Source organism: Gavia stellata, chromosome 30 (genome assembly GCF_030936135.1).
Source record: "Gavia stellata isolate bGavSte3 chromosome 30, bGavSte3.hap2, whole genome shotgun sequence".
NCBI classification, from domain to species: domain Eukaryota; kingdom Metazoa; phylum Chordata; class Aves; order Gaviiformes; family Gaviidae; genus Gavia; species Gavia stellata.
Window position 1 is genome coordinate 4198966 of NC_082623.1, and position 258176 is coordinate 4457141.

At 58.8% G+C, this 258176-nt stretch overlaps 10 protein-coding genes across 27 annotated transcripts; 6 read left to right on the plus strand and 4 right to left on the minus strand.

Annotated features, from left to right (window-relative positions):
• The first annotated feature begins 4617 nt into the window (after positions 1-4617).
• On the plus strand, positions 4618-8230 carry PRELP (proline and arginine rich end leucine rich repeat protein). Its single transcript, XM_059831172.1, has 2 exons — positions 4618-5566; positions 7426-8230. Exons 1-2 carry the CDS (start codon positions 4630-4632, stop codon positions 7602-7604), a joined length of 1116 nt encoding a protein of 371 aa, XP_059687155.1. The 5' UTR covers positions 4618-4629; the 3' UTR covers positions 7605-8230.
• A 5747-nt stretch (positions 8231-13977) lies between these two features.
• OPTC (opticin) lies at positions 13978-16756 on the plus strand. Its single transcript, XM_059831302.1, has 6 exons — positions 13978-14217; positions 14672-14807; positions 15755-15913; positions 16017-16219; positions 16363-16458; positions 16586-16756. Exons 1-6 carry the CDS (start codon positions 13993-13995, stop codon positions 16754-16756), a joined length of 990 nt encoding a protein of 329 aa, XP_059687285.1. The 5' UTR covers positions 13978-13992.
• A 59202-nt stretch (positions 16757-75958) lies between these two features.
• Positions 75959-106281, plus strand: ATP2B4 (ATPase plasma membrane Ca2+ transporting 4). 17 transcript variants are annotated; one of them, XM_059831076.1, is made up of 21 exons: positions 75959-76342; positions 81096-81293; positions 82166-82423; positions 83257-83382; positions 83545-83679; positions 85538-85573; positions 87218-87379; positions 87501-87715; positions 87813-88055; positions 88175-88416; positions 88740-88974; positions 90148-90327; positions 90606-90693; positions 90836-90942; positions 92631-92822; positions 92932-93145; positions 93595-93806; positions 94097-94204; positions 94575-94807; positions 97029-97152; positions 102659-106281. In XM_059831076.1, the coding sequence occupies exons 1-21, from the start codon at positions 76147-76149 to the stop codon at positions 102962-102964; spliced, it is 3810 nt and encodes a 1269-aa protein (XP_059687059.1). In that variant the 5' UTR covers positions 75959-76146; the 3' UTR covers positions 102965-106281. The 17 variants fall into 17 exon arrangements, with proteins under 17 accessions (XP_059687059.1, XP_059687061.1, XP_059687062.1 ...); XM_059831078.1 differs by having other exon boundaries at positions 94575-94757; positions 97063-97179; XM_059831079.1 differs by having other exon boundaries at positions 94575-94757; positions 97063-97152.
• A 3281-nt stretch (positions 106282-109562) lies between these two features.
• Positions 109563-128655, plus strand: ZC3H11A (zinc finger CCCH-type containing 11A). 2 transcript variants are annotated; one of them, XM_059831043.1, is made up of 18 exons: positions 109563-109582; positions 116585-116637; positions 117034-117233; positions 117436-117555; positions 118315-118438; positions 118879-119082; positions 119418-119534; positions 120072-120149; positions 120611-120721; positions 121457-121519; positions 121780-121875; positions 122089-122154; positions 122698-123198; positions 123844-123917; positions 124618-124942; positions 125254-125423; positions 125834-125901; positions 126452-128655. In XM_059831043.1, the coding sequence occupies exons 3-18, from the start codon at positions 117180-117182 to the stop codon at positions 126714-126716; spliced, it is 2436 nt and encodes an 811-aa protein (XP_059687026.1). In that variant the 5' UTR covers positions 109563-109582; positions 116585-116637; positions 117034-117179; the 3' UTR covers positions 126717-128655. The 2 variants fall into 2 exon arrangements, with proteins under 2 accessions (XP_059687026.1, XP_009819330.1); XM_009821028.2 differs by lacking the exon at positions 109563-109582 and having other exon boundaries at positions 113865-116637.
• A 207-nt stretch (positions 128656-128862) lies between these two features.
• On the plus strand, positions 128863-131085 carry SNRPE (small nuclear ribonucleoprotein polypeptide E). Its single transcript, XM_059831276.1, has 5 exons — positions 128863-128945; positions 129123-129149; positions 129689-129751; positions 129992-130070; positions 130810-131085. The coding sequence occupies exons 1-5, from the start codon at positions 128892-128894 to the stop codon at positions 130863-130865; spliced, it is 279 nt and encodes a 92-aa protein (XP_059687259.1). The 5' UTR covers positions 128863-128891; the 3' UTR covers positions 130866-131085.
• Positions 131086-133498: 2413 nt separating this feature from the next.
• SOX13 (SRY-box transcription factor 13) lies at positions 133499-175029 on the plus strand. The gene is made up of 14 exons (XM_059831278.1): positions 133499-133505; positions 168894-169095; positions 169686-169791; positions 169979-170065; positions 170436-170608; positions 171218-171286; positions 171462-171576; positions 171656-171738; positions 171820-171979; positions 172216-172325; positions 172453-172549; positions 172635-172778; positions 174408-174624; positions 174756-175029. The coding sequence occupies exons 2-14, from the start codon at positions 168895-168897 to the stop codon at positions 175027-175029; spliced, it is 1836 nt and encodes a 611-aa protein (XP_059687261.1). The 5' UTR covers positions 133499-133505; position 168894.
• Positions 175030-178767: 3738 nt separating this feature from the next.
• ETNK2 (ethanolamine kinase 2) lies at positions 178768-187068 on the minus strand. The gene is made up of 8 exons (XM_059831284.1): positions 186859-187068; positions 182788-183047; positions 182142-182279; positions 180789-180931; positions 180590-180673; positions 179977-180146; positions 179195-179268; positions 178768-178870 (listed from the first exon to the last, which is right to left on the minus strand). The coding sequence occupies exons 1-8, from the start codon at positions 187066-187068 to the stop codon at positions 178798-178800; spliced, it is 1152 nt and encodes a 383-aa protein (XP_059687267.1). The 3' UTR covers positions 178768-178797.
• A 3322-nt stretch (positions 187069-190390) lies between these two features.
• Positions 190391-195472, minus strand: REN (renin). The gene is made up of 10 exons (XM_059831259.1): positions 195372-195472; positions 194602-194758; positions 194305-194428; positions 193981-194099; positions 193615-193811; positions 192816-192824; positions 192269-192391; positions 191552-191696; positions 191342-191440; positions 190391-190552 (listed from the first exon to the last, which is right to left on the minus strand). Exons 1-10 carry the CDS (start codon positions 195470-195472, stop codon positions 190391-190393), a joined length of 1236 nt encoding a protein of 411 aa, XP_059687242.1.
• Positions 195473-201684: 6212 nt separating this feature from the next.
• On the minus strand, positions 201685-203176 carry GOLT1A (golgi transport 1A). Its single transcript, XM_059831306.1, has 5 exons — positions 203152-203176; positions 202409-202500; positions 202136-202314; positions 201908-201971; positions 201685-201723 (listed from the first exon to the last, which is right to left on the minus strand). The coding sequence occupies exons 1-5, from the start codon at positions 203174-203176 to the stop codon at positions 201685-201687; spliced, it is 399 nt and encodes a 132-aa protein (XP_059687289.1).
• A 3904-nt stretch (positions 203177-207080) lies between these two features.
• Positions 207081-225251, minus strand: PLEKHA6 (pleckstrin homology domain containing A6). The gene is made up of 21 exons (XM_059831275.1): positions 225219-225251; positions 224932-225046; positions 224731-224835; positions 224540-224612; positions 223913-224013; positions 221381-221496; positions 220660-221148; positions 219755-220265; positions 214392-214460; positions 213869-213949; positions 213451-213600; positions 212858-212953; positions 212256-212367; positions 211959-212098; positions 209546-209672; positions 209304-209413; positions 208834-209016; positions 208496-208660; positions 208110-208243; positions 207836-207978; positions 207081-207196 (listed from the first exon to the last, which is right to left on the minus strand). Exons 2-21 carry the CDS (start codon positions 225031-225033, stop codon positions 207081-207083), a joined length of 3123 nt encoding a protein of 1040 aa, XP_059687258.1. The 5' UTR covers positions 225034-225046; positions 225219-225251.
• Positions 225252-258176: the final 32925 nt, after the last annotated feature.

Consider the following 258176-nt stretch of genomic DNA (forward strand, 5'->3'; position numbering starts at 1 on the left):
GCAGTTCTTGGGCTGAGCCCCAAAGTGTTGCTTGAGAACCCAGGAGCGTGCCCGAGCTGCTCTCCGGCAGGGTCTCCTGGGACACCCATCCCCTGCGTGGATGCAGCACTATCCCCGCAAGAAGAAACGCAGCGGGGGCTGAGCCCCTGCGGCTGCCTCGGCCGTGTGCCGGCTCCGGCCCCAGCCAAGCCTGCCTGCGGCTCCGCTCCTCGCTGGGAAAGGGCTGGGAAAGGGCGAGAAGAGCGGGTTGTTGCATCAGGGCTCGGCTCCCCAGGGGACCCTGGGGATGCCTGGGTGACAGCGTGTCTGCCCTCCACTCCGAGGACAGGCTTGTGCTGTATTTAGCCCTTTTCCACCATTCCCAGCTCTCCAGCGCCGCTGGATAAAGAGCTCCCTGTTTCGGTTATAGCTGATCAGACTCAGACTCTTGCAGAGACGGGAACGGGCTGTTGCGGTGGTTGGACACAAGAGAAGCTGACGAGGGAGCTTTGCTGGCTCCTTTCAGTTATTTTTAGCTTGCCCTCCTTGTTCTGCTCCAACATGCAGGTTCCCAGGCTGGGTGGGGGCATTTTTCCAGCCCAGGGGCTGCAGGGATGGTGGGAATTGGGGGTCCCAGTGGAAAAGCTGTGGAGGGAGCTAGCAGGGTTATGGGCAATGGGCTGGAAAGGATCCCTGGTCCAGTCATCTAGTCTTTCCCCTCTTGTCCCAAAATTAGAAGCTCCCTTTATCCCTCCCAGCCCCTCCACAGGAGCAGGGGTCCCCGATGCATCGGTGATAACTATCCAGGGCCGGCTGCTGCTCTCTGCGTGTCTAACTGCCACAGGAGGAGGTGGGGAGGGCAGGAGGCACCCAAGGGAGAGCGTTGGGACTTCTGGCCGTGACAAAGCTCCCCGTGACCTTTACATAGCTCACTCTTGCTCCGGAGGTTGTGATTTTTGCCGGCCCTTGGCACCAGTCGCCGGGCTGGCAGGGAGCTGTGGGTTAGTGAGGTGCAGCAAAGATAAACTATTTGGAAAGCAAACGCCAGTGGCATTTGGGGCTGGAATTTCCAGCTGTTGTGCCGAATTTTTGTCAATTGTAATGGGGTGACTGAGGGAGCAGCTGCCACTTTCTGGGAAAAACCCTGGTCTGGCATCTGTTGGGTGCCTTGCACCCAGGCCAAGCTGCTTAGCCCAGCCCGCAGCTCAGGAGGTGTCGGAACTGTTTTTGTCCATGAATTGAGCCTTTTCTCCATGCCAGGCAGCTGTTTTCCTGAATGCATTCATTGCTTCACGATTTCACTTTATTTCAGTTGTGTGGATTCCTTGTGGGTACCCGGGGTGCGAGCTGTCCTGTCGGGGAGCGGTGAGAAAGGTCGAGTGGAGGCATTTGCAGAGCAGGCGCTGTGCCGTGGTCTGGCCGCAGATTCGGCAGCCGGTGCTCGTGCAGAATCAGGGTGTGGGATTTTGAAATCTGGCTTCTTGCATTCACGCCAGTAAATTCAACTGCGTGAAACTGGATGGAGAACAGACTGCTGACTGTGTCGGGTCCAGAGAGAGCTGGCTTTGAACCTTCCAGCGTGTCGGAGGCAATTGTAAAGCTTGTGGTGGCCTCAGGCTTGTTGCAAAAAGCCGGACTGTGGCCCCGTTGAGGATGTTATTCTGGATGCAGGGCTGTTGTGGGGACTGCTGACTGTGAGCTGGTTTCCTGCAGATTGCTTGGAAGTGGGTCCTGCTTTCCCCGAGCAGGCTGGGGAGCGGTGGGTGGGCAGAGCCTCCGTGGGGACCTGCAGCTTTGCAGGGAGAGGGACCGGCAGTGGAGAGGGGTCGTGGCAGTGCTGGCTCTGCCCGGCTGCGATGGGCAGAGGGGCTGTGGCGGTCCCATAGGGACGTGGCAGCGGGTTGCAGATGGTACAGCGGATAAAAGGGGCTGCATCTGCCTCCTGACACTTTCTTTCTGCACTGACAAATGCCACATGATGCTGCCGCTCTCCAGCCTGAACTTCTGGCTCGCAGACTATTTCTGCGGTATGTCGAGTCCCTAAACATCTGCAGCGTTAAAGCCTCGTGCGGAGGGGATGGCGCAGGCTGTGTGGGGCCAGGTCGGTCCTGGAAGGGCCGAGAGCTCAGCCGGCTCCCGAGACCCAAGGGGGTGACATCTCTGCCCTGTCCCCCACCCTCCCTGTGATATTGCCCGAGGCAGCTGCCGGGTGGCCCGAGCTGAGCCATCGCCCTGCGAGTAGAGGGAGCCGAACGCCCGGATCGCAGCGTGTACTGGCTGGAATATCATGTCCCAGCTGCCTCCTCCCCTCTGCAACGGGCCAAACGCAGACCTCAGCCCTTGCCACTCCCTCGAGCTTTGTGGATGTTAAAATTCAGGTCTGAGTTCTGGACCTGAGGCAAAATCCCATGGAAAGGTCTGGGACAAGGTGGGGGAAGAGCCACGTGCAAGAGGGACGTGGCTGGGAAAGGAGCGGCGTGCTGCAGGGCCAGGGAGGGGACTGCACGTAGAGCAGCTCCCTGTCACGAATTTGCCTGTTCTCTGCAGCCCACCATTGAGTCTGAACTCTTACAACACAGAAGCACGCACGTACATCCCCAAAGGGGACTTACTGCAGCACTGCTGAGCTGAATATCTGGCAGCGTTCGGGCCCGTTGCTCTTCCCCTGTTCCTCCCTTCCCCCAGCAAGATGCCAAAGCTCTGATTGAAAACAGCAGGCGTGTGAGGCTTGTAGGGTTAAACAGAGCCAGATGGGAGCGGAGGGAGACAAAAAGGAAAGTAACAGGCTGGGCCTGGAGGGGGGGTTGAGAACAGGATCTTTTCTTGGAGAAAGTCAATTACTTGGAGCCCCAGGAATGCGTGGGATCGCTTCAAAGAGAGCCGGGCTGGCGCAGCCCTGCCAGCAGTGGCCCATCGAGGGGCCCTAAGGGCGTCCCTGGGTGGGATGCGGACCTGGGTGGGATGCGGACCTGGGTGGGATGCGGACCCGGGTGGGAAGCTGTAAGCAAGAGGGGGTTGGTGTGGCGGGAGGCTACCCCAGCAGCGTTGGTCTGTGCTGCTTGCTCAGATGAGGGCTGGGGGCATTCCCCTGCTGCTGCCCAAAGGCAGATGTGATGTGCCCGGCGCAGCCCTGCCCGTTTGCAGCTCCCACCGGGCGTGCTGAGCTGAGTGGGGCTGGCTGTGCCCGCGTTGTCAGTGCCCCCCCAGGCATGGCAGCAGCGCTGTGCACCAGCGAGCTGCAAGCTCAACTCTGTCATGTTGCATGGGAGAGAGCAATGAGGCAGGAGAACCTGATTTCTCTCCAGCATCAGCATCACTGGCTCCAGCATCACCAAAGGCTTCTGCCCCACGCTCCCATCCCAGCAGCACTGGCTCCCGTGGCAGACACTCCATTTCCCCAGGAGATCCATCTTCCTCTGCATCTCCTCATCTTTCTCCCTGTCTCATCTCATTTGATTCTCTTTCCCACCCTGCCTCTGCCGAGCTCCTCCATCTGCCTTGCCGTGCATCCAGCTCGGCTCTGTTCCTGCTGGGGTGACAAATGCCGCCGGGAAAAGCCTGGCAAACACCCCGAGGTATCTGCCCGGGAAGCCCACAGCCTGGCCTGCTCCAGCTGGCCCCGGGGAGAGTCGGAGCATCCAAAGCACCTTCTGCATGGGGCTTTCTGGGGAGCTCGTCTGCAACAAGCTGGATCCCTCCATCCTCCAAGGCATCAGCTGGAGAGCTACCAGCAACAGTCTTGCAGAGACGATTGCTGCTGTTCCAGGCAGCAGCAGGGAGGGTAGAGACGGGACAGGCAGGCTTCATGGGCTTGATAATGACCCAGAGAAGAGGGAGAGGTGGTTTGTATAAGGTGTTGGGCTGCTGTCCAGGAGAGGCACTCTGGCTAGGGGCAGACAGAGACCTCACCTCATCCCTCCAGATCTCCCACTTCTACTGGGACTCTCCCCAAATAACGATCCCAGCCCAGCAGCCTGCTGTGGGACTGGAGGTGATGGATCGGTTATTTGGGCAGCACAGGGAGCTCTGTAGCCAAACACTTTTGGCATCACCCATGCGTAATCTTGCAAATGTCCTTTTTGTCACACGGCCTTGAAAATGGGCTGTCTTGCATTAAATCCTTGTCCCTGAAGCACAGGACCATCCATCTTTGCTGCCCGGCTAACTGCCGCTGGCCTCCCAATACTGTTGCTCAGCCAGTTTGCTACTGAATCATTGATTTTTTTTGGCTCAAGTGCAAAATTAAGCCTAATCCATCAAGGTCTCTGAAGGGGCAATCCATCCTTTGGGGAGAGGGCACAGCGGTGTTGGGGGTCCCAGGGGGGTCCAGGCTCTGCGAGGCCGTGCTGGGGGTGATGTGCAAAAAAAACCCAAACCAAATTTAAAAAAAACCCCAACCCTCCCTCAGTGGTATAAAGCTGAGCCAGAGAGGGGGGATCTCAGTGACTCATGTTCTAGAGAGGGGTTGGATTTAAAGATAACTTCCAAGGGGAAGGAGAGAAAATAGCAGGTTACTGGCAGGGCTGTGGGGTAAATTCCTGCCTGTCAGAGACTGCAGTGGTGGGGGAGATGGTAGATGATGCGGTACCTAAATCGGGTGCTTCCTAACCCACCTCCTCTTGTTGCCTCCCTCAGGGAAACATCTGGACCATGAAGGTGGCCTTCAGATTGCTTCTCCCACTTGTTCTTGTGCTGGTCTCGGAGGTGAGCGGGCAGCGGAGGAAGCCTCCCCGGAAACCCACCCGCCCGCCTCCCGAGCTCGTTGAGCCCGTCGAGCCCACAGAGCTGCCCCCACCCCTGCCGCCGGGTCCCCCCTCCATCTTCCCTGACTGCCCCCGAGAATGCTACTGCCCCCCAGACTTCCCCTCCGCCCTCTACTGTGACAGCCGCAACCTGCGGAAGGTCCCCATCATCCCGTCCCGCATCCACTACCTCTACCTCCAGAACAACTTCATCGACGACCTCCCGGAGGAGTCCTTCAGGAACGCCACGGGGCTCAAATGGGTCAACCTAGACAACAATCGCATCCGGAAGGTGGACAGGCGGGTTCTGGAGAAGCTGGAAAACCTCATCTTCCTCTACATGGAGAAGAACCAGCTCAAGGAGGTGCCTTCCTTCCTGCCACCCAACCTGGAGCAGCTGCGTCTGAGCAGGAACCAGATCTCCAAGATCCCTGCTGGGGTCTTCAACAAGCTGGAGAACCTGGTGCTCTTGGATCTGCACCACAACAAGCTAAGCGATGGGGTCTTCAACAAAAACACCTTCAAGGGACTCAAGAACCTCATGCAACTCAACCTCGCCCACAACATCCTGAGGAAAATGCCCCCCGGGGTGCCCAGTGCCATCCACCAGCTCTTCCTGGACAGGAACAATATTGAGGACATCCCCAGTGATTACTTCAAGGAGTTCCCCAACCTGGCATTCATCCGGCTCAACTACAACCAGATCTCTGACAAGGGGCTGCCCAAGAACTCCTTCAACCTCACCAACTTGCTGGTGTTGCACCTGGCCCACAACAAGCTCACCAACGTCCCTTTCATCAGTCCCAAGCTGGAGCACCTCTACCTGAATAACAACTCCATTGAAAGTGAGTTGCGCTGGCCGGGCGGGAGGCTGTGGTGGGGTCTGGGGGGGGAGCAGATGAGCTTGAGGATGGCAAGTGTTTCGTTGAAAAAGGTCATTTTTCACCCAGTGAGATGTGAACCCTTCAAAGGGGGACGCAGTGGTTGAGATGAGCTGGGGGCTCTTTGTAGGTGAACGAGGCCCTAAGTGGAATGGATTTGCATGTGGGGAAGGATGACCTGAGGATTAGGGTGATTGAGGAGCAGAGCTAAATTCCCCCTGGTGCTGCAGGGCTTTTCTTGTTCGTTGTCATGGGCAGCTCTTCTTCGGGGTCACCTGCCATCTAAATAGTTACTTCCCCAGCAAGGCTCAGAAATAGGGATATTTAAAAAGGAGAGTCTGTGCACATATTTTAAGAACAGATGCCAAATACGCAGTCAAGATGGTTAGAAATAACCCAGCTTAGCTCTTGAGCTGAGCCTCGCAGAGGAAGGAACAGGGAGAACAAGGCTGTGATGGAGGTTGCCTTGGCAAACCAACCGGGGCAGTTTCACACCGCTCGAGGCAAAGCACTGCAATTTCGTGGGAGAGGTGCTGACCTGTGAAATGTGTGAACATAGACAGCACATTCGAGAAGAAGGCAGAGACCCATTCCTGGTCACCCCAGATGTTTCTGCTATTAGAGGTCCAGCAACCTGCTGTCCTTGCTATCCGCGGGGAAGCAAGAATGCAGTGCTCCTGCCAGAAACCCTCCATGTGCACCGGGTAAAGCATGCCGGGCTCTTCTGTTTCTGGCTGCGGTGGGGTGTGCGGGGGCTGCAGGACCCTCCCAGGGCATTACTTGCCTGTGAAGCAGGTTCTGGGCAGGACGCTGGTCCCCACAAGTGGTGTGACACAACCACTTCGACGCTGCGGTGTTTATTGTGCAGTGATGGTGCGTGGCTTTATATGCAAGAGTGGTCCACTGCCAAAGAGAGGTTGTAAAATCACAGAGCAGCTTTAGCGGGCCGGCTCCTGTCCAAACAGGGTGCTGAACGTGAGCCAGGAAGGGGCAAGCAAGAAAGCTGCTCTTTGCAGGCAAGCACTAATAGCGTTATGGGATGTGATGTCAGGGAGAGGGACAAAACCCTCACAAAGCCATATCCCTTCTCTCAGGGTGTCACCGGAGTTGGTTCCCAGGGAATAATGGCGCAGTGATGAACGTCTGATTCAAATGCCGGTTAATCTGCATTTTATTTAAACAACACCAAACTGAAGCCAAGGGGAACCTTAGGGAAAGGTGGTGACTGCTGCTGGCTTCACACACACCGGTACCCAGGTCCTGCTAGGGCTTTCCATGGAGAGATGCCCGCGTCGCCATGCACATCATGTCCCAGCTCTTTTTTTGCCTATTTTCCCCAGCTTTTATAAAGTTTCAGTCCCTGGAGTTGGGTAACAACATAAGAATCCCTAGGTTTATTTTCCGTAATGCAGGCCCTGGGGTGGGGGAAAAACACGTGGAAACCAGAAGCGAGCAACGAGCTGGTTATTGACGTTATCCTCAGCGTAACGGTGCTGGTGCATGTTTCCTTGATGTTTTTTTGAAGGCTTAGGGCTGGCTCGGCAGGTTTCATGTTTGAAATAATCCCTTTTCTCTCTCAAATGACACTGCATCCCTCACTGCGCTTTGGCTGAACGTGACCTACTTCATCTCTGAACGAAAGCAAGATTTTCCTCCCGCTGGGGCTGCACTGTCTTCTGGGAGAGTCTGGAGATTCTCCCCCTTGGTAGCAAAGCAACCCCATTTTGGGGTTCAACAGGCAGGCGGGGAGGGGGGTCTCTAGCATCCCCTTCTGTCTTCCCTTTCTTCTAACCTGCATCCCACTTTTCCTCTCCTCCCTGCAGAAATCAACGGCACACAGATCTGCCCCACCTCGCTGATGTCCATCCAGGACTTCTCCCCCTCTGACCTGGACAGCGTGCCCCGGCTCCGGTACCTGCGGCTGGATGGGAACCTCCTGAAACCCCCCATCCCCTTGGACCTGATGATGTGTTTCCGCCTCCTGCAGTCCGTGGTTTTCTAGCCCTGCCCGGCAGCGTGCCTCTCCCAGGACTTGGCTTTGCACAGAGACTCAACCCCTGTCAGTGTTTGACACGTGGGACCCTCTTTGCCTCCCTCTCCCCCTGCTCACACCCCGCCTCCATCCCTCTTGCCTTTCCCCCTTTCCTCCCCTGCAGTGGCCGTGGACACGCGTGGCACGCGCATCCTCGGGGACCACTGTCTGCAGGACAGCACCGCATCGCAGCAGCCGTCCCAGGTCGCAGCATCAGCCCCATCAGCATCAGTTCCCTGCCTGTGGGCCCTGCCTTCTCTGCCCGCACCCAGGCCAGCCCTGGAGCTGGATCTCTCTCTCCCCTTCCACCCGGCAGAGTTTCGGGAGGTTGGATTCAGTCCAAGCCAAAAGCATCTCCGGATGGAGCTGATGAGAGCCCAGGGGCCACCTTGCTGCCGGACTCCTGTCACGTCATTGCTCTGGGTGGCTGTACCCGGAAAGCCCGCGATGTCCCTGGGGAAAAATGCCCTGTGACGGAGGTGGAGCAAGGATGCCCTGGGCTGGTGTGCCGAGGGTGCGGATGGCCACCCTGCAGCCTTGGGGTGCAGGGCGATGCCAGCCGGGCGTACCGGCGGAGGGTGGCTGGGGGAGCAGGATCCGTGCAGGCGGAGGGTGGCCGGGTCTGGCGCCGGCCGGCAGAACCGGCAATGACACCTCGTGGCCAGAGCCACGTCCCAGGGCCACGGGCGAGGGACACGCGCCTCCCGCCTGGGCTCTCTTGGGGGGCTTTGGCCTTGGCTCCGCATCGCTCTGGAGGGGCCTATTCCCTCGTGATGGTGTGAATTTGGCAGGAGGGAGTGGGGAGGGTGTCCGGCCCCTGCAGCTGGAGCTGGGCTCTCCTGTGCCCTGTGTGGGTTGCACCTTCCCCGCAGCAACACACCACGCACCCTCCTTTGCAAGACCAGCCCCCTCCCACACCCCCTCCCCGGTTTTCATCCGTGCCAGGCTCCCCCCCGGCAGCATCAGTCCACGGTGCCGCAGCCCCCTCCCAGCATCCTGCATCCTCCCCGCGCTGCGGAGATGCAGGGCTCAGCGCATCGGCCGTGCTCTGCTGCTTCCAGCCAAACCCTGCCCTCCCCGATGCAGACAGGACCCAAAGCCTGCGGGACCCCCATGCCAGCGACCTGCCCCGGGCACGGGAGCCCCCCGGGGCAGAGCCGAGCCAGCTGCTTTGCAGCAGTGCCAGCGGGACACTTGCCCTCATATTTAGGTACCTGGGGCCAATGCTGGCGTGGGTGTAAACCCGGGCTCTGCCGGGGCTGGGTTGACCCGTGAGATCTCCGCTCCGCTCTCACAGTCCCTCTGCCCTCCTGCCTTGACTCCCATCTCCTGGAAGTTTTACTCTCAGTTGCTTTCTTGAACCAAACACACATGACTGGTTTTGCCTTTTTTTTTTTTTTTTTTTTTTAGAAAAAAGGAAAGAAAAAGAAAAGGGAAGAATTACTCTTTTGGAAAAGCTATTTTTTATTCCCCCTTCTCCCTGTTTTCACATGTATCGCTTCCCTCTTTGATAGCTGTACCTGCATATATAGGGTGTCCGGGTTTAGAGGGGGGTTATTATCTTTTTTTCTTCCTGATTCTCAGGATTTAGATTTAAGGCCAAGCATTAGAGGAAAAAAAAAAAAATCCAACTGAAATAAGCATTGAAGCAATAAACCAAAGAAACCAGCCGTTACCTTGTGTTCAGCCCCCAAAACTGACCCTTCTCCGAGGCGGGCACGGACGGGCACCGTGTCCTGTTCCCTGGGAATGGGACAGGGATGCTCCCTGCGACCTGGGGACACAGCAGCGACCTTGTGAGCTGGGTGCTCCCCCCTTCCCAGCGCTGGAAGCATCGTTAAACCCCCGTGCTAATTCAGGCTTGTTTTCTCATGATAAAAGTCTCTTCTCCAAATCTTCCTCTGGTGGGCTTTATTGGGTTTGACAGGATTCAACCTTAAACCCGGAGACCCTATGTATATATTTATATATAATGTGTATATATACTGGTAGACTGTACAGATATATCTAGAGACATATGTAGTTCTTGACTGATTTCAACTTAATGGTATTTTCACTCCTACTCTCTGCAGCAGTGAAAATAAAATGATTCACAAGGGACCCAGCGCTGTGGTCGGACCTGCCTCTCTCTGATCCATCCTCATCTTCCTCGCTGCGTGGGAGCTGCCGCTTCATTCAGGACCAGATTTCCTCCATTGGGGCCAACCTTCCCAATAGTCGGAGCTCGGGAGACCCCGGGGGTCCCCGCAGCTGGAGGCTGGCGGGTTTGGGGGTTGTTTGCGGCGTGCCCTCGCTTGAACCGATGCTGGGTTGGACTCGCGAGCAGCACCAGTGTCAAAGCAGCAGGCGCGCCTGCGGACCCCCCCCGCAGAGCGGCGGTGGGCAGCCTGTGCCTGTCTTAACGAGCAGCTCTGCTAATTAAGAGAGCCCAACCTCGGCTGCAGCTCCCAGGGCCGTGGCTGCAGCTGATGGGCGTTATTGTCCCTGCAAGCCGGCTGGGAGAAGCCGATAGCCGCATGCATTGCGTGTCGGGGCAGGTTGTGTGAGTTCGGGCTGAGCTGCCCTCCCGTCACCTTCACGTTCCCAGGGGAGTCGGACAAATGTCCCCAGGGTGAGTTTGCCCCGGGGGGCAGCACAGAGGGGCTCCAGGGCGTGCGTGGGGGCAGCCGGGGAGGAGTCGTCTCTCCCACCCACAGCAACGAGCCCAGATCCATTCTCAGGGCTGCGGTCGTGTGGGGTGCGCGCGTGTTTTCACACGAGCAGAACGGGTGTAGGCAGCGACTTATCCTTCTGCCCATCGCTGCAGCTTCAAAAATCTCCTCTTGCTGTTGCTCTCCCCACGTGAATCATGAGCGGAGAGGGAGGACGGCTGTGGGCGTGGGTGCGAACGCATGGGCTGCGGCGTGGGGCTGCTCACGGGAGCGTGCACGCTGGCAGGAGGGGGGTGCGTGTGCGTGTGTGTGCAGAGCAGGCACAGGCAGCGAGCTCCCCTTATGTTTTTGTGGCAGAGAATAAAATCTCCATATTTTGTGATCGGGGCGTGAATCATGCACTCCCGAGCGGGCATTCACTCGCTGCCTCCCCAGGCAAGTCAGCCCTGTCTCCCGGGGGAGCCCAGCACCGCCAAAGCAGGGGAGCTCGTTTCTTCTCTCTGCAAACAGCCGCTGCGCTGCTCTGGGAGTGGGACCTGGGCCGGCGGCGCGGGAAGCTCTCCCCTCGCCGTGCATGTTATGGGGTCACGGGCAGGGCTGGAAACCCCTCATTAGTGGGGACTGAGTGGGGCTGCTGGGCTGGGCGTGAATGGGCTCCCCAGCACGGTGCGTGCTGATCTTCCCAGTGCTGGGGAGGCAGCCGTGGGCCCAGTGGGGAGCGGCTGGGTACGGCGAGAGGTAGTTTGGAGCAGGATGAGTCACTGCTCAAATCAAGCCCCCTTGCAGCTGGTGAACCCCCCCACCCCACTTGTGGGTGCCTGAGCAGGGACCTCCCCTGCTGCGAGTGTTTGCACCCACCCTTCGGGCGATGCCGTCCACGCAGGCGTTTGCTGTGGCTGCTGAGGTGCCACTGCCTCTGGGGACAAGAGAAGAAGTGGGTGCGAGGACGGACACTGGCTCCTTCTCTAGGGCAGCAAAACAGCTGCCCCGGGGACACCGCTGCCCGGGGGACCCTCACCACCCCCAGCCCAGGCTTTTGCTTTGCAGCAGTTCCCAGCACGCTGGACCACTGGGCAGGAGCTGCCCCCACATCACCCCTAAAGCTGGGGCAGAAGGTGCCATCCGAAAGCTGGGTCCCCTCCAGCCACGCTGGACCAAAGGCCCCGCTCCGGGCAAGGGACACGCAGCGGCTGACCCTGGGCAAGCGCCTGCAGCCCCTCTGAGAAGCAGAGGCACCGGCTCAGCCCGAATGCCCCCCCCAGCTGCCACATCGCCTCCATCACGGTGGCTGCCGAGCCGCCTAATGAGGGGCTTAATGAAGATTAGTGGTGGCCCTTTGCTCTGCTCCATCCCCCCTGCCAGGGGGGATGCTGGGGGTGAGGGGGCTGCGGGTGCGTGGCCAAGGTCCGTGCCCACTGGTGGGGGGGCAGCCAGGGTGTCCCCGCCTGCCCAGCAAGCACCGGCAGATGGGTGTGACGTCTCGGGTGGGTGAGCGCGTGGGCTGCGATCTGCCTGCGAGAGAGAAGAACATTTTTACGGCGGTGGGCAGCTGTGTGTGTACAAGGCTGCCCAGCGCTGCGAGGAGACCACGGGGCTGTCGTGAACACCCTGCCTGTCCTGGGGTGTCCCAACCCCACAGGACACATCCCTGGCAGTGACATATCCCCCCTCCCAGAGGATGAAGCAGGGCCATGGTCCCCTGGGCTGAGCCCTACATGGGGAGTATCAAGCAGCCCCCCTGCCCCAGGGCACATAGGTGCACACAGCGGGAGGTGGGGGACCTCTCCCATCCTACCCCGGGGAGGGGAGCAGCACTGCCCCCCCCAGCATCTGTACCAGCTCCCCCTCCCCAAACCGCCCCCATGTTTCCAAAGCAACAGTGGGCAGAGGGGTGAGCGGTGCTGAGCCCCCCCGGAGACAAGGGGGGCCGACGAGCCAAATATCACCAGCCATCTGGCTGCTGGGGTGGGCCTGTGCAGACCCCCAAACCCTGGGGAGCAGCGGGTCCCCCCACACTTTCCCCAGGGCTGGGATGCTCACCAGGTCCTGGGGTCCCACCCTATTGAAAGCCAGATCAGCAAAGGGGGCTGCGCCTGGTGCTTTGCCATTCCTGCATCCCTGGGGATGGCCACAGCTGGAAATCGCTCTGTGGCTTGGCAGGACCTGGGCTTGTTGGGGCAGGGTTGGAGCTGGCTCTGTCCCCTCTGCCCAGGGCTGTGTGTCCCCATCATCCATGGGGACACCAGGGTAGAGAGCACAGCACGCTCCCCATCCCGTCCCGTCCCATCCCGTCCCGCACAGCCCCAGACACAAGCCTGGGCTCTTGGAGGACAGCCACCATTGAGGCTGGCTCACCCCCGGGGACAATATAATGTCCCAGTGGGGAGCTGCCAGCTTGATTGGCCGCATCCTGCCTCCCCCCTCGGCAGCAGCCGTGCCAGGCCCCTCTGTGCAGCCCCCCCCTCCTCTTCACGCATTAAAAGCCCGGCAATGCTTCCCCGGCCAGTGCACCAGCCCACGGGAGCAGAACGGGGCTCTCCCACACCGAGGAGGAGGGGAAAGGGGGTACGTCCATGCCATCTTCTTTCTGCGCCTCCAACACCGAGCTGAGCCCCGCTGGGCTGGGGTGAGCTGTGGGGCTGGGAGGGTTGGGGGCCGGTGATGCGTGCGGGGGGCTCACTGCACTCGTAAAGGTTTGTTCTGTGGGAAACCGGCAGAAATTAGGGAGGAGCATCTGCAGTCTGGGGTGCAAAAACTTTGGGCTGGGTCATTGCTTTTGCATTTGGTTTGGGAGAGAGGCGTGGGAGGCTGCGGGGTGCCGGGCCCCCTCCGCCTGCTCTGCTGTGGGTGCACACGTGGGCATGCAGCCCGCTGGGTGGGTGATGCTGCGGCACAGGGTGCACGGTGGGTGCTGGGGACCCGTGCACAGGGGCCAGCTTCAGGTGGGAGTGAGCTCCCTTTGGGAATGGACCCTGGTGGGTTTGGGTGGGGGGCTGCCAGGCGCACCCTGCCCAGGCTGCAGAGCTGGGGGTGTCCCCGCGCAGGCAGCCCCTGTGCTCAGGGTCCAGTCACAGGGACCCTGTGGCCTCCGGTCCCCCCGGCGCTGGCTTGCCCAGGATGCTGGAGGCTGAGAAACAGCATCTCAGGGCTTTGGACCTGGGTGTAAGAGCAAGAGGGACCGAAGGGGAGAGCAGCAGAGTTCCAGGACTCCTGGGGCCGTTTCTGCTTGGGTGCTGGGTTTTATTGGGCCAGCGACCAGCTTCACCCACCGCCTTGAGGGGCCAGAGCGGGACCCCAGCCCCCTCATCACCTCCAGACCCCCTCACCGCCTGCTGCGGGCTGGGAAAGCCGGGAAGCGAGGGCAGCCTGGCACAGCCATGGGGCCTCTCCTGCACAGCCGTCCAGCCGAGCGTGAAATGGGCTGAAAAGAAAAGGGACAGCATAATGTTCCCGGGGCCGGGGGCGGAGGCCATTCGCCCCACGCCGTGGCCACAGTCCCCACCACGGCTGCAGAGCGGGGCTGGCTGTGGCCGATGTGCGGATCCTGCCTTCCCATCCCTCTTTGCTTTCACCGCTTCGCAACTGTTCCAGGGCACCCAGCCCCACCCTGACCTGCATTGCTGGCCCTGCATTGTTGGATCCCTGTGCCCCCCGGGACCGCAGACCCTGGTGCTGCCCTCGGAGCGGTGATCCTGGGCAGGTGCAGGATGCGGACCCTGGCCTGGCTGGGCATCGCCAGCCTGTGTCTGGGGGCAGCTCGGGCTCTCCCAGCCAAGGAGGAGAGAAGGAAGGTGGAGAAGCCAAAAGCTGACTTTGCACTCTACGAAAACCTGGACCTGGACAACTACGACCTGACGCTGGACAACTACGGTGAGATCCTTGACCTGAGCAACTATGAGGAGCTCTACGACTACGGTGACCTTGCTCCGAAGGTGAGGGGGATGTAGGAGAGCACCTGGCGCGCGGGGCAGGTCTTCCCTGGGTGCATCCCAAGAAAGGGGCTTGGTCCGAGGGACGGATGGGGCACAGCTGGAGAACCAGCCTCTTGCACAAGCCTACGAGCCCTGATGGCTCTCCCACCGCTCTTGCTGGTGGCAGGAAAGGCTTTACCCGATCCCGACCTCCGCCGGCTTCCCTGTCCCCTGCCAGCGCCTGGCCAGAGCATCGCTGCAGGAAGCCAGGACATGAGGCTTTCTGCATCCCTCTGGGCAAATAGGGAGGGGGGTTCCTGAAACTCTGAGCTAGGAGAGCTCTCCAAGGAGGAGCTGGCTTTCCAATAAGACCTACCCAGTGCCCTTGACCCCTTGAGCAGTGCTTCCTGCGCTGGAGGGGAGCGGGAGGACACACTCAGCCACCCCAGCCCTCACACCCAGGCTGTGTTTGCAGATCGAGGTTGGCACCCTGGCTCCTCGCCCCAAGGATCCCACAGCTCTCCCAAACCTGGGCACCACGGCTGAAACCCCAAAGCAGCATGCTCCGACCACCGCCGGCCCCATCCACCCGGCACCCATCCCCATGCAGGGTGAGTGCGGACCCCTGGGTGCAGCACAAAGGTGCAGCCAGCAGGATTTGGTTCCCATGGGATGCAGCCATGTGTCCCAGAGGTGGCAGGGCCAGTGCTCTGGAGAAAAGGGAGCAAATCCTTTTGCCACCAGCAGACAGGAGCAGTTATTTGCTCTGCCCGGGTTCTTGGGGGTGCGTCTTATCACACAGCAGGCAGGAAGGCTGCAGTGAGACATTTCTGGGAAACAAGAGCTCCAGCAAAGCAGCAACATTTTAATGAGCAGAGGCATTGCGACAGTCGGACAGAGTAGCAATTAGATTAGTGACAATTAAAATCCTGTAGCGAGGGATAAATATCTTTATTCATTTTCTGTCACTCTGGACTGGGACAAATTAAGTAGGAGGCAAAGAGAAATTGTTGCCTTGCTGCTTTGAACTCCCCCACTAATGGATGCTGAATCTCATGGGCACTGGGGGAGAGGAGAGAGAGCATGGGTATGGCTCTACCATAGAGCGGTATGGCTTTACCCCTTCCTGCCACCCCTGCCCGGCTTGCCGGGACCCTCACGCAGCTGAGACAGATGTTTTGGTGTATGCAAAACTGTTTTCTTTTGTTCCGTTTCCTTCTGTGGAAAAAAATAAGGGGCCAAGTGAGCCCTGGGTGTAACGCTGCTCTGCTTGGCAACCTTACATCTCCCGCTCTCCCGCGGGAGGTATTTGGCCATGAGCAGCTTCATTTATTAGCAGCTCTTTTGGCTGGGAGTTTCTGGCCCTTCCCTTGATGAGGTGCCCTGGGCTGTTTCGCTGATGAAGGTGCTGGAGCTGTGACAGCTCCCGGTGCTAAAGACTTCGCGTACCCACAGCACGGGCAGGGGTGGGCACGTTCTCCCGTCTCCCTGCACGCTGGGGTACTTTGGGGGGGTCGGGGGAGCCATGCCATGCCAAGGGTTGCCTCTGCACCCCCAGGCCTGTCCAGCTGCCTGCTCTGCCTGTGCATCGGCACCTCCGTCTACTGCGACGACGCCGACCTGGAGCACATCCCGTCGCTGCCGCCGGAGACCACCTACCTCTACGCCCGCTTCAACCGCATCGGCGCGATCCGGGCCAGCGATTTCACGGGGCTGAGTACGTCGAGGCAAGGGAAGGGCCAGGCTCTGCAATGGGGCACGGGGGGGAACAAGCAGTTCTGCCTGGGTCCCTGTTCATCTCCTCCCTCCTCTCCCACCAGAGAAGCTGAAGCGAATAGACCTGACCAGCAATTTCATCTCCTGGGCGGACGCGGATGCCTTCCGCCTGCTCCCCAGCCTGCAGGAGCTCATCCTGCCCGAGAACAGGCTGACAGCACTGCCTGAGCTGCCCCGCAGCATAATCCGGCTGGATGCCCGTCTCAACAGGATCCCCAGCACCGGCCTCCGGCCCGAAGCTTTCCGGGTGGGTGCTGGGGCTGCCAGGCCGGTGGATGAACCCAGGCTGGTTTTAGTCCAAACCCGCCATGCCAAGGGGTAACGAGAATGGTGCAGAGGGCCAGAGCGGGGCTGGGAGCAGGGAGGTTCATCTTTCCCCTCTTCCCGCAGGACCTGAAGCAGCTGCAGTTTCTCCATCTGTCCGATAACCAGCTGGACTACATCCCGGCGCCCCTGCCCGAGAGCCTGCGCTCCCTGCACCTCCAGGTGAGACGAGCCTGGACCCAGGCTTCTCTGTACCTGAGTCTAGCAGAGCCCACCACCGCCTCCTCCTCCTCTTCCTCCTCCTCCCCATCCCTTTGAATCTGATTTTGCCCTTTTCCTCCCTGGCCAGAACAACAACATCCAGAGCATGCATGACGACACGTTCTGTGACAGCCAAGACCACAGCCAGATCCGCAGGGCACTGGAGGACATCCGCCTCGACGGCAACCCCATCAACCTCAGCCTCTTCCCCAACGCCTATTTCTGCCTGCCCCGCCTGCCCACGGGCCGCTTCTTCTGAGCCCCACGGCCCCAACACTGGGAAACAAGGGCGAGCATTCCCGGACCCACCATGACCCACCCCAGACCCTCTCGGACCCTGCTGCCCCATGGAAAATGTGGGGTTAAGGCAGATGCATTTAACCCCGTTGTGAGCTGAGCCTCCGTGTAGGGGTGAACTCAGTCCTGGGGCAAATGGAGCAGGGGACGGACACCTCTAATAAAATGAAGACTTTAAAAATGCATTCAGTGTCTTGTTCTCAACAGCGAGAGCAGCGGAAAGCCCTTGCCCAGCCCCAGCCCAGCAGCTGCTTTGTGAACAGTTTGCAAAGACGGGGACTTCCCTGTGTCCCACTTCTTCCTCGATTCCCTCCCGGCACCTTGGGAAGACCCCTCCATGTCTGTTTTCAGGGTTTCCTGGGCAGGGATCGGGAGCTGCATCGCCCCGGAGAGGTGATGCTTTGGCCAAGCCAGGTTTGACCTGCGTGATCAGGCTGTCCCCTCAGCCGTCCCCAGGTCCATCAGGTAGGGTCTGTGTGGCTCCGGAGGAGTGTTGCACACCCAGATGTGAGCTGTGGCCACAGCTGGGCTGTCCCCAGGTGCTCCAAAAGAGGATGCAATTGGAAAGAGCACAGGGCAGCTGGAGTCCTCCATCACCTCACCCCAGACCCTCTGCAGCCTATGGCCCGTGCTCTGGGGGGACTCTGACCCCCACTGGGACTGGGACCTGCCCAGAGGGAGGGTGTCCCTGGGTTTGGGTCTGCTTCAGCTGCAGAGAAAGGCTGGAGCAGCACCAGAGCCTTCGAGCCAAACGGCCCCGGGTCCAGCAGGAAAGAGTCACTTGGAGGGAGTTAAAATAATCTCGTATCATCCCAGGTTTCAAGACCCGAAAAGAGCTGCCCAGTGGTGAAATATTTTAAATATAATGTATTCATCCTCTATATTTTTATACACATGTAACAAACACGCATACCGTGAGAGGGATGACACATCCCTGGAGAATCCAAAATCCTGAACTGAAACCACTGAGCTCAGCCCACATCCTCCAGGCCTGGGGAGGCAAACTAAGGCAGCTGGAAAAAACCTTGTAAGAAGATCCAGCTTCTCATCTACGGGCACGCTGCAAACGCCACTGGGCACTCCTGCCTGCGAGCCTGCCTCGTTGGCACAGCATGGGCACGAGCGTGTCCGTGGCATGGAGCGTGTGTGTGTGTGTGTGCACCACCTCTCTCCCCTTGCCTTTCTTTTCCGTGCAAAACCCAACTCAGACATGAATGATGTTCATCTGAAAGCCAGGGCCCTTTGTAAATGGGAATTCAAAGCCATTCCAGCCTTTCCTTTCAGGCGAGATCTAAAATGCCAGGATTTATCAACTCTGTTGTCATCTCATCCTTGAAACAGCTGTATCTATCATCCCCTGTCTGTCCATCCCCCTGTCCCTCCTCCTTCCCCATCCATCCTTCTGACACCTTCGCACTGTCCTTTACCCCCAGTGAGCTCATCTGCTCCCGTGGGATGAACTATTGCTGCGAGCCAGGCTTGGCTCCAGCGGGATGGAGTTGGCCAACTTTTCCCAACAGCAAGCCCCGGTCCTTCGCGTTCGTCCCACTAGATGGCAAGGCAGAGTGTCTGGAAACGCCTGACCTTAACTTTGGACTGCAAACTCACTCTGCTGTTTACCTCCCTTCTGGGGTGGTTTTATCCTCTCATGCATGCCCACGCAGCTGGGGAATAGCCCAGGTGCTCGGTGTTGGCAGAGGAAGGATTAAAAGGAGCTGCAGAGGGGACAGAAGGGTTTGCTTCGTGGGGGAGGAGAGCAAGGTAGGTGGAGGGATGTCTCTGGGGGAGATGGGGCTGCTGGCTTTGCAGACACCAAACTTTTCTCAGGGCAATGGGGTGGCTCTGGGGGGAGCTTTGTTGGGGGAGAGCTGAGATTCAGCAGTGCTGTCTTGTCTTGTGTGGCTCTCGGATCCCCTCACACCCCCGGGGAGGACGGAGCAGGCTGGGGCAGTAGGTCTTTGTCTTCCCCAAAACCCTGGAGGGTGCCGGGCTGGGGGTATCTTTGGGAGGGGGCTGCTGGGGGCTCAGCTCTGCTGTTCTGCTGGTGCAGTTATTCACTGTCCTCTCATGCCTTTGCTGCTGCCAAGGGTGGGGAAAGGAACCAGTGCCTGTCTTTGCAGCATTGTGTAGGGAACAGCATCCCCCCTTCTGCTGCTGGCCCCACAGCCCTTACCCACCCTGCTGAAGTGCCTCATCCCCTCCATGGGGATCGGCTGCCCCCAGGCTCTCCCTGAGCACCAGTGGCTGGATGGAACCTGCCCTGGAGCCAGCATGGAGACACAGAGCCTTCCCCGGGGCTGGAGGTGGCAGCGGGTGTTAGAGGGGCTCCGCTGAGCCCTCCTGGCAGTGGGACGGTCCTGCTCCAGCTCAGCCTGGCTTGGTAGCGTGTCCGAGACCCAGCCACCCCCTCTGTCACCCTTGCTGCCCTGGGTCCCTTCGGTTGTGGTTGGGCAGCTGGAGTCCTGGCTCCTCTCCATCCCCTGATGTCTGCAGCTCTACTCAGCTGATGCCTCTGCTTTCGCGACTCCCGAGGGGCAGGGTCACCACCCAGCCTTGGGACCCGCCTGCATTTTAAGCCATTTCTGTGGCAGAGGCTTTATAGGGCTGCGCAGCCTGTGCCATGCATATATGCATGTACAGGACTGTGCATCTCTGCTGAGAGACACATGCTGCTTCTGCCAGCCTGCCACGGGCACCACCTGAGCCCGGCTAACGGGGCCGGCAGACAGCAGAGGAGCAGATCCGCCGCAGGCACACGGGGCCAGGCAGCAGCCGGGGAGGGAGCGGAGCAGCAGGAGAGCGGAATTAGCACAGGGCCCGTGTTAGAAGCCGCGAGCTGGAGCTATGCAAAGGCAAAGCGTCGCTCTGATCTCAGGAGTGTTTGCTGAGTAACAGCAGGAGCTGCGGGGCTTCAAAGTAGTCTGTGATGGGAAATGGTGGCAGCCCCGTTGCTGGAGACAGTTAAATGATGCAGGGTGGGGGAGCGTTCCTGGTTGGAGAGGATGGATGAGACAAGCGGATGCTCCCAGACTGTTTTGTACGTGCAAAGAGCTGCGTCCCCCTCGGTATAGGTGTGCAGGGATGGACAGGGAGGAGCAGACTAACTCCGGGCACCAACCTCCCTCCCCTCGACCCCTCTGGCTGGATCTGCAGCTGCCCTCTCCCCAGGCACACACAGGCTCTGCAGCAGAAAGCAGTGGGCTGGTGTCCTCCCCGTCCCTCTGGTTCCCCTCCATCCCTCCTCCCTCACACAGAGAGCATCTCCGTGTGTAATTCATGCAGCTCTCCTCCCTCTGTCTCTCCGCTGCTCAAGGTCACCTTCCTCTCCTGGGCTGGATTTTCACATATTGATTGCTTGGCTCTAACAGCCAACATCTCAGTGAGCTCCCGATCTCACGCCAGCTCAGCATCTTGCCACCCTCTGGGAGAAGCATCTCCATATGGGCCCCCCTCCTCCTCCATCCTGCCCTCCCCCTCCACGCTCTCCTCCCAGCCCCAACCGTGCATCATTAACCAGCACCGAAACAGAGACGGGAAAGTCTTCGAGCCCTGGAGAGCAGCAGCCTTCTCCCTCCTCTGTCTCCTGGGGAGCATGACACGAGCACGCTCCTTCCCTTGGGTTGATTTATGAGGAGCCGGGACAGCGTGCAGCATCCTCGCAGGGACTTGGCATGCTGCTATGTCTGTCCGTGAGCTGCCTCCGTCCTCTTCTGCTCAGTCTTCCTCGCACGGGTCCTCAACCCCAGTGGGAAGGGAGCTCCTCTCCCATCAATGTGCCTATCCCTCTTCCCGCTCCCCCCTCCTCACCCAGATTTCTTCTCTGCTCTCCTCCCACCAGCATGACCAGGAGCTCCCTGTGCCATGTCCCTTGGCCACCCCCTGGGGACAGAGCCGTCCTTTTCCAGCTTCTCAACCAGGGTGGCACAGGCAGCTTATACTGCAGGGCTGGGGGGGCCAGGTCAGGAGCAGAGCAGTGGTGGCTGGGGTTAGGGACCTGAAACAAGAATCAGAGCAGCAGGAGGAAGAGGATGGAAGCTCTTAGCCCTCCTGGGACCCAGGCAAACTGGGAAGAGGCCACAGAGATAACACAGGTCTCCCTGTCCGGGACAGTGGCCATGTCTGTGCCAGCCAGCCCTGTCCCCGACCCACGCCCAGGGCAGGCAACCAGTGGATTTATTGGCCAAGTGCAAAATCAATGGCAGGATGGAAAAAGGTCACTGAACTGTGGATGCTGACAAGCTCCTGGCCTCCTCCAGGCTAGAAATCACCCTTAAACGCTGCTGGGGAGGAAGCGCTGTGGCCCAGCTTGCTCAGCGAGTGAGGCACGGATGATAACAGCTTTATTTATAGCACTTAACTGGCTGTTGGCTCAAGGCACCGATTTGTGCTTACCGTGAGATCGTTTAGGGCGGCTGTTTGTGCAGCTCATGGCTGGAGCGCTCGTGCAGCCCCGCCGAAGCTCCCACCGCCCGCGTTCGATCTGTCCCATTCCCTGTCCCCAACCCAGGCAGCTGGCCGGGACCAGGCTCCCCCGGACTGACCAGAAACTCATTTTCCTGCCTATATGTATACAGCATCTCATCTGGAGTAATCCCGATCCATGCCTTAGGGTCCGAGAGGTTGTACATCCTTAACATTAATGGAGTAATTAATAGCGGCCACCCGGGGAGAGCTGTGTAGCTGCTCAGTTTCCAGATCTGTCCTTGGGTTTTTTAAGGATCGCAGTGCTGGGATTCATTAGATGGGAGCTGCAAAGGCTCTGGAGATGAAAGTGCTGTTCATTAATTATCACCGGGGTGCAGACAGCTGCCCAGGCCCCTTCAGGAAAATTCAACAATGGAAATGGGGGGGGAACTGCTTGGGCTTTTCCTCTCCCCATTTTCCACTTCACCACTGCGAAAAGGAGGAGGAAAAATGCAGCAAAAGGAAGAGAAAGAAGACAACAAATTCTTTCCCTCTTGACATCTCTCTCCCCCCAAACTGTGACTGTTTAGCATAAAAATAACCTGTGGAAAATCAGCCCCCTCCCTGCAGCCAGCTGCAGGTCTCCTAAGGGCTGGGGGTGCCTGCAGCACCCCGGGGCTTTCCCGGCTCTCCTCCTTCACCCTGCTCCGGAGCAAGCGGGACTCCTTGCCGCGAGCTGCTCCAGGATGGGAGATGCGACCAAGATACAGCTATTATTAGCAGCGTTGCGTTAGGTCTTCTCAACAGGAGCCCTGACGCCTGGGAAAGGCTCTGCGACGGGAGGCACGTGTCCTCTGGGAGGGGGGCCCCCCAGCTTGACCCAATTCCTGCGGAGGGAAGAGCTCGGAGGGGCCTGGTTTGGGGGGGGGGGGGCTGCAGGGAGGCTGGGGGTGATGGAGCAGAGGAGGCAGGAGTCTCTGCTAGAAGCACCGCACCCAGGGAGATGTGGCTGGTCTGGAGGATGCTTGAGCCCGTGGCGTATGAGCTGATGTCCCTGTTGCAGCCAGGAGTGATAGTGTCACCTCCTTGGGGGTGCGGTGAAAGCTGCTTGGTGTCTCCCCAAAATGGGGGCATTTCCACCCTGATGCTGCTCCCAGCCTCGGGGCACCTGGATCCCCCCCCGCCCCCCGTGAGCAGTCCTGGCCTGTTGCTGCGGAGGGAAGAGTTTCTCCAGCATCATTTCCAAGGTGACTCTCTGTTCCTGCACCATCTCCTGTCCGCCGGCTGAGCACGCCAAACTGTCTGACCGGGGAGAAATGATGAAATGGAGAAAAACGCCAATAATTATGGCTCTTCCATGCCACCAGCCAGGTTTTTCCAGGGCTGCTGGACCAAAGACCCCTGTCCCGCTGGGCATGCGGGTCTCCCCCACCGGGGATTCATTCCCCAGCTCAGGGCTTCCCCACTCCTGGCTTTAGGTTTTATTTTTTTTTTAATTGACCTGAAGCCAAACTCTTTCAAGCATGAATTGGGTGGCCACGCGTTGGTTTAGGGGTGATGCACCCCTAAGGAAGAGCTTGGCATGGCAGCAGCCAGCGTGTTGGTGTGCCATGGACCCCGAGCGGGAGGAGGAGAGCTGAGCTTGGCATGCCTGATTGATTGCCGTCTTTTAAAATAACCAGCCGGAGCCTGGATCTTCCATTTCTGTAGGATGTGGAAAACCTGGAGAGGGGGAAGAGAGAAACAGCTTTGAGAGAGTGAGTGCAAGTATTGCTAATTTATGATCAGAGAAATACATGTTTGAGTTTGAAGATTACAGGGAAAGGACCTGGTGTTCAGCCGATGATAAATCTGTTTTATCGGGGGGTTGTGAAAAGGCTTCCCCACAGGGCAAATTGCAGGAACGCAGAACATAATTACCCCAAATTCCAATTTGAGTAATTATTTCTACCTACCTGTCACTCCCCTGGTGCTTTCAGCTGGATGGAGAGGTTTTGCTTTCCCTCGCCCCTCTGCTGAAAAGCCAAAGCCGCTGTGCAGCACCGCTGGGCTCTCTGAAGGGCTGGGCCAGCCCTGCCTGTGGGGAGGCTTTGGGGCTCGCTGCTGTCCCACCCCACCCCGAGAACTGCCCTTTCACTGCCTTTCTCCACGGCTGCTGGGTCGGAGTCCTCAGACGTTGCTTTCTGCAACCACATTGGCACCCAGGCAGGGAGGAAGCAGGGGGACCAGGGTGGGGGGGATGTGGGTGGCCGCTTCCCGGGATGTCCTTGCCCTTGCAGAGAGGGCAGCACCCTCTCGGGTAGCGGGGACCCACGGGGTGAGCCCCTGCACAGGGCCAGGATATCAACTTTTTTTTCCCAGTGTCCATCTCTGGGATGGGTGACGCGTGGCAGAGGTGGCCGGGGGTTGGAGGGGTGCTGGCTGCTGGGGACGTCCAGCCCCGTGCCCGCTCTCCCTGTTCCCCCCGGGCTCCGCGCCGTGTTGGTGAGGTAATCGAGGGGTTTACTGCAGTGGGCCGTGGATAGCTTTTCTAAGCGTCGTCTCCTAATGCTTCCCCAAAGAGCCAGGCAGGCTACCGGACGCATTAGGAATCGATGCACATCGCAAATGGATTGCCTGCGCGCTCTCCTCCACCTCTCCGTGCTCTCCGGCTGTCTCCGTGCTTGCCCCCTCCCCAGTGTGGCCAGGGCTGTCCCGTGCCAGCTCTGCCCTCCCAGTGTCACCCAGGTGATGGGGGGCACCAGGGACGGTTCCCCGCAGTGCAGGGCTGCAGCAGGCAGCTCCATCCCCATCCCGGTCCCCCCGGGATGGACCATCAGCTCCAGGTGAAGCGGCTGAGCTGCACCCCCTCACCTTCCCCCCCCAAGGACTCGCAGCAGACAGGCGCTGCGGTTGGAGCGGGTGACAAGCGTCTGCACGGGCCAGCCAAGCGGAAAGGAAAAAAATGACCCCGGCGAGAGCAGGGATGGGCTCTGCATCTCAAGTGGCTCCCCAGGAGATGCCAGACGGTCCCTCCCGTGAGGACCAGGGACCCGTCGCCTCCCAGAGCCTCTGTCTGTGGAGGGGGAAGTAACGGCGGCAATGGCACAGCGAGTTCAACTGCAGAAGGTAGAAGCATTCGGAAAAGCGATTGCTCTGCCCGCGGTGGTGTGGAGCAGCCCTGGGGCTCACGGCGGGGGGAACAGCCCAGGGGTGGGTTTGTCTCTTGTGGGAGCTCCACCAACAGATTATCCTGATCGACCCTCTCTTTAGTGAAAGGAGATTGGATCCTAAAAAGGCTCTGAAATGCGCTGGTCATGCACCCAAACCTGCGGCTGCCGGCCCTGATCCGTCTCACCCCCAGCTTTGAGCACTCGAGGCAAAGAGGGGATGACATCTCCATAGGTGAGGGAAACTGAGGCACGGAGTGAAAGGGGCATTTCCCAAGGACTCAGTGAGCCGTGGGAGAGGACATCGTTCCCTCACACACCTCTGTGGCCTCAGTTTCCCCTCTGACTGGGAAATCACCTACACTGAATCGTGGCTTGGCAGGGTGGTTTGGGGATGCTGAGGTCCTCCATGGGAGGGGAGCAGTGGAGGCTGTGGAGCAGGGATGGGGGTGACTTGAGTCAGTGTCCCACTCAGCATCTTAAATGCTCTTTTGCCAGCTCAAATGCAAATTATTTCATTTCCCTGCAAACCTTCTGCCTGGATCCAGACTGCCTTGGGTCTGCTGAAGAGACAGGACACGTTTGCAGGTGGCTGGGGACAGAGGGACACCTCGGATGGACGGACAGGGCTGCAGCAGGGCACCTCTTAGGTAAGCGGGTGGAGAGGGAGAAGCAGAGGGACCTGCTGGTCTCCAGCAGGTCATTAGGTGGCTTTGCCAAGAGACTAATTAGGCTGGGAGGATCCCCAGGGCGCCAAAGCTGGGTTTGCCATTCCCTGGCTAGCTGTTTGGCACGGCGATGCCGGCACCGCGCATGGCGATGCCCGGACCTGGCGGGTGCTCACGTGGCTCCGCTGATAAAACTTGCATGAGGACATGCGCAAAAATCAATGGCTGTGCTTATGAATTAATGATCGCTCAGCAGATCGATGCAGCCTGCCCTGTGCATGCTGTATTGCTAATGAACACCAGCAGTGGGAGCGCGGGAAGGGCCAGCGACGTACTGCTGCAGCGCCTTCTGCACCTCTATTTATTCATGGTTTAAGTATATTTATTTTGCATTTGCTCCCAGAGCTACTTTAAGAAGAGAGCAGGTGATTTCCATGAAAGGGACCCACTGTGTGCATGCTGTGGGGAGGGGGCTGCTGCTTTTTGGAGGGTGAGGGGGGACACTGGAAAGGGCTGATGGCTCTCAGCTCCGTGCTGGAAGGGGTTGAATCAGAGGCAGGCTCTATAAATATGTATGTGGGTAATTTCTAATCAAACACCACAGCTCTTGGTGCTGGCATGTGTCACTCCCATGGCATTATCTCTGCAATTAGAGTTTTTTTCCCACAATTGCATAAGAACCTCTCGGTGACTCACTGGATTTGGGGGGAGAGAGGCGAACGGTGGCTCGGAGGCGGTCGGCTGCGCCTGCGCGCGAGGTGTGAAAATCAGCCGCTCAGGTGCTCCGTGGTTTGCAACTTGCTCCCGAGCAAACCTTGCTCCCAGCCGCCTGCGACTCCGCTGGCTTCTCCGTTGTCACCGCCAGCCTCTGCAGCGCCTGGACAAGGTTTGGGGGACACTTGGCTGTCCCCCTGCCATTCCACTCCCCATCCACCTGGCATCGTCTTCTGCCGGGGTTTTATTTTTGTCCTTGTCTTGGCTCTGTTTGTGCGTTGATGACCCTTTGGCACCAATAATAGCATGTTTCAGAGCCCTGATTAAAACCGCCGCAGTGTCAGAATCAATAAGCATCGGGAGCCGAGACCGTAATAAGTATAATAATCCCCATTAGGGTAACAAATGGGGAGAGAGTGCAGGGCTGCTAATATGGTAATGCCATGAATCTGCTTCGATCAGCTGGAGCCGCAGCATCCTCCCCGCAGGGGCAGGGACCACGGCTTTGTCGCTGTTTGCTGTCCCTGGCATCGGCAGAGCCCCCGCTTCTGGCTGCCGTAACGCCTTGTGTGCCCCGGCTTGGAAACATGGCTTTGCACCATTAATTATTGGGTCTTTGGAAATGAGTGTGACTGGTGTCCCCAGCGTGGGAGAGGGGCCAGGGCTCGGTGCAGCCAGGGGAATTGCTTATCCTGCCCCAAAGCGCAAAGAAAACTTAAAGACTGAGATTAGCGAGCAGGGGAAATTCCTGCTCCGACCCATCCTGCTGACTTGTCTTGCAGAGATTGAGTGTGGCGAGGGCTGGGAGGGAGGGGAATGCCAGCGGTATTAAAGTAGCTGCCCAGGAAAAATATAAAAATCAATGGAAAAATATAAAAATCGATATGTAATTGTGGTCCCATCGATCCGCGGCTTCGCCGCTGTGGCTCTCCGCTGTGCTTTGATCGGCTTTCACTGTCGCAGATGAGAGAGTCCCAGCAGCTGGGGATATTAAATGATGCCAAACACTTTTCAGGTGAAAACTGTAGATTTTTTCCTTAAATAAACCCCAAAATAGAGTAGCAGCTGTGGGGCTGGGGGGCTGGAGCAGCCACAGGGCTGGGCATGCTCTGTGCAGGAGGGATGCTGTTGCCTCTCTGCTGGAACTTCCCTGGGAAGCCGGAGCGATGTGCCCTGCCCACGGCAGCTGCTTGGTCCCCTCCGACTGCAAAAAACACCTCCAACACCCAAAAAGCTGCTGGCCAAGCCCTGCTGCAAGGCCATGGCCATGGAAATGCCTCCAGCCATGGGACATGGCGTGACGGGGCGCGGGGGGCTGCGCACGCTTTGGGGGCAATATCTAACCGCGTGCCATGGGAATGAGACCAGTCCCAGGCAGAACTGGTTGGTAATTTTTAGACAAATTGGTTTTGCTTGAAAAATGGAGGTTTGCTGAAACCCGGCATGTTTATAGAAAAACATCAGTTTCAACAGATTTCTGTTTCAACATCTTTTTTAGAAGAAAAAGGAAAGCTTTCCAAATTGTCAAAAGACCCCAGTTGAACACTTTCTCGGTAGAGCATAATCCATTTCTCAGCTCCAAATTACTTTTCATTTTGCAATGTAAGTCAACGTATTGCAAAATCCCCTTTTGAAAGGGGGTTGAAATCCTGCTGAAATGGTTGGGGAGGATCTCGGCGACAGACTGGGATTAACTCATTCCAGCCTGGGGTCTGGATTTTCAAACAATGCCTTTTCCTTTCGTTTCGATTATGGTTTTTCATCCCATTGTAGGATGGTTAATATCAGCAATTCCTTCCTGGTGTGGAAATTGCTTCATCTATGGGAACCAAATATTAAGGGCTGGCGGGTGACCCTACGTGGGGGCAGAATAGCTCATTTTTGTGCTGTTTTTCTCTGATTTACCCTACTTCTGCAGCATTTTTAGTGGCCTCAGTCAGGGAGGGGATGCTGCTGGATGGTCTGGTCCACTGCAGGCATTTCTCCTGTACAGATGGGCGATGCTTTGTGGCCAGACTGTTGGAAGATCTTGTCGCACTGATCCAGTAATAATTCCCTTCAGTGAGCCATGCGATGTAGTCTCCGATAGGGACCACCTCCATTCATATGAGTCTGCGTCTTACCTGAGCCATTGCAATTGCAGGTTGGAAATCCAGCCTCTGGTGCGGGGAGCCCAGGGCATGCCGAGAGCACCGGCACAGCGGTGATTTTCCTTGGGACACTTGCTGGAGCCGAGAGCAACGCTCTCCGCTTGCTGGGGAAGTTGGGATGCCTCATCGGTATGCACAACAGAATAAAATATGCAAACGCGAGATTTACTCTGTTTAATAAACTGGCATCTCCATAGACATTTGCACTCTCCTAATCAAATTAATAACTTAATTCCAGATTTTAGGTTTGCCATAGAGGAGGTGGGGGCCCAGCCCGCGGGCTGTGCCTGGCTGAGAGGGATGCTGGGGCAGAGCGAGGGCTCCCCGAATTCACAGCGGGATGCAGCCAGAGCCACAGGGATGCAGGAGGATCTGGAGAAATTTCTAGTTTGGTTCTGGATGCAAAGAACTCCTCCAGAGCAGCCCCCTCCTCCCCTGCAGAAGCTTTTCCAGGCCCAAGAGGGGACTGGGAACCCCCAAACAGCATTGGGTTCCCGCTGGCAGTTGCATTAACGGCTCAACTCGACTTAGTGAAATGGTGGCCGTGTTGGTGAGCAGCCAAAATCTGACCTGCTTTTCTCTTTATTATATCTCCTTGCAGATCTCATGCAACTCTTTAATCAAATGTTTCAATGCCTCTGTAGAGCTGGAAAGGATTCGGAGAATGCGGCTGGGTTGTTTGCAAACTTCTTCAGGCTCTAAGTGTGCTCCAAGCTTTCCTTTTTTTTCAAGAAAGAAGGGAATTAAAGCCAGTGGCCAGGCTCAGAGGTGTGTGGGCCGGGTCCTGGAGTGGCACAGGGGTTTACACGAAGCCCAGGGGCACAGGGAAGGGGACATCACCTTGGTGAGCCCCGTGGCACTCGGAGCCTGCAAGGGCGTGTGGACAGGGCTTTGGTGTCCACACGGGCTTTAGTGGCTTTGGGTCTGATGCCTTCCTTGCAATCAGATAGAAACCTGAAATTATAACGAGCCCATAAATGCATCTGTTAGAGTCTGTGATGGGTGGGCAGTGGGATATCCAGTTCCCAGCCGGGGAAGGTTTGAGGAAGGTGGGGGGATGCAGGGAAGAGCCAGGAGCTATTTCAGCTCCCTGTGCCACCCCCTTCCTCCTGCTGCTCCAACTCAAGTGCTAACAAACGCTTTACGGGGAGCTGTGCCAGCGATGCTCGGAGCACGCAGCACGAGAGCAGATCGTCACCCTGCCCCGCGCAGGGAAATCCCTTTGATGCTAAAGTGGCTGCAGGGGGAAGGAAGAGGAGTGGGCACGAACGCAGCCGGCTCGGAGCGACGGGCTGGTTCATTGAGCAGAGCCCTGGCAGGCTCTGCCGCGTCCTTCTGCTGCTTTTCAGCGATAGCTGTTGGATTTGGTGATTGCAGCAGGCTGGCTTTCTGCCTCCTTGCTGGAAAAGCGCTGTTTTGCTCCGTGCCTCCATGTACCCACAGCAAGTCAGGTCTCCTACAGCTGGGAGAGGAGGATTGATGCATCCCTACCCTCAGGGGCATGGAGGGGAGTCTGATGTTGGAGGATAAACCCTGGAGCGGGGCAAAGATGCTCAGTGCTTGGGATGCAGCTGGGAGAAGGGGCAGAGTCTATTGGAGACAGAACCCAGGGTTGCGCTCCCTGTTTTTCCTCTTCCTCCTGCCTTTGCAGAGCGAGGGGAAGCGCTGGCAGCCTGACACGGCTCAAGTGGCCTCTGGTAGTCGCTGGGGTATTTTCTGGTGGCGGGGAGGGTCTGAGCAGTGATGCTGAGGCCGTTCAGCGCTGTCATCCGTGACGCAGACGTGTCACCATCCCCCGGGGTCCCCGTATAACAGCTTGTGCCAGCTCCTGCCGTCACGACAGTCTCTGTCTCCACGAGTGCAGGCACCTGGGGCAGGAGCGTCTGTGCCGGCAGCGGGAAGCTGGCCACGAACCCTGGCTGCCCTGGGAAGGGCTGCGGTCACGTCCTGGGGATGGAAATCCCTGCCTGGTCCCGAAGGGCTCAGGGGAGGTGGGGGAGGATGCGCTGGCTCTGCCTTCCCCCTTAGACACCCCCCTGTCCGCATGAAGTTAGATGCTGAAAGCAGCGAAATTCGGTGCTGATGCAAAGCTTGCCTCTCCCTGGGTTTCGCCGGGGCTGCAGCCCCAGGATGGAGGCAAGGGAGGAATCTGGGGGAGCAGAAAGACCACAGCATGCTGCCTTTCCCAAACCGTCCTGAGAAATCCAGAGGAAGAAACATGGAGCTGGGATTAAAGCCCTGGACCAGGTCTCAGCAGACAGAGCATCTGCTCCAGCTCCGATACAGCCCAGGCTGCAACCCGGGGCAAATCCCGTCCCCTGCCCTGAGCCATGCTGTCACCCTCGCACACGCCGGTGTCCGTGCACGAGCATACACCCAAGGACACCCGCAATCGCCTCCTGGTATTTTTGCGTGGGACCCGCTCTCCGGGGACTGATCCAGGCCCCTGCCTGGCAGAGCATCCCTGGTGCCAGCCCCAAATGCTGGTGCAGGTTTTTGCTGGGGAGGGCAACGGTTCTGCCACGGCGGGTCTGTCCCCCTCTCCCGGGGTCTTCTCTCTCCCACATACCCCCCAAACCTGCCGAGCTGAAACCCCACCTCCTCTTGGTCCTCATCATTTCTTCAGCCCGGTTTATTGCCGGGGGTTCCCCAGAGACCTCGCTCCTGCCTTTCCCCGGCAGCCTCCCTGCAAAAACACTTTTCTAAGAACTCCGGAATAAAAAAAGAAAGAAGAAACAGCCCCCTTGTTCTGCTGCGGTGAACTGGCTCTTTTTCCAGTCACAAGGGCAAGCTGAAGCAAAACTTTCCATACTGAGCAGGAACAGAAAGAGAGAGGGAGAAGTAACAAACCCTCCTTTAAAACAAAAACAAAAACCAAAACCCCCAACAAAACACAAAAGCCAGCAAATCCAAGCGCTGTCTTTCCCCCATCTCCCTCCTTTTTGGAATAAGCTAGTGAGTTTGCAGAAGTGTGTTTTAAGCAGGAGCAGATGCTGGCGTTCCTCCGGCCGGGAGGGGCGAGTCAAGCCAGGAGGGACGCGGAGATAGAAAACAGATTGCAGCAAATATTTGTGTATTTAATTGCTGCACGGGACGGTGGTGCGAGGGGCGCTGGGAGCCAGCTCTTGCATGTTCGGTGCCTCGAAATACGGGTGTTTAAGGGGTTTTATTGCCTTGGTGTGTGAGAGTTTCCTGGCTAGCTTGCTTCGGGGGCCAGAGAGCCAGAAATGTGGTTTAAAAGCTGAAGGTCCCCATGAAGCCTCAGGATGCCGGGAGCTGGGGCTGTGGTGAAACACTGACTGGGAGAGATGACTATCAGGTGCTGCCTTTTGGGCTGGTAAATCGGCTGAGAGCTGCCAGCAGAGCTGTGGTCTGAAGCTTTGCAGATGGAGGGAGAGATGTTCGGATTCAGGATTCTTTGGGTCCCGCTTGCCCTGCAGCATTCTTTGCTTGACGGGAGCATGCATGCACTGAGGGGTGCCCAGGAGGGGTCGGGTCCCCATAGGATGCCGGGCAGAAATCTCTGCTGCCTGGCAAGTAGTGGTCCTGGTTATTGGCAGCACTATTTCTTGCATCACTGTAGGAACCAGAAGTCCTGATGAATCAAGTTCCGCACAGGGTAAGGCTCTGGATGCACATGGGGATGATGATCCCCATCCCGCAGCGCTGACTCTCCACGCACCAGCAAAATGATGAGGTGGTCGCCCAGGGAAGGGCTTCTCCGAGGCACCCTGCAGAGCTACGAAGAGCTCTCGGTGTCTCAACCCTCAGGTTTTTAAGGATTTATCCTTGATCCATAAATTCGCTGGGTGCTGATGTGCCCATTAACAGCATCCAAAAAAAAAAAAGCAAAGGCGTCAAATTGAGGCCACCTCACTGGTTAACATAAAACCAGTTCCAACAGCCCAACACCAGCATCTGCCCATCGCTGCTACTGCTCTCTAGATACCTCTGGGGTCCTCAGCCCAGAGAAACGCCAGCCTGGCCCCTGGAAATTCAGTAAGTCTGAGCAAGGGAAAAGCGGTCAGAAGGAAAATTTGGCTGTACAAGTAGTGCCGGTGTCCTGGCATGCCGGGATAGCAGTGTAGAGGCTGGCAGAGCACCGGGCTGTCTGGATCTGCCTGGCTTTCTCCAGTGTCAATTGGCTTTTGCGATGAACCTGTTCTTCCCAAACTCTCTGCTATAGGTTCCTCCCATTAGCAATGCCCTCTGTCCTGCTTCTCTAAATGATTCATCCCGAACGCTCTTGTTATTGCTCCCATTAGTCACGCTGACATAAATTCTTCTTTGACAAAACGCTATATGTTTCTCATCAACTCCGCATGGCCCCGATGACTCGTGTCCTGAAAATCGGATCCAAATGATGTGACTTTTCCGCAACCCCACCTCCCAGTAATTTAAAAATTAAAGCACCTGCTTTTGCTTTTTAGCCCGTGAAGGGGGAAGAGAAATAAACCAGGGTAAGAGCAGCCGTATCTCTCCTGGCTTGTCCCTAAGAGCTCCAGGAGCTGGGCGACCCTGCCCGCGTGCTCAGCAGAGGCAGCAGGGCTGGATCCCGGCCTCCCGGTGCCGAATCCTTCGGGATGGATTCAGGAAGCAGCACGTGGTGTGATGAGATAGTCTGGCTCAAGATGCTCGTTTCCAAAGGTTACTCAAAAGCCCTGTCCTGGAAGAAACCATCTCCTTTGAAGATTTGTATCTGGCTGCATCGCTCCTCGCCCTCTGCAAGAGACTGGCTTGGGATGCAGGCGGCAGCACGCCGGGCTCCTCCGCCCCAGCCTGGTCTCCTGCAATGTCCGCGGGGGGTTTGGTCTTGCTGGGTCAAGGGGAGGCTTTGCCCAAAGGTATGGAAGGAGTCTGGCTGGGGACAGCCTTGCACTCAACACCGGCTGGCTCCCCGGCTCAGCCGGAGCGGTGGGCACGCAGCCGCCCTCCTCCAGCCTCCTGGAGCGGGTCCCAGCCCTGCAGCGCGGGCGGCTCCGGGGATAACAGCAACAGCCTTAAAAGGGGTGACAAGAGCAGCAGCTCGGCTCTCGTGTGACCAGCTCGGGCTCAGGAGGAGCACCACGCCGGGAGGAGAGGCAGGGACACTCCAACAGTGACAATTCCCCAAGAATTTCCTCCTTTCACCATCTCTTCCCCAGCATCAGCATCACATGCTTGCTTGGGGATATCTCCCCTGCTCGCAGAGAGGCGATGTGACCTGTGCAGAGCGGGGACGGTGCGGCTGTCCCCGGCCACTGCAGCTCCACCGTCACTCTCAGAGCAGGGAAATGTCCTGGCTGCGATACCAGCACTGAGGAGCAGCCGCCCAAAATACTCCCGCCAGCTTTCTCAGGAAGGTTAGATGTTGTTTGCAGAGGTGATGTGGGAAAGATGAAAATCCCCCCTCCCCTTGAGGTGACCCTCCCCTGGGGAAGCGGCGCTCGCTGGGAGCTGACTTCTGTCATTTCTGGAAAGCGGTGCTTTGAGCAAACTATTTATAAACTGAGTTTTCTTTAACTCCTGAAATTGAGCCATAACTTCAGACAAACAGAAAAAAAAAAAAAAAGATATGCAGGCAAATAAATGCAGGCAAAAATAAATATACAGGCAGCCCAAATTTGCAAAGCGACCAGGGATTCTAGGAAGGGTCTGGGTTTGGAGGCATCTGCAATGGAGCTGGTAAAGGGTCTTCTCAAAAGGCTTCCAGTGGCCTGGGGGGCTGAGGACCGGCAGTGGCACGACCCGCAGGATGGGGCTGGTGGGATTTTGCCCAGCTGCCCACCGCGGCGACCGCTCCCCGACCGAAATCCTGCTGATATTTAAGCCCGGCATCGTCTCTGCGCACCGATAATCACCGCGTTAGGAAATGCCAGGCAGCATGACCTTCCTCGGCACGCTCTCCGGATTTGTGCAGGGGATTTATGGCCCTGCATCACTCAGGTTTTTACATGCTCGTTTGTCACCACGGCCTGAAATGCCAGCGGGGTCAGGCGATGCTGCCCAGCCTTCGCCGTGTGCCGCGGGGCATGGTCAGGACAGCGCAGGCTGCTCCGTGATGGTCTTGCATCCCGTGATGCTCCTGCATCCGCGTGGCACCAGGGGCTTGATTCAGGCTGTTGGATGGGCGACACCTCCCTTTCCTATCAGACCACCTCTTTTATTTTAAGCCTTTCTTCCAGCTCGTGCTGCTGTGGAACTCGCTGGCACGTGCCTGCCCGTGGTGTCCCTGCGTCCCCCTCCCGCCCGTCCCCATTCCCCCACTGGCACCCCCGGCCCACCCCTAAACACATTCATCTATTTCTGCTGCGGGAGAGAGCGGCTTCGGGAAACAGGTCCATAAATCACCAGCTACGCTTGGAAACAAAGATCATTATTGTGATGAATGGGGTTTTATTTCTCTTTTAAGAAGGAGGATCAGGGCAGGGGAGAGTGGGGAAGAGGAGGTGTTGCATTTTCCATTTCTTGACAAGTTAAGGGGGATAAAGCTAATTGCACGAGAGCTGTTTGAAGAGAGAGGGGAAGAAACAAGTGTTTGCTGCGTATCCCTTGCTGGGGATGGAGGGAACACGAGCGTGTGTGAAGGTTTCCCGTACAACTCTGCATTATTAGGATAATATATTGCCCTGCTCAGGGTCACACTCGTGCCTCAGAGAGGTTTTCCTGGCCATGGCACGATGCTCGGGTGTGTACAAACCCACAACGAAATGCTGTCCCTGGCTTCAGTCTGTGGGTAATTTTCTGCTGGCCCCACCAGCACCTGCAGCACCCACATCCTGCAGCACCCGCATCCTGCAGCACCCGCATCCCCCAGCATCCACATCCCCCAGCATCCGCATCCTGCAGCACCCACATCCCACAGCATCCGCATCCTGCAGCACCCACATCCCACAGCGTCTGCATCCTGCAGCACCCACATCCCGCAGCACCCACCTCCCTCAGCATCGGCTCGGCACTACGGACACCATGGGCTTGGGGAGCAGCTCCTGCAGCCAAGGGGAAGCTTTGCACAGAATGACTTCAGGATTTGGCCCCGGGCTCCCGGGGATGGGAGCTTGTATTAATTAAGTAGCAATGATCCAAGTCACAGGGCATTTCCCGGGGATTAATGACTGGCTGGGAGGAGTTAATGACTTGAGATGAATCCAAAAATCCCATTTACCCCAACCGGTGCTGAGTCCCAGCACACACTTTGTGCCAAGGTCAGCACCACCATTTTAAGGCAATTTTAAAAATTATTATTAATAAGAATAATAAAATGTTGGAAATGGATTCTTCTTCCCGCCACGGCGATGCAGCTCGATTGCCGCAGGCAGGCTCTTGAGGAGAATGGATGCCCCTCATAATTAAGCCAGTGTATCAAATGGAAAGAGCATCCCTCATCCCCAGGAGCCCTGCCCCGGCTCTCCCAGCACCTCCCGGGGACAGGAGGGTGTCGGGGATGGTGTCCTCGGCCTCTGCTTGCAGTTTCCAGCCCAGCTGCACTGGGATGGCAATGCTCAGAAGATGTAGGTTTCAAAGACAAGAGGAGCAGTCAGGCAGAAGGCAACCTGCCGCAGCATTGTGCCCAGAGTAGATCAGGATCAGGCCTCTCAGCAATTATCATCTCTGATAAATGTTTTAGGGTTGTCATGGCAATGAAAGAGCTGGGCTAATCCCTGGGTTTCCTTTCTTCAAAGGGAAGAAAGTTTGCATGCCTGACCGCAGCCATGAGCAGCCCGGCGGGATGCTCGGTCTCTGCGCTGCCAGCCCTCCCACGCCTGCACACACACACACACACACACACTCTGGAGTAAATGCAGACCGAATCCGTCCCAAGGAGGGGGCGAGCACCTCGCTTCTGGGCTCCATTGCCACTAGACACTGGGCGATCCTGCTGCATGGGATTCCAAGGCCAGTGCTCCCCTTCGTGATCACTGGTTATTTATTTGCACTACACCCCTGCCTGCGTCCCTGCCTTCCCCATCACGGCTGGGGACGATCGAGTGCAGCACCGGGGCTGAGCTCTGGATGCTCCCCTGGGCTCTGAGCGGGCTGCAAACCGGGATGCAGCTTGGGGGTGGATGCAGCTTGGGGGTGGCTGCAGCCAACGTGATGCTTGGGGAAAGGCGGTTCGAAATACGCCCTGCCCAAGCGTCTGCTATCAGTGGAAACCAGACCCTGGGCAAACCCCACCCTTGGCCTTTCCCCTTGCCCCAGCCAAACGAGAGCAGCCGCAGCACGAGCAGACGGCAATGCCGTGGGCGCCGTGGCGAAGAGCATCCAGCCCAGCGAGCATCTCCGTCTCCTGGCCAAGGGGATGTCTCCAGCCAAGTAGCTCGTCTCTCTCTGAAGCCAAAAGGGAACTGAGCACTTTGTGAGCAACTGGGGACCATCCCTCCCCTCGGTGGGAGCAACACTCGTCTCCTAAACCTTGCTGGAAACTCAGCACTGCTCCCCTGCTACAGCCAGGAGCCTCTTCAGCTCCTGAGCTGCTTATCCCACTCTCACTCCTATTACTGGAAAGTTTTATAGCCACTCACTGTTTGTGATTAATCATTTTGGTTTAATTGCTGCTCCTCTGGCTGGCAGAGGCTCAGCAGGGATTTTATGCCTCTTGGCTGCTTCCCCCAGGTATGTTCCAGGACCGGGTGACTGCGAAGCACCAAGCAGGAGCAGCCCTGTGACAGCAGGCACCCAAGTTCAGCAGGGTGCAGGTTTGGGTGGCATCCATGCACCCAATGTCAGCTCACGAGCAGCACCCCAACGCAATAATGAGCTCCCTCAATAATGCAGCCAAATTTGCAGTAGCACCCGCTCTCCCTGGGCTGGCTGGCTGCAGCGAGAGATGGGGGGGATTGGGGATGCTCTGCACCTCCCCAGCGCTCCCCATGGATGCTGACATCCTTCTGCCAAAAGCTGGAAGCAGGCAGAGGAGAGATGAGACCCGGGAGCTGTTAAATATCCTTCTGTGGTGTTGCTGCACACAAGGGGAACAAAATGCAAGCAGCAGCTTCAATAGGGAAATAAGAAACATCCAAGCTGGAGCGTGCCCAAGGCAGGGCGGGATGCCCCTGCCTCTGCAAACAATGCGGCGCTGGGGTGTTCCCAGGCTCGAGCTGGTCACAGCTCCGCATCGCTCTTTTGTGGGAAACGATGGCATTTGAAAATGTGATTTTGATTCAAATAATGCTCAGGGTTTGATCGTCAGCTGAGAACCCAGCAGAGCTGCTGGCATCCCGAGGATGGCCCAACGTACTCCCCTGAGGGACCTGCCCGGTGCTCTCCCAGCGGGTGACACTGGCCGGCCACGTGCGTGTCGTGCCGAGCCCCATCCCACCAGGTCAGGAAGGAGCCAGAGGAGCAGAGACGACTTTGGCCAGTGCCCTGATGAGCTGCAGCCCATGTAACCATGGCCTTGGGCATTCAGAGCACACGACGAGCATCTGATAACTGTCCGGCATGTTGCCGCTTTTCCTGCCTTTCCCAAACCTCCCCCGGGCGGGAGATGAGCAGGGATGTCTGTCCTCTCCTCGTAGACAGCTCAGACCCCAGCCCAGCCCACCAGCTCTGCGGGACCAGCCCAGAGATGGGAGCGATGGAAATCTTCACCTTGTCCAGCCTCAGGAGCGGGGAGATCGGCATCCCAGCTCCCAGTGTTCCCACAGATCCCACTCAAAGCAAGCCTTAGGGATGAGGATGCAACACGAGCCAGGAACAGTGCTGCCAGGACCGACTCCACGGCCGAAGCAGCAAATCCACGGAGCAGTGGAAAACACGCGGGTGTGGAAACCAGGCAGCGAATTTAAGTTTGCAGGAAGATGTCGCAGGATTGCCTCCATCCCAGCGAGGCTTTGCCTGGCTCGAGCAGCCTCTCGCTCCCTGGGAAAGTTTCCATGGGAATTAAAATTATTTAGCTGGTGAAGCGGCTTCATGTCCGGAGGTTTTTCCCTGCAGAGTGGGGTGGAGGGTTTCTAGCTGGCTCTGCCCAGGCTCCCCAGCCTTCCCCAGCGTATCCATGTCCCACGCGGCCATTGCATCCTTCGCTGCCGCAGGGAGAGCACGGCAGCCCAGGACACTGCTGCCGGCGCTGCCTACACCTTGCCTGCACTTTCATGCTGAATAATTGAAAGCTCATGCAATGGCCACAAATATTTAATAGCTTGTTCATCAAAAATTTACCCTTCTTAAAGCCGTCATTTTATATGTCTGACAGGGCTGGAGAAAAGGCAGCGGGGAGGCACGGGGGAGGCAGCGGGGAAGGGATGCTCTGGCCAGAGGGAGCCATAAAGGACTGTGAATTAGGGGATGCCATGGTCCCATGGGTGGCTGGCCTGGGCAGGGGGCTGCCCCGGTGATGGGGCCCTCCTTGCTGAGCATGGGGGGATCAAAAGGCATCTGAGTGTGGTGATGCCACCACCTCATGCTCACCCCCTCCATCTGCTCTGCCACAACATCCCCTGCCCTGGGGAGGGCATTGCATGAACTCAGCCATTTCAATTAATTCCCCGTCCCTTGCTCTTGGCTCCACACCATCCCAGAGCTCTCCGGGACCCAACACGGTGTTGGATGCATCCAGATGGCACTGGTGGCCGGTGCCTGGGCTGGGTGCAGCCCCTTCCAGCGCTGGCACAGCCATGGCACGGGGCTGGGTGCAAGGGCAGCCCCGCTACACACACCCTGATCGTTTTTCTCCTCGGCTGCCAAGCAGGCAGTGGGGATGGCTCAGGGGCCTGGAGCCTCCACAGCCACTGGCAGTGATGGCAGAAAGAGATATAAAAGGCCGTCCTACTTAACAGGATTTATATAAGGAGGCGTCTCCATGGCAGGATGGGAAAACAGACGGATAGTGGAAGTGATGCTTTGAACACTGTCTTCGCAGGGGCATCCCTGTTGATGGGTGAGGTGGCACCTGGAATGCACTGTGGCACGTGGGGGTCCCCACCGCCCCCCCCAGTGTGTCCCCGCTGTGTCCCCTCCATGGCCCCACTGTGTCTCCACTGCAGCAAGAGCAGCTCATGAGGGGGTCCCCCAGACAGGGCTGCCCTTCTGTGGGGTACACAGGTCAGCCAGCTCCTTTCCCTCCCACCTGCTCTCCCAGAGCCTTCTCATCTCTAATTAACACTCTCGTTAATTAATTTATTTAATGGCCTCTTTGTATCCAGCTCCCACAGTGCTGTGACCAGCAGGTCAGTCTTTGCTGCTGGATTCAGGGGTGCTGAGCAGAGGTGCTGCACTGACCACAGGTGATGTGCTGCTGGGGGGTGGTTTGGGAGGACAGGGGCTGTGAGTGGGCTCTCACCCCAAGCACCCTGCAAGGGGTGCCCAGCAGACACTGGGGTTCAGGCTCTGCAGGAGCCCCCACTGTCCCTTCCCCGCCTGGTCCCCCATGACCCGCCGGGCTGGAAGTGAGCTGGGAGAGAGCAGAGCCTCTGCCAGTGCTGCTGCCTGCAGCGTGCAGTGCCGGAAGGTTCGCTCCCCTTATGGAAAGGCATGTTGTGAGCAGGCTCGTGGATGTGTTTATTCCTGTCAGCCCTTGGTTGGTGTCAGGGAGCAGGATTAGTCGGTGAGGAGTGGGCACCTGCTGCCAAGTTCCCTCAAGAGGCACGTGGAGCTGGGCACCAGCAGCCCTTTGCCACAGAAAATAGCTGGTTGGGTTTTGGGGGGGGGGTCCCATTTGCAGAGGGGGTTGAGGAATGGATGCTCTGTGTCAGCTGAGCCCTATTTGGGATCTGTGCCTTGGCAGGGTGGGTGCCTCCCCCCCCACACACACACACCAGGGACCCGCTGCTCCTGGGAGGAGCGGAGCTGTGCAACCAGAGAGGCTGCAAATTAAAGTGAAGAAAAGGAAAGAGAAATCCCCATAATCACAGGGCTCTGGGAACAGAGGCTTTAGGAGACGCACCAGATTTCCTCGCAGCTTGGCTCCTCCGGCAGCCAGCCGTGGGTCGTGGCACTGTCCCAGCTCAGGGCAGGAGGAGCTGCAAACACTCAGAAGCGCTGAGAACGCAGCAGTTGTTGAGAGGATGCCCTCTGAAGGGGGACGGGGCAGGTTTGGGGGTGCACGAGTGGCAGACAGAGCACAAAGCTCCGCAGGAGACCTGTCACTGAGCGGTGACGAGTCCCAAGCACTGCCTTTGCTCAGGTGCAGGCTCTGGACGTAAGACTAGGCTCTGCCAGCCCCCGGATCTTCCCAAATGGGCTGCGGGGGATGCTCGGAAGTGCTCAGTCTAATTAAAAGCTGGCTGACGTGGCCGGCAGCCGCTGGTGGAAAAGCGGGTTAATGTCCTGGTGGCCTTGGGGCTGGCTGAGGCACGGGGCCAGGGAAGGCGGCGGGCGGGCAGGGCTGCAGCAGACCTCGTTCCCTCAGCCCCTAGGAGCCTGGCATGAAAGCACAGCTGAGCCTGAATGCTTATTCATTACCATAATTCATTATTAGTCTTCATCAGGTGGCTCTCTCCTCCAGAAGTAGCACAAGCGTGCATGCACCTTGCACCCTGCCTCTGCCCATCCTTCTCCCCTCCATCTGCAGGGCATCCCCAGACCCTGCACCGGCCACCTTTCTGGCCATGCAGCCGTCTGTCTGGCCGTGCACTTGTCTCTCTGTCCCTCCACATCTATCGCTCTGCCCACTTCTGTCTGTCTTATGCCCAACTGTCTTCATTATTCATTGCTTTCCTTGCACCATCTATTTATCCATCTCACCTGCCACCTATCCGCCTGCCCAGGTGATGGCTTGGGGCTGAAGGGAGTGTTTAGGGGACACTGCTTCCCTGTCCGAGTGCTCTCCCGAGCTTTCTCCAGGGTATCCTTGATGTCCCCAGCTGCCTCATCAGCTGCTAGACAGAAGCAGCAAATAACCCTCCTTTGGAGCTCCGCTAAGGACTCAGTGATGGACTGCAGAGCCCATCTGCCCCCCAGCCATCGGCTCAGCCCTGTCGTGGCTCATGGTGCCCGGAAAGCATTTGGATGTTGACGAGCTGCTGGGGGAAATGCAGTTTTGTGAGGCTGGCCAGGCTTGGAGCTGCTGCCTTATGTGGAAATCTGTCCCCTCTAAGAGCAGGGCCAAGAGCCACCAGGTCCTTGTCACAGAGGCCATCAGCGGGGCACTGGTCACCGGTCACTTGAGTGGAACCAGTCCCCAGGAGAGCTGGAACCAGTTGGTTGTCCCCAGCGTGAGTCACCCGAGCTTCCCCTGTCAACCAGCAGTAAACAGCTACTCCTGCTTAGAAGTTGCGTCCCAGTTTCTCTTGCTGTTTACAGTCATCTACCTTCAAGGGTTTGCTTTGCTCCATTTTTTTAATGTAATTTCACCAGCCATTAGCCCAGAATGCAGCTCAACTCCTCTGTCACTTAACACATTTTTTCTTTTTTGCTAAGCATCTTCATCTGGGAAACTGTGGAGCTGCTTCAGTAGCAAAGGCACGGAGGGCTCCAGCCCCTCGCGGTGACCTGGCAGTGATGGAGGGAGCACGGAGCTCATGCATCACCAAAAGAGCCTGATTATGGTAAAAGTGCTGAAAAACAGCTGTAACTGCATCCTTGACCTGCTGGAGCCTTGAGCTGCTGCTCCCTGGCCCCGGGGAATGGCCCTGCAGCTTTTTCACCTGCAGGCTGGTGATTTCCTGGGTGGGTCTGGGTGTAGGGGGGTTCATTTGTTTCCATGCAGATTGCATTAGGAGGGAAGAGTAAATGCTAGGGCGCAGAAACACTTTCACTTCCCTTAAAGCTAATAATAGCACCCGATGCTTTCAGCGGTGACTGCAGCCAACAGGCTTCCCGTGCCTTATGCACCCTGCGGTGCGGGAGAGGAGGGTGGTGGGGAGCTGGGGAAACTGAGGCACGGAAGATCCTTAACCTGGTTTGAGGGAGGGTTAGGAAAGGGCTTGTCCTCTCCTTACACCCCATCTGTGTCACTCTGCTGTCTTCTCTGAGGCGGGCGATGCCACTTGACGGGGGACATTCCCTGCCATTGCCTGATGCTGGGTTACACGAGCTGATCCCGCCGATTTCCCGGGTCTGCGGAGCGCCCACGGCATGGGAGAAAACCCTGTGTCTGGTGGGAAGCCTGGGAGAAAATGGAATTCCCACACTCCAGCACTGGCCCTGGGCAGAGCGCTCTCCCAAAGGCTTCCTGATACCTGGAGATGAGTTTGAGTAATTGCTTTGGAAGGGTTGCTTCAGTCCCAGCTCCCCTCAGAGCTTGGACATGGTGACAAGGAGCAGGTGGCCAGGGATGTGGGACTGGGATAAGCTGGGACACTGGCTCTGCATCACACTGGGTGCAGCCCCTGGGGCTGGCAGCATCCTGAGCATCATCTCTGCAGCACTCCCAGCACCACGCAAAAAAAAAAAAAAAAAACACCAAAACAAACCCAAACCCACTTGTCCCAAAGCCAGGAGTTTTCTGCCGGAAACCTCCGGTCTCTGCTGTCCCCTGGCCAGGTACGGAGGCTTTACCAGTGTTTTGACACTCCCTCCATTCGTTATGAACTGATTAGCCACTCTGCTGCCTCCTTTTCCAAACAGATAATCTGTGATATCTAATGAATGACTCCAGCAATTAATTGCAGGGGTAAGTCCACTCCTAATTAGGAACAGATTTAGGGAACGAGCACTATGAGAGCTCTTTGGCTGCTGGTTGCCTCTAGTTGAGCATGGACTGGGGATTACAGTCTGTGGGGCTTTTTAATTAATAATTGAGGAGTTGATTAAGGCTGAGTTAGCACACTGGAGGAAGCAGGCTGGGCGAGTCATGGAGCTGGAGATGCTGCTGTGGTTCATGTCGGTGCTGTTGGCTGAGGAGCCGGGCTGGATCCAGCCTGGCTGGGAGTCGTTTTGCTGACAGAGGAGAAGGTGTGAAGGTGGCCGGGGGCTGCGGAGTGCCTGGCTGGGCAGGTCCTGCTCTGTCAGGGAGCGAGCAAGGCTCTCCGGCACCCAGGTGTGAGGCTTTTGCCAGCTGCTTTTCAGACTCCCAAAATGTGCTCGAGCCTCCGCATTTTCCACCAGTACCTGGGGGGGCAACAGGTCTGTCCCTTTCGGATGTTTGGGTGCTTCAGGCTGCAGTGCTGGAAGCCTGCCTTGGGTGACACCTTCTCCTCTGCAGCTTGTGCTGCTCCTGGCTCACCCTAACAAATCCCAGGGAAGGGGGGCTTGCTGCATCCACCTCCCTCCCTGCTCTCTGGCTGCTCTTAGGCTGCATCTCTGGAGCCTGTCCTCAGTAGAGCCGTGCTCGTAGCGCTGGAGCCAGCCCCCGCTGTCACGATGGGCTGTGGTTTGTATCATGCTGTGCCCAGGGCCGGCTCCCCTCCGCCGGGGACCCCCGATGACCCATGTCTGAGCTGGGCGCAGGGGAATGAGGCACTTGTCCTTGTGGGTCCCCCATGCTGGTGCATGCTTGGAGCAAAACTAAGCGAGTCTCCTGCTCAGAGGCAATGTTACAGTGCCAGAGATGATGCTCATCCTCCGAGGGCGGTCAGTTCAGGGTAAATGATGCTAAGAGACAGCTGGAAAAAAAAAAAACCAAAACAAAACACCAAACCACCAAATAAACACCCAGGAGAAGAAACGGCCGGGGACTGGGCAAGTTTCCGTTAGCGCTGCAGAACGATCGGTCACTGGAAAATCTTAGTGGGGAGCAAGAGGGAAGGAACCAGCTTCTGCTTTCTGATAGCGGTTCCTGCCATGGCCCCCGGAGCAGAGGGTGTGTGAGGGAGCGAGTTAGTCACCGCGGGCAGACAGTGCTGCCTGTGCCACGGACCTCTCCAGCTGCCGCGGAGCCCTTTCCCTTTAAAGGCATTGCCTGGATTACGCTACCGGCGAGGCTGTGCTTCATCTGGCTCCGTTGCCCAACGCTGCGGTGCTGTTTGTCAGCTGATAATGAATGAGAAATCTGTCCAAAAGCTGGACACCGATATCCTGGGCTGCCGGAGGGAGTCACCTCGGTCCTGTGGCCGCTTTGTCTCCTTTTGGTTTGCTCTAGGTTTTGGGTTGAAAGCCATGTTCCCAATCCCCACGTGGGTCAGCTGGGGGAGAAACGGGCTGATTGCTGGAACTGCGGGCAGGGATGGACACAGGATGAATGGGAGGAAGGAAATTAGTTAGAGGGGGACCAGGACAAAGGATAAGTGATGGGGCGGTGAGTGTGGCAGGGCTGGAGGGCTCAAGCCTTCCCAGGCCCTCCTCAGTGGCACACAGGCATCTTTGCCTCCTCTCCAGCCCGGCTGCAGACATCTCTTTGCCTCGTTTCCTCCCGCGGCTGGGTTTGCACGGGGAGAGTTGAGCTCTCACCCGCTGCCATGGTGGACCCGAGGGACCGCGTAGTCCTTTTCCTCCTCCCCGTCTGCTCACGGTGTTGCCCGCAGCTAATGACTGAAAGGAGAGCTATTCTTCAGACCCAATGCCTGGGTGATGATATCTGCAGCCAATTTCCAGCTCGGCAGAGCAGAACAATTTCTGTTGAGCTCAGTAAAGAGCGCAAAGGCTCCGCTCCCCAAAGGTTACACTCCCGTGCAGACAATTGCAGGCGCTTGGCTCATGTCTTCCTCTGCAAACCATGGGCTTAATGTATTTACAAATATGCGTACAAAGCTCCACGGCTGCCAGACCACACAGCGCACAGCCCTGGCAACTGCTGCACCAGTCAGCTGAGCACACAAGTGTTCTGGCCGTGGGCTTGCGTCCTGTCCTGCCTCTGAACACCTCGCCTGGATACATGCACCCTTAAACATAAGTACCCGGCATCCCAGTCCTGCAGAGATGCATGCAGCTTCATCCCTTGTCCTGTCTGCTGCAGGACCCCCTTGGCTGGGGTGCTGTCGTGTGCTCGGGCTTAGGGAGGGATGCTCACTCACCCTCCTGCATACACACCCTGTTGGCTTCCCTCCCTGAAGCCAATGCTGGGGGTTTTTTTTGGTGTTTTTTTTTTCTGGGAGCTCTGCTCTAGACTCATACATACACATCCTTTATGTATGTGATGTGTCATGCATGACCCGGGTTCACCATGAGCTGCCAGGGACACTTCTGGCTGGCACGGCCAGCCCAGCCCTTGGCCTCCGTTAGCTAATTGCTCCTGGGGAGCATGGGATGTGCCAGCATTTGGGCCTCCCAGCATCACTCAGGGTGCTTTATCACTGCCTGTCATGTCCCACATGGAGCAAACTGGGGCTGGCAGAGAAAAAAGGGAAGGAAGAAAACATATTGGTGCCACTGGAAATTAAGGGCAGGTTCACACGTCACAGCTGAGGAGCGGATCAGCCGTCTCAGCAGTCAGCGGGGAAATAAGTTGCTGGCGTCACCGCTGATGTGAGACACATGCACGTCTTGCAGAAGAAATACATCTGTGCCATATTTGCAGCACAAGCTATTCCAGCTCGTGTATGAGTATTAGGCAGTGCAGTGTTAGGTTTGTCAGCATTTGGGATTTGAGGTAATTACACTGTACCCTGCCCTCTGTCCCGCAGCCAGCTGTGTTGCGGGGCAGAAAGTGTTGGTGGCCAGGAGGTCGGGTCTGGTTTGGGGGGAGCAGAACCTTCAGCATCCTCATGGCTTTGGGGACCCCACTGTTACAGCTGCGGTGCCACCCCGCCAATGCTGCTTGCTCACATGGGTGCCTGGAGATGGAGCTCAGCGTCAGGCGAGGATGGCTGGTCGATATCCAGGCGAGGCATTGAGAGCCTGACCATCGCCGGTGCCCTGTTTCAGGGCTGCGCCTTGCACGACAGGCAGGTGGGAGGCCCCCGTCGCCTTTCCAAGCGAGGAAGGGATCTGTTTTTCCAAGTCTGATGTGCCTGGACACCAAGCCAGGGCTTGCTGTCTGCAGGGCTGTAGAGACAAGGTCTGCTCGCAGCTTGGTGGGGACTCACAAGAAAGGACCAGGGAAGGTGCCCTCACCTGTACAGTGGCTGTTACCCAAATATCCAGCTCCCACAGCATGCCCCGTTGGGTGTCCCATGCTTTGGCTGCTTTCCATTTATCTCCACCCTTTTGCCCAGTGCATCAGAGAAGGGCACGGCTCCAGCCAGCCCCAGCCCTGCTGCTGGCTCTCCTTTCTTCAGTGATTTGCAGATGCCATGAGCTTCATCTCTCCCTGTTATGACTCACTTCTTTCTCACTGAAGCTTTAATTTTTAAAGAGGCACTCTTAAGCGCAGAGGTTTTAATACCTGCAGAGGCTCCCAGCAGGTGCCACTGAGCTTTTCCAATCAGTGTGGATACAGGATGGGGATACGGGAGAAGAGATGGCCGGGGCCAGTGGCCCCGAGCAGCACTCCAGCGGCACCCAGGACCATGCTGGGACAGATACATGGCAGGTGGAGATCAGGCCTGGAGCTGGGAACGGGGGTCCCACGCTGCCTGCAGGACTGTCCCTCCGCTCAGCCCGCAGAGGAAGGAGGCAGAGAGGATGGCAATGTCCCCGCTGCTGCGAAGTGCCTGGGATGGCTGGGAAGGACTAGCTGAGAGCTGCTGAGAGAAAACATTTTGGCCTCGGGACGATTCCCCTGGTCCTGCCACACACTGCGGTTTCTGATAAGCCACAGCCTCCCACGCTGGCTTCGGTCGGCTCCAGGGATGGAGCAGTTTGTGGAGGGTGGGGAATGGCTCCAGCTGCATAAACGGCCTTGACCTCCCTCTGCTCCAGCTCTGCTGATGCTCTCCCGGAGAGGGGGCGAAGCCGTCTCTGGGCAAGCCTTTGCTCTCCGCCTGGGAGACAGCGGGTTTGCTGTCCCTGTCTTGGCACAGCCACCGAAGGTGACTTTTGCTGGGGGGCTGGATCCCCACTCCCTTCCCACCAGGGCAGGAGGGGAAGGGAGGGGGCGCGGTGCAGCAAGCCCAGCACCTGGGTCTGTTTGCTCCTCTTTGGATAGCGGAGCTGGTGTTTGGATAGCGATAGGAGAGGTTGCCAGCTGGTGTTTGCTCTGTGTGTTGGCTTTGTGAATGTCACGGTGCGAGGTGCGGCGGTGTTATCCTGCTCGCCGGGCTGCAGCGGCAACCACGGTCTCTCCTGCACCAGGATCCTGCCCGTCGGCAACTGGGAGAAGAGTTTGCAGGGTGTAGCATGCCTGTGTGACTCGGCCGGTCGCAGGTCACCCCCCTCCCGCAGCCCCGGCGTGGAGGCAGGTTGGGCCTGAGCCCCTGGACCAGCACCGCAGCAGAGAGCCCGTGCACGGGGCTGTTCACGCTGTCCCGGGGCCACGGGAGGCAGGACCCTGCACGGCACACGGGCTGGAAAGCATGGCCCCAGCAAGGAGCCGGCACGCTCCCAGCTGAGAGCATTTCCAGCCCCTCCTGTGGGGTTTCTTGGGGTTTTCCCAGAAGGTATTTGCACTCTGTGTTTCCCGAGGAATTGACGGTGCCTGTCCCAGACCCGGCACACTGCCCATGGCACCCGGCAGAGCCAGGTCATCATCACCGAGTCACATTTGTACCCTTTAGGAGCAAACCTGAAGCTGCCCGTCCCCGGCACCCAGGGACCCTCCTGAGCCATTTCGGCCGTGGGTGTGGGCACGCGCTCCTCGAGAAAAGTTTCTCGTCTGTTTATGTGATTAATTCCTCCCTCCCACCATGGACGCCCGCAATTGCATCTATATCCGTGGCTCCCCACTCCTCCTCGGCTGTAAAATATTTATAACCCCCTACACTGGGGCTCTTCTTCTTTCTCCTCGCCTTTTTTCTTCTTTTATGCCTTCCACCCGGGCTCCCCAGCTCTGCTGAGCCATGCCACACCAGGAACCGCTTCATTTTAATATAACTCAGTGAGCGGAGAAGCTGTGAGGAATAATTTAGATTTTGCTCAGGGAATGCAATGCTTTTTTTAATTGCAGTCATCTGCAGCTTCTTAGCAATGTATTATTGATGGTTATTATTCAAATAAAACAGTCGTTTCTTTTTGTTTTCCTATGGATGCAGTTGGCAGTGTTTATGGTTTTCTCTTCTGCGTCTTTCTCCATTTCGGGAAGAGGTCACCTTTTTATCTTCTACTTTTTCAACCCACCTTCACCACTTCTCTCCCCCTCACGGTGGGTGTTTGCAGGGGCTTTGCCCTGTGGCATCAACACCAGCAAAATACCGGCGATGCCTCTTAATTATATTGCCTGGGGACCCAACAAGCAGCCTAAATGTAGGGTTAGGGGAGGCTTAGCCTTTTTGGTAATTGTACGCTGGAGCCTGACGTGGTGCAGTGAAGCACATGGGAGCGGAGGAGGTGAACGTCTGCAGGCTGAGGGTGGCTTGGCAGGGGCAATGCCAGCCCTGCCCGGGGTCCACGTGCCAGCTCGATCTGCACGGTGGCACGGTGACCTGCGGCTGCTCTCCCTGGGCTTTCACTGAAGCTCTGGGCTCCAAAAGCAGGTTTTGGGGAGCAGCAGGGCTGGAGGGAAGCACCTCCCTCTCAGAGGGCTGCTCCAGACCCCGCAGCATTATGGAGGGGCAGCGAGAGGGCACAAATGTCCCCCAGAAAGGGATCTGCTGGGTTTAACCCTGCCTTTGCAGCGGTGTCCCCATCCCTGCTGCGTCCTGGTGCCGTGGCCCCACGTGGGCTCGGCAGCATCGCCATGCCGGCCACCGCAGCGCCTAGGCTGGGACCAACAGCATCTCCAGCCCCAGGGAAGAGGCCTCCAGCACCAGCCTGGCTTTTTCTCCCATTTCTGGAGGGAAGGCACCAAAGTAGGACTCGGGAGCCCGGGCGCTCCTCCGCCTCCCCAGCTCCGGGACTGACAGCTTGCGAGTGACGGGAGAGTGGCTCTCCCGCGCTGTCACTTCTCTCTCCTCTCTTTCAGCACTACCCACCGCGTTGTCACTCCCGGCAGCAGGGACTTTCCTCAGTCCCACTGAGGTCCTGGAGGTGTTACCGTGATGCAAACACCGAGTACAAGGTTCCTCCTTGATGTGAGGAACGAAACGAGGTCGGAACTGGAGGGAAAAATGTTCATTTTCAGATGGAGCTGAGGATCTAGCTATTTCCCTCCGACTCCCTCCGGAGGGGACCGGGGGGTCCCCCAGATCTCAAGGGGGTGGCGTTTGCATTGCCCTAACCACAGGGTGCCGTAGTGGGGTGCTCCACGGAGAAGGAAGGAGCTCCACCGTGCCAGCAGCCCTGGTGAGGCTTCATCCCGTCCCTGCGCCGCAGCGTCCCCCCTCACCCTGCCCACGGGTGCTTGGGAAGAAGCAGCTCAGAGGCTCTTCCTCAGCTGTTACAAATATTAGGGGTTTAATAACAGGCACTAATAGATTTAGAGCCTGCCGTGGCTCCAGCTCCAAATGGGAACGTGTAGGGGTGGGGAAAGGAAAAGTGCCGTCAGTCACAGGGCTCCCAGGGAAAACAGTGTGTCTGTCAGCTCATAGGCAGTTCGATGACGAATTCCTTAGGTGAGTGAACAATTTTGTCACCTAATTACATCCATAAAGCAAAAATGGGCCCAAATCCCTCCTCTTCTGTTTTACTTTTTATTTCCAGCCCCCCTCCCTCAACGAAGTAGCAGCTTAATTAGAAATTAACAGGGCTGTTAGAGTAATTGAGAGCAGAAATGGTCTAGGAGAGGTTTATTAGCAATAGCATGGCAAGACAGCTCTGGGATATTTCTGGGGCTGCAAAGCCATGGGGAGCTGCCCCAGAGCAAGAGGAAAGCCCAGAACCAAGTGAGGCAAAGCAGGCAAAGGGCGGAGAGGGGAACTGGCGTGGCCACGATGGGACCCTTCCCACCAGCAGCACCCAGGCTGCTCTCCGTGCTCTGGGCACGAGTCTGAGCCTTGTGAACAGGCATCTGTGGGCGCGGAAGCTCAGCAGCTCTTAGGGCTGAGCAGAGAGAGAAAAGGGGAAGAAGAGGCAGAAAAAACCCCCAAACCCTTTTCGCACCAGCCCCGCACGGCTGCGGGCATCACCTGGGAGCATCCCTGCCAGCCCTGCCTCCCCGCCGGGACCCTGCGGGCCCCCCTGCCCTGTCCCTCGGGAGGGGACCTCGGGGCAGCGGGACCCCCGTCAGCTCCTGGCATTTCCAACAAAGCCGCTCCGGCAGCAGCGATCGGGGGTTTATTTATCCCTGAGCACTGAAAGTCGAATCGCTGGCGCTCTCTCTCCCTATATTTAGCCCTTGAATGGAGAGAGATTTTACAGACGCCCGACTCTGCCTTGTGCTGGAGAGTCAGTCAGTGTTTCCATCAGAAACCCTGGGGGTCCAATCCTGCTCTCTGCTATCCGGCACTATGACAAAAACCTTCCCCGTCGATTCCAGCGGAGCGATGCTGGATTTATACCCACGGGGATGAGATCAGGATCTGGCCTCAGGTTTTGATGGGTTTGTAACTTGGCTGATACAACTTGGCTGATTCAATTCATTTTGGGCTAAAACTCCACCTACAAGTTCCCAGCCTGGGAGACATTAAACGCAAATTATTACGAAGTTTCATACTGGTTTTAAAGGGAAATCATCAGTTAAGCCTGATTTTTACAGAAGAACCTGGTGGACTGATCTTTTCTATTTTGGGGTTATTTATTTTATGTCGCTGCTGGTCTCTTTTAGGCCAGACACTGCTCAGGCCAGGGACTGCTGTCTGCTTCGCTTGCAGAGCACCCAGCAGAAAAGCATTTGGAAAAGAAAAGAGGTACCAAAATATGGATAACAGCTGAGGTTCCTGCCACAGCAGGGCTTCCCGCAGGGTTTAGGTCCTTGACAGTGGGGTCCGATGCTGCTGGTCACTGTGGGAGTCTCTGCTCCTTTCCAAAGCAGCTGAAATCCCCTGCAAAGAGGTGCAGGAGGAAAATGCCTCCTGGGCTAGGATGGGGCTCCCACTCCTCTCCTGGCACAGCCCTGCCTGCGTGCAGCAAGGCGTCGAGTGCAAAGCGTCGGCAAAGAGGGGAGAGCAGCGAGGAGCACCGGTCCGTGCATCCCTCCCGCGGCCGGAGCTCGGAGCGTGACGTCTCCTGGACGCATCCCAGCTGTGAAAGCTGATGGACTCCCTGCAGCCGCGTGCCCGGCGCGGAGCTGGCCCTGCACACGTGGCCGGAGCTGGTTCTGGGCGAACAAAAGGGAACAAATGAATATCCAGTCATCATCCAAGGCGAACGAGGAGGCCAAAGGCACAAGCACAAAGCAGCGGAGCGGCCCTGCAGAGACTTGCCAGCAGGATCCAGCATCTCCCTCGGAGCTCGCCTGTGAGCGCCTGCCAAGAGCCAAACGAGAAGCAGCCTGTCCCCGCTGCCACCCCCGTGGCTGCAGCAGCCGGAGCCCCGGCTAATCCTGGGAGGTCCCTTCCTGCAGCTCCGGGCTGGCCGCCTGGGAGAGGAGTGGGGAGCTTTGCTGGCTCGAGGCTTGCTTCCTTCTCCCTCCTCTTCTGGGTGCAGAAGGGCAGAGCATCATCTGTCCCCCTGGCAGAGCAGTGTGGGGACGCCCCTGTCACCTCTCCAGGGGTGGCAAAGCCCCGTGTCTCCCAACAGCAGGAGAGCGGGTGGCCCTGCGGCTGAAGGGGATGGAGCAGGAGGGGTGGCACCAGCAAGCAGAGCAGAGGCATGATCCTGGGAAGCAGGGGCACACGAAGGGTCTTCAGAGCAGGTTTAGATCAGCATCAGCCATGGGCTTGGACGACCCCAAAATACTCCGCGAAGGAACTTTTCACTCCCTCTGCCCTGCTTTGCTGCGGCGCGCGGGGACGCGTTGCTGTGAGCAGGGTCCGGCTGCTCGCTCAGAGGCGATGGTCCTGCTCCCGCTCCAGCCAGGCTTTTGACTTTTCCTCCATGTGCTTTTCCTTAAATGTAAAATGGAAGGGGATTTCAGCCTCAGTGTTTATGGTTGCTCTCGCTGTAATGGAAACACACCAGGCAGGAGCTGCTAAGTACCAGCTCTGTAATTGCAGGCTGCCACTGGATGGGAAGCACGTTTTTCAAACAGATTTTGGCTAGTTCCTTCAACAGCAAGTGCCCGGGCTGTGAAATCTGCCTTTCCCCATTTCAGCTGAAGTCCAAGGAGGCTGCAGATTCTCAGCGTTTCTGAGCACGCGAATTGCCCTGTTAACAACAGGTTCCCCGAGGCAGGAAGGCTGATTTCCTTTCAGGAGTCCAAATCCAGATGGTCAGAGATTCCTTCCAAGCTCAGAAAAACCTGTTTTAAAAGGCCATTATGTCTCAATAGCAGTTTTGCATCCCAGCCCACTGGAAGCACTGTCTGCCGTCTGCACCACCATCTATTTTTCAAGCTGTTCGCAGTCACCTAGACCCGATGTGGTCAGTGCCATCTGCTTTTTATTTTGCTGGAGGGGGAGTCGGGCACCAGCTAAAAGCTGCGCATTTATTCCCACTTTCTGTAGTGGACAAGCTGTGGAGCCAAGAAATGGAAGATGCCCGAGCTCGCTTTGAGATAGAAGGTTTGCTCTTGTCATGAGAGTCTCCAGCCCTGGAGTCGTTTATGTAAGGAGGAATAACCCTGTCTAGCTCCCCAGGAAAACGCCAAGGACCCCACCACTGAAGATGAGCACGAGTTACCAGCCCAGGCCCCTTTCCTCCCCTCCGCTGCAGAGCGCAGGAGCAGGTTGATGCCTTCTGTGCTGCAAACTACTGAAAGGAGGCAGAGACTTTATTACGTCCCACCCTGGCAGCTCTGAAGTCATTCAGTTGGCTTCAAATAGCTGCCCGGGCACCAAAACTGCCCGTGCACCAAAACTGCCCCGCAACCAGCTCACCTGAGCGGGCAGGTCCACTCCCTGGGAGCCGAATGGAAGCGATTCTACCAGCACGTGTTATGGATAGCGGCTCCGCAAGCACGGGGAGGAATTCCCACCTCCCAGCAAAGGGCCCAAAGCGTTTGCTGGGGGGTCTGAGGCAGGGCTTGGCTCTCCCAGCGTAACCCACCTCCTGCAGCACCACGTTGCCCTGGGACTGCTCAGGAATGCAAAATTATTGAGGTGCAGGCCCTCAAGGGGGGGAAAAAAACGTTACAAGGACTAATTAGGGCTTGTGCGTGCACAGATGTTCCACTGGTTTAACTTGAACCCGGTTGCGTGCCCAAACGTGGGGATACAGACGGGATTAACACTCATTTAAGGTTGCCTACACCCAGCATTGCTGCACCGATGCCGCGCTGCGCTTTCAGTACAACCGCAGCGTTTCACACGCTTCAGGCACGTTTCAATGAAGATTTTTCTCCTGCTTGCTTCTAAAAAAGGGTGAGGGTCGGGTCCGGCTGGGTGACGGGGCGGTTAGTTATGCCTAAGCCTCTGCAGCTCAACCAGTGCATGTACCCCTCCCGAGCGATGCTGTCACCGGAGGGGACAGTCGCTCTCAGGGGATGTCAGAGGGCTGTGCCCCATGGTTTGCAGGGCTGGGCACACGCCAGCCCCAGGTGACCAACCTCAGCGCCCATGAGGAACCCCAAAACCACAGTGCCCATGAGGAACCCCAATTTTGCCACCGTTCACCGTGCTCTGGAGATCTGCCTTCCGCACGCCCAGAGTGGGGAGGGCTTTCTGCATGAGGATACCCCCACTTCATGGGGTACCCATACTGCCCTGGGTGGGGGTCCCCCGCTGCTTGGGGGGTGCCTGCACCTCACTGCCGTGGGGAGGTACCCACGCTGCCCAGGGGGGCATGCACTGCAGTGCCAGGGGAGGGTCCCACGTCGCCCACGGGGGTACACCCTGCAGACCCGTGGGGAGGGTCCCACGCTGGCTGAGGGGTGCATGCACCCCACTGCCCTGAGGGTCCTCGCGCTGCCCGGGGTGGGGGGGTCCCCAAATTGGCTGGGGGTGCACGCACCACCCTGCCCGGGGAGGGGGGGGGGGCGGTCCTCATGCTGTCCGGGGGGGTGCATGCACGGTACTGCTCGGGGGGGGTCCCCGCGCTGCCCGGGGGGGGGTCCCCGCGCTGCCCGGGGGCGCACACACGGTTCTGCCCAAGGGGGGGTACAGACCCCGCCCGCTCTCTCCCGTCCCCCTTAAGCGGCCGACGGGGCGGGCCGCCACCTTAAGAGAGCCCCTCCCACGGCGAGCTGGGGCGAGCCCTCCTCGGCTCGGCTCCGCACGGCTCGGCACGGGTTGCCATGACAAGCATTTTCTCCCGCTAGCTCCGGGACCGTTCCGCCACCGGCGTTCCCCCCCCCCCCCCATCCCATGGCCAGCCGCGGGGGCTCCGCTGCCAGCCGGGCACCGTGGGGGCTGAGCCGGTGAGTTGCGTGGAGGGGGGACGGGAGTGGGGTGGGGGGTCCTGTGGGTGCTTCTCGGTGCTGGGAGCACGGGTGGGTGAAAGCACCGCGCCCACCGCCCCACCCGCGGCCGCGGGTGGGGCGGTGGGCGCGGTGCTTTCACCCACCCCAGTCCCTCCCAGTATGCAGCCTCTCTGTCTACTGGGGTGCTGCACCCATGTGCAGCAGGTGGGATGGCGGGGGGGGGTTGGCGTGGCACCCCCCCCACCCCGGGGCCTCCCGGTCCCTCTGCAGCGCGGAGCCGGGTGGGTCCCTGGGGGTGGGCGGGATGGTGGGATGCCCACGGTCCCTCCGCTTCTGTGCGGGGGGGGTCTGCGAGGCGTGCAGCTCCCCCCCCCGGCATTGTTGGGGGGGGGGGGACACCCCCACTCCGGTCGTATCCTGCAACTTGTTGCCTGCCCTTGGCGGGGGGGGGGGGCGTGGGGCTCCTGGTCGCGCGTGTTGTTGGAGGGCAGCGTGTTGTGGTACTGCGGGGAGGATGGGGGGGCAGGATGCGACCGCCGTGGGTCGGGCTCCGTCTGGCCGATGCCTCCATCCATCCCAGGCCACGCTGCAGCTTGGCACTGGTGCCGGAGGGAAGGGCAGAGGCAGCGCAGGCAGGCGGGGGGGGGGGGAGTGCCTTGCGGCAGCCCAAGGACAGAGCGGGGAAGGTGCTGCCTGGGTGCCTTTCCCCATCCGTGGGGCAGGAGGGGTGCTGCTCCCCGCCTGGAGCCGGCCGAGGTGCGTCTGGAGTGGGGTAACCCGGACGGGGTGTGCGCGGGGCCGGATCCGGACGCAGGGGCGGGATGGAGGGTGGGATCGCGGAGCGCTGGCGGGGAGGGGGGAGGCTGCCTGGTGTTGGCCCACGCCAGGGCCAGGCACGTCCCCCTCCTGCCTGCACCAATCCAGCTGATCCAATCCACAGCAGAAAACAGGAGGAATGGGGAAAAAAAGAAAAAATATAAGAGAAGCGGGGAGGCTTTGGCCCACATGGCCAGCGGGCAGGAGCCTCTTCCACCGCCTGCCTCTGCCTCCAGCGCCCTGCCTGCATCCCAGCCCTGCCTGCGCCCCGGCTCCGCAGCCTCCGAGCATCCTCTCCGCCGCCGGGATCGTGCCCCTCGGGGGGGCCGGGGCCGAGCCCCCGCGGTGGGGTGGGTGCGGAGCTGGGTGGTCCCTTCCCTGCTTGGCCGGAGGCAAGTGGAGATCTTGAGAGGGGAGGGAGCGGGAGGAGGGACAATAGGTTATTGTGCTCTTATCTCTGGAGACCTGAGGTTGGGTGGGGGTTTGGATTGCAAATCTCAAACCAGTGCAGCCTGTTTCTGCCCGTGGACAGGCAGCCCTGGGCTGGCAGCCCGGCTGGGACCCAGGGGCAGCGAGCTGGGGCGGAGGTGAGTGCCCAGAGCTACCCATGGGGCGTCCAGAGCTGTCCTGGGGCTGGGGGGCACCGGTCTGTGCCCCCACCCCACATGGGCACCATGCTTCTGCTGGCGGCTGCTCCGGCAGGCAGGGTTTGTGCCGCCTGCCTGCACTCTGCCTGGCTCCAGACAGTGCCCTCAATCTTTCGCTTCCTTGAGCACTGAAACACACCTAAATTATTTAATCATGAGCGAGAGAAGCTGACACCCCCGCGCTCCGCCAGCCCCATCCCGCAGCGGCGTGGGGTTCCCTGCCCGGCTCCGTGTCCCGTGGGCTGCCCCCTCGGGTCGCCCTCCCTGGGAAATCCCACCTGTCCCATTGGGATGGCGTGGGCTGGGTGCTGGGGTCAGGGGTGGCTGCAGGTTCCCCCCGGGCCCGGATAGCAGAAGGCTCTCCCAGGCTGAATGGAAGGAGCTGGGTGGTCTTGGAGGCCTCCCAAAAGCTACGTGCCCTTTGATTCCCCAAAGCCTGTTCGGAGCGGTTGGCTCGGATATGTGGGTTTTCTGCCCTGTGCCAAGGCGGGTGCTGCACCGGCGTCGTGGAGCGGGTGCCCATGCCCGGACGGTGCTACGGTGCGAGTGGAGCAAGGCAGCGCCCAGGGCAGCGAGGCAGAGCTTCCCCATACCTCCCGCTTCCCCACACCTCCAGAGCCCGGCCCCTCGGGGTGCAGGCTCCGTCGCCGTCCCACCCTCGCCGTCAGCAGGGCTGTGGGTGCTGCCCTGGGAGCGGCCTCGTGCCAAGGGGACGCGCAGGGACCTCCGCAAAGCCTTGGCTCCCTCCCCGCAGGAGAGGAGCTGGCTGGTGCTGGGGCGGTGGAGCAAGCGCTGCAGGTAGAGGCTTGAGAGGGTGAAGGGTGTTGTTGGGTGGTGTGTTATGGTTTTTTTTCCGGTTGAGATGGTGACGGAGGGAATTCCCTGCACTGCCCTCACCGCTCGCGTGCCGTGGGTCTGGCTCTCATGGCGCGCTGCGTGCGGAGGATCTCTTGCCGTTGACGTGTGCTGCTGCCGGCTGGAGCATCACCAAGCCCTGTGCCCCAGGAGCCGGGACCCGCCGTGCTGCAGCCCCCCGGGGCAGCCCTGCGCAGAGGACAGGGCAGGGGATGGTGAGCTGTAGGGTGGCACAGGTCCTTGGGCAGGGTGAGTAAGAGCAGGGAGGGACTGCTGCTCCTCTCCGCTATTGTTTTGCAGTAGAAAGCGCCGGGGTGGAGCTGTGCCTGGAGTTCCCCCTCTTCCCCAAGGCCTTCCCCGGCTGCCTGCGCTGGGAGGTGAGCCTGCTCCCTCCCTGCCTGCACCTCGCAGGGGCTGCGGGTTCCCTGCACGCTCCCTGCTCCTCTCTTGGGTTTGTTTTTCTTTCTTTTTCTTTTCCCCCCGCCCCGCTAGGCCACGAGCGGAGTTTGCCCGCAGTGGTCGCAGGCGCCTGTTGCAGCAGCGCTGGAAGGAGCCCGCGGGGGTTTGGGGGACACGAGGAGCCCGGCGCTGAGCAGCGGCTCTGCAGCAGGAACGCCTGTTTGCTGCTGCTCCCCGTATCCGCTGCTCCCCGTCGCAAGGCCTGGGGAAGGGCTGGCCGCTGCTCTGGCTTCCTCCTCGCCCGGGGCCCCTCCCTGCCGGGGAAGGCTGCGCTGCGCTTGGCAAATCACTGCTGCTTTCTGGGAGCTGGAGGAAAAACTGGGTTAAACCCCTGGCGAGCCGTGGGGTGGGAACCCCACTCTGCTCCGGGTGCAGCTGTGCCAGCGACGCGCTCGCTGCAGCAGGGACCGGGCTTGGGGAACGGGAGCCTGGGGAGGGACGCGGGGATGCTCGGTGTGGCCATGGCAGTGGGATGCAGATCCTTAGATGGGGAGGTGGCTGCTGCAGTGCAAAGAGGTGCCACCTCCTTGGTGTTCCCCAGCTCCTCTGTCTTGCTGGGAACTTCTGGGAGCGGATCCGGGCAGGGTGAGGGATGCTGGCCGATGCATGTTGGCTGCCTGGAGCCCTCCTGGTCGTGACGGATGGAGGCAGCGATGTCGTTTCCGTTTTTCAGGTGGAGGTCTGGTGCGCAGAGGACGAAATAAATGGGTCTGGGTGTGCTGGGAATTTGAACCCGTCCCTCTCGCCCTCGTGCTGTGCCCGGGAGGGAATAAGGACCCGTCTCGTGGTGCTGGTGATGGAGATGCTCCTGGGGGAAGCAGTTCTGAGCTTGGATGGGGAGAGGTGCACCACCCTCTCAAAATGGGCCTCCTGCAATGGGCAGTGACCGGCTGGAGGAGAGGGACAGGCAGGGGACAGCACCCTGCCCCTCTCTGCCCAGCCATGCCCAGCCCAGAGCTCCCCGTTGGGTTTCCCAGTGACACTGGGACGGGGACCTTGTTTCGGGGTGCAGGTCCAGCCTTGGTGTCCCTCAGTGCAGCCGGCCATGGGAGCCACATTCCCTGCCACCTCCTGCCAGCGCTTTCTGAGGCCGAACTAATGAAATGTCTGACTTTGATGTTTTAATTAGTTGGTTTTGGCTTTAATGCAGAGGGATAATAGAGTTTCCATGGACTTATAAAACCTGCCCCTCTATTTGTTCATTAGAAAAAGAAAAAAGAAAAAAAAAAAAAGGCAAGCTAACCCTGGATAGAGAAAGGAAGAAAGCAAATGCTTGAGACGTGCGGAGCACATGACAACCCGCTGGTGTGTCACCCACCTGGATGGTGACTCTTAAAGCACTAATTAAGCAACTTAGATCCTCGGAGAGCTCTCTGTGAGTAACAGATGAGTTTGGTGTCCTCCTGCATTTGTGAGCTTCTGGGAGGGGTCTCAGATTTACCCCTGGGAAGCTGATGTGCTGCAACGTGCCTGCAGGGATCGGGGCCGTGGGATCCTGGCCAGGAGCATCCCTCTGCCCGCACCACCTCGGTGGCAAAGCAAGGGGCTGGCCCCGCTCTCACAAGCGTGGACGGGTCACCGCTGCCCTGGCAGATGGGGAGGGACATGGGGACCCTGGCGCGGGCGTGAGGTGGCGTGCCGAGTGCTCCTGGGCTGGCTCCCTGGGACGTCTATGCTTCTGCATCATGGCATCCAGTCCTAAACGCCGTACGGACCGGGAGAGGCCAGGCTGGGGAGGGGGCACCGCGCAGCTGTGACATCGGCCCTGCGTACCGTCCTCTGCCAAAATCCTGCGGCTAACTCGCTTTGGAGCAAGGGAAGGAGCATGGGAAGGATGATCCCGTTGGGCAGTGCCAAGGGAGAGCTCCTCGCCTCAACAAGCCCTTCCCTCCCCGCAGCACGAGGGTCCGTGGTGAGCCCACGGGGACACGCCGGTCCCCTAATGCAGAGAGTGGGGCAGCCCCTGCCCCATTGCTGGCACCTGAGCTGGGACACGGCGGGTCCCCAATGTGGGCACTCCTCGCCAGGGCGGCAGAAGCCAAGTCGAAGGTTTGGCCAGTTGTCCGTGTTTTATGCTGACAGGGAAACTTTTGCTTCTACGCTTCCATGGCAGGGATGAGTCGGCAGCTGGGCTGAGCCGAGGCGCCAACAGCCAAAGGAGCCGAGCGCTGCTGCGGCTGCTGGGGTGGCGGGGGCAAGTCTCCATCCCCCCCCCTTTTTTTATTTTATGCAGCATCCCTGTATTTTGCCCCTGCTAAAGCAGCGGGGTCTGCGGGGAGCAGCGAGCCGCTGCTGTGCCTGGGCAGAGTGCAGCGCGTAGGAGCCCCTACCCGGAAGAGTTTGTCCGGCAGGGACGGGGAGGGAGGAATCCGATCCCTCCTTTTCCCAGGCTGGGATCCCAGCACGCTTCGCTTCTCGCGGCCCCGACCGGCTTCCCACTCCTGAGCCCCCTGCCTGGGTCTGGCCTCCTGCTCCGTCCCGGCTGGCAGGGGAGGGCTCCGCGCCGCCGATCCCGCGACTCCTCCACCGCCGCGGCTGCTGACATCTCCTCTTTGTCTCAGGCACAGAAAGGTCAGCCCTGCCTAACTCGCCGCGGTCCGTTAAGGAGCCGTAAATAAGCCGGATCCATCTGCCGCGGGGCCCCGGCAGCTGCTGGCTCCTGGGCTGATCCCAGCATCCTCCTCCTCCTCCCTGGGCAGAGGAAGGATTTGTGCCGGGGGAGGGATTGGGCTGGTCAGTGATGCCAGCCAGGGGCCGAATCCAGTGCCGCAGAGCCTGGGGGGCGGCAGGCTGGGCTGAGGCCTGAGGCACTCGCTTCAGCAGTGGCAGCAGTAACAGCAGCGCACGCCGTGCCAAGGGCGAGAGCCGGGAGGGCTGCTAGCGGGCTCCTGCCTTCCCCAGGCTAAAAATAAGCTGCTGGGCCTCGCAGTGCTGCCTCTGCTCGCGCTGGGGGGGCTGAGGGTGGGCAGGGGATGAAGCCGGAGGGGACCGCGGGGGAGCTCAGCCCCGCACCGTGGTTGCAGGGCCTGCCTGGGACTTGGCGTGACCTTTGCTCTTTGAGCATCGGATTCAGTGATCAGATTTTCAGGTCCAGGCTCAGATTTCGGACAGAAGGTGTCTGATTTTCAACCCCGTTTCCCAAGATGCTAATTAAGGACCCTGCTGCGGCAGCTAGAGCTTTACTGTCCCTTCTCCACCCCTCGCTCGCCCGGGAGGTGCCGATCGCCCCAGCCAGCCCTCTGGCATGCCCTCCGCTTTTCTCTTCTCGCCCTTTGTTCCTGCTTGGAAATGCTGATGCTTCGTCTGTCTCTGCTTCAGCCCTCCCAAAGGCTTAGTGGCACGGCATCGCGGCGCTCCAGCTCTCTTCCCACCTTCTCACCAGCTACTTAAAAGTAACCCGGGCTTGCTCGAGCCCTTGGCTGCTGCAGGGAGATCTTGGGCTGCGCGGATGTGTTTTAACTGGAGATGGGAAAGCTGCTTTCTTGCTCGTGCTATCTCGCAGGCTGTCGCTGCTGCAGGTAGCCAAGGGACACGAGGACGAGTGAGAAGATGGCTCGGTCCTTGAGCATCTTCCCATCTCATGAGCCCCCACCTTATGGTTGGCTCTGCAGGCTGAGCCGGGCTGTACCCCAGGGGAGGAGGACGGCTCCAGGCGTGATCTGCTGGCTGTAAAATTCAGGGCAGGGTGTCTCGTTTGCTGCGGGAGGCTCCCAGAGCAGCGTGGCACCTGTACAGCCTGCCTGCCGGTCCCGTGTGCCGGGAGAGCCGCCTCAGCTGCACACAAAACCGTGCCGTGACATACCGTCGCAGCTGGCAGCGCGCGGTGCCGAGCTTCCCCGGGGTTCCCAGCCTGGCGCTGCCCGCTCCGGAGGAGCTTTCTGCCGGTGCTGGGCTCTCCCGTGGGCACGTGGCCGTGCTGGGAGCACAGGTCTGGCATGGCCTCTGTGACGGAGACAGCCTGGGGGTGACCCAGGCTGGGAGGGAGCTTGTGCTCCAGCGTGAACCCAAGTTAAATATTATTCCTGCCTGTGGAGCAGGGAGGCTTGTGCAAGGAGGGAGAGGTTGGTGCAAGAGGGGGATTGCAGGGAAACGAGGGCAGGCTGGATTTGTGGCAGTGCTGGAGGCTGTTTGGCGATGCCGGTGATCGGTAACACCAGGCTGGCAGTGGAGGAGCCCGAGCTGCCGGTGGGATGGGCTGCCAGGCTGTAGCAAGGCTTGAATTGTGCCTCGCGAGGGTCGCATCGCTTGTGACAGCCCCACTGCTACAGAACAGGAGGAAAGCTGTAATAACAACCCGCCTCTACGCATTACTCGGTGCAGGGGATTTATCCCGTGTGCGGGCAGAGCTGGCGGAGAGGCCCGACTGCGTTGGCCTGGGGACGCTGGGGGAAGCGGGGGTGAATCAGCCGCAGGGAGCCGGGACCAGAAACTTGGCTTGGCTGCGGAGAAGCTGAAAGCGTGGCTGATCTTTCCTGGGTGTCCTGGTGCAGACGTGGCTGTGAGTCACCGCATCCTGCTTGGGAAAGTGTGGGGACCCAAAACTTTCATCAGAGCAGCTGTGCAGGGCGCTGGTGGCCCCAGGGGTGGGTCCCCAGTGGGTCCCGCTGTGCCCACCCTGTTTCCCTGTGGGAGCAGGGCTGTGCTCATCACCCAGGGACACGTCTGCGGAGCCGGGAGGACCCTTCCCGTAGCCAGAAACCCCCGTGTCCCAGCTCGAGCTGCGAAAGTGTGAAGCTCCGCAGCCTGCATTTTCCAGTGTGACTAGTGCCGGCTATTTTTAGTTGTCCAAATTAAGCTTGCCTAAATGATGTCTTTTGAGGTTTATTTGAGGGAGGAGGCCTGAAGTGGTGTTATTTCCCAAGTGACGAATTGCTCTTAAATCTGACCCCAAATCGACTGTCCAAAAACGAAGGGAAGGAGCAAACCAGCTGACTCTCTTTGGGCAGCGTTTCCTCCCCGGAGAGCTGCAGGGCACCTGGGGGTGTTTCCCGAGTGAGCAGGAGATCTCCTGAGGGAAGGAGAGATCAAGCAGCCAAGACCCGCTCACCTCCCCATGGAGAAAAAGAAACAGCTGCATAACCTCATCCCGCTACCTGCTTCAGCATCCCCAGGGATACGCTGCGCCCCTGGGAGCTGGCCTTGCAAACGCCCGTCTGCTCTGCAGAGTATTAAATCCGCGGGCTGCTCTTCCCAGGGGCAGCTTGAATTACTCGGTGTGTGCTGGGTGCCAAATGCAGCTGATCGCAGCTCCCGGAGGAGATGGTTGCTTTGTCTGCTGGGGGAGGAGGCTGGAGCCGTGGGTCGGGGTGCTGAGGTGTTGCTCTGTAGGTGCGTGTTTTGGGGGAGACTTGCCTGGGGGTGATGGAGAGGTGGCTGCCCTGGTACCCAGCGGATGCTCGAGGGCTAGGTGCGGCTGGTCCCCTGGGTGCAGCCCTGGGCCAGGCTCTGGTCAGCCAAAATCCTTCCGCAACATGCTCCGGCTCCGTATCCGCTAAATTCTGTTGTGCTAACTCCTGACCTGCTGCCTTTCATCTCTTTCCATTCGTTGCTTCCCTTCTTGGCGTTGTTTTCCCACTCTTTCCATCTCTCCCCATCCGTGCCTGCCATCTGCGGACACGCTCATCTTCTGTGCGCCTGGTCTCACCTCGCTGGGCACCAGCTCGGGCATCCCACACTGCCTTTACCCAGGGCTCGGTGCAGGAATGGCCCTTCCTCCTCCTTTCCCTTCCCCGCAGCATCCGGGTGTTTCTTTGCAGGGCAGCAGCTGGGGGATCCTCTCGCTCCTGCAGTTGAACGTGAAATGCATCAAATCCTTGCAAGATGTTGCAGATCGTGCTTCTGCAGCGCGGGGGGGACTTGTGCAGCGCGCAGGTGTCCGCTGTTCTCTGCGGGCAGATGCAGCCTGGAGCGAGGAGGCTGGAGATGCTTCCTGCCCTGCCTGGCATTTCCATTCAGGGGACTGTCCCTTTTCCCTTTGGAAAGGACAATGAGGGATCCTCCCTTCCTCCTGCTGCTCCCCCGGACGCAGCTGCCTGCGCAGACCGGCCTCACTGTTTCTCAGCCCCTGAGACCTCGCTGTGCTCCATCCCCGCTCGAGGTGATGGGTTTGGGCAGAGCATTGCCAAGAAGGGACCCAGAAAAGCAGGCAGAGAGGGGAGGGGCTTCCCTGAATCTCAGCCTCCTCGCCCTGGGACCCTGTCTGGCTGCCTCCCCTTGACGGGCTGCATGGGAGCAGGGTGCTTCCTGGGCAGAACGAGCCCCGGTGGTGCTGAGGGACCCCAAATGGTGCTGGGGGACCCTGAACCGAGCAGGTTCCCCTGGCAGTGAGACTTGCTGTTTGCATTCCCATCATCCTCATTATGCAGAGAGTAAAAACCACCTGCCCTGACCCTGCCTGAGGTCAGAGGATGGAGCAAAAGGCTGATGGCGAGGATGATGAAGGACCCTGCTACTGCAGGCAGCTGCCCCCACGTGCATGGGGCAGCCGGGAAAATATGGGGGCAGAGAAGAAGAGCCAGAGCCTTGGGAGCCGAGGGGATTACAGCATGCCGAGCGATCTTGGGTAGGATGCTTGGGGAAGGAGGAGGAGGGGGAATCCTGTCCACGCAAAACCCCAGGCACCGGGTGGGTTTTGCATTTTCCAGGCTGGGTGGCGAGCAGGCTCACCGCAGGCAGCGTGTCCCCCAGGTGCGGGCCAGCACGTCTGCCTCCCGTACCCCGGTACCAGCCCGGCGCTGGGCTCGGGTGTCACTGGGGAGCTGCCGGGAGCCGGGTCGCGACGCCAGCCGCTCGCTTTATTCCCCGCGGATCGCCTTGCTCCGTCTGCCTGCCTGCTGTGCTGCTTACTGCCAACGAAACGCCCCTAACACCCGGATTGCGGCAGTAATCTCTGCCCTATCGCTGCTAAAGCTGCTATTATCCCCAGATTAGCGCTGGTGCTTAGATACCCACCTGTATAAATGCTGGTGATAGGCAGGGACTGTTATAAAGCCTCCCACAGCTCCTGCACCTCCAGGTCCAGCCAGGTCGAAGTGGCTGGTGTCCGGCAGTCACCTCGGGTGACCCCGGGGCTGTGCCAGGCTCGGCTGTGCCATGCGGGGCTGGTTTGTTCCTCTTGCTTGGAGGCTGGGCAGAGGCTGCAGGGCTTCAGGGCTGGCTCTGCGCTAGCAGGGGGCATTGCTTGCTGGGGTGGGGGTGCCAGGCGGCGTGAGCCCTACCGTGCAGCGGGGTGTCCTTGTCCCCGTTGCACCTTGTCCCGGCTCTGCAGCGAGCGTGTCTGCTTGAAGTAGAGCTCAGCCTAAGCTTGGGGTCTCTTGGCATCGTTGCAGGTTCAACAGCAGGGTTTTTTTTGAGGGGGGAACCTGCAGGGTGCCCTCCCCCAGCACTGTGAGGTGCGATTTGTGGGGACAAAGGGCGCATGCAGTGGCAAAGCCTGGGGTGTGGGTCAGTGCTGGCAGGGCTGGAAGGCACCGTCCCACCTGGAGGGATGCAGGAGGCAGGAGCCTTGCCAGCGACTTCATGCCGGCACTTGAGGAAAGGGATATCCCAGTTTCTCTGGGTTACTGGTGCAGCTGGGAGCCTCTGGGGCGTTGCCCGAAGCGCAGAGGGAGGGAGCGCGTGGGGTTCGAGACGCTGCATAAACAGGACAGCAGGTCAGGACGGTGCCGGGTGCCCGGGGCGCAAGGGTGTGTGCGTGCGCGGAGGTGGGGACGGGGCAGTGCCAGGAATGGCGGTGCCCAGCGCGCCGGGGCTCTGCCGCCGGATCGGAGTGGCAGTGGCATAGCAGCAGGTCCGGTCCAGTTTTGGGGTGCAGAGGGGACGGTCCCCAGCCGCCATTGGGATCGGAGCATGCGGCGCCCGTGAGGATGTTGGCGATGGTGCTGCCACCGTCACCGAGCGATGCGGCAAGCCCCATGGTTGAGGGGTAAGCCGACCTCTCCGCGAGGGCTCAGCCTAGGTAGGGCGACTTTTAAATATATCTGCACTTAACTAAAGTACGTTAACGGTTTTAAAATGCATTGACACCTAGTGTAGGCAGAGGACCTAATAATGCCGGGAATGTGTTAGCTGGCTGTGGATTACCTTGGGGCTGTGGCTGGCGCTGGTGGGAAGTGCAGCTCTAACAAAGAGGCTTTGAAGAGCAGATCGGGTGCGTGTTTTCCTGTCCAGCCCAGCGTGCCTCCCCCTGCACCCCTCCTGCCCCGGCCGGGCTGGGGATGCCGGGGAAGAGGGTGCCCCGAGGCATCGGGGTGGTGGGGTGCAGCCGTGGGTGGGTGGGTGTGAGAGCCAGGGCTGGTGTGTCAAAGTGGGGTGAGGACTGGGTGCTGTGTGGGTCACTCCTTGCGTGGGGTGGGTGTCCGGGATGGGTGCCCCCTCGCCTGCAGCTTCTCCTCACCTGCCGCAGCAGCTGGCTCCTGCACCGTGCCAGCGTGCCGCTCTCCCCCCTGGCATTGCACATCCCCCAGCCCTGTTCCCGTGTGTGCAGCTTTACTTTAATATTTATTTTTCCAGCAGATTCCTGTTATTTACTTAAATAATTGGTTCTTCAGCCATGGGACGCACGGGATGGTGAGGAGCGGGGGCCCTGGGAGCCTCGCAGGGGGCCGGGGGTGTATGTGCACCCTCCCGTGGCATTCTGCCTTATCCCAGCAACTGGCTCAGATTAGCTTTTCCTTCCCCTGCCCCTCCCCGTGCTCTCCTGGCCCATCTGGCTCTCTCCTCGTACTTATTGGTACATATTTTCCAGGCTCTGATTTGCCTCTTCTGCAAAGCTGCCGCTCTGCCCAGATTTGATCTCCCGATGATATCACGGGCTTTGCTCTGCAAGGGTCTAATTTGGTGCCCGGGATGCAGGCTTTCTTCCCTCGTATAAATATTGCCTTTCGGTCTTCTGTGTCTCTCCCGTTCTCCCTCCCTCCCTTTAATTAGACTTCTTACTGCATGGAACAGTTTGCAGTTATATATGGAAAACAGCCTACACTTTCCCAGGAGCGGGGCATGTCGGGAAGGGAAACGGCGGCGAGCAGCCGGCGCGCTCTCCCTGGGAGCGCGTGTGTTTTTCCTATCGCAGACACACTTTTGCCGGCTTTATTTTTTAACCCTTTGGGGCAGGGAGGGGGCTCACAGTCCCCCCTGGTTGCTTACTCTTCCCCTTTGCCTGGAAAATCCCCTCTCTTCTTGGACTTTTAAATGGAAAAATATGGATTTGCCACTGGCGTGGCCCGGCACGACTGATACCTGCTAGCTGGGATCAGAGAAGTTACCCAGTGCTCAGCACGCCATCCACCTGGGATGTGATCTGGAGCGGGACTGCGTGGGAGCCCTCGGAGCTGAGACGGTTGGGAGCTGTGGGTGCCGGAACCCCTGGATCCAGGGGCACCCGTCCCGTACCCCTTGCCCACGTGGCAAGGGCGGCAGGAGGGGTGTTTCTGTCCCCAGCCCTTCGCCGTGTCCCCAGGGCTGCTGCCAGCCTCGGGGTCAGGATCTGAGCAGTGGGTCCTCCCTCCTGCTGTCCCAGCCCATTTCCAGGAGCTGCTGTGGGGTGGCTGGACTTGCTGGGGTTCCCCTATAGTGCACCCCTGCTTTGGGGGACCCCCTGCTCACTGGGTGGGTCGTGAAACCCAGCAAGCCACCAACTTTCCCCGTGGTGTCAAACAAGCTCCGCTTCCCCTGCCTCAGTTTCCCTTACTGTGAACGACAGGGGTATTTTTTTTTTATTATCGTTGCTATTTTGGTTTTTGCACGGGCTTTTTCTCACCACAGAACAGAGCAGGAAGAAGCAGCTCATAGCGGTGCTCCGACGGAGAAGGTTAGTGCTGCGCTCAGCTAGACACCTCCATGGGTTACAGGGTGCCCCACGGCACCCCGAGACCCAAGGGCTCAACCTCTCCTCCCGGCTTCCAGAAGAAGCAGATGCTTCTCCCAGCCGCTGCTGGGAGGAAGTGACGGGACCTATTTTAAGCCCCCGGGGATCTTCAGGGTAGGAATCCCCTGTCCCTGTGTAATACTGCTAAAAATATCACGGCTGTACCCGTGTGTCCTGGCCGATCGCTCTCCCCGTTCTCTGGGTGTTGTTTGGCTTGTGAGACTCCCTCGTGCTCTGTAGGTCGGTTCTTGCCTGCTGGTTTTTACTTTATTTTAAGCTAAGCTGTTCCTTTGCTTCCTGAATAGGATGTAGAAAGGTGGGAGTCAGTATTGCTGGGATCTCCTCCCTGCTCAGGGGTTGGGAGAGGGCTGATGCTGTGCTCAGGTGTGTTGCTGCCTCAGCCTTCCCCATCTGTGTAAGGTGGAGGGACGTGCAGGGAGCCAAGTTCCGCTCCCACCGGAGAGCACCTGCACCCGGCGCCCGTGGGCTGCCCCATCCGATGGGCATCCGCAGGAGTGGTGGGGATGGCTGAATGCACCGGCGCAGGGCTGAGCTGCCTGGAGCATCCCTGCCTCTGCCCTCGCTGCCCCGAGCGGCACGGTGCTGGGCTGGCAGCGAGGGCTGCGGGTGAGCTGGGTCAGGCTCGGCTCTGCTTGAGCTCCTGCCAAAGTGTCAGCGTCCTCGGTTGGGCCTCTGCCCCGGGAACCGCTTGCGAGGTCTCTGGAGCAGAGAGCACCCGTCTCTCAAAGCAGGGCTCTCGGCTCCCCCACATCTTGCTTTCTGCACGAGTCCTGGGTTGTAATCCTGTCCTCCTGGCCCGTGCCCTCTCCTCCAGCCGCCTCGCCGGCACGGGCGGCTGCTCCCAGCTGTACGCTGTGCATCAGCACATCTGCTCCGCAGGGGCTGGCTGCGAGAGCCCCGGCCTCCCAGCATCCGTGTGCCACCCAGGAGTTGGGCAAAGCTGTGTGGGGACAGGGCGTCTGCCTGGGGATGGGACCCCCAGCTGCCCACCCACCCTGATGGGATTGTCGGGGGTCATCTCTGTTCTGCAGCGGGGTGCTGAGTCCGGCGGGCATCCAGGCGTGCTGTGAACCGGGAGGATCCAGGCCGGTCCGAACGCAGGGCTGGGATGCAACGATGGCTCAACGTCCATCCTGAGAGCGGCCCAGCCGGTGCGGTGGTGCTGCAAGAGGATTTTGAGAGACAAAGCCCCCGCGGAGCCCCAGGCGTGGTCTGATGCCTTATTTCTATCATCGAGTCCTGCTCCCAGTTTCAAAGTCAGCGGAATCCCAAACCTTTCCCTGCATTTCTTTGGACTTGCTCGTTTGCTCTAGGCTGTAAAACAGCACTAAGAACAAGCCCAGGACCAGGTCTGTGGTGGGGCTGAAGTGCAGCAGGAGAGGTCGACCCCGGGGAGCGCAGAGGCCGTGGCGGGCAGACTGTGGGAGCCGTCTGCCCCAAACCCTTCCCCACCGGCGCATTGCAAAACAGATTCAACTGGAGCAAAAAAGAAAGAGCTGGAGTAAAGAGTTGCCCAATTTGTGCCAGCTGATGCCTTATTGCCCGGCGGCGGGTGCCTGCTGTGCTCTGGGAAGAACCTGTTTCCTGGTGCCGAGTGGGAGGCAGAAGGGGTGGATGAAGCCTCGTGCCGGGGTCCAGCGTAGCCCCCCGGTCCAGCAGCACCGGGTGCCCTGGGGCTCTGCAACGCGCCAGCTCACCCTGCACCCGCCGCCTCTCCCTCGGTGAGGTGCCCAGCGCTGGCGGAGGGGTGGCAGGAGGGGATGCTGTGCCCCTCCGAAGGGTGAAGGCTCGAGGGCTGCAGGTATTTGTGGGTGCAGAAGAGGCTGTGGGGTTTGCTTTCTGCATACTTCTGCATTCCTCCACCGGCTGCGCTACCTTGTAAAGCACAAAAGAATAATGAGAAGAGCTGGGGTGATTTAGTGCAGGCGCCGGGAGAGAAATACCAAGGCCTTAGATGGAAACATTCCCCTTGACAGCTTGCCTGGAGACTCCCTCCTTTCTCTTTTTTTCCACCCCCCCTGAAATTCCTGGGCCGCTGCACCCTGCGGCACGGGGAAGCCCGGGGGCGCGGGCAGATTCCTGAGCCCCCAGCATGGAGGCTCTGGCGTGGCTTTTGCACGTGGATGCGTCATGCCAGGGCTCGGCAGTGGGAGCCAGGGGCTGCCCGGGTCCCTGGGCTGGCAGCCGGCTCAGGGCAGCAGGTTTTGGGGAGCCACATCATGGATCGCTGTATCCATGCTTGTTCCGCACCTCCACAGCGCACCCCGTGCTCTCCTGCCTCCAGCCTCTTCCTTGCCTTTCACAAGAGCTAATTGCTGCCTCGGGCATGCAAAAAAACCCAACAGTTTTCCTACCTTCGTTAATAGGAAGCAAAATACTAGCAAAAATGGAGTCACGGCAGCTGTAATTAGTGGGCTGACGGCAGCTGCTCGTGTTCCCTGCGGAGTGGCCTGCGAAGGGAGATGCACTTCTGGAGAAGGTCGCTTCTGTTTGCCTTCCACTTGTGCTTTCCCGTAACCGTGGCCCCTGGTGCGTGGCTCAGAGCTGCCATCCTTCCTTTGGTCCCCACAGCCCGGTGGGAGGCAGGAGAGGAGGAGGATGGTGCGATGGTGTGATGCTGCTCGGGGCGGGATGATGCTCTGGTTTCTTCCCCATCCACGGTCGCTTCGGCGTCGGTGTTCACGCATTGTGCGCCCTGCGTGGGGACGAGTGTGCAAACCCGGCCGGGGGGTGACGGCTTGTTTGGGGACAAACATGCACCCCGAGTGCATGTGCTGGTGGTTCTTTGCGCACGCAGAGCACGCCATGTGCGCTAGCTGCGCTCTCGGCACCCGAGCGAGCGCTCGCCCCGCTCCCGTCAGCGGGGAAGCGTGTGCCTCGGCAGAGGTGTGTGGGAGAAATACTACGGGCTCTGCCCGTGGGCTGGTGCAATTCATTCTCCGGCGAGAGGGAAGGGCGGGGAGCTGGGGCTGGTGGCGGTGACATCTCAGGGCCAGCAGCTCCTTCCTGCGCCTCTGACAACGCGTGTCGCTCTGAGCTAGCGACCGCGCGTGACAGTGTTACACATTGCCTACGGTAACCGGGTGCTTTTTTTTGGGGGGGTGGGTGGGGGTGTGTGTGTCCCCACCCTCGCGTCACCTCCGGCGTCCCAGCTCACAGACGGTGAGCTGCGTAGGAGTCGGCATCGCGTGGGAGTTCGGGAATTTTAACTTGCTGCGTTGCGGAGCTGCCGCTGTGCCTGCAGGGCCGGCGGTTCCCCCCCCCCCCCCGTGGGGATGCGGGAGGAGAAGATGCTGCCTTTCCCAGGGTGCTGCCGCGGGGGCTGCCAGTGGGTTAGCGTAGGAGAAGCCCTCAGCTCCTGACCCCGCAGCGAATTTCCACTGGAGTTGGTGTTCGTGTAGTGAAAAACGCCGGTTCCTGGGCTGCAGCATCAGCCCTGCGCTCTGGACTAAGTCACTTCTGCACCGTGACTCGGTTTCCCCTGGCACGGTGTCACTGCTGTCGAGCTCTGCCAGGCCCCAGCAGTTCCTGGGTGTTTTGCTGGCTCCTTTTCCAGCTGCAGTCCCCTGGGGGGGCACGTTTAGTCCCCCCAATCTTGCAAGATGAAGGCTGGGAGCTTCTTCCCCTGCTGCATTGCAAGGGAAGTGAGAGGGTCTTGCAGTCATTGGGGTCTCCCCCATCCCAGGATTTTGGCTCTTGCATTTACCCATCCCCATGTGCAGCACCCTGGGGTGCAGCAGCTGTGGAGTGGGTGTCGCTGGGGGTTTCCCGCTGGCAGGCAGTGGGGTGGCCCCACTGGGGAGGGAAATGCCACCGTCCCCTCCCCTGGGGTGGGGTGCCGCGCAGCCTGCCACGAGGCAGCGCGCTTCACGAAGGAAGCGGATGGTGCGGTGGGAGGAGGCGCCAGCGAGGAGGTAACGTCCGGTGGGCGACGCAGGTGCCTGCCCAGGGGAGCCCCGGCGGGGGACGATGTCTGGTCTCGGCACCCAGGGCCCGGGGAAAGGAGCAAGGAGAGGCGGACACCAGCATTACTGGGGGAAGAGGGACAGATCCTGCTCCCTCGCTGCACAGGTGCCGACGCAGGGTGCCGTGAGCGGAGCACATGCCTGGAGAAGTCTGTCCGGGGTGTTTCAGGCTGGCCTTGTTCCCCCTTGCCTCTTCCACCCTCCGCTGCTCGGGGCATGGCCCCTTTCCGTGGCGTCGGAGTGTCGGGTGCGGGTTCCCGCACTGTGACCTTTGCTGCTCGCTCTAACGGCTGCGATCCTGCACCTCCTCGAGCGCTGCGGGGAAGCTCTTGCTCCCAAGGGTGAAAATCCTCCCCAGGATGCACCAACGGGCTGCGGACTGCACCCGTGCCGCTCGGGACCCATCCCTGGCCCTCCGGAGCGTGTGGTTTGCTGCCGTGAGTTATCGTCTCGGCTCTTTCCACCCACGGCTCTCCCGAGGAGGTGACAACCCCCAGTAGCTCACTGGGGGTCCTCCCTGGGGTGCCCCAGCCACCCGGCACGGGAGGGGTTAAGCGTGTGGCGGACGAGCGGGGAAAGCTTGCCATGGGTGTTGCTGGGAACAAGCAAGCATGCATGCTGCCATCTGCACATTTCGATTTGGTGAGTGTGCAGGGGAGGGGCCCCTGATCCCCGAGCCGGCCTGGGGGTGCCGCAGCCCCCCTGCTTCGTGGGGAGAGGTGGGGGCTCCACCGCAGCGCAGGGTGGGAGGTGGGGGGGGCTGAGGGGGGCTCTGTTGCTGCTCAAAATCTGCTAAGCGTCAGTGTCCTCATGGCCTGAGGACCACTTCTTGTTCCGTGTCACCCTGGGCATGTCACTTCATCTCGGTCGTGCCTCTGCCATGGGAGACGGACCCAGCGCAGCCCCGGCAGGCACCCGGGTGGGAAGTTGCACCCTCCCCACGCCTGCCAAGAGCAGCGTCTGCCCAAGGCTCTCGTCTCTGTCGAAACGGGGCAGGGTGTGTTGTGCAAAGGTCCCGGTACAGACAACCTGGTCGAGGGAGCCCTGCGTGCTCCCCGGTGTCTCCCTGCACGCTTGCTCCTTCCCCGCTGCGAGGGGCTGCAGCAGCTGCCTGGTGGGGTCCCATCCCCTCCCAAAACACCCTCCACCGGCAGCAGCGCTTAACGCTTCTCTCCCAGTGATTTTCTTGGCAGATGCAGCCGTTCCAGCAGGTTTTCGTCTCCCTCTGCCCTTAAAGCATCGCTCCCACATGTGACTATGGCTCCCAGCAGCCGGCGGTGGGTGCTGAGCCATAGTGGGGTCCGTGCGGTGGGAAGGGGAGCCGGGAGAGCTGTACAGTCTCTCCTGGGATTTTTCCCAGCGAGCAGGCAGTGCTTCAGGCCCCTTTTTCTGCTTTAATTGGCTACTTTGGCTTTTGGAGCCCATGTGTCCGTCTGGAGAGTCGGTCTGTCTGTGCAGCTGTGCGCCGGGGCTCGGCACAGCCTCTCCACTGGGGATGGAGCTCAGCTTTTAATTTCCAAAGAGAAAAATCCTAAACCCAGGCCAGGAAGGGTAATTTTGGGGGTTTGGGTTTTTTTTTTTCTCCCCACTTGGCAACATAAACAGTATCCCTGACAGCTTTACATTGAGTTTGCCATGGCAACCTACAGCAGCCGAGTGTTTCCAACACCCCATCCCCAAAGCAGGAGAGGAGACGAACCCCAGCGGGTGCTGCCCAAGGGGCAGGACGGCCCCCAAGCGAGGCGTAGCGTGTGGGGCTGGGATGCGGGCAGCCTCTGCACCCATGCAGCCGGGCAGGTGCTTGGGGAAGGTGATAAACCCTGATCCAAATGGCCTGAGGTTTGCTCAATGGGCCTGATCCTGCCTGGACGAGCTGCCCTGCCAGCCTGGCGGGGTTTGTGGCTCTGGGCAGGGGAGGTGGTGGCTGGTGTTGCTTTTCCTCGGCACTGTGCTTTCTGCCCTGGATGGTGGGAGATGTCCAGGCTGGAGTAAGATGCGGGTGGAGCTGAGCTGGGGCGTGGATTTCCCCCTCCTTCATGGGTAAAAAAACCACCCGAGCTTGGTCAGGGCTTGCTCCATCTCTGGTCAACTGCCGGGGTGGACGGGGTGGTGCTCACGTCTGCCTGCCAGGGTCTGGTCCGAGTGCGCTGAGCTGAGCGGGGAGGGTTCGTGCTCTTGCCGGCAGCCCAGCAATAGCTGCTCAGGCAGCAGCCGCAGGCTGGCGTGTGCTGGGCTGCCGGTGCCGTGGGCTGTGCCTTGGCAGCTCGTGGCTTGGCTGAAGGTGTCACGTGTGACACGTCCAGCTGATCATTTTTTTTTCTCTTGTCCCTCTCTGAGCAGCCCACTTTCCTCTCTCCCGTGCTTAAAAGCCAGCAAGTCCCTTTCCTTGTGCCAGTGGCCGCTCCGCTGCCCGGGGCGCACACACGCCGCGGGCTGCTCCAGCCCCGGCGCTGGCCTGCGACTGCTCTCCCCAGCCAGGACGGAGGTGTAATGCAGCCGTTTATTATTCCGGGCAGGTTTGTCTGCAGCACCGCATCGGCTTCGCCGCTCCTCGCCAGCCGCTCCCTCCTTCCCGGAGCGTGCACGCTCCTTCCCCCAGCTCACCCTCCGGCCCATGGGTTGAGAGGGTCCATGTCCTTTGCTGCTGTCACCCCCAAACTCCTCCTTGTCCGCAGCTCCCCTTGTCCTGCTCAGGGATGCTATCTGGGAGGTGATGCCGCTCCGGGGGTCCCGTGCAGCCGGTTCCCACACAGGGCAGGACAGTCGGGCTCTCCCACCTGGGCTGTGTTTTCTTGCCCTGCGTGCCAAGGGGACCCTTGGGGAGCACTTCTTCCTCTCCAGTGCCTGGAGGCTCTGGAAATGAATTATTAGAGTTAGGGACAGCGTGCTGAATGCCGCTGGAGTCATTAGGAGCTTGTTAGTGCATTAGCTGTTAGGGAAGCCTGAGCGCAGCTCTCCGCTTGCCCGGGACAGATCCTTCCCAGCCTGGCCAAGGAGCGCGGGAGCCTGTCCTGTGCCGGTGAGATGGCGCAGAGGCAGGCCAGGAATGGGTCTCTGACCCCAAACCGGGGCTGGAGGAGGATGCCCAAAGCAGACAGCAGGAGCTTTCCCATCCATGGTCCCTCCTTTATTCTTGACCGGCAGAGCGATTCTCCAGGGCCGGCGCTGCTGGAGGGAAGGAGCCTGGCGGCTGGGCACGGGCTGGTGATGATCGGTGCCCCGTGGGCTCCTTCAGGGGTAATTATGGGCTAGGCCGTTACAGTATTAATTAACTGTCTTTCTCTTAACCTCTGAGCTCTCCTCAGAAGATGTTAGTTGCTATGAAAGAGGAAAAAAATTAGTGTGTTGAGGTGGGGAGAATTATCTTTTTTTCTCTAGATCAGCAGGAGTCTGCTTAATTGGACCTGCCGTCTCCTACCTCCCGCTGCCACCAGCTTTCATGCCTTTAAATGATAGATGAGCTCGGCTCCCCAAGGAGCCGTGGGGTGACCAGGCTGGGCATGGCCAAGGATGCTGGTGCCCCAGCTGGTACTGGTGATCTCTGCTTTATGGGGCAGCGGCAATGCTCGGCCCCAGGGTGCAAGTTTGGGTGCCCCAGGAGTCGCAATGCCGTGGGGGGAGCATGTCCCTGTGCTCCCCATCCCTTTGCTGCCTGCAGTTGGTGGACGGGACCTTCCCGTGGCCGTGGCATCGCTGGTGTCCCTGAGGTTCGGTTGGTGCCTGTTGCCTCCTGATAACACAGAGAGCCGCCCTGGGCGTTGCTGGTGGAGAGGGGAGCTGCTCACAGGGGGCCAAGCCCTGGGTTGGGTGCGTAGGGAGGGGTTTGTTTTTTCAGGGTCTTGCTGCCCCAGGGGTTGCAAAGCCGGTGTGACTGGGGCAGGAATCGGGGTCGTTTGCTGCGGGGTGGTGCTGGGACAGCCCCATGATGGTCTGGTGCCCGTGTGTTGGGTTTGCGAGGGCTGGTGAATCCCGTGTGCTCCTGGGAAGCAGCAATGGGTATTTTTCCTCCTTCCTCCTTTTCTCGTCTGGCTGCTTGGCTTTTCTGGACACTTGCTCTGCTACCTCTGGACCTCTGTCTCAGTGCTGACACTGCCTTAGTGGCCATTCCCCTTTTGTTATTCATTTGTATTGCTCTAGGAAAGACTTTATTTTCTCTCCATAAAGAGCCTCCCTTGCAGGCTCTTTGGCTCTGTAGTGCTGGAGGGGTGTCTGGGAGCATCGCTGCCGGCAGCTGAGCTTGGGAACAGAGCCGGAGGGCACCTTGGACAAGAGAAATCCCTTTCCCAATCTGGCCCGTGCTGCTCTGCCTGCTCCCTCCATGTCCCTCATTGTCCCCAGCGTCCATCCCCTCTGCCTGGGATGCCAGCGGGGCACCCCAGGCCCCAAACCCCCTGGGAAGGGAGGGAGCTGTGGGATGCTTGTGGTCCCTGTCTGGCCGCAGTGCTCGGGTCTTGCTGGTTGGAGCGATTTTGGGACTCGCCTGCCCTCGGTGGCAGGGCTGGGGTGTAACCCGGCTGGCAGCAGTTTGGGGCTTTGAGAGCCGAGGCTGAGAGCCCACTCGCTGCCTTTGAGGGGACAGCACAAGAGCATGCAAGCAGAATACAGAGCGCTTCTTGAAACACGGTCTGAAAGGGTCATTAATGCAAAAGCCTCTTTATTTTAGAGAAGCATGCAGGTTTTAGTAGCTTCTCTGGTTCCTGCCGAGTCTCTCCGCTGATTAAAAGTCCGCTGGGTGCCGTGAGCCCCTTTCCGTCGCTGCCAGCTAGCTCGGTGGGATGCTTCTGCTTACCTGTTGGCAGTGTGGTAAGCCAGCGCTCCCGCCCCGGGACGGCAGCCTGCGGAGGAAGCAGCTGTTTTCCACTGCCGAGATGTATTTTTAAACCAAACTGAATGGGACCGTTTTTCTGGGCCGGGCAGCTGCGGGTTGAGCGAAGAACCACCTGGGCGCCTTTCCTGCCCAGCCCCACGCGCTGCCGGAGCTGCTGCCGCCGGTTTTCCCCATGGCGTGGCCAAGCGCTCATGCAATGACCCAGTCTGTGCCGAGCCCATCTGAGCTCCCTGGAAGGTCAACTTCTGCTCATCTAGGTTTTTTGGTCAAATCATGCTGACCCCTGGGGCTGGGTGAAGAAGGCAGTGCCTCCAAACAACATTATTTCTGCCAGGCGCCCACCCTCAGGTGCCGTTGCTCCCGCTCGCCTGTCCCGTGGGGCGCGTGCATTTATTAGCAGACCTCCTAATGCCGGTATTTTTGTTTCCCATCCTTGTTTTTGCAGCTCCAGTTGCTGTGGTATCCAGGGAGCCCTCCTCCTTCTGCGGGAGATGCACGCTGGTCGTTGCTAAGGTCGCCTCCGCGGTAACATGCACATCCTGTTTACACCTTTATCTGGAGAAGTTGGGCTCGGTTAGAGGCACCCGCTTCACCCGGGCAGCCCCCAGGGAAGGGGACGTGCCGAGCATCCCCCCGCCGGACCCTCAAGGGAGGGTGCTGCAGGAGCCGCGAGCCGGCGTCACCGTCACTGCGCCGGCAAGATGACGAACAACGTGGCCGACCATCACCCCGGGAACTCGGTTGCTGAAGGCAACCATGAGGGGGACTTTGGGTGCTCCGTGGTGGAGCTCAGGAACCTCATGGAGCTGAGGAGCGCCGAGGCGGTCGCCCGGCTCAATGACTCCTACGGCGGCGTGCAGACTGTCTGCAAGAGGTTGAAGACGTCGCCAGTTGAAGGTAAGCGGCTGTCCTGTGGTCTGCAAGGTGGGACCACCCGCTCAGGTCCCACCGGTGCCTCTGGGCTGGAGCCATGCAAGGTTCAAGCTGGTGGCTGGAGGGTGGTGGCTGAAATAACCGTCTTGTGGCTGAGCTCAAAGCGTGGTCCCATCGCACCGGGCATCCATCGCAAGCCTCGTGGGCGATGGCTCTCTGCATCTTAATAAAAAGATCATTTAAGATAGAGAAGGAGGAAAAAGAAAAAGAGAAGCAGAGTTTCCCCTGAGGTGTAGCCCGGAGCCCCACGTCCCCTGGGAGGATGGAGCGGAGGCGGGATGCGGGCAGGGGTGAGGAGCTAACGGGGCATAAGAGGGGTGCGGGGGGACTCCTCTCAGCAGCCCAGCTGCTGCCCCACAGGTCGGCACCAGCCTTTCCCCTGATTAATAATTTACAGTGCTAACGGCAGGCTGCGTGGGGTGCGGGTGAAGGAGAGTTTAGAGGTTAGAGCGTGCCCGGGGAAGTGGCCGGGCTGCGTGGAGCTCGTTTGCAGGGTGTAAGCAGCATCTCAGCCAAGGGACGGGCAATGCATCCCCAAAGGGCATCGCTGCTGGGGATGGGGAGATGCATGTGGGCTTCCCCCCAGATCTGCAGGGCTTCTCGAGTGGCTGCGGGAGCGTAAAACCTGGGTGGGTGCTTCTGAGCATCACAGGTTTGAGCGGTGGCAGTGATGCTTGCCTGCGGGTGCCAGGTCACTTTTGGGAGGCTTTGGTGGAAGGCTGTCTGTGGTATGGGCTGGTCTTTTGGGGCCCCCCGTATCGAGCACTGGGGCTCCCGGCGTGGGGTGGCTGTGGGTGCCTTTGCACGGTAATGCACCCCTTTCTCAGCATGAAAAGGGGTGCAGGGGGGAGAGACTCCCTGCTTACAGCACCGAGGGTTTACCTGGGGCTGGGAACAGCACTGGCAGGATGCGGCCCCGCGGTGGCTGTGTGGGATGGGGACGTGGCTGCGCCTCAGCTCTGAAAACTTGTGGGTTATTATTAGTGCTATAAACTGGGGATTAGCGTGTTTCCCAGCTGTGAGTGGGACCGGGAAGGGGAGACAATATCGGGATGTCATTAGAGAAGGGGGGGAGTCCCGGTGGAAATACCAAGTCCAGGTTGCAAAACAATGCGCTTGGCCCTGCCAAACTGGGAGCGTGCTCCTTTGAGGGTGGGAGGGGGGGAAGCGAACCCAAAAGGTTCTGCCTTGGCCTGATGGCTCTTGCTGAGGGTGAGGCAAAGGGGTGCCCTTCGATCCCGAGTGCCGCTTCCAGGCCTGCATTCCCCCTCTGCTGTGGCTGGCGTTGCTGTATCCCGTGCCTCCAGCATATCCCTGCCTCACCCTCTTGCTCTGGAGGTGGGCTTTGTTGCCTGTCCCAAACCCCGTTATGTTGAGCACTGAGAGCAAAGGAAGGTTATTTCCTACAAGTTGGGATTTTTAGGAGCGAAAGCCCAAGGCAGCCTGCTGCACCTCTGTCCGACCCCATCAGAGCAGGGCTCCTGTTGTGTCGGGACTGCCTCTCCACGGGCACCTACCCGAGAGCCTGACACACGGCGTGACACTGCCGCAGTGCCGCAACGAGGGAAACCCTGGCAGGTCAGGAAGCTGCAAGCCGGGAGCACGTCCCCTGCCTTGATGCATCCACGGGTGAAGCCTGGGAAACGGGGAGTGGGGTCCCCAGGCAGCTGCTCGCCCCAAAGTGCGCAGGGCAATGCAGGCAAGCTCAGGTTGTGTTTGCAGATGCGATATCCCAGCTGGGGTTTAGTGAAAGGTACGCAATCTGGGGAGTGCTGGCTATGTCTTGGCTATTTCCCCTGGCTATGTGGGGCTATTTCCCTCTGGGAAGCCCTTTGCGGAGTGCGGGGGCTGACTCAGACTTGACCCCGAGCCCCTCTCTGCTTGCAAACCCCTCCCGAGCTGGCACTGCTGGCCAAAGCCCGGGAGCTTCGCTGGACGCGTGGGCACGAGATGGGGCACCGCTGCATGCACGGGCACTGGGTGCGTGTCCCAGCTCCGTGTTGCAATAGGCAGCCCTGTGCAGATGTCTGTGCCCAGCCCCATGCTTATTATCTCTCTGCTTGTTATCCCGCTGGGATGGTGCACAACTCCTTCCACATGCGGGCAGGGAGCACGTGGCCATGTGCTCTTCCTGGGTTCCAGCAAAGGAGGCTGCCGGCACAACAGAGCCTGCCTGGGCAGTCCCCCAGACCTCCTGCCCCACCATAAAATATGGTGGCCCGTTGTGGGCAGCGTCTGGAGTGGTTTGATCCCATCTGGGTGCGTGCGGCTTCTGCCCCTCGGTGCTGCTGCTCCCCTCTCCGTGCTGTAATGTTGGCTGTCCACGGTGGAGCCTGTCACTGTCCCAGCGGGGCAGACACTGGCCCCAGTGCTCCTGGGGGCTGCCTTCACCCCGAGGGGTCCCTTGGGTGGTTTGCCCTCATATGGTGGGGTCTCTCTGCGCTAGTGTTTGTTCAGGGAGGGTCTGGCCAGCATCGGTGTGGGGGTCTGCTGGGACCTGCCGCTCTGGTTCTTGCCCCAAAAGGTGTCAGTGGACCCCAACCCCTTAGGGCTCCTCTTAAAGGGACTGGGTGATGGGGGGGCTCGCTGCTGGGTGCTGGCTTTCCACCTCCTCCATCAGACCCATCCCTGAGGCGGATCGGGCAGGGTGGGAAGGGGAGCGGGGTGGTGGCGGCGGTGGCAGCGATGCACAGGCAGCTTCAGTGAGTCACCGATTAAAGCGTCTCCCTTCCCGGTCTCCCCTGGGTGACGAGTGTCAGCAAACACCTCCCTGACTCACCCGCTGGTGCTAGCGGCTCCTGGGGCTGCCACCTCCTTCCTGAGCCGGGGCGAGGAGCCTGCTCCCGGGGGTTCTTTACGTGAAGGCTTTGCTACCCAAAAGCAGCTTTCCTGGGCTGCAGTGCCTCCCCTCTAATCAGGGACCAGCAACTGCACAGGGGTTTTGTTCTCCTGCTGTCACTTGTGGCCTCCATCCAAAATTTCTAATCCACTCCCCCACTAATCGTTACCCCCCCCGCCCTCGGCAAGGTCCTGCAGCGGCCCCGGCCGGGAGGGATTTGCTGGCAGCCCAGACTCGCAGTGCGTGCCTGGAGTACGTGCCCACGGCTTCTGCTCTTTGCAACCCTCCCTGTGTCAGCACAGATAAATTGAAAGCCCCCCTCCTCCCCACTTGCCCCAGGAGGGTGGGGGGCAGCTCTAGGGACATGCCCGTGGGTGGGACATGGGCTCTGGAGGAGCCACGTGTGCCACCCTCCCCTGTCCCGTGGCAGCATCCCACATCCTCGTGCGGGAGCGCGTGTGTGCCCGGCACGCCTGCCCGCGGCGCACGCCGTGCCTCCCCGGCCTTGGTGCCGGCATGAGTCAAGCCGCGGCGGTTAGCCATATTTTCCATCCGTCCTGTCGGGAGGCGTTGGGTGGGAAGCATTCCCACATGGGTTGGGCTCGGGGAGGCCGTCGGGGCCGGGAGATCCCAGGATCCTGCTGCCCCGTCACAGCTGGGTGGGGACGCCCGGGCTGCTGTGCCAGCATGTCCCCTCCCTGCAGCCGCGGGGTGTAGTCGCAAGAGAAAGGGGGATGCGTGGCGGGGGGGAATGGGATTCATCCTGCTGCTTCCTCCTGGCTGGGATGCAACGGAGCTGGTGGGGAGGTGTCCCCTGAGTGGGAGGGCTCGGTCCCTCCAGGAGGACATTGCTGCCAGGCTGCTCCGGGAAGTATCCAGGGCCAGGGAAGTGTCCCGGGCCCAGCGTTACAGCCATTACAGCCGCCTGCCCGGTGCATCTCGGGAGCTGGCAGCAGCCCCACGGGCCATCTTAAGGTGGAGAGTGGGGCGGCCTGGCACGGGGCTCGATTAAGGCGGTGCTGGGCAGGGGAAGCGGCTCTTGCCTTGGACCCCATCAGCTTTTTAATGGCTTTAATGCAGGGGATGACCGGGGAGGCGGTGGGACAAACTGCCGTCTCCCATTTTGGCCCCTGTCCCAGGCTGGGAGGGCTGTGAACGCTGCTCTGCTCACAGTCCCCCGCTACCGGGGGGCAGGAGCTCAGGCTCCCCTTTTGCTCCCCTCTCTCCGGGGCTGCTGCGTGCAGCTGGCGGGGAGCAGCAGCCCAGCTCAGGGCTGTCCCGCTCCTTCCCTCGCTCCCACCACCCTTTTTCAGCAGGAGCAGCCCTGTCTCTCCTCCACCAGCTCCCCGCGGAAGCCGGCTTGCCCACGCTGCCCCAGCCCCTGCGGCCGTGGCGAGGCCGTGGGGCTCAGCCGAGCTCAGAGACGCTCCTGCTGCGCCGCCGAGTCGTTCTCCGCGGCGGCTGTTCCTCCGAGCTGGCAGGAGAGAGGGATCAGGTGGCTCCGACAGCTCCGAGCGCCGCTCGCGGTGCCAGATTTACAGCTAATTTGATGCAGCATGTAAACAAGCCGGCCAGTGCCAACTGGCATTAACTGGCACTCGGGCGCTTCGCGAGGCTGCAGCACCGGGGAGAGGCGGCTCCGCGTGCTCGCCCCGGCCCCTGCGCGCTCTCCTGCCCGCGGCTCCAGCAGCATCCTGCCCCACCGGTTGGATGTCCCCTGCCCCATGGGTGATAGGAGCAAAGCCCTGCCTTGGCTCACCCCTGCCTGCACCTCATGCCCCCCATGCAGGCATAGAGCTGCTCCTCACAGGGGTCCCACCGGTGCTGGTGGGCAGCAGCAGTGGGGTTTGTCGTCATCTCCGTTTCTCCCCTCTCCAGGCCTGTCTGGGAACCCGACCGACCTGGAGAAGAGGCGGCAGGTCTTCGGCCAGAACTTCATTCCTCCAAAAAAGGCCAAGACGTTCCTGCAGTTAGTGTGGGAGGCACTCCAGGACGTCACGCTGATCATCTTGGAAATCGCAGCCATAATCTCCCTGGGCCTGTCCTTCTACCACCCTCCAGGCGGTGACAATGAATGTGAGTCCCTGGGGTGGCTGCGGCACAGTGGGGTGCTCGGTGGGGGACCCACGTGAGCCGCCGTGCCCAGCCGTGCGGGAGCAGGGCTTTGGGACAAGTGCTGTCTGTGGAAGGTCACCCCGTGGGTCCTGCCACCCTGGTGCAGATGGAGCAGGGAGCTACTCCTGCTCACCCTTTAGGTGGTGGCTTCTCCCCATCCTTGGCACGGTCCCATCCATGTCCAGGGACCTGCACTGATGGATGTGTCTGGGCACAGTTGTCACCATGCCATGGCTCAGAGCTGCTCCTTGCTGCTCCCCCAAAAGATGCTCAGAAACCAAGAGGTCCTAGTCCGGTGGCTTCCCAAGTACCATGGGGCTTCTCTTTTGGTTTGGGCATGGAGGGACAAGGCTGGCTGTGCCCTGGTACCTCTCCCCGACCAGGGAGTGTTCCTCCCAGCCGTGATACCCCACGTGTGGCTGAGCGACAGCACTGGGTGAGTTTCTCCTCCCCGGCCCTGGATCTCTGTATCGCTGGAGGAGTCGAGCAGGGGCAGGGATTCAGAGATGCAGGGAGACGGTGACTCACTCGAGGGTCACGCAGCGGAGGGAGGGCTGGGTGCTGCAACTGGAAATAGAAGCCAGTTGTCCCGGCTCTCTCAGCCCAACCTCTGCCAAAAATGAAAAGTGAAAAAAAGAGTGGAAAAAAAAAAAAACAAACCCCAAATACCTCCAGGGATGTAAAAACCCTTCCCTGAGAGTGGGGAAAACCCTTGGACCAGCTGAGGGAGGAGGAGGGAGGCGCAACTGTCTTCCAGGCTCTGCTCTGCACGTGTTATTCAGAGGAAAGAGGGTGTCTTGTTGTGCAAATGAGTTTTCTCCTTCCAACTGCAGTGTGCGGCCAGTCGGCGGGTGGCGTGGAGGACGAGGGCGAGTCGCAGGCCGGCTGGATCGAGGGGGCGGCTATCTTGTTTTCGGTGATCATCGTGGTGCTGGTGACCGCCTTCAATGACTGGAGCAAGGAGAAGCAATTCCGGGGCCTCCAGAGCCGCATCGAGCAGGAGCAGAAGTTCACGGTCATCCGTAAGGGGCAGGTGATTCAGATCCCGGTGGCCGAGATCGTGGTGGGAGACATCGCGCAGATCAAGTACGGTAAGTGGAGGCGGCGGCAGCTGGGGTCTGTCCCTCCACCTCGGGAGCCTTCGTGGTTTTTCCTCTCTGCTTTGCCAGCCCTTTTGCCTCGAGGGGAAGTGTGGCTCCTCCAGTTACTCCATTTTGCAGTGTGCCGTGGACGGGAGCAATGGGAGATGCTCTACTGACCTTGCTGCTTGCTAGCCTGGAGCTGGGCTGGCAGAGCTAAGCCAGGCTCTGCACACAGCTTTGGGTTGCTTTAGCGACCTGCTGGTCTCAAAAATGATGCATTTTCACAACCATGTCCTTGTTAGAGAACATCTCCTTAGCAAGGAGGAACATCATCTTACCAAGGAGATGTAGCTCTTGGGTTAAACTGGGTCCTGCTCCTTGTTTACCAGGGGTGCGCTCATCCCATGCAGCTCCTGTCAGGAAGGAGAATGGTCCAGCATGGTGTTTGTTTTCACATAGGGCTCTTTCCTTCCTTGGCGGGGGGGATGATGGGATCGTGTAACAGTTTGGGATGGGATGATGGGATCGTGTATCAGGAGGCTTTGGGAAGGATATGGAGCTGATTCAGTAAAACCAGATGGGGGAAGCACTGTCTGATTGAGCAAACATCCTCAGAATGAATGCTTTCATCAGTGAAGATTTTGGACCTATTGAACATCGTGTTGTAATACCCATCTGTCTTACAATACCCATCTGTTGCTTCTCCTCCCTCTAGATTTGGTCTGAGACTGAATTTTGAGTCCTTTTGCTGAGACATGAAGCCTCTTCCCGGGACGGGGCAGGCAGAGGTGAGCTGCGGCTGTCTGGGCCGGGGTTGACCCCCCTCTTTGCTCATCTCCTAGGTGATCTCTTGCCAGCAGACGGGATCCTGATCCAGGGCAATGACCTGAAAATAGATGAGAGCTCACTGACTGGGGAGTCAGACCAAGTCAAGAAATCGCTGGATAAAGACCCCATGCTGCTGTCAGGTGAGGATCCTGGGCGGCTCTCACGTGGTCGGTGCAGGGCTGGGCTGGGTTTGTGCCATGATGGAGAGGTGACTGCTCCCGAGTCCTGTGTCCCGGTGTTGGGGAGGAGATGGGAATGGCGTGCCAGTGTCCTGTCTCACTGTGGCCTTCCTGCTATGCCAGGTACCCACGTGATGGAGGGCTCCGGCAGGATGGTGGTGACTGCTGTGGGTATCAACTCCCAGACAGGAATCATCTTCACTCTCTTGGGTGCGGGAGAAGGAGACGAGGAAAAGAAGGTGAAGAAAGGTAAGAAGAGCCACTGAATCTGCTTTTTCCCTCCTTTTGCCTTTCTCCCTTTCCTGGGAAGCGTCCACCAGTGTGCAACCAGCTGCGCCCACATCCGTGGGGTACGGTTGAGTGTTAGTGCCCGTGACCCAGGCAGGTACGGTGAGCTCTCGAGGTGGCACGGGGGATCCCTCCCTTCTCCCACAGCATGGGGATCGTGCTGCTTGAGGAAAGCCCCCCGTACACCCAGACCTCTGCTCGCCAGCTCTTTCGGACTCAGCACCATCTCTCTCTTCTCCAGCCGGCTGCAGCCTGGAGTTGCAGGGTGGGGGGGTTGAGGCTCAGAGGGAAAAGTGGCCGATAGCGATGCCCCGCCGTGCCGTGGCACGGTGCTCATTGCCTGCCGTGTGGTGGGAAGGTGAGTCCTGGTTGTCTGCAGGATGTTAGTAGCCCGTCCAGCACCCTGAGGACTTTGCTGAAGGTCTCTGCTGGCATCCCCTGAGCTCCCCGGGGAAGGAGGCGAGGCGCAGAGGATGGCAAGAGGGAGAGGAGGGTTTGTGTGCTGTGGAGTGGAGGGTGGGAGAGCAGCCAGGCAGGCTGAGGTGTTCCTGATCATGCTGGGACTCGAATGCTTTCCTGCCTCGGCTCTCACATCTCACTGCTTATTCCCCTGCTCTGTGCCAGCTCTGATATCAGCTTTAAAGCCAGCATCAGTACAAGCCAGGCTTGGGAAGCTCCTGCTCTCCCCCGTGTCCCCGCAGCCCTGTTCAGCAGGTCTGGGGCTCACTGGGAGCAGCCACGATGTGCGAAGAGCTGGCAGGAGGGAGCTGCCGGCTGGCATCGCTGGCTGCGCAGGCGTCCCTGCGCCGGGGAGCCCTTCCCGGGAGGCGATGCCAGGCGGGGAGAGGCTTGCCGGGCCTCTCCTGGCAGCCGTTTCGGCTCTGGGCCGTATGTGCACTGGGTTTCTCCAGCTCTGCTCGCCTGGGGCAGGCGGCTGGCTCGCACCGCTGCGGTTTGGTGGCTGTGGAGCTCTTGGGGTTTAGCTGCCAGCTTGGAGGTGGGAGTACAGGGTGAGACATGGGAACGGCACTGCTGTTGGAGCTGAGCAGCAGCTCGCCAGGCGCCCAGGCACGGTGCTCGGTGTTTTCCCAGCCTTCAAGGTCTGTCACTCAGCCCCACAGCAAACCCAGCTCTGTGCCTTGCAGCCCTCGATTTGGGAGCTTTGAGGGGTGAGGGGCTTCACCGGCTCATCCTCCACTGTGGTGCTGGGGGGTGATGGGAGGAAGGTGTATAAACCCCTTATCACACAAGGCTTGTTTACATTGCAGCAGCCCTGTGCTTCTCGTGTTGTGGAGGCACGTTGAGGACCCCTGCGTGTGGACCTTACCCACCACAGACATGGGGGGCAGAGCCCCCCACTACGGGGATAATGCTGCCCACGGCAGGGGACAAGTCTGTCCCGCCTGGGTGGATCCGCTTGTGCCCGATGGCACCGGGAAGCAGGGAGCACCTATGCTCCACACGTGCTGCACAGAGGTCAAACTCCGCGTATGGTTTCTTCTCCCCAAGGGTCTGAGACACCACTGGCACCCTTTGAAGCACTGGCGGGGGTTCTAGCGGGTGCTTGGCAAGTGGGGAAGTCTGAAGCCTTGGGGACAGAGTGCCTGGGGGAGTCAGGGAGCTCCAGAGCCTCCCCGGTGCCGTGAGCTGTGGACCAAGGCATGCGTAGTGTCCAGAGGGTGACCGCAGGGTGCTGAGCCCTGCGCATGGATGCCGCTGGAGCAGTGCGCGGCCCCTCGGAGCGGGGCCGACCCCAAGCTGTCCCATCAGCTGGACACTGAACGTGGGTCCATGTGCTCAGCCCTCCACCCTTTCTCTCTTTGAACAGGTAAAAAAACCGGAGCCCCTGAAAATCGCAACAAAGGTAACCAGCCTCTCCATCCTTTGAACCAGCACCACACTAACTACCGAGCATTCCTCCTTCCTTCCTTCCTTCCTTCTTCTCATCAGTCTGTGCTCTTTGCTGCTCCGGCGGGACTCTCGCCTCGTTGTCCTGGGAGAGGGTGCAACAGTCCCGCAGCCAGTGGCCCCGGCATGGCATCGCGGTGCCTTCCGGCACCCCACCGCGGGGCTGTGCATAGCTGGGATGGGGCTGGCCGGCTTCCCTCGTGGCCACCTTGCCCCTGCGAGGAGCAAAGACTTTGTGCAGGGAGGACAGGGCCCTTCCAGCAGCCCAGATCATTGTCAGAGCACCCCTTTCTTGGGGCAAACCTCATCCATGCTGACATGAGCCGCAGCCGTGACCTGGTGGCTCTGAAGCCCTTGTGCCCATCAGAAGCCGTCCCTCTGCAGGGGGGCAAGGCTGAGGGGGGAGACATGGGTCCTCTCATGCTATTCCTGGGACGAAGTGTCCCACGGGGCCTGGCCAACGTGACAGTTGCACCCTCTCCTCCCATGGCCTCGACTCCGTGAGCGTCTCCTCGCCAGTGTTTCTCACACTGTTCTTTGCAGGCTGTGGAGGAAGCCCATTTCTGCACCTCTCTCTCCACCTCTCTCTCTCTTTCTCTCTCCTCTCAGCAGTTTGAGTTTCCCTCCTTCCCGTCAGACTGTCCGGGTGCTTGTTTTGTCCGTGTCGGGTCTGTTGTAACCGTGGAGGTGTCCGATGTGGAGCAGCCGCGAGCTCCAGGGTGTCTCGAACCATCGAGCGGCGGCAGCCGGGAGGGGATGGGTCCCAGGGCGGCCACGGGCAGCTATGGGGCCACCGCTGCTCCTCTGGCCCGACAGCCCAGGAGAAGCCTCTTGGGGGCGGGGGGGGGGGGAGTTTCCCACCCTCTTCCCTTCCCATCACTCTCCAAAACTTCCAGCTGACCTGGGTCTCCCCGGTGCAGACCTTCAGCTGGACTAGACCAATTATAGCAGCTGAAAGCCTGACTGCCTCAGGTCCTAAAAACATGATGGATGGCTCAGGGCTGGAATTCAAGGAGCTGGCTCACTCCTCTTCTAACTCCATCCGAATTTCTAACCATCCCCCTCCATCTCATTCCCTCAGTGGCTCCCCTGGCAAGTGATTCCTGCTGAGCTGCCCACAGGGCACTGCAGAGGCAGCACCAAGTGTGCGTGGGGCACAGAACAGGGATGCTCATCAGGGAGATGGGGGACGAGAGCCTCTCTGGGGTCAGCCCAAAGTGCTCCCCGTCTGCTGCGGGGTGTAAAGCAGCCCGCAGGCAAGGCTAGAAGAGACCTGCCTCCACCCCAAAGCCTGGCCAGAGGGTTTCTTGCAACGCTGCTTTAGAGGTGTGACCGGTGCAGGGGTCATGTCGCCAGTGTCAGCTCTGAGGATCCTTTATCCGTGGGGCTGGGGTGGATGGCAGAAAACTGCCCCGTAGAGAGGTGGCAGGGCCCCAGGACACGAGGTTTCCATGTGCTCGGACGCGTGTGTCATCGGGAATGGTTCTTGTTCTGGGTTTTCTCTCTCTCTCCCACCACCATCTTTCTCAGTGGTGTCCTACAGGTTTTCCCGGTCTCTCTCCTATTCACACATGGTGTCTTATTTTGCCCTGGGCTGTAGCTAAAACTCAGGATGGTGTGGCCTTAGAGATCCAGCCCCTGAAGAGCCAGGAAGGGGTGGAAAATGAGGAGAAGGAGAAGAAGAAGGTGAAGGTGCCCAAGAAGGAGAAGTCTGTGCTGCAAGGGAAGCTCACGCGCCTGGCGGTCCAGATCGGGAAGGCGGGTGAGTGGCGGTGGCCTGGCATGAGCTGTCACCCCAGAGCTCTCGCTGGAAGTGGCATGGGGAGAAGGGGTTGTCCCCTTCCCCTTCATCCCCTCACCTGCCGCTCTCCCTCTTTCCCCAGGGCTGATCATGTCGGCCATCACGGTCATCATCTTGGTGCTGTACTTTGTGATCGACACATTTGGGGTGCAGGGGCGGCCCTGGCTGGCAGAGTGCACCCCCATTTACATCCAGTACTTTGTCAAGTTCTTCATCATCGGTGTCACCGTGTTGGTGGTGGCTGTGCCTGAAGGGCTCCCGCTGGCAGTCACCATCTCCCTGGCTTACTCCGTGAAGGTGAGACCACGATGCAGCAGGGTTGCTGGGGGCATGATGGAGAAATTCACGCTTTTGGCTCTGACCTTCCTGGTCATGGTTGCATGGCCTGTTGCAGAAAATGATGAAGGACAACAACCTTGTGAGACACCTGGACGCATGTGAGACCATGGGCAACGCCACCGCCATCTGCTCGGACAAGACGGGCACACTTACCATGAACCGCATGACCGTGGTGCAAGCCTACGTGGGGGACACCCACTACCGCCAGATCCCTGACCCTGAAGCCATCCTGCCCAAGATCCTGGACCTCATAGTCAATGGTGTTGCCATCAACTCTGCCTACACATCCAAGATCCTGGTGAGTTGGAGAACCACCACCTTGTGTCCTCTGGTCTTCTCGCTGTTGGCCATCCCTGCAGCTCCCATCCTGCCGTACCCAGGTTTGGCATTGCTTTTCCTTTCCTTTTTCCTCTCCAGCCACCCGAGAAGGAAGGGGGGCTACCCCGGCAAGTGGGGAACAAGACCGAGTGCGCCCTGCTGGGTTTCGTGCTGGACCTGAAGCAGGATTACCAGGCTGTGCGGAACGAAGTGCCAGAGGAGAAGCTCTACAAGGTCTACACCTTCAACTCAGTGCGCAAGTCCATGAGCACGGTGCTGAAGAATGGCAACGGCGGCTTCCGCATGTACAGCAAGGGAGCCTCCGAGATCATCCTCCGCAAGTAACCATCCTCCCTTGCTATGCTGGTCCTCTCCCCATCCCATGGGCTTTAGGCTCTCGATGCACTGTGGAGCTGTTTTGGAGGGCTGCAGGGTGAAGGGTGCCCAGGTGCTGTGGAGCGGGGAGGTGACTGTCGGGAGGTGCTGCCATGCAAAGTGTTTAACTCTCTTTGGGTGGCTTTGGTAAAGCTGTAGGGAGCTGTGGGTAAGGGGGATGCCCCCGTTTTGCAGATGGGGAAGCTGGGTGACAGGGGGAGCAGATCGCTGAGCTGGCAGCACGTGCCACTGCTGGTCTCCCTCACCCTCCATTCCGGTCCTGCATTAGATGCACCAGGATCCTCGACAAGAATGGAGACCCTCGGGTGTTCAAGGTGAAGGACCGTGATGAGATGGTGAAGAAGGTGATAGAGCCCATGGCCTGCCACGGGCTGCGGACCATCTGCCTGGCTTTCCGTGACTTCCCCGCTGACGCCGAGCCGGACTGGGACAGTGAGAACGAGATCCTGTCTGACCTGACCTGCATCGCTGTGGTCGGGATAGAGGACCCTGTGCGACCGGAGGTACCGAATCCCAGCTCTGCCCTGGCTGTCCTCCACCCCAGCCCCGTTCCTGGGCCAGGAGCACCTTTCCCTGCTGCTCAGGACCACGAGTCCCTTAAGAAAGCACAAGCAGCTCCTCTGCATCCATCCCTGAAGTGCCCCATGCTACCAGCTCCCTGCTGCCAGCATTTTGCTCCAATACCTGGACATAATGACCCGGTGGCAGGTTTTTTCCACCCAAACTTCCCCCCAACTGCTACCAGGGGTCTGTGCACAAGCCAGGCTGGTTCCACATGCAGTTGAAAGGTGCATGGAGACACCATGCAGGGGTGACAGAGGGGAGTTGGGAAGGGACAGCGCTGATCTAGCTGGTTCCTCCCTCACAGCTTGCTGCCTCCCTCTGCCTCTGCCGCAGGGTTGACAGGCAGGCAGCTGGGCTAATGCAATAAGCCCTCCGATACCTGCCTCTTGATTACATTTTGGAGCTTGCCCCTGCGCTCCTGCCTTGCTTGCATCTTTCCTGATTAGATGTTCAAGTATCTGGGTCTGGGAATTGCATTACAGATGCCCCGTCTGCACCGGCTCTGGAGGCCGTTGATTCAATTTGCTAATTTCTCACTAATATCCTCTTCCCCCACCGCTCCGTAATAGAAAAACCCATTAGTGCAGCAACGTGCTGCTGGAGTGCTGCGAGGGGGCGGACAAAGTGCCCCTGTTGTGATGGATCACCGGGCTGTGCCTCGGTGCCCCGCACTGTGGCGTGCCAGGGAGGAGGCAGTGAGGTTGCCTTCCCCTTGGGGCAGGGGCTGGAAGATCTCGCGCTGTCTGTGCCGGAGGAGCTGCTCCAGACACGCGCACGAGTCTGGCTGGAGCCGCGGCGAGGGCAAGAGGCTGCGGTGCAGGAGCAGCTGGCCACAGCAGCGAGCAGGGGCAGGCATCCTCCCCGGTCCCTGGTGGCTTCCCCCCATATCCCAGGGATAAACGGCTGAGCTGTTTCGGGGCAGGGGGGAGCGGTTTTGGTTCAGCATCTCATTCCCAGTGTGAGCACTGAGCTGAGCTGCAGGTGGAGCTGAGCTGACCCACCGGAGCCATTTTAGGGAAGGATGGGAGAGGAGCTGCCTGGCTCCCGGGACACCCCGTGCCAAACCAGAGCATCCTGCCCTACCTGTCCCCAACTCTGTCCCCATTCCCCAGGTGCCGGATGCCATCCTGAAGTGTCAGCGTGCAGGGATCACTGTCCGCATGGTGACGGGGGACAATATCAACACCGCCCGTGCCATCGCCACCAAGTGTGGCATCCTGCTGCCAGGGGAGGACTTCTTGTGCCTGGAGGGGAAGGAGTTCAACCGGCTCATCCGCAATGAGAAGGGAGAGGTGGGAGAGCAGCCCCCAGGTCCTGCTCTGCAGTGGGTGTGGGTGGCCTTTCCAACAGCCCCAGCAGCGTAAGGCGCTGAATCCCGCTGGGTTTTCCTCCTCCCCTTGGATACATGCAGCTGGTCCCTCCTCTTGCTGGGATCCTCAGCCAGCACAGCCGCAGGGGTGTCTGAGTGCTTGGAGGCAAAGGCACTGTCCTGGTTGGGGTTTGCTCTCCAGTGGGGCAGAAGGTTTCTGGGGGGGTCCCTTCCCTTTCTCACATGTGCCTTGTCCTGCAGGTGGAACAGGAGCAGCTGGATAAGATCTGGCCCAAGCTGCGTGTGCTGGCCCGCTCCTCCCCGACAGATAAGCACACGCTCGTGAAAGGTGAGCGCCTGTCAGCCCCCCCAGCTGCTGCCTCGCACCAGAGCGTCTCATCCTGCTCTGCCCAGGTGCTTTTGCAGCATAATCCATGCTGGCAGCCTGCCCTTAGGGCTTATTTTCTCTGAACTGCTTGTCTCTGTTTCAGGAATTATCGACAGCACCGTTGGTGACCAGAGGCAGGTGGTGGCCGTAACCGGGGACGGGACCAACGATGGCCCAGCTTTGAAGAAAGCTGACGTTGGGTTTGCCATGGTATGGACAGGCGGCGGGTTTTCCCTGGGGGCGGCTTTCGCTCTCTGGGGTGAGAAACTAACGGCACGCTTGGTTACTCTCAGCACTGAAATTATTTCTGGACCGGGAAAACTCTTTTCCAAATCTACAGGTTGGCTTAAAAAGAAAAAAGAAACTTTCTTTGAAGGTTTGATTTAATTCTCATGAACTTTATAGGACTCTTAGTAAAAGATCGATGGAAAGCAATCCTCTGAGAGCCTGGCTTAGGGCTGGGCTCCTCTGTCCCGCCTGGAGGGACTGTGTCAAGCTGAAGGTGACACCGCGCTTGCAGACCACCCAGAGCAGGGTCCTGCCTGGGCCCAGTTTCCGAGATGTGGGGTCCAGGAGAGTCGTGGGAACCCAGTAACTCAGCATGACTTGGTTTATCCCTGCAGTTCTTCACCCAGGCTCGTAACGGGCAGCCCAGGCTCTGAGCGTGGTGCTGACACTGGCTTGGGGAGTTTATTTACAGTGAAGAACTCCGATCTCCTGGTTTGCTGCTTTCCTTTGCCCTGTCTGAAAGAAGCAAGAAAATAAACCTGTCAGTTTTAATGGGTTTCCTGTGAATTGTTTAAGTTTAGGTATGAGAGCAGGAGCCAGCTGCTGGGTGGAGCCTTAGGAGCCCATGTAGGGAGCTTTGAGCAAATGAGACATTTTTGGGGAGCAGGGATTTTTAGGAAGGTGTTAAATATCCAAGTGCAATTCTGGAGCCTTTAGGACAAACAGCAGAAGGTAGTCTGTCTTCTCTTGGGGACCGTACAGCAGGACTCCCTGTCCCCATATGCAGGATCAGACCCTGGCCAGGCGCTGGGCTTTGCTGGGTGCTAGGCACCGGGGCCGTGCTGCCCTTGGGTCTCCAGAGAGCGGGGATCAAACAGCATGTGGGGTACCTTCAGCTCATCCGTCCACCTTGCTCCCAAGCTCATGCCCCGCAACAGCCGGGGGTGTTCCCGTCTGAGATGGGTCTTGCAAATCTCAAGAGAGCTTCTCCGGGAAAGCACCAGGGAACCGGCTCATTACGGGCATCGCTCCGGTGCATTTAATTACCGCAAAGCGAGCGCCTCTGTGCGCCGGCGGTGAGAAACGCAGCGAGCCCAGCTCCTGGGGAGCAATCGGTGTCCGGCTGAGATGCTGCAGGTGACTTTTGGGGGAGGCTGTGGGCAGCCCTGCTTGCTGTGGGGCTGCCATCCACCTCGGACGGGGCAGAGGGCACCAGGAAGGTGCCGGGGCTTTGGGCTGCTGAGCTCACGCTCTCATTTGGGGGTCCCAACCCTCGCTCGCAGCAGAGATGCCCAGCCAGGGATCCCCGTGTTCCCTGGCATAAGGAGGAAGTGGCGCTTACAAGCCGTTTTCCAGCTTTGCTGCGCTGCGGCCCCTGTCCGGGGCACGCACGGCGACAGGCTGTAAAGCTGTGCTGACTCAGAGCCCCGCTCTGGAGCTGAGCCGGTGTCCGTCCTTGAAGGCTTTGCTGCTTTGGAGCCTCCGCTCTCCGGGGTGCGTTGGCGCAGCCACGGCAGGACTTGCTGTCAAACGCAGGACTGGCACCGGCTCCTCTGGCTCCGGTGGATTTTTCTCTCGGGGCCGTTTCTGGGAAGAAGCGGAGCCGGGTGGATGGTGAGCGTGAAGCTTGCTCCGTGACTCACCCCATCGCTTTCTCCCTGGTCCTCAAGGGCATCGCAGGCACGGATGTGGCAAAGGAGGCTTCGGACATCATCCTGACGGATGATAATTTCACCAGCATCGTCAAGGCGGTGATGTGGGGACGTAACGTCTACGACAGCATCTCCAAGTTCCTGCAGTTCCAGCTGACGGTTAACGTCGTGGCTGTCATCGTGGCCTTCACGGGCGCCTGCATCACGCAGGTACGGGGCTGCTGGCCTCGGCAGGAGGAGAGCGGAGGCTCCTGTGAAATGGGGAATGAAGAGAGGGCAGTTTCGGTAGTGTGACGAGTTCTCCCCCCTCTCTCTACAGGACTCTCCCCTGAAGGCTGTCCAGATGCTGTGGGTGAACCTGATCATGGACACCTTCGCCTCCTTAGCCCTGGCCACGGAGCCCCCGTCCGAGTCCCTGCTGCTGCGCAAGCCATACGGCCGCAACAAGCCGCTCATCTCCCGCACCATGATGAAGAACATCCTGGGGCACGCGGTGTACCAGCTAACTATCATTTTCACGCTGCTTTTTGCGGGTGAGCTTTGAGGCCCTAAGAAACAACAGGGGAAAAGGAAAGGGGCAGAGTCCCAGCACTGCCTCCTGAGCCGCCTTTCTTCACCAGCGTTGGGGAACCTTGTTCTCAGCTGTCACTCGGTGCCCTCGCGTTGGGCAGGACAGAGCTTATCTAATAATGGATGGGAAGTCGAGGGGTGTTAAGGGAGAGGATTTATGTTGAGGGTCAAGACCTCGCTGGGCGCAGAGACAGTTTTAGCCAGAGCAGCAGGTTTTCAAGGTTTTTAAGGAAATAAGGGTTCAGTGGGACTAGCATGTGGGACTCCAGCTGCGTCAAGGGATCTTCAGCAAGAGCCTGGGATCCTAATTCCACATCTACCAGTGCAGAGCAGAAGTAAGGAACAGGATCTCATCTTCTCCTCTCTTCCCTGCCCTTCCCCATCCCCTTCCTAAAACCCCTTGTCTGCTTAGGGGAGAAGTTCTTTGACATCGACAGTGGCCGGAACGCCCCACTCCACTCCCCACCCACTGAGCACTACACCATCGTCTTCAACACTTTTGTCATGATGCAGTTGTTCAACGAGATCAATGCACGCAAGATCCATGGGGAGAGGAACGTCTTCGAGTCCATCTACCGCAACCCCATCTTCTGCACAGTGGTGCTGGGGACATTTGCAGCTCAGGTGAGGCTGTGGGAACAGCGTGGGAATAAGACGGTGGGGCTGGGAGGGGACCGTGACACAGACAGGACCAGTGTCTGCTGCAGTCACTGTCCACAGCTCTGTCCTGTCCCCTTATTCTTCTCCAGCAGCTACTTGGTGACACACAAGCCTAGATGTGAGGTCCTTGTTCCTTTCATGATCCCAGGGAGAGGGGAGAAGATGTGTGGCCCTTGGGACCTTTTCATCATGTGGCTGTGCCACGCAGCCCTTGAAGCTCCCCGGTGTGTGACTTGTTCTTTCCTGTGCTGTAGATCATCATTGTGGAGTTTGGTGGGAAGCCGTTCAGCTGCTCCGGGCTCACCCTGAGCCAGTGGTTCTGGTGTATTTTTATTGGAGTGGGAGAGCTCCTCTGGGGCCAGGTAAGAGCCAGTCTGAGAAACATACCACGTGCCTCCATGCCACAGAATGCTCACAGCCCAGCCTGCCTCTCCCTTCCCGCTCCCTTGTTCTCCCCAGTATTTATTCAAGGCAGCTTTGGAAGGGGGTGATGCTCCGTCCTAGTACCACACCACCAGCGAGGAGAGGAGGTTGCTAATCTACTCCTCGTTCCCACCCTGCTTGCAGTGGGGCACATCCAGCAGTGGCATGTCTTGGCTGCATCCTGGCATCTCTCAGCTGAGTCCTGGCAGCTCGCTGCAGGAATGCTCCCCCATGGTCAAGGCTGGCGGTGGGCTCCATGCTGCCCTAGCCCGCAGGCTAAGGAGCCGCTCTCTCCCTGCCTCTCCCCAGCTGATCTGCACTGTCCCAACCAGCCACCTGAAGTTCCTGAAGGAAGCTGGGCATGGCATCACCAAGGAGGAGATCCCAGAGGAGGAGCTGCCTGAAGATGTGGATGAGATCGACCACGCTGAAATGGAGCTGCGGCGCGGGCAGATCCTGTGGTTCAGGGGTCTCAACAGAATACAGACGCAGGTACTGTGGGGCAGGGGGTACTGTGGGGCTCTTCTTTCTCTCTCTCTTTCTTTCTCTTTCTTTCTCTCCAGGGGCTCTGTCTGGAAAGAGGCGACGGCTGCTGCTCGGAGGATGCCATTGCCTCCTGGGCTAGACTTCTTTCACCACCTGTGCCTTTCTGGGTCTGCCCTGGTTGGGGAACCAGGACAGCCTGGCTTTCGGGGACAGCTCGGGGCGGGGGGAGGCACCGGTCTGTTCTGATGCAGAGCGCAGCATCCTGCAGCTCGAGGCCAGGCTGGTCTGCAGGAGGCTGGATGTGCTGCCGATGGCACCTCGTGCAGCAGAGGAGGGGACTCGAAGTTGCAGTGGGCCTATGGAGCTGCCCGGGCTCTTACCCAGTTGTGCAGCGGGTCAGTGTTGAAGCTGCTCTCGGTCACTGCTGGGACGCCGCTTCCAGCGGGGGAACATGTCCAGGAGGGATCTGCCTGCACGAGACCCTCTCCGGTCTCGCTTCTCTGCTGCTCTCTGTCCTTCCCGACGGGCTTTGGCCAAGGGTTCTTGCCACCCATCCCTGCCAGCTCTCCAGGCGTGGGAGGAGAATCTACCTGTTAATACGGTTTTTATATCAGCTGACTCAGTTTTTCCTAAAAGGGTGTTTTTTCCCCCGGACTGCTGGCTGGGCAGGGCAGGGAGAGCTCCCTGCAGCAAGGTCACTGCCCCTCATCTTTCCTTGAGGCCTGGGCAGAGCTGCCCCATGGAGGAAAGCTGTAGGTCCCCAGTGGCCCCTGGCATTCAGGGCTGCTTTGTTATCCTTCGTTCCTCCTCCTCTGGCCCTCTGACAAATGGAGATAACCAAAATGGCCCAGACACAGGGACTGGAATGAGCACAGCAGCCATGTTGTGCCGTGTTAACTTTGCTTCTCCTCTGTGAGATGTTGCCTTGATGGTTTCAAGGTGAAGTTCAGCCTCGATTCCCTGCCCGTTGTGAGCGGTGAGAGGCGGCCAGGCTCTTCTGGCGACCCAGGGCAGCACTGGTCACCGGTGCTGCGGGCGGCTGAGCTGCCGGCTCAGCCTGGCTCATTCACGTGAAAGATGTGCTGGGAGCACTGGGCTGTTTCAGAAGCGGTCCGGATGTGTTGGGGGCCTGGTAGGTATGAATGGCTGCAGTACCAGCGGCCAGGCATGCTGCTGGGGCTGAGCCCGGAGCCTCCGAGGTACCTCCCTGCAGCCGTGGTGGACCTGGGCTGAAAAGAGCTCTTGCAACTTGAAAAATGCCTTCTGGCCGTTGGTGTGTCCTGGAGCCTCTTTAGGGACTCCTTTCCTGGCTGTGGTGCCCTGCATGTCGAGCAGAGCAGCTGGCAGGTCCAACACGAGCGTCTTGAGGGCTTCTGACCCGAGTCAGCAGGTCTTAAGCGAGAGCACAGGGCTCTTCCCCGCGGGCCAGCCGGGTGTGCTGGGGAAAAGAGGGTCCCTCTGTGGAGGGAGATCAAACTGCAGTGTGTAAAATGCCTCCCAGGTGAACTAGAGCTGCTTGTGGGTCTGGAGGAGGTGTCCCTTCCCGAGGAGCTGTGTGCTCTACCAGCGGGCTGACTGGCATGGGGCTGGGGACAGTCAAGCTGCAAAGTGTCTGGGAAGCCACGGTAGCACCCGGATGCTGCTCGGTTCCTCAGCCTCAGTGTGCATCCACAGAGCAACTGTGGCCTACCACCAAGGCTCTGCTTCTTTGCTGCACCCCTGCCCGCCCCTACCAGCTCTGCTTCTGAGCCCTATGCAGAGCCATGAGCCTGGGAGAGAGGCTGAAACATCTTTCAGCATGGCCGGCTGCCGTGGGAGCTGCGGACGCGTGGTGTGTCCCAAGATTTGGCCCCCAAGCTGTACATCCCATGGGGCTGAGGGACCAGAAACCCTTTCCCAGTGCAGTCTTCTGGACCACCAGCTTCCAGCTCACACCTCTGCCCACCGTCTCTCTTTCTCTGCTCCTCCTGCAGATTGTCGGGATAACCCAAGGTGTTTCCTCTGTTGCTCCCTCCCACCGCAGTCTCCTTCTTGGTGGTGGGATAAACCCTGTCCCTCTCGTGCCTGCGAGAGCTGGGCAAAGGCTGGAAGCCGACCTCTCCTCTGCTCCCAGAAACACCAGCTGAACCCAGTGCGGGTTTACGGGAGCGCGGGGTGGGGGGGTTCTCTCTTCCCTCCTCCCCACCTCTCCGTCCTCCTTCTTCCTTCTTGTCCGTGTGTGTCTGCCCAACCTCCCTGCTCCCCTCCATCCCTGACCCCTCTCCCTGTCTCTGGCCGGGGCGACACTATCTCACTCTCTGGTTCTTTGCAGATGGACGTAGTTTACACATTCCAGACCGGCGCCTCCTCTTTGCAGGGAGCCCTCAGGAGACAGCCTTCCATCGTGAGCCAGCACCACGATGTAAAAAATGTTTCTAGCCCAACCCATGTAGCTCTTTCCTCCGTCAATTCCACTCCCACCACTTCTGCTGTTGCTGCTGCTGCTGCATCTCCTCCTGCGGGCAGTGAGTGATAGTCTATTACAATGCATGACTTCTAATAACCACAGAGAGCACCTGCACCAACCTAACCCAGCCTGTTCTCTCTCCCTCTAAACCTTGACTCGCACACTGATTTCCAAAATTAAGGATGGGGCGGGAAAACTTTTTGAAAAAAAAAAAAAATAGTTTTTGTGCTGTTGTTGCATCTTTAACAAGTTTACAATACTTTCCAGTCCATCCCCCCCCATTCCTTGTTGCTTCCTCCATTTTTACCTCTTCTCCTCCTTTGCAGGACTGATGTATGAGTCCACCCTCCTGAGGGGTGCAAAAATTGGCGATTCTTGTTAAAAGAACCGTGTGTTCATGAGCAACTAAAAGCATTGCTGTGAAAAGGGCACGCTGCGCCCAAAAGCTGCCGTTTCTTTCCGATGTGGCTCTCCCCAGCCCCAGGATGCCCCAGGAGGGCAGGGATGGGCAGAGGCGTTGCTTTACCAAAGCTGTAAATCTGTTTGGAGGCAGAGTGGCTGCTCGGACCTTCCCACAGCAGTCAGTGTGCTACTGGGGTCGGCTGGGCCGCGGTAACGGGCTGCCTGTATGCTCTCTACCTCTTGCACGCGTGTGAGAAGGGGTGTTTGCTCCTGCCTTGGTTGGGAGCTTGGACGGTGCGTGAGAGCAGCCGGTTACTGTGGCTCAGCTGGTCGGTGGTGACGCATCGGAGCTGCTCAGAGCCACTCACCTGCAGCTCAGCCCGCTGTTTCAGAGCTGGCTTGTAAGCAAGCAGCCTCCCCTGTCCCGCCTGTGAACTTGCATGCTGTGTGAGACAGAGTTGAGCGAGCCCACGCACGTAAGCGTGCCCTTTGCTGCCCTGGAGCTCTACGGGGACAGCACAGGGCTCCGCTGGTCCCCTGTCATAGCTGGAGCATCGCTGCCCCATTGCAGTGGCTCATCAGTGCCCGGCTTGTTCTGCACACACTGGTTCTCGGTGTACGCAGAGACATGGGACTTTCTGCATGCAAACGGAGATGGAAAACATGGCCCTACTGAACATCAGTGGCAAAGCTGGATCCTGGACCTAGCTGTGGGTTTCCAGTCCAAAGAAAAGCCCTCTCTGGTGCAGTGCCCCTCTCCGTGTTCATTGTGAGCTGTGTATACTGGCTTGTGAGCACGTGAGCGTGAATTCTCTCTGCAGGGCTGTGCCAGGCTATGAGTAGGTAGTGTATCTTTCCCGGATAATTGGCTTTTTTATTGCACAGTCATTTTCCGTGTTCTCCTCTTATTAAAGAAATACCCTCGGTGACTTTTTGAATAGCTTTCAGTCTCCACTGTTTATGCACTGTGGGAGAGAAGAGAGAATTTCTGATAATTTTGTTTTCTCTCTATTTAGCTGACACTGATGCTTGAATTTTATTTTGTTTAACCCCAGTGTTTCTGAAGCAGCGCAGCTGCCTTCTGTTCCCGACTGCATCTGTGCACCACCAAGACTTTCTAATCGGAAGAAAACCTGCTTAGAGGGGTCTCAGGGTAGTGGGCTTGGGTGGACAAGACAAAGATGCAGGTTTTTTTGCAGTCTGTGGATTAATGTTCTCCCCGATTTGCAGCAAGGGAATAGATAACTTGGATAGCTTGTGCCCTTCCAAGCAGCCAACAACTTTACCAGAAGCTAACCCAGGTCGCTAAGTCTTCCCTCTGTTTTCTGCCTAGACTTCTCTCTATTTCCCTCTGCCGCTTCCCTTCCCTCTCTCTCAAAGCTCCACTTCCCTCCATACAGATTAATGGTGTCCCTCTGTCTTCCACTGCACTTCTGTGGGACGAGTTCTCCAGGGCTGGACCTTGGCACCCCCGCCTGCTCTGCCCCTGTTGGGGTGATGGAGGAGAGGGAGTGACCCTCAGGACACGGTTTGCAGAGCTGAGCTGGTCTCCCTTGGGGGTTTTGCCCTGGTTTGAGGGAGCTGGGCAGAGCAAGCCAGGGGTCAGTGATGCAGCTGATGCTGGCTTCACACTGAAGATGTGATTTCCATCTCCATGTGAGCAGTGGGGTTTGCCCAGCATATTGCGGTGCTGCAGTGATGGTGTGAAATGAGAATGAATTCCAAGCTTTGGAGGTCATGCAGGTTGCGAAGGTTTCAGGTGGTGAGGAGGTGTGAGCCTGACCGTGGGCAGGGAGGGAGGTGGGCTTTCAGCTTGGTTGGGGAGGATTTCATTTTTATTTGTGCTGCCTGGCTCATTCAAAACACATTTCCTTGCTTGTTAAGTTCCTTTGACAAGGGAACACCTGAATTAATTTCACAGCAGTTGCTGACAGAGATGGTTAAATCAAAGTGAGGAAAGCTGCAGCAGAAGTTTATTAGTGGAGCTGAAGGCAGCGATGGGGGAGATAGGGTCTGGACTCACCAGTGCTTGAGGTGGTGGGGCAGGGAGGGCTTCTGTGAAGCTACTCCTACCTCTGAGCTTGTCCTAGACTGACCACCTAGTTGCTTTGGCAGTCACCTAGGCTCTCGTTAGCTTGTTCAGGTTGGTTATACTTGGTTTAGTTGGTTTTGCACGCTGCGTTTTAGGGGTCGGTGCTTTTGTCAGTGCTTGCAGTTGCTGTTCTTGAGATGTTGATGATGCGACAGATTATTAGTCTTGGTAGAAGGTGGCCTGCTTGGTGGTCTCCCTTGTCCTGTGCATTCACACTAAACACTGAATTTATCCAGGATCTTACTGTGGTCATTAATGCAGCAAACACAGCTCCGAATTTCTGTTCCCAGCTACATAAACTTTCCATTTTTGCAGGCCAGCTGGTGCTCCAGCATCATGGGGGGGGGTACCTGGCCCACGCTCATCTCCTCATGAGTGTCTGTCATCCAGCTTGCGTGTGTGTGCCGATCCGTGTGTGCGTGCAAGAGCTGGCTTGTTTGTTTCTAGCTGGGATGTGCTGAGCCTGTGCCAGGGGCATGCCACGTCGCTCCCCATGTGGTGCAGCACCATCTTTCTGAGCCAGATGGAGAGCGGACTGAGAAGGGCATCCCTCGGGAGAGGGGAACCCTGGAACATCTTGAAGGTAAAATCTCCGGGGTTCCAGCCATGAGACTCTTCTTTGAGTAACCTCTCTGGTCTGGTTTTGTGAGTGCTGAGACCAAAGATCCCTAGGAGGCTCTCGCTGGCTGTGCTGGTTGGTGACTTCCCTCCTAGCCTGCCCGGGTACCAGACCAAGGTGGACAGTTTAACCCAGCTCATCTCACCAGGAAGAGGGGTGTCATCTCTCTTCACCCACCAGATCTGCAGCCCATTCACAAAGAAGTGGCAGAACAGACACGTATCTTTATTTGCCTCATCAGCTTGCAAGGGGATATGCGAATCGTTCTCCCTCCAGCAGCTCTGCACGATCTCCACTCCCTTGGCTGGTGGCTGAGTGACGGGGAGGCTCTCCAGGGTGTAGCATAGGGATGCTGCGGAGCAGCACCCCTTTTGTGGGATCTGTGGCTCTCCTCCCTTTTGGGCCCCAACTTCAGTCCACAGGGACACCATGAGAGTAGGCAGAGGCCATGGATGGGGACTGGGTTCCTCAGGTGTTGGGAGCCGGTGAAGGTAGCTTGTGAGTAGCAATGCTGCTTTCACGGGGCAGGACGACTGGCACTGCTATGGGGAGGCGTTACTGACTTCCCCGCTGCGCCCAGCATTGCTGAACAAAGTCTTACGGTGGTCTGGAGGCATTTCCTTCGGAGAGGAGGAGTTGAGCAGATTTCCTGGTCCCAGATGAGCTCTGCTTAACTGAGCAAAGACTTCTATTGCTTCTATAAAACACACAAGAACTTGTGCAAGACACTAGGTCCCTGCTGACAGCTTTTGTCAGTAGCTTCCCCCTCTATAAAGGGAGGAGACAGCCCAGTTCCTGGGTGACTGGGAGGGTGCCACGAGCCAGGAGGGTGCTGGTGTGACCTGCTGTGGCAGGATGGGGGGGGACCTCTGGAGAGAGGCAATGTGCTGGCTCTGGCCTGAAAGAGTGAGCAGGGAGAGCATCGGCATAAGACAGCAGAGCAACCCGAGGGATGCAGTGGTGGGTAGCTCTTGGCTTTGCGGTAAAAGGTAAAGCCATGTGTGTGATTTCACCAGGTCCTCTAAGGTTTGGGAGACCTTCAGCTGCTTGGTTTGTTGGCTCTGCTTCAAAAGTCCACATATTGGATCGCTCTCCTTCAGTTTATGCTTTTTGACATCTTTCGAGTGACTCTAGCCCCTCCACGAGAGCTGGAGCGCTCTGCCGCACCCGAGGTGCACATGTTGGTTGTCTCACACGTGCCAGCGTCTGCACTGGGGCAGAGAGGTCTGCTGCAGCCCCACGGCGCTGCTGCCTCCTGCCCCTTCTTTCGCTGGATCTGACGCTTGTCATGCATCTGACTGAACAACTGTGACTGGCTGCAAGGGAGGGCAAGACTGGAAGAGTGCAAGGCTGGATTTCCAGAGGAACTGGAGGGAGCAGTGAATCCACTGCTAGCCACCATCTGGGCTTGTTTCCAGACCTCTCCCATCCAGTGCAATGAAGGTAGCAGGGCCGTACCCTGGCTGTCCAAACCGGGCTCTGGATCTCCTGCTTGTAACACATTGAGCCTGGCTTTTGGTGGTGCCGACAGCCTGTGGGTTTCACAGAAGCAGTGCGTGGCCGGGCTTTCTAGCAAAGTTTGAGATTGTTTTTCATGCAGAGCATCCAAAAGAATAGCTGCCTTTGGAAACCGCGGGGTCGTCTTCAGCATGTCGGTGTAGGGAAGGATCCAGAGCTCCAGCCCAGGATCCAGGTGGCAGCCATGTGGGGAAACTCACGCAGATCTGGCTTCCTTCTTGCATGTTTAGCTGGGTCCGGTTTTACTGGTCATGGCATCCACTTGGACCTACTGCTGCACATGGGCTTGAAAAGTTCGTGACACCTTTTTAAAGCCCATTCCTTTCTATAGGTCTAAAAATGAAATAGAACAAACACACACATCGCTCCCACAGTAGAGTTTTTTGCCTTGAAGTGAACCCACTGTTTGTCTAACCCACCTCTTTTTTGAGTTGTAGTGCCACTTTTTTGTCCTCGTTTATATACACAGATATGCGTGCGCACACATAATGACAACTAATGCATTTTGGCTTCCATTCATTTGAAGTGATCTGTTTTTTTGAGGTTTTTTGTGTCTTTTCTTGCAGCTTCTGAAGTCGCCCCATAGTCGGTTGATTCCCCATCACACACCTAGTGCCTGAGTCTGATCCATGTTGGCCCTCCTAGTTCACCATAGATCTCTCATTTTGACTTAGCTGTCTGTTCAGTGGTGGTGATTGTTGTTGTTGTTGTGCTTTTTGTTTTATTGTGTCTTTATTATTTATTTTTACTTTCTCCTGGGAGCTCTGGCCTCTCGTAGCCACTACTAACCCCTCTTTTGTTTATCCCCCACGCTCCTCGCCTCCCGGCAGATCAAAGTGGTGAATGCGTTCCGTAGCTCCTTGTACGAAGGCCTCGAGAAACCCGAATCCAGAAGCTCCATCCATAACTTCATGACTCACCCAGAGTTCATCCTGGAGGAAGACGAGCCTCGAACACCATTCCTTGACGGCGCTGAAGACGACCCCGAGACTGACGGACTCAAAAAGCGAGGTGGGGGTAGCCTGGGTGGATCTACATCCCTCAACAGAAATAACAATGCAGTGGACAGCGATCAAGCTGAGGTCACCGTCCCGGAGCCCGAAAGCCCCTTACACAGCTTGGAGACATCAGTTTGACCTTAGAACTTCGAACCCCCCCTCCTCCTCCACCTTCGCCCCTCGCCCTGTGTGATATTGGCACCAGTAACTGATCACACACTGCGGTCACTTCGTGTCAAACTGCTCATACGTATATCATTTTGGTGTTTTGTTTTGGGTTTTTGTTTTTTCTTTTTTTTTTTTTTAAACAATTATTTAGCAGTGGGAACCAGAGTACCACGATGCTGGGTGTTGGGAGAGAGGCTAAGCCAAAATTGTGCATCTCCATCCCTAATTTTCAGCGGTACTCGCCCAAGTGAAGCAGCCAGGTTATTTCCTCTCCAAGAGTTGGGCTTGATGCGTCTGTTGGGGGTTTTCACTTTGAAAAATGCGTGTTCAAAGAAAGTTCAAATTGTTGTAGTCTTACATGCACGCTCTCAGCTTGAGGGCTGGGGAGCACTTGTGACTTTATTTTTTTTCCACTTGTGGTTTTTAGGGTTTTCTTCTAATGTTGGGGTTTGTTCTTTGCTTGTGGGATTTGCCCCCAGTAACTTCACAGTGGGAAGTGGGGGAGTTAGCACTCTCTGGTGCGAAAATTTAAAAATAAATAAAAAAAAAAAACCCAGCCAGGGGGAAGGTGTTTACTCATAGGTTGATAGATACAGGGATGTACACCAGTCTTCCACCTTGAAAAATGGTACCTAGCCTTTACAGTTCCTCCTCTGTGTGTGCATACACACTTCTCTCTGTTTCCAAAGCAGTAATTGCTAGACAAGGAATGAAGGTGACTTGGCTGTAACCTTGCTGGATGTAGAAAAATCAGGATCTTTTACAAAGCAAGGTGGAGGTGAACTGGCAGTGGAAGGGTGGTGAAGAAAAACCCCGTGGTTGTGAGAAACGGGGCTCCTTCCTGGGGATGCTTAAGAGATGCATCTCTTCTGCTCTTGAACAGCTGTGAAACTTTTGGGGAGAGCCTTGCAAAGGTTTAACAGCTCCTGCCATCAAGAGCAGAGGGACTTTTGCCCGTTCTGGCTTGTCTGAACTGTTAGGTTAAATAATCCTTCAGCCCTGGAGTACAAACTCCGGTTAACTGCTGAGGAACCCCAGAGGATGCTCCAGCCGTGCCCACCAGCTCTGCGCATCGCTGCCAAAGCGTTAGCAGGCTGAACGGAGAACAAGCATCGGGTTGTTGACAGCACAGTGGGTCAACTCCGAGATCATGGAAGGGATCAGCCGGCTTGTCTCTTGAGCTGGTGGAAGGGAGGGAGGCTCCATGGCCGATGGGAGGACCCTCAATTTCCATAGCACTTCTGTAGCTGATTTGCCAGCGGAGGCAGTTCCTTGCAGAAGTGACAGGCTGGTTGGTTGGCTGCAGGTCTTCCAGAGAAGGTGCCGCGTGGAGGTTTTGCCTCACTTGCTGCTTTTTTTGAAGGTCATCTCTTGACCCTGCTTGTCCTGCCTCACCTTGGTCTCTTGTAACCATTTGGTGAGAGTCCTGGTTTTTTGGAGCAGAAGCCCCAGGTGTCCTGGGCAAGCTGGCTCTGAACTGACCCTCTTGTGAAGCCATGGGACTAAGCAGGAGGCAGGAGTTTGCTTTGCTTGGGCTTAGTTTCTTCCCCGTGGGCTCTTGCTGGTGTACCCCGGTTACTGGTCCCAGGCAGGCAGGGCTGGAGGAAGCTCTGCTGCCTTCTCTTCTTTGTCCCGTTTGGCTTGGTTGGAAGCAGAGAGAACCTGGTTGTAACTGGCTGTACAATGTCATTGTCTTTGCCCAGCCTCCATCCCTGGAAGCAGAGGGGTTTTAGCGAGAGGGTGGGCTGGCTGGTTTCTTCTTTCCTTTTCTTTAAGAACGCACAGCAGAATCTCCCGTGCCTTCTCCGAGCACTGCCTGCAGCACCGCCTGCCACGCGAGGGCCCAGTACTTTGCCAAGAAATAAGTGTTCCTTAAATGACAACACAAACCAAGTGTCTTTGTTTTGTTTCCAGCCCAGCACCGACTCCTCCCTTCCTTGGGGTGGGAGGAGGGAAGGACGAGGTCCCCCCATTCCTGCCCCAGGTAGGTGAGGAAAGGTCCTTCTCCCAGGTCTCCTGCCTCGGTGCTGGCAAAGGGGGTGAAGGCTGGGCTCCATACACTGCCAACAGCAAGAAGAAATTGCCACCACTGCCCATCTCAACCGCAAATTCAGTGTCAAGCCCCCTGCCCGCACAGACAAACCCGTCGCTGCTCTCCCTGTCCCTTCTTCACGCGAGCTGAAAAAACACCTTGGGCAGGACCAGGGGTGGGGGGGTGTCTTCTTGGGTTCTACACAAGTGGTGACAGGAAGGACGGAAGGGGTGGTTGTGGGGTTTGGTTCTGTACTACAGGTGACATTGCTTCAAAGATCACTTTTTCTATTTTAAATACTTGCAAAAAAAAAAAAAAAAGGATGATAATATGGTGTTCTTACAAGCTTACATAAATATTTATTAAATACTTTGTGGGGGATGGACCGGTGGTTTGGTTTTTGGTTTTTTTTGATATTTTTTAATACCTCAGACCTGTTTTAAAAAAGAAAAGACTTAAACCAACAAAAAGCCAACTTTGGAGGCTCTCAAAGTCACTCCCAGAAATCTGTGACTGGCAGGTTGCCACAAGGGTCTGGTTGTTCTTTAGTTGATATATTTTTGTCGTTCTAGTTTCCATATTAGGAGGGGGAGAAATAATTATATATAAATATTATGCAAAAAAATATAGTTTTCTTTAGATCAGAAACTGATATTTTTACGTCAGCCATATGTATTTTGTTTAAAGAAAAAAAATAAATAAATCTTGAGTCCCGCGTCTGCAACGGCGCGTGACTGTGTGACGGCAGTTCAAAGTGACAGGTAATTAATTCAGTGTATCAGCGATCGGGTGCCAGTCAGCTTCCTTTTCTCTGAGCAGCCATCTTTATACTAGGCGTTAGTTGAATGACACAAATGTTTTTTTATATAAATTATGTTGGTATGGCTGGTTGCTTAAAGTATAAACGTTTATTGTGCATACATCTTTTCTGTAAAGTATTTTTTTTTCTATTTAGTTTCAGTGATATACTGGCAGCAGATGACTATTGGGTTAAGTTATTGAGGACATTACAAAAGAGTTGGGGGAGATTGGTGCTCTACGCTGAAAGGCATGGTCGGCAGCACGAACTTCTGGGGACTCTCTGCAACATGCCTTGAAAGAGGGGGAGATAATTTTTTTTTTTTCCTTGCTTTGTTTGAACTGCCACGAGTGTGCACAGGGGAGAGTGCCATGCCAGCCAGGAACTGAAGTCATACCCTGTGATACGTGTTAACTTGCCTTGGAATGCTTTGTTATTAAAACACTCTGAACATAATGTTGCATCCAGTTCTTAATACCAGTAGGGTCTCTGGTGGTGGTGGTGGTTTTCTGTTAAACAAATTGGCGGATTGGTACCAAAGACATTACACCACGTCCTGTGTGCATTGCTGAACAGGCATTTTTAGGCATTTGCATTATGTGATAAGGTTTCCTTTGATTTGCACAGGGGTTATACTTAATTTTCAAAGGTTTTGTGCAATAAGCTTTGAGGAAAATTTTGAAACAATCTCAAGAAGAAAAAAAAAACTAAACCAAATTTTAGCACGGGCAGCCTTTGGCTTTCCCCAGCCAAGGAGTAGTTGTCCTGTAGTGCTCAGTCCCTTTAGAAATGCTTCTCGGGGTGACATGACGTTGGGGTGAATGGACAAGCCCCATCCCAGATCCAGGGAGGGCATCTCCAAGATGCCATTGCCAACTCCTGTTGCCCTCCATGACTGCGGGGACCAAGCACCTCAAAGAAGAGTCCCTGCAGGCTTTTGTACCTCTCGGGGGAAGGACACATGTACCTGCCTGCCATCGCTCCTCACCGCTGGGTCCAGCTCCTACAAGGTGATCAACCCGTGGAGCATGCAACCCGTAAAACGCCCTCCTGGAAACCCAGCTCTCCCTGGTGGGGCACGGCGACATGGGGGTACTGCTCTCCTGGTCCTGCCCCAAACAGCGAGGCTGTGGGGCAATGCCAGCGTGTTTCTTGGCACCTGGCTGTTCCTCTCCAGCATCTTTCTGCCAAGGCTGTCCCCTGCCACTGAGATCTCTGGCTGTCCTGCCTCTGATATCCTCCTGCTCGACAAAAAAGTACAATTTTCTTTCAGCAAAGCCCATGGCTAAAACCACCTTTAGTTTATTTCCTCCCTTTAAATAAATATATATACAGTATTAAACCAACATTTGTCTGTGTATATATATTTATCCAATGCTCTCACAACAAAACTTTCTTTTGAAGAGGGCACGCAGATCTGAGTTTTTCTTTTCCAGTTACTAAGTATAATAAGCACTGGTATTTTTGTATAAAAACAGAAAAATACAAAACAAAAGACTGAATATTATGTGGTATGCATGACATTTAAAAAAATGGTGGTTTCAAAGCAATATGTACCCTGGTGTGTTTGCCATATCCTAGAGTCCAGCTTAAAGTGCACCTGATCTGTATTGCATTTTGATATTAATCTGTATGTACAATGTTTTGCATGTAATTTATATGGTTCTTGGGAGAAAAAAAATTTTGAATGAATTGTCAGTTGGCTTCTTCTGAGAAAATAGACTCCAAGCAGAGAGAATACTCAAAGTGGAAGCAGAAGAGCGGTTGAGGGGTGGGAAAGGGGGTACATAGCAAAAAAAAATAAAGCGTGCTGGGGTGGGGGAGAAGGGTAATGGTTTTGAATCAATAAAGCTTTGGCTGTTGACCAGAAACAATGCGCGAGTGCATCCAGAGAATAAAATGTGCCCACATGTAACTGTGACGTCCTCAGTGTGTCCACCAGCTTGTGAAATCAATCCCACACCCTCTCCTAGCGCTGGATGAACGGCTGGGCTTTGCATCAGAGGAAGCCGGAGCGTAAAAGTGGGGCCTGCGGGGTGGAAAGAGGGATGGGGATCAAAAGCAACCCCGCCACTGCAAAAGCACCCCTTAGCGTGGGTTTTCTTTCTGTGTCAGCCTCACTATTGAGAGGCAGGGGCTGGCTGGTTGCACCCAGCACTTTGTCTCAAGCATGGCTTCTTCCATCTCCAAGCAAAGTCCAGAACTGGCTGTCAAATGCCATCCAAACCAGTGCTCCTGGGCTATCTGTCGAGCTGCCCTTGAGCAAAGATCCTCCCTTGACCCCTTCCCCGGTGCTGTGCCTGTGGTGCCTCTAAGGTGATGCATGGTGGAGGTTGTGATCTCTATCTCCCAGGGACTGGCTTTGAGCTGTGTCCTGCCTCTGTTCTGAGGCTATTTTGCCTCCATAGAGGCACTTTGCCCAGACAAGAAGGACAACAGGAAATAAAAGCAACTGGCCTCTGAAATACTCTCATTCCCAAGCAGGTTGTTGGCACTGGAGCTGTTTGACTCCCTGGCTTCTTTGGAGAGGCTGTTGCTTCTCTGTGTCTTTAATAACTCCAGGGCCAAGCCACGATGAGAAGATGGAGCTGGGCAAGGCTGTCAGTGAGAAAAAGTTCCATCTAAAACTTCTCAGCTGAGTGTCTGTCCCTTGGAGCTGATGCCAAGTGATATGAACAGGGCGTAAAAGCTTTACTGTGCAGCGTCACCCTCTTTCCTGCTTTCTTGGGAAGGTGTCTGTGCTGACAGCGTCCTCCAGCTCTTAAATAAACAGAACTGCCACAATTGCTTGAGTTTTTTTTTTAAATCTAGTCCAGGCTGGATGCAAAGAAAGAAACAAATCACAGGACTTTTAGTCATTTAATGGGGAAAATGGCTGTACTGGCTGTGCCTGTGTGGTAGCGGGGCTGCCCCAGGCACCCCCTCCCTGAGGACGGACGCTGCTCCTGCTGCAGAGGTGGCTGTTTACCACTGCCACAGGGCCAAACCGGGGAAAACAGACCACCGGCACACTGGGACGGAGAGGAGAAAAGCAGAGGGAGGCAGGTTTAGGTCTATGATCTGCCATGAAGTCTAAGCAAGCCCGTGCTGCCCTGACAGAAATGGCTCCTACCCACACCACCACAGCCAGGCCCAGGCCTCCCTCCCTGAGGTGCAGCACGGCCTGAGGTGTCCCAAAGCCCCAGGGAAAACGCCTGCCGGTCCGGGAAACCGGGTTGAAGACATAAAATAGCTTCCAGCTTGGAAAGCGTAACCCTGAGGCAGCGTCTGGCAGCGTGAGGGAGGGGACGGCCACCTCAGGGGCCGAGGCCTGGCACCATGGCGGGCAGGGGCACACACCCTGACAGGAAGGTGGGCGTGGGGCACCACAGCCGGGGCGGAGATGGACGGGAAGGGGGCACTCTCCTGATCGCCCCACAGTGAAGGGCTTTGTCTGGGTTAGAGGCGCTGGCGGGACCCCTCGGAGGAGGAAAGGGCAGAAAAGCCGCCCGCCCGCTTTGTTTACGGGCCCCGGCCGCCCCTCTTCTGTCGCTCCGTCCATTGCGCCCGCGCGGAGCCCCGCCCCCACCGCTTTCAACGGGCGGAAGTGGGCCCTGGTGAAGCCGTTCCGCCCGCCATCTTGCCAACGGGCGAGCTGAGGTTGCCCGTATGTTAGGCGCCATCTTTGAGGCTGGCAGCGGCGAAGGCGACGGCCTGAGCGGCGGCCCCGGCGGATCGAGGCGACACGGCGGCAGCAGCGGCGGTCCCCTGGGGTTCGGTAAAGTCCCTGCTCGCCGGTAACTAGAGCTGTTCGTAGACCGCAGGGGCGGGGGAATGGCCTCTCGCCAGGCCCGGGTCCCCTCCGCTCCCCTCAGGGGAAGCAGGCCGCGTCCCCCGTGCCCGGCGGGACGGGCGGCCCAGGCCGCGTCCCCGGGCCCTCGCCACCGGGCTATCCGTAGCCACTGGCGCGGGAGGGGGGAGGCCGTTAGGGCCCCTGGGGCAGTGCGGGCCCTCCGGGTACGGCGGTGGGGGTGAGGTGTTCTGCCCGGCCTCGGCGCCCCCGGACTTTAGAGAGGGGGAGCTGCTTCCCCGCTGCCCGAGGCAGGCCCAAGGTCCCCTCTGCCCCCGGTTACAGGGCCGCAGCCCGGGGCGCAGTTCTCCCGTTCCCCACCCCTCCCCTTCCCTCGGCCGTTAGCCCTTCTGTAGGGCTCGGCTGCGGGCCCTTCCCCCCGCCTCGCGTCCCCGTCGCGGTGGTCTCCCGGGAAAACGGAATCCTTGGACGGGCTCTGGAGAGGTTCGGTTGGGCAGATTGAAGATCCCAGTGCAGGTGCCTTAGGAGTATAGGTTATTTTCAGTTAAAACCTTGTGCCTTCCTTTTGTAGCAATGCGTATAAGGGACGTGCTGTAATGTAGTCATCTGACAAATTGCTCCTCCGTTCCCCAAAGGAACTGCCTTCAGGATCTGACTAACTCTGGATGCACCCGGTTGTCATCTTAATTTCTCCTTTAGGTTGTTTAAAACAACCCGATTGGGTGACGTTTATTTTTGTTTCTTAAGAATTGGATCTGGGAGGTTTCTGGTTTCTTACATTGATGTTTATAACAAAAGTGCAAAAGTGATTTTTACAGTTGCAGGGATCAGTATGTGGAGCCTACAGATCGTTCCCAGAACTGGCGCTGTGGGGTGCATGCTGCACTCAGGGAGTGAGCTCTGGGCCATACTTTCAAAATACAACACTGTGTTATTTGATTGTAAAAAAGGAGATCTCCTGGGGATAGGGGATTTTGAAATGATATCAGAACCACCACTGTGGCATGTGGTTGAATTGGACGCACGTTAAACTGACGAAGCTGAACAGATAGGCTGAATTTGCTGCTGGATGGCCAGACGTTTCAGGAGGAAAGCTGGTCTAGAGAAAACTTCCTCTTGCTGTTGCTTCTAATCTAAAATGGCACCCTTCCAAATGGCTGCTTCCAGGGGAAATTGACTCTTTCTGAGATTTAATAAAACATTTCAGTGAGGAAGATGAATCGTCATAGTAAATGCTGCCAGGCCCCGGTGCTGATTTCAGAAATAAAGAGTGCGTGTCTTTTCTTTAAGTATGCCTGTCTCACCCAAGAGTATATGAAGCAGCTCTAGCAGTCCCCTTAGTTTGGAATTGATTCCTGATGCCCATTTGGACATTGAGGAGGAAAAGCTGGTGGACAGGGAGAATGATAGAGGAGAGTTACCCCCTAAAAAGATAGGAAAGAAGGGGTTATGCATTAAGGGAAAGCCACTACATAAAAAATTGGTGCTATCTAAAGATTTGTTAAGGATTTGGGACCTGCAGATACTGCTACACCTGTGTGTGCTGTAGTCATGCCTGTTGCCGCTGAGCAAGATGGAGAGAGCTGCTTTATTGAACGCAGTATGTTAAAGCACGCGTTGTTGCCTGGAAGAAGAGTGAAGACTTCCATTGTGCAGAACTTGGGATCTGTGGTTCACCTGGTGTGCCATATCCAGCATATGGTTAAAAAAAAAAAAAATCAACTGTGGCAAGCCAGATACTCATCTGGGGACACTGAGTCTTCGGTGACATCTCCAAGCAGAGTGTTGTGTACGTTGGGCTGTGGCTAACAGCCGGGTGTCACAGCTGTGAGCGCTGTAGGGAGCACAAATATGCCTGTAGTGTGTCTGTGTCAGCCATCTCCTCAGACACCAGTTTAACCAGTGGGAGTTTGACGTATGTTCTCAGCTCTTACGTTGGCAGTGACAGTGTGGCAGAGCCAGCGGGCTGGTTTTTCAGCTGGAAAAGGAGGAGTGGACGGCAAATGTGTAACGAGATGGGTAAATGAGAGCTGTCAAAGAGGTTTGCCATAGACATGGGTTGTACCGATGTAGCCCGTGCAGCTGCAGCAATAGTGGATCCTGGAACATTTGGAGAAGATAGGAGTTTTCTTCATGGAAGCAGTACTGTCAAAAGCCTTTTGATGCCAGAAATTAGGACAAACGCATCTGTTGTCTGGAACTTCTCGGTTGACTCTCAGTTGACTCTCTGTATACCTGGCACACTCCTTGCAGTCTTTAAAGTGTGTGTCGGGGAGGGCAGGGCAGGGCCTCACCTTGGCATTTCCGTGTTGCAGCAACACTTGCAGACCACACACCCTGCATGCTGGGCCAGGGCCTAAATCTGATGGTGCTGTTGATAACCTGAAGCTTGCGTAGCACTTCTGGATTTTTTTCTACTGTTCCACATGGATTTTTGCCCCATGAAGGTGATGTATTGAGCTATTTCTTTTCAACGGATAGGCTTACAGCCAGTTGTGGTTTAACATCTCCTGTTCCATCTTTGCCTGCTGAGCACGTGCTTGGTAGAGAAGAGGACATGAATCTTAACCATGGGACTCAGACCCTCAACTACATACCACTGTGAAGAAACTCAGATATGAGAATGCACTTAACAGATAAACAGAGCTGTTATAAAATTGATTACTGAAGACACTTTTTTTCAATGCCAAGTTTTCAGAAGCTCATACAGATTGTGGCACTAGATAGTCAGTTCCTATCTATAACATGTGACTACACAGCATTGTAAAAGAAAAAAATTTCATAGCTTTGGAGAAAGCACAACACAAAATTATGCATTTAACTGTTGATACGTGGACCCTGAACAAACCACGGACTACTTGACAGTGATGGCCCAAGGATATCTTCTGATACACTGCACCAGCAGAAGTCCCCTTTTAGAAAACAGGCAGCTCCTTCCCACCGGCTTTGCTGAAATTTCTGTAGTAGGAAATGTCCTACCAGAACCAAGTGACCAAATTGATGTGTGGCTTTCCCTTAATCCTCTCGCCCCTGGCTTTCCAGCTTCCGACAACGCTGTGTGTGCAGTGCTAGGTGCCAGCTGCCATGTTTTACGTACATTTTAAAATTAATGATTCAGGACTTCGAGAACGGGTTAGCAGGTGCTTGAGAGATTTGTTTGCTTATTCTACTGAGGCCCATCAAATTCTTCAGTAACTCTGCATTCAAACCGTTTTCCACAGCATCACTTGGAGCAGGAAATGGCTGCTCAATGAACCTCTCTCTACCTTTTATATGTTAAAGTGACTTTAAAACAGGAGAAGGTGGAGCTGCCTCCTCCTGGGAGGGAGAGTGGAGCTCTTCTCAGCTCATGCCAGTGGTGGCAGATGTCTGAGGGGTGCAAGATTCTTGGCCTGCAGGTGGAAGCAAGTGGGGAACTGCGGTTCTTAGTCCAAGTGCTGCCATCAGTCACGTCCTTCTGGCTTTGCAGAGCACGTGGAAAGACTTTCAGATCAAAGGTGTCACTGTCGCTCTTGGGTGAAATATCTTAGGCTTGAAACTGATTTTCTACGGAGTGGTGTGCTCAGATCTGAATGCCTTGTCTTGGCCGCTTTACTAGATCCGTGCTTTAAAGGTGGCTTTGAAAAATTCCTTCTGCATCTTAATGTGTCGAGCTAAAGACAAATCTACTGAAGCAGCGTCTGATCTGATGAGCGCTTCACTACAGGGCTGTTCTTTGACAGCTACAGAAACACCAGGCCAATCAGCCCTTTCAGGAACAGATTGATTTGCCTCTCATCTTGAGGAAGAATGTCCTAATTCAGGTCCCTGAAGTGGCACATCTTCAAGTAGAGTTGCTCCAGCCGGCAAGGGGCAGCTGTGCCTCATGACTGTGGTAACTCATGGCTCTGGCTCTCAAGAGATCCCGATGGAAGGTGACCCCGACTCAATGGCAGAAGAAGCCAAGACGATCATCTGCTTTAACCTTTGCTTTCTTGGCTGGCAACCTTGCTCTGAGTGGATCTTGAGTGCTGTAACCCCCAGCCTCAGAACATGCCCCCAGTCCATGTTTAGGCAGTATTTAACAGCTAGAATTGACTAAAAAATGTAAAGAGTAGAATTTATGACTATTCTGCTTCAGCTTTGGGCAACTTAGCTTTATGTTTTCATACAGAGAATGAGATGTGTTAGCAAGAGGTTGTTCTGTGCTTCAGAGGACATGATGATGTGTGGTTTGTGTACACATCATAACGCAGTGTTCTATATATAATTTGTGACACCTAGTGCGCGCGCGCGCTGCACTTTTGGCCTGTGGAGCGCGGTAACCAGCAGGTAGATCAGCAGCATCTGTAGGTAGGTGCAAAAATACTTCTCTCATGTGTTTGTTGGGGGGCAAAAAAAATTTTGTTCCCTTCTTGTTCTTCGGTACAGGACAAAGGCAGGTCAGCAAGCTGGAAGGTTAGACCAGGGAATAGGACTGTTTCTTCAGTACCAAGAAAGGCAAGCTTGTAAAACAAACTGGACAGACTTTCATTGTGCTCTTTATCTTCCCTTAGCAGAGGTAAAGTTTATGGCACTTGTTGGCATGTTTTTCCTGACCCCCAGCTATTGTGTCTGTAATTTTTTTTTTTACAAAATTAATTCAAAATTTCTTAATACAAAACCTTTACTAGAGTTCTGGAGAAAAAAAGTGTTTAAAATTCTTATCGACTTCCATTAGAGACCTGCTGAGTGCACCAGAGTTACTCATTTTTATTCAGACTTTCAGGGGTTAGTTCATTTGATTTCTGTTTAGCACTCAGATTGCCATGTTAACTGATACCAGTTTAAAAAAAAAAAGTTTTTGAGTTAACCCTTTTAAAAATGAAAGGACTTTTACGGAGTTTAGAACTTTGAGGTTTTTTCAGGGGGGTGGGGTGTTGGGTTTGTTTGTTTGTTTGTTTTAAAGTTTTGCTTTTTTCCCATTCCTTAAACAAGATCCATTCACATTTTAAACAGCTCTTGAAGTCTGCTCAGGAATATGGAAGGCAACAAGCAAAATGCTGAGCTGCTTGGGCATTCAAAAGAGCTAAATCTGAGGGGATTTCTTTTTTTTCCCGTGGTGGTGGATATAGTAATGTTGCATTATACAGGTGTCTCTCACTTCCTAGGGAAAAGAAATGCCGCCTTCTAGACCGTGAATTCCTTCTAATTTGTATTTGAATGCCTCTGCTCAGCAAAGCAGTGGTCCTTAATTGCCCTCTATTTAAGTGTTGGCTTGTGCAAACTGAAGAAATTGTGCTTGAAATTTAACTTAACTATCAGTGGTATTGGTAACACATTTGGAAAAATGTTTCTTCTCAAACTTCTACACGAAGGAGCACCAGTAATTTTTAGAAGTAGGTGCATAGGAATCTGTATGACACAAAGTCTGGTTTTGAAGGTGCCAAAGGTCAAAAGTGAATAGTCCCATCAATACTGAAGAAGGGAAAAAAACCTTTGCACTTAACTACTTTTTTTTATTCCCTTTGTCAAGCAGTCAAAAAACAATAACTAATATGAGAACCCAACTTTTCCTCTCTTTATTTTAGATTTGGGAAAATTCCCTGCCAAAAAAAAATATCCTGGAAAATTCACTAGTGTTTGTGTGAGTAAAAGGTTCCAACCTTTTATTATTAATTTGTAAGAACTATTTCATTCAGTTTTGTCCAAAAGAGTCAGAAATACTTTGCACAGAAATGTGCAGCATTTTAATGAAAGTGGTCAGAATCACTTTAATTCAAACTTTATCTGGTCTGGTTGCAGGTTTTATGGCATTTAGTATCTTTAAAAAAATAAGAATCAAAGTATCTGACTTCACATTAAAAAAAACCTGCTTGTGGCTAAATAAAATCAGTTTCACCTCTGGTGGTACCAAAAAATCATCAGCTGTTGAATTGGACCTAAGCCATCTTTTCAAACCTTCCGTGATCTTGCAGCAATGGGTAATGATGGATATATGGATTGGGGAACAGCATGTGATGGCAAACTTGTAGTATTTGCTCTGATGTAAAAAGAAAACAAATTATTTCCTAAAATCAAAACAATTCAAAATTCTTGGTATCATGCAGCCATGCCACTTGCAAAGTGAGCATTTCCCTGCCTCTCAAAGCTTGCTGTATCCTTGATCTGCTGTCTTCCCGCTGTTAATTGATTGCAACTCTACGTGTCTGATCAGGGCTAAAAGTTGTTCTTGATACCGATATCATACAACATATACTGTGCACGCTTGTGTGTATAGATATGTTTATACTGTATGCATGTACATATGTATGCATATTTGTGTGCTGGCCTCAAAATCACTCATGTTATAAAGCATCGGCCTTGAAGGCATATTCATCAAAATATCTAGATCTTTCATTTTTGCCAGTTCCCTCTAAATGAGAGATGTTTTATGCAGTCTTATGTGGCAAATAGCCAAAAATTCTAATTTTTACTATCACTCTTGCTGACTTTATTATCACTCACTCTTGGTGTGTGTATAAACACATATGTGTATGTGTATACATATTTGTGTATTTATACACAAAAGTATGTTTTTGCTGTACAGGTAATAAAGATGGGGGAAGGTTTTTGTGTTTTCTTAATAGGTGAAGAAATCTTGAAGACCAGAAATTGCAACTTACTGAATTTTAAATTAAAAAAAAAAAAAAAAAATTGTCCGGCTGTGGAAGATGGATCCTCATTTTTGCAGCCACTTTGAATCACAAGTTCATCTTTAAATGCACTGGGTTTTTTTGTTGGTTTTTTTGGTTTTTTATTTTGTTTTTTTTTTGAAGAGCTAACTAACCCTGGCTGTCTCCAGTCTGACAGTATTCAAATGGACTTGCTTCCTCCATTAGTTGTAAGATGTTTAAAAGCACATCCTATGTTTGAATTGTGGATGAGAGGTTCCCTTGGCAATGTGAGGAGAAAAATTCTTTCTACCCCTTTATTATTAATTCACGGATTCAGTGTTGGTTCGGCCTACAGGAGAAGTTAACTGGAAGTCTTTGAAGATCAATATCTTTGCTGAAGTTGTCCAGGTATGTGAACTTGAAGATCCACGGTGATTGGAAAATAAGGTTTAATATGTCAATGTATTTTATAGAAATTATTCGTACCCACAGTTGATCATTGACTGATAACTCAAATGTATGACCAACTTTTTAAGAAGTGACTCTCTTGTGGGGCTTATGACCGCATGCGGTAGTTTCTTCTGTGCTCCAAGGCGTATAACTATTACTAAGGACACAGAAGAGAATGCTTGCTGACAAAACCCATTCAGTTTTACAGAAGTTTGACTTAGTATTAGGATAGTTTTTGTGACCAGCTGATTTCAAGACATAGGCCGCCTCAAGAGAGTAATTTTGATTAACAGAAAGCAGCTGTAAAAATGCTTATTACTTAATTATTTTTCACTTATTGATACCTTTCTTTAGGGTTACTTATAAAAAGAAGATTTCTCTGATCAAGCCAGTAGAAGACTTTCAGTCCAAGAAAGTGAAGCCAGCTCTTGCCAAGAGTGGAGGAAGTCCCTGTTGAGTGAACCTGTGGAACCTGAGCTTGTTCTAAGAATTTGTCCGTTATGTCTAACCAAGGAGATGACTGCTACTTCTATTTCTATTCCACATGTAACAAGGTATGTTTGGGTTTCTTTTGCTTTGTTTTTTTTCTTTTTTCCTTTTTATTTTTTAAGAGAGGAGGGGGAAGAGTGGGAGGAGACATACAGATTTCTGGTAACCTGATAAGCAGTTACATGCTGCTTCCGTGCTAATAGCACGGGCATTTTTTTAGGCTGTACTATTTTATTTTCCTTTTTGTTGATTTTCTTTTGGTTACAGGGAGACAGCTGTTCCTTCCGCCACTGTGAAGCTGCTCTGGGAAATGAAACAGTCTGCACACTCTGGCAGGAGGGTCGCTGTTTCAGGAATATCTGCAGATTCAGACACATGGAAATCGATGTGAGTGTTTGTGTAAAGATGTGTTCTCAAACTAAATCACTGAAAGCATTTTTCATTGCTGGAGGTGGATGGAATGTGCTTTTACATGATAAAACTACTTGCTTTAAAATTATATTGGTTTCTATTACTAGGAAGGGGATGGGAGGAAGTTGGGGGAAGAAAAATCAATTTCTTAGTTATATCTCAGCAAGAAATTTTTGTATTAGGTGTTGACATTATTTTCTTAACAGAAGCAAAAGCAACCACATTGATCAGACTGCTTAAATGCGCTGGAGCAGGGTGGTAGTAAACAGCCTGCACTAGCCTCCTGAGGGCTAGACTTGATAATGGCTCTCTTCTGTCTTGGATTTCTTCAAGTAAACTCTGGGGGTAGTACAGGGTGGGGAGAGAAAAGATGGGAAGGAACTAAGGCTCTGAAAGATAAATTCAGATAGATTTAACCTAGGCAATTTAAGACATTTTTCCCTCTGAATAAACCCAGTATTTTCCATGTTGTATTCGTTTCAACCACCCTGAATTGATTTGTGAGGGTGCTTGTCTTCTCAAACCGAATGATAGGAAAGCTAGATAATATGTCGTTGTTACAGCTTACACAAGCTTTGTGTATATGCCCTGAAATACTTTTAGTGATAAATTTACCTTTGGAATGATGTTTCAGCAGTGCACTGCAATAGTCCTGTCTTTGGCATGACGTGAAACTGTCTCTTTGCAAATCTAAGGTGAGTGTTACCACGAGCTTTTATTTCTTTCTGTCTTCAGAAAAAACGCAGTGAAATTCCTTGCTACTGGGAGAATCAGCCAGTAGGCTGTCAAAAATCCAACTGTGCTTTTCATCACACAAAAGGACGTTATGTTGATGGACTCTTCTTACCACCAAGCAAAAGTGAGTTTCTTAGGCCCTTTTTCTTTAAGTATTAAATAATTAATTTTGAATATTACTTCTGAGTAATTAGTAATTACTTACATAGAAGACATCAAGTAACTGTTCATTTATAAGTGCAGGAAGAAGTCTGCAGTCATAGGCTCTCAGCTAAATGGAATGTAATTCTGGTATTTAATTTTTTTTCGTGCTCAGCTTCTCTGTGCCTTGTGTGATTGTTGCCTTTCGGGTTGCTTTCCCCTCATTTAATCCTTTCTCGGTGGTAGGGCGGTGAGATTTGTGTGTGAAGGGGAGCCATGGTTTATAGTGTAACCAGGGGTGGGGAATAGGAGACTCTAAATTCAGTAGCCAGGTGGGTTATCTACCTTATCTACGTAGTGAATGCAACATTGAGGTCGAAGTTTTAAATGGCCAAATTACAGACGATCCTTCTCTTCCTCTAGCTACGCTTCCAAGTCCACCTGAGTCTGCAGAAGATGATGTGAAAATGGCTCAGATGTCACTGCAGCAAAACAAACTTTCTGTCCAGTCCAATCCCTCTCCACAGCTGAGGGGGGTGATGAAAGTGGAAAACTCTGAAAATGTCCCAAGTCCTACACATCCTCCAGTTGTAATCAACGCTGCAGATGATGATGAAGATGATGATGGTGAGCATTTTTTACTTACTGAGGGCATTTCTATTGTTAAATGGATGTATAAATCACAGAATACCTGAATTGTGTAGTGGTTAAAGCTACAGACAAGAGTCTGGAGTCCTAAATATTTTTTTCCCCAGTATAACTCTTTCACTTATACGAGTTTGTCAAGTCAATATGGCTGTTTAAAAAAAAATCTTTCTATAAACAGTTGTTTGTGTTCATAGTTAAGAATATGAATACAGTATGAACCATGGACTGAAATGTCATTGTATGAGCTACATAAACATGAAAAATCTTGTCTAATCCGTACTCCATAACTGAATAGGTTTATTTTTGCCTTTCAGACCAGCTTTCTGAAGAAGGAGATGAAACTAAAACACCTGCCCAGCAACCAGCTACAGAAGCCCATAATGGATTGCGGATAATTTCCACTAGGAAATCCAATGCTAATACAAAACAAGGTATTCTAACGGCTGTAGTAGGATGGATTGGAAGGAGAATTTGACAATTAACTCAAAAGCAAAATGTTCTAAAAATACAATAGAATGTAGGGTAGCTGGATGGAGTTGGTTATTTCCATGAGCTCATTCCTGTCTAATACTGTCACACATCCTTTGGGTCAGACAGGTAAACTGCTTCTTGTTTACTTTTGTAGAACAAAATAGAGCCACAGAGTGGAGTTTAAATGCCTGCAAATGTGTCCTTTCAAACATTGTGGAAAACCATGTCTAATGACAGAGGAATCTAATACCATGTAGATGGATTAAAAAGCTTAAAACTATAGGTTTTACCCTGAAGGGTGGGAGGAGGGGTGAAGAAAGGTGCCAGTTGCTTACCAAAATACCATCCGTTCTATGGCTTTTTTTACTTGTGGGGAGTGTTGACGGGGTTTATTTGAAATACTTTAGAAAGGGTCTGAGCTGTAAGAAGCTTGAGGATCTGTGCTCTTCAGCATGTGCCTTTAAGCCTCAGTTTCATTAACCATTTTGTGTTTTCAGATGACAATTTAAATTTCGGAATAAAAACACTTGAAGAAATCAAATTGAAGAAACTAAAGGAAAAAACAAAAAAACAAGGTGATGAGTTAATATCCCCTACTTTCCTATCCTTCTGCCTTCTGTTCACCTTCATCTGTTTTTTTTTTTTTCCCTGATAATACCTGGATAGCTGGCTATGCGTTAGTGAATACAATTATTTGTAAAAGAAAGGAAATTTTTTTGCACTGTTGGATTCAGACTGGGAGATGATTGCAGCTGAGAGCTGCTTGAGACTTCCACAGACTTCCACGTTTAGCTGGGGGCCTTGAGCTACTTTGGCATGCAAGCTGTTTTCTTAAACTCAAACAGCTGGTATTCAAGGTTGGAATTCCAAGGGCAAATCAGAGGGAAACTGCTCATCTCTCTTATTTACATGCACCTATCATTGTATGTTTGATAGTAATTAATAACTAATGGTTTTGGTCTTTGTGATAGTTCTTTTGTTTTGTTTGGTTGGTTTTTTTTCCTAAACATCCTTATGTTTTGCTTGCTTTGATCAGAAGGTCCTTCGGGAGTTTCTGTTCATCCGCTCCAATCTCGGACTATTCCTGTGCCAGAAAAGGAAAATGTACGGACAGTAGTGAGAACTGTGACTCTGTCTACAAAGCAAGGTAATAGTGAATACTATTGTTTCCGTTTCATGGCTCCTAAACCGAAAGGTTAAGTAATAATTAAGATAATTCAGACATGTTAGTCTGCTCGTGCTGCCTTTTTCTAATTAAAGCCATGCTTTTATGCTGAAAGTCCCTGGTTGTATTGGAAAGGTATGGCATTTGTAGGTGCTCAGTTTGTTGTATTGCAATAAAAGATCAAGAAGTGGTTTTTTATCAGCCATAGCAAATCATATATTATCACCATCCTACAGACTCTCAAATGTGCTTAATTTGACTTTCGTGTTCCTGAAGTTGAGTGAGATTTGTGAATGAGCTAATGTTTTGACAGTGTGTGACAGAATTAGTGTTTGGGTTAAGTGCAGTAGCAGCAGGGAGAGAGGCTAATGTCAAAACAAGTGTCAGTGCAAATAAAGGGATAACTGATAAACAGGAGTAATGAAAGTGAAGACCTATAGAAGATGGTGTTATACAAGTAGCCAATTTTTGAAGCATCGAAGAGGCTGACAGTGGCAATGGCGGACAGTAGTGTGATACGAGTCTGTGTATAAATGGCAGTGTTCAGATCTGCACAAATTCCTTTTAAAGGCAAAAAACCTGTAGAACTACTTGTAGTCATTTGTTTATGTGGTTTGGCTACCAAAAGCGTGTCTTTCTTTGGGACATGGGCTAGAAGGACAATGCTTTTACTGGCTGCTGGTTTCTGTGCACTAAAGAGATTATTCTTTGTTTTAGGGGAGGAGCCTGTGATTCAACTGAATCTTGCCGAGAGACTGGGAAAGCGGAAAGCCTCCATAGGTAAGAGCTTTTTGTGAGCTGTTGTTTGCGTGCCCTCATCTAAACATGACTATATTTAAGGGTATTTTTGCTGTATGTGGGAGGAGAATACATTTTGGCAGAAATCTGTGTTGACTACAGAAATGGCAAACTTTGTTAGCAACTGAAAGGCAAATATAAGAAAATATACCTGGAAGAATTGAAGTTTGTGGTTGACTGTTCTAAAATCCTCCTCCAGAGAAATGTTCTTAAAGTATTTCTTGTTTTCTCTCTTGCTGAAGCTGGTAAAACTGTCCTTCCACTAAAGCGCAACCTTGCTGAAAGGCTGGGGAAGAAGATAGAGATTCTGGAGAATGCTGACAAAGCACCAAAGAGAGGTACAGCTACTAAATGGACATCTGGATTTGATGCACAGATTTTCTATTTAGGTTTTCAGTTTGTCCTTTCTTCTAATGGTTCTTTTTGCTTGTTGGTTGAGGTCCCAAGTTGACTTTGAATCCCAGTGAAGTGATCTCCTGTCTCATTTTGAAATGTGAACACAAAATTGAGATTTATGCAGTCTCCCTAACTTTTTCTGTTCTGTCTTGTAGTTCAAGTCCCCAGGTCTCTGAAGGAGAGGCTAGGATTGCCGGCTGAACAGACCAGTACAGAGACAGGTAATAACTGGACATTAAGTATGCCTTCCCCTTTTTTCTTTCCATGAACTTCCATACAGCCCTAAAAGTTAATTAAAAAAAACTGCGTGATTCCTCGTGCTCGAGTGCTGAAGCTTTCCGGATGGCTGCTGTCAGAAATCTGGCTCTAGGTGTGTGCGTGTGTTCTCTGCTTGTGCCTCATCAAGGTTTCATGCTCCTGCTGTGAACCGTCAGAAGCTGCAGTGTGCTTACGCACAAGTAGAATAGAACCACTGCCAGGAACAGGAGTTTGAGATGCTAATGGAGAGACACAGTCTGAGAAAGCAACAAAATAAAGTAGACTAATGTTTTTTGTGTCGCAACTCTCTCTGGATAGCCCTGGTTTTCAAAATACAAGTGGCTTAAAGGAGGAGGAGAATATTACGCAGAATGATACTGTCCTAAGATGCATTCTTGGGAACACTCAAACCTAATTTTCCTTAGTACTGTGACAAATTTTGGAGACTTAAAATATTGTTGGAATCTCTTTAAATATTGTTGCTTCTCTTTTTTTGATGATGATAGAGAAGGCTGCTAAGCCAACAGGAGAGATCCATGTGAAAACACTGGAGGAAATTCGTCTTGAGAGAGCTAATCAGAGACGAGGAGAAACACAAGCAAAACCCCAGACTGAAGGACGTTGTAAAACAGAAGATCCCAGCTTGGGGGCAAGACCTTCCCCTGCAGTTCGCATCAAAACTTTCTCAGGAGCCCTGGCTGAAAAAAACCACAAGCGATTGGAAGAAGAGAAGCAAAAAACGGAAGAGTTTCCTACCAAGACAAAAGTTGAGAGTGAGCCCAAGAAGCAGAGCATACTTGCTCCATCTGTGCCCATCAAAGTGCAGCTGGCAGAGCCGGCAGGTAAAGCCAAGCCAGCAGGAGAAGTGCGTATTAAAACCTTGGAAGAAATCAAGCAGGAGAAAGCTCTGCGGATGCAGCAGAGCGGAGAAAATGCGCCAGCTCCACCAGCACAACCTGAACCTGCCCCGACAGGGAGGAGATTGTTACGGATCACAAAGCTAATAGGTAGTAAGATGATTTCGTACCTGCCCTGGTGAAGTGCTTTCCCTATTAAGCAAATACAGTTTGCTCGGGACTCGCTTTGCTCTTTCCTTCTATGTATACTAGAGGATAAAAGAGTTTAAGGCTACAAAGTCAGAAGGCAGGAAAGTGCCAGAATATGCAACCATATTATTTTCCATGAATTACATGATAGTTTTCTGTATTTCCCACTGGAAAATTCATTCACTGAGGAGCTTTGTAGTCTTATTTCTCTCTTCTGTTTTTTCAGCCATCTGTTTGCGGTATGGGATCTTCCCTGTGCTGAATCCAAGTTTACCTTTGTCTTCGGCATATGTGTTGTTTAACTTAGTTATTGATGTATATGTGTTTGTGAAGCATGTATCAGCTGCTTAATGAGAGGGACAGTTTTTGTCAAAAATGACAGAGCATTAAAAGATCTCATCGATAAGGTGATATAAGCCATGTAAAAAGAGATAATGCGATTGAGGGAAGGAGAGCTTGAATGCTGCGTGGATTGCTTGCTACAGCCTTTCCCTCTGTCCTGTTATTAGACATGAGGAAATAAACACATCAAAGAAACAGAGGCAACCACGTTGTTTATTTCTGCTGTTGATAAAGTGATTTTTTTTTTTTTTGCTTGTTTTAAAGCACCTGGAAGAGAAGAAAAGAAGATAGTGGAATTGAGCAAGCCTTCTCCCAAAGCTGTCTCTGCACCTGCAGAGGTGAGTCCTTTGTGAAGGCATACATATATTCATACAGTTATTGATAAATTTTATTATGTTTTGTTTGTAACTCACTGCGTGCTCCCAGGTTGAGTGTGTTCCTACCTTTCCCTATTTGGTAAGCGCTGCTGTGAAGTCATAAGTTCTCGCTTTCAATAGCATTTCCACACAACATTGTAATCCTCAAGCTTTGAATTAATCTGATTATACCTGACAATGAAGAAGAAACCCTATTAGCACGAGATAAAATCTGTGAGGTTAATGTGAAGGGAATGTTTTTGTTCTCAGTAACTTTGTCTGTCAGACTTGAAGAATATCTTAAAATCCTGAGGTAAGTATTTTAACAGAAAAGGCTAGAGCTTTGTATTAGAGGAAATCAGTCTGTCAGTGAATGCTGTATTGGGGGGCTTGTATGACTTTCTGTTGCTTAAAAAGAATGTAATAGATTACAGCTAGAGTCTTCTGCTCTATTAAAGAAGCTTGCTGTGTTGGGAATTGTAGGCTTTTGAAACAGTATTTCCATAGCAAAGCATGGATCTTGTTACAGGCAACATTTTATGGAAGAAAATGTCAGATCTGAATGGTATTGACATGCTCTGTTCCACATGGAACCATTTTGGAGGGATTGCCACTCATTTTCTCATTTCTATGAGATCTCCATAGATTTTTGTTCTATTAGTCCTCTCTTGTTTCTTTATAGCCCTCTGATCAGAGTGCAACTAATTCTAAAGTTCAAGTGAAGAGCCTTGAAGAGATAATGAGGGAGAAGCGGCAACTGAAACAACGCCAAGAAGAGAAGCTTCAGAAGGAAGCAGCTGCTGTGCCATCTCCGGTTGAAAAAGCAATCAAGGATAAAACTCCAGCATCAGGGAGTCCTGAATCCACCGTGGTTTCAGGGTCAGCTTATCAACTTGGGAAGAGGATATTGGTGAAATCTCCAGATGATGGGGTTGAAAGCCCAGGAAGTGATGCTGCTGTATCACCAGGGAAACAGGCAGCTCAACTTCTGGAACGGAAGGCTAAAAGTAAGTATTAACTGTATGTTGAAGAGTTAGTTTAGGTCATGTTTTGAAAGAGGGGCAGAAGATGAAATCTTTCACGTTGTAACTCTGCCTCCTAACTTCTTTGCTCCTTTTTATGGCTTCTTGGCAAACCGAGTTTACTATGTGGAAAATACTGCTGAGAATCTGGGAAATGGCAGTGTAATTATGCTGACCAAATATGTTTAACTAGAAGGATTATGGGGCTGTTAAGAGAACCTGGGTGGTTTTGGTTTTGTTTTTTTTTTCCTGAGGCAGAGCAAGACTTCATCGGTTCTGTCTTCCTTTTACTCTAGCCAAGTCTAAGGTGTGCCTGAAGCCTTCGGATGGGAAAGCCACCTCCCCCACAAAGCAGACACTGAAACGTAAGGCAGCTGAGAGTCATCCCTCTGCCGTGGCGGCTGTGAAACCACTGAGTACCACTGGTGGTGATACGAAGGAGCCTTCAGCTAAAAAAGCAGCTGTGGTAAGGACAGTAGCTGAGGCAGTAAAATTTATGCCCAAGTTTTACCCACCTTTTGGAGAAAAGATGGAAAACTGAAATGTTCTACAGGTCTCTGTTCCCTTTTAAATCCAGAAGTGGTCTACAGGATGGTTGTAGTACTTTTCTGCTTTTATTAGATGAATGGCAGCATTTACAGGATACTTTGCTATGGTTTCTCTGTGGCGTGAAGGATTTTGTCCGTTAATGCTGTGTTCTTAAAAAAGACACAAGGTCATTAGTAAACTTCAGGTGAATACTAACTTTTCTTCAGGAGTGCCCTGGTTCTGTATTTTGGTTAAGGCTCAGCAGTGCCAGAGGAGAAGCAGTGGAGGAAGAATCTACTAAGAAGCCTTTTACCTCTGTATCATAAAAACTGTCTTGCTTCTTCCTAGGCCGTTATTCCTGCTTTGCCAGAGGACAGCCTGGTCTCCATACCTGGGAGAGAGAAACCTAAAACCAGGTAACAACCACAATTTGTTCTTTTTCTTCATCATTGTGTCCTTCAGGTGAAACATAAGGGGTTTTGTCACATGTGGAAAAATTGGAGTTTTGAGAGAATTAATGCCAAAATCCAACAAAGGAACAATTAATCTGAAATAATTTTCTAGCAGCTAGCAGGAATGCTTATTTAGATTCTTTTCTTAAAATGCTGCAAGTTGCTACAGCTTTTCAGTGACTTCTTGGGTTTTCTGAATGCCTGCAGAGGTTGACTTCTTAACTTTTTTACAGTCAAATTAGTAAAGGTGGCAAAGTGTCTCTGGCTACAAAAACTGAACCTTCTTGGCCAGACCCCAGATGCTCTGTCTTCACGGATAAATCCCCCAACTGAAAAATGTCCCTGCTGATACATTGAACTCTAAAAGTAGCCCCAGGTTAATTGAACAACAATTCCTGTGTAAGGTTGAGGTGTAGGAGGGATTAACTATATATTTAAGAGCTGGTTTGCAGAAAACATCTCTCTGATTAAGGAATGTCATGCACTGATTTGCTCTTGTTCTTGTTCTTCCAAGTCCTGAACTGCATATTGGAATCCAGGCAGACTCTGCGGCACAGTCGGAGGTCTCAAGCTCAACTTCCACTTCTTCACAAGTAGCAGTAAAAACACGCCGGTTGAGCTCCACAGGGGCTGGGAAAACACCCTTATCTGTAGAAGATGACTTTGAGAAGCTTATTTGGGAAATCTCAGGAGGCAAACTGGAAGCAGAAATTGACCTGGATCCAGGGAAGGATGAGGATGACCTCCTCCTGGAACTTTCTGAAATGATTGACAGCTGAACTGCATAGTCTTAAGGTTTAAAAAAAAAAAAAAAAAAAAAAATTTAAAACTGTGTATTTTGGACACCCGGAGGTGATCCTTTCTCTAGCTGAGGCTTTGCAATGAGTCTTAAAGCACAGTTGAACTGGTAGAAATTGGCAGTATCTGCACTCAGTTGTCCTAAATTTCCCTGCTGGTCAGAGTCAAGGTCGTGTGCATCCTTTCTGTAACTATCGGTGGCTACCTTCGACGTTAAGAGGACAAAGCACTTGTTTATTTCGGGACAGAGAGATGCCCATCTACAAACTGTGGTGGTTGTGAACTGATCTACTGATTCAGTGATGCTCTGAAGGCTTAAACTTAAAGCTTCTTCCTTCCTCCCCCTTTGGCAAAACTCAATGTTCAGCGCGTTTCAAAGCTTTGATATTCTGATTTCTTGGACAGTTGATATCTAAAGCCTGGAGTTACTATGTCAACTCTTGAGTTTTAGTTATGTATGCTATCATTTTGACTTCAGTCTTTTAGGGTAACTCTTGAGTTTTATTTATGTATGCTATCATTTTGACTTTGATCTTTAGGGTAACTTAATGAAAATGTCGGGGTGGGAGGGAGCAGAACAATTACTCTAGTATTTTGGACCAAACGTGCTGCCAGGGGTGGTGGTTGGGGTTAGTCCATCCAGCCTTACTTTGAATTATCAGGGATGATAACAGTATCAGTGTGAAAAGCAGCAGCTCTACAGTACAGCTAGAATGCCCGCCTCCCATTTTGTTGTACTGTACCGAAGCTTGGGGGGGGTTGGTGCTTTTTTCTGATGTGAATAGGGTTCTGGGGTGGGTAGTCAGGATTCCTCTTGTAGTCTGCAGTAAATTGGTAAGGTAAGAATGAGTTCAAGTGCCTCTCGGTTCCGAGAATCGCTCCCCCGAGCTGCTGGCTCATCTTCTGTCGGGAAACGGCGGCTGCTCGGACTCGCGTTCAAATGCTGTCGGCTTTGCCTGACCTCCCGCCGGCCGTGTGGCACCATCCTTGACACCGACCCAAGGGGGAGCGTGTGCCCAGGCCGGCTATCTTGGAACCTGGTACTGCTGCAGGACCAACCGTGCTCTCCTTTTTGGGCGTGCCCCCGGGGATCCTCCCTCTGGCCTCCCCTGCACCCCCGCCCCACCGCTGGGCCTCGAGCTCCGTGGAGGAGTACTGGCTGGAGGCAGGACTGGAGGTTACTGGTCTGCCTCAGGCATCCACGTCCAGTCTGAATTGGTGACCCTGCAGAAAATGGCTGAGACTGGGGTGTATTGTGTACCCTGCCACCAGTGATCGTTTTCCGTAGCAGATACATTTTGAATTATTTTTTAAGACCTTTAGTCTCTTCCTCCTATGATTTGTGAAGCTGTAGGGGCCCTCAGGCATTTGCTGCTGGCAGAGGAAAAATGAGTTGTTTTGAGTTGATTGTAAATACTTTCTCTTTGGAAGAAAACACTTGTGTGCTTTGATAATCCACTGTCATGTCTTAGTTCCTAGAGGAAAGGTTTGAAACCAAAATTTAGAAACCTGCTGTTCCGGCTCCAGAAGGGTCACCCAGCCCCAAGCTGCCGACCCTTTATCCTGCTGAAGGACTTTTCTCCCGCTGAGGCTTCTGCCGGTGTCGCTCGCTCGCGTGCAGACAGGAGCGACGTTGGGAGAGAGGAAGAGAGTGCGAGAGCCCGGCGAGGAAGGCTTCCCTGCTTCCCTCCTCCTGCTCTGTCGTCAGCCTTTGCCGCCCCTGGCCCAGGTTCTGTCCGTGCAGACGGGATTTGGTGTACGCCATGGTTTCTGTAAATATTTTATTCTTCCATTTTATATTTGTGTTCTATTTAAGGTATTGTATTAAACGTAGTCTGGCCTCCTCCGCCTTCACCCCTAGTTGAATTGTTCCCTATGACAGCAGCTAACAGTGTTTTTAAATAAACCTGCCATAAGAGAGGTGTCGGTGCGTGGTCTGTCTGTGGGGCGGGGGGGGCACTGAGCGTCCCGGGGGGCAGCCCCCTGCTCGCCTCCCCCCCGGCGCGGAGCAGTAGAGACGGCGGTCCTCCCAGCCTGCTAGAGCGGCCGGGTCCGCCAGCATCCCACAGCTCCCTGGGCGCTCCCGCCGTGCTTAGCGGCTTCCGGCGGCGGCGGCGGCGGCGGGGAGCGCGTGCCGGGCAGCGGCGGCAGCAGCCATGGCGTACCGCGGGCAGGGCCAGAAGGTGCAGAAGGTGATGGTGCAGCCCATCGTATCCTTCCTGGGGGGGGCGGCCTCGTCTCGGAGCCGCGGGGGGCGGGCGGGGCCTGGCGGGAGAGGGGGCGGGCGGGAAGGAGCTGCTGTGTTGGCCCGTGAGGCGCCGAAGGGCCCCGAGGGCTGTGTCGCCGAGGACTTGTTGCTGCGCTGCGTCCTTAACGCTCCGCTCCAGAACCTCATCTTCCGCTACCTGCAGAACGTGAGTACCGCGGCCCGGCGGGGCGGGCGGGGCGGGGCTGCCGCGGCTTCGCCCCCCGTGTGCGGGAAGGGTCCGGGTGCTCCTTGGCAGGGGCTGTGACCCGTGGGGGGACCGGGGCAGCACACCGGATTGGTATTTCCGAGCTCATAGTTCGGTTTTTGAGGCCGGTTTCTGTTGAACCGAAGAACTTGCTGTCGTTCAGATACGGGAGAAGAACAGCGTTTCCCTCTCGCGTTAAGGAATTACCTTTGTAACAGGCGTTTGCTCTTGCAGTCGGGTGTGCGGGGATGTTTCCGTGACAGTTCTAAAATCTATGCTGTTACATGTTCATCAGCGAACACGTAAAGTATTTACAAAATAGCATAATACCTTAAAAATAGCTGAGGACATAACTGAAACCATGTGTGAGAGTTCGTCCTCCGAGTGCTGCAGAGCTATAGCGGCTATTGGGAGCGAGGATCGCTTACCGCATAGGAGAGACTGACGTTGCTTGGAGTGTTTATGTTCCTCTTTTGCTCTCCTTCTCCTTAATTTTGCAGAGGTCCAGGATCCAGGTGTGGCTCTATGAGCAAGTGAACATGCGGATAGAAGGCTGCATCATTGTGAGTATCAGGATGTCCCTTTGTTATTCTTTTGATTGTTTTTTTAATTCAGATTCATAAAACTATTTCTTTCTGTCAAGAAACACTAGCGTGGGGTGGTGGAAATACTTCATGCCTCTCCAATGAAGAGTCTTAATTGTCCTGCCCACGTCAGCCCAGCTAACGATAGTTTGTATTGTCGTATCTGAAGTTTAGACCAGGGTACTTAGCTCACTGACTGCTTTTCTTGCTGATTTTTAGGGCTTTGATGAATATATGAACTTGGTGCTGGACGACGCAGAGGAGATTCACTCCAAAACAAAATCCAGGAAGCAGCTGGGTATGTCAGTATGTCTGTGTAACCTGAGCGATGCCTGAAGCCTGCTCGCATGAGCCTTCCGAATAGCAGCACTTTGAAGTACAAAACACCTGAAGTGTGTTGAGTTTGAAGTACAGTGAGCAGATACTGGCTAGATCTCGGTTCCTGCTGGTTTTTGAGCTGGTGGTTTTGTTGAATGTGCAGGAGAATCTCTCTCTGCCTGAGATCGGTTTTTGCCTTTCAAAGGTGTGTAACAACATATGGACTGCAGTGCACTTTTTCTGCAGCCCGGGCGGCTGGAGGGGTCCGGTCAAACTCCTCTCAGCTACGTCTAACGCAGGTGTCCCTGAGCAATTCTGACACTTGCTGTGTCATCTCCGAGTCGAAGCAGGGACCACCTAAGCGGCGGTATTTAATACTTACCACCTGCTGATGAGGATGAACAGCAGTCTGTGACAAGTGACATCTTCAGGCTCTTGGTGTGGACAGAGCGCTGTTCGAACACCGAGCACTGGAGTGGAGATTGTGTCTGAGACGTTGTAGTGCGAATTTTGAATGTGGGCCCTGCACAACCACGCTTTCAGTCCTGCGGTGCGGCCAGGTGGAAAGGGACTCTGTTACTGATAGAAACCTGGTCAGTTGACGTCTGGGCATCTTCTTGCAAGCACCTTTGCCGTTGTGAAATGGTTTTTGTAAACACAAGGTTATCGTCAGAGTCTGGGATCTCTCTAATCTCCCCTTTCCTTTCTCTGTGTTGCAGGTCGGATCATGTTAAAAGGGGACAATATCACTCTTCTACAAAGCGTTTCTAACTAGGATTTGTTGTTCTTCACTTAGAACAATGGCTACAGTGCTTCGGAGTGAATAAAGTGCTAGTGGGAGCAGGACCGGCTAGTAGGCAGGAACTTATGTGTAACTGGGGTCACATGCGGAGTTAAAAACTGCGCATTCCTTTGTGCGAGTAATTTTTTTTTTTGTAGTTTGAAACGATGCACAATGTATTTCGCAAATAAACATTTTTCACATTAACTGTCAACGTAAATCTTCTTGCTTTCAGTCTCGTGCCCTTCTGTGAGTAGAGAAGGGGAAGAAGTGTGTTCAAAATGATTTTTCACCGTGAATCTGTGTAGTCTCTGATAAATATCTGTGCATTCTGGAATGTTTCGTCTGCGTTAGGTGGACATGGTGGTCTTGTTCAGGATACTGGAGCGATGTGCGGTCCTTGAGCTTGCATGGTCTAGTGAGGCACTTGGGGCTGCGGTATAGTAATCCAACGTGTACAAACCTTACTGGTAGACGTGCTCGCAAAATCACTTATCTTCAGGTCAGAGAAGCAGAGAGGGCAGTTGGTTTGGATTAAATCTAATTTCTTGCTTCTTTGGGCAGAGTCTCTAGATTAAACCATGGCACTGTTTAATAAGTTGGGATGTCAAATGTATCAGTTGGGTTTTTATCATGTTGGTTTATTATAATTATTATCTGTTTGAGAATATGGCTGTTCTATTTAAGTTTCCACAAGAGAGCAGAGTTGCTTATCGCATCAACAAAAGGTAAGTTCCCAGCTTAACTTGGGACTATCAGTCCCCTCTGCTGCTTTTCTGATGTAAAGAAAAAAGAAAGGTTTTGGCTGTAATTGTAACTCGGAGACTAAGATTACCTGGATGGAGAGAAATGAATCCTGATACACAAGCTGCACTAAAAATCATTTAAGACGCTTTCAGTATTTCAGAACTTAAATTTGTGTATCATCTTAAGCATGAAAATTAGTAAATTCAAGGTGGAAGATTTCTTGCTTCAGGGGATAGAAATTTAAGAGTCTTCTGGCAGAGATCATCCAGCATGCTTCTCCCATTCCAAGAAGTCATACATCAGGAGTATCGTAGCAGACATTCACGGTAAGAAGCTGCTAACCGAGTCAGTAGTTTTGTATTTGTGTTCGCAAGCTGCCCAGTCCTTTCAACACAGAGTAAACAGAAATAACCTACCAGTGCCATTTAGAAGTCATCACCAGAAGCTAGCACATATGGAATAAAATAGTATTTTCAGAGGTCACCTGCATCTGCTTTCCACTTTATCCTTGGCGTACCAAGTGAGGCTTTCGGGGAAGGCAGGAATGAATTGCCTCAGTCGATAGTTCAGGTGTTGCAGTAAGGGATATTGATGATGCAGTGCTGTAAAATTTACCTGCCTGCGTCTCTTCATTGTTACAGACAGATGATGGCCTTGAGCCTCTGTAAAAATGCAGACTCTCTTTGAAGTAATTTTGAAGTAACTTTGAAGTAATCATTTCTCTTCCCAAGTGTGTGGAACTTTTTACTAATAGTGTATGTTTAGAAAGGGCTTATTTAATGGGATCTGTTGCGTCACATTGCTTGGCTCCAGTTTATCCAGGGCCACCGAAATAAAACTGCCTCGGAGCCTACGAGGGTCTGTCCTTCCGCTTTGCACGTAGCTGGCAAGCGGCTGCTCTTCGAGAAGAGTTGGACATGAGGAGAAATAGCTCGTTCTTATCAGCAGTGCTGCTGCCAGCTCCAAATTGTGCACTTCCAAGACACCGTAATGCCTCCTAAAGCTCCTCTGCTCTTTGATATTATCAAATTAGCACGAATGAATGTCAATATTGGAGTAGGTTGATGACGGGAGGAAGGAAGTCCAGGCTAATCAGCTCTGAAGCATCTCATGATAAGGTACCAAAATAGGCTGTAATTATGTGCGTGGGGGAGTTGCAGAAGAAAAGGAGAAGCTCCCCAGCAGGAAGCCGTGAAAACTGCAGAAAGCCTGCAGGAGAGTCCAGGCGTGTGTGGATGTCCAGGAGGAAACACAGCCCCATTGTTTGAGGCGCGCCTGGCAGTGGAGCGTTGTGGTCCACGAACAGAGCTTCTAGGCATTACCAGCACATAGACGGGGCACAAGAACAATTCTGGCTTTGCCGAAACTGGCTTCCCAAGAAGCACTTGTCCGTCCTCATAAAAACCACAGGACTGACTCATCTAAATGCTTGCTGATTTTTTTTAACCCCGAATCCTTCCAGCTTCCTGAGCGTTTCCGAGCTGCAGGCAGCAAGAAGGTAAGGTCTCGCCAGCTGCTTGAACCGTGCGGTGCCAGAATGAGACTCAAACTGGCTGCAAAAGAGTGCGGTAGACAGAAGAGGGTGCTGCGGGCTCGGCCAGCTCCCCCTGCCCCTCCAGCAAAGTGTCATAAGCCTCCGCAGGAACACAGAGTTCCCCAGCGTTCAAGCAGCTTTATCGGCTCCCAAACAACCTGGAAGAAAGCAAACTGGGCTGTCTGGTACGGGGCGGCTCTCAATCGCTGCGGCGGCCGGACGGGGTGCCTGGATCTGCTGGGCACCAGCACCTTCCCAGGCTCCTCCGCACCCTGGGGTGTCCTGCTCCAGAAGGGGATGAGGAGTAGAAGGTTCTGGTTTTGGCTGAGCGAGAGGCAGTGAGGAGGAGCAAGGTAGAGTGAACGCTTACAATTGGGCTCTGTGTTTAGAGCACTCCCGTCGCTTGGCTTTCTGCTGCCTTGAAGCCTGTTGTGTTTGCTTTTGCGAATTGTACTTTTCCATAACGTGCAAATTCCTTTCCCTCCAGCGCGGGGGTGGGGCGGGAGGTGCGTGTAAAGGCTCCTTTTGAAGAAGATGCCTTGAGGTGGCATTATTAGGAGTGCCCCAGCGTGCTGGATTATTGCAGTGGGATGTCATGTTGTGGCACAAATAACCATGCTGCAGCGTTCACACATCTCTAGGAAACAAAGCGCCTATGGCGGGGTTTGCCAGAGAAAGTTTTCTTACTGCTGCCAGCACTCAGATATCTGTCACAACCAAAAATCAAGCTGACGGCACTTTTAGATACCATCTCACTGTACCCGAATGTCTGTTTTGTAGAAATAGAGCTCGCTCGCTCTTAAAAAGCGAGTGATTGAGACCTGCTTCTGCACTAATGATGGCACAGGTTACATAAGACAGAGCTCTCTACCATGCGGCGTTTCAGTGTGAGACCGTTGCGCTGATTGTGGCAGGCAGCTGAGAGCCCAGTCAGATTCAGGAGGGGCTCTGCAGTATTTGATTTTATTGAGGTTTTTTTCTTTCTTAAAAGTGTTAGCACCTTTAACAGCACTGGAAGGTGCTTTGTGTAAATATTTGGCCCTTTTCTCAGCCTGTGGCTTTGGGGTTCTGGGAAAAAGGCTGCATTTCTTCCCTTTTGCACTTGGGAATTGCTTGCCCTGGCCCAGCCCATTCCTTTGGTGGGATGAGACTCTCCGTGCTTGTGAAAGAGCCCCCCGAGGAGGGAGGCAGAGTGGTCCTGCCTTTCCAGAGGGGATCGGTTTCTCCGTGGTTCTTTGGTAGGATGCAATGTTTTGTAGGACGATTTTACATATGCTTGAACCTAAACCTCTGAGCCAGCCAGGTGCCTGCAGGTTGGTGCCCTTCCTGGCTCTCGAAAGACGTCATTGCACTTTTGCTCAGGCTGCGTGGGACGCGGTGGGCTCCGTCCTTGGGCAGGACGTGGGTCTGTGTTGGCGGGAGCACCACAAACAGGAGCAGACACCTTGCGTAGCCCGTGGCTGAGCTTGGGCTACCTTCAGCATTTACTGTCTTTTCAGGCCTGTACCCTGAGCGTCTAAAAGAAGTAAACGGGGAGATGGGATGTGTAGCTGCGTGGGCTGTACAAGGGGAAAATCGCCTTTCCCTCCATCGTGCTCTGCCACCACCCTTGATCCCGCAGAGCTCCCTTCTCCCGAAGCCTTGCCACCTCGTGCTTTAGTGCACATTATCTGGGAACTTAATTCAAGTGCTGGTATGTTTTAAGGATTGTGTGCCTAAAAATAATAGTATCAAACCGACAACAGTGGAAGGTCAAGGACTCAAACGGCTTAGAAGCTGTCCCCTTAGGGCAGCATCTGAATATGGAAAACTTGTGTGGAGGGTAGAGGCAGGAGCTGGGGAAGAGCAGCCTTAAAGCGTGCTGTAATGCTTTCCTAAATTCCCTGCCTGTTCTTGTTCCAGTCCCGCATGGGGATGGAACTGTTTGGGATTGTTTTTGCCATTTTTCTTCCTGGGCAATAAAACCGGTCCCCTCGTTGGCTGAAGACGGGGTTGGTACCCATCCCAAGCAGATAGGGTGCCGTGGGGAGAGGAGTTTGCTGGGCAGCCATTTTGCCCTCCTTCCCCCGAAGTCCTTGCAGAAGGGCTCTCATCCGCACACAATGCCAAAAAACTGGCTCCAGCAGGTTTTGTTCGTGGCAGTACCCTCCGTTGGCAGCCCACACACAAGGTGCCCAGCATGGCTGCCCCCCCGTCGTGCCTTTTCGCATTCATACCCACCAGGGGCATCGTTACTATTGTTTGTAACATCTCTTGGAAAAATGAGTCATGGGCATTTTGCCTGCCCTCAGCAGGGAAACTCTGCCACATTAGCAGCAGCAACGCCCGCCCCCCCGCGCCGCTGCCTCGCATACCAGCAGGCCCCTTCGTGTGCGAGGAGCTGGACTTGCTTCGCTCAAGTTGGTCGATGTTGCCGCTTTTCTTGCCAGCGGTAACCTGGGCTTCGGGGAGGGTGTTGGTCCCCGATTCCCCATGCACGAAAGCCTGGACAGAGTTCAGCCCAAGGTGTCGTAGCAAACTCCATCACCCAAAAGACGACCCTGTTCCCATGGGTCTTTTTCCCTCCCGTGCCTCCAGCTGCAATATTTAAGCCCAATTTTCCTGCACTTGTCTTTGGACTGTGCTCCTACTCAGCGCAGCATGACTGGGTAATGTTTTCTGGGCTTCTCCCTCAATGATGTCAGTTTGTCTACGGCAGATATAGAGATCGTTATTTACAGCTCTGCTCCGTGGGGCAGGCTGTCGCCTAACTGCAGGATTTGGGGCATAGACATGGTAAAACACAGTCACGAGATAGCTTCAGGTTTGGGCAGCTTGTTTTACTCACAGGTGAGTATTAAGACCCAGGAGGCTCGGGTCCTATTCCCGGTTTTGCCTGTCTCACCAGAAAAGGCGTACGAGACCAGGTTTGCCTTACTGCAAGGGCCAGAGCCTTAAAAGCAGACTGAGCTTTCCTGCGGGTCCAGCCCTGAATCTGGCTGCTGCTTTTCAGAATTTCGCCTTATCTGCTATTCTTCAGCCTCTTGTCTGTGAAATAGGAGCAATATCTAATAGTCCCCTGGGGGCGTGATGGCTGATGGAGTGGTGTGATGTCCTCAGCTGAGTGGAACAGCGCTGCGCACCAACCTGCTGTCTCTGTGGCTCTCCTGCTGCCAGGCAATCTGGTTCGTAAATAAATCTGAGTTTTCTGGGGACACTTCTCTCCTTCCCTGTGCTCCGTGTTGGGTGGGAGACTATTCAAGTGATTGTTTTTCATCTTGTAAACTGAGCTAGAAGTAGTCCAGGTCCAACTGGTGAGGGATCTTAAAGGGTTGCCCGACCTCAGTTGCATTTTGTACATTAAGATGCTAGACAATGGAAGTTTGACCAGCCACTGTACCCCCAGCATTTGACCCAGACACCAGGGTCCCCCACTGCACAGGGACCGTCAGTGGCACCCCTCAAGCGCTTGTCACCCCGCGGAGCACAGGCAGCTCCAAGCTGCTCTCGGGGCCCCCTTGCCTCGCCACGTGCAGGTGTGGGGGGGGACAGGAGGGCAGCGCCAACGGGAGCCACGCTTCGGTGGAGATGGGCTGTCGAGTTAGCAGTACAGCAGGTACCAGCATCCGCTCTTGAAAAAGCTTTGTTCTCGGCTACGGCAGACCGTATTGCACCACTGCCTCCTCCCCGAAGTACAGTGTTTTGGAGCCCATCCCTTTATCGTAAATCAACAACAGAGCTAATATTCATATCGAGGAAGTGAGATAATATCAGAGCCCAAGGTGGGCTCCGACATGGGCGCGTTTTGGGGGGAGAGGGAAAGGGGGGCTGCGGTAGGAGCTCTTTATCTGAGAGGAAATTGCACTATTCAAGGGGGAGAGCGTGCGTATGTGTCTATATGTGTGCGCACGCACATTTGTGTAAGTAACCCTTGCCAGGAGCATGAAAGAGCCCCTGGAGCAGGACAGGCTTGCTGCCAGCTCCTGCCAGCACCTGGGGTCGGGTTGGCACGTTGCAAATGCAGGCTGATCCGTGTGTGCCCAGGCTGGGGTCTGTCTGGCCCCGATGGGGAGCCGGTCACTGCTACCTCCCCGGGCTGGCGGCTTGAGAGGATGAGAGCAGGTTCCCAGGAGACCCGGGGATCACGGCAGAAGCAGCCAAAGCGGCGTCAGAGCTCCCAGAGCCATGGGGTGCAGTCCCCAGGGGATGGGTACACTTGGCATCTAGCAGGCTTGACCTCTGCGAACTGCAGCAGGGCTCCCCGAGGGGAAAAACATCCCCTTGCTCCATGGCAGAGATACGAAGCCCGGGGGAACAGAGGGATTTGGTTAGAGGCAGGCAGCGCAGCAGTGCCAAGATCCAGCGTCTCTTATCACACCTTACCTGTTTTTCCCAAATAGCTTCTATTGATTCCCCAAACAAATCTCTTGGTGCTTTTTCCAGAAATTAATCTTAGAGGCATTTGAGAGGCAAGGTCCACCTTCATCTCCTGATTAGAAGCAGTGGGAATTCCCAGGATTAAAATGTAAACAAACCAACCCAGGTTGAATTTAAACCTTTATTAGCTGCAGTTGCTTCCCTCTCTTTCAAAAACCCAAACCCTGTTATTTGTTCTTGTGAAGCTGAGCTTGGTCTGGGGCTACCAACCACCTGGGCTGGGCTGTTCCCCCTCCAAGGGTGACGACAAGACCGGGGGGTTGGCTGGTGCCCAGGCAGCACCAAGGTGCATTTGGGCAGTGGGGAAAGATGCTCGGCAGCAGCTGATCTGAGTGAGCCCTCCGGCGAGAGGGCTGCGGTCCAGGGAGCAGGGGGAGCGGTGGGGAGCCGGGCCGTGCAAGCCAGCTCTTCCAGCTTGTCGGGAACCTCTCTACGGATTATCCGGGAGGGTGGTCGGACCCCTGGGCAGGGGGTCTCCACTGGGTCTGAGCCCAGCTCCCTGCGTGGACGGGGCACAGTAGCAAAGCTGTCCCAGGCTGATTGAGTTTCTGCAGGGTGGGTGTCCCCTTTGCCCAGCTGAGCTTGCCTGTGCTGCTTTGCCTGGCCCTGGACCCCTCCCGGGGCTCAGCCTGGGCTCCCTGGATGAGTTACTCCCTTCCCCAGCTGTTGTGAGCAGCCTCATGCTGAAAGGGTGTCTCTGGGGAGAGCAGTATCTCTTTCCTGCTCCATCAATCTCCCAGCCCACCTCCTGCACCGCCTGATGTGCCGGGGCAGCGGCAGGCTCCGGAGGGCTCAGCTGTGGGCTGGGGAGGGCTCCCTGCTCCTGCCCCCTCCTCCAGCTTTTGCATAGCTCCCAGATTTATTTTTACATAGGAAGGAGCTATGCAAATAAGTCCTGGGCCTGGGGTGCTGCACAAACAGTGAAGGGAGGACCCAAGGCTGCGTCGTCCTTTCCCAAGTGCCTTCTATGGTACCAAGTACCTTTTCCTTGGTACTGATGGAGAAGTTGGGCTTTGCAGTGGACAACAGCAAATGGCCCTTGCTGCATGTGCCTGGGGGATGTCAGTCTTTAGGGGAATGCTGTGTGATGAGAGGAGGCAGCAAAAATGTAGGGATGTTGCACGGCGGCCACGGTGCATCTCCTGCGGGTACGGAGAGGGGAGGACCAGCAAATGTGGCCGGCAAGGCAGCGGGGCCACAGCCCCATCCAGCGCGGCTGGAGCCTGGGCACCTCCCCGGGCTGCCGGCCAGCAGCAGCACGGCAGCTCCATCCTGCTCTGCTACAGGGGCAGATGGCTCCTGGCAGCAGATGGGGCTTCGGCTCCCACCGTAAATGCTGGGTGGTTTTTTTCCCCTCGCCCTGGCACAGGTTTGCTGGAGTCCGCAGGGATGGAGAGAGCGACCTCAGCCCCTCCGGGGTGAACCCTCCCTGCTCTCGCCCCATCCCCATGGGGCGTGGGGGTTTCTCTGTGTGCTCCCCGCTCGGATGGGTGGTCCTGGCGCCTGTGCTGTGCCGTGCCGTGCCCTGGCCTGCGCGGGCACAGGCGGGCTGTAGTGTGCTGTGCCTTTTTAGGAAGGGTGGTGGGGAGGGGGTGGGGAAGGAAACATGCCTGCCTCGTTATTTAGTGTCCCACACACGGAGCCTGCTTGGCCCTCGGGAAACCTCCATCCACTGCGCGGCTGGGATCTGCAGCGAAAGCAAACAATGGGATCCCCAGAGACAACAATGCCCCATTGTCCTTTGAAGCCATAACAATGAAACAATAGACCACAGTCTGCTCCCTTTATTCCCAGGCACGCCCCCCCCCCCCCCCCCCCAGCCCTATCCCGGGGCCGTCTGCGTTCGGGGGGCTCACGCCATCCCCGAGGACCCACCACTGCTGCTCGCAGGCCCCCCATCCCGTCCCGCATGGTCCCATCCCTCATTTGTGGGGTGAGTCTCAGGGGTCCCCGTGGCCTCCCCATCCGCGCGGGTTGTGCCTGAGAGGAGAAGGAGGTGGCTTCTAGCGGGCTTTGATCCTCGGGGTTTCATCAGCGGGAGGGATGGAAAAGTCCCGTTAGGTCATGCGGTCCGTGCCCCGGAGAACAGCGGGGCTTTGTTGTCTCCAGGGTTGGCCACTTGTCAGCTCCCGCCGTCACAGCACTCCCTGAAGGTTTCCTGGGGTATCCTCCTCCTCCTTGCGGGGTTAGAAACAACCCCAGCGGCTGTGCCCACCCTGGTCGCTGCAGACACCCCCAAATGCTCTGTGGGAGGGTGGGCCTGGGGAGGAGGCAGGAGGGGATGGGGTGCGAGAGGACCCCACCATCCTGCAAGAGCTGGGGCACCTGGGGGACCTTTGAGCTGCTTTCCAGGCACCTCTGCTCTCTTCCCTCTGCCTCCTGGCTGCATCCAGCCATCCCCAAGGATCAAGCCCTCAGCTGCTCTTTGCATCCCTGTGGTCCCCAGAAGCTGCTAGGGGCTGTCTTTGGAGCAGAGGGGTGAACCCCCTCCCTGCTTTGCCAGATGGGCTGCAGCAGCCCTGGGCACTGGTGGCTGGCACGGGGGTGGGGGGTGCCCTCCCTGCAGCCCCGGGGGCCCCTCTCAGAGGGTGGCCCGTCACCATCCAGCACGGGGGAGATGCTGGGGGGGCACTGGGCAGCAGGAACACTGCTGCAAGGCAGCCTTGATGTTCCCTGCCATCGGACACTCTCCGTGTCCCTTCACTGGCTCCCAGAAGACAGGGACGGGGGAGACCCAAGGTTGTCTTTAACTGGGGACCACCGGGGCCAGGCCCAGGACTGTCTGGCCGGGCTTGGATCTGGTGTGGATCAGGGCTCAGATCCCTTTCCTGGCTCTGGGAGTCAGAGCAGGCAGTGTGCTGGACCAGGGCACCTCTCCATGCCTCTGCTTCCCAGCTTTCCCAGCTGTGCCGGACCTGGGCACCTCTTTGTGCCGCTGCTTCCCAGCTGTGCCAGATCTGGGCACCTCTCCATGCTGCTGCTTCCCAGCTTTCCCAGCTGTGCTGGACCTGGGCACCTCTCGTGCCGCTGCTTCCCAGCTATGCCAGACCTGGGCACCTCTCCGTGCCGCTGTGTCCCAGCTTTCCCAGCTGTGCCAGACTAGGGCACCTCTCCGTGCCGCTGCTTCCCAGCTGTGCTGGACCTGGGCACCTCTCCGTGCCGCTGCTTCCCAGCTTTCCCAGCTGTGCTGGACCTGGGCACCTCTCGTGCCGCTGCTTCCCAGCTATGCCAGACCTGGGCACCTCTCCGTGCCGCTGCGTCCCAGCTTTCCCAGCTGTGCCAGACTAGGGCACCTCTCCGTGCCGCTGCTTCCCAGCTGTGCTGGACCTGGGCACCTCTCCGTGCCGCTGCGTCCCAGCTTTCCCAGCTGTGCCAGACTAGGGCACCTCTCCGTGCCGCTGCTTCCCAGCTGTGCCGGACCTGGGCACCTCTCGTGCCGCTGCTTCCCAGCTGTGCCGGACCTGGGCACCTCTCCATGCTGGTGCTTCCCAGCTTTCCCAGCTGTGCCGGACCTGGGCACCTCTCCGTGCCGCTGCTTCCCAGCTTTCCCAGCTGTGCCGGACCTGGGCACCTCTCCGTGCCACTGCTTCCCCAGCTGTGCCGGACCCGGGCACCTCTCCATGCCTCTGCTTCCCAGCTTTCCCAGCTGTGCCGGACCTGGGCACCTCTCCATGCCGCTGCTTCCCAGCTTTCCCAGCTGTGCCAGACTAGGGCACCTCTCCGTGCCGCTGCTTCCCAGCTGTGCCGGACCTGGGCACCTCTCCATGCTGGTGCTTCCCAGCTTTCCCAGCTGTGCTGGACCTGGGCACCTCTCTGTGCCTCTGCTTCCCAGCTTTCCCAGCTGTGCCGGGCCTGGGCACCTCTCGTGCCGCTGCTTCCCAGCTGTGCGTGTGGCTGTAGCACATGGTCACCATCGCGTCTGCGTCAGCATCCTCGGCTCATCTGCTGAGAGCAGGGCAGCAGCGAGTTGGGGTCCGATTTGTCCTTTTCCCCGTGCTCGTTTGTCACGGAGGGAGAGGGGAACCCGGTGCCGGGCTCGGGGACACGGGGACCCTGGTCTCCCCAAAGGCCACCGCCAGCCTCCTCCTGCACCCCGTGGGAGCTGCCAGAGCCCCCCCCTGCCCCGCTCCTCCCGGTTACCTATGGGCAGACAAACCCACCTGAATGGGTAATGAATGGAGGAGAGAAAAGAGCCCGGAGTACTTTGTGTTTCCAACGGGCCGGGAACAATTGCTAAATACAAATCACACAGAGAAAAGGGAGAGAGAGAGAGACAAAAGAAAGAACCCCAGCACAAAGGAGAGGAATGAAATGGTAAGTAAAGTCAAACAAAAAGGAGCCGGGCTGAGACAAAAGAAGGGAACAATATCCCCGAGGCAATAGGCTCCTGAACAATGGGGACAGTGACAGCGGCACAAAGGCACACTGTTTGCAAGTAGACGTTATCTCACACAGCCACTGGCAGGCCTGGCCCTGGCGCTTCTATTTTCAGGGATGCTTTTGTGCTGCGCTGAACAATATTCCTTGCATGGCTGCAGATAGAGAGATGAGGGGGGTTTGGTTCTTTTTTTTGCCTTCCCGGTGCCAGCTCTGTAATAAAAACAGGTTCAGCCCTTCAGAGAGCCGGGCAGAGCGAGGGGGTGGGTGGGCAGAGCCGGCCAAGCCGACCCGCCGATGCCAGGGATGGTGCAGCTTCGCTGCTGGATGAGCATCGGTCGATGCCACCTCCCGCAAGGGCCAGGCTGCGACCGCAGCACCGCTGGGCAGCCGTGGCAGGGCCGGCACCCTGCAGCGAGCGGCAGCCCATGGCTCTGGGGTGGCTGTTTCATGACTCACATCCAGGGCTTATCAGCCCCAAGCTTTGCATTCGGCCAGCTGCGCTTGCGGGCCTGAAACCGGAACTGGGCAGTCCAGAAAGATGGCTTTTTCTGGCTGCTTTTGTTTCAAGCACTGAAGTTTTTAACCTCTGAAGTATGCAGGCAGGGACAGAGGTGCCCGCTGGGCTGAGAACCCTCCCCGGGTGCTGGCAGAGCTGCCTGGCTGCTTCCAGGCATGGCTCCCTGGCATCCCTCCACACCCGTCCCCTGCTCCACGGCCACGGGTGAGTCACCCGGTGCCGGTGAGAAGAGGTGACGGCGCTGTTTGGCGGGGGTAATCTGCAGGTCATGGCTCTGCCATGCTCGGACACCGCAGTCGGCTGGAGCAGAGTCTGCCTGCCGTGGGTGAGAATGTCCCCAACCATTCCAGCTTCTTCCTGCCAGCCACCAAGCTCAGTTTTTTGCACAACCTGGAGCCCCCGGAAAGGATGGGCAGGCGGCTCCCCTCTTCTCTTGTGATACTGGGGCTGGCAGGGGCTGCGCGGGCGCTGCCATGGCTCACGGAGCTGGGGCAGGACGGGGCTCTGCTCTGCACGCTCTGTCCTGCCCGCTGCTTGCGCAGGTTGCTGGGCCATTGCTGTCCCCAGCATCCCGCATCCTCAGCTGGCGTAAATCAGCGGCAGCCCCTTGGGATGTGACGGGGGAGCCAGTGCATGGCTGCTCCCATCAGACAGGCTTTCCCAGCCCACGATGGAGAGCTTGCTTGCTGTGCCTGCAATGGGCTTCAGTGAAGCGGGTGCAGGTTTTGTCCAGCTCTTGCCTGGAAAACCCTCCTTCAGGGCCTTCCCAGTTGTCTCCTGATGTCTGGTCCTGCCTGGTAATGTATTGCAAGCCCTGGGTTGCGCTAACGCAGCTACATGCCAGCGCATTTACCATGGTGTGGGGTTGTTATTGCAGGGCATGTTATCAAAGCACCCCATCTGCAGCACCCAGACGCTTTCTGATCCAGCTGGACCCGTCTGTTTGGGCAGGGAGTGATGTTCCCACAAGGTACCCATCCCTTCCTGGAGCTCCTGGCGTGCTCGTGCCCTTTTCCCCTCTGGTCCCACACTTGGAAAGCCATCCCTCCTACACCGCCCCACCGTGAGCTGCCACAAACCGTGGGGACATCACCCAGTTACCGTAAGTGACTTGGGAGAGGAGAAATCAGGGTGTTGTGAAGACAGAGTCAAAGATGCCCCGTATCGGTGCCGATCTCCTGAGACACCCAGTTTTTAGCAGATGGGTTTAGCTCTCACTTGAGAAGCTGCATTTTCTGATATCGATCACGTTATCTGAGGGTACATCCTGTTGCTAAGTTTGGCTGCTTCCTCCGTTCAACAGCTGTTGTGCAGCTACAGCTGCTTTAAACCTGCGCGGCGGCGATGGTGTGTGTCGCGGAGGGGGGGTTGGTGCTCGTAAAAATGGATCCCGGGTTTCGTTTGACCGTGGTGAGCAAGAGCGATGCGGCGTCTCGGCAGTGCCGCGGTGAGCAGGGTTGCATCCTGCCCTTTCCTGCCCGGCTAGTGAATCATGGCACAACCAGATGCTGAGGACACAGTGCTGGGGGGGGGCAATATTTGGGGCACTAAATCAAAGCAAAGCGGCAGCGTCTTACATTGAAGTTGTTCTCAGGAAAACGGTTCCCTAATCCTGACCGCCCGGTATCTGATTTTGCGGTTGTGTTTGTACACGTGCTGTGAGCTGTGTCTCGAGGTGCAAAGCGAGCGCAGGAACAGTCGTTCTCCCGACGCTGAAGCCCTTGTACCCTCTGCGGCTTGCCGAAGAAGCAGCCCCGTGGTCTGCGTCCTGCCCTGCCTGCAGCAGGAGCTCGGCCAGGCCAAACCCTTTGCAAGTCCCCGTTTCCAAAGGGTGCGTTGGCTTCGCTGTGCGATAGGCACCAGCAAAAATTGCCAACCCCGGGGGCTTTAACCCCCTCTGCCCTCCCCGGGGCAGCAGCTCTGGCACTGGGTCGCCAGTTCCCCCGGAGTTTGCCACGCTGGGGGTTCCCCAATCTCTGCATTTAAAATCCCGGAGGCAGGATGATGCTCTTTGGTCTTGGGAGAGGCGAGCGCAGCATCCCGCTCCTCCTTGCTCCGGGCAGCCCTTTCCGACCATCACCCGGCCCTCGGGGCTCGGCCGGGAGGTGTTGCCTCTGCTTATCTTCTGCCTGCCTGTCTGTGTTAGGAATTTCTCTCTTCTCCCAAGCCTGGTAGGCGAAAACAAGTCTGGCTCTTTCTGATAATAATTTTGCAAAGTTGGATCTCCTTGCTGCAATTAGCTGGTATTTAAACCCTCGCTAACCCTTAACATCCTAATGACAATAATAATGATGCTCCACACGTCCTGCAGTGCCACGCATCTAAAGATTACACTCGCTAATTAATTAAGCCCCGACCCCCCCCCCCCACTTTCCTCACTGAGGAGAAGAAATCGCTAAGAGTCTCTTCAGAAAGGACATAAAGGCAGGGAAATCCAGGCACCAAAACAAGACAAATGGGGATTTGAAGACAATCCGGGCCAGGCCCATGTGACCCGAGGAGTGGACCAGGCAGGAGAAAGGATAAAAATGCCAAGCACAGAGCGCAAGAGAAAACAACCGCCAGCTTAAAAACCCGGGGAAAGAAAAGCACCAAGATGAAGGGAGTGACAAAGCATCAAAGGGAAGAGAAACCAAAGGCGTCGGAACAAAGGACAAGCTGGAACAAAGGACCAAAGAGGGGAGAACAAAAGCACTAAATAGAAAACAAAGGCAGGGGACAAGAAAAGCCCCTCTGTCGGGGCTGAGCTGGAGGGTCCCGGCCGGGAGGTGGGTGGCACGGGCGGTGCTGCGGGTCCCGGCTGGAGCCGAGCTGGCGGAGGGCGTCGGAGCCTGGGAGCAGAGGCCCCGGGAGCCCAGTTTCGCCTTTGAATCGGAGGCGATGGGCTCGGCCCCCCAGTGCCAGGCCGTCTCGGGCGCTGCGTGGAGGTCGGCAGCCGCCTGGGGACAGGGCTTTGCTCCCGCGCTGCCCTCCGGCCGCGGCCTCCTCCCGTCCCGCTGTGTGGTCCGGCCATCCCGTCCCTCCCAACGTGTCTCTCCGGCACAGCCTGCTCAGCATCACCCCTCTGCGCTCTCCCGCCGCAGACGCCCCGGCGCAGCCCCCTGCCCCGTCTGCCGCCCCAGCCCCGCGGCGTGGGGATGCTCTGGGGATGCTCTGGGGAGGCTGCCAGCCCCGCTGCGTCCTCCGCACCCCGTGGCTTTCCCTTAGGAGAGGAGCCGTCGGCCGGTGCTGCGTGTGTGGCTAGCCTGGTCCAGCCTGCTGGGCTGTGCTCCGGGGAGGATGATTCGTATCGTCTGGATTAAAAACAACAGCAGCATTCAGGTTGGGAATAGAGAGTTACAGAGATGCGATGCTGCTTTGTTTCCTCTCCCCGTCGAATCCCTGTTTGGAGCTGGAAGTCCCTGGCAGGGTTGGTGGCACGCATGGGTCTGGCTGTTTTACGCGTGCCGCCTTGGGGGGGGATGTAGCGGGTAGCCCCAGGGTTGGGCAGCCGGCGTGGGGTGAGGATGGTGACGGTGGACAGGAGCCCCGTGGGAGCTGGGGTGCTCACAGCGGCAGCTGCAGCAGGCACTCCGCACCGCCCAGGGTGCTTTGGCTGCTTGTAGCTGTGATGGTTTTGGAAGCGGCGGGTGATTTCAGTGTCTTTTGGAGGTGCCAGTCTGGCAGGCTCTCGGGCAGCCGGAGAACCACGCAGCGAGAGCCAGGGGGTCTCTGTAAATCCCCCTTCCAGACCCCAAATGTGGCCCTGCTCCCGGGTCTGTTCTCCATCACCTGCCCTGGCTGCACACCGAGCCGGGTGGTGGCATCTCCTCCGTGTCCTGCCTGCAGGCAGTGCTGGCCAAAGCCACCCTCCTCCACTGGCACATCGCCCTCGGCGGAGGCTGGCGGCTGGGTGGGGAGGGGGCCGGGGAAGTGGGATGCAGGATTTTAGCCGGTGTCCAAACACTTTCAGCCACAGCATCGTGTGCTGTGCCTGCCACAGGGAGTGTTTCTGTCATTTCTAAATGTTCTGCCCAGGTATTTCTGCTCAGGCACCAACCGGAGTTCGCCTGCGATTTCAGCCCATGTCACCCCAGCTCTGCTTTCCTGCAGAATCGTTATTTGCTCAATTTTACTTTGCTTCTCGGACGAGCTCTCTCTGAGCATTGGCTAAGAACTGAGCTGCTCCGAGTGCGCTCCCATTAGAGCAATTCTGGAACATCTTGGTTTTATTATGCCCAGATTAGAGCCTGTTACGCTGCGGGCGGACTCGCTCGCACAACCCCGACTCCCTGCAGTAGCCCGGCACTGCCAGCGCCGGGGAGGAAGGCAGCAAGGAGCTCCCAGCCGCTGGAAATGCCTCTGAAGTGGCCAGGATAAATTGCGGTGTTTGGGTGGAAATAATTGGTAGGTTAATTCCTGGAGCTCACCCACCACCCTGCTAGGAGCCCACGAGGGCAGGCGCCGGGCGGGGAGCAGGGGGAGAAGCTGCCGGCTCGGGGAGGGTTTGGGATGCGCTGCTTTCACAGCGATCGTCCCCCAGTGCGCATGGCCCAGCCGTGTTCCCACCCTGAGCCCCAAAAGCAGGGGTCCGGGCAGGCAGGGCCCGCAGGAGCTCTGCCAGGGAGGCAGACGCAGGGAAAGGCAGCACCTGAGGGTGCAGGACCATCATGCCGAGCTGCCCATCGCTTGGGGGTGCAGAGGGCTGGGTGAGACAGGTCGCTGGTCAAGCTCTGCCCTTGGTGTGCCGCATCCCACAGCCCCACGGACCACGAGAGCTGGATACAACGGGGTGAACTGAGGACAGCCCCAGAGCCGCCACGGTTCCAGAGGGTTTGAGCTTCCCCGTTAGCATTCTCATATCAGCTTGGGTTTAATGGGCTGCAGATGTCTGTCTGTCTGCCTGTGCGAGATCGCAGTGCATGCGCCTGGTACGGCTCCCTGGGAGCTGGTTCTCGCGGCGCGGCCAAGGACGTGTTGCTGGCCTTGTCAGGGCGCATCCAGCCTTGGAACCTCTTGGCCGGGGGCTTGTCGCGGGGTCTGCTGGGTTGCAAGGGACCCTTTTGGGTCCCTCTGCTCGCTTCGCCAGTCTGGCACAGCTCCTCCTTTCTGAGAAGAGCAGCGTGGCCGCCCGCCGCCCCACAGCAGTGCAGGGACTCAGCTTGCAGACGGGGACGCTGCAGGGGCACCCGCATCCCGCATGCATGGGAGTATCGCGAGATGCACAAGGCGGGTCTGGAGGCGGGAGCTGGGGAAGGTTTGCACCCCGTCATCTCCCCAGTCCACGGATGGCCAAGGCTCCCGAGCTGCCCCGTGGTGAGTTCATTCCCTCCCTGAGCTCCTCTCTTTCCCAGAGCCCCGCTCGTGCTGCTGCTTGCCCGAAGCCTCGGGGATGCCTCTCAGGGTGCTCCGCATCCCCAGGGCCAGTGCAATGATAACACCGTGCTCCTTTTTTTTGGTGAGGTCAGTGGTGTTTGTTCGATGCCCGGCAGCACGCCCTCTCCCACCCCGTGCTGTGAAGGAGGGCTCTGACGGGAGCAGGGAAAGGAGGCAGGAGAGGAGCCTGATGAGCCCGACCTCTCCGATACAGCGAGGAGCTGAGCTGGCACATGGCTCGCCAGGGTGCTGCCACCATGCCAGCCTGGGCAATGCCACCATGCCAGCCCGGGCCAGCTGAGCAACTGGCTGGCCGAATGGCCCCCGGGGGGGGTGCGTGGCAGTGACCTCGCAGGCAACGGCAGCACCTTCATCCACATCTTCCCTAGATTTTCCCAGGCAGTGCGTGGGGCGGGGGAGCCGTGGGCGCAGCTGGCAGGACCCACGCAGCTTGCTCCCCGTTAGCAATCGCTTTGCAGCTTTCCCAGGCTGGTGAGGAGCAAAGCACATGCCCATTTCCAAACAATGGGCCCGCTTCCGCGCAGGAAGCAAGGTCGGATTTGTTCTCCCTGCTTTGCCCCCTCTGGCCAGTTATAAAGGGGCCAAACCATTGTCTGAACCATTTCCATGACTCAGTCACCAGTATCCTGCGATCGGGAGGCTGGGACTCGCAGCCAGCGCGAAGCAGGAGGCACGGCTCCTGCGGCCAGCGGCACCGCAGGCTCCGCAGCAGGGTGGGGGGCTTGGGAAAAGGAAGGCGAGCGCTGGCCGTGCCTTTCCCCTCCGTGCCCCCTGTGCTGGCGGCAGCGGGATCTTTGCCCCACCAGCTTTCCCGGTCCCTCCAGCCATTGTCCCAGCTTCCTTCTGCGGCGGGAGGCAGAAAGCCAGGGGAGGGATTGCAGGGTGGGAGCAGCCCTGGTTGCTCACCCGGGTGCAGCCAGGTAGGGAGAGATGGAGCGGGAGCTGAGCAGGCCCCGTGCGAGCCCCTCTGAAAGGACAGGAGCTGTCTCTGTACCATCATGTCCATCCTGACACCTCGTGCCCACGGTCCTGGGGATGCCCAGCAGGTCCTGGGGATGCCCAGCAGATCCTGGGGCTGCCCCATGGGTCCTGGGGCTGCCTCGCAGCGAGGTGGAGAGAAGAGGATGCAAGTGGAGCTGGTGTGGCTCAAAGGAGGACATGGGGAGGAGCAGAGCCAGGGTGGGGACAGGACCCATGGATGCATGGGTGGTCACACCTGGGGGTGGGCAGTTGGGTCACCACCTCCTGGCACCCATCTGGGAGGTGATGCTGGACCCAAGGGACTGCGATGTGGCTAGCACCTGGGGGGACCTGCCAGGCACCGGGCAGGGAAGGCCACCACGGCCACCATGGCCACCGGGGATGGGGAGGAAGGAAAGGAAAGTGAAAGTCCGTGGCTGCTGCTCCCGCCTGGCTGTTGCTATGACGACCCGAACAAAGCTCCCGCTCCCTTTTTTTGGCTCAGTTGTGCAGGTCCTCGGCCCCTTTGTTAATTGTTTCCCTGTCCAGTTTGGGGGATGCGCCTCCCACCTCCTCCTGCCCCCGGAGCGGCTCGGGGGGCCTCGCTGGGGCAGCCGCAGCCCCAGGAGCACGCGGAGGTCGCCATGGGCTCGCCTGCGTGCTCGGCGCTCGCTTGGCCGCCGATAACCGTCTCCCTCACGTGACCTCTCGGGGTCTTCTCCCAAGCCGGGGGGTGGGAGCGTTGGCAGCCGCAGAGAGAGGCCGGAGCCTTTGGTGGGTGCATGAAGCTGCCTGCACTGCCCGTGCATGGGATGGCATTGGGGGCAGCCAGTCCCCCCCGAGCTGGGGAGGGGGCTTCAGAGGGGCTGGGGTGGGGGGCTGGCTGGCACAGGGGGAGCTGCCTTTGCATCCTGCCCTGCTGCAGGTTCAGTACTTGCTGCATGGCCCTGGGAACGCCGTGGCCTCTCAGGGCCTCAGTTTCTCCACCTGTGAAATGGGAAGATGTATCACTGAGCTCCTTTACGTTTTGGGGTCTGTGGGTGCAGCGCACTTGCTGCCTTTGGCTTCCAAACACTGTTGTGCTTCATGTTTGATCCTCTGCGTGAAGATGGCAGGTGGGAAACTCTCTCAGATAACTTCTTGCCTGGCTCTGCCCAGCTCTGCTCATTCCTGCATGATGGGGACAGGGCGAGGGGAGGCTGTGTGTCAGGGTGGATACGGGGTGTGGGTGCCCGAACCCCTCCAGAAACCCCATTCCCGGTTAGTGCGTGGTGGCTGGGGGAGCCAGGAGTCCCGGGAGCCTGAGCTCTTGTCTTCTGCTCCTGGGACTGGGTGAAAAAACAATGTTTGGAAAAAAGAAATTCCCATGGAAGAAAATGACAGTGAGGGGGAGGAAACGGCTTCAAGTCAATGGGAATTTTCCCTGTTGGTAAAACATAAACAGTTCTCCTTCAATGTTAGCATAACATTTTAGAGATTTCATTATACAAAAAAGACTTTGTCAACATTTGTTTGTCCAAACCACCCCCCTCGCTCTCCAGCTGGAGCACCGTTTTGCTCTGAACGAAGTAGGTTTTCCTTCAGGAAGCTGGGTGATGGCATTCCCGGCAGAGCCCTTGGTGGGATGTGGGGCGTGGGGTGCTGGATGTGGGGCACGGGGTGAGCTCCTCAGCGGCTGAGGGCAGCAAATGCCCTGCCAGGGCCCCCTTTCCCTGTTCCTGGGCTGGTTGTGGTGGTCTGGGCAAAGGAGCAAAAATTGGGGGGTGATGTGGGGAGGAGAGGCTGGAAGCCGGGCTTTGGGGTCTGTCACTTGGTGTGCCATGGTTTTGGGGTGTGTGTCCTGCCCCCCCCCCCCCCAAGCTGCGGGCTGTGCTCTCTGCAAGCCAGGAATCATTCCAGCCCCTCGCTGGGACCGGGTAGGACCGGTCCCTGCACGGACGGGGGTCCCGGGGGTCCCGGGGGGTGCCGGGGGGTGCCGGGGGGTGCCGGGGTGCCTCCCAGCACTCCTCCGAGTCTTTGGGGGTGTCTCGGCCCCCGCCACAGGACGCCAGGGCAGAGGGTGGGAGCAGCCCGGGGCCTCTCGGCGGTGTCACGCGTGGGTTCCCCGGCGGGGCGGGGGGTCCCGAGGGGAGGGGACGGGGCAGAGGGGCCGCCCCGGAGCCGGCTGCTGGCTGGCTGGACCGGTGTCCCTCCTCCTCCTCGCCTCCTCCTCCTCCTCCTCCCCTCCTCCTCCTCCTCGCTCCCTCTCTCCGCCCGGCGCCGGGGCAGCTCCCACCGGAGGCGCCGGGGACATGGAGCGGACCTGAGCCGGGCGCGGCGGCGGAGCCCGCACCGGCACCGGCGGCAGCACCGACAGCAGCGGCGGGGACCGGGGCGCGGGGCTGCAGCGCGGCGGAGCAGTGAGTGCAGCCGGGGGCACGGGCGGGGGCACGGCCCGGGGCGGGGGGGGGGGTTACGGGCATTGCCCGGGGGGGGCACCGACACGACCCCGGGGCGGCGAGCATCTTCCCGGGGCGGCGAGCATCCTCTCGGGTCGCGGTCCCCGACCCCGGCTGGGCTGAGCGGGACCGGGGGGCCGCCTGGCAGGACCCCCCCCAAAGCCGCTTTGCTTAAACAGCAGAAGGAAAAAGGGGAGGGGGGGTGCAGCGCCCGTCCCCCGCACAGCCCCCCGCTGCGAAGTTCAGGGGCTGCAAACTCTCCTCCGACACCCCCCCGCCCCGTGCCGGGTTAAGCCACGGGCACCCCGCGGGGGCACAGGGCCGGCAGGCAAGGGGTTAATCCGGGGGACAGCCTTCCCCCCCCCGCCCCCGGCCCTGGACCTGGCTACCAAGGGTTGCCCCGCTGAAGCCCCCTCCCCGGGACCCCCGTCCCACCCACCCCGGGAGGGTTTCTCACCCCTTCCCGGTGGTCACCGTGGCTCCGGGTGGGACCTGTCCCCCTGTCCCGGGCACACAGCCCCGGCACCCACTGGGTGCTCTGGCTTGGGGGTACGTGGGGCTGCAGGGTACAGGCTGGCAGCCCCCCCAGACACGGCACTGGGGGTCACAGCACAGGCAGACACTGTGCAGGGACAGACAGACACGCTGTGCCAGCACAGACGGACACCGCGGGCCAGCACAGAGGGGCACAGGGCCCGGCTGCCGTGTCCGGCCCCCGGCACACGCGTGTGTCTGCAGGGCTTGGGGCTGTTCGTGGGTGTTCGTGACTCTGCGGCACTCAGGGGTTGGGGTCCCCATCCCTTGTCCCCATCCCTTGTCCCCCGCTGCACCATGGGACGGGTGGGACACTCCTGCCCCGTCGTGCATGTTCATCTCCCACCGCCTTTTCGAGGTGTGCTCGGCAGGGAGAGGCGATTTCATCGCTCCAACCTGCCCCGGAGAGCCACATCCCCACAGCACCATCTCCATCGGGAAGCAGGCACGCGGTCCGGACAGGAAAACTTGCCGTGGGTGCCACGCACGGACGTTTGTCTGTCCAAGAGGGGTTGGGCTTGTTCTAACAAACCGCAGCGACAGCATCACCATAACGCACGGTCAGAGAGGGGGTTTGGGACCGGGGTCAGCGCTAAACTCTGTTGCGTGCTGGGACCTAAGAGCGGATGCACCTTGTCACTGAGCTTACGTCTTCCCCGGCAGCCATGGCGGGTCCTGCCCGTGCCTCGGAGTCGCGCGTCCGACCCGTCCTGGGCAGATTTGGGTCTCTGGGGGCCAAAGCTGCTGCACAGCGGAGCCCTCCCGGCAGCGGGGCTTGTGCCATGGGGGTCCCGCAGCCGTCTGGCAACCGCACGGTGCTGTGCCGGGGTGGCTGGCGGGGCTGTGGGTGCAGCCGCGGGGGGATTTGGGGGATTTCACCCCCCCAGGCGCTGGTAAATCTGGGCTCAGGGAACAGCAAAGCAGGTGATGGAGTGCAGCCCCTGCACAGAGCTGGGGACCCCCAGAGTTAAACACCCACAAAGTTAGTGGCAGAAGAGAGAAACCGAGAGATGCATCGCCCAGGGAGCCATAAAGGAGAGGTTTTCTTGTGAAATGCACAAATAAATACAAAGCTTTGCTTCTTTCCACCTCCGCCTAATGATTTCCAGTGTTTTATGCAGGGGTTTTGGTGCCAGTGAGGGATGCTGCCCAGGAAAAATTACAGACCGTGGCTGCGTATTGTTCGAGTCTCAGTTACATCTTGTGAGGTACCTTCAGCACGGAAAACACTTGACTTCCAAAGCAAGTCTAGAGTAATAGATTTTAGGAGTGAAAAAGGACCATTAGCTCAGCTAATGTGATTTTCTCCATAGCACAGACCAGATAATATCACTCAGTTACTCTCCTATTGAGCCAATAACTCGTGTTTGTAATTCATGCAATTTCCTTTTAGTTCAATTTAATTTTGTACAGAATCCATTCTGTTGACACTGATACAGTACTTTTTTTTTTTTTAAAGCCTGCGATTTCAGAGGCTTTGTGTTAAAAATAGCTGCTGTCCTTTGACAAACGTGGGCAAGCTAAAGACAGTTTTCTAAATCATTTGCGAGTGACGCGTTTTTACCAGCATCTCCCTTCGTGCTGTTTATTTGTTGCTGTCACGACTGGCAGATCCGGCGCCGAGGCCGGGGGCTCGCCCTTGGCATCTGATCTGGCGTCTCGTGCGGGAGACAAAATCCCTTTGGAGCAGAGTAATAGGTAGGAGCAGAGATCCCAAATTTTTAAAAATCCATTTTCCTCTCCGATGCGAAGCTCTTCGTGCCGTCGGGCGGCTCCCCTCCTCCGGCGTGTCCGTGTTGCTTTTTTTACCCCTGTCAAATCTGAGCACCCAAACCATTACCCGCCCCCCCCGAAAGCCCTTTTGACGAGCAAAGTTTGTTCCAGGCCGGGTGCGAGATGTCCTGCGGGGCATAGCTGGACTTTTTGTCTCCCTGCCGAAATGTCCATTTTCCGTGGGGGTGCCGGGGGAGCTGTGCCCTGGCACGCGGGGCCGCAGGGGAGATGGAGCAGATCGTAAACTTGTTATGTGCTGGAGGGGTTTCGATTTCGTTCGTGGGACGCAGAGGAAGGGTTTTTCTCTCCGTGCAGGGAACGCAGAAGCACAGCAAATCTAGTCTTTCAGTGGGTTTATTTTTACATTCGTTGCTTGCCGGTGGGCTCCCCGGGCGCTTGCCCGAGCCTGCCGCTCTCGCTGCCCATCGCCTCCCTGCAACCGAGACTCGCCGGGGCCGAGCAGCCATCAGGCACCCTGCAAGCGGGTGGGGGGCCGGGGCTGAAGGGTGGCTCTGGGACCTGGTAGCAGCGTGCTTTGCACTCCCCAGGTGAGTGTTTAGGGCTGGTTTGGGGGGAGATGGTGGGGGGCTGCGTGCCTGCTGCTCCCGGGGTTGCCTCAGGCGGGCTGGGGCGCGGGTCCGAGCTGTGTCCCGTGGACGGAGCATCCTCGGGGCCGCAGGGGCTGGTGTTGCGGGTATTGGAAGTTTGCTGGCAAGCAGGTGGGGTGGCAGAGCGAATCCCTGTGGGATACGGTGGGCTCTGCGGTGAGCGGCATGGGATGCTTTGCTCGCTGCTGGGAAAGCCGGGTCACCGCTGCTGTCCCCAGCCCTCCCGTGTGCTCAGGGCAGCTGTGGCTGCTCCGGGATCCTGTCCGTTCTCCGGCGTATGACAAAACCAACCAAACTTTGAAGGGTTTTGCTGTGGTGCTGGCGGGCTGGCATCGCAGCAGTGCTAGTGGCTCTGCTTTTGGGGGTCCCTCGCTGCAGAGCCAGAGGATCGGGGCGGGGTTGGGGACCCTCGGGGCTGACAGAGCGGCAGGACAGCCCGTAAGCCCACGGCTCGTGGCTGCTTGCTGTCCCGCACGAGCCGGCGCAGAGCGCAGTGAGCCCCGCTTTGTCTGCCTGCCGCGAAGCCGCGTTCCTGCTTGCTCCAGCTTTATCCCATTGTAAACACTTACCGCGGTTTTGTGTCGGGCCAGCTTTGTGCGTGCACGTGTAGTTGCAGAAATCAGAAAAGCTTTTATTACCGAAGCGACAACCTTGAACAGGCGGCTGCGACCGATTGTAGGGACGCACTGTCAGTGGAGCTCTGCTCTGCTTTTACACCCTGGAAGTTCCCAGCCATGCTAAGAAAATACGTACTGCTTATTTTCCTAAAAAAAAAAGCATTTTTTTAAAAAGAATAATCCACTCACAGGCAGGGCAGTTGCTACCTACAGCCTGTGATGCCGTGGAGAAAGCCGGCTGGCCTCTTTTGTTCTCTCCTGCGGCCGCGCTGCTGAACGTAGCATCCCTACAAACTGGGGACTAGTGATGAAATATTTTCATTTTCCCTCAGCTAGAAAATACTGATGGGTCAAAGCTGCCTCTTCCTGTGGGTCTGACAGCAGCCTGGTCTGGCAGCGGGGCTGATGGAGGAGTCGCGCTCGGCAAGAGGGAGAGCCCAGGAAGATGGGCTGCCCCGGGGTCGGGCGTTCCCTGGCTGGGGGTCCCTTGCAGCATCGCGGCTACCCCTGACCAGCCGGGCCTGGGCTATCCTAGGCTCTGCTGCTTTATTTTTCTTAAACTTTGTGGAGGTTTTGGTTTCGTTGCACTGCAGGGAGGAAGATTTGAGCCACTAAAAAGTTTTGCTTGATGCATCGCTAATTTCCACCCGGTTTTAACCCAGTAAAGAACATGCAAAAGGGAGATAAATTAGTGCAGCTTATGACAGTTCTGCTGGAAAACATCTCAGTGCCTTTACCCCGTCCTGCGCCTTTTGGGGAGTAACTTCAGGAGTGAAATCTGCTCCCTTGGGCAGAGCTGCCGCTGGCCCAGCCGTGCCCCCGGGGAGCTCCTCATGGCTGGGTGCTGCTTGTGCATGGCTGAGAAGTGCGTGGGCTCCTCCAGCACGAGGAAAGTTGGCAGAGTCCAAGGCATCAACTTTTGGAAAATTTTCTGCTGCTTGGAAGCCCTCCCTGCCTCCCACTCCGTGCCCACCTGCTCCAGGACCACATGTCCCAAGCTGGAACCGCTCCAGCCCCGAACAAGGGCCCTTGGTCTGCCCAGTCCCACCAGCTCGGCGCTGGTGGGGAGGGAGGCTGGGGAGGTGCGGGGGGCACGGCTGGCCGTGCGGGGCCCTGGCTCGCACCAGAAATGCCCCAGCCATTTGGATGGGTCAGTAAAAAATACGAGTACGGGATGCAGCGGCTGAATCTGCCTCCACAAAGCATTTATACAAGTGCGCTGGAGCACATGGTTGAAGTGGAGGATAGCATCAGGGGCACTGCTGAAACAGCCTCGGCCCCTTCACCACCAAGCACCCGCCAGCACCTCGGACCCTGAATGGCTCTGCGGCTGCTTTTGGCTCAAACGCATTGCTTTTTAAGGGGAAAGCTACTTCTGCGAACGTTGCACTGGAGGGACGCTCCCTTCCCTGCCTTCTTGTCCCGCTCCTGCTTGCAGCCCTTCAGCTGAAGAATGCAAATTGGGAGATGGATCTGAAATATTTGAAATTCTGCCTCTCCATAATTTAATGCTCCATTACCACCCAGGCCTGCTCGAGGCATGTGACCGTTGGAAAAGATGCAGTCTGGTGGCTGCAGAGGCCGGGCAGCCTCCCCCCACGTACCCCCACATGTCTTATCAGAGAGGAACGAGATAATGTGGCTCATCATTAAAGCTGCCTGGAAGACCCCTGTGAGCACTCACTAGCCCAGGCCAAAATCTGCTGGCCTGAGTTACTATTTTTTAATTCTGCCTGGTGAAGGCAGCTCGTGGCAGTTCATTGTCTGTTGGGAGAAAGAGGATACGATTAAAAATTAAATATCGCAAAGAGAATTAAAAGAACGTGGGGCAGCAGTGAGCCCAGTGGGGTATTTGATCCTCTTTGCCCACGCAAAATGGGGTTATCGCGAGCTGGGCTGAGCCAGAGTCTAACAGGAGAGAGAAGAGAAGATGCAGAAGCAGGTAGATAGAAATACCCGATGGCATTGCCAGCGCCACGCAGCAGCTTCTGCCGCTGCCACAGTGCTGGGGCTGCTGCCGGGCCCACGCTGCTGCCAGGCGAGAGCCAGAAATCGAAACTTTTCAGATATAAAAGTCAACCTGGTTGCCCAGATAGGTGTGGGTTTGCAGTGAGCAGCCCTCGTCCCCCGTAGTCTTCCTCCCTTGTTCTGGATGGGTGTTGATAGCACATTGTGGCTCTGGTTTGCAGCCTTGTTCAGAGTCTGGAAAACCACTTGTTTGAAAAAGCTGAGCTGGGTGATGGCGACGGTTTGAATCGCAAGGGACGTGCTGGGGTGCGCAGAACCGGTAGTCCTGGGCTTGCATGTCTGCTGGCGAGGCCACCGGGGAGCCAGTGCCCCGTGCTGAGCAACCTACATCCCTCCTGCCACCACCCCATGGCTGGCAGGGTGCTTTGTCCCCACCGTGTTGATGCGGAGAGGAGAAGCAGGATGCGGAGAGGAGAAGCAGGATGCGGAGAGGAGAAGCAGCTCGGTGTGGGGAGAGGAGAGGACTGAGGTCTGTAAAGAGGTTGGGCAGGCGCTGAGCATGCAGCTCATCCCCGGTGACCTGACGCTGGGGACCCATGGGTGCTTGAGGCCACTGCAGCAGAAACTGGGGACCACGCAGAGCTGGGACAAAGCCTGCAGGGCAGGGCGAGTGTGGCTGCTGTGTGTGCAGGGGTGTGCAAGCTCCGAGCTGGGCAGCGGGGTCACCCCCCCAGCAGCCCCTCTGGTACACCTGCTAACAGGGAGCTGATGTAGGAAGGGTTTAGAAAAGCCTCTGCCCTGGCCCAGGGTGGTGGCCCTGCCTGCTGCCTGCCTGCCTGCCTGCCCACCGGGGCGTGGGGGAATGCCAGAGCCTGGCTTATCTTTTGTCTGGAACAATAGAGGGCTTGGCCCTATTGTTCTACCTTGCACGCCCAGCCGGAAAGCCAGTCCCCAGGGGCAGGGGCTGCGGGAGGGGATTTATGGGCAGGGACGGGCAGGGACTGGCAGGACCATCCTCGCCAATCTGCGCTGCGTGACCCCACGCGGGTGCTGCCACCCGTGGGCAGCTCTGCAGGTGAATTCCCGAGCGGGAGAGGCGGCTGCTCAGGACCTTTCCTGCTCATTTTTCTTGCCGTGACATGGGGATTTCATGAGCTGGAGGGTTAATTTGGGGGAGGACCCCAGGGCACAGCTGCCCCTGGGCAGGCTGGAGGACCCACCCTGCGTGGGCTGCAGCGTGGGCAGGGGCAGAGCAGTATCTGCCTCTCTTGGAGGCTCTCAGGCTGTGATTTGGGGCTCCAGGCGCAACACTGGCCTTTGGGCTTCCCGTGCCCAGTCCTTCCTGCTGCCTTGCCTCCGGTCTGCGGGTCCATCCTGGGAACTGCCTTGGGGAAACGCACGTTTTTGCGGGGCGGTGTGGGGTGTGCTGTGCGTGTGTGTGTTTTCAAGCGAGGCTGAGTACTGGGGGCTGGGTACTGGATGTGGCTCGTGGTGCAAGTGGCACAGCCCAGGGCAGCACACAGCAGGAGCCGTGCGAGCGCTTGAAGCCAGTGCTGCCCGTGAGCACTTTGGACTGCAAACCACAGCCCTGCGGTCCCTTACAGCCCTCCTCCTTCCTTCATTTAGGGGGGCAAAGCAAAGCTGACCCGTCCCTCGGGGCTCCCAGTGCCGTCAGCCCAGCAGCTGCGCGGCTCCAGCAGCCGCGTGTGACTTTGCCGGGGCGGCGTGAAACACCTCCGGTCCCTCTCGTCCTCCCCGTGCTGCCCGAGACCCACCCCACGGCACACAAGTGGTGTGCGGCGCAGCGGGGTGCGTGTGCCTGCCTGTGTGTGCCTGCCTGCGCGCCGTGCAGGCAGAGCAACTGTGCCTGCCCACAGCTCCGCTCAGCCGCGCCGGGACACGGCACGTGGAGGCAGGAGCTGCCAAAGCCCCTCGCTGAAGGGAACAGGCTTGAGGACCCCGGGGGAAATCGGGATACGGGGAGGGGGGGACAGGTGCCGCTGGGCACAAAGAGCCCCTTGTGCGCCGGGTGTGCTGCGGGACGCGGGGAGCCCCGGGCTGGCTGGGGGCAGTTGGATACCCCCTTGCAAACGGGGAGGACTGTCGGCTTCTTGCTGGAGCGCCTCGGCTCTCATCTGTGCTGTGTTTTTTGTTGTGCAGTGAAAACTATCCTGGTGGGCTGGTAAAAGCCCAAATTTCTCTGCTCCCCCGGAGAAGAGGAGCCAAGCCGGGAGCTGCTGCACAACCAGGATTTCAGGGGCTTTAGTTCCTCCGAAGCGAGAGGGGAGAGGAGGGGTGAGGTTTGAAACCAGCCTTGCAGGGTGGTCGTGGTTTGGAGGGTCTCTGCTGCTGAATCCCCGGGGTCCTGCAGCAGGAGGGGTGGTGGGGTGTCCCCCACCCCCAGAGCCTGAGGGCTCTCCCTGAGCTGAAATAATGGTAGTGATAAAAATGGCATGAACCAGACCCCTGCTCCCTCCTGCGATTTCTGTCTTGCAAATGTGAGACCTGCCCTGTTAACATGACCGCCAGCCCCGGGGAGGCGATGCCGGTTGCGAGCCCCATTGCTGCTGCTGCACGATGCTCTGACTCGCCCGTGGGGTGCAGAGCAATGGGGCGGGGGGGAGATGAGCTACCTCCCGAGCCATGAACAGGGGAGCTTGAATCCGTACCCTAAATCAGGGGTTACACCATCAAAGTGACAGCGGCTTACACTAATAAGGGGGAGAAGTCAGGCCGAAAGTGTTTTCCTTGGGGGTCTTCATCCAGACTCAGCCAGCCATGACTCCTCTGAGCCGAAGCACAGCAGGAGCGGAGTCAGGATTGCCATTAGTAAGGGTGTGATGATTTGGGGCGGATGATGGACAGCTGCTGGCACCGAGCACCCGTCCTTCAGGCTGCCTTTTCTTTCACAGAGAGGTTGACGATGGCCCCAGTGGCTCGTGGGGCAGCTCCCGTCACGCCAGCAAAAAAAAAAGATCTGTTGCTGAAATGTCAAGTGGCCCCAGCAGCTGGAGTTCCCCCCTGCCCCAAATTTGGGCAGCAGCTGGCGAGGGCGAAGTGGCTCCGCAGAGCCTTTGTCCCTCCGTGTCCAAGCTCACGACAGCTCGGGTATAGGGAGCTGTTTGTTGCAGCTCAGGATCCCGTGCAAAGGGACCCCGAAGGTTTCCGGGGCGCTGCCGGCTGTGGGGCGTGGGGCACCGCAGGCGGAAGCGAGGCCCCGTAATTTTTGGCTGCCACCATGGGCTTGGGTGCCATGTGTGAGACGCGCCGGGGCTGGCTCCAAGCATCCTTTCAATGCTCATGCGTGTGCCCGGCTCACCCGGGAAAACACGAGTGCAAACAAGAGGAGCCCCCCCCAAAGCCTGGGGGCGGCTGGAAAAATAATGACATTAGTGGAAGGTGTAAAATGCCACGAGAAGCTCAGCGAGGGTGGGGAGTGACGGACACCGGCCGATGCCATGGGATGCCGTTGGGATGGACCACGGGGCTGTGCCGAAATAGCGCTGGGTCCTGCGTGCCGCAAAGCTCACCCGTGGGTGCCCCGTGGTGCGGTGCGTGGAAAAAGGCTTCGGAAAGGGCCGCCCTCCCTGCAGCCCCAGCCCGGGAGGTGCAGGGCGGATCGCTGCCGAGGCGGGTGAGCCCCGTGTCTTTTTTTTTTTTCTAAGCAGGAGAGGAAAAGGGTCAGATGTCTTCGCCCCTCCGTCATGCGATAGGAAAGTATTGTTTACGAAGCAGCCGAGTCAAACGTGCCCTCCGCTCTGCCTGGAAACGCTGAGTGAGTGAAATTACACAAAAACGACACCGAGATTGGCCTCCCCGATAAGCCCGAGGGCCGCTTTTGGGTGAGGGGAGGACAGAAACTGCGAAGAAAAGGAGGGAGACGCGCTAACCGCGCTCCCTTGCCGCGCCGTGCCGTGCCGGCATTGCCACGCCGTCCCATCGGGGCTGGGTGAGTTGTCCCTGTCCTTCTCCTCCTGGCTCTGCTGGCCTCCTGCTACGGGCGTGGATCTTTATTTGCTCTGGGTTTGCTGATTATTTAGATTTCTTTCCCATAATTAATTGTTTGATGCATATTGGTTAAATCGGGGAGTGGGGAGACGGAACGAGCCGATGCCTGTGCTGGGGTGGTGGGAGGGGGTTTGGGAGCAGCCCCAAGGACCTCCGGCGGGTCCCAGGGACCGGGCAGCTCCCCCGACCACGCACCACCCCGGGACCGTCCGCCGCTGCTGGCGTCGGTGGGACCATGGGCATGATGCAGCAGCCACCCCGGGTGCTGGGTGTAAAGGCTCAGCACCCACAAGCTGGGCGGGTTTTGCTGCTGTTTTTTTTTTTGCATCCAGGCAAAGCCTTGCACAAAGGAGGCAACTTGTTTTAAAAATGATTTCTGATGCAGAAAAAAGGAAAGAAAGAGTAAATACCCGTTCTTCAGAGTTCCTCCCTCCTCATGCTTCCCCTGCATCTTCCCCTGTTAACATGCTGTGATATTCCTGTTTCATCGGCTTGTAATGCAGGGGAAGAAAGGAAGGGCAGAGGAAAGGGATGCAATAAGAAGAGGCGTGTCTGAAAATATTCAGATTGTGGCATTTGCACTTTTCCCGGGAGCGTTTAGACCTGCAGGGAAGGGGAGTTTCTTCTTTCAGCACTTCTCCCCATCCGTCCCTGGCTGTGCCACCGCTCGGACCCGAGCAAAGCGCTCGCCCTGCCGAGCACCCCCTTCTCCTGCTGCACACACCCGCACCCCCCGGGGCTGCCAGGCCTTTTCTTAAAGATGCTTTCAACCTCATAACCTTCCCTGGACAAGAAACCCATCTGCTTGCAAAGCCGGCGATGGTGCAAGGAGATTTTTCCTTATTGATACGTCTTATTGAGTGGAAGAAAAAAAAACCCCAAACATCCTGCAGACTGTCTAGTCTTGAGGCCAGGAAACGGGAATGACCAGCGTGGTCCCCGGCCATCACGTGGGCTGTCGCTGGGATTGTTCCCGCGCCTTCTTCCTCCGGGCTTTGCACGGTTTTAAATAATTCCAGCGCGACGGAGTTTCCTCCGCTTCCCTGATGAGATCATTCCCTGTCTAATAAATCTTGCGGCCAGGAAGTTCCACCTGAGGTTCAGTTTAATTTTTCCCCTACTTAAAACCCTCCTATCACTCATCCCAGTAAAGGAAAAATGTGTTTGGGTCGTGGCTATGAAGGCGGCGGACCTGTGCCAGTTTACACCCAGGGAAGGATCCGACCGCTTCTTTATATTTCATTTCATTATTTGGATAGTTTTAAAACTACTGGCTGGTTTTTGTCTGCATCCTAATGCAGCCGGGCTCATGGGAGGTGGCATCCCTGGATTTTGGGTTGCGGAGGCACGGCCAGGCGGTGGAGGTGGGGTCCCAGCAAATCCCTCGTGCTGGGGTCAGCGCGGGCAGGGAGCGGCTAAGTAATCCTTTACGCCGAGACATGAAAGCATTTTGCAGTGGTGTGTCCCTCTGCCATCTCATAAGAAACTGGAGCAAGGGGATAACTCCCCCCTCGGAAGCACCGTGAAACCAGGGTGAGCAGTAAGCTGGAAATTGTTAGTAAGGGGGGGCATCAGGAGGCTGGGACGTGGCCCAGTGACCGCGTGCGCCGGGCTGGATCAAATGGACCCGTGTACTCACAGGGAATATGTTGTGCTTGTCTCATCCTGACCACGGGAGGGTTTTTTTTCCCACCCGGAGCATCCCGCGTGACCGGGCTCCATCACCGCCTCCTCGGGTCCAGCCTGCAGGGATGGGGCAGGGCGCAAGCCCCGGGGGGGTGAGTTGGATTTCGGCAAGTGGGATTATTCCACGAGACTTAGAAAAGCAGGAGCTGAGTCTGTGAGGACGGAGTCACTCTCTAAGGACTCGATCGGCTGTAGTTTAGCGCTCGCACGATGCGGCCGGTGCTCTGAGACAGCCTACGCAGAGCTGGCATCTCTGGTGTGTGGAGGACATACAGCCGTCCTGTTAAGCAACCCAGATCCTCTTCTTCCCTCTGCCACAGCTTCGGGATTCATCTTTTTCTCCCTGTTTTGCAAGTGTTCACTTAAGTGAATTTAGTGATTAATACGGGTTTTTTTTTTCCCCTCTCTCCCTGTTTTGAATAGCAGGATTGATTCGATTTAAGTGAATTTAGTGATTAATACGGGGTTTTTTTTCCCCCTCTCTCCGTTTTGAATAGCAGGATTGATTCGATTTCCCCCTGAACCTCTGAAGGGCTTCTCTGCTGGCATGCATCAGAGAGATATGCATTTCATTAGCAGTCCTGGATATGGCCCGGAGGCCTTTGAAGAAGGCAGGTTGGGTTTTTTTGGATAGAATTAGTAAATGCTATGCTAGCTGGTTGTAATTGCTTTAGGGTTAAATCTTCCAAGTGCCGTGCGGTAATAGGAGACCTGTGTTGCTGCTTTTCATCTTAGTAGATGGAGAATTGATGCTCCCCCCGCAAAAGAGCCGTAATGTGGCAGTGCTGAGGTTGTGGCAATAGGAACTCTTCCGAGGGCGAAGGGGGAGATATCCCCCCGTGGGGGGCACCAGGATGAGGGTCCCACGTCTGGGTGGAGAGGGGACAGAGGGGACCTGGGTAGAAGGTGGGGTGCTCGGGGCGGCATATGCAGAGGGGTGAGCCCCTGCTCCATGCTGTGCCGGCTGTTCCCGGGAGTTTCCGTGATGCTGATGCTCTCACCGTAACATCACCGCTTTGCTCTGACCCCGTAGAGATGTTTCCGGAGGCCATTATCCTTTGGGGGAAGAGAAATTGCCTTCAGGGAACTGATGGTGGATGGAGGTTGGACAAAGACCAGTCTGTTTTGTGTGGACAGTGGGAAATCCCAGCTCCTACTGATGCTGGAGCTTTTCCCATGGGATCCCAAGTCTTGCCAGGATGGAGAGGGGCAGTTGAGGTCTGGGGGTCTCTCTGGGATGGTGAAGTAGCTACCGCTGGGCAGAACATGCCTGGCAGCTCATGTGGGCATCATCCTGCCCATGGCAGGTCTTAGCCCTCAGGGGCCAGCCTGCCGCCCAGTTCTGTACTTGCTGGGCACTTACTGCTGCCCCTCTGCCCCTTGGGGCATTACCTTCCCAAAATGCCCCCCCGCCTGCCAAAGATCTCCCTTCTCGGCGTTGATTTTGCAGCTTTTCCGGCAACCTGAGCCCTCGGCAGCCTTCTGGGCAGATGGAGGTTGTGGCTTTCCGTGGGAGCGCCGCTGACAGGTAAGATGTTAAAAACGCGGCATTTGAGGATGGGTAAAGCGTTGGCTCGCGCTCCCCCCAAACGCGGAGTGTTTCCGTTGCTGCAGCACCCTGGTTTGTGGGGCAGCACGGGTGGGTGCGCGCCTGTGACGCAGCCCCGTGGGGGAACACGTGTGCCGCGAGCGCCGCTGCTCCGAGCGGCTGCTGTCCGTCAGGGACACGTGGAGCCGTGGCTCTCACGTGGTGACAGCATTTCTGGGCCTGAATACATTCAGCATCCAGATGTCTTCTGGGTTTAAACCTGCTTTTTCAAAAGCAGTGAACCCCGGGGTCTTAGACTTTCTGCCCCTTTTCACCTACAGCGTGTAGAAAACGTGCTGGCATCCCCCTCCATCCATGGCCGGGGGTGGCAGAGCCCGCATCCCCCGTGGCCGCCTGCTTTCTATTCCCAGGGATCATCCCCACCATCACGGGATGCTCCGCATCCCCAGGGAGGGATGGCAGCCCTGTGAACTTCCCCCGGCCAGGGCCGTTCACCTTGGCCATCCCTGGCCATCCCTGCCCGGGCACAGCAGAGGAAACCATCCATTCTTTTATGTGCGAAGGCACGCCGGGCGGAAACGGTTGGAAACAGCCCCGAAAGGACATTCCAAGTCTGGCAGGAAAGCGGCCTGCTCATCTGGCAGGAGACGGGCTATTGTCTGTCCCGGTGGCCGGCCGGGATTCCTCAGACCCTGCTTGGAAGAAGAAAACGTCCGTGTGTGTTTTATTTTTTCCTCTGCCCTCTCTCTCTCGGGGGTGCTTGGGGCTGCGAACGCTGCATGTGGCTGGTGCGTGCACGGCGCTGGTGTTGCACCGCCCCGGCTCTCGTTGGCATTGCTGGTTTTGCTCGTATGGTGTCTTCCCCCTCAGGTTTTTGCCCTGGGTTGGTTACCTGGGCCATGGAGGCAGGATGCGGCCGTGGGGTGAGCTGCTGCGTGCTGCTCGGGATGAGTGGATTCATTTCGGGGTGGCTGGGTACCATGTTGCGCTCCTGAAGGGGAGAGTCTGCCGTAAGCCATGAACCGATAGCTTTCTGCTGTAACTGGGGGCAGAGAGGAAAACAAAAGCCCCAGGAGCCTCCCCTGCGGCCCCGGTCAACCTGATGGGCAGGGGGGGCAAGGCCAGCCCATTTATCTGGGCAGCCCGGCTCCCCCCAACAACCACCGGCCACTGGCCCCCAGTCCCCCTTCGGCGGGAGCCCTTACACCGCAGTTCCCTGGGGTGGGATCAGCCCTGAGTGGAGGGGCAGGATCAGTCCCGAGGCAGCTGCGCTGTGGCACGGGGCCGGGGAACGGGACCATTCCGGCACTTGCATCCTCTCTCCTGGGAGCGGTGAATGCGGCCGTGCCGCAGTGCCGCTGCCCTGAGCGGAGCAGCACTGCAGCTCTTCCTCGTGCCCCGGCAACTTTCTGGCTTTCTGGCCTCCTGCACTCACCGGTGTTTTTGCCAAGAGTTTGGGTTTCACGGAACCTCAGCGCATGCGTCGTCCCTGCCCGAGCCACGGGCAGACACCCCCCCACCTTCGGGCAGCCTGACCTGCCGAGCGGTGAGCAAAAACCCTTTTCTTACCACTATGGGCAGGATCTGCCGTGGGGAGAAAGCCTGGTCCAGCCGGCACCACACCTTTGCCGGGCATCTTTTCGGCTTTTCTTCCCCTTGCTGCTTTGTGCTGGTGGGGCGATGCCGGCAGCCCCCGTCTCCGGCAGCCCCCTTCTCTGCAAAGCCAGAGCGTGCACAAGCAACCGGGAAGAGGCTCTGGGTGCCGGAGTGGGGGGTGTCCCGGCATCTCGCCGGCGCTCCCTGAGCTGCTGTGGTGCCAGGCAGGGTGGGAGCTTGCTGGCGCCCGGCCCCCCCGCCCCGGCCTTTTGAGCTGTTCTGCTGCAACACAAATGGGGCAGATATAGACGGGATCGGCCGGCAGGCAGGAAGGGTGGCACGGCCATGGGGAGAATGGCAGGACGTGGCGTTCGGGGGTTCGAATGGAGAAAAAAAAAAGCTGTCGTCATTCCGAAAATCTCAGCCCTTGGACTTGCTGGGCTGGAGTTTGGAGGCAAGGTGAGGACATTGATGCTGGCACAGTACAGGCATTTTAGGGCTTTAGTGCTTGTGAGATAAATCCCCCTCGTGCTCCCCGAAACACTGTGCCAGGAGGAAGCAGCCCCATGGGTCCCTGGTCCCTCACCGAGGACTCGTGGCTCCTCGGAAGGTCCGTTTTGGCTCTCCAAGCTGGCACTTCGCATCCCAACGCCTTTGCCTCCCTTCCCCTCTGCCCTGTGTTAAATGGGAAGCATTAAAGGCGAAGATCTGTTGCACTCTCCGTGCCAAGGCAATTGTTCCCATCCCTATTGTCTGCCACAGGCAGCCCCGGAGCCCAGCACCTGAGCCCGCAGCACAGGGCTGCCGCGGGAACCAGCCCTGTAACAAGATAACGGCGCCGTTTTCTCCTTTTTCTTCTCTCTTTCTTTTTTTTTTTTTTGTTCGGGAAACCGTATAATAAATCCACAATGAAGCCCCTTTCAAACAGACCCCTATTAAAGTACCGGCTCCATTTTAAGAGTAAACTTCCAGTGGCACCGGGAGGTTAAGTACAATAGAAATGTGACCTGCCGGAGGAGTGGGACGTTGCTTTTGTGCGTTTCTCAAACCGAAGGCATTGAAGGCATCGCTCTGTGCTGCAGCATTGCTGCCGCTGCCCCATTGCCTGGGCAGCCCGGGGCTGGGCACCGTCCCAGCCGCAGGGAGGGCGGGCAGACCTGTGGCAGGGATGCACTGAACAGGGTCTTTTTTGCTTTTAAAAAACCAAAAAGACTGGAAGAAGGGAGCGGCTGTGCACCCACACCTGCAGGTCCTGAGTTAGGAAAGCGCCCAGGGCAAGGTGCTGCAGCTGCTGTGCATTCGTGCCTCAGTTTCCCCACCTGTAGCACATGGAGAGCACAGGCTCTGGGGCTGCCTCGTGGGGCAAATCCTACCTCCATGGGTCGTTGGAGCCGGCAAAGCCGTGGGCACGGCTTCCCGCTGGCTGCCTGCCACCGCCACGCTGCTGCCAAGCGTGTCGGCTCCTCCCCGGCCGCGGTGTGTGGAAGGCAGGCGATGGGTTTTCGGGCGGGCGCGCTGGCCGTGCCCAGGTCGCCCTCCCCGCTGCCGGCCTGGCCAAGGTGAGCCAGGGGCAGGAAGGGGCGACGCGGGCGGTGCCGCGGGACGCGGCAGATAGCGGCGATGCCGACGCCTGGAGGAAGCCCGCCAGCCCGGCGAGTGCGGTGGTTTGTTCAGCGGAGAGCAAGGGAACTGAGATTAAAAAAAGCCCCGCTAAGATCAGAAAGGCTGGCGCGCACAGTGCCCTATTGTGGAGCTGTCACACTTCCCTTTACTTTATTGCTTTTGTCCAACACCCTATTGTTCCACTTCCTTTTGTCCCCTATTCACAGCCCTGGCTTTTCATTACCCAGCCGGCCTTGTTGTTTTCGTTTCTTTTGTTTGAAGTTCCTGAGAGGAAGGTTTTATTTTCAGCGGTTTGATTAATTCGCAGCTTGAGCTGGGCTTTGTTTGTTATGTAATTGCAGCCCCGAGTTGGGCTGCCCGGCTCAGCCCCCCCACCCCAGCCCGCATCCCCAGCCCTGATTTCAGGGGGTCCTGATGAGCCATCGGGGTGTGGGGAGACGAGAGGGAGCAGAGCGCGGAGGTCCCGGTTGTGGGGTGCCAGAGCCCGGGCAGGGTGCTCTCCCCATCACACCACAGCCCCTTCCCACCTCAGCAGCCCCTGTGGTCCCGCAGCCCAGATCCTGGCTCCTGGCAGCGGCCGGTGTAAACCCCTTCCTTAACGGCCTCCTTTTCCCATTATTCCTCCCTGGAAGGCGAGCTTCGGGAGGGTAATATTTGTGCCCATTCTTGCTGTGCGGCGTGAGGGTTGGTGGCCCCGAGAAGGCAAGTCCCTGCGAGCACGGCTGCAGGTGGGCGCTGCCCGTTGCGCACGGCTGATCCCTTTGCGGTGAAGGCACGGCGAGCTCCCGGCGTGCCCGGCACTCGCTCAGGGATACGGCCCCTGCAACCCCAGCACCTCCGGAGGCTGCAGCAGCGCTGGGGCTTTGCAAGGGACGTGGCTGTGACACATTGTTTGGGGCAGATCCCGTTGAAACTACCGGCTCTGGCCATGCTTGGGGTCCCCTGGGGTTGTACAGCTTGTCCCCCCATAACAGCTCGCGGTCACTTCTGTGGTGCCCAGCCGAGCGGCTGGCAGCACCGGGAGTTGGACCGGCACCCGTGGCCATGCTGGTGAAGTCAGGGATAGCCATTCCCCGGGGCCGTCCCCTTTCCCTGGCTGGTCCCAGCTCCATGCCGTGCCAGGGACTCCCAGAGGCGCGATTCTGGTGGCCGTCCCAGCCATTGTTCGGCGAGGCCAGGATTTCCACTTCCCGTCGGAACGGGAAACCTGCCTGCCGCCCTGCCGGCTTTCTAGGCACAGATCCTGGGGCGGCTCGTGAGCCGAGAGCCAGGAACCCCTGGGGTGCTGGCTCGGGTCTGGCACGGGTCTCTGTCGCGGTGAGCCTTGGGTTGCTCTCTGCCAGGCTGCTGGATGAAGCGCGAAGGCACGTGCTTATATTGGCCCGAAATCCCATGCCTCTAGGTCGCTTTCTTTAGGGCTTTGCTTTGTTGCTCCATTCCTTTCACAGCCCAAAGTGCGACGAGCTTGTTTCCCTGGGGCTTTCTGGCCATTGAGCCCCAAATCTGCAAAAACTTGAGCTCAGGAAACCAGCAAGAAGGGCTCAGCTTCGCCAAGGCATGGCAAAAAGCAAGACCATTGCCCCTGGAAAACCAGCAGCACGGGGCACCCCAGTATGGGGCCAGGCTGGGAAAAGGGGTGCCCATGGCTGGAGGGTGCTCCATGACTCTGCTGACGGCTCTGCCACCCCGTAGGATGTCCATGAGGAGCCCCGTTTCTCCCCACCTGGAGCTTGATGGAGCGGGCAGCATGGTGAACTGCACCATCAAGACGGAGGAGAAGAAGGAGGGCGGCTACGAGTCCCCGCCGGGGGCTGCCCCCAGCACCGAGCCCCGTCCCAACGACCCGCCGGGGCCACCGCCGAGGGAGGGCACCGACCCCCAGGCCCTGCCGCAGGTGGGTCCCACGGCTGTGACAAACACTGGTCCTGGCTGGGGTCCCGACGGGCTGGCAGAGCATTGCGCCCATCTGGCCCTGGGCTCTGTCCCCCAGCAGAGAGGTTTGGTTGTTTCCCCAAGTGGTTATTTCTCATCCCGAGGAAATGAAGCTGAAACCTGAGGTTCCCGCAGGCTTTCTGGCCGTTGTTGATGCTCTCGGGTCAGCCCTGGGATTTGAGTGCTTCACCTTTGGCGTGGAGCCCCCCCGCAGCCACCTCCAGATGTGCTCTGTCCCTTCAGCCTCCCTTTTTAATTGCTCTTGGGTTTTCTCTCCCCCTGACCAGCAGCCTCAGCCCTCCTGCTCTCCGCACTGTCTAAATAAATAGTAAAAACCTCCAGCAAACACGTCTTTGCGGCATGAAGAGCAGAGATGGGGGGAATGTCCCAGGCAGAGTGTGGTCCAGCAGTCAGCTGGGTGGGGTTGGCTCCGAGCATCCCACCAGTCGGGCTGCCTTGAGGCATCCCACCAGCCCAGCATCTCCTGCCCGGAGATGCGGGGATGTCCCCATCCGCGGGAGTGGGTGCCGAGTAACACTGTGTGTGTCGCAGGAGTCCCGCTCGCCCGCCGGTGATGCACTGGAGCCCAGGCGCTCTGCCTTCGAGCCGGCCGTCAGCGGCCAGGAGAAGCTGGACTTCAACAGGAACTTGAAGGAGGGTAAGAAAGGTTTCTGAGTGGCCTCTGGGACACCCCCCCACTTCCTTCAGGCCCCTCATTGTTTTTGCAAAGCTGCGGGATGGAATGAGCCACCCCCTGCCATGGTGCAGAGCCTCTGGCTGTGCTCACCGGGCTGTCCTCTCCCTCCCATTGCTCTGCCGACCCCGGTGCCCGCCGCTGCGGACAGTGATGCCAACCATCGAGAAGTTACTGTCCAGCGACTGGAAGGAGCGGCTGCTGGGCCGAAACACCGCCGAGTCCAAGGAAGTGAAAGGTGAGGTCTCCCCCCGAGCCACCCACCTCTGCCATCCTCCCTCCTGTGCCTGGACAGCCTGGGCTGGAAACACGGCGTTTCCCATCTTAGCAGGAAGGGAGATGTGCCTGCAAGTGCATGTATTTAATAGGGATTTGTACTTTTTTAACCGAAACGTTAATCTGATTTTTTTGGGGAGGTGAGCATCCCTGATGAAAGCTTGCCTTTGACTGCACAGAGGGGATGGTTCAGCACATAGGGATCTTTATGCCCACCATGTGTTAGCCGTCGCCTGGCCACGCATCGCCCACCAGCACCCGATGGTGGTGGTGGTGGTGATGCTCTTCACCCTCCCCAAGCCCCCGACCCGCAGCCGCTTGGTTTCTTCCAGGAACCCAGGAGAGCCTGGCAGAGAAGGAGCTCCAGTTACTTGTCATGATCAACCAGCTGTCCACGCTGCGGGACCAGCTCCTGACGGCCCACTCGGAGCAGAAGAACATGGCCGCGATGCTCTTTGAGAAGCAGCAGCAGCAGATGGAGCTGGCGCGGCAGCAGCAAGAGCAGGTGGGCTCGGGTCCCCGTGGGCAGCCTGCTTGGGGGAAGCGTTTGCCAGGGATCATCCAATCCTTTGGGGATCCCTTTGGGGTGTGCTGGCTGCCGGTGCAGGACCAGGATAGGGTCCCCCTGGGAGTGGTGGGGAGGTGGCTTTGGCGTTGGGGGCAGCGGGACTTCGCCGTCTGCCCAGAAACCCTCGCGCTTTCTGTGCCCATCCCAAAGACTCCCCGTCTCGCTCCCTGGTGCCAAGAGGACGAGGTTCAAAGGAGATGGGAGTTGCACTCCTTAAAATAATTAAACCACGCTGGGTCCTTTCTGGCTGCGCTCTCTTTGCTCTTTGAACACCTATTTTTCCTCTCCAGTGGCCCATATGGTGCTAAGGGCAGGGGTGATACCCCCTGGCATACCCCGCGATGGGGGTGACACCGTCCCTCCCAGCTCGTTTCTCTCCCTGTGCCCCTCGAGGTGGCTCAGCCACCCCCTGCCTGCCCTCCCCACGGCCCTCGGGACCCTCCGCAGACCCCTTGCCTCCATTTTGCTGGTGTTGGGAAGCTCGTGCCGGGGCCAGCTCGGCACTGCCGTTGGTACTGCTGAGCATCGCTGTCTCTCCTCTGCCAGATCGCCAAGCAGCAGCAGCAGCTCATCCAGCAGCAGCACAAAATCAACCTGCTGCAGCAACAGATCCAGGTAAAGGCAGGGGACACCTCCCTGTGCCCCCCACTTCCCGTGCTGGGTGATTGCAGACCCCCTTGTGTGACGGGCTGGAGTCCCCTCCCGGGGCCAGGCAAGGGGATGGCAACTCCCTGCAGTGTCCCGCAGCATTTTTCTGGTCTCTCTGCTTCTTTCCCCCTCTTCCCTCCAGCAGGTCAACATGCCCTACGTCATGATTCCCGCCTTCACCCCCAGCCACCAGCCTCTCCCCGTCACTCCCGACTCCCAGTTAGCGCTGCCCATCCAGCCCATCCCCTGCAAACCAGGTGAGCGGGGTCCCCCGGGGCTGCCCCAGCCCTGCGGGGTGGCCTTGTCCCCCAACCTCTCTCCCTCTCCTCCCCGCAGTGGATTACCCGGTGCAGCTGCTGCACAGCCCCCCCCCTCCCACGCTGAAGAGACCCACCGGCTCAGGCCACCTCCAGATGCAGGTACAGCCCCAAAGCACCTCCATCCCCCGGGCTGGGGTGCTGCAGGGGCTGTGCTTCACCCCCTCCTACCCTCCGCCGCAGGAGACCTCGCAGCCACTGAACCTGACAGCCAAACCCAAAGGCTCCGACCACCCCAGTGCCTCCAGCTCGCCCAGTTTGAAGATGAGCGGCTGCCAGTCCCTCACGCCGAGTCACGGGGCCACCAGGGACCTGCAGACCAGCCCGTCCAACCTGCCTCTGGGTGGGTTCCCAAGTACCTTCACTGATGGATGACCCTGTCCCCTTCCCTGGCCACCTCCTGGAGACGGGGGACATCTCTGCTCCCTGGGGTCCCTCCTCCCTGGGGGTTGGCCCCCGCCGCTCTGTGCCATCCCCTTGGGGCACACAGTTGTGATTGCTGGGGTGGGATGGGGTGCTGCGGGGTGTCGGAGGGGTGGGCACTGGCGCTGATGGGTGCCCGTGCCGGTGTCCTGCCAGGGTTCCTGGGCGAAGGCGACGCCATCACCAAAGCCATCCAGGACGCGCGGCAGCTGCTGCACGGCCACAGCGGGGCCATGGAGGGATCGCTGAGCAACCCCTACCGCAAGGTGAGGGATGCCCGCTGGGTGGTCACCGTCCCCCTCTCCGACCCCACCATCAGCAGCCAGAGCCGGGTCTCCGTCCGCAGGCGGGCCCCCTGGCTTGGAGCTGGTTCCCGACTCTGCTTTCCCACAGGACCACGTTGGGATTGATTCTTCCCCAGTGAAGGAGCGGATGGAGGAGCCCCCCGCCCACCGGCTGGATGAGGCTCTGCTGAGCTGTGAGATGGACGGTAAGGATGGCCGAGAGCACCGCGGTGTGACCCCCCACTTGCTCCTTCCACCGGCTCCTGACCTCGGCCGGGGTTTCCCTCACAGGCTCACGGCACTTCCCCGAGTCCCGGAACAACAACCACATCAAGCGGCCCATGAACGCCTTCATGGTGTGGGCGAAGGACGAGAGGAGGAAGATTTTGCAGGCTTTCCCAGACATGCACAACTCCAGCATCAGCAAAATCCTGGGTGAGTGCCGGGGATGGCGGTGAGGGGCTGGGGCAGGACCCCGCTCTGCATCCCCACGGGGGGACACAAGCTCTGTCTGGCTGCTCGCTCCGCTCATCCTCAGCCACCCGCATACAGGTGATGCCCACCAGGATGACGCTACTCTTGTAGCATCACTCTTGGAGGTGCGTGTAGCAGCGCGAGCCTCATCCAGCTGACATCTCACAACCCCCTGACAGCAGCGGTCCCGCTGCAGCTCTCGGTCACACCGGTCCTTCCCCACAGCCGTGTCACTATTAAAAGCGAGCGGTGCGGTCACCAGCGAGCCCATCGAAGGGCCGGGAGCGAGCGTGCAGCGCCTCAATGCAGCTGCACCGTGGGTTACCTCTGGCACCCGCACCTCGCTCTGCCACGGACTCGTTTTAGCAGCTGTGCTCGTTAAAGGAAAAAAACCAAAACAACCGCCAAGCTTTTCCCTTTGAAGGAGCATGTGGGCAGGATCTGCTCGGTTTACCTCTCGCGACCATGGGGGTCGGGGGGGTCCGGGAGCAGGCGCTCTGCGGTAGAGCTGCTTGCTGTCACGGTAGATGTCTGTGGCTTTAAATAGCTGGTGCGGTTCTGCCGGGGGAGCCGGAGCTGCTCGCTGCGCGAGAGGTAGAAATTTACTTGGGGATGGATGAGTGGTTCAGAGCCGGTACGCACCTGGGCGGCGGGGTTTCAGTTCCCGTGTGCTCTCCTACTCCTGGAAATGGGGGTCTGAGACGGTGCGAAGGGGCTGAGCACATGGGGAAGAAGCCGGCGGAGGATGCCTGGGCAGCATGGGCAAGGGGCTCGCAGGTCTCTGTGCCTCAGTTTACCTGGGCCGCCTGGCTCGTGGTGCAGGTGTGGGAGGTGGAGCTCCCTGGGGGAGCTGGGCCGTGCTGGCGGGTGAAGGACACCCAGGACAGGGGCATGTGGGGACTCACAGGAGGATTTAGGTGATGGGGGGTGTGTGTGTCTCTGGAGGTCTCCAGCACAAAGCCCTGCTAACTCCATAGTCCCATCAGGATGCTCAGGGCTGTGTCCTGTTGACTGTTGAGCATCTCCAAGGATATTGATGCTCTCCAAGCATCTCCAGCTTGTCCTGCTCTCTCCCAAACTGGACACTGGTCCAGCTGCAGCCTCCCAGGTGTTGAGCCGAGGGGATTAATCCCTTCTCTCCACCAGCTTGGCCCCGAGCCCTTCTCCCAGCCCAGCAGCCTTTGTGCTGTGCCCTGCTTTGCCCTCCTGCTCGGGGTGCTGGCGGCGATGACAATAAAGGTCAGCCAGTGGGGGAATGCGAGTCACACGCCGGCACAGCCTATTTTAGCTGCAGCACCTGCTCGCCATACCTTGGAGAGGATTGAAAGCCATGGCCCAAGAGGTGCCCGGGGAAGGTCAAGGCTGGGGACCTGTTCCCGGTGTGCCGGGAGGGCTGGCTGCCCTTCGCGGCATGGGACTCCCACCGGTGCAGCCGCTCTCACCAGCTGTGTGCAAATTCAGGTGGCATTTTCACAGGGGATGGTACGAGCATTAATGAACTCTTGTGATGACTATCCATGCTGGGAGCCGGTGTGGGTTTCATCACAGCGGGCAGGGTGTAAGCATGCCCTGTGGCTCCTCTCTGCGCAGGCTCCCGGTGGAAGTCCATGACGAACCAGGAAAAGCAGCCCTACTATGAGGAGCAAGCCCGGCTGAGCCGGCAGCACCTGGAGAAATACCCCGACTATAAGTACAAGCCCCGACCCAAACGCACCTGCATCGTGGAGGGGAAGCGGCTGCGTGTCGGCGAGTACAAGGCGCTGATGAGGAACCGGCGGCAGGACGCCAGGCAGGGCTACTTGATAGGGTAACATGCCCCTTCCTCCCTTCCGAGGGGGCTCACCGAGTTGCCGGTGGGGTGGGTGCCCCAGGAGGCAGGGAGAGGGAGGGGGAGCACCTCGATGCCCTGGACGGTGATTGCATTTCCCTGTCCCGCAGGCCCCAGGGCAGCCAGATGCCCCCCGCTTCCTCGGACGTGCTGTACCAGCGGCCGGTGGGCATGCAGCTGACGCCCCCCCTGATGGAGCACTACCTGCCCCGCAGCATGGACCCCAGCATGCCCGTCATCGTCAACACGCGCAGCCTCAAGGAGGGCGACGGCGGTGACGATGGGCACTCGGTGGCCGACGGTGAGATGTACCGCTACAGCGAGGAGGAGGACTCGGAGGGCGAGGACAAGAGCGACGGCGAGCTGGTGGTGCTGACGGACTGAGGGGGGCCAGGGGGGGTGGTGGGTGGGGGTGGCAGGGCTGGCTGCCACCAAAACGGAGGTCACAGCATCCCCCGATGGGATGGGACTTGGCCGAAGGGTTGTGCTGGGAGCAGAGGAGAGCTGCTACCCTGGCACGCAGGAGTTGCTGCTGCCTGCCTGCAAATGGGTGCCACGAAGGCAGGCACCCAGCGTTTTGGGTGGGGTGCTTCCCGGGGGGGGGTCACGAGCAGTGATGTGTGCTGCATGGGGCCATGGCCGGGATGTGCTGACCCCGCTGGGCAAGCTGGCGAGGGCTGGCTCAGCCTTGCTCCAGTGGCAGGGGCATGGGGAGCTGAGGCCACCTGGCCCGGGGATGTGGATGCCACGGCTGCTGGGCTGTCACCCACCTGCAGCCCCCCCCAGGAGGTATCTAAGGGTATCGGGGTGCAGGAAAAACTCCAGAGCATCTCCCAGCCCTCCAGCACCCGCGGGTCCCTTGCAGAGAGCCTCACCTGCAGTGGCTGCCAGCCCCCACTGCTGGGGACACGGGGTGGGGACACGCTTGTCCCTCGCTCAGCCCAGTCTGACCTCCCTGCCACGTTTCCCACTCGGTCTTTAGAGCCTGCCAGCAAATTCCCATGGAGCCATTTTTAGCTCTCGCCTGGCCAGGCAGGCTCCAAGGAGCCCTTTATGCTCCTGACAGCTCTGGCCCACTTTGTAAATAAAGCGGGTGCCTGTTGCCTGGCTGCGCCGCTGCCCCGGCCCTCCGCCGGCACCGGGCACGGCCGGGCACTAGCCCCGGCTGCGATGGGTACGTGCCCCATCCATCCCTGGGCACCTCTCCCTCCTGCACCCTGGCTCTGCAAGCCACAGGCTCCACCTGTGAGCTGCATCACGAATACCACAGAGAGAGAGAAAAACAACAGCCATTAAAAAAAAAAAAAAGAAATAATTAAAAAAAACCCTTGCTCCAGTCAGAGCCCAGCCTGTGGGTTTTTGGGGTGCAGCGTGGCTGTGTGGCCAGCAGTGCATGCACGGTGTCCGGCTGTGCATGCAGTGTCCGGCGCTGCATGCGCAGTGTCCGGCGGTGCATGCACGGTGTCCGGCAGTGCATGCACGGCGTCCGGTGTTGCGCAGAGTCCGTGCACCGCCCTGTGGCAACAGCCAGAAACAGGCACCGCAGCTCCGGCTGCAGCCACAGCCTGGCCTCCAGCGTGGCACCGCAGGGACCTTGCGGGGTGCAGAAGGAGCGGTGGCAGCCCGGGCTGCAGGGGTGGGGGGTGAGCCCTGCAGTGGGGGCTTTGCAGCAGACCCATGTGCTCAGCCCCAGGGTGGGGGTCTGGAGCAGCGGCTCTGCAGCATCGGTGCCCCGGTGCTGCTCCCCTGCACCCCGCGGGGCTGCTGTCAGGACATTGTTTATCCAAGGGAGGGTCCTGCCTCCTCGCCCACCCAGCAAACGCCTCTCTCTTCTCTTGCCCTTCGTTAGTGCTTTATTTATTCCCCCTCCCTGTGCTGCTCTGGCCGGGGCCGGGGTCCCAGGGGAAGGGGTGCTGGCTCCCAGGGTGGGATGGGCTGTGCTGCAGAGGGGACTGGAAGCAGATGTGCCCAACAAAGATGCAGCTCTTCCTCTCTCTTTTTTTTTTTTAAAGACTGTAAATATAGATAGAGCTTTATTTTGTTAATAAGACAATGAGTAACTTAACCTGTATATTTCACATACTTGTTTACAGTTGTCCCCCCTATCCCTTGGCACAATAAAGATGACTTTTTGGAGCAGAGATCTGGGTTTGGACTTTAACAGCCTGGGGTCAGGGAGAGCCGAGGGCTGGACGGGGAGCTCTCAGCCCAGGCAGTCAGTGCATAGATTGGGGGGGGGGGGGGGGGGGGGTGTGGGGGGGGGGGGGTGGGGGGGTGGGGGTGCTTGTTTCCCCCCTTCCCTGCCCCTCTTCCAGCTCAGCCCCCCCCTAAGGCTTTTGCTCCCTGCGATGTTTTCACTTGTGCAGTCTCTCAGCTCTTTCTCCTGCCCTGTCCCTCCGTGGTGGGTCCTGAGTTGGTCCCCTCTCCTTCCCACCTCTCACCTGTGTTTTCTCGAGGTCTCACCCCACATGGCAGCAGGTTTGGGGTTCAGCCTCCTCTGCCTGCTGCCTGCTGCAGCCAAGTGCTCCAACCTGCCCTTGCCACAGCCGGAGCCCGGGGGGCCCACGATGAAGAGGTGGGATCAGCTCTGCAGAAGGCTGTTTTAAAGCACACGGCATCGCTCTGGGACAAGGACAATCCCCAGTGGCTGCAGGGGAGGGACAGCGAGTGCTGCAGGCAAACACCTGAAGGGACATCAGGAGCATGGAGGGACATCAGCCCACGCTGTGAGGAGATACCTCCACCAGCATCTCTGCTCCTGCTCTGGCCTTCCCCAGCACCTCCAGCTGCAGGAGAAGGGCTGAGTGCACCCCCGGCTCCCAGGGACGTCCCCGCTCCGGCACAAGTCCTGCGCCAGTCCCCACAGATCCGTCATCCCCCATTTCCAGCTACCAGCAGCTTTTATTTTGCACCAAAACGAACACCAGATGCAACAAGAGTCCTGGTTCTTGCTGGGGCAGGTTCCTGTGCCCGTGCGAAGGGGACGGCCACCTTGTCCCCATACCACTCACCGAGCAGCCAAGGCAGGGGCAGAGGGGTCTGATTTCACCCCCCAGCTGATGCACAATCACTGTCATGAGCTGGACAGTGCTCAGCAGGCCAGGATCGCCTTCACAGAGCCCGTGGTGTGGGAGCAGCCGAGTGCTGACAGGGGATGAAGCTGTGCCTGGCTCATGGAGCAGGACGGCTCCATTCAACCTCCTGCCGGGGGGCTCCATGCAGGGACACAGCCAAGAGAGGAGCACAGGGATGGTGCCTATGTGAGGGGCAGGACTGACCCCCCTGGCCCTGGGGGAGACAGGGAAGGCAGAGCTGGGAGCCCCTTGCTCCGGCAGCGTGGGATGCTACGAGGGAAGCCACGATGGGAGCAGGGAGCTAAAGGGAGCCTGAGGGACCACGACCGTGGGGAAAAGCAGAGCCAGCCGTGGGCTGAGCCCATCACAGGAGGTGCAGGCACCCGGCACCCGCCAGCAAAAGCCCCCTGGTCCCAATCCCATGTGGCTCATGGCTGTCGCTGCCTCTTGCTGCTTTGCACCATCTGAGCCAGAGTGCAGCAGCACCCACCCCTCGTGGAAAAGGGTCCCATGCTCAGAGACAGCCCGAAACCCAGGATCAATACAGACCCAAGAAAGGTGCTGGTTTGGGGGTGGGAGCCCAAGCAGCACCGAGCAGGCAAGGCAAGAGGGGATGAAAGGAGCAGCAAAGATGATGGGCACAGCGTGTGTGTTGGGCAGCTAAAGCAACTGGGCAGCTCTGGGGGCTCCTGAGCAGATGGGGAGGACCCGTTTCCCTCCTCGGGAACAGCACAGAGGGAGCAAACCGGGTGCCAGGCCAAGCAGCAGTAGTGCCAAAAAAGCACAGACCTGCTGGGCACCAGGGCCGAGCCGGGGCTCGTCGTTAAGGCGATGGTAAGGCTTCCTTGCGTAGGCAGGGGCCTCTCCGAGGCCGTGGTCCTCTCTAGCATCTCATGGTCCAGTCTCAGGTAAGTCCAGGGTCTCCTTTAATCGGTGGCTGGGACAGATCTCCTCTCCCCCTTCCCACCATCAGGACCTGCCCTCGCCCCCCGGCTGGGGCAGGGAAGGGGCGAGGGGGATGCGAGGGCTGTGGACGCAGCAAGGACAAAATAGCTCAGGGTCTCACGGGCCGGAGATGCTATTTAGAGATCTGCAGGGCTGTGACCACCGGCTTCATCTTGAAGTACTGTTTAAACCTTAGCTTTGCATATCTGCCAAGAGAGGAGAGAGGGACAGACATGAGACACTCGTGCCCCAGCCCTGTGTCCCCTGGCCTCGGAGGATTCCTCCAGCACGGAGGGATCATTGGGATCCTCTTGCTCTAGTCATTTAACACTGAACTGCACTGGGAGCAAATCGCAGAATCACTAAGGTTGGAAAAGACCTGTAAGACCATCAGGTCCAACCACCAACCCAACCCCACCATGCCCACTAAACCATGTCCCGCAGTGCCACGTCCACACGTTCCTTGAACACCTCCAGTGACGGTGACTCCACCACCTCCCTGGAATGCCCCCCAACCCCGGCAGACTCACCTTAAGAAGTTAAAGTCTATGGTAGAGTATTTATCCTGGATCAGGCCCCAGCATGCCCAGAGGAAATGGGATGCCTGCAACAGACAAAACAAGGATCAGAGATGGGCACGGAGCATCCCTGCCCGCAGGACGAGTTGCTTGCGCCTCTCCTGGCTGGGTCCCAGAAGTCCTGTGGCTGTGACGTCAGGACGCGGGGTGGCAGCCAGCCGGGGCTGGCCCACACGTGTGTTTTTATATGCTCTGGAGGCTGGTTCCAGCCCGGGCGAGAGATGCCAGCAGGAAGGATGCTGAACAGCCACACAACGTGCTCAGGGTACCAGCCTCTGCATTTGCAGCCGGGATGTCCTTCCTGGCAGCTCCAGCCAGGAAACTACCAAGATTTTGCCCTAAGTTTCCAGAAAATTGGCTCTGCCTGCCCATAGCATTTACCAAAGAGGATTTCTTTGTGCTTGGCTGCGCCCAGGGTCCGCCTGGCCTCTCTGAAGGGATGCCCAAGGCCACAGCTCTCAGAGACACACTGTCCCCTGGCACGTGTCGGTGGGACGGCAGGCAGTCAGCGCTATCTTTGACCTTGCCCAAGGGCTCAGTGCCTCCGAGGTGCGGCTGGGCTCTGGGGCAGCCTCCTGCCCCGGGTGCCCCCGAACCCCCAGGGTGGTACCTGCACCCCCGTCCTCGCCAGCTGACCTGCAGCACGAAGCCCCGGCTCACCCGAGAGGAGAGGAAAACCTGTCCCACAGGCAGCCCTGGAGAGGGGCTGGCTCCTTCCCATCTCCACCACTCACCAAAGAAAACTTGTTCACTTGCACGTAGAGAGCCTCCAGCTCCTCCTCGGACACCCCTGTGCCTCCTGGGTCCCCCTGGGTGAGCTGCTTGTAGGCCTGCAGGTAGGAGCGCAGCCACTGCAGCTGGGTCTCCTTGCTGGGGTAGAGGCGGTAATCCACCTCCTTCACGCCTGCAAGGGGAGCCGGGGTCAGCGATGCCCAAGGGGCAGAAGGGCGAAAGGAAGGGTTTCTCCAGGACTAAGCAGCGTGACCACGGGACTCTCCCTGTGCATGACTGGGTGAGCAAAACCCCTGCAGCTCCAGGCTTGCACAAGCTGGGGATCAACCCACTGATTCAAGGCACCCACGCAGCCCCTGCACGGTTAAGAGCTGGGCTCGTGCAGGTATTGCATCCCAGCAGCAGCCAGGCTACTCACCGCCGGCAGCACGGCACCCAGCGCCAGCAGAGACCCTCCCTCGCACATCGCTGTAACCCCAAGGAGGAGCTGCCCCATTTCCCACCACGAGACTGGGGATGCAACTGCCTCCTCCATCCCTAGGGACAGGACGACCCCGGGGGCAGCAGCTACAACTAGGGGGGACCTTTGGTGTCACGGAGAGGAGCCCAACTCACCCGCAAACTCATTAAAGTGGTTTCCAATGTCGAAAGCCTGGTAGTTGTAGCCGGTGTACTCGTAGTCTATGAAGCGAACGTGCTCTGCGGAGGCAAAGGCAGGGGCTGTGAGAGGGGCTGGAGATGGAGCTGCTGGCCCCTGGGGAGGCGGGCGAGGGACAGACCCCTCCGCTGGGCGTGCGGAGCTGCTGCCACAAACCTCGTGTCTCGTCGTAGATGATGTTCTTGCAGAGCAGGTCGTTGTGGCAAAGCACGATGGGGGACCCCAGCTGGGAGAGCGTTTCCTTCATCCAGGCCAGCTCCTGTTCAAGCATCTCCAGGCTGGGCATGTCCTGCTGGAGGCTGGGGAAGGGGACGGGGTGGAATCACTTCTGCTCACGGGGAACCTCCCTTAAGGGCAGAGGGGCAGCGTTGCCCCCTGCTTCCCTCCGTGCATTTTATAAATGAACTCATCAGTGACACAAAGCGAGGGCTAATGAGGCCGTTTTTGGTGGGGAGGTCAGGTTTGGCTCGGACATCCTCTGGCGTGCTGTGTGGTACCCAGGGCGCCTGGCAGATGCCACGATGCAGCCTCAGCCCTTCCCTTCTCCCCACTAACACCCGCATCCATCCCCCAAATGCCCCCAACCAGGCACCGAGCCCCCCAGCACTCACTCCCCAAAGCACCCGACTAACCCCCATGCAACGGGAACATTTTGGACTCTGCCAGGGCACGTACCCTCTCAGTAACCTCTGAAGGTTCAATTCCAAGAAGAGAGCCAGTTAATGATTACCTAATTGGCTGCACTGAAGGTGCAGGCGTGGGTAAAGTCTGCCTGCAGCAGGGCGAGTGCCGAGAAAAGCCCTGCATCCTGCCACTGCTGCTCAGGGAACAGGTTCATTACTTGCTTGCCTTGGGGTTTATTCAGCTCTGCCACCTCCTGGGGCTGCCCGCATCCTTCCCAGACACCCCAGCACTCACCTGGCGTGAACCCAGGCTCCCAGAAATGGGATGAACTGGTTTGAAGTGGGAACTGGCTGCTTTAATCTATACTGGGTTTCTACCATCCCCTCCACCAACCTTGCTGCTCAGATCCCCACCGTAAGAACGGGTTGAGCTTCAGCTTATTCTAGGAAGGGCGTAAAATGCAGGCTAGATTTGCAGGGAGGAGGAGGAGGCAGATTATTACAGTGGGTGGGAGTCTCTGGTTCAGGCCGGATCCTGCCTGGGTGCTATACAGACACGACTCAGAGTGGTCTCGGCTCTAACACTGCTCCCAGACTGGCAGGAGGAAAGGTGCTGAAGGATGCACAGAGATACCTCCATCCCACCTGCTCTTGGGGGCTTGGCCATGAGTTTGCTTGCAGAGGGACCGTGATCCAGAAGTGGCCGTGTAGCCGGACCCAGCCCCGACACCATCCCCAGCCCCACTCACCAACCCTAGACTCCTGCAGAGGCTTTACCTGGGATCCGGGGCTCTTCCCCCCGGTCCCGTACGGGGAAGACTTAGAGATGGATGGGCAGCGGATGCCCAAGCCAGAGCCTGGCTCTTTGGGATCCCTCTGCCTTTACCTGGGGTTGGATACCTTTGGGCTGAGATCCGTCTTCACGAGGGTGAGGTATTTGTGCAGCTTCTGCCAGAGGATGGGCTTGGGGAGGCTCCCGTTGGCGTGGATGGCATGTACCCGGGCCATCTCCTGGGCCACCAGCCTGGAAGGAAACACGGACACGTGGGTGAGAGGTGGCCATGCAGCAGCAGCCCCGGGAGGAGCACTCCTCAAAACCAGCCTTGAGACATCTCGAGCGGGGTTCCCTGAAAGCCGTGTTCAAAAATGCAGGGTCAACACAGCTGAAACTCCGCTCCACTTCAGCTGCGAGCCTCCGAAGCATTTCAAGTCCCTGTCTGGGTCAAAAGCAGCGTTCACCTTTGCAGGGCAAGTTCAGATAAAAGCCGTGGTTCTTGTGCAACCTCTGTTCACCAAAAGCTGATGCTTTAAAAACATGGTGATAAACCCAGCTGCAGTTTGGCCCATTTATCCCCCAGCACCACCCAGGTTTGTGCACATCAGCGATGCTCGAGCACCGGTCTGGAGTAAAGGCAGCGAGGAGGAGAGCTGGAAACATGGAGCAAACCCCTCGTGCCCGGAGAATCAAGCGTTCCCCTGTCCTGTGCTCCCCCCAAGACCCACACACCCGAGGACGTGGGGGTCCTGCACACCTGAAGATGTGGGGGTCCCGCACGTGGTCGGGCCCCAGCGCGATGCCCGGCAGGAACTGGTAGCAGAGCCCGTTCTGGAAGGCGCAGTAGAGGTCGGGGGCGCAGCCGTGGGCACGCAGCACCTGGAAGTTCCTCAGCTCCGTCTCCCGGTCCACGAACAGCTCCGTCTTCCTGCCATAGACACGGACCAACACCGCGTCTGCCATGCCCTCGTCCGTGTAGCAGGCCACGAGCTTGTTGGTGATGCCATCGGTGAAGAGCTGGAGGGAGAAAAGGGCGGCAGAACCGATGCCTCTACATCCCTGCCATGCCAGCGGGCATGGGGGAAAACCCCTTCCCAAGAGCAGACCCCAGGGATAAAGCAACGTGGCAAAGGCAATAACAGGCAATGGGCAAAAAAGCACGAAGCAGCAGTGCCCACAGCAGCCACGAAAGCTCCCGTGGCAGATGGCACGAGTTTGCAAGGCCTCGAGGCTCAGGCGTGAACTGGGGCTCTGCACAAGGCCACAGGCACGAGGCTTCAGCTGCACCAAGCTGGTGGTTTGGGTGGAAAACCTGCCGTTTTTCACCTGGGAACTCAGGAATAGTTCAGGCCAGATGTGCCGCCAGCACGCTTGGCACCCGAGCAGCCCTGGGAACCGCTCCCAAAAAATCAGCGTAAATCTTTTGGCACAAAATGAAAAAATAACCCAACAAACCCCAGCAAACAACACGGAGCAAACACCGCCACCCCATCTCCTCCTCCTGACCCTCCCCGCGGGGCCGGGTCGCTGATAGGCAGGGACGTCTCTGCTGGGGACGTCTCATGTCATTGCTCTGATGGCTCCTCACAGATGGAAAGAGAGTTTTGTTCTCCCGTCACCCCGGCTTGGCCGCCTGCCTGCGCACATGCAGGGGCTGCTGCCACCGCTGCCGCCTGCGCCGGGCTCCTCTCCCCATCCCGAGGCGATTTCAGTCGCCTCTGGTGCACCGAGGGGTTTGGGTCTCCATCGCCCCACGGGAGACCCCCGCCCCATCGTCCCCCATGCAGGCAGGATGCTCAGCCCCCCGCGGTTCCCACTCGGCACCAAGGCCAAGCATGCCGGGGAGCCGCTGCTCCCCAGGAGTTATTTCTTTACCCACTTTGGGCTGGGGGAGCCGGAGCAGGTGTGATGCTGGCGGAGCGGGAGGGGGGCGAGGGCGCGTGCTACGGCAGCAGCGGTGCTCGGGGGTGGGACAGCTAATTTTAGACATCCCACTCAGCAACTCACGCTCCTATATAGGGTGCCTATATATAGGGCTCCCCATGCAGCCTCCTGAGGGAAACTCTGGAATGAGACACCCAAAGTGAGACGGCACTAACACCCCTCGTTACACAGCTGGCTGGCACTGGATTCGGGGTGAGCAGGGCGGGCAGCGAGCCAGCCACCACATCGCATTGGGCTGCTGCCCCTTGGCTGCAGCTGGGGCGGGCTGAACCTTCTCAAGCAACCGAGCTGCTGTTCCCAGGACAGATAATCTGTGTTTCCACCACAGTGCCACGCTCGGGTCTCTCCTCTCCTTGTCCTGCCAGGCCCCAGAGGCGAGAAATTCAGCAAGCAAAAGGTGTCTTGGCCCATCCGTGCAGAAGATGTTGCACCCCGGGGCCGGTGCCCTCCATCAGCCGCACACACATCGGCCACAGGTGAATGGCTCCACGTCAAGATGCTCAGCGCTGCCTTGCCTGCAAAGTCCTTGTGCTGCTTTGTTTTGCTGCTCAACAGCCTGATCAGCCCTTTCCAGTGGGTTTAACAGGATTACTGAGCCTTATCCCCACTGAATTCCAGGCCACTAACTTTGGAGACTCACACGTGGTTCACCAGCAACCTGCACGCAGGGGCTCGCCTGGTTTGGAGGCGGCAGCTCCTCCAGCTCCTGACAGCGGCTGCTCGGGAGATGCCCAGTGCTATTCCTTGTGGATCCAAGGTGCAGTCAGCTGTCAGCAGGACCACGGCGCTGCTACCAGCCCAAATCTTTCCCTGCTGCGGTTGTGTGACAGCAGGGAGGAAAGTGAGTGTGACTCCACACCAGGAGCCTTGTGGCTATTAAATGCAAAGCAAGACCCAAGCCCTGTGCAAAGATGCTGAAGCAAAGCAGCTCCATCCGATGCACCGGTGCTGCGCCTGCCATGAGACCCCTCGGCATCCCCGAAGCACGGCCGTGTTGGCTGCCTCCCCGCGCAGGCACCCCCAGCGCCGCTCCCCAGCCCGAGAGGCGGCCGGCAGCCCAGGGCCAGACTGCAGCAGGGCACCTTGTTGCCAAAGTCAGGCTAAAAAAGTCCAGCCACACCGGAGTCCTCGCAGGGATTTGGCTCCACGTCGCTGCTGCTCTTCTTATCGCCGGATGAGGGATGGAGGAGTGCGTGCTTCTCTGATAGCGTGGCTGGCTGACTCACCGATACCGCCTGTGCCTTCTCGGTATGGAGATGCTTCTGCCCAGGGACAGAGCTTAAAGGATGAGGAGTGGGAGCCCTGGAAAGCAGGCACAACCTGGAGCACGGGGGGCTGGAGACCCCAGCAAGAACAGGGCAGCCGGGGGAGGCCAAGCACCCAGACCCTTCCTTCCCGTCTTCCACACCCTGCCGTGAGCGCCGGGAGATTTTTCTGTGTCACCGGCACAGCCTGGTACAGCCCCTGCAAGCAGCTGTGCACTGACACCGTGCAACGAGGTGGTGTAAACCGGGCACCGCTCCAGTGTGCCGAGGAAAGCGAACAGGAACGCTAATAGGAACCAGCTGAGGACCAGTGCACCGCTCCAATCCCCTCCCGAACAGCTCTTGCAATAGCAGCTAAGGAAACACAACTGGAGGGTTTCCCCCCCAACTCCTAAGGGTTTTTTTGCCTTTTTTTTTTTTTTTTTTAATTAAAAACACACGCACGCACACACAAGCTGCTGTTGAACACTGACCCCCTCCGATGCCTGGAGAGAGCCTGGATACCAGAGAGCTGGGGTCCTTCTCAAACAGCCATCGCCACTGAGGTCTGTGCTCGGTGCCGCACAGAGCCCGAGACATTTCCTGCCCCTACAACTCTGCGCTCCGAGGAACTCGAACTCCAAGCTTCCTGCCTATTGCCATCTGCCCTTTCATATGTATTTTCCTGCAGCTTCTTGTATTTAATTACACTTGGCTATTAATACATTTTTAATGACACTCCAGGCACACGGGAAGCGTGTGCCTTCAGAGGACATGCATACACACCCAGCTCGCCACCTCCACACTCCCGTGCCCATCGCCAGGTGCCTGGTGAGGGCACAGACACCTCCAGCCTCGCTTTTCCACCCCAGACCTGGCACCCCTGGGCAGAGATGGGGCGGGGGAAAGGGACTCTCACGTCAGGCAGATGCCAGCCCCGCTCTCCCAGCCACCGCAGCAAAGCCCTGCCAGCTCCGGACAGCCAAGCCCCGTCCCGTACACGGAGCCCGGCGCTGAATCCCAGTTCCCATTCGAACCTGCGCTCAGCCTATGCGACCTGGCAGAGGTGCAAGCCCATGAGTAACCCAAGTGAGACCCGCTCCCGGGCGCAGCCACTCCTGCGGGCAGGGGCCCGGTGGCACTGGGTGCAGGCAGGGGTGCAGCACCTGCAGGAGAGACTGCGGGGGGACCAGCAGTGCAGGCTGCTGCCCCGGCATCCCCCCAGCCTTCGCCCGCCTTGGCAGCCTCGAGGGACCCTGGGGACACGCTTGCGTTCACAGTCACCGCTCAGTGACTGCCCAAGGGGTCCCCAAAGCCAGCGGGGGGGTCGGCATCACACCTTCGCACACCTGATGGGCCCTGATTGCTCTCTGAGAGTGGAGGGGAGAACCGGGGGTGGGGGGACAGGACATCGTACCCTCCTTGGCAGGTCCTAGAGACCCCCGCGGTGGCTCCTATAGGCACCCCCACGTAGCCCCTATAGCCCTCCCAGAGCGAGCGCTATAGCTCCCCGGGGCGAGCCCCGCAGCCCCCATCGGGCGGACCCACAGCCCCCCAGCCTGGGCTACTGCAGCCCCCGCGGGCCGGTCCCCGGGGGGGCTCCGCACAGCCTCCCCCCCCCCCCCCCCGGCGGGGCGTACCTTGGTCTTCACCCCGGCCGGCTCCCAGCCGGGTCTCAGCTCCCGCATGAGCCGCAGCGCCCCGGGCAGCACATCGCCCTCGTCCACCGCAATGCCGAGGTGGGGTACGGCGGGGGTCCCACCGCCGCCCCGCTCCGGCCCCGGGCAGTCGGGGCAGCGGCCGGGCGGCACGGCCATACCCAGCTCCGCGCTCCCGGAGCCGCGGCCCATGTGCCGGGGGCTGCCGCGGGGCCGGCGGCCGCGGGGAGGAGCCGCCCGCCGTTGGGAAGCCATGAGTCACCGGCCCGCCTCCCGCCGCCCGCCTCCCGCGGCAGCGCCCGCCCGCATTGTGAGGTCAGCGGGACCCGCACCGGCCCCGCACCGCCACCCGCACCGGGACACCCCCCCGGCCCGCCGCACCTGCAGCCGGTGCCCTCCGCCCGGACGCCTCCTCTCCCCCCCCCCGCCCCGCCCCCGGAGCCCCTCAGCCATCCCGGGGGGGTCCACACAGCCCCCCCATCCCTCTGGGGTCTGGGTAAGAAGGATGGGGATGCCGCGCAGGGGATGTGCCAGCAGCATCCTGGGCTGCAGGAGGGACGTGTCCCTTCTGGACCAGCCTCTCCCGCCCCGCCACCATCTCACCCACCAAGCGCTGACCCCCCCGGGGACCCACGGGTGGGCTGGAGAGAGGTGTGATAGGTAAAGATAGAGCACGACTCGCCCCTCGGCACAGCCCCCCCGCAGCCCGCTGACACCGCTCCAGCCCGGCTTCATTATCAGAGGAAATAACAACTGCACATGGCTGGGAGCGAAGAATGCCCCCTCCAAAGTTTACAGCTGGCTGCGGCTGAAACCAGCTAAATGGACCATGGAGACTTGGGGAAAATCATTTAAGGGAGGGGAAAAAAATAAACCAGCCAGTTCCTCGTGTTTCTAAATATAGCGCCAGCTCTGTCAGTTTTAATAGGATGGTCATAATTGCTCCCACCGCTTTGCTGGGCTGAACGTGGCCTAATTGCTCGCCCGTAACAATCCCAAGTGTTAATACGGGGCGGTTGCGGGTGAGCGGTGCCTCGCAGCCAGGGCTGCGCAGCAGCACCAGGAAATTGCCCTGGCGCAGGCGATTAGAGGTGTTAATAGATTGGCTTAAGGGGCCCAAGAGCAGCACCGCAGCAGCCCAGGCGTTTTTCCCTCCCGCTGCTCGGAACGACTGTCCTGAATAGGAGCAGAACTGGATCCACAAAACCCATCCTATTTTAGGCCAGCCTGCCCATTTTCCAGCTGAGGGCTATAGGCAGAAGCCATCATGGGGGCTTAAGTCACCTGGTGCTTTTTCAAGCTCACATCCACTCGAGCCTTCTCCAGACCAGAGCCTTTGCGGCATAGACTAGGACAGAGGAGGCTTAGTTGTTTCCAAGCAGAGACTTTCCCTGTGGTAGGGAGGAAAGGGAGACGCTTGCCAGCATCTCTGTACGGCCAGAAGGTTGGGGAAAGGCCGGGCTGTAGCTCCAGCGCTGACCTGTGCGGATCCCCTCTTGCCAAGGGTCTCCGGGCAGCTCTGCCCTCCCTCCCGTGCCCTCCACGCCTGTGCTGCTGCTGCTTCCCAGCCCCTGGGCCTTCCTGTGCTGCCGAGCAGCTGCCTGGAGCGCCCGGGTGTGCTCAGGAAACGCTGGATGAAAGCAAGATACGCTGACCGCTGGGGCCCCTTCCCTCCACCCCCAGGCCTCGAAGAGCCGTCGCCACAGCTCTCCTCGCCCCCGTGTTGGAGGTGATGGATCAGTGCTGCAGAAGGCGATGGCAAGAAACAAGCAACATCGTTGGGTGCCTTGAATTTCCCATCCCTGGAGATGCAGGGTTGTGCATCCCAACTTTAAGAGGTTTAAATGCTACACAGCCGCACAGACCCTCCCAGGAGGGACAAACATCCGCTTAGCCACATCCTCTCTGCGGCAAGGCTGCGCTGCCGCTCCATGGGGCAGGGCAGGGGATGAGGTGCAGCGCTGGGAGGGAGGGAGGGCTGGTGAGCGGAGCGGAGGCTGCTGCCTACCTGGCTGGAAAGGCCACTCGGCAGCAGCCGTTTTGGTGCTGGCAGGAGCATCGCTCTCCTGAACATCCCTGCAGCCCGAGAGGCAGCTCGTGTCAGCCTGTGCTTCGGGCAGCGCTGGGAATTCATCAGCAGTCATCGCTGGTGGCAAAAACGAGGATGAGAAGCTTCTGCGAGCAATTGCACTCAGATGGTGGCTTGCTCCAGGCTCTGCTCCAGAAGCCCAAGCGTTGTGCTCTGCTTTACAGGCACGTTTCCCAGCGCTCGGCTGTGGACTGCGGCAGTCACGGCACCTGAGCTGGTCAAACCGGAGATGAGAGCGTGCTGCAAATCGCTTGGCATTGGGGAGTGCTTGGATTCGCAGCTGCTGGGCTGTAACTTGAAGCACCGCAGCTCTCCCGCAGAACTGGAAATGTCAGGCTCCGGCTGGGAGCACTGGTCTGCCCCTCCTGCCAAGCCAGCCGGCACGGGGCTCACAGCTCCAGCGTGCTCCCGCTGAGCATCTCCGCACATGGCCAGGACAGAGAGAGGCCTCTAGTTGTTAGCTGGAGCCAGCGTGGCAATAAAAACAGATCCAGGCGCTGGGGCAGCAAGAGCTGCCTTCCTGGTGCGGCAGAGTCAGCCACCCTTAATCAGACCTGCGAGCACCTTCCCCTCCCCAAAGGGCAGCAAAGCCTGTGTACAGCCCTGTCCCTCTGTCCCCAGGGGTGCGACCAGTGGTCCTGAGCCCCCCGTGGGAAGGCAGGTGGAGGCATGGGTACCCACACAGCAGTTCATCTCCTGCAGGAAAGGCTTGTTTGCTGTTTGAAAAGACCCCGATTTGCCTACATGTCGACGCTGTGGCACTAGCTGGGAGGGCGTTTCACTCATGAAACAGGGAAGGACATAAACGCAGGGGTGGATCCTAGCAGGGGAACACTTGTTGTCCAGTTCTCTTAATAAAAGTGTCTGATATCTCCCCTCTGCAAGAAGAAGCATCCACTCACCATCCTGTTGCTCTGGAACTGTTTAATATTAAAGTCATGGAGAGGGGTAGGGTTAACACCAGCTAAAACTACCATTAAACACAGCCAGATTATTTTTCTCCCATTCAAAGAACAAACACAAACTGTAACAGATCATGCCTCCTCAGTCTGTCTGCAACCTGTGAGCACCTCCACGCCAGCAGCGAGCCGCTGCATGCCAGTTGTACTATTGCACATCACCCTAAAAGTCCCTGGAGGTACAACTCTGGGCACAGGATCCCGCTTTGATTTCCAGACTGAACATGCTCACTAGAAGATGCGTTTAAGGCTCGGTTCTCCCCAGCAGCAGAGACTCTCGGGAAGCAGAGCGGGGGTTTTGGAGTGGGAGAAGGCGAGGTTTTGCAGTTGCTTCAGTAAAGAGAGGAGGTGGCTGAGCTGTAAGGAAATGCTGTTCCTGTTGTTTGCACTTCAAATCATTTCTCCTTGGTGGTACTCTTGCCTCCAGGCTGGTTCCCCCGGCCCTCTCCCCGGCCCCCCCTGGCCATCAGCGGGCTGTGGCAAAGCCGATGCGGTTGTTGCGCCGGTCAAATTTGGTGTAGTAGTGCCCGATGAAGCTGGCGCCCAGGATCCAGAGGGGACCAGCCGGGGGTGGGATGTCCAGCCCCGAGAAAGCCACCACGCAGACGTCCTCCCCATACTGGGATTGCTGCAAAGAGGAGGAGACCCACACGGTGATGGAGGTGCCAGGAGGGAGATGTCTACCGCAGCGTGCCTGAGGAAGGGCTGTGATCCCCAGCTCAACACCCTCTGCTTGGCCTCCACGTTCCTTCCTCCAGGAAGGAGGATCTCTGCCTGTCTCTGCTTTTTGCTGCTCACCCCGAATCTCCCCCAAACCATGCAAGGAAGCAGCAACGAGCGGTCTGGCTCATCTGGACACCTTGGCTGAACAGGAGGGTTTGGGAAAAAATGACAAGTGTCATTCTGGGGCTTGTGGCAGCTGCTTTAGGGGAGCCAGGGGGGCACAGGATGCTGCAGGAGAGCTGCGCCCCAAGAGCTGGGGTTGTTTAGTCTGGAGAAGAGGAGGCTGAGGGGAGACCTCATCCCTCTCTACAGCTACCTGAAAGGGGGTTGTGGGGAGGTGGGTGCTGGTCTCTTCTCCCAAGTGATAGGACAAGAGGAAATGGCCTCAAATTGTGCCAGGGGAGGCTTAGACTGGATATTAGGAAAAATTTCTTCGCTGAAAGGGTTGTCAGGCTTTGGAACGGGCTGCCCAGGGAGGTGGTTGAGTCCTCGTCCCTGGAGGTATTTAAAAGCCGTGTGGATGAGGCGCTTAGGGACGTGGTTTAGTGGTGGACTTGGCAGGGTTAGGTTAACCGTTGGACTTGATGATCTTAAAGGTCTTTTCCAACCTAAATGATTCTATGACTCTCCCCAGCAGATGCACCCAGCCCAGGGAGAGTCGCCCTCCCACCCAACACAGAGGGATGCAGCTTACCCGGAGGACGTAGGCTGAGCCGCTGAGCACATAAGCCTTCCCACCCAGGTGGAAGGAGATGTTGGGCAACTGAGGGACTCGGTCGCAGTCCACCACATACTGCGGGAGGGGGAGACAGCGCTGAGCCTGTTTGCTGCCGGAGGGATGGGCTGGGGTACAGGCAGCAAGGGGGCAGGGACACAGAGCAGGGCAGAGGGGGGGTTTGCTCACCTCTCCTTCGGCCATTTCTGCTGCCCCAATGGCTTTCATCAGCACGGAGATGGGGCCGGCCGGGCCGGTGATGTAGGATGCTCCTGTGTCAACAGCCACTGAACAGCCTTCCTTGCAGAACAGGATTTCAGCCCCTACGGACACCCTGGAGCGGGAGGGGAGAGGGGTGATCCTGAGTCTCCCATGGCAGCTGCAGCTCAGCTCCCAGGGCTGCGTGTGCCCCTGGGCGCGTGTGCCACATCTTTGGCTCGGGAACGCCGGCCAGGCAGAGCATGTGCTGCTCCGGAGCACAGACTCTCCAGGGGCAGCGGGAACCCTCCCTTCAAGCTTCTCAAATGTGAGCACTAAGCTTCATCATGCTTGGGTTTTATTTTTTTAAATTAAACAAAGCAGAATTGTTTCAGTGCCTCACACTCCTTCTGCAGGCCTAAAGGGGGTTAAACTCTTCCACTGCAGCTTCCAAGCTGAATCAGCCCACGGTGCCACCCCCTCCGCATTCCCCAGCTCAGCTCCTGGCTCCTTGCTGAGCATGGAGATGCAACTCTGTGCTGGAGGAACCGATCCTGCTCCCCGCCGGAGGGGAAAGCATCCACCAGCAACACCTCTGCGGACCACCTTCCCCAGCACCCAGCAAGCTTCTCCCAGGCCCCCTCTCGCATGGCCAGGGAGGTTTGCAGGATGCAGCCGGTGCTGTGCGGAGGCACTCCCTGGCCTCACCCCTTCATGCTGATCTGCCAGTAGCCGCTCTTGCTGACGTTCAGGTAGTGGAAGTCCCCGGTGTAGTAGGCTGGGTCGCTGCCTCCGAGGATTATTTCCCCTCCAGGTTTCAGAGGAGCGTTCCTAGGGTGCAAAACACAGTGGAGTGATTCCCCGTCAGCTGCTGTCCCTGAAAAACCATGGAGAAGGGACCAGCCCCAGCCGTGAGGCTCTGCTGACCCGGTTAGCAGCGGCAGAGAGCAAGATGGAGCAGAAGAAACCATAAGTTAGTGCACAGGGTGCAAGAGCTCGCAGGAGAGGGGTGCCGTACGCTGAGGTCTCCGAGCAGGTTGGTGCTGGATCCTGCACGGGGTAGGCATGCTGGCAGAGCCCGGTGTGGGACTAATGCAGTGTGTGAGCACCTACAGACCAGTGCCCAGCTGCCAGCGCAGGGCAGGGCTCGCCTGGGGCTGGCAGCAGGAGCAGGGTCTGCTGCCCAGCCCCGGGGTGCGCGGGTGACTGTTAGTGGGTGCTGTCTTGAGAGCGTTCGTGCTTTTCGTCTTCTTACTTCGAAGCTCTGCAAAAAGAGAGATGCTCCATCAACCTGTGGTCTGAGAGCGGCTGTGTCCCTGGGGTGCCAAGGGGACCCAAACAGCACTTGGACGAGGCTGCTGTTGCAGCCAGCGTCGTTAGGCTTTGTTCGTTATTGATGGATCCACCTTTAGATGAGGTGAAGAGCTACCATGCCTGCTTTAAGCATGCATTTGTGGGCCTGTTTGTCACTGCACATTGCCAGGCTGCTGTATCTGGGGCCCGTGGGGGGTGCTGGGGTGGGGGGGTCAGCGTTCCTGCTCTTCCAGGACAGGCCCTCCCACTGCTCCTGCAGGTTTTGGTGCTGCTAGGAGGAGGGATGCTGGGGCACAACAGTTTGGGGCAAGAAATGAAAGGAGGTTTGGCTGCTGGTGCAGGTTTTTCTTCAATAGATTTTTTGGATTTTTTTAATTTTGCCTCTAGATGAAACACTAAATCCGCTCCCGGCTGTGATTGCTTCAGTCCCACTAGCAGAGCTGGTCACTTTGTGCAAACCGACAGTGACAAACGAGTGGGGAGCGGTCACTCCCAGCCTCTGCACTCCCTGCCCAGCAGCTCCAGATGAGCATCCGCCTGGCTCTGCCGCTTGTGCTGCTTCATTCCACCCCAGCTCCTCCAGGTATCCTCCACGTGCCCATGCCCTCCGCCCCAGGTCCCGCAGCCCCAGCCATGGCTCTTTCCCAACCCTGAGATGCAAACCCAGCAGAGCTGTGGTTGCAATGCCCATGCCCTGCAAAACAAACACCTCCCCGGCACCTGCTCCCCACAAGACCCACCGGCTGTAGTAGACGGAAAACACGTCCTCCTTGAGGATCTGCTGGGAGAGGATGCGGTCGAAGACAGGGGTGATGCCGTCGATGGCCTGGCTGGGGTAGCCCATCCCCAGCACCCCATCAAACCTGGCAAAGATGAAGGGGAAGGCAGGCAGCGCCGTCGCCTCGGCGAAGACCTGGATGATGGGGATGTCTGATACCTGGGGAAGGGCACAAGTGTCCTTGCAGGGAGTTGGGGGGCTAAATCCCCCAAAGAGCCCCCGTACTCTTGGTAACTGGGGATGCTCTTATGGGGGAGCAGAGCCACACATGGGCATCTCCTTGCAGAGCCAGTGGCTCCAGGTCTGCTAGTTCAGAGCACGCACTCACCATGACGATGTCCTGGCTGAGGAAGCCTTTGACGCTTCCCGTTCCGTAGCGGATAGCGAAGCCCGTGCCATTGGCTATGTACGTCCGTGACTTGGAGGAGTCGTAGCGGCTGTGGGAAACTGGGGAGAGCGTGCATCAAAGAAAGCGAGGGAGGTGGCGACAGCAGGACCAGCTCAGGGTCTCTGCTCCCCCAGCCTCCGCAGGGTGATGAACCCCCCCAGTGCCAGGGGACCGGCCAGCAGCAGACCCCGCTGTGCAAAGGTAAACCCACCCCAGCCCACTTTGAGCAGCCCTCGAGATGGAGGGACATGCCCCCATACTCACCGCAGGCGCTGTAGAGCGGGGAGCACTTGTAGGACGGCACCCACAGGTTGGCCGAGCCCGTGTCGAAGACCACCTTGAAGGTCTGCGCAGGGGTTCCGATGCTGATCTCGCCGAAATACTGGGTCTGGAAGAGGCACGGCATTGGGGAGCATCACTGGGGTCACAGCTCAGACAGGAAAAGGGGCTCACGCAGAGCCGAGCCCCCAGCAGCAAATGCACCGTGGGGTGCAGCGAGTGGGACTTGCGGGGTGCGGGGCCGTGTTGGGGTGACAAGCCCCCACGCAGGGAGAGACTCACGTCCAGGTAGTTAGTGAGGAGGGTGGGAGCCGTCCCGTTTCTGGGGGCGGCCACCCCACTGCGTCTGCTCTGCCTCAGCTCGGGGAAGACGTCCGACACCTTCACGCCCATCTCCTGCAGCGTCTGGCGGATGGAGGGCATGCTCCGCAGCGCGATCCTGCCGGGGGGCGAGGGCAGGGCTGGGGGGCCGGGGAGCACCCCGGCACCCGCAGGAGACCCCCCCCTTCCCAGCACTCCTGCCTTGGGAAATCCAGCCGGGTGGCTCTAGATGGCAGCAGCTCCCCGCAGCACCCCCCGACCCCGGGGCTGCCAGCCGGGCCCCGGTGGGTCCCGCTCCCACGGCACAACCAGCCCCACACCGGCCCGGGGGGATGCACCACAGCCCACCCAGGGCAGGGAGCCCACGGGGGCCGGCTGCTGCAGGAGGCACCTACCGAGAGCGGGCAGCCCCCCTGGGCTGAGCCCAGCCCCGCGCTCGGCTCCTTTGCTTTGCAGGTGAAACCTTCACCTTGGCCTCGTTGGTTATTTGGGAGACGGGGTGCTGCTGAGGCATGCGGTGCTCAAGGGGAGAGAGGAAGAGGAGCAAGGAAGAGCAGGTGTGCTAGCACAGAACAGGAGAGGAGGCGGAAGGGGGTTTCCCAGCACGGCGGCAGCAGGTACCGCAGGAGGAGAGTCCTTTGGTCCTCAGCACCAGCCCAAGCACCCAAAACCAAGGGGAGACAGCAAGACCCACAACACTGCGAGCCACCTCCAACACGCACGCCTGCTACCTCTGCAAAGCCTGGGCTGGTGAGGGGAAGAAGCTGGCACCCCAGGTCACGGCCAAGACCACCAGATACTGCTGCACCCTCCTGCTGTGTCCTGCCGGCATCGTGCTCTCCCAGGGCAGCCGCCTCCTTTGCCAGGAGCTTCCTTGTGTCCCAAAGGGGAGGATGCTTTTATAGCCTGGGTTTCTGCATCCATGTGGGTTTCTCCTCCCCACTAGCCGGGGGAGGGCTGGGGATCCTGCAGGCAGCAGTGCAGGCAGGTAGCTAGATGCTGACCGTGACGGCCCCTGCGGAGGGTGGCACAGCCAGGAGAGCCCCGTGCCCGCTGGGCACAGCTGACAAGCATGGCTGGCAAAGGGAGCTGTGAATAGCTGGGAGCCGTGAACCCACGCTCCCTGCAGTTAACAGCATCGCTACGTGTCAGCACCCAGCCATCGCTAACACGGCGTGTGCAGGGCATGGGCCAAATGCCTGCTGGTGTCAGCCAGGAGAGCTGGTGGGTGATGCTGACGCAGGTGGTGGTGGCTCAGGTCTAGATGGCAGTATGGCCAAGGAGATGTCCTTGAGCTCCATGCTGCAGAGGAATGGGGTTTTCCCCAAAGGTCTGGGGGTGGGAACAGCAAAGGGCACTCAGCCACAGCCCCCTCGGCCACACAGACACCAACTACAAACCCACCAGACCCCATTGCCCTCATGGGGGCTGCTCTGAGCACAGCGAGGGGGAAAAGCCCCCCCCCAGCTCTGTTAAACCAGTGAGGGAGCAGAGCCTTAATGCAGAGCCTGGGGCAGAGAACAGCTAAACTCATTACAGTTGTTGCATATGATATTAGATCAAGGTACACGTGTCCACAGCCTGGCCAGGCACATCGTGGTTGGGAGGAGCGGTCCGTTCTCTGTCTTGTATAAGCAAGGTGCAGAGGAGCCCAGCGTGGCTCCGGGTGCCCGATCTGCTGTGCCTAGCCCTGCCCTGTGTTTTGGAAGGGAGATGCTGCTCAAAAACCTCAGCATGGGCTGCAGGAGACTCCTTCGTACAAGGTGCATCAATAGCCCCCAGGCTCACACACGGCTGTGTTTCCCCAAGCAGTGCCCAGCCCAGGGTGGTGGGTGCCGGATCAGACCCCATGGCTCCCAGCCCAGCGCTTGACCTCAGGGAACCTTGGTGGGAAATGACTGCAAAAGCAATAAAAATGTTCTTGGAAGAAACCTGATGACACACTTGCCCCTGCCTCGAAACCCCCAGCTACGCAGTCACACCGGCACCCTCCTGTTGCAGCAGGGATTTGTTTAGGGCACTGCTGTCACCCTTGTCCAGGGGACATGGGTGCTGGGGGGGTGAGGAGGACACCCCTCAAGGTACAGAGCTCCCCTCCAAAACCGGGGCTTTAACGCCTCCTTCCCCTGTGGGGTTTTGGCTGCAGCGCTTGGAGCCAGGGGAAGGCTGACCTCGGTGGGCACCGAGGCTCTGCCCCGCGGGTCGCAGCCCCGCTCCCCCCGGCCCTGACGTCTTTTCCCACGCTGAGCCCCGGCGCTGCGTCACTCGGGGAGGCCTTGTGCCCTGGTGCAGGTTGCAGCGAGGCGCAGAGGTCAGGAGGCAGCAGCCCAGCCCAGGAGCTGCAGCGATGCGAGAGAGAGCCTGGCGGGGAGCCACCGGACATAAATCCCCTTCCCAGGCATCCCGCGGGCTCTGCCTGCTTTGCTGAGCCCTGTTCCCCAAAGTAGAGGCCCGAGCTTCAGCGTGACTTCAAAGGATGGGGCCACATCAGCTGGGGGAAGGTGGTCCCAGGATGTGGGGCTGTGGGGCTCTGGCATTTCCAGCTCCCCTTTGACCCATGGCCAAGGGGAGGCACGTCTGCAGGAGCCCTGAGGAGCATTAGATGCTCTGGGCATGGTTTTCCCCTGGGAGGGACAGACAGACTCCTCTCTCATGAGGCAGCCGGAGTGGGATGCAGCTGGGAATGGCAGAGGGCTGCGGGTACCAGGGAAAAGGCAGCACCAGCCCGCTCCATTCTCCAAGGAAGACAGCCCTTCCCTGCCAAGGGGTTGGCACCACAGCCCTGTTGAAGGGAAACCAAGGCATAAACAGGCAAAACCAACTTACCCAAGCCCATCAGGGAACCCAGGGCTGTTGCCTTGCAGTGGCCAGTGCTAGCCCTGAGGCTGACCCGCCTCGCTGGCAGCACCAGGGCTTGAGGACGCCCCTCGGTGCAGGACACCTTCCCCGGTGCAAGGAGAATCCCCGCAAGGCATTTTCCACTCACCTCCGCCAGCAGCAAGCAGGGATGAGCAGCTGGTGCATGGGAGCAGCGACGGAAAGACCTGGCGCAGGGCTTTAAATAACCTGCAAAGGGTGAATTTGTGCACGGGGTTATAGGAACCAGGGGAGGGGGAAGGAGCATTGGTGCTCAGGCCCGAAGGGCTGGAGCAGGAGCCATGGCAAGGGCCAGGCTCTGCAGGGCAGCATGGGAAGGACATCCACAGGGACATCAGCCAGCTCTGGGACCGCACTGATTTTATCCCCAGCACTTCAGGAGGCCCCAACCTGCAGGGAGGATGCTTTACTCTTCCCACGCAGCCTCGAAGCACCAGGCAGTTCTAATCAAAACATCACTTAACCTGAATTTCAACGACTGAAGGTGACAGGCCATCAGGCAAGGCTGCGATCTCCCCACTCGATTCATGCACTGCTGCAAACTGCAGTTTGCTGCAAAGGGCTGGGGTTTCATCCAGTTATGTATCCTATAAAGAGCAGCTCATCTGGAAATAGCAGGGGAATGCTCTTAAGTTATTTTCCCGCCTGCTTTCAAGGAGTCAAATGATTGAGCTAAAGGTGAATTCAAGGAAAATGCTTTCCAGAGAGAAACAAATGCTTTCCTGCAAGATAAATGTGTTCCTCGCTAGTGTTGGGCTGAACAAGCGCATTTCTTAAAATAAAATTTGAAATATTAAGTACTTTCCTCTCTGAATAGACTCATTAGGAAGTTTTACTGAATAGCCTTATTCCTTGAGGGATCTTTTAAAACAGTAAAAAAGGTAGATGCACTTCTGTCCTTCCCACACATTTTACACAGTCCGTGAGTTTGTTGCTAGTAAAAACACACGAGGCTTGTGAGGATCCTTGTTCTGGATGACCAAAAAGCTCGAGCATAAAAGCAACCTTCTGGGAAGGACTTAGAGGAGGCTCTGGATGGCACCGACACTGGGGGAACTTGGCCATTGACGTCAGCAGAGCCGAGGCTTCACCCAAAGTGTTTGCTTAAAACCAAAACTGCTCTGGCAGGGCACATTGAAATCGCAATTTACTGAACCAGAGGGAAAACATTCCCCTGCAATAAGCTTCAGAAATACGGGCTGGGGAGAGCAGTGCCGGCTCCAGCTCGCTGCTGCCTGCTCCGTCCCAGAGGCAGCTCACAGCGATTCCCGGTCACTTTGGAGCCTGATGGGAAGCATCCCCCGCTGCCAGCCAGGGATGATGCTCCATCCTGGCTTGATTTTCCCAGCAGGGTGAAGCGACGGGGGCACACACCCTGCTCATCCATGCTTGCTGCCGTGGGGATGGGGGCATTAAACAGGGGGATCACTTTATCCTGCATGTGGGGTCTCTAGGACCGCTCCTCTTTGTTCTGGTGAAGCCCTGAAGATGAAGCTTGACCAGAAAAAGTTGCTCTGCAGCCCAAGTTTTCAGCAGGGTGAAGCAAAGAGACAGGAATTGCAGCTGGGCACTAGGGAGGCTGTAGCCCTCGCTTACCTGCATGATATCCAAGCTCATGCTCCATCTCCATCCCTCTTCTGCAAGCAGTTGCCCCAGCTCTCGCTCTGCTCCAACCCCCTCCGCTTTATCATCAAAGCTGGCCCTGATACCAGCAGGACCGAACCCACCTCTACCTTCCTCCTCCACTTCCAAGCTCATGCTAGAAAGTTGCTAACTCTTTCCCCCCCCCCTTGAAAGCCTCGCACTGCGACCTGCGCTCAAAGTAAAGGCAGCCCCTCAAAACCAGCAGCAAGGGAGCAGCTTCCCCTGAGCCAGACCTCCCAGGGGTGCAAAGCAACGATACCCAGCCTTGGGGGGGGCTGCCCTGATTTATACCTGCTGGGGAGCTCGTCCTCTGTAACCCAGGGCTCAACCTGGCTGCTGGGGCTGGGGTTTGGGTGCCCAAATGAGTTACCCCACATCAGAGCTGTCAGAGCAGCTCCCAGCTCTGCTTTCACCTGGTGCAAACCCACTGCAAACCTGGGTGCTTGTGCAGTACCTGCTAAGTGCCAACAGGCACTGCCACCAGCTCGCTCAGGCCCTTCAATCAAGAGGGAACAGGTTTAACTCAGACTCATTAATTAATTCCTGCAAGTTAAGAAGGGTATCTGCACAGGGACCAGCTTTGATGTGATTGCCTTGGTTTAATTAAACTCCTGCTTGCACCCAGCTTCCCAAGTGCTCGTAGAAACCTGGCTCGCATCCATTTACCTTGTGTCTCTGATCGCACAGACCTGCTGAGTTATCCAACCAGTTCTCCGGCAGTGCTGGCTGCGCTCCTGGGGAGAGGAGTTTCTGCAGCCCGAACAAAAATCATCTGACGTTAAGCTAGGAGAGCTCCGCACTGTCCTCAGGTTCCTGCCTGCCAGGAAGGTCTCCCTGTGAGCAGCCGGCCCCTCGCACTGGGGGATGCTCATCCTCCAGAGCATCCAGCAGCGCAGGTCCTGCCTCGAGCAGGATTTAAAAGCACCTGATGTACCTGGGCCTGAATGGTTCTTGAGGCCAAAGCAGCTGCAGAGAGGGCACAGAGGGGACGTGGTGGGCGATGTGACGTGATGGGGCCCCCAGCAGCTGGCCAAAACAGCCTCTTTCTGTCCCTACAGAAACGGGCTGGAAAGCAGCAGCTTCCCACCGCCCCTCCCAGAAGGCGTGCTGGGGCTGTGAGGATGCGCAGCAGGTGAAAAGGCGCTTTGAATGCCGGTGGATGGGGCTGGATCCCTCTCCGGGGTGTAAGCCGCGGATCTCGGCAGGCTCCCCCGGAGCGGTGCAGACGTCCGGGTCATGGGTAGGCAGCCAGCCCCCCCCAGCACCCATGCTGGTGTTGGGGTGGGCACGGGGTGCTGGAGATGTTCCCCTGGCTCAAACTCTGGCAGCACCATAGCTCCTACCAGCTCCATCCTGCCAGGCAGCAGCCAGCGGGTCCAGCTCTGCTCCCTCCTGGCCGCATCCCGCAGGAAACAGGTCTATGGGAAATGCGAGTCCTGGCCCGTAATGCTCAGAGATGTCAGCACTGTAACTCTGTGTCTTTGCTCCAGCCCCCGCTCCCACCCCAGCATCTCTCAATTAATTAATAACCCCAGATGTCATGTGCTTTTTCATGGTCGCTGAATTTGAACGGGGTAATTTACTCTCCTCCGATCAGGTCATGAAATGTTAATGTGGTTTAATGGGTGTTTTCCTAACCTCCCCTGCCCTCTCCCGCGGCTCCCCGGGCTCTGGGCTCCGCAGCCCACATCCCCGCGGGATGCATGGGAAGGCAGCACCACGGCCACTGCCTGCAAGCCAGGGCTGCCCGCACTGGCTGGGGCTCGTAGCCAGGGCAGCCGGGGCCATGGCCACCGGAAGGTCCCCATGCCACCTCCAGTCGTGGCCATGGGAAGGTCCCTGTGCCATCTCCAGCCATGGGAAAGTCCCCATGCCACCTCCAGCCATGGCCATGGGAAGGTCCCTGTGCCATCTCCAGCCATGGGAAAGTCCCCATGCCACCTCCAGCCACGGCCATGGGAAGGTCCCCGTTCCATCTCCAGTCATGGCCGTGGGAAGGTTCCTGTGCCATCTCCAGCTATGACCATGGGAAGGTCCCCATGCCACCTCCAGCCACGGCCATGGGAAGGTCCCTGTGCCATCTCCAGCCGTGACCATGGGAAGGTCCCCGTGGCACCTCCAGCCATGGCCATGGGAAGATCCCTGTGCCATCTCCAGCCATGGCCATGATGCCTCTTGGTGACACTAAGAGAAGCCAGAGCTGGAGCAAGCCCTGAGCCACAGGAAAGGAGCACAGTCTGAATTCATTCTCAGACACACTTTTTAATTAAATCTTTCAACAGGGGGAAGACAAAAATAATAAAATAACGCAAATAATTCCAGAAACCTGTCTGGCACAGTGTTTGGTCAGGAGCTGCTCACAGGAGCCCCGTGGGGCAGCAAGGCACTGTCCCCACGGTGGGGGTGGCTCCAGCCGACAGCGAGGGTCCCGGGGCTGAGAGAGGCAACAGCTCACCGCGGGAGAGCCGGACCCAGGGCTCGCTCGCGCTCTCCCATCTCCAGTGATTCGGCCTGTCTTGAAGGTCACACCATGGAGCTGCTGTCTCCCACCTTCTGCAAGAGCTGCAACAGGGACAGATCCTGATTAGCAAGAAAATCCTCCAGTGCATCCTCGGGGGGTTGCTGAGAGACTGCGGCGACCTTCCCTGTCTTCCCAACCATGGCGATCGGGGTTGATATCACGCAAGGACTGCAAACCCCAAGGGTCACATCTGCCTGGGAGAACCGTGTCCAGCGCCCTGCTCACCTTGCTCAGCACAGGGATGTTTGCCAGCGAGCCCAAAAAACCAAAAGCCACTGGGAAAAAACTCCTGTATCAAAGCAAAAGTCTCTGTTAAGCCCTGTGCCAGGATTTCGCTGGGATGGGAGCAGCGGGGGCTCTGCCCAGGGCTGCAGGACACAAGGCCGCCTGGCTCCCGCTCTCCAGCCCGGGGCACCCATGCCATGCTGGGGAGATGGGTGCTGCGGGACAGACCTGAAGAGGTTGATGAAGCCGTAAGCCTCCAGCAGCATGCCCAGGAGGGGCCACCGCATGAGGACGATGACGACCCCCCCGAGGAAGAAGCTGGTGCCCTTCAGCTTTGGTCGCTGGAAGAAGAAGGTGAAGGTCCTCCTGAAGCCGATGATGAAGACCAAGCCAGAGAGGAAGAGGATCTGGGAGGATGAAGGGGAGCAGGTCAGAGAAGCCCTTTGCTCCATCCTGGGCATCAGCGCTTGCTCCGGGGAGCCCTGGTCCCACCATACTCACATTCCCGAAGGCCAGGAGCACTGAGTCGAAGTACAAGAGCATCCCAAAAAGGACGAAGAAGAGGCCAAAGCCGACCAGTCCCACGCCGATCCCTGGGGAGGACGGGAGGAGGGCTGAGACGGGGACTTGGGCACACAGCTCAGCTCCCACCTTGGACTGCGGTTGCTCTCCCCAGCACCTCCCTGGCCCGTTCCCTCCCACAAATGTGCTTTGGATTTGTCTCCAAAGCTTAGACACAGCCTTTCCACCTGCCCAAGCCTTGGGGAGAGTGTTGGTATCCCAGAAAATCCTCTGGGCTGCCAGATAAAGAATAAACTACAAAAAAAAAAACAACGGGAAGGTTGTCTCTAGCATTTTTCTGAACAGTGGCACGAAGGGTGTCGGTGCAGGCAGCCGGTGGGAGAGGCTGGCGATGCTCTCCAGACGAGCCAGGCACCTCTCCAGTTGCTGTTCCCGATGCAGACCCAGGGCAGAGGGTGAGGGCAATCCTGGCTCTGCAGTGCCCACGCTGCTGGTCCCCACACACAGCCCTGCCTGGTCCCCATGTCCCGGCAGGGCTCCCACCATGTCCCCTTGCCCCAGGATGGGGCTTGCCATCGCACCCTCTCCCTGTCCCGGCGATCCCGGTCAGCAGCCTCCAGCCCTGACTCGGTGCTGTGGAGCATCCCCACAGTGCGCCTTGGTCCCATGGGGATGGGCATCGCTGCCGGGACACGGCCACCCCAGCCCACCCGCCTACTTACGCTGGAAGTCGGTCAGAGACACCATCTTGCCGGCGGAGGGCTGGGTGAGGCCGGGCGAGGGCGGCCGCCCTTCCACGTGCCTCCCCAGCAGTGACCCTTGGAAAGCCCTTTAGTCCCCACGTCATCCTGCAAATCATTAACGGCCCGGCAGCGCCTGCCCCATGGCGGCAGCACCTCCTTCGGGGGGATGCGGTGGCCGGGCATCGCTGCAGGGTGACATATAGAGGGGCTGGTGGTCACGGGTCCTGGTCCTGCTCTCCCTGCCCCAGCCTGCATGTCCTCGCTGGGAAGGGATGGCTTGGAGCAATCCCCAAAATAGGGGGATGCACGCGGCTGTGGTGTCCCTTGGGGTGTCTGAGTGGTACCTGGGGCACCGTGAGCCTCCGGCTGGGAGGGGGCCCCATGCGGCACTGGGTGCTGCATGCACAGCTCCCTGCAGCTTCATCACCCATGCATGGCGTGGGGCAGGGATGGTCCCAGCTCACAGCCAGGCTGCTCCGTGGGAGCGGGGAGCTTCTGCACCCGCTGTGCCCCAGCCCCGTGCAAGCCCTGGCTCACGGGGTTGACTGCCCGGTGCAGAGCCGATGGCTCGGCCAGACCTCCTGCCTGTGGCTGATGCAGGGTCCCTGCATGGCATGTGCCACCCCCAAGCCACCCCACAGGGACCTCTACACCCATATCCCTCGGGAAAGCTCACAGGGACCAGCTCCACACATTTACAAACCAGCCGCTTTCATTCCTTGGCTTCATGCAAATTTGCCAGGTACAAATGCGTTCTTTTATTCCTCCAAGAGGGCTGGCTATTGAGCAGCTACAGCTAAAACAAACTCCACTGGGAAAACGACCCCCCCAAAAACAGGGAGAGGGAGGAGAAGGTGGCACCAGCCCTGGAGTGAGCTATGGGCAAGGCGAGACCTTGCCGGAACGGTTGAAATGCTGCAGCCATTCGTCCACTGCCTCTTTGGTCTAATATTAAAGTGTCATCTGAGGTCACCTCTAGACAAAAGACACTGACACCTTGTTGTTTCTTAGATACTTTTATTTCTCTAACACTAGCAAAAAACCCAGAAAACAAATGCCTCCCTTCCCACCCTCCCCAGTGCATAAATAGATTTCCTCCCGATGCAAATCCTTTCTCGGTTACAAGTCACTGGTATATGAAGTGTTATGAAAAATAATAACCAAAATAAAATTAAGAATTAAGGTTTTGGTTTTTTTTAAAAAAAAACAAAATAATGACCACTGGGTTCCACAATAGGGCAGCCATGGGGTCCCAGTGCACCGGGCTGTGCTCACGCCTTGGGAAGGCTCAGACCCGGCCACCGCAGCACGGCTGAGCCAGAGCTTGCCGGCAGCTCCGGGCACACCAGGGGCAGGAGCACCGGGATGCTCCTCGTCCCCTCCGGCCCCCCAAGACAGGAGGAATTGCTGCCTATGGGACTGCGTGCCCCCTCGGCTCCCCGCCAGGCAGCACAGCCTCTGTGTGGGCCACAGCAGTGCACCGCGGTCCCCGGCACGTCCCCGCAGCCGGTGTAAGGGGGGGTCTGCCCCGGTTACACGAGCTGGGGAGCCCGCCCCGGCCGCCACGCTCAGGGACAGGGAAATAAATGCATCGTCTCTTAAAACTTACAGTCTCTTTATATTTTATTTTAAATAAATTTGCTTTTAATAAAAGCAGAAAAAATATATATTTTTAAATAAGTTTTTTTTCTTTTTTTTTTTTCTCTGATAAATTGGCAAAGAATCTGCTTTTGTAACTCATTGGCAGGGCTGGTGCCAACAACCCTGCGGAGAGAGAGATTAGCACAAAACAGTACCTCCCAGAAAAGAAGAGAAAAACAAATATAGATATATATTATAAATGTATAATTTCCATAAAACATATATTAAGGCATGTAATAGCAAAATAAAGGGCCAGCTTTATGAGCTAAGAGGGCTGCGGGAGGCTCGGGAGCGGAGCGGGACTCGGGGCTCCTGGGATCCTACCGGTATTGCTAAGACGGGGTGTGCGGGGGCGATGGGGATGCAGGGGTGGGGTGCGGGGCAGGGGTCCTGGTGGGTGTCAGGATCAGGCCAGTGGGGAAATAGCTGCAGGATGGACGATACCCAGCTCCTCACTCCATCCGCCTTGCCCGCCCCAGCCCCACCGCGGCGGCCCTGCCAACCACACAACCTCCCGTGGGATTCCATTTTTCCAGGCAGAACCAGCTTTTTTCTCCCTCCGGAAAGCTAAAGAAAAGGGTAAACTTGCTACAGGAAAAGCAAACAAATTGAAGGGTCTGGAGTGCAATGGCAAGTTCTTGGGGTGAGACGCGGTGCCAGATTTTCGGAGGGGCTGAGACAAAGATGACAGCAGGACGGGGGGGCAGCCGGGGCGCTGCGCCCCGTGCCGAGGACGAGCCCTGCTGCTACTGCCTGGCCCCAAGCCCCTTCCCCTTCTTGTCACTGTCCCCATCCGCCGCAGAGGGATCCCTGCCGAGCCCGCGGCTTCGCCGTCCCACGTTGCACCCCAGCTCCCCGCACTGCTCCTCTGCTCCCTCCCGTGCCATGTCCCCATCCCTGCCCAGACCTGCTCCCGTGCCACATCCCCATCCCTGCCCAGACCTGCTCCGTGCCAGCGGCGCACCAGGGCCCCGGGCAGCCCTCATACCACCCCGATCCTGAGCACACCGCTCCCCTGGGCACCTCCGTGTCCTCCCCCAGTCCCAGCTCCATCCGTCCTGTCCCCAACACAGCTCCTTCTTCCTCTTGCTGAGCCACCAGCGCGAGGAGCGATGGGACAGGCCAGGCTTTGCCGGCTACTACCCCCAGCCAGATGGATGCTGAAAAGCAGATTAAGGGCACAGGGAGGGGAAGAGGCGCCCGAGGAGCAGAGATGGAGCATCCAGGTCCAGCATAAGGTGGAAGAACCATCTATGGTGGGGACTGGCTGCTCTCCACCCAGAAGAGCCCCTTCGTAGTCCTTTGGGAGACCAGCGCATCAGCACAGGGAGCCCGGGGAGTCCTACGCTCCCCCAGGGCTGCCTCGGCAGGGAGACAGCCGCTGTGCCACGGGCTGCCGCTGCAGATGCCCCTGCCCGGCTGTCCACGCAAGCCTGATACCCAGGACACCGCCGATCTGTCCCCGTGCCAGCTGGCAGCCCGGGGGCTCCTCAGGGACCACACTCCAGCAGACAACTCCCAGCACCCGCACATCTCCTCTGGGACGGGGCAGAGCAGCTGGTGCTGTCGGCAATGCATCTCCCCGCTCGGCTGTGCCGGGTGGTCTCGCCGTCGGTGGGAGGGAAGGGGGTCCGGGAGAACCGAAAACGATGGCGAGAGGTTCGGTGTCATGCCAAGGCGCTAAAACGTGGCCCCGTGGAACTTGATGGCGCCGGCAGCAGCCAGGGCTTGAGCTGGAGGGAGAAGAGAGCGGGGCTGAGCTACACGTGGGGTGGCTGGTGGTGGGGCAGCCCTTGTGCCCACCCCACAGACCCCTCCTGCCCTGCTTGGAAGAAAACTTAGCGCAGATTTGGCTCTATGCCCCCAGCTGCCTGGGGGGGACCTCCAACCGAGCAGGGGGACGCTGCGTCCCCCCCAGTTTGCAGCCACCAATGCAGACATACCAGTGCAGACGTCCCCCAGAGCCTGGCCCTGAGACCACCCGCCTTTTGCTCCATGCATGGGGCCCCTTTGCCCACAGCAGCCTGCGGAGCCCCCCCATGCCCACACTGGGATCGCTGGCTGACCCAGCCCGGGGGCTTCGCCTTGGAGGACACTTGCGCTTGGTCCATGGGAGAAGACGGGGCTGACGTGGCTCGGAAGATGTTAGCTGGAGCAAGCAGCGATGGACAGACACCGGGCGCAGAAGAGGCACCCCCCCCACCCGGCCCCCTGGGATGGAGAGAGGATGGGATGGAGTACGAGAGAAGAGGTGCTTACTTCATGGCTCAGACACGCATAAAATGGCTGTTGTCGGCGACCCGGGATGTTTCAGACGAGAGGGGGTTGGTCGGTGGAGTCGGGGAGGCTGGGGAGGTGGGAGGGCTTGGGGTAGCACATTGAGCTGGAAACAAGAAATGGGAGAAGGGCGTGAAGAACACAAGCTGCCGGCAGCGGCGAGGGGAAGGAGGCGACCCAGCGAGAGGTTAGCGGAGGGGCGGAAACGGAGAGGAAGGAAGGGGGGAAGCAAGCGCGGTCAGGACAAACAGCCACAGCAGCGCCCGGCTGCGGCGCGCACACGTGAGCTCCCCGCAGGGTTCCTCATGGACAAGGCACAGCGTGCCACCATGCTCGCTCGGGCACGGCGTGCCACCGCGCGCTGCAGCCTTGCGAATGCTTCCGAGAAGGTGCCAAAACCTGCACCCGGCTGAAGCGGCTGCTCCATCCCACGATGCTCAGCGCTGCCGCCAGGGAAGGCAGCCGCAGGCACCGCAGGCAGGGCCCTGGCAGCTGCTGGCATCACTGGGCTAGCTCTCCCACTGCACAGGGATGCCCTGTGCCAGGACCGATACAGCCTGCTCTCCTGCCCATATCGGCCCCTCGCTCTTGCTGCCTGTCCAGCCCATCAGCTGGTCCTGCATCCAACCTGCCCCATCTGCCCTGCCCTCACCCCTCCTGCCCGCTCGGCACGTAACGCTACCTGCGGTCCGCTCTCCCACGGGGCTGGCAGGCTCCAAAACTCAGTGCCCGCCCCGAGCCTTACCGGAGAGCATGCGGCCTCGGCGAGAGGCCTCGGCAGCCAGCGCGCATGAGATCTCTATCCTCTTCTCCTGCTCCTGTAGCTGGGTCTCGGGGTCCTGGGGGGCGTCCACCTCCCCCTCGCCCAGGGGGATGACGTTCTGCAGGCTGCACAGAGCACCCAGTATCAGCACCCGTGCCTGGCCCCAGCGGGACAGACCCCGCAGGGAAGGGGTGCAGGCGGGTGGGCAGGGTGCTCTCCGGGACAGCCGGCACGGTCATAGGCACAGCAGCCTCACCTGGATTTGGCAATGAGGGTCTTGATCCTTTCCACCTTTTTCTGCTTCTCCTTCATCTCCTCGGGGCTGAGCGGTGTGTCAGGTTCCAGTTCGACGTACCGCTCAGGGATGACGACTTTGTCCGGTGTGGAGAGCTGGGCAGAGCGGCAAGGGCTGAGCTGTGCGCCAGCGCCGGGGACCTGTCCCTGCTCCAGCACCCACCTGCCCCACTTGTCCCCAAGCTCCCAGCACCCATCTGGGCAAGGGCAGCCCCTGGCCGGGCACGGCCAGTGGCTCCAGGATCCTGACTGATGCAGGAGGATGGATCAACCCCCTGGTGCAGGGTGCGGAGGGAGGGATGCCCCGTGCCCAGGCTGCCAGCTCCCTCCAGGACAGCTCATCCTCACCTCCTTGTTGATGTCCACGTCATAGTGCTGCGGCTCCAGCTCCATCTTGCGCAGCCGGGCGATCTCCTCCTGGGGCGTCTCATAGACCTTGCTGGGGTCGTCGGAGCGCAGCGCTGCCTCCAGGTCAGAGATGTCCACCTCATGGATGCTGCGGTGCCGGCGCACCTGCGAGGGACCCCAGCCCCACTGAGCACCCCCGGGATGGCACACTGTCCCCTGCCCCAGCGCCCACTCCCTTCCCCAGCCTGCAATGTCCCCTCTGCTCCATCAGGGACCTCAGGCACTCTGCAAAGCAAAGGCCGGGTTGCTCCAGCCCCACAGCCACTGCAGGGACTCACCACTTTGTAGGAGGCAGGTGCCTTCGTGCCGGCGCTGTCGGGCTGCTGGCTGCTGGGGAGCTGCAGGCTGCGCCGCTTCTCCTTCATCGAGCCACTCTGGTGGCGCTTCATGCGGTCGATCTGCTCCTCCACGCTCATCTTCACCTTCGTCTCGTTGGCGAACACGGCGCTCTTTGGTCTCTCCTGGGGAGAGCCCAGCCCCACAGTCACGCACCCCTGCCTGCAGCAGGGACTGGCTCTGTCTGCCCATAGCTGCATCCCTCTGCAACGGGCTGTCATGCTCAGCCTGCTCCCGGGGTGGGGGGAAGGCACCGAAATAGCCCGTGGGGGTCCCAAGGAGGTGGGTGTGGAGCTGGATTTGAGATGTGAAGCCATGCAGCGACAGGCTCCCCTGTGGGCTGCAATACAGCCCCCCCTTTGCTAGCCCAGCCCCACCACCCTGGCCCCCAGCCCCTTGACACAAGCCCTACCTTAGAGCTGAGCCCGTTGGCCATGCCACCGGCGCTCCTCCTTGGCACGCCGGCCACGGGCACCACCTCCTCCTCTGCCGGAGACTTGGTCCTGGGGGGGACGATGCCCACTGCAAAGCAAACTGAAACGTCAGGCTAAACCCACCCCGGGGACTGAGGGCAGGGTCCCAGCAAAATGCCGGGTGCTCCTGGCAAGCGTGGGGAGCCCACTGGAGTGGGACCCACCGGCCCCAGTGCCATACCCTTGTTGAGAGCCGCTTGCTTCTCCGCCTCCTGCTCCTGCCGGCTCTGCGGGAGCCCCTCGGTCGGGGGCCCAGGGTGGACGGGTCGCTGCGCCTCTTTCTTGCTCTGCTCGAAGCTTGGCTTGGGCTGCGGGGGAAAGCAGGTCCCTGGTGAGCCTCCGTCCTGCCTGGGGACCATGCTCTGCCTGGGGACAGACCTGCTGCTCTCCGCAGCCGCGGGGTGACATACAGCCCACAGACACACTCCCAGGAGTGGATGAACACAGACACCAGCCAGGCGGTACCAATGCACCCCAAACGTGTGGGGAGAGGGGCTGGCAGGGCTCTGCAGCTCTCGCCCCCGCTATGTCCCGGCCCATCGGGGCTGGGCACTGATCACTGTCCCCATAGGACAGGCTCCTGCGTGGGAAAAGCTTCCTGCAGGGGTGACGATCCCACCACGGCTTGGAAGTGGCACCCGGGAGCGCCAGGATGGGGACACTCTGGCTCCGTGCTGAGCTCCAGCAAGATCCCATGCCCACGGGAGGGGACAGGGTCCCACGGGAGCAGAAGTCAGGGCAGACACTGTGCAGCAGCGGAGAGCGAGCAAAGGGCCATTTTGGGGGTCCTTCCCCTCCTACATCCCCAGGGCACAGCCTGGCCAGGGCCCGGGCACTGGTGCGATGGTGCTGGTGCAATGGAGGGGTATGGCAACAAGCCGAGGAGCCCAGCATGCCCCCCTCAACTGCCCTGTGCTCTTCATGGAGAGGACACATCCTGACACCCCTTACACCCCGTGGATCAGCACGCAGACACGACTGTGCTACCCTGCAGCTGCACAGCTGCTGGAGATGCCACTTGCGCTCGCAGTGGGGTCCGTAACCCTTCCCAGCTCAGCACGGCCACTGCTTTGCGGTGCCAGCCCCCACGTGCACGCATCCTGACCCCCCCCGGCTGCAAGGACGCTTGTGTCTCCTGGTGTCCAAACCTGCCCCTTCCCCCGGTGGGAGCACGGCCGAGGCATTACCAGGAATTCCCAAATCCGGGTTTGTCCTGGGTGGGCAGAACTTGGTGGGGGGTTACCCCCATCGGCAGAGCTTGCCAGTACTACGTGGCAGGGAGCGGCGCCGCAGAAGGACAGCGAGAGAGGCGAGGACAGACTAAAGCAGAGGGGCTGATACCGGGGGCTGCAGCAGCTTTGGGGGCTGCCCAGGAGGAGCCAGTCCCTGTCCTGAGTGAGCGCAGGGGGTGCTGCACGTGGGTGCAGGGGACCTGGTGGGGACAGGAGGGCCACGGCGAGGCTGCTGGGGGAACACTGCCCGCTGCTCCCCTTGGAGAGGGTGGGTACCAGCCACGCACTGAAGTCCCCTAGCCAAGTGCCACCTCCACGCTGTCCCTGTCCCCTCTGCCAGGGCAGAGGGTGGGCAGCCCCAGCGCCTCGTCCCAGCCCCTGCCAGCTGCTGTCTCGGGGAGGAAGAGGATGGGGCTGCTGCTGCGGGGCTGCTGCTCTGGAGAGGTTTCGGTACCTGTCCCCTCTTCGCCTCGCCGCCTTGCTGCCAGGAAGGGGAGGTGGGGTACGGCCAGAGGCGGCTCTCGCCGGGGAGCGGAGGAACGGTCGGAGGAGACTCCAGGGGTACGTAGGACTTGGGGAGGGGAGGTCGAGGCGGGCCTGGTTCCTGGGGTGGAGAGGAGCGTGAGGCGTGAGAGCAGAGACACTGAGAGCCGGGAAGGAAGAGAGAGTTAGAAAAAGATCGAGACAACACACAGTGGAAGCGTTGAGCCAAGGAAAGGAGGAGGGAGAGCAGCCGGCCGCCGCTCCCGGGGCCCCGCGGTCTCCGTGTCCCCATGCAGAGGGGGCAGCGCTTCCCACCTCCCGCGCTGCCCTCGCTGCGGCGCGTCCCCCCAGGGCGGCGGGGCCAGGCAGGGCTCGGGGGCTGCCCAAGTGAGGGGCTCCCGAGTTTGGGGCTGGCAGCCCCCAGGAGACATTGGCATCGCCTCTGCGCAGCCAGCTGGGGTTGGGGAGTCCCCAGGTTCCACCCTAAACTTCATGTGGACGAAGGTGAGACCAGCACTGCTGCACCCCGAGCGAGGGCAGCGAGAGGGGACTTTGGTGGCAGCAGGAGCTGGTCCTGAAGCCAAAGGCTGGAGCTGAGCAACTCTCAGCCTTCAGGGCTGCTTGATGCAGGAGCCCAAAGGCTGCAAAGCCCAGCTGCAGCCCCTGCAAGGACCATGGACGCAGATGTCACCGGGGGACAGCACAGCCCATGCATGTGGCCAAAATGGTGTCCCCAGGCAGAGCCATGAGGAAATCCAGCCACGCTCTGTGCCTGCTGCCCACCCGTCCCCCGAGAGTGAGGACTCAGGCCAGCCTGCGAGCCAGGCTGGGGACCCGATGGTGGCAAAGGGCTCCCTAGGGATGCCCCGGCTCACTCACCTCGCCGGGTCCTGGCTTGGTGGGCGAGCCCTGGGAGCCAGAGACGAGGGAGAAGGGGCTGAGGGGGCTGGTGAGGCTGGCTGAGCTCAGGGGGCTGGCAGGGCTGTTGGAGCTGTACGTCCCCGAGGGGCCGATGGCCACTGCGGAGAAAAGCAGAAATAAGTGCGTGCACCAGAGCCTCTGCCTCTCTGAGAGGGTGCTGCCGTCTGCCTCGTGGCAGCACAGGCACTGGGGATGTCCCAAGCTGTGGCACACTGGGGACTGTGCTGTGCAAGGGCAGGGACAGACCCCGCTCACCTCTGTGCTTGGCAGTGTCTGTGCCGCGGGACGGGTTGTTCTTCCTCAGCCCCTCCATCACGTCCTGGATCCGCCAGATCTCCTTCTGGATCTGCCGGTTGAGCATTTCATTCTGGTGGGGAGAAAAGGCAGCAGTCAGAGTGGCTCCCACTGCTGCCAGCCCCGCTGCACCCCAGCCCCGAGCCGAGCCGTGGGACTCGTGGGTGTTCAGCTGAGGCAGACACAGCCCGGGGGGGGTCTGAGCCATCACGCCCATGACTCCTCTCCTGCCAGGAGCCATCGTTATGCTCCCCCGGGCACCCAGCATGGGCTGGGAGGAGCTGACGGAGCCCCAGCAGCACGGGGAGCACTGGGCTGCAGCCCCTCGATGGCACCCAGGTGCCCGCAGCTCCTCAGCCCCTCTTGCCCTTGCCTGTGGCCAAAGCTGGACACCGAGGGCTGAGCACGGAGCAGCCACTTGCAAACCGGCTCTTTGCCGGGAGCGGAGGGCTGAAGGAACCAGGGGGTTTCCACCTCCACGGGGACAGCGGGGGGACTCCGGGAATGGCAGGAGGACCCTGGGGGTGGCAGGGGGACCGTGGGGCCGGCGGGGTCCCACTCACCTGGATGTCCAGGTTCAGCTGCTCCCAGAGGTCATCGTGCAGGGCAGACACCTCGCTCTCCAGGCTCTCGTACTCGGCAGTGCTATTTGCCAAGGCCTGGTGGGGGGAAAGTGGGTGGGTTAGGGGGTCTTGGGCGGGTTTCTCCCCTGGCTGGCAGCAGCCCTGGCTAGTGCAGTGTGGGAGCACCCAGGAAAGCAGAAGGATGCTGCACCCAACACAACCCACCCCAAGCCATGGAGGGGCTGGCAATGGGGGGGGACCAGCTCTGCTGTGCCCCATCCAGGTTGTGTCCGGGGGAGCGCCTGGTGCCAACGGCATGCCGGGCACAGGAGTGCAGGGGAGCCAGAGATGGAAGCAGGAGCTGAGATGGCTCCAGGCATGTGTTCCAGCTCGGCACCACGAGCGTTCATTTGCTTTATCCCCAGTGAGGGACTTTGACTCCTCTGGGAGCCCAGCCAGCCAAGGGGATTTCCCTTCTCCTTTATTTTTTATACAGGAAGGGAGAAAAGGGATCACGGTGGGTGGGGGAGACAGTCCCGGCGGCTGCTCGGGGCTGGCAGGATGGGGACCGCAGCGGAGGGGGAGCCCGTTACCGTGCTGGCCTGCGACAACTCCACACGGATGTTAATGAGCTGGTTCTGGAGCGATTCCTTCTTGTGCAGCAGCTTCTCTGGGTAGGCGGGCTGGCTCCCAAACATCTCCAGCTCCTGGTGCGTCCCCATCAGGGCACTCTCCAGGCTCTCCTGGGGGGACAGCGGGGAGATTCAGCCGTGAGAGCTTGGCTGGTGCAGGAGCTGCAGTCCCTCTGCTTAACAGGCCTTTAATGCATGGGGAGACCTGGGACCATGGCACAGCCAGGACATCTCCCCCAGCTCAGAAACGCCCCTGCTGAGCTGTCCCCAAGACAGCAGGACATGTCGCTTCCTTGCCAGGAAGGTGCTGCCTGGGCACGGCCATCGCCGTGCAGCCAGATTCATCCCCGGACAGCCGCTTGAGCTGCCCACCACGTACCTTCTCTGCTCGGAGCTGCTGCACCAGCCTCTCCTGCTCCCGCAGCACCTTGTTCTGCTCACAGAGCTTCCCCAGCAGCTTCTGTCCCCGGGAGGGAAAGAGAAAGGGAGGAGAGGATGAGAGCCCAGCGATGGGGTGCGCAGGGTGCACCCGTGCAAACGGCCCCGTGCTCAGCCAGGAGAGACGGGATGCAGCCGGGATATGGCCCACGGGGTTGGTTTGATGGGACAACACGTGGTCCTGGGGAGGGTTTCCAGCCCGCTGCTCTCATCGCAGGGACCTCAGCCCCGGCCAGGGTGACATGGGCCAAATCTGGACATGGGGCAAGACCAAGCAGCTAAGCTCAGAGAAGGATTTAGTCCCCGAGCAACACACACCACACTTGGGGCAGCACCAGGTCCCACCCCGGCTGTGCAGGAGCACTTGGCACAGCTCTCTCTATGGGGACAGCAGACCTGCTGCAGGGGACGGGGACAAGAGCACAGGGCAGAGGGGGACACGAAGGTCGGGTGTTTGCTCTTACATCGGTGTCTTGCGCGCTTATCTTGTAGGCGTGCAGTGTCTCCCTGTAGGCTTCTGGGAAGGGCGTCACCTGCAAGCAGAGCGTGGGGTGAGCCTGGCTCCGGGAGCCCCTGGGGAAGGTGAGGCAGCTCCCAGCCCCTCTCCCCCAGCCCCCTGAGTGGGGAAGGAGAGCGAGAGACAAGTGTCTGGAGGCAGCGGGTGCTCCCCACAGCCGGCACGGCCGGGCAGGCGCCGGCATCGGTCGGGACGCAGCAGGTGCCGCAAGCAGCGTGGGATGTCGGTGCTGGAGCTCTCGCCTTGGCCCTGCCCGGTGGCTCGGATGAAGGCACAACCCCCTTCCCCGTTCCCAGCCCCGGTGCCCATCAGCTGGGTGAGCCACAGGAATTAGCAGGAGACAACCTCTCTGCAGGATGCCAAGAGCTGAGTTAGAGAGATGCCTCGTGAATCATTAACTGCCTGGTGTATAACTGCCACCATTTCACAGGCAGGGAAACAAAGGCAGAAAGATTAAGCTGTAATCCCACTTAGCAGAGTGGAAACACCTATAAATCAGCAGCTGCATCAGGGCCTGTTTACCATCCGGCTTCTCTGTGAGTCATTTTCCTTTCCTGGAAATCTAAATTACTAATGGGACCTCACCAATTAAATGCCTCCAAGATCTCGAGATGAAAGGTATAAGATAGGACGAAGGAGATCATTATTGCTAGAAAGCAAGACGCTACTTTAGAGCCATTTAAAACCACAGGACAACGCAAATAGACCTGAACCTGGGAAATGCCCAGCGTGGCTGCAGGCAGAGCCTGGCGGATGGGGATGCTGCTGCCTCCAGGCAGGGAGCCGGGCCAGCCAGAGCATCTCAGCAGCTCCAGCTTCATCCTCCAGCATGTCCCCGCTCCTTGCACACAGCAGATGGGAACAGGCACCTTCCCTTCGTCGGAAAATGCCAGTGATCGCCCAGTCGCCACACACTCGCACAGCCGGGAGATGCCCTGGGCAGCACGGCGGGGGCCCCACGACCCCCCTGCCCAGGGCTGGCAGCACGATGGGCTGCGGGTTGCGGTGACCGGGAGACACATTCCCGGGTGACGGGACCTGCCTGCACTTGGAACTGCAGCCCAACATCCGCAGGGACATCCCGATGCTTTTGCAGCCTCTCCAGGCAGGGGAACTGAGAAGTGCAGCGCCCTGGGGGGGTAAAAGGCTGTTTCTCTTCCCTGTTACAGGAGTTATTGCTTTTGTTTAAGAGCCGTGGGCTGGATTCCTGTCTTTAAGTCATCCCACACCTTCCCCTTGCCTCATCAACACATGATAGCAAACAGAGGGTGAGCAAGGCACCCAAGTCCAGCCTAAACAAGGATGAGTTCAGGACCGCTGCATCCCCACCTTGTGCTCTCAGCACAAGGATTTACCGGGTTTTAATGGCTCATGGATGGATTAGCAAAGCCTGTGATGGACTAGCAGGTCCCCGAAAGCGTGATGTGCCGGAGCCGCATGGATGCTGGAGTCTGCATGAGTGGAAATGGCAGGAGGTGACCTCGGGGATGGAGCGCGGGGCGGCTGGCGTGGCTGCCATGCACGAGCCATGCACGGCCCGGCGGCCGGAGGCTTACTTGCATGTAGAGCTGAGCCCTAGGGGAGGAGGTCTCCACCATCCTGTTCACCATACTGATCAGGGTTTCGCTCTCGCTCATCTGCGGCAGACAGGGAAGGAAAGTTCAGAGGTCAGCGGAGACGTGCTCGCGTGCTGCGGTGCTCCGGTGCTGTCGGAGCAGTGGGGCAGCTCAGTCCGGGAGCCCTCAGGGCATCAGGCTGCAAGATGCCACCTCCAAGAGACGTCCCAGGGGCTCGAGCTACGTGGGGACAGCTGCCCCGGGCTGCTGCTGCTCCATTTTGTGCAGTCAAGAGCATCCTGAAAACTTTGTTGAGGGGAAAACACAGATAAAACCGAGCCAGCTCCAAGCTGGGCGGCAGCAAACTGCACACACAGACACAAGCTTGCACAGAGATGCCCACGGCTGCAACGCAGTGTGGTCCCAGCAGACAGACAGACGGGTCCCACTCCTCGTGCTGACAAACGGCTCGACGCCCTGCCCTCGCGGCAGAGCTGGGGCTGGGATGGCCCCACTCAAGGTGCAGATGAGCTCCAGGCATAGGGGAAGGTGACCAAAGCCTAGGGCTGGGGACAGCAGCGTCCCTCTCCCCCGTCCGGCAGCCTTGAGCAGCGGAGCCGGGTGGGAGCAGGGTGCTCCCGTGGAGATGGCACATCGCAGCCGTGCTGCCAGGCAGGGCAAGGATGGGACGGTGTTCAGCATGCCTGTACCGCCCTAGAGCCACAGCTGGCTGGCAGCACTGCCCCGGGCTGTGCCGAGCCCTCCAGGGGAGAGGGACAGACCCCAACCCCGGGGCCCGTTCGTACTCCTGCAACCCAAAGCACTTTACTGCTCTCAAGTGCGCTGCTGCCGGGGCGCGCAGCCAGCGACAGCCGCAGGGTCCCTCGGTATGGTGCGGTGGAGCTGCTCAAATCAGCGGCACCGGAGCTTCGCCGCTGCCTTTGCCTGCAGAAGCGCTGCAGGAGCCCGCAGCCCAGAGCGCACGATGCAAGGGAAGCCCCTCGCGCCCCGCGGCCAGGACCCTCGAGGTCCAAGGGGTGATAGCGGTTTAAGTGCAAACCAGGGACCAAACCCCGACTGGGAGCAGGTCAGTAAGGTGGGGTGCAGCCGAGGGAGCCGTCCCCGTGACCGGACAAGCAAGGAGAGAGAAAATAAAGCAGCAAGCTGTTTGAAATTAGATACTTGACAGCGTCACTCCGAATTAGTCTCTCCAGAGGTCAGCAGGAGAGGAGGAGGAGATGCAAAGCCCTTTTAGGGAGCGTTTTAAAGTGCCTGGGAGAGCGAGCATTGCTGCCGATGGCTGTGAAATAATCCAGAGAGCTTTTATTGCAGCGAGTGCTCCTGCCTGTCCTTGGCTCTGCTCCAAGGCAGACACAGATCTTGGCGATTACTGCACCGATGGAGATTTGCAGACTAATGAGATTGTCTCTGGAGCAGCTCCCTTAATTCAAGCCTGGCTTTTGCAGGCAAGCGTCGGGCTGCAGCACTGGCTGTCAGCTCCTGTCCCCGGCTTTGACTTCAGCCGGTGCCTGCAGTTCCCATCCCACCAGTCCCGGGGGTCTCTCCCAGCTGGATGGCCTCTGCCCCACTCCTGGGATGAAGTCAGTTCACAGCTTTCCTCCAAACACCCCCTGCCATGCAAAAACCGGGGAGCTGCTGCTTTGGTATCGGTCCCAGCGGGCGCCTCAGCCCATCAAGCCTCTCACCTTTGAGAAGGAACAGGGCCAGCGCATCACTGAAACCACCTCGCACCCGTCTGGCTCCCCGTGACTCGCCCGGCCGCCCCCCACATGGGGGGCACCAGCCCCAGGACCCTTGCAGCAGCCCGGCTTGCACCGATGCTGGAGGCACTGCTGGGCGTGGGGACACGCCGTCCAGCACGGCCACGCTGGCACCGTGCACCAGCGCTGTGCTCCATACAATGGCCCGCACCGCCCCGAGCCAGCGCAGTGCAGACCGACCTGGGGAGGGTTTCAGAGCCGGCTGCCTCCCCTGCACCCCAGGAGCAGCTCCCTGAGGCCCCGGGTATCTGGGAAACTGCTCCAGCTCCCCCTGAGACCCCCCCACCAGCTCCAGCACACCACACAGAAAACACTGTCAGGGATATTTTTCTGCCAAGCAATGAGCAACCCTACAGACGGGAAGGATGGAAGAAGCAAACCAAAGACAACTTGTGCTGTTTTAATGCCAAGAAGGGTGAGGATGGGTGTTAGGGGAAGAGATGCTGCGCTGGAGGGGACGGGGACGCTGCTGGGGACAGGGCACATGGGGACGTAAGCAGCATGAGGCTTGCAGCCAGGTCTGCCTACCTGCTGGTCCAAATACTCTAGGTTTCTTTGCAACTGAAGGTCTAAAAGTTCATCCTACCAGGAGCCAGCAGGCATGCGGCAAGAAACGAACACACAAAACATATAAAAGAAGAAGCAAAGCAGTTAGGTGAAGGCTACAGAAATGCGAAGACCTCTCGGCCGGGGAAGCGAAGCACCTCCCTGGCACAGAGGCGGAAGAGCTGCCATGGATGTGCCCTGCAGGAGTCCCACTCTCCTCCCAGCTCTCCCTCCCGGCTAACGGTGCCTCGGAAGAGGCACGGCTCTCTCCCTGCGCCTCTGGCTAGCGCGGATGGATGGCAGCATGGGTAGCTTATGGTAACTCGTGCTTCTCCCGCCTCCAACAGCCAGTCCTGCCCCACGGTTTTGGGACTGTGCTCTGCGGGGGGACCTCCTGGTCTCACCCCGTCGGCTCCAACCCCTCCGCACTCCGAGGGGAAACACAACGCAGAAAAAAGCAGCAGCTGTAGCCAGAAGTGAGGAAGCAAGAGGGGGAGAGGTGCAGGGTGTGCGCCAGCCTCAGCCCCGTCCTTGCTGGGGTCTGCCCCGGGGGTGACGAGCCCAGACCAGCATCGCAGGGCGTACGGGGGTCCAAGGGTGTCCCACTGCCCCCGCGACCTGGGGCCTGCAGGGCAGGGACCGGGGGCCTTTCCAGAAGGATTTCGTTCAGGCACAGCCGGGAAGGACCAGAGACACCAGTAGAAGGACCCGCAGTCCCGACCTGCCCCAGAACAGCCCAGCTCTGACCCAAAAAGCTGCCCCTGGAGCGGAGCAGTTTCTCCTCAGCCCTCCAAGCAAGGAGCCCCCAAATTGCCCCATCTCCCCGGGGGGCTCTGCACACCCCGGTCTGCCAGGGCTCCCCCCCGCCGGTGCCAGCAGCGTACATACCATTTTGTCATGGACAGTGGGGGATGCCGGGTAGTGGTACGGATACATTCCCGCAGGCATGGGCCGTCTGTCACCCAGATAGTCATACTGAGAAGAGAGGAGACCCCCCCACCCCAAAAGCAGAGACACGTGAGAGGTGTGCAAGAGGCCAGAAAGCACGTGCAAGGGCAGACCCCGGCCCCACACCCTGGCTTTGGGGTGCACAGCAGCGAGACAGGGACACCAGCACTCCCTGCTCAGGAGCACATCCCTCGTGGTGGCCCTGAGCACCCCTGGGCTCCCACCCCATCCCCTCCTGCCCCATCTCTCCGGGCTCGCAGGAGCAGCCAGGAGGGAAAAAGCGCAACCTGGGCAGCTTTGCAGGACAGCAAGGGGGGGATCTAAAGCCATCAACTGCTGCAAGCCATGGACTTGGTGGCATTTTGAGGCCAGGCTGTTCATGCAGAGGGGACAGGCTGTGCTGCAGCATCCCTGCCCTGACAGCCCCGGGGAGGGTCCCCCTCCATCCCCGCACACCCAGAGCACCGACGGACATTTACCTTTGGAGAACTGATGGATCGCCTCATCATAAAGGCGGTGGGGTCGGCGTAAATCTCCTCTCCCCGGGGTGGCAGCCGCTCAAAGCGGGCGCTGGGCGAACGGACCGGGGAGTACACCCGCGCCCGGCTGTAGGAGCCCTGGCTGGGTGAGCGGGGCACGGAGTGGGAGCGGGGCTGCAGCGACATCCGTCGCAGAGAGCCCGAGGCTGCATCCACCTCGTCCAAGTAAGTTGGCTGCCTCCCGGGACCGGGCAGCCAGAGCGGGACGTCTTGCCGGCCAAAACCGGGGTGCTCCTTCCAGTCGCGGAGCTGGTAGGTGCCCCCATTGCGGAAGGAGTGCCGCTTGTCCTCCAGCGCCCAGGGCGGGCTCACCCGCTCGTAGGCGGGCATGGAGCAGATGCTGTCGGGGCGCACCCCGGGCGGGTAGTACTGGTAGTCCTCGGAGTACTGGGGTGAGTAGGGGGAATAGTAGTCGGGCACCCGGCGAGACACGGGGTAAAACCTGGTGGGGCTGTGGTGGGGAAGAGAGGTATGAGAGCAGGGCTGGTGGCCAGGCAGTGCCCGGCCCCTCGCTCTGCAGCCGGGGGTCCCGGTGGGTGAGGACAGTCTTAGAGCAGGCAGCTCTGACACCAGCATCCAGAAAGCTGGCTGGCTGGCATCCCTCCTCCCAGGGACCCCACAGTGGCTCCCCCTTCAAAAGCCACCCTGCTCGGCTTTTCGGGGTGTCCCACGCACAGCTCAGAGCTGGCATGTGGGACAGCCCAGCAAGGAGATTTTCTGACCCCAGGAGGGGATAAAGCAGATGGGAAGGGGAAAAACATTCCCAGAGCATCACCTGAGGGGCAGCCCTGGAGAAAAGGAGCAGGACCCCCCTCTGCCCCAGACCGGCCCCCCACAGCCCTCACCTCCTCAGCTCCTCGGGGGGCACGGCCCCCCGGCGCGAGTTCACCCACTGCTGCAGCTGCGTCATCGAGCTCTTGCGCTGGGCGATCTTTTCGGGGTTGGTGCGGGGGGCAAAGCCCCGGCGGTGGGCCACACTCTCCCCGTCGGGCGGGGGGTACGCAGTGCTGCCAGGGCGGCTGGGTGATGAGTACGGCCAGCCGTTGGGCTGAGGCGGCCGCTCCACGCTCGCCGGCACCCGGGGCACCTCGGGGTAAGGACTGCCGGGCTCCGAGGGCACCTCCTGCCCAGCGATGCCGTTGGCTTTGGCCAAGGGCTCCTTCTTGCTCTCCATCCTCTCCGACTTCCTCTCAATCTTCTCCGAGCCGCGGCCGTCACCTTCCCCCCGGGTCTTGGCGTCGGGGTCGGCTTTGGGGTGCTCACGGTGGACGGTGTTGCGGTGGTGGTGGTGGTGTTTGCTGGGGGGGATGTTCTCAGAGTCTGGCTTCTCATGCCTGGAGGGTGCCAAAGCACGAAAGAGCGTTACCCTCTCTTTACAACACCCCTGGGGTGGCCGGTAACGTCCCGTCCCTCCCTCAGCTTTGGGGGGCCAATGCTACCCCAGGTCCATTCTCCAGAGGGACCCTCATGCTCCCAGGAGGTCCCCAGTCACGATGCACGGCCCCTCCGCCCCATCTCCAAGAGACCAGGGGAGAGGGGTGGCACGGGGAGACGGTGAGCGCTGACCTCTGGGTCGGGGGGATCTGCACCCGGGCAGCTTCACCCATGGCTTGGATCCAGGACTCCTGCTCCTCCGTGTTCTCAGCGCTGAAGAAGTAGGTCCGGATGCCAGCGTGCTCGGCCTGGGGAGACAGGGACTGCTCGTTACTCGCCGGCATCTCCTCCACCCAGCACACCGTCACCTGCAGGGAGGCAGAGAAGTGGGGAGAGAGACAGACAGGAGGGTGAGAGCTCCATTTCCACCTCAGCACGAGGTCCTGCCGATGCAGGAGAAGCCAGGCATGGTCCTTCCCTCCCCTGCCCGAGCCTCGCGGCCACGTGCATCCACAGCGGCACTGAGCGGGAGGAAGGCTCTGCAGGCAGAGCCAGCACCAGCCCTCGTCCCCTCGCAGGGGATCCCCCGGGGCCACGAGTCCTCTGCGGTCGTCCCCAGGGATGCTCGGGACTAGCCCTCCCCAGGGCCCCATGCCAGAGCAGCAGCACCCCGGCGCAAAGGTTGCTGCACCCCAGCATCAAGCAGGTCCCCGTGGGGCACACGGGGCCGGCAAAGGGTCCACATCGCAGCGAGAGCGGCAGCGCCGGATGGAGCATTATCATTCATGCAGGGTTAGGGGGAAGGTGGCTTCTGGGCCCAGACAACATTTTGGGGGAAGAAGGTTCGGTTTTGGTCCAAGATGTTGGTGCCCACTCTCCACCCCATGCTGGAAGGCAGGTCTGGCTATTCAGGGCCTTTTCGAAGCTTCCACCTTCCCTCTCTCTGGAAAGGGACGGGAGGCAGCGAGGAGGAAAAAAAGGGGAAAGCAGGAGGTTTTTCCCCCTGGAAGATGGGAAATGGGGTTCTGATTAAAACCCTCCCTTGGGTTTCCATCCTCCCCTTCCCCAGAGCATGCAGCCGTCGTGCCCAGCTGCGGGGTCACCTCCTGCAACCCCCAGGCACTCCTGCCTCTAAAAGCTCCGCAGCCAGAGGAAAAGATCAAACCAAACCGATTCGTCCCCTAGATTAGTGCGAGTGGGGTGAGTGGAGCATGCTGGCAAGCCTGCGGGTCCCTCACCCTCCTGCATGCATCAGAAACACAAGAAGGTACTACCTAGGTGGTGGCTGGGTGCTGGCGTGGTGGACGAGCACGAAGAGACCTCCTGTCCGGGGATCCTCGCCCGCGGAGAGAGGAGGAAACACAGACAAGGGTCAAGCCGCAGCGTGGCAGGAGCGCGGGCGCTGCAGCACAGACCTCTCCCGGCCATCGGGACCCTCTCTACCCTTCTCTGAACAAAACCATCCCCCAAAACCCTCGTGTGCAGATGGAACCGCAGACACGCGCCTGCAGAGCTCAGTTCGTGGGCAGCAGCTTTGCAAGGCTCTTTCCCCACCAGTGTCACAAGCCAAGAGGCATTTCCACACCCCCAGGTCACTTCTCTGCTCTCACCTGCAGAAGCCACAGGCAAAGAGACACCTCGCCGGCTGCCAGCGTCAGCATGGGCACACGGGAGAGCCCATGCTGCCACTTGCCAGCGCTCCCCCCTAAACCGTGCTCAGCTGCAGCTTAAACGCAGCTTTAAAGGAGGCAGCTACAAAAATCCATCCCTAAGATTGGAAAAACTCCTCCGCAGCGCCCTGCGGGGACCCCAGGCACCGGCTCCTGCCACCCTCATGCGCAGGAAGGTGTGCACTGGGTTTTTGCACAAGTGTACCCGAGTGCAAGCCAGCCTGTGCATCGGTCCATCAACAAGCGAGTGTTAACATGACCCTCCCAGGGACCCTGGGCGGCACGAGTGGTTGTGCCGGTGCAGGTGCATGGTGATGCCGACAAGTGCCATGCGGTGCCGGGGAAGCTCAGCCCCTGCTCTGAGCGAGGCATAGCCAAGGGCTGCTGCTGGGGGTGGGCATGGGAGAGCCCCGGCTGTAGCAGCCGCCCTCCGCCTCCCACTGCTCTCTTCTCCAACACCCACGGCAGCGCAGGCTGGCGAGCAGCGGCTCATTACAGGCTACCCCTTGGAATTACATTTCCCTTTCCTTTGCACGCCAGTCAAAGCAGGCTAAAAAACAAAGAGGAGTTGGGGACACCTCTCGAGGTCTGGCTGCGGGAACGCTGCCGAGAAGCGCCGCAGCAGCTGGCGGGGACAGGCTGGCCGGGAGCAGCGATGCGGAGGGGAAAGCGGGGCAGGGAGAGCACTGAGAGCACTGCCAGTGAGGGCAGTGCTGCTGCTCGCCCTGCACCCAGCATGTCCCCAGGTCGGGGGGCAGCAGTGCACCCCAAGGGGCAGAGCCCAGGAGCAGCTCAGCTCAGGGGTGGGTGATGACCTTGGAGATGCTGCTGTGCCCCACGCGTGCCTCAGTTTCCCAGGAAGAAGGCACTTCCGCACAGCGCGCAGGGTATCCCCGGGGGGTTACTGCAGTCACCCCTCTCCCCAGCTTGCTCCACGCCCCGTCACCGAGAAAGCAAGAAGAGGGAGCAGCAGGGACCCTGCGAGCATCACCGCCGCCCCAGCGCTGTCCCAGTGCTCCGTCCCCTCCAAGCTCCAGCGCAACCATGCACTGACCTTGAACGTGTGCTTCCTGCTGATGTTGTCGGAGGGCTGCACGGCTGCCACGCGGAAGCTGAGGAGGGGGATGCTGCCCAGAATGCTCTCCTCCTTCTCATCTGGTGGGCAAATACAGGGGTTACACACACGGAGGGGCTGGGAGCCCCGGCTGCCCCCCGGCAGAGACCCATGAGCTGCTGCGGGGACACGGGCCCATCGCTCCTTCCCGTGGGCAGGCAGGCGGGCAGGCAGCCCACCTGTGGGAAACCGCTGCCTGCCTGTTGCTCCCCAGCAGCTCTTCAAGGCTCGGCTGGGCTCTCACAACAGCCTGCTCAATTATTCATGCCCGCCCTCGGCTGCGCTGCCAGGGCTGAGCCCAGCGAGCTGCCAGGGAGACCGGGAAGGCGCCTGCATTAACCCCTCAGGTCCCCAGTGTGGCAAACACCCGCACAAAGGGGTGCTGTGCATGGCCACCGCTCCCCGGCGGGCTGTCACCTCCGGACCCCTTTGCCCACGCTGGCAAAACCTGCTCCGAGCCCGGTAAAAGCCCGGGGTTTGCTTACAGGTGCCCGGCTGGTGGCCACTGGGTCCTGCCGGGGGGCACGAGCCACGAGGGGCACCCAGGGCAGGTACTCGCTGCCATACCTTTGTAGTAGAAGAGGCAGCGATCCACCAGCACGAACCAGCGCTTGTTCCACTGCTTCACCCCCGAGCTGGCCTGTGAGAGAGGGGCAGTGAGAGCAGCACCCACCCGGGGAGAGGGTGCTGCCGCAGGCGGCAGGGAAGGGGATGGCACATCCCTGGGGGGGCACCCAGCGTGGCGGGGGCTCGGGTACCTGCTTGTAGAGCCAGCCGCTTTTGGTCACAGCGGCGTTGGGATTCCTCTTCATGGAATTGGAGCGCTTCCCGAAGGCGATGCCCTTGCGGGAGGAGCGCGAAGCCTGTAGAGGGGGAGAGGAGCTGCTCAGTCCCCAGGGGGGTCCCCGGCACCCCATCTCCGCTGCTGTCTGCTGTGCCACGCGGCTCCGGGCACCCACCCGGCCTCCGGGGCGCTCCGGGGGCACCTCCGACACCATGGCGTGGTTGGAGGGCTCGCTGGTGATGGTTGCCGGTCGCTTGGCACCCGCTTTGCTTGACATGTCCAAGGTTGGTCTGCAGCACAGGAGGAGAGCTGAGTCAGCAGAACTGCGTTCCTCCACCCCGCAGGAGCTGGCCCCTGGCATCCTCGCCTTGGGTGCCGGCCCCCCATGCCCCAGCCCACCTTGGTCCCCCATCACAACCCACTCCCAGGCCCTGAAACCAAGGGAGTCGGGAGCCAACCTACTTTTGCAAGTCAAGTCTTGAGTTGTCCTCGGGGACCTGTCCCGTCACTGGGTGCAGGAACGTGTTCCGCCTTTCATTGTGGCTGTGAGAGACAGTGGCGGGGCGGTGGTTAGCATCTCCCATCTCCGTCCCCCCCCTTAGAAACCCTTTGCCTTTGGCACCACATTTGCAGCTCCAACCCCAGCGTTTCGCTGTCCCACACCTGCACCGGCGCTGGGGCTGGCTCCCTGCGCCCTGCCCCGAGCATCGCCATCCCCTACACCCCGCCAACCCCACGCTTCAGATCTGCTCAGCACGTTTCATCAGTGTTTCCAGAAAGCATTTGCCTCGCTGGGAGCTGAAATGAGGTCTCTGGCGGCTGAGCCCTCGTTACTTCTGCTGGACACATCCCAGATGTTACCATAAGCCCCGCTCAGAAGAAGTGGCTGCAGAAGTAGCAGCAGCAGCAGCAGCAATGGCCCATCCTGGGCTGTGCCCGCAGCGACGTCCCCAACGTCACATCCTCCCCCCCTTTGGCTTGCTGCTTTTAGAGCCATTTGCCAAAACACCTCGAGTCAGGCTGAGAGAAGGGTCACCTGGCCACACAGGGCTGTGCACCACACAGACCCCGACCATCAGCCCAGGACCCACTAGCACAAGCTGTTGCAGCTGGATCAGGCCCGGCTCGGCCCCAGCCCTGGTGCTGCTTCGGCGACACTGGGGCACAGCCAAAGGCAGCTGCCGTGGTGGTGCAGGGCTCCCTGGCAGTGCTGGGAGGAACAAGGCAGGGCTCCCGCCAGGCTCGGCTGGCAGCATTTGCCGTGTCCCTGCCCCATCCCGCAGAGCCGGTATTGCCGGGCACCCCAGCACCTCGCTGCTCCGGCTGGGGAACCCGCTCACATGCTGCTTCCCGGGGGCCCTCGCTGCTGGAGCCGTGTCAGGAGGAAAGGACACGGGGCACCCACAGGTTCAGGGTTCCCTCCCGGGAAGTTTGCATTGGACCCCATCCCAGTGACACCCCTCCTTCCCAAAGCTCCCGGGCACCAGGACACGGGTGCCCCCAGTCACCCGTGAAGCCAACACGCCAACAGCCCGGAATGCTGCTGAACTTCTGCGTGTCAGCAAAACAGGGGAAGTTTGAGCAAGAAAATGCAGCTGCCAAGACCATCCCATCTACACACGCTTCACCCCGAACCTGGGCTCCAGCCAGGCTCTGAAGATATTAACTGCTTTCTGCCCGAAAAAGCCTTCGCTGAGAGCTGCTCCCCCTTGCAGGTCCCATCCTGCACCCCGCCACGGATCTGCTCTCCTTCGCCAGCCTTCCCCCTCACTTGGGGTCACCTTAAAAACCTGAGCAATGTGTATGCACCCCGCAACGAGGGGCAGCACTTGCTCCCCAAACCCCCCCAGCGCCAGGCTTTTCTGTGCCACGACTGACATGAGTTATCTGCGGAGACAGCCTGCCTGGCCCACGCTCTGACAACAGCAAAGGGGGTTTCTGTCACCCAGGGCTGGAGCCGCTCCCGGACTGTTTGCCCCCAGCAGGTGACTTTGGGGGGGCATAACGTGGCGGTACTGGGGCAGGTCCCAGTCCCCCCGCGATGCTGACACATGAGGAGGGTGCAAACGTTGAGCGAGCAGCACCGCGACCGCCCCAGCCCTGGAAAGTGGGGGCTGCCCTGACCCACCAGCATGCCTGAATCCCAGTCGGTGATGTGCCCCCAATCCTGCCCACGACCCCGCACCGCAGCGGGTTTCGGTTCCCGCAGGCTGGACTCTCCCCCCACCCCGCTGCCAAGCCCAGGACACCCACCCTGCTTTGCAGCCCCCGTGGCTCCTCCTGGCACCCACTCCGGTACCTCCCCCCTCCCAAGTCTGCCCCCACCCCCAGAAGTGGCAAGACCCCGGGAACAGCGGGGGAACCTCCTTAAACCACCCCCCGGCAGCGGCTCCCTCGGTTGACCCCGCTCCAGAAACTCCCGAGTTCACATCGCGTCCCAAGCACTGCAATGCAGCAGCCACTGCCCGGGCTGAGGGTCCCCCACCACCGCCTGCCCGCAGCCCCCCCGGCCCCCGCCAGCCCATCCCGGGTCCTACCTCACCCGCCGGTCCGCCCGAAACTTCAGCATGATGCCAAGGGCCCTCCCAGCTCAGCGCCGGCTCCCGGCTCCCACCATGGCAGCGCTGGGCACGGCCAGCCCCGTGCCGCCTGCCGCCACGCTACGAAGCGATGGCACGTGCCATGGGGGCAGCAGCCCCGCGCGGGCAGGGGGATGCCAGCAGCGGGCAAAGGGTCTTGCTGTCCTCTCCCAGGTGTCCCAGTCCCCCGAGCCCTGCGCCGGTGGCATTGGCGTTCCCGGTGGCAGCGGTGGCGGGAGCTCCTATGGGCTCCAGAGGCTCCGGTGCTGCCGGGGTTGGCGAGCCCCGGCGTGCGGCAGCCAGCCGGCAGGCGACAGGGACAAACAGCTCCCGCTCACGTCCCCGCGCAGAGGAGAGGCGAAGGGCAGAGCTGCACACGCCGCCTCCCCCAGCCCAGGTGCAGCGCCGGGGAGCAGCTGGCGGCAAGCGAAGGGCGAGAGGGGCAGGACGGGGGGCTGCCGGGCCCCCCCACCCCGGCAGGGCAGCAGTGCACGGGGGGCTGCTGCTCAGGAAAGGGGGGGTGTCGCAGCGAGGGAGGCAGCCGTGCTCAGATGAGCTCTGTCGCTGCCCTGGATTCACTGGCTGCATCCCTTCCCCCTGCTTCTGTCCCCAAACCATCCCCGTTCCCCCCCTCCCTGTGCCAACGTCCCTTCCCTGGGTCACGCCAAGAGAAAATTCCGGGGAGCAGGATGGGCACAAGCACTGACCGCCAAACAACCCAGCAGCTGCAGGGAGGGGATGGGACCCTGCAGGGCATCCAGCAACGGGGCTTCAGCACCCTCAAAAGTCCGGGGAGCCCTTCACACCCCAGCAGGTTAAGAGTGGGGAGCCCTGGGAGCAGGATTCGGGGTGACCCAGCCTCCGCCTGGGCACCACACTTTGGAAAGCGAATGCAAATACATCAGGACTGTTATGATAATGCCTTGGGAGGGAGGGCAGGCAGCGCTGACATTTCAAAGAAAGCTCCAAAGAAGGAAGTGGAGCACAGAAAACCAGCTGGCCTCCATCATGCCGCGTCCCCGCTCCGCCAGCACCCCGGGACCACCTCGGGACATCACCCGCTCGGCCAGCCCGCGGTGCTGCTCAGCCCGGCCTCTCCCAGCCATTGCATCATTCACCTGCTCCTCCCAAAAAACGGTGCCCTGAAGTTAGAGCTATGCCAGTCGGTCAGCCTGGGGCGAGCTGGGTCAGCACTAGTGCCCGGCTCAGGGATGCTCCCACTGCTCCTTGGCTGGCACAAGCGGTCCCTGCCAGGAAGGTGGTGGGGAACAGCTGGGGACGGGAACCATGCCCTCGCTGCGGGCAGAGGATGTGCCAACGCAGCGGCATTACCACTCCCAGACCAACCAAACCTTTAGGGCACCCTGGGTCGGAGCTGCTCTCCGGGCACGGAGGAGCCAAGCTGTGCGGCTGCTGCTCTCCTTGCTGGCACGCTGCCGGCCACCAGCCACGGGGCGAGACACGCACGCACGGAGAAACCTGCCCACCACAACACCCGCGGGCAGCACCAGCTTCGTGCCTGCGTCCACACCGCTGGCAGACCCACTGCCGCTGGCTGTCCCCACATCCCCGCAGCAGCGACTCACCCGCTCCTCAATCACCGCCGCCCTCCGCAGCGAAGCAACCAGGGGTCAAGGTCCCCCAACGGCCCGCGGGCGCGTGCCAGCCCTCCGCCGTGAGACAAAGCCGATGCTCACCCAGTAGCGTGGCCACCGCAGAGGACAGGGAACCACCAGCTGAAGCTATGGCCCCTTTTGGGGACAGCAGCCCTGGGGGACAGCGTGGCAGGAGCAGGAAAGGCGGCTCCTGGGCGTGCCGGACGCTGCAGGTAGGAGCCACAGAGTCCGCCTGTGGCCACGCCGAAGGCACCGTCCCGGCCAAAGTGGGGGTTTCACCCCCCTGTCACGCCATTTCAGTGGCACAGGGGGCTGCGCTGGGCTCGGGGGCTGCTCCGGGAGCCTTTAACCTGGGCTCAACCCTGGCCTCGCCAGCCCGGAGCAGGCGCTGTTCTCCCTGCACCAGCTGGGCTATTTCACAGTCATTAGTATCCAGGGGTGGGCAGGGACACGGCATCCTCCGCGGAGGATCGAGCAGACACGCTTCAGGGCTCTGAACAGCAGCTCAAGGGTGGGGGGCTCCCCCGGACCTCCCAGGAGAGCCGCAGGGGTGAAGAGCCGGTGCTTTTCCTCAGGGTAAACATCAAAGAAAAACCCTCTAAACCTCCTCTTGCTTTTTCATAAAGGTAAGGAGCAAGAGAAGGGAATAAATGCAATAACTGAAGAATGAAACTTTCACTCAATGCTTCTTTTCTTCCCCTTCCCCTAAGCTGATGTTTGTTGAGAGCAGGACAACCCTCCTGGCTCCCCCCTGCCCATCCACAGCCCACGAAGGTCACGGCTCTCCAATTCTTGCAAACCACAAACCACGGCTGGGGCCTGTCCCCGAGCAAAGCCCAAGGACCCCCCCAGCCGCCAGCACGGTGTGTGGGTGTCACCCACATCGCCCTGTGCAGGAGCAGCACCGGCTGCAACCCGGCCAGTCCAGAGCGGCAGCGGGCAGGAGGGTGGGCTGCTGCAGAGCCGCTCTCGGCTGCAGCTGCGGGTGCGAGAGAGTTAATGCCGCCCCAGCTGGGAAGAAGCAGGTGAAATGGGGACAGGAGGGAGCGATTCCCCAGCACCAGCCCACGCCGGGGCTCGGTGCATCCAGGGTGCCAGCAGCCAGCTCCGGGGGTGTGGGTGCAGGGAGCAGTAAGCCCCCGGCGTGGCTTGCCGTGGGGCAAAGCACTGGTGGGTGATGGCAGCCGTGCAGGATTCCCAGCCGGCTGCGTCGGGACCCCTCCTCGTGGGGAGAGCTCCTCGTTGGATGTGGGGCAGGTGGGATGCACCGGAGGTGTGTGTGTGTGTGTGTGGAAAAAGCCCACTGAGGGCTGGTGTGGGGTGCAGGGGGGGTCCTCTCCAAGAGCAGACAACAAGCCCAGCTTGGCTGGCTGGACACAGCCAAGCAGCCCCCAAAACCCCCCTGGCATGCAGCAGACGTCAGCTAATAAGAACCATTCCTGCGCAGCGGCCCTCCCCGGGGCGTCGGGGCTCCTGGCTGTTATCTGGCAGCTGCGAGGGTGGCGAGCGGGCGGAAGGAGGGGAGGCGCAGGCTCACCGCCCAGGCACCGGAGCCTGCCAAGCCCTAAATCCAGAGCCGAGCGGCTGGCCAGGGGGGCTATGGGGAACCTGACCACCCCGTCCCCACCAGCCCTGCCCAGGCTGCGCCAGCCAGGGTGCGATGCCAGAGCCGCGGGGCTCCCCTCCGAGCGCTCGCCGCAGGCTAATATTGTCCCCCCAGCTCCCAGGCTGGCTTCGCGCCACAGGGATCCAACCGCCTTCTCCTCCCACGTCCCAACCCGAATTTCAGCTCTGGCAGGCGCTTTGCCACCCCCATCGCCCCAGCCCCTCGGGGGGGGCTCAGAGGGGTTACCGTCGCGGCTGCTGGGCTCTGCCACCCCGGGACCAGGGCAGGCAGCAGCAGGAGGAGGCAGGTGGCCAAGGCTGCCTGCAACCCCCCTCCGAAGCCGTAATGAAACCCCTTCGGCCGAAGGTTTTACCCGTATTCTTGGGGCGAGCATCCAGGCAGCTCCCAAGCAAGGGGCTTGCATGGCCACCAGCCAAACACACCCTGCGCGTTGGCCTCCTGCCTTTGTTTTTCTAGCCCTTTCTTCACCTCTCCCCCTCCTCCTCAGCCACATCCCTCTCCTCTGACTGGAGCCCTTGAAAACCCTTTTCTCCCAGTTAACTGCAGCGCTCAGCACCCATGGGAAGGGATGCGGGGTCACCCCATCACCCACGGCCCCTGTAAGGGGGCTGGCAGAGAAAATCCACCCTCAGACGAGCAATTGCAAACTGGCGAGTCCCATCTTGCAAGGGGAGCCCAGGGCAAGAGTAAATGCATTATAATGCACTAATAAACCGGACCCTCCACACCCCCGGGGCCATCCCACTCGGCGCAGGGGGTGCAAGGGGCTCGGCTCTGCCCCACGGGGCTGGCGCAGCACGTGCTCGAGATGCAATAGGAAAAAAAAAAAAAAATTAAAAAATTTAAATTAAATTCTGCAGGCGCAGCGCGAGCAGGTCTGGCGGAGTCACTGCAGCCAGGGGACGAGTGCCAGCAGCTCGGCTGCTCCAGCATTTCCGTGCAGGGCCGTCCCCAGCCCCGGATCTCTGCCGAGCGAGGCCCCGGGCTGCTCCATCGCTGCAGCTACTTCAACCCCCGTTGGATGACTCAAGCAGGAAAAAATAAAAACTAGCCCTGCGCGCTCCCCACGCCCTCGGCAGGGCTGAGCCGGCCGCGGGGCGTTCTGTGCCAGCCCCAGCCCCAGCCCCAGCCGAAAGCCTGGGCCACAACCCAGTGGGAAACGCTGCTCGGCGTTTCCGAATTGCCCTGGACTTGTAAGAGTTACATGCCAGCCCTGGGAGAGGGCAGTGAAAGGAGAAAAGGTTGCAGGGGAAGAGGAGATGGAGGCAAAGGCGGGATGGAGAACTGCAAGAAACCTGCCCATGCCTGGCTGGGCACCGCCACGGGCTCATCACAGCCAACCGGCAGCCCTGGAAATCCCAGAGCCTGCTGGATTTGCAGCGAGATCAGCCTTCGGGAAGAAAGCGGCTTGTGGGCACTCGAAAACCAGACCTCAGTGGGAAGCCGGATGCTAAGATTTCCCTCTGGCCCATCCGCATCGTGCTGCCGGCTGGCCAGCTCCCGGCACAGCAGGGACCAGCAGCCGGTTCTCCTCCATAACCTCATCCCTGTCCTAATCCCGGCCCCACCATCCAGCTGAGCAAGCGTTTCTGGCACAGTGTCCATCGGGGCAAGGGGCCAGGAGGCAGCACAGCCCTCCGTGCTAATGAAACCAGGCTCCCGCGCATACACAGCCTCCTCCTGCGCCTGGCTCGGTGCCGGCACGGGGGGACAACCGAGCAGCACCCGCGCCCCTAACCATGGTGCCCGTCTGCCGCGCTCCCCCTCTCCAGTGCAGCTCCTTCTGGGATGGGGGCCAGGGAGGCAAAAGCAAAGGTTAATTTTCCCTCCTGCCCTCATCAGCGCTGGGCGCTGTGGAGCAGCCCCAAGAGGGAGGGTGCCGCTCCGAGCACTCGTCCCTTCTGCCACCTCACCCCTGTGACAAACTGCACACGTCAGCTGTCACGGCGGTGCCCAGGCAGGGAGCACCACGGCTCACCGCCCACCACCGATGCCGGCGAGAGCCTCCCCGGAGCAAGCAGCCTCCGCCCGGAGAGCTTTGCCCCATGCACCTCGGGAGGGTTTTGGTGTGAGAGGCTGCAGCCAGCGAGCACCGCGGCCAGGCCAGACTTTACCACCTGCTTCTGCAGGCACATGCTCGCCATCAACCCTGCGAGTCCCCGTGGGAGCCTTGCCGGAAGGGAAGGCAGAAAAGCCTGAGCTGGATCCGACTGGGAAGCAGCAGGGCTGCTGTGCCGGGCAAAGTCCTCGCCAAGGGCGGACAACAGCTCCCGCGCACCCACAACCCACGTGCAACGTCACCGCCGCCACGCAGCCGGGCTGCGGCAGTGGTCCCAAGCAGCGACATCCCGGCTGGCCAGGGTCCGTGGGGATGGAGAGTGGGAGAAGCCCCCGCCGCCCTCGGCACCGAAGAGTGGGATGGCCGGGAGCAGGGGGAAGTCAGGGGATTTCCAGAGAACAAAGCAGCTGCTGGCAGCCAGCATCGAAGGCGGCGGGGAGGGCGAGTCCCCCGCTCCCGCTCCAGCTGGGGTCGGGGAAAAGCACAAAAAGCACCGGGAGTTTGTGTTTTATCTCCCTGGCAACCCCGGCTCCACCACAGGCATGGCCCACAGGGGTGGCCCGGCCAAAACACGCTGCTGCGGAAGACAGAGAGTTCGGGGCAGCATCCCTTATGCATGGGGTGATACTTGGGGAGTGTCACAGCAGAGTGACAGGACCTGGGGCAAAGCAGGTCACGGTCCATGCCCTGGCAGCGCTGAGGGCATGTCCCTGCTTTAAGCATGTCACTCCATCATCTCTTCTTGGGGACAGAGCCCAAACCCCACGTACAGGGGATCACCAGGCTCCCCGAGTCACCGTGCCCACACGGGACAGGGCAGCCCCACGGCAGCTGGCAGCTCTCCTGCGGCATCACCAGCCGAGCATCCTTCCCCAGCCGTGGGGTGGCCCGGGAGCCGGGAGCGGACCCCCCAGGGGACCAGCAGCAATGAAATCAGTTGTGAGCAGATGTAAATGCACACTGCGGGGTTCGGAGGTGAGGGGCCAGGGCGCGAGGCTGCCGGCACACCGAGCCGGACCGTGGCAGACACCGAGAGGCACGGAGCACCAGCATGGGTGAGTGGACACGAGACATCAAGAGCGCTTATCGGATCCGGATGCAATCCTTCAGCCTTTTCCCCCACACACTGCAGCCTCCCACAAACCTGGAACTGCTGTGGGGCTGCAGACCTTCCCCCTCCCTTGGCCCGGTGCTGGGGCGGCGGTGGGCTCGTGGCGGGGCTTGGCCCTGCCGCCGAAACCCAACCGGGAGTACGGAGGTGCCTGCGCAGCTGTGGCACCTCTGCCAAAGGTGATCCACTAATGCAGCCTCTGAGCCCCAAGCCGGACCCAGATCTGGAGGGTTTAAACCTCTCACTAAGCTGTTTAAGAAACCACTTCCAGCGGGCAGAAATACCTGTCCTAAGCAATCGCCAGTACGAGGCATCAAAACAAACCTGGCCCCAAGCCCTCCCCAGCCAGGTCGGGTCAGGAGCCGGGATTACGGCAGCAGAGCTGGGGAAATCCTGCTGGGACAAATCCTCAGTGCCAGCTTAACCCATCGCACACTATAATCACACCAGCATCCCAATGGCGTCGGGCACCATGGTGCCTTCCCTGTCGCGATCTGCGCCTGCCAGATTTCCAGCTGTGCCCATCACCACGCTGGCCGCCCTCGGGTCCCCGGCTCCTCTCGGCCACCGCCGGGCACCGGCCACAGACAATGGCCCACGTGTGCCATGGCCGGGCTCCGTGCCGACGCTGCACGCACGCACACACGCACGCACTCACCAGTTCCACTGCGCGTCCCCTCCATCCACGCCGCTTGCCAAGCCGGTGGCTCTCCCGCAGCAGGGTAGATGATTTCCTTCCAAGCCCACGGAGACCGTCATTGGTATCAATCATTAACAGCCACCGCAGCTGCCGGCAGCCTTAACCCCCTCGGCACCGTGCCGCGGCGGGACGAGCATGGGAAGGATTCGTTTGCTTGCAATCAAAGCCCCTTTAACGGCACGGTGGTGCGGCAGGCCACTGCAGCCCAACCCGCCGGGGATGCAAAGGGGTTTCCAAGGGGCTCCGCACCCCCCATGGACCCACAGCAGTTCCTGCAGCGTCATGTCTCTATGCACCCCAAACCACTCCCTCGGCAGCACAGCCCTGCATGTCCCTGCGCAGCCCCGAGGGCCGTATCCTGCCTCTGCATCCAACCGAGCCATAAGCAGCTCAGCCATGGGGAAGCCCCCGTCTCCCCCGTCCTTGGGGGCAGCCGGCAGCGGCCATCCCAGCGGTCTGAGCCCCACAGCCCTCTGCCCCCTGAGGAGCAGGGCAGCACAGCAGGGCAGGGGTCTGCTCCCCCCAGGCTGCCCACGGAGGCAGGAGACACGTCCATCCCCTCCTCGCTGCAGGAGCCAGGGCAGGACGGGATCCCTCAGCTCAGGGGTCCCGGAGCTCTCCCTTCACGCGGCTTTTCCAAGGAATATCAATGGCTGTAACTTTATCCGAGCGTGTTTACAACTCAGCCGCGGCTCTTGGCTCCCTTGGCCGTGCCGGGGGCCGGCTCAGCTCCTGAGGCTGCTGCTCAGCTGGCGCACGGTGCTGCCAGTGCCCTGATACCAGGGTCTCCCGCACGCTGCGGTACCCACGGGGCTGTCCGGATCACTGCCAAATGCATCCCCATGGAGATGGGGCACAGGCACCCGGAGCTGGAGGAGGAGCACAGGGGCTGTTCCTATGTCTGAGGTCTGGGAAGCGGACGGACAAATGTCCCCGTCACCCCCTGCCACTGGCTGCGCTACCCAACCTGCGAAGGGGTTGAATGATTAACCTCCGGCCGCGCGTCGCCAGGAGCCGGTAGAGCCCTGCTCTGCCCATGCACAGCCCCGCGGCACGGCGGCACCTGGGGAGCAAACCTGTATCCCCCCTGGCCCCAAGCCCAGCCGGCGTCACCGGTCCCCCTGCCCCAGGAGCATCCCGTGCCAGGCCCCGCCGGCTTGGCCAGCCTGGGGCAGCTGCCGCGTCTCCCTGCAAATGCAGAGGGGCACAGAGGGGCTCAGTCCCCGTCCTCACCCCCATCCCAGCTCCCACGGGCTCCCATGGGTCTGGAGGTACTCACAGCCCGCAACGCCCCACTGGCACCGCAGCCCAGCTCCGGCTTTCGGACACCGACACGCAGCAAATTTCGCCTTCTCCAGCCCCAGCCGCGGCCCCGGGGGCGTCCGGGCTGCGAGCGCTCATAAATAGCCTTCGACAAACATCTGCACGGCACCACCCCGCGCAGGCTGGAAAGCGGAGGGCTGCTGTGGGGATGGTTTTAATCATGATATAAGACCATCAAATGTCTAAAAAAACCACAGACGGGAGTGAGCTGTAAATAAGCGCAGACGCAGCAGCTGATAAGACCTGCCGGCAGCAGGGCTCGGCTCAGCTCACCGTCCCCGTGATGTGCGTGACCCCTTCGCATATGGGCACAGCTTTTGAATTTCCCATTCCCCACACCCATGCAGGACACGGAGCCGACAGCTCCTTGCAAACACCCTGAGTTGGGAGCACTTGGAGGGCACAGGGCCCGGAGCAGGGTGCAGCGATGCTCTGGTCCAGGGTGCCAAAATTAAGCATCCCCCTGCTCCCGGCAGCGGGTCTCCGGGCTCTGCAGAGCTGGGGGCTGCTATTCCCACTCGCCTCCGAGCCCACCGGGACAGGGAATGGGGTGAGCCCCAGCCTGGGCTCGATCAGCCATGGCAGGCTGGGCCGCTCCCTGCAGAGGCTCTTGATTGTTTTTGTCTAAATTACCAATTTTCCGCTGTCGGATCTCCCACAGGCTGCTCTCACTCCAGTGCTTTTAGCAAACGGGTGCGCTCATACAGATGAAAAATAAAGTCGTAAATGCAGCACCCCGGGGTGCGGGGGGCATGACACGGCGCATTGCTCTGCTAACACCGCCGTTGCCAGCCGGCACGGCACCGCTGCCATCGCAGGACCCCGGCAGAGCGCTGCCGCCGGCATACCTCCCATGGGCGTTTGGGTTTGGGGAGGCTCTGGGTTAGGGGGTTGCAGCAACTCTGGCTCTGCCCCAGCTCACGAGCTTCGCTGCACTGCTGCCAGCCCTCCAAGTGACTCATCGGTTGCTCTGCACCCCGACCTCCCGCAGTCAAGTCCCGACGCATTCGGCACATTCCTGGCATAGCCGACTGTGCCGTGCTGTGCCGGTGCAGAGCCCCACACCTGCCGGAGTGGCGAGGCTGGGTGGAAGCCAGCGGCATGCTCAGGTCTCTACAAAGAGGTTCATGCATCCCCAGGCGTCGTCATGGTCTGCTGGCCAAGGTGGCCCAGCATGGCCACGTGTGCCCATGGGGATTTACCCCTGGGCAGGAGCAGCTCAGCTCCGCCTCCCGTGCCGCAGCGAAGCCAGGGCTGTCATCGCAGGCAGCCTGTCATCCTCCCCAGCAGTGTGACTGGCTGTCCCGGTTGCCTTCCTCGTGCAATGCCATGCTTCCCTTACGTCGGCATGGGTGTGATGGCGGTATATGGGGAAACTCTCCATTTTTAGATGTGATCCTGTACCTTCACAGGCCTCGGAACAGCTTGTAACCAAGCTGTGACGCAACAGTGCACGCGTCTCGGTTGTGCAAGTGCATTGCACCAAACAGCTCCCAAGGACGGGGCAAGCACCGGCTCCGGGCAGCTCCGAGCTGGCCGAGGCTCTCCGACCCCACAGCCATCTGCAGCACATCCCACAGCGCTGGAGAGCAGCCCGTGATCACGGTGTAGGTGCCAGCGGGTGCAACGTGAGGAGCAGCCAAAAGCGCTCCTGAGTGCCCAGGAAGAGCCACCATGGCAGAGCTGAGCCTGGCACCCGCGGCACGGTGGTGTCTCCCATTCCTCCTGGCCCCGGCACTGACGGCTCCCAGCCCCAGAGCCCCCCGGGCGTGCGCCTGTACTGCCGGCCTCCGTGTACAAACAGAGCGGGAACCAAAGGTCCCCCCAGCCAGGAGGTTTGTTCTTAGGCAAACAGACCAAACCAAACAGGCACAGGCACAGGCTCGGGATCCGCTGCCTTTGCCAAGCTTGCTTCTGCCTCTGCCAGCGGTGCCATCCCGGCGTGGGGCATCCCTTGGGGGGGAACTGTAGCCAACCCCCTGAGCCCTGTGCCGAGCTGACAAAGCCAGAACGGGTCTCCGGAGGCAGAGATAAATCAGCATGTCAGGGCTCTCTGTACCAAATCCCAGCGGTCCCGTAAACCACAGCCAACCAAGGCACCGGCCCCCACTGCTGAGCTCGGAGCGGCGCTGCACCAGGACATGGGCCCTGGGGAGCTGGGTGCTCCCCGCGGCCCCGGGGGATCTGCCAGCTCCTGTCTCCAGCACAGCCGTCCTGGGGCACAGCCTCCGTTGGGCAGGTCAGGCTGGACGCCGTCCGGTTCCTATTAATACCCGCCAAAAGCTCGGCTGTCTGTGGGTAGTTGCCATATCAAGCCATTAGCCTCCTCCACCGCCCATTAAACGCTCAGCCCGGCCATTAGCACCAGCGCCAGGACGGGTGCAGCATTTCCCTCGCTGCCCTCGGATGGGACAGCCCTGATTTTATTGCTATCTCCAGCCCACCACACCCCGGTGTGGCAGGGCCGGGACAGTGGGGCACAGCTTCCCGGTGAATCACTGGTCGTTCCCAGCCTCCCAGCCCCGTCCTAATTAGTGCACGAAGCCAACAGCAGCCCCGGGGGGGTAGCTGCAGGGGAAAAGCAAGGAATTTGCTGGGGGAAAAGCAGAGGGAGTTGCAAACCTTCCACACCACTCCAGACCGGACCCTCAGAGTCTCCCAGGGTGGTGCAAAGCCAGCGCGGGGACAGGGCACACCCCTGTGCCACCAAACAGTCCTCGTCTTGTTCCTCGTCCCCCTCCCCGCAGCCACCTCCGCAACGGTGCAAATGCCACAGGCGAGTTTAGTCGTGTGGTGTCGGCTCTGGAGAATGAGATCTTCCCCTGAATGAAGTTTAGTCACTGTGGGATGTTTCCAATTGGAAATCAGGACAGTTCCAGGCTGAACGCACGCCAGCTTTCCACTTCCCAGAAATCCCATTTGCAAGTGAGCTTGTTGCCGGTTCCCCCTTCTCCCCCAGCACCACGTAAATAAACGCCGCCCCAGCCCTCCCTCCGCCCCGGCAGGGAGATGCAGCCTTCGGGCTCCGGCTGCAGCACAGCCCAGCCCGGCCGCGCAGCCTCCAGCCCCAGCTCCGCGTCCGCTGCCGTGCCCGGGGAGAGAAGCCGGTGGGACAGGAGTCGCTGAGCCGGGCTGGCGCTGGAGCTGGGCCAGTCCCAGCCCGGCAAGGGCCCCTGGCGATGCCTTTGCCGGCGGCGGCACAGCCCGGATGAGCCCTTCGCCAACGCACCTGCCTGCAGCATCCCCCCGAGGATGCTCGCAGGCAGGCAGGGCCGGGGAGCTGCATCAGGGTTAGTTGAGGAAAGCAAGCGTGGTGGCTGCCCTCCACAAATAACTGGTTTGCTCGGCACTGGGAAGAGCCGGAGGTTTGTGCCGAATTTCCAGAGGGCAGAAATGGGCTGGATACCCATGGGAAGAGCAGTCAGGCGCTGGAGAGGTGGGAAATCCCTTCGCTGGGTGCCTGCAGCACGGTGGCTCCTGCTTTCCTGTGGGTTTGGGTCACGGGAGGATTCCCCACATGCATGGAGACCAGTGTCCCCGGCCCAGTCTGGCCCAGAAGTCACTGGGAGTCAAGGGAACGGACAAGGGAGCGTGATGACAAACCTCAACTCCTTAGGAAACCAGTAAGTGGAAAAAAGCCAGCCATGCACTTGTCTTGCCCCGGTGTGTTTCCCCTCCCCATACGTCTCCCTGCCCCAGCACGACAGAACAGGCACCGCGCAGGGACCGCAGAGGTGACATCCCAGCTCTGTGCTACGCTGGGCATTGCCAGAAGCTGCTAAAGGTCCCTCCTGGTCACAAAATTAATTAGTAGCCCTACAGCACTAGGATGGAGAGAAGGACATGCCGCTGGGAGGAGTGAGCGCTTTGCTCCAGACCAGAGCCTAGTTCTTTACCCACCAACGCTGAAGCAATAGGGAAGGAGGGAGCAGGTTGGTGCCAGGATCAGACTCAGCTACAAACCCACCATCCTGTCAGCGCTGGATCGCTCCCATCTCCCGGGCATCCCCGTGGATGGCTGGGAGCAACGGGACAGGAAACAGTCATCCCATGCTGCAGACCAGAGAAGACCTACAACAGCCACACGCTGCTGCCAGCTGCCCAACAGGGACCGCAGCACCCACCGCTGCCCGGTACTGGAGCATCCTCCAGCACTTGCAGGGTGCTGGTGTCGCTGTCCCTCTCGCTGCTCTGCCATATGGCAGCAGCTCGGCTGGAGGGTCTGGGGAGGAAGGGGTTTTTCCAGGCTCCAGGAAAGCAGAGGGAGGTATGGCAGGGCACAGCAGAAAGTTGCTTTAAAAAAGACGTTCTTAAAACATTGCCGTAAACACAGCAAAGCAGGCGATACAGCTGGGTCTCTCCCCCAGGAGAGGTGATTTTAAGCAGCGCTTCCCAGAGATCGCAGCATTATTCCCAGCCGGCTCAGCTAAGGGCAGGGACGGCGGCTGCCCCGGGCTTCAGAGCCAGCCCGTGGCACGGCATGGGCACAACCCCTCCCAGCCACGAACCGCTGGGTGGGCAGGATCCCACCCCGCATCCCCTCTGGAAGCAGAACTGTGTGTACGCGTTTGGGTGCCTCTGCCCCACTCCCAGCCCTGCCAGCCTTATCCTGCTGCCACACCTTCCATTTAGCTCCCTGCAAGGAGTTTAACCCCTGGGAGAGCGCAGCCGGGCTTTCCTGCGTGCTGTGCCCAGCGGGACGCGCCGCCCACCCGTGGGCATGGTGCAAATGCCTCCACCACCCTGCTGACGTCCAGACCTGCGTTCAGAAGCCGCCCTCCCCATGAGCTCTTGCCCCATGAGCTGCTCTCCAGCCGTCCTCCAGCAAAGCCCGACTCGCTGGCTGCCCCGGCGCAGTCCAAACCCCTCCAGCATCTCCATCCCCTTTGCTCCAGCCCTGGGGGCTCTTCCTCCACCCCTCTGGTCCCCCCCTTACCCCTGCCATGGGCCAGGCTGCGAGGACATTGCACCCACAGCCGGCACAGCCTACCTGCTCGCCAGGCGCTGCCGGGGCTACGGCGCTGGCCACGGGGAAGCCGGTGGGCTCGGTGCCAAGGCGGGGAGCCCCGGGTTGGCGGGGAAGAGGGAGACGCGTTGCCCGTCTCCAAGAGCCGCCACGTCCGAGCGCGGCAGGGACGGCCCGGCTGATAAGTGAGGTCTGAAATCTGAAACTGTAGGTTGGCTCCTTCCTATATAAACAGGCGCTCGCACACACACACCCCTGTGCGCGCCGGCTCTCATGCCACTCCCGCTGCTCCCGGCCACGCCACGCACCCGCCAGCCCTCCGCCGGGGACAGCCACGCCGCCCAGCCGGCAGCCACCGCTGCCCGAGCCTCCCGCCACCAGTCCTGGCCCCGAACGTGCTGGCACCCACTCAAAGCGAAGCCTGACACTGGTTTATGTCGTGCTTCAGATGTATTTTAATTCCCCAGACTGCTCTGCCTCCGGGCAGCGGGAACGGGCTCTGTGCTTTGGGAAAGGGGCAGGGACCAGCCGGTGGGCACCAGCCAGGCACCACCTACCTGGGTGCTAAAACCAGCAATATGGGAAAAGCAAATAGTGCATTTTTTAACCTCATAAAACAGGTTGGAGGGACTCAGCACCATGCTGGATCATCTGACGGGGTGCCTGCGGTCACGGAAAATTTCGGTCCCCCTCGCCCAGCGGTGATGGGCAGTGATGCCACATGCATGACCCAGGGTGGTGGGTGCCCATCACCATCCCTGATGAGTGATGCATGCAGCTGAGCCCCTCTGCTTGCCAGGGCCACGGTGGCCAATAGCCAGAGCGCAGCCGCTCCATGCCACCGCGGGACTTCCTTGTGCCAGCGCCGCCACGGCTACGCTTCCTCCAGCGGGAGGAAACACTCAAGAAGACAAAACCCTGCCCTGTTTTTCCCAGTTCTCCAGGCTCACCTACAGCCCAGAACCGGGGCGGCCACATACCAGCGGTGAGGCTGGGCTGCGCACACGGCTGCTTGCTTCACCCCAGTTCCAGCCCGCGGGGCGAGCGGGGCCATGCGGTGTACCCCGCTTGGGGACGCAGGGCTGGTCCCAGGCATTGCCCGCAGCAAAGGGGAGTCCCAAAACTGCTTTGCCTGCTGGCGGTGAAGCTGTTTTGTGACACAGAGAGGGTCTTGGCGGGCATCTCCACGAGGACCTCTCCATCGCACAGCTGCACGTGGCATCCCTGTGCTGGGGAGCTCAGTGCTGAGAAGGGGGAGCCTCGTATCTGGTGCGCTGCCGGCTCTGCATGAGCACAGCCTGGGGTTTCCCTGCGCTCCTGGAGCTGGATCTGGCTGAGGAGTCTCCATCTGGGGTGTGATGAGCCCCACAGTGCTCTGAGCCAGCTCCCCGCCCCGGTTGCACAAGCGGCCCCAGGGCGCTGCTGGGCAGCACACAAACAATAACAGCCTGTTTATGAGCAGGCAGTACGAGGCTCCAGCTGCAGGCAGGGCATCCATCACCCGTCACCTGCCTCCGAAGCTCTTATCGCCCCGCCTGATCGCGGGGAGGAAGAGCGGGAGACCCGCTGATCCTCAGCCCAGCTGCCCGCCGCTCCCTGGGCACCCTCTGCCATTCATTCCCCGCCTGGGGCTGCCACCGGAGCACCCACCGAAATGCCAGCGCAGCACGAGGACCCTTTCCCGGCACAGGCACCAGCACGGCAGGTCTGCCCCTTGCAGCACCCTGACCCCCAACATCTTGCAAAGCTACTTTGGAAGAGCAAATTTGCCTTTGGAGAGCCCAGATTGACTGGGCATGAGGGGGATGAGACGGCCTCGGACAGGGATTTCCTCCCCAGGGCCACCCCAAGGGACTTTGGCCCCACGATGGGTCCTCCAGCCCTGCCAGGACAGCACCCGCTGTGCCCTGCAAGCAGCCCTGGCACTGGGCAGCACTTCTCCACAAACATCTCCCCTTTCTGGCTCCTCCAGGGCATACCAACACCGCCCAGCAGCACCCAAACTTGTCTTCTTCCAGCAAAACATAAATCCCCTGGGAATGGAGCAGAGACCACCAGCAAGGTCTGGGGCTCCTGCCAGCACAGACTGACCTTTTTGGGGGTTGCGGACAGAAGCTGGGGGTTCCTCCTCAGGTATTTTGAATACACCACTTCTACTTAAGCAGCTAGGTGAGCCCACAGTCATCTTCTTGGCTTAAAAATGGGGTTTTTTGCACTTTCTTTTGCTTAAAGAGAAGAAGGGAGGGGGTCGAACCCGACACGCAGTTCCCAGCCCCAGTTTCTGCACCATCCATGCAACGAAAGGTGCATCCTCCACCCACCCGTGGGAGCACGGCAGCTGCGGGGAGGGCTACTTTGTGCTCCCACCCCTGAGTGGGGGGGACTCAGCCCCCACAGTATGTCCCTGCTGCCAACCCGCGCCGGGACACGGAGCATCGCTCCCCCCCGCCAACCCGTGCCTGAACCCAAGGTCCTGCTTATCTGCAGCACAAGCATGTCTGGTGATAAGCCCAGCGCACAAGGGATAAGATAAGGCCCCACGTAACCTCGCTGCTATCACAAGCCCTTCCTCCGGCGCTGTGCTCCAAGGCTGAGGGGTGCTGCACCACCTAAACACCCCCCCCAGCACCCCCCACCCCGCGACACACGCACCACCTCTCACTTTGATGAGCTTTAAAAGATTCATTACATTCACGCACAACAGTTGCTTGTTGTTTCCAAATCAGACAATCCACTTGATTCAGGGGAGAGGGAGGAATAAAAAAAGAAACAAAAACCACACACCAAATCAAACAATTTGTCTGGGGAAACCTGGCAGCGGGGGGGGGGGGGTGCGATGGGGAGGGGAGAGGCGCACACAACCCGATGGCATTAGGCTCGCAATAAAAACTGGAATTGCTAATCATTGCTGCTCAGCCGACCTGAAAGAAGAGACGCTGCCGAGGAAAACAAACCCACAGGACGTGAGCGTGGGGCACGTGGACTTCACCCGGGGCTGGCACACACACCTGAGCCTTCCTCAGGTGACTTCTCCTCCTCCTCGCTGCCTCTCATCGCATCACCCCTGCCTGCACTGCCCAGAACCGGGGCTGAGCATCCCTCGCAGGGCAATGCCACGTCCCAGGGCGGGAGGATGCAAACCCACCCTGGGAGGGGGAGAGCAGCTCTTGGGGCCACCCCAAAAGATGGGCTCTCCCCTGGTGCCCGTCCGTACCCAGCCCCTTCTCCCTCCCACCCAAACTCAGTGCCACGTGGTGCCTGGGCATGGCGAGGGAAGAAAATGGGGTGGATTGGCACGCTTGGTCCCATTCCCAGGATCTACAAACGGGATCTGCCAGCGCGTGGGCACCCCCACCTCCGGCAGAGCCAGCCTGGCCTTTAAAATAGGAGGACTGGGAAAATAAAAAGACCAAAACATCCCCCCCTCCACGCATGTTTGCCTCCCAGCATCCGTGCCAGGCTATAAATACACGGCACTCTCCGTTCTGGCTGTGGGGTGGGGGGGTTTAAACGGGACCGGAGGAAACGGCCCCGCGGGGTGGGAGGAAGAGAGAGGAGCCCCCTTCTCACCCGCTGGCACTGGGGGGGGACATGGGGCCAGGATGGGGTGGCTTTTCCCCTGGGGCAATGCGGGAGCAGGGCACGGTGGCCACAGGTTGGGCAAGCGGGACCCTGCCAGCGGGGTGGCCGTGCCAGCGGGGTGGCCGTGCCATTGGGGACAAGCGGGGGCGAGGCAGAGGAAATCCCCAAAGGGACCTGGAGGCAGCGGGGCGGGTGCCAGGAGGGAGGGAAAGGCAGAGCTGACAGGCACCGGGGCAGCGTGCCAGGCTGGGGCCAGGCACTGTGGGGACAGCCACCTCCCAGTGCCCCCAGTGCCACCCGCTGGGAGGAGCTGGGCGGGAGGGTGACAAGCGCAGAGGAGACCCCTCTCGCAGGACATCCTGCCCCAGATCTCTCCATCCCGCGGAGCCAGCGTTGACCCCATGGGCAGGCACCCACCCACCCCGGCACCCTGCAGAGGAGGACAGGGTGCGGGGTGCGATGCCGGGGCGGGGGCGGCCCGGGGCAGGGGAAGCCCTGTTAAGTGCAGCCCCGCCGCAGGATTGCTACCTCATTACAGAGCAATTACAGACTAATTATATGATGGTAACACCCAAACCTCGATCAGGAAATGGGACTGCTGGGTGCCAGATAGTGCACGCGTGCACAGGCGCACACACACACGCACACTCACCCCTCGAAACCTCAGGAGCTCTCTGGAGCGGAGACAAGACACGTCAGAGGGAGGCACCTGGCCCAAGTGAGGTCACCGGCTCAAATCCTCGCTGTGCTGGCTCTGTGCCTCAGTTTCCCCACTTGTGGCTGGGCATCCTGCTCCTAGCTGCTGCCCTGCCTCTCCCCAGAGGCATCAATACCGCCCTGTACAGGGCTGCCCTCCGCTACAGCCCCCCCTGCACCCTAAAAGCATCGACCCTGGCTCTGCCTCAGTGAGGAGCGTCCCCATCCCACAAGCCCCGTCCCGCCACGGGATGCTGCCGCCGAGCCCCAGCCCCGCAGGAACTGGGAATTGGGGTCCATGCTGCTCCGCTGCCCATGAGCATCCTCCCAGGAGCCGGAGCAGCCCTGAGAGCCCGCTTCCAGCGGGGCCAGGGCTATGGTGGCACCTGGACCGGGGCCACCCTGCCACTCCAGGGACAGGGCAGCGCTGCTCTCAGCAGCCCCAAAGCCCCGTGAGCGTGTGCCCAGAACGGCTCCCAACAGCAGGTGAACTTTAACCGCATAAATAACATTCTTGTTGGCTCCCCACCGGCACAACCCTTATCTGCAGCGGGCTAGTGCAGGCCTGTCCGCAGCCCCGAGAGGCCACCGGTCCTATCGCTGTGCCCAAGGACGCCGGGGAAGGGGACAGCTCGCTGGGAGTGTGCAGGGCCGGTGGTCACGGGCAGGAGCCAGATCCTCCCCACTGGCACCCTGCTCTGCCCTGTCCCCCCAAGGCACCCCGAGTCCATCCCAGGCTGCCCACTCCCAGGAACCCTCGGGGACAGGGGGGACGTTTTGCCACCAGAGCCTCCTGCGATGGCAGCGGGGGACAAGGTCACACCAATAACAGATTGCAGCTGGCAGGGAGAAGATGCAGGGAGGACGGGGACAGGATGCGAAGAAGCAGCCCTGATGGCTGGTGAAGTGCCTGGCATCTCCGGGCACACGGGGAGAGATGGGAAACGAGCTCTTTCCTCCCCTCCGGGAACTCATCATCGCGATTGCAACTGAGTGTTGGAGCCCAGAGGCTCTGGAGTTTGCACGTAGCTCTCGAAACCTTCATCTCCCTGACAAGCGGGAGAGCAGCCGGCAGCCAGAGCCGGAGCTCCGGGCAGCCCCCGCGAAAGGTCACTGCATTTGCACATTCACAAAACATGTATTTGGAAAAAAAAAAGGGGGGGGGGGCAGAAATCCCGCGCTCACATGGCAGATCCGGCGAACATGCTGCTGGAAGATTGGCACAGCAGAGGAGCTGGCAAACACCAACCCACCCTGCCCCAGACCGGGGTCCCCCCCAGCCCCCAGCCCCCCAGACTTGGCAGGCTGGCACCATGCAATTGGCTCTAAAATAATCAGACACAGACAAAACCAGCAGATTTATATCTCCTGATTTGCTTTCGCTTTCTGGGCCCTGAGGGTGCAAGCGCATTTTCAAATTCTCTGGAAGAATAAAGGCTAGAAAATTAGTTTCAGTGCATCAAGCAGATGGCCGAGGGCCGGGGCTCTGGGGGACCTCCCGCCCCCCCGAGCATCCCCCTGCAAGGGGGGCAGAGCTGAGCCCCCCACCAGGGTTGCAGGGTCTCAGGGTGCGGGTCCCGGCTGTGGGACCCCTGCATCCAGCCTGGCCCCGAGGACAGTGAGGGACAAGTGACAAACGATGGTGACTCCAGGGACTGTGAGGATGGGGGCGAAATGGGAGAGCAGGAGCCTGGAGCAGGAGCCGAGCTGCCTCCGGCCACGCTCGCGGCGGATCGGGGCTGCTAAAGCTGCGTAAGCCGCTCTCTCCAGCACGGCTGGAAACAGGCAGCGTCGTCTCGCTGCCCTACGCACCCCTGGCCTCATCCTGCACCCATCCACCAGGTCCCCAGGAGCACACAACCCCCAAATCAGCCGAGGGTTTTACACAGCTGGAAGTGAATCCCTGCAGAGCCAAGGGGGATTCACCTCCCGTAACCACAGCGAGGGGCAGAAATCGCAGTGAAGGAGGGGAGGCTGGGCTGAGCCGCTGGCACGAGCGAACGACCGCGCTGCGCCCACGCCGAGCTGCAGCCGGGCTCGCCCTCGCCAGCCCCACCTGCGCCGGCAGAGCCCTTTGAACCCAACCGGCTCTGGGCTGTAATTAGCCCTCGCCCGACGGATCACAGGCACCGCACCACCCACCCGCCGGCTGCAGCTCAGCACCCACCACAGAGGGGCCGGGACCTCCCACCCTGGCCAGATCCTTCCAAACCCTCCCTTGTGCCCGGCCCAGAGCAGGAGGTGCGAGGCTGCTGGGGGCAATGCCAGTGGAATGAGCTGTTGTCCCCCCAGCCTGGGATGCTGTGCCCAGCGCTGGCTCTGCCGCGGGCACACACACCCCATCCTCGCCCGGCACCGAGCACGGTCCCACCGGGGACCCAGCACCCCAGGAGAGGTGCTGAGCCCAGCACCCACTGCATCGCCCAGGTGTGCAGCAGTTCCGCCGCTCGGTCGCCCGGCCGGTACCCCGGGAAGCGGTAAGCACGGTGCTTGCCGCACCAGCTGGTGCAGAACCGGCCGAGCAGGGCTGGGAGGCGGCCAGTGCTGTCGGCGCTGCCAGACTGGTCTTGGCTGTTCTGCCGGGCGCCAGCCACGGATGGCAGCCCGACCCACGGCACATCATGCCCCGGGTCTCTGGGGCAGGAGTGGCACTCCCGCCCTGGCTGCACCCAGAGAGGCAGCTCCCGCTCAGCCCAGCCCCAGCTGAGCCCGGCGATGCCGGTGCCGGTGCCGATGCTGGTGTCCCCACCGTGCAGCAGAGACAGTCAGCAGCCACACGCCTATTTCCAGCGTGGTGCTGGGGTGGCCCTTACCTGGCTCTCAATGGCTGGTGCGAGGCTCCAGGCCCTGGTGACACTGAGCTGCCTGCGCTGCCGAAGCAGCCGCGCTGCTGCTGCCGGCGGTTACGTAAGGAAGCCTCGGAAACGAGCGCTGGCTCCAAGTCCCCGGCGACTGCAGGCAGGCAGAGAGGAACAACAGCCTCTCGCTGCTCGGCAGGCACGCGTGGCCCTGCCAGCGGGAGGAAGATGGGTGCCGGAGTGGTGGGAGGACGCGGGAGGATGCTCGCTGCTCGGTCACCGAGCGTATCGCAGGGACAAGCCCCAGTCCCCAGCTCCAGTCCCCAACTCCAGTTCCCCAGGGGCTGGGGACACTGTGAGGATGGGGAGGAATGGTACCTGGCATGGGGAGATGTGGAAGGGGCAGCCCGAGCCCTGCGTCGGCCGGATCCTGCCTCCCTGCTCCGAGAACAAAGGGCTGTGCTGCAAAGGCTCTGGCGGCCACGTAATTACCAGCGGGACTCAGGGGCTCGGAGCAGCCAAGCTGCCACCCGAGTCCCACCGAGCAGGGATGGGAACTCCTCTGCTTTAAATAATCAGAGGAGCATCGAGCGGCTGTTTGGAGACCCAGCGTGGTGGGGACACGGGGTGGTGGAAGAAAACCCCGAGCTGCCCTGGTCTGCCAGGCTGGAGCAGTGGGGCAGGCAAGGGGGCAGGCAGTGGGGCAGGCAGGGGGGCAGCATCTACGGCAGCTGGGGAGAGGGGCCAAGGGGACACGGCACAGGGAGATCACGGACACGGCGCAGGGGGATCACGGACACGGCGCAGGGGGATCACCAACACAGCACAGGGGGATCACCGACGCGGCACAGGGCGTTTGTCGACATGATGCCAGGCGCACACAAAAGCCATCTCATTATCCCCTAATTAGTGCCTTGCCAGCTCCTGCAATTAACACCCATGCAAGCGGCTGTTGTTGAGGTAAACAGAGGGTTAGAAGCACCCTAGAGGGCTGGGGGCCCTGGCAGGGCGCAGACCACCCATGGGCACGCACCGAGGAGCAGGTGGCCCCAGTGCTGAGCCTGGGAGGGTCTGACCCACCTCCCCGAGCCCCTCGGCTGCGCCAGGAGAGCCTGCCAGGGCTGGGCAGGGCACTCTCGCCCTGCCCCTTGCAGAGAGCAGCACGGCAGCGGCAGGACCTTGCGAGGCTGGTGGCACTGCCCAGGGCATCCCAGGGGAGCGGGACATCACCCAGCACTGCATGGCAGGGAGCACCCGTGCTCCGCAGGGAGAGGAGGAGAGACTTTCTCCTGAGCTCAGCCCATGACTTGGAGCAGCCGGGGTTGGACTCCAGGCTGCGGGTCCTGCCTCAGAGGCGGCCGAGCCACACATCCTACTGCACAGCCCACGCTGGCAAGGTGTTTATTCAAAAGTCATCTCCTTTAGAAACATCAAAGGAAAGCAATCCCCCAGGTCTTAAATGGCCTTTCTACAGCTGACCCAGAAACATGGATCAAGAGCTGTCTCATCCCTTAATTGAGAAGTTGGTGACTTTGAATCTTTATTAAAGAGCTTTGGTGAATTCACAGATTAAGGGCAAAACCGGCCACTGAGATCATCCAACCTGATTCCCTGCATACCACGGGCCGGAGCAACCTCGCCCCGCAGCCGCTGTTCCCGGGGAGCCCTGGCCGGGCTCTCGCCAGGCTCCTTGCGCTGCTGCGGAGTGAAAACTGAAATAAAACCAGAACCACGCCGCAAACCAGGAGGGCCCCAACCTGCCTGCACAGAAACAACCCATTTTTAGGCTTTCTTCCAGCTTCAGACTCTGGAAGGAGCGGGCAGGACTGTGGGGGGGTGGGAGTGCATGTGCCCCCACCCTCTCCCTGCAGGTCACCTCTGCCTTCCCGTCCGCCCGTCATCCCATGCTAGGGGATGCTCTCCAGCAGCGCATGAGATCAGGGGTGTTTTCGGAGAGGAGGGCTGGCGGGGGACAAGGCACCCCCCTCCCTGCATCGCGGTGCTGCCCATGGGGCGGTGGGAAGGGGCTGCGTGACCGCTGGCAGAGCAGGGCTTCCCCGGGCGGGTGCAGAGCTGCCAGATCCCGGGGAAAAATGAGGCTAAAGAGGAGACGGCACATTCCTCAACGTACTATTTCTGCCTGCTGCGGATTATCATGTTTCAAGCTAAGGAAAACAGAAGGGGGGGATGCTACTACAAATGCCTGAGAGAGAGGAGCAGCTACGGAGCTGCGCTTTCCCCTCCAGTGAGCAAAGACAGGCAGGAGAAATCCCCAGCCCAGCTGATTCCCAGGGGCACAGATGGAGCAGAAAACAACCCAGGACCCTGCCCGGCTGCTAAGGGTTCAGGCGGCCCCGGCAGCCTCAATGGGGGATTAAGCCCCACGCTGCCCATCTGGGTTGGTGTTTGCGCCTGACGCCAGGCCTGGCCGCAGCGCAGCGGCGTGCAGGGGTGCGCACGCACAGGCACCCATACGCACGCGCCCATACGCACCCGGGGCACGCTGAGCCATGGTCAGCAGACAGGGTGATGCTGGTGCTGCATCTTCCCCGTGGTGGGGAGCAGCCCGGGGCGGGCATGGCTGCCGGCACCCTCGCAGCAGCCGGCACCCGGTGCAGTCGCTTCATCCCGGCAGTGCCAGGCGTGGAGCTCACCCTCCTGCCTGCTCCTGCCCGTCTGTCCCTCCTCTCCCTCCATCCCTGCCAGCCCGGTGGCTGCTCCCACTGGTTTCTATGGGAACTCGGCAGGAAAATACAGCTTCCAGCGAGGCCAGCATTGGCCCCGGCAGCCCAAACCCAGGCGGCAAGCTGCCCCATCTTGGGGTTTGCCTGGGGGACCCCGGCACCTGACCTTGCCCAGGAGGGCAGGGACCCCTCGCCACAGCCCCTCTGCTCCAGGGGACAGCCAGGGACGTGGGCAGGGCGATGGGGTGCTTGGAGCCAGGATGGTGCTGGCGGCCTGATGCAGCAGGATGGGTGCCATGGCCTGCCAGGCTGCCCAGCATGGGCTGGGGGTGCTGGGGCTGCTCCCCCCAGGCAGGCTCCAGCCGAGGCAGCCAGAGACCGGCCCGAGGGGACAGGCTTTGCGCTCGCCATGTGACTTTTAGCAGATGCACAAGAATTTTAATGCCTTGCCCCCCTCCACTCCAGGAGTCGTAATCCCAGCTCTGGCTCCCCGAGGGGCTGGCTCGGGGTGGGCGACGGGGCTGGGTGTCCCTCAGCCATGGCTCCTGCCAGGCGGAGGAGGGAAGGAGGCTCCCTTGGGACCATGCGTGGAAGCCTCCTCCTCTCCCAGCGGAGTGAAGGGGACAAGAGGGACCGGTGCAGATCGGAGCGGGACAGGAGCTCTCCTTCCCTGTGAGGAAATGCCAGCAGGGTTCAGGGGAAGGAATCAGAGTGCCTGCATGCACAGATACAGCCCAGTGTGTGTGCACATGTGTGCACACGCATGTGCATGTCTGTGCACCACAGGACGAGCCATACTGGGAGCGATGGTGCGGGGAGCAGCGGTCCCAGCTCCTGCCCTGCGCTCAGCCCTGGGAATGCACAGTGGGATGCACAGCAGTATGCACAGCGGGATGCAGACGCTCTTGACGTGGAGAAGTGGGAGAAACCAATGGGTGCTGCTGATTCCCAGCTGCAGAACAGTACGCAGCGCCGCAAACAGCCTCGCCTGCCTGGAAAGACGTCTCCCCCAGCAAATGCCACCCTGGTCCCCTCCATGCCCAGTCCCTGGCAGGTCTGCCTGCACCCCTCCACACCCCGGGACGGCCATGAGCCCCCTCCCCGCTGCAGCTTCCCTCCTGCCTCCTCTCACGGAGGGATTACACAGCCGCTCCAGCAGCCAGCTGGAGGGGGGAGCCGGCCCCCCGCACCCAAGGGACCGTAGCGCACGTCACGGGCGGGATGGCGGGGCCAGGTGGTACGGATCGAACCATGCACACGGGATTCGGCCCTCCCACACCCCAGCACAGCCCTCGGAGGATGGCAAAGACCCTGCAAAGAGGTGATGGAGGGGCTGGACCTCCCTCTGCAGAGGGGCACCGTGGCTGGAGCCGGGGTTCCCACCGAGTCCCGGGGGAGGGTGGCCCAGGACGGCCAGTCCAGCCCCTTCCGCTGGGGTTTAATAGACTCGTGGCATATTTAACATGCCCCATCATGTGATGAATCAGACCCTGTTCCTTCAGATCTAACAGCGGCGCAACAAAGCTGTGATTGACTGCTCAGGGTAGCGGCTGCGGCTCGCGCGCTGTCTCCGGCACCGCCAGACACCTCGATGCAGGGGGGCCGAGCAAGCACAGCATCTCGTAGGCGACACGCATCCCCGAGGCGGTTCGCTCTTGCTCTCTGCTGAGGAAGGGAAGGCTGGCTCTCCGTTAACAAGCACGCAGTGAGATGGGAACCGCAAAGCCCAGGGAAGCGCTCGGGTCCCTGGGAAGTGTCAGTCGACATCTCGGGCTCCATCCATCACAGCCCATCCTGGCTGCAACCTCAGCAAAGCGCCCAGCCATGGGCGCCGGCCCCGGCACACACGGTTGGGGGGTCTGGCCCATCCGAGCCTCTGGTCACCATCACGGGGGTTTGGGGGTGCTGAGCCGGGGCTCCCAAAAGCCGGGGCTCTCCCGAATCCCCGGTGCTGCCCACCTGTGCACAGAGCCGGGGCTAAGCCCCCGGGGGACCTCAGCCCGCAGCTGCGGGGTCCGGGGACGCGAGCCAACACACAGCACACAAACCCACCGCGGGGACAGCTCAGGGGGTCCCCACTTCTCACCGAAAGCTTGGCAGGAGGGGCGGGGGGGTGCAGGGGCAGCCTGGCCCCCGGCCCCTCGGGCAGCAGGGAGGTGCCGGCCCCCGCAGCGCACCCTGCTCCGGCCACGGCTGCAGCACAAGTCGTCCCCCCCCCCTCTAAGAAATCCCCCCCTGCGCAGCTCGCTGCCCCCCCCGCCTGCCCCATAGCACACGTCCCCGACGGGGGGATGCTCTGCCGCCCCGCGCCCCCCGCCCCCCCGCGCAGCGCCCGGGAGGAGGAGGAGGAAGAGGAGGAGGAGGAGAAGGAAAGGAGCCGCGCTGGGGGCACTCACCGTGCGGGGCGGGCAGCGGTCGGGGCCCCCCCGCTGCCTACGGGCGCAGCATCCTCCCGGCCAGCCCGAGCCCGAGCCGGAGCCGGAGCCGGAGCCGGAGCCGGAGCCGGAGCCGGAGCCGGAGCCGGAGCCGGAGCCGGAGCTGGGCATGCTCGGGGGCCGCCGAGCAGCACGTGATGCCGGGCTGGCACCGAGCACGGCGGGGGGGGCCGCGCCTGCCGCCCCCGCGCTGCCGCCGGCATCACCCCGGGGGGAACCGCTCCGCCCTCCCCCAGCATCACCGGGGGGGAGCCGCGACCGTGCTGCCCCCCCTGCAGCACTTGGAGGGGGGGGCTGGACCACGCTGCCCCCCCGCACCCCCCCCCCCGCATCCCTGGGGGAGCAGCCTGGACCATGCTGCCAGCCTGCATCCCTTGGGGGTTGCAGCCGGGAGTTGGGCTCCCCCTGCATCCCAGCATCAGGGGGACAGCCCAGACCACGCTTCCCCCTGCATCCCAGCATCAGGGGGACAGCCCGGACTGCGCTCCCCCCTGCATCCCAGCATCAGGGGGACAGCCCAGACCACGCTTCCCCCTGCATCCCAGCATCAGGGGGACAGCCCGGACCGCGCTGCCCCCTGCATCCCAGCATCAAGGGGACAGCCCGGACCATGCTTCCCCCTGCATCCCAGCATCAGGGGGACAGCCTGGACTGCGCTCCCCCCCTGCATCCCAGCATCAGGGGGACAGCCCAGACCACGCTTCCCCCTGCATCCCAGCATCAGGGGGACAGCCCGGACTGCGCTCCCCCCTGCATCCCAGCATCAGGGGGACAGCCCGGACCGCGCTCCCCCCTGCATCCCAGCATCAGGGGGACAGCCTGGACTGCGCTCCCCCCTGCATCCCAGCATCAGGGGGACAGCCCGGACTGCGCTCCCCCCTGCATCCCAGCATCAGGGGGACAGCCCGGACCGCGCTCCCCCCTGCATCCCAGCATCAGGGGGACAGCCCAGACCGTGCTTCCCCCTGCATCCCGCATGTCTCCAGGCAGGGGAGCCCATTAGTTCCCAGCCAGGCCCATGGGACCCACTGCAGCGGGTCAGGCATCACCCCCAGGCTCTGCCCCCCAGGGAGAGCAGCCTGCAGGGAGAGGATGCAGCACATAGAGGACAGGTAGCAAAACAGCTCAACAGCCACAGCTTGTTCTCTGGAGCACAAAGGCCACCGCTCGGTCCCTGGACCATGCCAAGGGCCAGCCATGGCTCAGGTAGGGCTGGCAGGACCCTTCCCCAGCCCTGCTCAGGCCCCCAGCCCTGGCCCGGTGGCAGGGTGACTCCCAGCCTGCAGAGCTGGGCGCTTGCAGAGGCACTGGGGAGCTGCAAACTCCAGCCCTACAGCAATGGCACCGTGCCCCGATCTATGGCACTGCCCTACTTCTGCCTGTCAGAGCTGCCAGGCACCACGGCCGGGACCCTGCCTGCACCCAGCCCGCATGGCCGGAGGCTCGGACCCTGCAGCACGCGGGGACCCTTCATCCTCTGCAGCCGAGCTGGCGTGGGGAGAGACGTGGGCTCTCCAGGAAGGAAAAAACAGCATCTGCCCTTGATCCTATAATCCCCCCATTAGCCACACAGCATTAGGGGCTGGGGAGGGGGTTGGCTTTCACTGGATGCTCTACATCCTTCATCTCCCTCTCCTTCCCCCCCCCAGCAATGGCTGAGATCCTCCCTCTCCTCCCTCCCTGCCAGCTCGCAGCAGAGGGACCCCCGCATCCCCAAAGCTACACACTGTGCCTGCGAGTCATCCCCTCTCCAAGGTCGCTGTCTCCAGCCATTCCCCTGCTCCACAGGCAGAGCCGTCCCGCGGGGGAGGCTCTACCCCCCACTGCCCTCCTGCCACCCAGGAGAGCCCTGAGAGCTGAAAAACAGCCCAGGAAGCCCATGAGCAACTGGGGAGCTGTGCTGCTCTCGGGGAGCCCCCCCAGCCTAGCCAGGCAGTCCTAAGTGCCTGTGCACCCCAACCAGGCTGGGGGCCGGTTGTTCCCCACCCCCTTGCACAGACCAGAGGTGTGTGGTGCTGCTATATCCGCTCCCAGCCGCATCTCAGCCCGAAGGCACAGACACAGCAAGGCCTTTTCTTCTGCAGGCAGAGAGCTGGAGGCAGGAGTGGGGTGGAAAAGAGCCCTTTTACTAGCAGTGCTTCCCTGAGGGAGCACCCAGCTGGGGCACGGGGCTGGGTGCTGCCCTTCCATGCCCCGGGCTGGCACAGGCGGGAGGGTGCCCAGCATCGCATGGAGCCAGCGGGCCCCTTTCCCTGCACACGTGTGCAGCAACGTGCAGGGCATGCACCGCTGCGCCAGCCTCAATGCCACCTTGTGGGTGTTGTCGCAAAAACAGGAGCCAGTGCAGCCAGCAACAGCCAGGGCTGAGGGGAGCAGCTCCCGGTCGAAGCCCCCCACCTCCAGCCCTGACCCTCTCCCTGCTCAGCTGTGGCGTTCCCAGCTGGCGTGGCGCACAGGGAGCCACGAGCATGGATAATATGTTGAGCACACAGTGACGGCCAACTGCAGGGGACGACGGTCCCTGCCATGGAGAAGCATCGCAGATGTGCTGCAGGCACGCAGCTCAAACCTGACCAGGAGGTCCGCCACCGCAGCCCTCGCCCAGCAAGCCCCACTGCTGGGGACGTTTGTGGCTGCGCGACTCAAACACGAGGCTGACTGAAGGACACCTTGGCTCTGCTCGACAGATTAGACCGGATAATCCCGGTGCTTTGCTCCAGCCCTCAGCCCACCTTGGGATCTTTGCTCTCGCTGGGTTTACCGCCGTCTGAGCACACAGAGAAACCTGCGTGCATGCCAGGTAGGGATGGGCTCAAAGTTCCCGTCTGAAACACCCTCACCCAGCAGGACCTGGAGCCCTGTGCGAGGCGAGACGGCGGCAGCAGCAGCAGCCTGCAGCTCAGCCTGTCTAGACACCAACATCACCCCACCAGGGTCCCAGTTCCTGGACTGGAGGCAGGGAGGGGGCAAGAGGCAATGGGAAACAACCCGCTGGGATGAACCGGGGCTCTCGGAGCAACGCCTTGGGCCAGATCCTCACCGAGTTACGCGCCTGTTGCATTTGCCCCAGCGAGCACAGCCAGCTCTGCGCTGCATGCCTGGGGCAGTGCATGCCCCGGGGACCCTTTGCACCAGTGAGCTCCCTCCCACAAGGGCAGGGTGCTGCAGGGTCCTGGAGAAAGTCCCCACTGGGCTCCAGGGGACCTTTCCCTGAGGGATGACGCAGGGCGGGGGGCTGGCTGGCTCACCCACGCCACCCTGGAGCTCCCGGAGCCCTCAGAAAAGACATTTGCATCTGAAACGCTAACTTGGCATAGGAGCTCCATTGCGCAGGGACAGCGCGAGATTCGCCTGTCCCAGCAGCGCCGGTTGCAGGATCCAGGTGCAGGACACAGCCCAGAGCTGGGTCTGGTCCCTGCTAATCACGCACAGGGACATGCAGGGACTGGTAACTGCAGCCCGGCCTCACTCTGCTTTTGCTGGGACGAGCTTTAGCCCTCTGCCAAAGCTCGCCGTGCCCAAGTACGCAGGGCTCGCTCACGGCAGCATCCAAGCACCCTCCGAGATGTGGCCCTGCACATGCTTACCAAACCTAACACCCTGCTTTCTCTCTCACCAGCGGGATCTCCGGCTTTGTTCAGCTGCTGGAACCGCGGGACCATCACAGCCATGTCCACAGCAGCGAGGGACGAGCCACAGCAGGGCCACGGGTTGTGTGTACCCCCCCCACGCCTGACATGCACGATCAGCATGGACCCTGGCCCCATCCTTGAGCAACTGCTATGCTCCAAAGCCTCCCAGACCACATCTTTACCACCCTGGTCCTCCACGAGGCTGGATGACAGCACTCGCAAGGATTTTGGCAGCGGCTGCCTCTGGGCAGAGACAAGCCCAGGGAGCAGCACCCTCCAAGGGTGCAATGGTGCTTGCAAGCAGGAGGCAGAAGCTTCTCCCCTTAGCCCCTTCTCACTTACTTGATGAAGTAGAAGCCCCCGTGCAGCGTGGTGTCCACCTCCCAGCCTCGGGGCAGCCCTGGAAGGACAGGGCAGAAGCAGCGGTCACCCTCCCTCGCCCCGCGCAGCCCCTGCCCTCCCCACCACTGCCTTGCTGCGGGCTGGGATGTTGTACCAGAGCAGAGTGCTTGCCTGAAGGACCTGCTGCCCCATGGTTAGCAATGCTCGGTGTCGCACCGAGACCCCACTTCACCGGGAGGCAACCATGGACGACACCCCCCCTTGCAGGAGGCAGCACTAGAGAAGGGGAGGAGTGCACAGGAGCCGTGGGACAATCATGACACTCGTGGGGTGCCACATCCTGCCATGATGGGCTCTCATACGCTCAAACTGTGTTTTTAAAGCAGCTTGGGTCCCCTCCCTATCAGCGACAGGTCTCAGAAACCACAGGGAGTCTCTCTGCGAAAGGGGACTCTTAAAAGCCCTCTGAGAACACCTCTCCAGCTGGAAACCCCGTGCCTGAAAGATGCAGCATCGCCTCGCGCATCATTCGAAGACCCCCAACCCTCCCCAGCTGCAAGGCAGCTCCCACTCGCGCAGCTTTTCGGGGCCTCCGTTGCATTTCTGGAGGATTTCACTCCACACCTCCAGATTCTGATCAGTGTCCGGGGAGGGCAGAAAGCAAACGCCGAGACCCGGGAGCCGTCCCTTACCGGCGCAGGAGAAGTGCCCGCTCTGGATGGAGTAGCCCGTGCCAGGGTGCACCCAGCTCGTGGACTTGGTCTCATCGCTGCGGAAGACAAGGAGTGGGGCTGTCAGCACCCGTGGGGGCTCAGGGAGCTCCTTCCCATTGCTGGGGAAGGGTCTTTGCAACACGGGTGACTTTTCCAGCCAAAGGAATGGAAGGACCAGATTTTAGGGAAAGAGTGGAACAGCATCTGTCAGGCTGGGAGAGCGGTGAGCCCCAAGGAGAGAGAAGTGGGGGGAAAGGACAGATGACCGTGTGTGATAGGAAAGCAGCCAGACGCAGAGGCTTGCAGGGGAGGTACCCCTTGTTCCCAGCCCAGACTAAGCCCCCACACCCCTGCAGCCCGCCCCAGCCATGCACCCAGCTGCCCCCACACCCCAGCGTAAACCCCGTCCCCGCGGCAGCCCCCACTCCCTGCGAGCGGCCAGGCAGGACCGTACTTGATGAAGAAGACGCGCCCGTCCCCGCAGACGCCGTAGGTCCACCTGCCCGGCAGGTCCAGCCAGTCGATGTCATCCGCCATGGGGGCAGCGGTGGGGGGGC

Excerpts from the sequence above, each read along its gene's own strand:
- SOX13 (XM_059831278.1), top strand. The coding sequence starts at position 168,895 with ATGTCCATGAGGAGCCCCGTTTCTCCCCACCTGGAGCTTGATGGAGCG. Across the intron at positions 170,066-170,435 it reads CGAGTCCAAGGAAGTGAAAG|GAACCCAGGAGAGCCTGGCA; the intron begins GTGAGGTCTCCC and ends GGTTTCTTCCAG. Across the intron at positions 172,326-172,452 it reads TGAGCAACCCCTACCGCAAG|GACCACGTTGGGATTGATTC; the intron begins GTGAGGGATGCC and ends GCTTTCCCACAG.
- SNRPE (XM_059831276.1), top strand. The coding sequence starts at position 128,892 with ATGGCGTACCGCGGGCAGGGCCAGAAGGTGCAGAAGGTGATGGTGCAG. Across the intron at positions 128,946-129,122 it reads AGGTGATGGTGCAGCCCATC|AACCTCATCTTCCGCTACCT; the intron begins GTATCCTTCCTG and ends GCTCCGCTCCAG. Across the intron at positions 129,150-129,688 it reads TCTTCCGCTACCTGCAGAAC|AGGTCCAGGATCCAGGTGTG; the intron begins GTGAGTACCGCG and ends TTAATTTTGCAG.
- OPTC (XM_059831302.1), top strand. The coding sequence starts at position 13,993 with ATGCGGACCCTGGCCTGGCTGGGCATCGCCAGCCTGTGTCTGGGGGCA. Across the intron at positions 14,808-15,754 it reads GGCACCCATCCCCATGCAGG|GCCTGTCCAGCTGCCTGCTC; the intron begins GTGAGTGCGGAC and ends CTGCACCCCCAG. Across the intron at positions 16,459-16,585 it reads TGCGCTCCCTGCACCTCCAG|AACAACAACATCCAGAGCAT; the intron begins GTGAGACGAGCC and ends CTCCCTGGCCAG.
- ATP2B4 (XM_059831076.1), top strand. The coding sequence starts at position 76,147 with ATGACGAACAACGTGGCCGACCATCACCCCGGGAACTCGGTTGCTGAA. Across the intron at positions 81,294-82,165 it reads TCCAGGCGGTGACAATGAAT|TGTGCGGCCAGTCGGCGGGT; the intron begins GTGAGTCCCTGG and ends TTCCAACTGCAG. Across the intron at positions 87,380-87,500 it reads GGTCCAGATCGGGAAGGCGG|GGCTGATCATGTCGGCCATC; the intron begins GTGAGTGGCGGT and ends CTCTTTCCCCAG.
- PLEKHA6 (XM_059831275.1), bottom strand. The coding sequence starts at position 225,033 with ATGTCAAGCAAAGCGGGTGCCAAGCGACCGGCAACCATCACCAGCGAG. Across the intron at positions 224,014-224,539 it reads CTGCCTCTTCTACTACAAAG|ATGAGAAGGAGGAGAGCATT; the intron begins GTATGGCAGCGA and ends TTTGCCCACCAG. Across the intron at positions 212,368-212,857 it reads AGCTGAACCTGGACATCCAG|AATGAAATGCTCAACCGGCA; the intron begins GTGAGTGGGACC and ends TCTCCCCACCAG.
- GOLT1A (XM_059831306.1), bottom strand. The coding sequence starts at position 203,176 with ATGGTGTCTCTGACCGACTTCCAGC. Across the intron at positions 202,315-202,408 it reads TGCTCCTGGCCTTCGGGAAT|ATCCTCTTCCTCTCTGGCTT; the intron begins GTGAGTATGGTG and ends TCATCCTCCCAG. Across the intron at positions 201,724-201,907 it reads ACATCCCTGTGCTGAGCAAG|CTCTTGCAGAAGGTGGGAGA; the intron begins GTGAGCAGGGCG and ends TCCCTGTTGCAG.
- PRELP (XM_059831172.1), top strand. The coding sequence starts at position 4,630 with ATGAAGGTGGCCTTCAGATTGCTTCTCCCACTTGTTCTTGTGCTGGTC. Across the intron at positions 5,567-7,425 it reads GAATAACAACTCCATTGAAA|AAATCAACGGCACACAGATC; the intron begins GTGAGTTGCGCT and ends TCCTCCCTGCAG.
- ZC3H11A (XM_059831043.1), top strand. The coding sequence starts at position 117,180 with ATGTCTAACCAAGGAGATGACTGCTACTTCTATTTCTATTCCACATGT. Across the intron at positions 120,150-120,610 it reads GGAAAAAACAAAAAAACAAG|AAGGTCCTTCGGGAGTTTCT; the intron begins GTGATGAGTTAA and ends TGCTTTGATCAG. Across the intron at positions 123,918-124,617 it reads CTGTCTCTGCACCTGCAGAG|CCCTCTGATCAGAGTGCAAC; the intron begins GTGAGTCCTTTG and ends GTTTCTTTATAG.
- REN (XM_059831259.1), bottom strand. The coding sequence starts at position 195,472 with ATGCCGGCAGGACACAGCAGGAGGGTGCAGCAGTATCTGGTGGTCTTG. Across the intron at positions 194,100-194,304 it reads CCCGCTCTACAGCGCCTGCG|TTTCCCACAGCCGCTACGAC; the intron begins GTGAGTATGGGG and ends CGCTCTCCCCAG. Across the intron at positions 191,441-191,551 it reads CAGAAATGGCCGAAGGAGAG|TATGTGGTGGACTGCGACCG; the intron begins GTGAGCAAACCC and ends CCCCTCCCGCAG.
- ETNK2 (XM_059831284.1), bottom strand. The coding sequence starts at position 187,068 with ATGGGCCGCGGCTCCGGGAGCGCGGAGCTGGGTATGGCCGTGCCGCCC. Across the intron at positions 183,048-186,858 it reads CGGCCGGGGTGAAGACCAAG|CTCTTCACCGATGGCATCAC; the intron begins GTACGCCCCGCC and ends TTCTCCCTCCAG. Across the intron at positions 180,932-182,141 it reads CCAAAGGTATCCAACCCCAG|CCTCCAGCAGGACATGCCCA; the intron begins GTAAAGGCAGAG and ends CCCCTTCCCCAG.